Source organism: Platichthys flesus, chromosome 18 (genome assembly GCF_949316205.1).
Source record: "Platichthys flesus chromosome 18, fPlaFle2.1, whole genome shotgun sequence".
Lineage (NCBI taxonomy): Eukaryota > Metazoa > Chordata > Actinopteri > Pleuronectiformes > Pleuronectidae > Platichthys > Platichthys flesus.
The window spans coordinates 20,599,117-20,882,668 of NC_084962.1; the positions used below are offsets into that span (position 1 = coordinate 20,599,117).

General features: G+C 46.8%; 11 protein-coding genes across 34 annotated transcripts; 4 read left to right on the forward strand and 7 right to left on the reverse strand.

The window, feature by feature from the left end:
• Nucleotides 1-6,477: 6,477 nt before the first annotated feature.
• On the reverse strand, nucleotides 6,478-84,383 carry col12a1b (collagen, type XII, alpha 1b). 5 transcript variants are annotated; one of them, XM_062410941.1, is made up of 77 exons: nucleotides 84,199-84,382; nucleotides 83,529-83,639; nucleotides 80,317-80,433; nucleotides 79,059-79,202; nucleotides 77,649-77,702; nucleotides 76,733-76,996; nucleotides 76,208-76,372; nucleotides 74,684-74,857; nucleotides 74,299-74,589; nucleotides 72,867-73,469; nucleotides 70,837-71,115; nucleotides 70,472-70,747; nucleotides 63,052-63,321; nucleotides 61,250-61,516; nucleotides 60,404-60,596; nucleotides 60,056-60,180; nucleotides 58,146-58,295; nucleotides 57,923-58,042; nucleotides 57,663-57,827; nucleotides 57,405-57,551; nucleotides 56,752-56,894; nucleotides 54,536-54,665; nucleotides 53,238-53,383; nucleotides 51,715-51,844; nucleotides 51,486-51,622; nucleotides 50,428-50,557; nucleotides 49,779-49,918; nucleotides 48,519-48,651; nucleotides 48,376-48,393; nucleotides 46,983-47,122; nucleotides 44,204-44,333; nucleotides 43,778-43,917; nucleotides 43,381-43,510; nucleotides 43,029-43,168; nucleotides 42,806-42,935; nucleotides 42,551-42,690; nucleotides 40,793-40,922; nucleotides 40,162-40,301; nucleotides 38,914-39,043; nucleotides 38,136-38,275; nucleotides 37,934-38,063; nucleotides 35,780-35,919; nucleotides 35,458-35,587; nucleotides 35,112-35,251; nucleotides 34,604-34,733; nucleotides 31,782-31,924; nucleotides 29,721-29,850; nucleotides 29,440-29,582; nucleotides 27,769-27,898; nucleotides 27,287-27,406; nucleotides 27,064-27,210; nucleotides 26,760-26,876; nucleotides 25,118-25,270; nucleotides 24,958-25,032; nucleotides 24,215-24,354; nucleotides 23,936-24,059; nucleotides 23,687-23,830; nucleotides 23,432-23,596; nucleotides 23,306-23,344; nucleotides 23,070-23,208; nucleotides 22,406-22,548; nucleotides 21,944-22,053; nucleotides 17,994-18,152; nucleotides 17,586-17,663; nucleotides 15,204-15,290; nucleotides 14,000-14,053; nucleotides 13,552-13,647; nucleotides 12,978-13,031; nucleotides 11,858-11,911; nucleotides 11,725-11,778; nucleotides 11,483-11,554; nucleotides 11,371-11,406; nucleotides 11,050-11,116; nucleotides 10,786-10,971; nucleotides 10,494-10,562; nucleotides 9,118-9,288; nucleotides 6,478-7,267 (listed from the first exon to the last, which is right to left on the reverse strand). In XM_062410941.1, the coding sequence occupies exons 2-77, from the start codon at nucleotides 83,602-83,604 to the stop codon at nucleotides 7,146-7,148; spliced, it is 10,668 nt and encodes a 3,555-aa protein (XP_062266925.1). In that variant the 5' UTR covers nucleotides 83,605-83,639; nucleotides 84,199-84,382; the 3' UTR covers nucleotides 6,478-7,145. The 5 variants fall into 5 exon arrangements, with proteins under 5 accessions (XP_062266925.1, XP_062266926.1, XP_062266928.1 ...); XM_062410943.1 differs by having other exon boundaries at nucleotides 7,124-8,544; nucleotides 84,199-84,383; XM_062410942.1 differs by lacking the exon at nucleotides 48,376-48,393.
• A 2,034-nt stretch (nucleotides 84,384-86,417) lies between these two features.
• LOC133973266 (cytochrome c oxidase subunit 7A2, mitochondrial) lies at nucleotides 86,418-88,726 on the reverse strand. Its single transcript, XM_062411018.1, has 4 exons — nucleotides 88,581-88,726; nucleotides 88,222-88,311; nucleotides 87,364-87,448; nucleotides 86,418-86,699 (listed from the first exon to the last, which is right to left on the reverse strand). The coding sequence occupies exons 1-4, from the start codon at nucleotides 88,596-88,598 to the stop codon at nucleotides 86,644-86,646; spliced, it is 249 nt and encodes an 82-aa protein (XP_062267002.1). The 5' UTR covers nucleotides 88,599-88,726; the 3' UTR covers nucleotides 86,418-86,643.
• A 2,363-nt stretch (nucleotides 88,727-91,089) lies between these two features.
• Nucleotides 91,090-94,282, reverse strand: LOC133973260 (uncharacterized). 2 transcript variants are annotated; one of them, XM_062411012.1, is made up of 6 exons: nucleotides 94,217-94,282; nucleotides 93,268-93,603; nucleotides 92,890-93,159; nucleotides 92,769-92,810; nucleotides 92,550-92,635; nucleotides 91,090-92,036 (listed from the first exon to the last, which is right to left on the reverse strand). In XM_062411012.1, the coding sequence occupies exons 1-6, from the start codon at nucleotides 94,278-94,280 to the stop codon at nucleotides 91,923-91,925; spliced, it is 912 nt and encodes a 303-aa protein (XP_062266996.1). In that variant the 5' UTR covers nucleotides 94,281-94,282; the 3' UTR covers nucleotides 91,090-91,922. The 2 variants fall into 2 exon arrangements, with proteins under 2 accessions (XP_062266996.1, XP_062266994.1); XM_062411010.1 differs by having other exon boundaries at nucleotides 92,769-92,813.
• A 5,587-nt stretch (nucleotides 94,283-99,869) lies between these two features.
• Nucleotides 99,870-104,445, forward strand: LOC133973254 (uncharacterized). 2 transcript variants are annotated; one of them, XM_062411000.1, is made up of 6 exons: nucleotides 99,870-100,241; nucleotides 100,841-101,176; nucleotides 101,285-101,554; nucleotides 101,631-101,675; nucleotides 101,809-101,894; nucleotides 103,091-104,445. In XM_062411000.1, exons 1-6 carry the CDS (start codon nucleotides 100,058-100,060, stop codon nucleotides 103,202-103,204), a joined length of 1,035 nt encoding a protein of 344 aa, XP_062266984.1. In that variant the 5' UTR covers nucleotides 99,870-100,057; the 3' UTR covers nucleotides 103,205-104,445. The 2 variants fall into 2 exon arrangements, with proteins under 2 accessions (XP_062266984.1, XP_062266985.1); XM_062411001.1 differs by having other exon boundaries at nucleotides 101,634-101,675.
• A 4,055-nt stretch (nucleotides 104,446-108,500) lies between these two features.
• On the reverse strand, nucleotides 108,501-112,762 carry LOC133973252 (cell cycle control protein 50A-like). Of its 2 annotated transcripts, none has more exons than XM_062410999.1 (7): nucleotides 112,310-112,762; nucleotides 111,460-111,579; nucleotides 111,264-111,371; nucleotides 110,967-111,051; nucleotides 110,739-110,882; nucleotides 110,194-110,400; nucleotides 108,501-109,994 (listed from the first exon to the last, which is right to left on the reverse strand). In XM_062410999.1, exons 1-7 carry the CDS (start codon nucleotides 112,550-112,552, stop codon nucleotides 109,801-109,803), a joined length of 1,101 nt encoding a protein of 366 aa, XP_062266983.1. In that variant the 5' UTR covers nucleotides 112,553-112,762; the 3' UTR covers nucleotides 108,501-109,800. The 2 variants fall into 2 exon arrangements, with proteins under 2 accessions (XP_062266983.1, XP_062266982.1); XM_062410998.1 differs by having other exon boundaries at nucleotides 110,967-111,054; nucleotides 112,310-112,760.
• Nucleotides 112,763-114,111: 1,349 nt separating this feature from the next.
• Nucleotides 114,112-130,495, reverse strand: filip1b (filamin A interacting protein 1b). 7 transcript variants are annotated; one of them, XR_009924543.1, is made up of 8 exons: nucleotides 130,119-130,495; nucleotides 123,408-123,676; nucleotides 122,505-122,678; nucleotides 121,830-122,008; nucleotides 115,405-118,168; nucleotides 115,151-115,312; nucleotides 114,929-114,962; nucleotides 114,536-114,636 (listed from the first exon to the last, which is right to left on the reverse strand). XR_009924543.1 is itself a non-coding variant. In XM_062410960.1 (7 exons), exons 2-6 carry the CDS (start codon nucleotides 123,660-123,662, stop codon nucleotides 114,945-114,947), a joined length of 3,390 nt encoding a protein of 1,129 aa, XP_062266944.1. In that variant the 5' UTR covers nucleotides 123,663-123,676; nucleotides 130,119-130,495; the 3' UTR covers nucleotides 114,504-114,636; nucleotides 114,929-114,944. The 7 variants fall into 7 exon arrangements, 4 of the variants coding, with proteins under 4 accessions (XP_062266941.1, XP_062266943.1, XP_062266942.1 ...); XR_009924541.1 differs by having other exon boundaries at nucleotides 115,151-115,330; XR_009924542.1 differs by lacking the exon at nucleotides 114,929-114,962 and having other exon boundaries at nucleotides 114,500-114,636; nucleotides 115,151-115,330.
• A 1,508-nt stretch (nucleotides 130,496-132,003) lies between these two features.
• On the forward strand, nucleotides 132,004-144,066 carry senp6a (SUMO specific peptidase 6a). 4 transcript variants are annotated; one of them, XM_062410965.1, is made up of 24 exons: nucleotides 132,036-132,113; nucleotides 135,050-135,126; nucleotides 135,293-135,380; nucleotides 136,181-136,244; nucleotides 136,734-136,840; nucleotides 136,987-137,139; nucleotides 137,327-137,397; nucleotides 137,504-137,592; nucleotides 137,948-138,329; nucleotides 138,544-138,782; nucleotides 138,916-139,056; nucleotides 139,254-139,287; nucleotides 139,561-139,749; nucleotides 139,835-140,028; nucleotides 140,132-140,292; nucleotides 140,535-140,651; nucleotides 140,740-140,862; nucleotides 140,952-141,044; nucleotides 141,139-141,458; nucleotides 141,747-141,835; nucleotides 141,953-142,041; nucleotides 142,377-142,445; nucleotides 142,533-142,683; nucleotides 143,159-144,066. In XM_062410965.1, exons 4-24 carry the CDS (start codon nucleotides 136,197-136,199, stop codon nucleotides 143,393-143,395), a joined length of 3,096 nt encoding a protein of 1,031 aa, XP_062266949.1. In that variant the 5' UTR covers nucleotides 132,036-132,113; nucleotides 135,050-135,126; nucleotides 135,293-135,380; nucleotides 136,181-136,196; the 3' UTR covers nucleotides 143,396-144,066. The 4 variants fall into 4 exon arrangements, with proteins under 4 accessions (XP_062266947.1, XP_062266949.1, XP_062266948.1 ...); XM_062410963.1 differs by lacking the exon at nucleotides 135,050-135,126 and having other exon boundaries at nucleotides 132,004-132,113; XM_062410964.1 differs by lacking the exon at nucleotides 132,036-132,113 and having other exon boundaries at nucleotides 134,436-135,126.
• Nucleotides 144,067-145,278: 1,212 nt separating this feature from the next.
• myo6a (myosin VIa) lies at nucleotides 145,279-212,190 on the forward strand. Of its 6 annotated transcripts, XM_062410949.1 has the most exons (36): nucleotides 145,279-145,428; nucleotides 155,238-155,372; nucleotides 159,253-159,322; nucleotides 159,499-159,572; nucleotides 160,437-160,566; nucleotides 160,646-160,751; nucleotides 161,166-161,221; nucleotides 161,536-161,633; nucleotides 162,004-162,168; nucleotides 165,685-165,765; nucleotides 169,897-170,077; nucleotides 172,196-172,340; nucleotides 179,479-179,636; nucleotides 180,120-180,211; nucleotides 181,095-181,167; nucleotides 183,510-183,637; nucleotides 183,956-184,051; nucleotides 184,507-184,674; nucleotides 187,100-187,138; nucleotides 187,243-187,336; nucleotides 189,449-189,579; nucleotides 189,681-189,758; nucleotides 190,726-190,855; nucleotides 193,336-193,426; nucleotides 196,240-196,390; nucleotides 197,238-197,446; nucleotides 198,795-198,873; nucleotides 200,955-201,109; nucleotides 202,315-202,353; nucleotides 202,681-202,716; nucleotides 203,528-203,566; nucleotides 205,106-205,209; nucleotides 206,476-206,607; nucleotides 207,010-207,036; nucleotides 209,579-209,797; nucleotides 210,110-212,190. In XM_062410949.1, the coding sequence occupies exons 2-36, from the start codon at nucleotides 155,256-155,258 to the stop codon at nucleotides 210,307-210,309; spliced, it is 3,891 nt and encodes a 1,296-aa protein (XP_062266933.1). In that variant the 5' UTR covers nucleotides 145,279-145,428; nucleotides 155,238-155,255; the 3' UTR covers nucleotides 210,310-212,190. The 6 variants fall into 6 exon arrangements, with proteins under 6 accessions (XP_062266933.1, XP_062266934.1, XP_062266935.1 ...); XM_062410950.1 differs by lacking the exon at nucleotides 207,010-207,036; XM_062410951.1 differs by lacking the exon at nucleotides 203,528-203,566.
• A 78-nt stretch (nucleotides 212,191-212,268) lies between these two features.
• LOC133973957 (interphotoreceptor matrix proteoglycan 1) lies at nucleotides 212,269-232,818 on the reverse strand. The gene is made up of 18 exons (XM_062412028.1): nucleotides 232,604-232,818; nucleotides 229,924-229,930; nucleotides 229,567-229,823; nucleotides 228,320-228,486; nucleotides 227,978-228,015; nucleotides 227,526-227,566; nucleotides 227,213-227,445; nucleotides 225,399-225,548; nucleotides 224,567-224,625; nucleotides 223,622-223,642; nucleotides 221,821-222,014; nucleotides 221,643-221,698; nucleotides 219,194-221,516; nucleotides 218,257-218,879; nucleotides 216,443-216,662; nucleotides 215,248-215,458; nucleotides 213,926-214,007; nucleotides 212,269-213,460 (listed from the first exon to the last, which is right to left on the reverse strand). The coding sequence occupies exons 1-17, from the start codon at nucleotides 232,665-232,667 to the stop codon at nucleotides 213,968-213,970; spliced, it is 4,704 nt and encodes a 1,567-aa protein (XP_062268012.1). The 5' UTR covers nucleotides 232,668-232,818; the 3' UTR covers nucleotides 212,269-213,460; nucleotides 213,926-213,967.
• A 20,428-nt stretch (nucleotides 232,819-253,246) lies between these two features.
• On the reverse strand, nucleotides 253,247-255,027 carry LOC133973249 (5-hydroxytryptamine receptor 1B-like). Its single transcript, XM_062410994.1, has one exon. The coding sequence runs from the start codon at nucleotides 254,639-254,641 to the stop codon at nucleotides 253,508-253,510; it is 1,134 nt and encodes a 377-aa protein (XP_062266978.1). The 5' UTR covers nucleotides 254,642-255,027; the 3' UTR covers nucleotides 253,247-253,507.
• Nucleotides 255,028-257,182: 2,155 nt separating this feature from the next.
• On the forward strand, nucleotides 257,183-280,987 carry mei4 (meiosis-specific, MEI4 homolog (S. cerevisiae)). 3 transcript variants are annotated; one of them, XM_062410991.1, is made up of 5 exons: nucleotides 257,183-257,301; nucleotides 258,118-258,363; nucleotides 260,173-260,669; nucleotides 265,548-265,679; nucleotides 280,040-280,987. In XM_062410991.1, exons 1-5 carry the CDS (start codon nucleotides 257,274-257,276, stop codon nucleotides 280,283-280,285), a joined length of 1,149 nt encoding a protein of 382 aa, XP_062266975.1. In that variant the 5' UTR covers nucleotides 257,183-257,273; the 3' UTR covers nucleotides 280,286-280,987. The 3 variants fall into 3 exon arrangements, with proteins under 3 accessions (XP_062266975.1, XP_062266977.1, XP_062266976.1); XM_062410993.1 differs by lacking the exon at nucleotides 280,040-280,987 and adding an exon at nucleotides 266,666-266,923; XM_062410992.1 differs by lacking the exon at nucleotides 265,548-265,679.
• The last annotated feature ends 2,565 nt before the right edge of the window (nucleotides 280,988-283,552 follow it).

The window sequence follows — 283,552 nt, forward strand, 5'->3', positions numbered from 1 at the left end:
TTTCATCGTCTTTCCGACGAATGTCGTGGGAGAGAAAACACAACAAACACTTGATTGAATCCACATCAGACTCTCCGACCTGGTTCCAGACACAGACCCGATAGGAGTGGGACATCTGATCCCCATCGCGTCCTGCGTGCAGCACCTTCTCCACATGTGGACCCGGTTAGAAGAACCTCCAGACAGACCTTGTTTGTTTGGCAGAAATTATGATGACAGGAAAAATTCTTCCTGTGAATTCCCCGGAGAAAACAGGTACGTCTGTGATCAGCAGAAGAAACGACACGAGGTCGCTCAGCAGGTGAGTGTGTGTGTGTGTGTGTGTGTGGGGGGGGGGATTGAAAGGTCTAAGATGTGGTTCTCATGTTGTTTAACATCCTTTCATCACAGGAACGATCTCTGAACTCTCCTGCTTCTTGGACGTTGATGTAATGGTTTGTTCTCCTCCCACACGTCACAGGGTTTCCCAGCAGCTCATGTGAGTCACAAACACAAACTGATCTGAAGTCAGATCTTTACAGGAACTCGAGGTCGAGCTGCTTCAGGAGGAATCTGTGGGTTCCAGACTGGAATGTTTCCTGATTCATAATCCCACCGTGAATAGTTTCCTGTGGTTTCTTGTTCTGTTGTAAATGGACCTGCTGCATCTGGTCACCTGCCAGAGGTCATGTGACCACACAGGAGTCATGTGACCACACAGGAGTCATGTGACAACAGAGGAACGTGGACCTTCTCTCAGTGGAGCTCGAAGCTCCATCAGAGCCCGACCATCAGGAACACGTTTAGATTCACCACATCCAGATTCCTGTTTCTGTCTGGACCAAGACGTAAGATGAAGTATATTTATATATTGATGATGATGATGATGAGGATGTGGTCACATGTCATTTGTAAACTTTACTGAAGTCCTGAACATCTGGATCATGTGACCGGGGGACGATGGAGGAAGCACTTGGATCACTGGTTTGATTTCTCTGCCACGAACAAACTCTGAGAACCTTCGTGGCTCCGGTTTGTTAAAGTATTTTATAAACTGGACAAACTGAGTATTTCACAGCTGGAAGCTTCTGTCCACTGGGACCAGTTCAGCTTCCCAGTCAGATTCATGTAGTTTAATTAAACCTTTTACTGCTCTACAACAACTTTATTGTTTTTCTTGTTCTTGTCGTATGATATTTTGTCTCTATGTGTTTTTAATGTTGCTTCTTATTTATTCTACAGCTTTTAAATATTTCATAAACTCCAGATGTATGTCAGATGTTTTGTGAAGCTCTTACTTATATTACTAAGAAAAGTGCAGCAGCATGTTTATTATATTATATAATCAGTTAATTCCTCATGAGAGGAAACAGAAAGAGATGAAGACGTCAGCAAGTTTCCAAAGAACAACAGGAAGAAGATAAAGCATCAGGATCATTAAGCAGCACACACACACACACACACACACACACACACACACACTCATGATTAAATCTCTACCGTGAACAGGAAGTCACTCAGCTCAGTGTGTTTCACATTTGAATGGATTTCATTTCATGTTTTTCAGCTGAAATATGATTTAACACATTAATGAGTCTTAACAGTAACCGTGTGTTTTCAATCTGTCAGTGACATCACTTCTTCATCTCAACCATTTGAATAACGATGTGTTTTATTAGACACGTCAATAATATTTATTCAATGAAATCCATGTTTGTGTAATTATCTCATAATAATGTGTTTAATAAAACATCAGCTTCATCATCCTGCGTTTGGATGGTTGTGTAGAAGGAGTCCGACTCTACTGAAGTGCCTTTGAGCAAAGCACGTGAAGCTCTGGTGATAATTGAGGATGAAAGATGTTTGTTCTTTTGTCTTATGTCACACCTTCCTGCTGGTTCCAGGTTTATGGGATTAAAATTAAACTCCTTGAGTTTTTTAATCAAAGATTTATTTAATCTTCAATCTTTGTCTCACTAACATAATATATTGTAATAGAGACATTTCATAATGACATCATCATGAAGACAAATGATCGGTGAATGAGCTGAAGATCATGTCTCTCATATTATTGGCTGCAGGAACTGATGCATTCCTAAGTGACATCATCATGAAGTCATCCTACGATCATCGATATTTAATCTGTTGGAGCTTCAGGTCGGGAGGAAGAGATTCCTCATGACGTCATGTGGTGAGGAAACGTCTCTGAAGCTTCAGATCTGCTCTCTCTGTCATTTTCAGGATCTCATTTAACAACGTGTCACCACTGCTGCACACTGAGTGAGTGAGGAGGAGGAGGAGGAGGAGGAGGAGGAGGAGGAGGAGGAGGAGGAGGAGGAGGAGGAGGAGGAGGAGGAGGAGGAGGAGCTGGAGCGAGCCCCATCTCATTAAACTACTAAATGTTTCCACTGACATCATGTCCACTGTGGAGATGTAAAGTTCTGCTCCGTCCCATCGATCAGCCTCCTCCACCTTCTCTCGACCTCCACCTCCAGGACACAGCGGCTCTCAGATCAGTGAGCTCGCTGAACACAGCTGGTACATGGTCACTGCAGCGTGTGAAGCACAGATCTGAGGTCTGGTTTCCTGCTTGTGACTCGGCTGCTCTGGAGGAATCGTCTCATGTTGTTAATGAACTCATTGAATTTCCTGAACATGACCTTCAGCCCTTTAAGTCCCAGAAGCTTCAAGGTCACCTAACCCTGTCTGTCAGGATAAACTCCACCCGGCTGGGCCTCCCTGCTGCTTAAAACAGATAAACCACCTCTTGACTCAGCAGGACAGCAGGACACAGGCTGAACTGTACATAAACACACTGTACATGCATTATTATACTGAGCTGAAATCTGAGCGTTTACCTCCAAAGATTCTATAAAGTTCTGTGACAACTGAAGCGAACACAGCTTCTCTCTTTGGCCTGATTGGTCGGGACCAGCTGTCAATCACACTGTGGTATCCAACCCCCCACCCACCTCTATGGTCTCTTTGAACATCAGCTGTTTGAAGAAGACCTCAAACCAGAGACTGAGACAGAAACTTAATGTTCACTGACGTTATAAAGAGAGAAGTCACTTTCTATAGACTTCTATAGAAACTACCAGTGGAGTCGCCCCCTGCTGGTCAATCACAGAAGACAGGTCTCAGGTGCTTCTGGCTTCGCTTTCCAGACTCGGAGTCTCAGAACAAGTCAATGATCCAAACACGAGAGTCGTTCCCGTCCGAGAGGAAAGTCTGCAGCTGGTGTTTCAGGCCTCAGATGAAGACACTGATCGTGGATCTGTTGTGTTTCACTTTGAATCTTCAGGTCAGTGGTTGATAGATCCCGTCTGGAGGCGGACCTGTGCTGACTCAGCTTCATTCTTCACCTGACGAGGCTCCAGGACACAAATCTTCTCTTCAAAGAGCCGAGAGGAGCGTCCCATGTGGGAATCATCAGAGGATCTTTGATTCTGAAAGATCCAGATCGTTGTCGAGTGAAAGTCGTGAACCTGGAATGAGGAGCGACGCCCAGGAGCGCCTCGAGCATCTGAGTGGAAACGCATTGACTGAAGAACCTCAGTTGGTTCTGCTCAACAGAAGCTCTCTGGATTCAAACTACCAACTTTAGAGCTGTTAATGATGAAGGTTCACGTTGTTCTTTTCGGCTGCAGCAGGAAACAGGGAGCGTTCTAATGAAGAGACTCAACTACATGGTCGTTGCTCCAGGAAGTAGTCAGAGCCGCTCACAGTGCCACATGTGATTAAATGTGATTTAATATTAATCCACGATCGATAAACCAGAATGAAAACTTGTTATTTAAAATCTGAACTCAGGAAGTTGGGGGTCAGTGTTAGTGACGTGGGTCAGTCACTTCCTGTTTGCTTTGGATTGATCTGATTGGACGTCAGTGTCCGGCTCATATCAATATTTGGCCGATATAGAGATAAATATAAACTTATTTACAGTCAAATATGATAATGATATGATGATTCATTTTTACAAATGTACTTTAAAGTAAATCTTTTTCTTCACGGTTTTTTAATTTCCTCTAAAGATCATCTGACTTTTCTCTGGATGCAGCTGCTGATTTGGTTCAAGTTGATTTTATCCCACAGATAAATATATATATATATAACAGTTTATATGTGTTTAATGTTTAATATTCACTGAAGCTTCATCTGATCATAATGTGGATGTTTTATCAGAAAATGATACAATTTTTCCAGGATAAACTTTGATCTAAAAACTTTAGAGTTCTTAGTTTTCACAGACACGTACGGTGGCCTGGAGTGGCCACAGATATTTGATATTGAACTTCAAACCGTTCTCTCCTCATGTTCATGAGATCGAATGGCTGCAGAGTGCGTTCCTTCCAAAGGTCAGTTCTCAATGTGACTGAGTGACTCATCACGTTTTACTGCTGCTCTCACATTTCTTATTCCTCGTGTCATCGATGAACACGAAGGAATTCAGTGCAGAGAGGAAACAGAAGAATTCACGTGAACAAAGACCTGAGGAAACAGGTGAACACTTTTTTACAGGGACAGTTTTAAACCAGGTTGTTGTCGTCTTAAGAAACTTTAAAGTTTCATATTTGTATTTGATGCTTCAGTTTTCAGATCACTCAGACACTGAAGGTTCTCTGGAGGCAGAATGAAGATTCACTTGTTCTTTGTCTTTGCCTGATGAACTCAGTGAGGCTCCTCAGTTGTGTGTTTAACAGACACACACAGACACACACTCTCATAAATACTGTCCTGGTCTCGGAGGCAGCTGCTGCGACACCTCGACCTGCTGCTGACGGACTTTCCATGAGCTCATCTCCTCGGAGTTTAAAGATCTGCAGGTCGGGTTTTACTGAATTTACCGGTGACGTACAGCACGGAGCCGAACTCCTCCTCCAGAGAAGGTGTCTCCTCCAGAGCAGCTGAGAGGGAACTCTGTGAAGAGGCTGTGAGACATCTGTCGGGGAATCAACAGACGTGAAGTGTCAGCGTGTGAACTGGTGTTTCCAGGACCAGTTGGTTCCTAATGACCTTCATTCGTCTGCAGTCACAACACCAGGATTCCATGGGACTCAGATATGGTTCTGAATATGGAACACGGCTCCTCATCCGGGTCCGATCCGGTCTCAGGAGGTTTCAGATCCTCTGTGGACTCGACTTTCACACGTTAAACAAAATGATGCTTGAAAAATCATTTCCTCTTTAAAAGATCCTGTTCAAACCAACAAGCAGCAAATCTTTACACTGAAGAAGCTGGACAGGACAAGTTTGAGCTTTATTGGAAGACTGAAATAATGAAGATGATCAAAATAGTTTTTTTTTAAATATATATTAATTTGTGGATTTTAAATAAAGCTGCTTATCCTCTGATCTGTTTAGTTTGACCTGTTTCCAGACAAACTACTTTTCTGTGGAAAAACCCAGAAATGATGCAAACTCAGAAGTTCAGGAATCTTCCAGCCTTTTGATTATGGTCATAACTTTGGTCTCGTTGGAGAGGAAACTGTTTACGTTTTAAAAAACAAAAGTCAGAATAAGTAGAAGAGGCACAAACACTGGAGGGAATCTGAGGCCTTTAATGTGGAAAACACAGAATCTACAGCCTGGAGTCAGGAGCGGTTCTGTGTCAGCAGCTGGGGAAGTGACTTCAGGATCTTAAAATACTTTGCTGGGATGTAATCACGAGTCTTTGAGCTTTCAAACAATATGTCATCTGTCAGGTTTAAGTAAAGATTGAGTCGAGTTCAGACCAAACAAGATGAGGGAGGCACCAGTTTTCATTTCTTTAAGTTTCTACTGGAGTCAGAGCGTCTCACTGGGTTTGACCTGGAGAACCAGTGAAGAGACAGTTCTCATGTGACGTCCTGTCATTCTCCCTCTGATCATCTGGGACCTGATCCTCGTCCCCGTGGGCTTGAGGCTTCACATGAGTCCCAGTCGAGTGCAGAGGATCTCCGGCTGGTGATGAGGTCTTTCCAGGCTCTGGTGTTTACAGCTCCATTAAGCTTTATGTTTGCGGCGATGATTCAGAGGGAAAGTATCTGAGGAGAAAATAGCCGCGAGCGAATCGGCCCGAGGAAGTTCTCTAATCCTCGACAGCTCCTGGACTCGGGGTCATTTCCAAAATGTGAGTGTTCAGAGAAGTGGAGGAGAAAAGCACTTTGAGAAACTTTCCCCTGTTTCCTGACCGTCGTGGAGAAACTCCAAGTTTCCACCGCAGGTCTTTCCCTCGCTGGCTTGTTTCTGGAAAGAGCAGCTAATCCCGAAACCCATAAACCTTTATTTAACCATGTCTGTGCCCTTTGACACTTCATCACGTTACAGAGTGACAGTCCCTCTGAGGTTTGCCCTCATGGTGCCGCTCTATGTGGCCCAGACGCTCTACCAGGTACTGGAAGTACTGGCCAGACTTTCCAAGTGTCCCAGATCGTCTTATAGTTCCCCAGAGTATTCCTCCCAAATATTAAAAGTATTTCCTGTTGCAACAAAAGCGACTCAAAAACCACACGGATGTAAATTTTCAGTAGTTTTATTGAAAAATGCCTCTTCTGTTTTCAGAAATAAATAAGAAAATAAGGCTGTGGAATTCACAATCTGCAGTTTCAACATTTCCAAAGTCTCACTCGCAGGTTTGAACTGATTCGATACTGAGAAAATGACAAGAATGAGAACAACTATATTCTGGTTAAAACAAAATGAAATACAAAAACATATTTAATATTCACCACAGACATGCAATCCCACCTTCGGTACAATTCGCTGTGACGGAATAAAGGAAAACTGATAAATATTAAGTCTAGAGATACAAAATGAAAGCTGTGTTTAACTGACATCATGAAACCAAACCTCCTTGTGACACTGAGTGACAGGATTATATTGAACAGACTCGATGAACGTGACAGAAAACATTTCTTACTTCAACTCGACCACTTCAGACAAACTCGATGCAAATATGTTACAAGCCAAAGACACGAGAGGAACGAGAGCGTCACAGGTTTCTTCTCCTCAAACTTCCTCCGCTCAAACCTTCACCTGCCACAAGAATATTCACATACGTTTTAAGGCACTTGTGTGTTTTTCCACTGAAGTTGAGGGTTCGAACCCCGTGAGTGAGTGTGTGTGTGTGTGTGTGTGTGTGATGTGCACGGCTGCAGAAGCCAGGCGGGAGAAGGAGGCGTGTCTTATGAGGTGAGGCTGGCCGAGGCTTTTCTTGACAGCGATCTCTTTCGCCGGCGTCTGAAGGACTCGTCCTCCTCCTCGGGGACCGGGACTACTCGGGGGTCGGAGTCGGGGGGGAATTGGCCTGCTCGGAGATAGTGTTTGTTCGGTTCAGCACAACTTGTTTCTCCTCACTCTTTCTCAACATGCACAAGAAGAAGTGGTTGAACGGATTTCCTGCCGGACTGAGGGTGCACTGACAGGAGGTCAACAGCAGGGGGCGTGTCCACAGTGTCATACAGTAAAACGTGACCTCGGGATTTAACTGCTGAAGCTACGTAAGCTACGAGCTAACAAAGCTAACAGCGTTCTCACAACGTCTAACCTGAAAATGTTAGTCAGTGGTTGTTCCAATCATTTCACTTTTCTTATATTAAACTATTCAAGTTTTGATTTTACACACTAACGTCAAACAAACTGCGATTTTAAGAATAATTTAAACTATTTCAGATTCTGTTCCCTCTTGACCTTGAGCCAACCAGGAGCTTTGATCACATCACATGATCTTCATCAGCAGATGTGATGAAGACCATGTGAGCACCTCCACTGTGGACACGCCCCTGTGGTCCTGTTTCAGTGCTGGACTCTAATGGGTCTCATACAGTCGTGTTCCTCTGGAGAGACGCTTTGGGACCTTTGTTAGTCATGAAGCACAGACACAGCTCTAGGAGAAGATGAAACCAGGAGGATCTGGATCTGTGGTTGGTTTGGTACATGAAGTGGAACCTGAACCTCCAGGGCCACATGTGCAGAAGTGATTGAGTTTGACCCGGAGCAGTTTCCAACACATGGAGAAAAGAGGCGACTGGTCAGCAAGCAGCAGGTTGTGGTTTGCAAGGCACAAGCTTTAACAGAACAGATCTGGAAACTGACTTGATTCAAACATCATTTACAAAGCTCACATTAGTTTATTTACACGGCACCTGGAGAGAAATGCTGTTAACAGGGCTGCTGCTGCTGCTGCTGCAGAGGATGCAGATGTTTCTCTGTTAAAAATCCACCTTTGTTAGTATTTGTGTGGTTGTTTGTTGCTGTTGTCGTTTCATGCTCCTCCTCTGAACACAAGGTTCCTTTGTTTGGTCTCCGAGGTTCAAACAGGTCGGTGTCATCACCGCTTCTGCTGCCGCCGCCGCCGCCGCTGCTGTTTGTCTAGTGGCTGTGAGTCGATGTTAGTACCGGTTCCCTCTTTGTTGTTGTGTTGTTTCTCAGCATAGTTTGTTAATGTTTTTTTCCGTTGGCCGTTATTCCTTAAAACAGCTCTAGAGCGAGCAAGCGAGCGTTCAGTTACAGGACGTTTTGAGTTTGGGGTTTTTCAGGAAGTCAGCGAAAGCAGCACAGGTGAGAAAGTTTACTATGCTGAACCTGAAACAGGCCAGAGGATGGAAGGGTCAGGTCAAAGCAGCATCAGAGAATCACACACTTCTACGTTTCTCTGTCATGATTAGTCATCTAGTTTCCACACATGCACTTAGTCCTCGTGAAGAAGAACCAGGGAATTCTCCTGCTGAGCATCAGAGCCCGAGTCAGACCAGAAGATTCTATATACACTATTATAGATATGACTGATATGTATGACAGAGAATCCGTGCTGATAAAAACACGACTGAACTAAATCCTGAGCTGATTCATCATCTGCTGCATCGTGACATGAACTCTCTGAATCCAGAGTCGAACTCAGGAAGCAGGAGACATGTAGAGCGGCCGTCCCTCGTCTACTCTACGACATGAATCAGTCAAGCTGTGTGTAAAATCCACAAGCTGATGTTTCTCATCTGACTTCGGGTTGTGACGCAGAACAAGAGAATTCCCCCAAATGTTAAAGATTTGATCGTTTCATCCCAAATTCAACTCCAGCTGAAAACTACATTTACCAGCTACACAGTTTCACAGAGGACATCCGGACCTAGGTCCTGGTCCGCGGGTCCTGATACGTACCTACGTATCCTTGTCCGTTGTAAGGAATACCGACACACTGAGAGGAGTCGCAGTATCCAGAAGGTCCAGGAGGACCACGGACTCCAGCGTAGCCTCCACGTCCAGGGGGACCGCGGGGTCCAGTGGAGCCGGCCGGGCCTGGAGGTCCTGTCCTGCTTTCTCCTGGTGGACCTGTCGGAGGGTTATTAAGTTATCTACATTAAAACTTCATATAGAAGAACTCAAGGTGTGATACAGCTTTTACTTTATGATATTTAACTGACCAGAAGTTAAACTGAAAAACAAAACAGGATCCAGTAAAACTTGTCTCAGACTGAATACATCTGTTTGTGACTTGAGGGACAAACGGACCCAACAGGACATTATCAGGACTCTTCAGGCCAAATTTTAAATTGTATAGAACAAACAACAGAAAACCAAACTGCTCTATTCTTATATTTAACAGTTAACATTTGTGTAAAGAAACTGGAACTTTTGTCCACGTTTGGCAAATTGTGGACAAAAGATTAAATAATCAAAAGATTTTATGGAGAAACTTTAATGTGGAAAATGTTGATTCTGAGAAAGTTTCACAGCGACTGTTCTTCATGTATTTGTTTTTATGATCAAACTTCAGCTTTGAAAAGTTCTTAACGATTGATTTAGTGATGATTTGGAGTTTATTGTTCTCTTGTAAAGCTGCCTCAGCGTCCTGGCAGCGCTCGTGATCTCTGAAGCAAACAGATAATTATGGCTCAGTGTCATCGCTGCGTTTTCCAGCTGGAAACTCGATCTATTGAAAAAAGCTGCAGTAACTGCTGCTGACAGAAGAATAAGAGTGTGGGGGGAAAAGGAAAGAGGCAGGATTTGCTGATCCTGACTCCCCCCCCCCCCTTCCCCCTCATGTCTAGACGTGGACAAAGCCGACTTGGAAAGTTTCCCTGCTGCTGCGTCTCCTGCTCGACGCCGTTAGCATGTGTTGTGAATGAAGCTCGTCTCCGTGACTCACTGCCGTCCACGGCCGACTCCCGTTTCCACAACTCGACCTTGTTTGCTTTAGAAAACTCTTTTTCCAGCTGCCTGACTGGACGCTGTCGGGTTGCGAGGCTGAAGCCTGGCTGCTGGTCGGCAGCAGGACTAGTGGACGCCGATTGGTGGAGGAGCTGGTTGGATGACATCACGATGCTGAGCTGAGTCATGGGATGAAGCTTTTAAACCTGATTCTCTCACTATTCACACACAGGAACGTTATTGATCCTGATTGGTTTCCTGCTAACGTCATGTTCATGAGCTCCAGTGAACAGCGTTTCATCGTCTGCATAGAGCGACACTTCTCCAGCGAGCTAACGTTAGCTGCTGCGGGCTAACACCCACGGTTTACAGGGAGGGAAACGAACCTGGAGGTCCTCTCGATCCTTTCTGCCCGACGGTCGAAAGTCCTCGTTCACCTTTCTCTCCTCCGAGACCTGAAGCAGACAAAGTGAATCAGCGTCACGTGGTTTCATCGTCTGTCTCCTGCAGCTCGCTGGTCTTCTCAGGACTTTGAGAGCAGGAGGAGGACGTAGGGACATCAGAAGAGCTGATCCTCGTTAACGTGTGATGTGATTTTTAATAAACGTGTCTGGTGATCATCAGAAGCTGAGGTTTGTTTGAGACCTCCTGCTGTGTGCTCGATCCACCGGCTCTTACCTCTCTCTCCCTGCTGACCGGGCTGACCGGGACTTCCTGGGAAGCCGTTCCTTCCTGCGGTGCCCGGCTCTCCGCGGGGCCCCTGCCTGCCGGGTGGTCCGGGGGGCCCTGCAGGTCCGGGGCTGTTACTGCGCTGCTGGCCGTTGGGGATCTGGTTCAGTAACGTGTTGACTCGAGACATTTGCGCTGCAGAAGAGAAGGAACACGTCAGCGTCTCCGTCCAGAGCCTTTTACAGATGGAGTAAATCTAAATGAAGCACTCACAGTTGACGAGCTGCTCACACACTTGTCTGGCGATGGACCTCATCATGTTCTGAGGAGCGAAGTCGCCCTGAGCACAGAGAGCGAGCAGGTTCATCTCTCTGCTTCTTCCTGACATGTCTTCATTTTCATTTTAGAACTTCATTTCTCACTGGAGCTCAATCTGATGTCATTAAGATTTACCTCAAACATGTGTATGAACATAAAGTATAATGACAACAGTAGTATCTTAACAGAATAAACACTGAGACCATAAAGCTTCATTTTCAATGACCTCACTTCAGATTTAAAGTTGTTAAAATGTTTGAAATCAGATGGACTCACTCTCTCTCCTCTGTCTCCTTTGGGGCCGAGGGAGCCCTGAAAACACAGAACAGGTTAGAACATGAAACTGTCCACAGTGGACGGTCGTGCAAAGGGACAGCGAGACACTCACGGGAGGACCAGAGTCTCCGTTCTGTCCCGGTTGTCCTGGGGCTCCTGATGTCCCTGGAGATCCTGGGGGTCCCTGCGAGGACACGGACAGAAAGTGATGAAGATTCAGGAAACAGACGATTCAAACGTTTTCATGTTCCTCCAGGGAATTAAAGAAAAGTGACTATGATCACAACTGTAGTCTGACACCGCCCGTCCTTGAGCAAGGCACTTAAATGCTCAGCTGGGTGTACTTGTCCTCACCATGGGCCCTGTGGGGCCTCTGGGTCCAGCTGGTCCTTCCTTTCCTTGAGGGCCCTGGAATGAAAAGAGCAGGACTTAAACCCTGAGCAGGTCTCGGATCAGAGAGACGTCATTAAAGCGGGTCTGAACTCACCCTGACTCCCGCCGGTCCGATCGGGCCGTGAGACCCTGCAGGACCAGGTGAACCCTGAAAACACACAAATCACAGTGTGGATAAAAGCTCACCTCTGTCCCCTGTCGGTCCCACAGGCGGATCAGTGCGTGTCCCGCCGCGCTCATTTGCTCAGAGCACCCCCCCCCCCCCCCCCGCTCAGGCTTTTTACTGCCGGCCCTCTCGGCTCTTTGATGCACACGATTTACAGGCAACTTAATATATTCCAGATCCATTTTATTGGCCATTATGAAGCTGGGTCTGTAAGTCATTAAGTGCACGTTGCTATGGCAGCTGCTCCAACATGGTCACCTGCAGCATCAACACCGACCGATTCGCTGGGGGGGGTCACCGGAGCACAGAGCTGATTGGTCACGGGTCGGCTCAGAGGGAGGAGCCTGCAGCCGATCGATCAACTCTTATCACTGAGACAGAAGTTCAACATGAAGCTGAAGAGTCTCAGTGAGGAGGTTCAACGTCTTCACTGTTTCTGGTTCTTGGCTCATAAAGAGTTTAAAGCTCAAACTTAACATAATAATGATGATAACTGTTGATATACTGTGGGTCATGTCCCCCTGTCGCACCAGCTGCTGTGTCACAGGTTTGATTCCCACTGAGCTTGCATCAGAGCCCCTGAATGTTCCCTCAGCTCGAGGACCAGACTCAACAATCAACTACGTTCTAAGTTTGACGACTTCACTGAATGTATTTATATTTCCTTAAATTTTTTAGTTTTTCTCTGAATGATTCTGCACTTTCATGAAGAATCCATCTCTACCACTTCATAAAAGGTCCTGCAGAGAAGTCGATGAATCAGAGCTGCAGCGGCGCCAACGCTCTCTTTATGAGCGAAGGTGTCTTCCTCTGCCAAACGTCTCAGGTTGGACGGCAGCTCTCCGTAAATTCCCAGATAAACAACTGACATCAGGGGAGGACGGAGCAGCTGCTGGCTCGTCCTCCGCTCAAGTTTAATTTACAAGTAATATTCAGAGAAACAAACTCCCCCTTTTCTCTCTGAATCCTCCACAGCTGGAGAAACATCTGCCTCCAGCCACGAGGCTTCAACTCTTCAACATCCCTGATTCCTCTCAGCTGCACTCACCTTCTGTCCAGGTAAACCAGAGTCTCCGTGGTCTCCCTTGGGTCCAGGCCGGCCCTGGAGGGACGAAACATTTCAGTTACACATTCACTCAATTCTGTTGCTATGATATTTCACACTGGTAGTTAAATGTGGTCAAAATGGCCGCTGGTGAAGAAGCAGTTCTCCTGAATGGAGATGAAGCTCCTCAGGTTGAATGTCTCATGTCGTGTTGGAGTTAAAGGTCAGAGCTGCAGCACGGTGGACAGATCCTCGCTGGTTCAGGAGAAGAACACAGAGGAATCATGAGACGGATCTTTACTGAGGACAGGACCTGAACTAATGTCCTCAGTGATGTCACCGTCTTCTGGAACCAGAACCAGGGAACAGGTCTGTTTGATTTGGGAACGTTTTCCTTTCCCAGGTCCAAACTCAGATTTATCAGCATTTTCAGGTTTCACTTCTTCTTCTGAGTCATGAACCTGAGATTCTCCCCCAGCTTATAAATACATCACTGAAGAATCTGGTCGACCTGTGTGGCTCACAGTGTGTGTGTGTGTGTGTGTGTGTGTGTGTGTCAGTGTGTTTATGGACTCACAGCCTCTCCTGGAATCGACATCCCGCTGGGTCCTTGAGGGCCGGGTAGACCCATGGGCCCCGGTGGTCCGTTATCCCCCCGCGGGCCGATCGGCCCCTGACAAACAGGGAAGATAAGAAACGTTAAATTACAGCAGGAGCTTGTTGCTGGTCTCTGCTGACGCCTCTCGTCAGAGTTCAGGTATGCTACGGTTGTAATCTGTGGAAAAGAGCGACATGAGACGAGGAATGCAGAGCGGCATCGAACAGAACCTCCCCTCGCTCCATATCAGAGGGAAAAACACTCGTTGGATAAGTGGAATCAGATGTTCTCACTCGCTTCAAAGCTCTCGTACTTTAAACATCTTTTGTTTTCACGGAGGGCAGATAACTCAGGAGTCTGATCCTCATTCTGTGTTCCTCCTCTGCAGGACGATATAGAGAGGAGACGTGGTTTTAAAGATACTCACAGCAGAACCTGCTTCTCCTCTTTCCCCTCGGGGACCTTTGCTTCCAGGGGCACCCTGAGGAGGAGGAAGAGGAGCAATCATCACATTATCACCACAGACACAAGACGAAGAACAAAACTGAGCAGCGCTCCACCTTCAATGTGGAAAATATCTTCTTTAAAAAAACAGAAAGCCTGCTTGATAATATTTAATAACTTCCAATGTGAAGATAAGTAAAAAAATCCAGTGTTTAAAACATCAGTTAATAAATTTCTCAGCAACTTGAGAAATGAAGTGTTTGGCAGGAAAGAGGAAAAGTCTTCAATTCAATCCACCGAGTCGCTTGAACTTCATATATTTTAATGATAAATCAACTTCCTCAGGTGAGTTTTTTTGGGGGGGAAATTCAAAGAGCATATAAATATTAAATAAAATGTTGTGTGTTGTATTATTTTGTATTTTGTGTTATAAACCAGTGAAAGATGAATTTGGTTTGATGTCTGAATTATTGGACAATAAAGGTTTGAATGTTTGGTCTAAAACATTTTTCTAGTGATTCTTCTTGATTTGCTGACAAATACTAAAATAGAAATTAGATCAGTGAGGGTGAATGTTTATCCTTCAGCCGTCAGACTCTGCAGCAGCGTTTAGCTTCTCCTCCTCTTAAAACCTTTCATGAGGCGTCACACAGAAGGTTTCAGAGGTTACTGTGCTGCAGGGCGCAATGTTCTGCCTCGTACAACATACAATATATAAATAACCATAAATTAAGAGAGAGAGCTGAAGCCTGAGCTGTGATATCCCCTCAGAGGTCGCCCTTTCAAAATAAAACCCCTGCATTTAGAGACAGACAGCTTTTATTTCTGTGTCTCTTCATCACATCAACCTCTAGAGAAGTGTGAGTGTTCTGGTCTGATGTGTCACAGCACATGATTTTAAAAGATCTGTTATATGTGAGGGAAATGGTTCATGGAACTGATCCTGGGACTGAACATTACCCAGCAACCATCATGTTTCCTACAAATGAAGCTGGAAAAGTCATTTTCTACGAGACAGAGCTGAGCTGTCACATCAGTTTGTCTCTGAAATGTAGTGACGGGAAAATAAAAGTGTCCAAGTGGAAACACTCGAGTGTGGAAGCAGGATTTCTCCCTCGACTCCAGGAAATGTTATGTCTCACTTCTGTTAATAACATGAAACAGAAACAGGCTGAGTTGGTTCTTACCATCGGACCCTGAGGCCCCGGGGGCCCGGAGCCCTCGGAGGTGCAGGTACAGGAGTTAGGCAGAGCCGGACACTTCAGCTCGTCCCTCTGGAAAACAAACAGGTCAACGTCAACCACACCGGAGAGATGAAGAGGTCAGATCCCAGTCGAATGTGATTAAACATCTGAGTCACCTCCTCAGCAGCAGAGGATTCAAACTAAACATCAACAGTCACCGACGTAAAGGAAACGTCCTGACCACGTGTCCAGAGCGGCCCCTGAACGCCACGTGAGATATCTCCCAGAGTTCCATGTCCCTGCAGAGGTGAGGTTAGAAACATCTCCGTACCGGGGGTGCAGTGGTTATCACTGCTGTGTCACAATGAGACGGTTCATGGTTTGAACCCTTGTGTCTGTGTGGATGTTCTTCATGAGCCGGCGTCGGCCCTCATCACCAGAAGATCTGGAACCTCCTTGTGTTTCCAAGTGGACGTCTTCGTCTTCTACGTGTCCGACTCCTCTTCTTCATCCTGAGATGTTTGTGTTCTTCTAGTTTCACGTCACGTGTTAGAAACCTCATCAACACGTCCACTCGCTCACTGGGAGCTTCAGACGTGTAGAAGGGCCTCTTCTAACAGGACGAGGTTCTCAGGTCTGTGAGGGTCACAGTGGAAACACTCCGTCATGGTGGTGGAGACTCATTCCGCTCATTAGATGTATCATATTTAAAAAACACCATATGGACACGTTAACGAGGTTAAAAATGAGATATTCGTTGCAGGAGGTTTTTAAATCAAATTGGTTGTGAGGACTTTTCCGTTCATGTGTGGACGTCAGCCTCCTGCTCTCTTTCCACCGGTCCCTGCTGATCGCCTTCATTTGGACCATTTCACAGAATGTTGTAAGAAACAGTCCAATCAGGCAGCTGTCCCTGCTCTGCAGCAAATTGAGATAATAATCCAGAGTTGAATCCTTTTCAGAGGGTTTTGGATGTTTGAGTGGAGACGTGCTGAGACAAAGCTCTGCTTGTTGCAGCGTCTCTGGAGATCTCAGCTGGGCCTGAGGAGAGAAGCCTTCAGGTTGAGAGAGTCCAGAGTCCCAACGCTGAGCAACCGGCCGAGCTGCTTCCAATCCTCATCCTGCTGCTGCTGCTGCTGCTGAACAAATGTGTAACAGCTTGTGTGTCTGTGTCTCTGTGTGTGTGTGCGTGTGTGTGGAGGACAAAGAGAGAAGGGACTTATCGTACTATAGAGACGACTGTAAAGAAGACATTCATGTGTAGACGCTCTTGCTGTCTGCAGATTTATAGCAGAGTATTGAGTCCTTCTCCTCCCATGCTGCAGAACATCCGTGTCCACATCTGGTTCTGTTTCCTGCTGTGCATTGCAGAGGGACTTTGTCTGATTCCATTTGGACCTCGTGTTCTGCAGAGTCACTCCCACATGTGAGCGAGGAAGTTAGAAACATGACAAACGGACGAGTTCAGAAAATAAGAAAAAAGGTCGTGAGAAACTGAGGGTTAGGGTTAGATGCATAAATCTAGAGCTGTTTACAAACAAGACAATTCCTGTAGTTGGTGTTTGTGAAGCAGCAGCAGCAGGTTGTTGGGTCCGACTCGTTCAAACAGGAACATGTGGGATCATCCAGGTGAGGGGCGGAGCCTGTAGAGCAGCAGGGGCGGAGCTTGTAGAGCAGCAGGAGGCGGGACATGACGTATAAACTCTGCTGTGGATAAACATCAGTGTTGTTGTTTACAGCTCGTCCACACCAGAGTCGGCCCTCATCTCCAGAAGATCTGGAATCTCCTCGTGTTTCCAAGTGGACGTCTTCGTCTTCTACGTGTCCGGCTCCTCTTCTTCATCCTGAGATGACGTCCACTCGCTCACTGGGAAGCTTCCACTCATTGTCCTGCTGGTTCCTCACATGGACATTTTACTAGGAGGCTGCAGGAGAAGATCCAGCAAAGTTCCAGAGACACTGACTCTGACAGGAAAGTGTCAGGATCGAGTTCTGGTCTGAAAACAGCTGATGCTGCTTCATGAGAGCTCTGATGGACATCTCGTATTATCTCTGTTCAGCCGGCTCATGTACAATAACAGGTTTATTTCTGTCTCCGTGTCTTTTCTGAATCCTGAGCTCTTATCTTAGTATAAAAGAAAAATCGCACAATCTGCATGAATGTGTGTTTCAAGATAAACACACTTGTCTGCTATTTACTCTCAAGAGGCCGTAAACACCAGTGTCTCCAAATCCTGAGCCGTCCCTGTGTCTGGAGACGTTCTCTTTAAATACGTTTCCTGTGAGGAAAATCCATCAGCACACACAAAGATGAACTGCAGACACACAACAAACAACAACACTGGAGTTCATATCAGTCCAGTTCAAGTGGTCAGCTGCTCTCACCATAGACGGGAGGTCACAGCATCTGTCCCGGCTGGTCCAGGCCAAGCTGCAGACGATATCAAACATCTGGAGCTGGAACTGTGGAACGGAAACACAAAGCAGAACGTGGGAGAGCTGTTGTGCTACATGTCCATGAAACCCCCCCTCACGGCTCCCTGAGGACAAGAAGGGACGTCCCATCAGCCCCGAGGGGAGAGAGGTGGTTCAAATCCCTATATTAAATCTACACTTTATGAAAAAGGATATTGATCCCTTACTGCTGTGATGAATTTGAAAGTGTTTCTATAAATGAAGCCTGGTTTCTTTTCATCACATTACTGATGTTGTGTCAGTTGCAGTAAAACACATTTAAAGTCTCTGCTCTTCCTCAGTGGGTTCTTTCCCTCTGCAGGATCCGAGTCCACTCACAGTTGCAGATTGTCCCGTGGAGCCGACGGACTTGGACATCTTGCCCAGGACCTGGTAGCCGTCGCTGGACGTGTTCCCAGCCGCCTTGATCTCCTTCTCATCCACCTCTTGGCAGTCCACGTTGAGTTTGACGCTGGTGGAGGAAACCAGGAGATGGAGCTTCAGAGGGAGAGAGAGAGAGAGAGAGAGAGGAGGAAAAGAAGGAAGAGCAGATTTTATTGGCACATTCTTTGTTCCAGGACCAAGTCTTGTGTCTGGTTTTTATCCCGATGGCCTGCAAATTATTAGATTATGCAGAGTCTGGCGGTGGAGCGTGGGGGGGGACGTGCTCCATCGTCTCTGCTGTAGTTCTGTTTATTGACCTCTGGAATGTAAGAGAGCTCGCACAGAGGAAAACCAGTGCTCCTCTAATTTCCATTCATTCAGAAAGAAGAAAGTAGATCACGGCTGAATCACGGCTGCACGGAGACGTAAGAGTTCTGACCAGAGGACGAACATGATCACATGATCACTTCCTGCTGGTGTCAAAGTTCAAACTAGTGTTGAAAAAGCTTTTGTATTTCTTGTTTGTACGAAACGTAAAACCTCAGAACCGAGGTACGTAAAGATCAAGGACCTTAAAGCCGAGGTAGGAACCTCTCCACAGACTTTTTGCTCATTTTAGCAGATGGTGAGTCGCTCTGGTCGGACTCTGGGAAGTAAAGTACGTAAACTTATGCTGTTGAATCAGCGGTAGTTAAGCAGAAAGAAAAGTTTCACTGTGAAATGTTCGATGCCCGAGCTGTGTAACAACGGATGTTCACACAGACTCCAGCAGCTGGAACACTGTCTTTGTTCCTTTCAGCCACAAAGATCCTTCTTTGGTGGTGAGTGAGAAAAGAGCAGCGGAGGAATCATCTCCTCACTCAGATCCTCCTCATGATGTCACTCTGTGGTCGAGCCCCGGGCCCCTCTGGAACCCAGCGGCCGGCGGGAGCCCTCCCAGCTGTACGGAGGGAAAGCATTTCTTTAGTAAAAGCCAGGAGGAGGCGGCTCGCTGCCTTCGGCCGGCCGGCGTCTGTGGAGCTGCAGGAGCACGTTTAACAGACCGCAGAGACACAGACGTCCAAGAACGACTGGGTTTCCACTGACGCTCTGGATTTCAGACAGCCCGTTGTCTGATGCTCTGCAGCTTTCATGAAGTCAGCAGGTTCTGTCAGAGCTTCAGAGGGTCGCGTCTCATCCGAGGACACTGCAGCTCACGGGATGTTGACTTTAAGAGCCAGAAACAACAGCAGCATGATGGACCTGAAGCTGCAGATATCAATGAAGGTTTGAATATCATCCAGAGTGTTTCACTAAGACTCGACTTCCAGAGGAACCTGATTCACTGTGGAGAAGATCAGCTGTTATCTGCCAAAGTAAATTCATCCTCTCCTCATCTTCTTCAAGATCAGGGAAAGGTTTTAATCTTCACTCAGAATTCTGGTTTTATCAAATATAACGTATATTAATTAAATGTTTAAAACCAGTGTGAATCTTCAAACACAAGTCTGGTGATATTCAGCAGGTTCCTGCTCCACTGACTTCTCATGTTTGATCCTGAGATGAAGACGTGAACCGTCTCTACCAAGTGAAGCGGAGACTCTCATCGTCTCTCTGGCCTCGGTCTGATCCCGGCGGTCGGGCTCGGGTCGTTTATCAGATTCCTCTGAGTGATTATTTGTCCAGCCTGATGTTACAGGTCTGTGAAGGTGTTTCTCTGTGATGGGTAACACAGATCTCACAGAGAGGATCTTCACTGGATCACATAATCCTTGTTTCGTCCCGTCGGGCCACAGAGACGCTCACACACCAGGTGTCCACGTCAGAGACGAGCTGTGTGGTGAAGCTCCGCGAGGGGAAAGAGGATTAGTGGAGTCAGACCTGATGAAGCTCACATCTCCCGGATCTGGCACATTACAGAGACATCAGCTCCTAGGGAAGCTGACTTTATAAATCATGGTTGTTTCTGCAAAGCTCCAAATGTCCCAGTGAGCTGTGAGGTTTGGCCGATCTTTAAACTGACGTTAATTCAAATCTGTATCCACGACATCATCCAGCAGTGAATTAATCTTTATCGTTCAGTGGCTTGTCTGTGACTGTGAAAGAAAAACCTCCAGAGTTCACACGCCACAGGTTTTAACCCACTGATGTGCATGTGTCCAGGCTGCCGCAGTGCTCTTGAGCAACACACTGGGGTTTTACTGCCAACCCCGATGAAGGGAGGATGAAGAATTTCACCCTGAGGGAAACATTTTCCATCACTTTGTCTTTCTCTGTGAAGGTTCGAATCATTTATCACATCTGTCTTTTACAAACTGTAGCAACAAGAATTTAAAGTTTGGCCGGACTCGGTGAATCTGAGTCCAGAGCTGGATTCAACCAGGAGTTGTTTATGTGTCGTCTGAAGATGAACATAAAGTTACAGCCTCGGTCTCTGTGCCAGTGGGAGGAAAGAGATAACTTGATAAAAGACCAGGGGAGGAGAAGAACCGGCCCAGAGGAGTGTGATGATCAGAGGGCAGCTGTCAGAGGGAATCGCTGCTTTCAGTCCAAACTGCTCCGAGTGGAACGCCTCCCTGCAGCAGACACCGTGCACAGGGGCATGCTGGGAGGTAAAACCACAAGAGCTCCCCTGTGGTGGGCTACTAGAGGCTGGGAGGAGGGGGGGGTGGAGGTGAGGGAACCTCCTCCCTGCTGCCGCTGCTCTGATGTCACCCCCCCCCCTCAGAGGAGCTCACGTATAGGTTGCACTGTTTGTGCACGGCTGTCCACACGACTTCCACTCAGCGTCACGTCCTCGTGGTGCAATCAGCATCGAACCTCTGACCTCAGCTGCACTGCGCCAGATTAACTCTCCCCTCTCCCACATTAGGCCAAAGATGACATGTTTTGAGACGGAAGGAAAAGGAAGTTTGAGCTTCTAAAGGTTTTCTTTTCAATTGTGTCACGAAAATCTGACGTTTAATCTCACGGCCGAGACTCGAGTCTCACGAAAAGGTTCAAATCTGATGTAACTGTTGCTTTTTGAGTGATGATTTGTTCAAGTTGCAGAACAAGTTCCACCGTTCCACTTGAAAACAAGTTTCTTCTTCAGCTGACGTTCATTCATATAAACCATCACATCATCAAGTACATCCTCCTCTCACACTGACCTCTGGAGGAGGGATTTCATCTGGATCAGTTTGATCCAGATGCTTCTAATACATAGATAACTGAGTCTAATGATGAATTTGATCATTAAGTGACCTCCAATATTTTAATATTGTGTCTGTGAGGCGATGAAGTAATGGTGTGTATCTCTTTGTGTGAAGGCAGACTTACTGTCACACAACATTGTGGGTTTCTGTTTCCTTCTGTTTCTGTAACTCTGTCACTCACACTCTGTGACTGAAGAGTCGCTCGTGAACACGATGTTTCAAAGAGTTCTCTCAGACTTCTTCTAATCTTTGAATTCTCCAGTTCAAGTGGAAACAGGGAGAACGTGCAGAGAGCCGAGCGACAGAATGAGCAGCATCGACCTGCGGCTGGATGTTTAAACCGAACCAGCTCCGGTCTCGTGATGGTTTTATAACATCCAGAGGACACAGATGTCCTCCCCATCAATTAGATGATTTGAACTGTTCACCGTCCAAAACAAGAATAATGGAACGCAGCCCCGGCCTGCAGAGCGGGAGCATGGTGTGTTTTACAACCGGCCCACGACCATCTGTTTGTGTGAGCTGACATAACTCCACTGAAACACGTCTGTAGCTGCATGTGAGCAGCTCCGCCTGTAACACACAACATATTTGGAATCTCAGGCATCTTTATGATCCCTGCACGTCCAGCGAGAACAAAGCAAACACAGCCAGAAGACACATCTGACTTTCTGCTGGGCTTTGGATTCTTCTCTGTTTCTTTAGTCTCTGGCCTCTGCTCTCGTTTACCTTGTGGAAGCTCCCGTGGAACATCCTCTTCACTTGACTGTTGTCGAACGTGACCTTCTGGATCTCGCCGCGCTCGTCCTTGTTGTAGAAGGACACGGTCTGGCTGGAGGCTGAGCACAGAGAGGAGAGACGTGAAAGGACTTTACTCTTTCTTATTTTAACATAACACAACTTTGAGTAGAGGATCTGAACCTGGTCCAAGAGTCAACAACCAGAACAAGGATCAGGACAGAGCAGTGTTTCTGTCTGAGCCGGACTGGAACTGAGACTTTACTGGAGCCAGCACAAACACTCAGTTCTGGACTGGGAGCGAAGCAGCCGGGTCGTTACACCCCCCCCACCCCCCCCCTCAGCTTCAGGCTCAGACACGGTGAGGCCCAGCTGCTCCACATCCCCTCATGCACGTGCACGCTGTGTCTTCAAGCCAGTGGCGTCTTCCCACCCTGCACAGTCGTCACTTACGGTCGATGGTGACGCCGGTCTCTGGCTGGTGGTCCTTGTTGGACACCTGCCAGATGTCGAAGGCCTCGCTGGGAGAGTCTGGGAGCAGGCGGAACATGAGGATGACGGTGTAGGCGTGGGGGAGTCCCTCAGGGTGGACCTCTCTGTTCAGGAGACAGACACAGACATGTTGGACTGATGGGAAAAGAGGAGGGAGGGGGATCTGACCAAACTCCTCATGTCCACTGAACATTACATTACATTACATGTCATTTAGCAGACGCTTTTATCCAAAGCGACTTACATTTTTAGAACACTCATCATTTTATGAGGGGCCATCTAGGGGTTCAGTATCTTGCCAAGGACACTTAGGCATGCAGATGGGATAGAGTGGGATTCGAACCGGCAACCTTCTTGTTGCAGAGCACCCGCTCTATCCCCTAGGCCACGCTCTCCCCCATGTATGAAGAGACGTTTTAGAAGACAGTAGACACAAAAGGATCTGAACTCGAAACCAACAATAACAACGAGTTGAGGTCACTGGGCACTCTGGAGACTCCACAGTCACCACTCCAGCTGAGCACCACTCAGGCGTCGCCACTGTCACAGACACACACAACAGATCTGCACCATCACTGGGAAGACGTCCTGTTAAAGAATGAGACGTGAACCCATGTGGACTCACGTGGTGGGCTGCGTCAGGAAGGCGTCCTTGTGGAGTCTGTACGCTGTGTAGCTGTTGAAGGAGCCCGACTCCATGGAAACACCTTTCACAGATCCGTAGGTCTTCTCCGTCAGGTTGAACGCCTCCAGCATCCGGAAGCCTGGAACCCAACACGTCAGGGAAGAGATCAAACCTTTCATCGCACATCACAGGAGGAGATTTAAAAAGCACAGCAGGTCATTGAAGTCATTTCTCACCCGGTGACGTGAATCCATTCAAGAAGATCAGGGGACAGGCTGTGGAACCAGAATTTAAGAAGATTCAGATTTGTCCACAGAGGCTGAAACATCTTCTCAGGTTCAGTGAAGTTTGTGTGAACTCACAGGACGAAGCAGTTTCACAGATGAAGGTGATCAGGTTTTCTTTGATGGTGTCGAACGCATCGAAGTCGTCCACGACGAACACGTGGCGGTCGCTGGGTTTGCTGCCGATCTGCTGCAGCTCCACGAAGTCCACATCGGCCACGCCAATGGCAAAGACGCTGTAACCTGAGGGAACATCAGAGAACTTCTGACTCTGTCTCTATTCACACCTACATGTTTCCCTCACATGGAATCCAGCTCCGTGATGTGCAGTACCTGCGTGCTGCAGCTTGGCGGCGCTCTGCTTCACCTCGTCCTGAGAGCGTCCGTCTGTGATGGCCACCACCACCTTGGGGACGTTCCTCCTCATTCCGTTCTCCAGTGAAAAGGCCTTTTCGTAGGTGTGTTTCAGGGCGATTCCTGCTCCACACAGGGAATCAATGAGAAGCTGCTACAGTCCACCAGCAGCAGCAGGCTGTGTGTGTGTGTGTGTGTGTGTGTGTGTGTGTGTGGGGGGGTTCGAACCTGTCTTTGTGTTTCCTCCTCTGTAGCGGATGTGATGAAGAGAGGACATGGCGATCCCTTTGTCTTGGTAAGCGTTCAGCCTGAACTCCGTCTTGGCGCTGTCGCTGAACTGCACGAACGAGACCTGAGGGAAGTCGCTGACGTTAGTGAGACGACATGTCAACGATGATCCGTTATCTCCAAAGAGGAGAACATCACACGTCTCCAGCACCAGGTCAGAGAGGCAACATCTACACAAGGCTCAACGTGATGTTTTAATTCTGCAGATAAAATCCAAACCTGCATCCCCGAGGGTCCGACCACATCGAAGGCTCCGATCATGTCGGAGATGAAGTGCCGGACCTTGGTGAAGCTCTCCTCTCCGATGCTCCAGGAGCCGTCGATGAGGAACACCACGTCTGCTTTGGCTCCTTTGCAAACTGAGGCAAGAGAACACGTGGTCATGGTTGTTGAGCGTCCCCGGGGGGGGGGGGGGGGGGGGGGGGGGCAACACAAGAAACCAGAAAACTGCATCGTGCTGCTTAATTATTGTTTGTGAGCCTGGAAGCATTCAAATCAGCTGAGCTTTGTGGCTGCGTGTAGTAACTTCATGATTTCATAAATACATTAAAGAAAGCATTTGGTCCCAGGAGAGTGAAGCCCAGCTCTCGTTAGTGGATTCCTCTCAGAGGAGCAGGAATCGGATGAAAAGCTTTGTATAATCTTTGCCTCATGTGACACAGCGTGCTTTCTAATCTGCTCCATCCTTCCTTTGGATTTACACAATATGGAAGATGCAGAAATATCATTTGGGCCGTTGTTGGAACATGTGCTGGCTGTTGATTCGCTGCTGGTGAGTCAGACGCAGCAGGAGTCGAATCTGAATGAAAAGTCTCGAGAGGATCCAGTGAACCAGGTCTTTGTGGAACCTGGTGTTCCTCAATGTGGATCTGTACAGTTCGCATTCAAGATTCCCTTAACTCAGAAAACTCATTTTGTGTTTTCAGCCAGGTTCCGATTGGACGGTGGTGTCACATGCTTACCTGCCCATGCGGGGGGGATGGTGGGCGGAGGTGTCGGGGTTGGTGGGAAAGTTGGAGCTGGAGTCGGCTTCACCACTGCAGAAGAACGGCAGAGTCATGTTTGAGACAGAGCAGCAGGTTGTGGAGGATCAGTCCTGAGGGACGCTCTGTGGTCACTCACGTGTCCTCTCCTTGGCGCTGACCCCCGGCCCCTCCAGGTTCGGAGTCTGGACGAACACGGTGGCGCTGTACAGAGCGTCGGGCGAGAGGCCGTCGAAGCAGTACTGAGGCAGGCCGGCCGGGATGGTGATCTCATGCTGCCCTTTGCTGGAGGCTGCAGAGGAAACACACGTGTTCACTTCACCAGTCGTCACAATGAGATTCAAAATCATCCTGAATACAGTTATTAATGAATGAAGATGATCTTCTTCCATCTTTCAATCAGGTTTCAAAAACAGCACATTCTGGTAAACCTGATGTTTTGGTAAAGAACCGTGAGCCGACGCCTCCTTCACATGAACCACTGACTCGTCTGTGACCGGAGCCACAGACTGAAACCAGCCGGTCGACCACACCCTGAACATTTCTCTGGTTCTGAATCATCGTAAAAGATTAATGGAAGTGGTGAAAACTGAGATATTTACTGGTGTTTCACATGACTGTTGATCCCTAACAGTGACTCAGAGATTACTTCCCCAGGTGTTTACACATCTGGCCTGTGATCTGTGGAAACCTCTGTCACAGCTTCACAATCACGAAAAATAATAGTTTTACACAGAGAGAAGCTTTGGAGGAGCTGCAGCCTGAGGAAACTGTTTCTTGATCTCAGAACCCTCTGTCAACATGTCTGAGCCGATGGAAGCCGACGTCTGACCCTTCCACTGAAGTGTTTACCACTCTGCGTGGCTGGCCAGTGATATATTCATAATAAGGTTTCCTATTTACACTGAGCTCCGGTCAGCACAAACAAACAAAGGCTGTTTACTGCAGAGACAGCTGCGTGATGAGGACACGAGTCAGCGGACGACTTTAAACAAGAAGTCTTCGTCATCTTCCTCCGAACGACAGAACCCAGCAGCTCTGGTGACGCAACGCGACCGGACTGATCTCTGTAACATCAACACGCTGGAGGTGACTTCATGTGAACTGTTCCAGGAAACACACACACACACACACACACACACACACTAACACACACACACACACACACACACAGGGCGATGGAATCCAGAGCAGTGGCCCTCGTTCATCAGAACATTAGATACACACAGATTTGAACAGTGAGGGATGTTGACAGGAAACAATCCCTGAGACGGGATCTGAGTTGATTCCTCGTCTTGAGACCCGGACGCCACACCCTCTTCTCTAACCAGCGTTTTATAATACGATGATTATTATAATATAATAATTAACCATGGACGGAGAGCCGAGAGCCCTCGTGTGTCTCAGGCTGACAGACCCACGTTTGTTCTGGCATCTTGTCTTGACCACACAGATGTTAAACTCTCCCTGCTCGTTTCCTGGGTTCTCCTGTTGTCGGACCGCTGACCCGTGTGCAGGTGTGAATCGGAACCAGATGGGAATCAAACAGAATGTTATCTTTAAGCTCGGTGGTCGCCCGCTTTGCATCCTGGCCAAACCCTGCGTCCTGCTTCGAGTAACGATCCCATGAAGGAGGCCTGGAAGCAAACAGGCTCCGGGGGGGGGGGGGGGGGTCGAGACGTGACCATGAGCAGCGTGATGATCTCATCTGGAGACTTCACCCACATGTGACCTCAGGACGTGACGGTGGTGCAGCTGATTAGGAGGTGGAGGAGACTCACGGTCCACAGGGTGGAGCTTGATGCGGTAGGACGTGGCCGCCCGGTGAGGAGTCCACTTGATGCAGAACTTGTCGTGATCGGCGTCGAAGGTCTCGATGTTGGTCACGTTCAGGTAAACTACGGGGGGGACAGAGATTATGGTTTTCTGAGGTTTACAGGAGAAGCTTGAACTGAAATACAGTGAACTTCAGTGGGATCAGAGTATTCATATTTAGAACAAGTCCCACAGAGAGGTCAGATGATTTGAGGACTAGGTCTCTGACGGCAGATCCCAGATGAGGATTCAGTTCATCTCAGTACGTACGTGTGGTTCCCTGTCCAGCGAGCGGCCCACTCAGACCGCCGGTGTACTGAGCGATCACCTTCACGTCGTAGGGGGTTCCCGGCTGCAGGTTGTGCAAAGTGTAAGACGACACGTCGCCCACGAATAGATCCACAAACTGGTTGGTGCCTGTGAACACGACAGAGTTAAATCACTGCAGTTGTAACGAGCAGATGAGATCAAGTCCCAGAGTTCCTCAGCTCACCTTGAGGAGCGTAGATCAGTTTGTAGCCGTGGACCGGCGCTGCCACTGGGTCCCAGGACACCCGGAAGCGGGTGTACCACTCATCTGAGACACGGAGGTTCCTGGGGCTCAGGAGGCCGACTGCGACAGAGAGAACACACGTCAACACAAAGAGTTTGTCTCAGACACAAAACAACACAACCGCTTCTTCAGCAAACTTTCCTGATCCTCGGATTCTGTTGTTTTAGGAGAGAAGTGAGTCTGTGACATTAAATCTAAACTCAAACTACTGATGAATCTTCTTCCTCCTTCACATCTCTTCATTAAATCGATTTCATTTATAAGACTCTTGTTTAAATGTGGGTCTTTTCTCAGTGTCCATGTTGTTTGTAGAACTGATGCTGCTGCTAACCAACACCTGCTGCCTCTGCTAACGTTCATCTCCTGGATCTAACTTCTCTCCTGACGTCCTGAGTCTCTTCTGTGGAACTCGAGCCCCTCACCTGTACGTCCGGGTCCGGTGAGCGCCCCCCCGGGCCCCTCGGCGTAGATGGCCTCCACGGTGATGTTGTACGGGGTGTCTGGTTGCAGGTTCTGCAGCATGGCGTTGTTTCTGTTTCCAGGAACCACGGTCTGAGGAGGAGCACACCGGAGAGCCATGTTATACCCTGATGACCCTACTTACATCCAGAGGGTTAGTCGTGACAGCACTTTGACTTCCTGCTCTTCTCCTACACATGCTAATAATCAGCTGGGAGGAGGGGGGGGGGCGTCCTCCATGTGCTTCACACACATCCTCTCACTGACACATCAGATGTTCCACACATCCACATCTCATCGTATCTGAACTGTGTTCCTGTGCATGAATCAGTTTATTTGAACCTCCTGACATGTGACTGGATGAAAAGTGAGTGTGGCTGTTCCAGGATCTGTCTTTAAGTCTCAGGCTGTTGCCTTCATGGTGCCACCGTGGTTTAGTTTAGTGTTCAACTGGATCTTTAATGTAGACGTGTTTCACCTTGAGAGGTTGTGAGTTCACATCAGAGCTCCTGAAGGTTTCAACAAGTTCAACTTCAGACTTTTAAAACCCGGGAACGTGGAGTTATCTCTCAAACATCATGGTCCTGTGAGCTGCTGGTTCCAGCTCACAGATCCAGGTGCTGCTGAGCCGAGCCACGTGTCACCGCTTCCTCTACATGAGCAGCGCAGGAAGAGACACACACACAAACCACTTGTGCGGTCTGCTTGTGGTTGTTGGGTTGTGTTGGGGTTGTTGTTGTATCAGCTTGGTGGACACAGATGATTTCAGGGTCTCCTCCATCTTGGCTCACGATGAAAAGCACAACCAACGAGAGCCAGTGGGGAGAACCTGTTGTTTCTGGTGGAATCTCCACGCTGCAGAGTTCCTTCACCACAGGACGTCTCCTCTCTCCCACACATTGGAACTTGTCCGTTCACATGTTTGTTGTCTAACCTAATCTGCACTGTCAAGATAAAGAGTCTGAAAAGTCAGGAAAGTTGTTTCCGTTCAGAGAATCTTTACAAACTGGTTTTCTTTCCTTCAGCAGGATAATCTCTAACGGACAGGAAGGAATTCTTTTTCAGAAAATTGCACTTCATCTGGATTATCGTCTAAAGCCTGGTGCTCTCTTTAAAGAAATGATCTGTTATTGGTTCTCAAGTCATTTCCGCTCTGGAGAAATCCTTTCATCACCCCCCCCCCGCTGCCGACAGCTGACTCATGGCGAACAGGTGCTTCGCTAACAAGCGGGGGGGAAGCGCAGCTGGGCCGGCTCCGCCCTCACACTTGTTATTTAGGACCATTAATAACGTTATTATGGCCCAAATTGCTCTGTTTGTTTAAACTGAGCCTGTAATTATCCTCACTAATCGTGGATTTATAACCTGAAGGAGCCAAAGGAATCCAGAGACGTGACTTCACTGCATAGCTTGATCTGAACGTCACGCTGAACGCAGATCGCAGAGAGTTTATCTGAGACCTTTATCAAAACAAGGAATAATAAAGAAAAGCATCTCTCACGATGTAAAAGATCGAGTGTGAGGGAGAAGCTTGAGGCTCGGATTCTTAAGGAATCACATTTAAAGATATTGAACCGGTTTAAATAGTTCAGTTAATGAAATATGAAAGTCCCTTCTTCAGTTAGAATACTTACGAACTCGGTGATGGGGTCCCCGGTCATGGGGGCGTAGGCGATCCGGTACTGCCTCACCGGCCCCTCGGCGTGCTCCCAGCCGATGGTCAGGGTGCTGGTGGTGGCATCGAACACACGCATGTTCCTGGGACCGGCACGTGGCACTGCAAAGAGAACACGTCACGTTATGTAGAAATCAACTGGACGAGTTGTGTTTTTTTCAGCTCTTCAGGTTCAGGAAGCAGAGGATCATGGGTAATATACAGGTTACATTCTGTATAACCTGTGGTCGGTGAACTCACGTGTTTTGCCGGGGTCGCTCACCGGAGATCCCTCTCCGTCGGCGTAAATGGCGGAGACGCTGACTGAGTAGGGCGTGTCCGGGACCAGGTTGTCCAGGAAGGCGTTGTTAACACTTCCTGAAACCAGAACCTTTCACAGAGAAACACAAAACCACGAAGGGTCAGAGAAGATCTGGACCCGGTGGTCGGGACGGCCACAGAGCGGAGTGCCTCCTCATCATTACACACAGATCTGGCTCTGATAATGTACATAATGACCTCACTGCTCATCCCATATCCAGTGATCTCCTGCTGCCAAAGTTTCCCTCAAACACTAACAAAGGCACCGGCGGTTCGATGCCAAACAAATCCTTCATTCAGTAAGTGGACTGACGGATAAACAGTTTCTGCTGAGAAGCGGCTGGAGAGTGCGGAGCTCTGTCATCGGCTCCGACTGGGAGATGACTGGGGAGCGTCTCCTGTCACTGGGATTACCACAGTGATGCTTGTGGGCCATGAAACCCAGGGTCATTACATCACTGGGCTGGAATCCACTGGTCGAGCTCAAATCCATCCTCATCAAGAGATTTAGCTTTGGTTAAAAAGAGAGAGGTTTGGAGCCAAATGTGGAAAAAGCATATTCACCTCGTGTCCTGAGGTTGAATCAGGAATCATCCCAAGAAGGATGATGAAGGACATACCAGAGGTTTGTTTGCACACAGACTTGAAACCGGAGGTTGAGACACAAACTCCTCAGGAAAATGTTAACTGACGTTATAAAGAGAGAGTCGTTTTCTACCAGTGGAGTCGCCCCCTGCTGGTCAGAGAGAGAAGACAGGTCCACGTCCACGTTGTTTAAAGGCGCAGTGCTTTTTTAATACCTTAAAAACATTATCTTCTCAGGCTAACGTTACCTAGTTAATCCAAATGACCATGAGGCTTTAATCTGTCAACGTGTGTCAGAGGAAACACGTCTTCTTTGTGCTCTTCTGTTAAACGACTGATATTTAACTCTCTCCTTTTAAAAGAAGAAGAACGACAGAAACTGTGAAACACTGTGAGAAGATCTCAATCATCAGGACAGCCTGGTGACCCCAGAAGGACCACGGCTCCTCCTGGTCTCACTCAGATTGGTCCAAACATCAGTCAGAGCTCAGAATCTTTGTGGGGAGAATAAAACCTCTTTTCTCTCTCTGCATTCCAGACATTTGCACCGGAGCATGAAATCAGCGCTGATGGAGAGACACAAAAAACTGACAAGTCATGATTTCCACATTACCATAATTACTGCTGCACAAACATCTGTGCAGCATCAAAACCAACACTGAGGGAAACAAATAGGTCCGACCAACTGGGACCACCTGTTGTTCTCGTGGAATAATCTGAGGGAAACCAGTGAACGCTACGACCACACTTTGATTTCACTTATTCAGATCATATTTTATATAATGTGTAGTCTACAATCAGTGTAAACAGATGTTTTCAATAGTGGGGAAATAGAATACAAAGGCCCTGGTTATGGAATCAAGCACCAAGTGTCGGCCAACAAGTTTAAAGTGTTAAACCTGAAACCTTGAGTCTGTTGTTTATTTAGCAGATTTCAAAACTGGCTGTTATTCTTTCTGAAAATGATAAATCAAGTGACAGTCGGTGTTTTGACATTTTAAAGTCAAATCAAGATGTTGATCAACAATAAACATAATCAGTAGATTACACAGTATTAACCCAAACCATTGGTTGTAGCTCTATCTGCTATGAAATCTTCTTTATCTTGAAACAAGCAGCTCAATCCGCTGGAGGGAGGAAATCATTTCCCCGTTTATCACAACATCACTGAACTTATCTCAGGAATTTCCTGGAGGCACGAAAACGTCCGACAAGTTGATTCACAACCCAAAAACTCATTATACGATCCCACACGCAGATTTTATAAGAGTTTAAAAATAAAACGACATGTCAGAGTGTGTTGTGTTTTTATCTGTACAGTCGTTGCTCTGATCCTGTTCCCTCCGGAGAGAGACCCTGAGGCTGAGGGCTGCTGATGACAGTTTGAGAGTTGAGAGCCTGGAGAGAGTTACTCACCGAGCCCGTGGACCTGGTTCCGCTCAGGGAGGAGTAGGCCACGCGGTACTGCTGAACCTGGCCTGAGGCGGGCTCCCAGCGCACGTTCAGGCTGTTGGGGGTGGGGTTGTACACCTGGATGTTCCTGGGTGGCGTGCGTGGGACTGCAAAGGTCACACAGGTGAAGAGAGAGTGAAGTGAGCAAGGAGGGAGAGTTCCCAGTGTGTCCCAGTTCAGCAGCTGGGACAGTTAAAGCAGCTGATGTTAAAAAGGGTCAGTTTAGGTTTTGCATTTCTTTAAAAGTTGGATAATTTAAATTGTTTTGCTGACCTCAGATTTATGTCTGTTTGCTTGTTTGTCTGCAGGAACTGATTTCCATGAAACTGTGAAAGGAGGGGACTGGATCCAAGAAGATTCACTTTCTTTCACTATACATATATTAAAAGAATAATTCCTGGATCTTGATGAAGACAATCTGCCATATTTAGAGAAGTGACATCTATGTGTTTAATGCTGTGTTTTTTTTTTCTCGAAAATATAAAACATTTGATAGAGAATTTTATCGTCATTTCTGTTTTACAGATTCCATGAAGCTGGAGGCGCAGCAGAAACCTCCTGCAGGGTTTACGTCCATGTGTAGAGAGAAGTAGCAGAGTCCTGAGTTTATGCACAAGCCCTAAACTTTCCTTTTAAACCGAACCAGATGTGCACGTCCCCCTGGAGCTCTACTCAATTAAAAAACACTCCATGCAATAAAAAGACGTAAAAGGTAGCCTCGTCCTCAGGAGAGAAAAAACCCTCCCGAGCAGAAACCCTCCTCCAAACGTTGTGTAACCACTTTAAAACCTCATCATGCAAACCTCCCGAGCACAGAGGACCGCGTCCACCAGGAGCGTCACTGTTCTCATCCAGCAACAGAACCAGAGCTGATGTCATCCTGCTCCAATCTTCTGTTATTAATCGCTTCACAGCAGCGACTGAGTTTCTTCCTCCGTTTGGACTCAACTGTTGTTTTTGTCCAAACTAAATGTGACAAATTCCCCCAGGGATGGAAACAGTGAAGCTGGACTGAGCTGGTGATCATAAAAGATGATTAACGTCGCACAGAGACTCGTGTGCACTGACAGACGGAGGCACACAGAGGAACACGCCAGATGGTCACATGTTCAAGTCCCACCGCAGCTCACACGTGTGACGTTTCACTAAACTCTGCTGCAAGCATTTCAAACCAAAGTCTGGTTTTCACTTTATAAAATCTCATTCCTGCTGCTAAAGGAAAAAGAGACAAACTGAATCAAGACTAAACCTTAAACCTGAGCCAAACGTTTACCCCCAAACCAGAACCACCACAGGAGACGAGCATCCTCACCCAGTTCAACCAACACATCTGAGGTATATGGAGCTACCAGGAGGAGCCACAGAGCAGCAGGTTGCTCTGCGACTGGCCGGTGGATCCCTGGATGACGCCAGGTTCAACTTTCTATCCCGAGTCGACCCTGAGCTTCTCTCTTCTGATTCCGCTCTGCGTCAGGCATCACTGCTCTGGATGAGCAGGAGCAGAGCTTTGTGTTTGTCCATGCAGTTGTAAAGTCGGCTTCTGTGTGTGAAGCTTCGAGCTCAGCTCACGTTCAGATGCTTTCAAATGGAGTTGATCAGAACCTGTCTGCGTCCTGCCAGTCAAACTGTGTGTGTCGTGTGTTGTTGAGCCGATTGTGAGACGAGGGAAAGAGCTGCAGTAACATGAAGACAGACAAAGAGTGCAGGTCTCTTCTGTGTCTTTGAATAACTTGTGCTTCACATGCACCTCTGCATGCGAGCCTCTGCATAAATAAAGAAAATTCCAGGTTCGCCGCAAATCGTAACGACCTCTCTCTTATTTCATTTCCCATCGCTCCAACCAGTCTGGTGGAAACCTGCCCAGTGGTTTGTGTGAAATGCTGCTGACGATCAAACAAACCAGCAGACGAGTGAAAACACGACCTCCTTGGCGAAGGTAACAACTTCTAGTCCACAAACATCCGTGTGGCACATCAGGTCACATCTGGATCCCAGCCGCCGCCCGACTGTCGTGACACGAAGTCAAAACGTTCTGCTGGAGGTTTCAGAGGAATCGCTTTGTGCCTCACTCACAGTTTTCCGATTACTAAAAGACGGCAGGATGCATTTCTGCTGACTGAGCGTGGCCGTGTGGGCAGAAACCAGAGCTACACACACAGAAGCAGCCGGAGCCTGAAGAGCTCTCCAGACAGAGGGAGCTGCTCTGCCAACAGGAGGTCCTCCTTATCTGTCTTCTTATTTCATCAATCACTTTGAAAACAGCTCCTCACTTCTCCTTTGTTCCGTGGACTCGTCTGTGTGTCTGTGTGTGTGTGTGCCTGTGTGTGTGGGGGGGGGTTAAGAGCTTTTTAAAGATTTAGGGGTTTTGGCTGATTACAGTGGTTTTCCACTGGTTCAGCTGGGAGCTGGTGTTTGTCGGGTGCTTCTGATTTCTGGAGTCAGACTCGGGTTCACGTCAGGACAGGGATGAAGATTTGTCCTGGAGACATTAGTGCAGAGGGATGAACTGTTTCTCATGATCCTGAGCTGCTGGACAGTAGCTCAGTGACCTTTGACCCTCTCCAGCTGGACTTGGACGCTCATCATCAGAGGTCATCTCTTGTTATATCGAGCTGCCCTCTCTGACCTCTGTTGAATAGATATACACCTGACTGGTGGTTTTATATGAGCTGTTGTGTAAAGATGCAGTTTCCTGTGGTTCTAGTTCGTCTTACTGATCATGGACTGAACCTGGGGGGGGGGGGGATGTGAGTGTCAGGTGAACGCTGGCGTCGGAGGAGACTCACGAGTCTTTCCGCTGTCGGTCTGACGCAGACCTTCTCCCTCTGGGTAGACTGGGACCACGGTCACGGTGTAGGGCGTGTCCGACAGCAGGCTCCTCAGCACGGTGTTGGTGGTGCCGCCCGACACCTGCTCCTGCTCTCACACACAAACACAACTTCAGAAGATAGAGACACAACGTGCAGCTTCTAGTCTTTCAATCAATGACGTGAGCAAGACTGTAAAATCAACATAGTGCAAAAAGAATGCAGCTTGAATTAGTTATTGTTTTTAATTTGTAATAAAGTAACAAGATAAAAAGCTTCATTAGATCTAAAACATGAATTTGTGAATAAAGTGAATGGAAGCAGTAGAATTTTTTTGTTTGTCGAGTGAATGTGCATGAGAGAGAATCATGATTATAGTTGTTATGCATCTGTTTTCATGCATGAAATACAGATACGTCTGACCCCCCCCCCCCCTTCTTGTCTTCATGAGCTGGGTGTAGCACAGGAAGTCAGGCTGATGTCTCACCATGTCCTCGGCGCCACCGGACGCTGGCACGTAGAAGATGCGGTACTGCCGGACGTTGCCCTCCGCTGGCTCCCAGCGGACCTTCAGGGAGCTGGTGGTGGGGTCGGTGACCTGCAGGTTCTTGACTCCGCCCAGAGGCTCTGAGGACACAACAGAGGGTCGTCAGACATGTGAGTGACAGGCAGGGAGCAGAGAGCTGGCTTGACCCCCGAGCAGCAGGGAGGTTCAGGGACTCAACAAGAGGAGAAAGCTGAGGCAGGGATAATGTGTTTGTCTTTATGATCCTGTCTCTTTGACAGAAGAGTTCTCAGGGAGGAGATGTGGTCACAGCTCGGTCCACACTCACTTGTCTTTCCGTTCTCTGACGAGCGCTTCCCCTCCACGTCGGCGTACACGGGCACCAGCGTGACTTTGTACTCGGTGTCCGGCTGCAGCTCTCTGAGGACAGTGCTGGTGGACATCCCAGAAACCTGAGTCTGGACAACGAGACACGAGGGTGAAGGGAGGTCAACATTAGACATCTAGCTGGAGACAAGCGGCTGATGAGCAAGAACTTAGATCTTAAATCTGTGACTTTATCATGACTTTAAAACCACATTGTTTTTTAACCTATTCATTCCTATTGTATCCCTGCAGCTCTGAGCAGGTGTGGCACCATGTGTCCTCACCATGCTGTCGGCCCCTCCGGCGGCGGGGGCGTAGATGATCTGGTACGTCCTGACGTCGCCCTCGGCCGCGTCCCAGCGAACCCTCAGCGAGTTGGTGGTGGGGTCAGTCACCTTCAGGTTCTTAGCTCCGCTCAGAGGCTCTGAAAGACACGTGAGAACCTCAGTGTGGAACCGTGTTCTCTTCACGCTGCCCTCGACAGACCAGATGTCTCAAAGTCGGGACGATGTCAATCACATGCAAGCGTCTCTCGTTTCCTGAGACCATCTAAACTTTGTGGTCTTCTATGAAACAAAAACATCCTCATTAAAGAGTCGCTCAGACTTGAAAGAATTCCTCCGAGGTTTAAGGAACTGCTGCAAATAATTTGGAGCATTTGTTTCGTCCTGCAGGGTGCACCAGCCGGGCGGGTGTACCACATGAGGGGTGTCCAGATGTATCCAGGAACTGACTAAACTTTCTGGCATTTATTATTTTCCTTTGTGAGCCACAAGTGTTGTTACACACGAGGTCTGTGTTCGAGTTCCCCGTCTGAAAGGACGACTCATCAACCAGAATCTGAGTCTAGGTCCCCGCAGGTGATCAGAGGAACTTCCTGTCGTCTGGACAAACACGGGTCTCAGTTCATCTCAGTTCATCTCAGTTCATCTCAGTTCATCTCAGTTCATCTCAGTTCATCTCAGTTCATCTCAGTTCATCTCAGTTCATCTCAGTTCATCTCAGTTCATCTCAGTTCATCTCAGTTCATCTCAGTTCATCTCAGTTCCTCTCAGTTCATCTCAACTCATCTCAGTTTCTCTCAGTTCATCTCAGTTCCTCTCAGTTCATCTCAGTTCATCTCAGTTCATCTCAGTTCATCTCAGTTCATCTCAGTTCCTCTCAGTTCATCTCAACTCATCTCAGTTCATCTCAGTTCATCTCAGTTCCTCTCAGTTCATCTCAGTTCATCTCAGTTCATGTCAGTTCATCTCAGTTCATCTCAGTTCCTCTCAGTTCCTCTCAGTTCATCTCAGTTCCTCTCAACTCATCTCAACTCATCTCAACTCATCTCAGTTCCTCTCAGTTCCTCTCAGTTCCTCTCAGTTCATCTCAGTTCCTCTCAGTTCCTCTCAGTTCATCTCAGTTCCTCTCAGTTCATCTCAGTTCATCTAGTCTCCTTCTATTTTATCTTTATAAAATGGGCGTGTATCTCTGGGAACCTCTCTCACTTCTCACTTAAATCTTTCTCCTTATCTTTTTCCCTTCGGTCTCTAATAAAGACTTAAAATTGTCTCACAATCTTAAACATTTTAATGTAGAACAGAAATATGTAAAGATGAAGGGCTGAAGCTTTATAAGAGCCATGTCCTCTCATTTCTATTGTTTTATTCTTAGTCAATTTGGTATTGTTTTAAGCTCTGTAAAAGAATGTCTCCTCTCCCCCCCCCCCCCCCCCCCCGTTGTGCATCAAGCTTTAATAAAACCATCTGCCAGTAAAAATAAAGATCCACCGAATGAATAAATAAAAGATAAAAAGAGTAATAGGAGCTTTATAGTTGCATGTTTTGTCATAAAACCTTTGCTGTGATGCACCAACAGGGAGACATTCCTGGAGCAGCTCAAACCAGTAACTGTGAGAACCAGTTTAATAATGTGACCTTCATCTTCATGGTGCAGCCCAGCTTCACTGAAACTTCCAAACCAGCTCCAGACGAACAAAGTGACAGATTTACAAACTGCTGGAAAACGGTGGATCTCCACCAACGACACCAAATCCAACAAATAAAGAGGAATTCCAAAGTAATCCGGCCTCTCTCGGCCAAATGTTGGATTTCAGTTTGGAATCATTCTCTAAATAAATTGATATCATAAAAGAAACTGAGATACTGTTTCAGGCGGTGAGATTTGTGCCAGAGGAAGAAGATGGTGAATAAGTCAGAGACAACGTCAGTGAGGGTTTAGTGCTGGGAAAGTTCAGATGTGTTAAATATTTTGATTGACGGCAGAGAGGACGGTCTCTAAATAAAAAATGTCCTTCGTCTGGTTTCCGTCTGTCCAAGGTCTGTGTGACACAAACAATCCTACACAAAGCTTCAGGGTCACGTATCTGACTCACTACAACAACACACATCCTGAATGCTGCACTGGTTGTGTGTCCATGTGAAGGATTCACTCACTGGTCCGGCCCTTCTCCGCCTGTCGGATGCCCTCCACGTCGGGGTACACAGGAACCACGGCCACGTTGTAGAGCGTGTCGGTGTCCAGGTTCCTCAGGACGGTGGTGGTGGTGCCGCCGGTCACCTCCTCCTGTTACACATGAGACCTCCGTCAGCAGGAGAACCACTCCATGGAGGTGAGAAGGAGTCAAACAGGTCTTACCATCAGCTCCTCTCCTCCCGGCTGAGCAGCGTAGAAGACCTTGTAGCTCCGCACGTTGCCCACAGCCGGATCCCAGCGGACCGTCAGGCTGCTGGTGGTCGGGTCCATCACCTGCAGGTTCTTCACGCCACCCAGAGGATCTGAGGGGGAGGAGCCAGCCTCAGTTAGAAACCACTGATACAGAGAGAGTGATGGAGCAGGAGAAGAACTGGAGGAAACTCAGGACGTGTAATAATCTGAGTCTGAACCAGATTCATGTTTCATTGGATCTGGTTAGTTTCAGTTTCTCCACAGTACTCCACAGTACTCCACATTACTCCACAGTACTCCACATTACTACAGTACTCCACAGTACTCCACAGTACTCCACAGTACTCCACATTACTCCACAGTACTCCACATTACTACAGTACTCCACAGTACTCCACAGTACTCCACAGTACTCCACAGTACTCCAAAGTACTCCACATTACTCTACAGTACTCCACATTACTACAGTACTCCACAGTACTCCACAGTACTCCACAGTACTCCACAGTACTCCACATTAGTTCAATGCACCAAATTACATCCTGGAAAGTGAAACATGATGAAGTTATATTTCTAAACCCTTTCATAAGAGGACAAAAATAAACGCCTCACTATGTTATGATTTAAACTGGTTTAGTTATTCTGCTCCTTCAATCCATCAGTCACTCTTCTTCGTGTGTTATCAGATCTAAAGTTACTTTATGAAGACATATAGCTGGGGTCAAGTCCATCAATCAGAACCACTCACTGGTCTTCCCGTTCTCAGACAGCGGCTTGCCCTCCATCTCGTGGTAGACGGGCACCAGCGTGACGGTGTACTCGGTGTTGGGCTCCAGGCTCTTCAGGACGGTGGAGGCGGTGGTTCCAGAGACCTGGTCCTGGTGGGGGGGAGAAGAGAAAGGAGGATTTGGAGAACGGTTAGAAACTCCATATCCAGGAAATGAGGGTTTGGCAGACGCAGGAGGATTCTGTGCAGGACGACTGAACGATGTCACAGCTGAAGGTCTCCTGAGATCCGGTTTCTTGGACGCAGCTTCAGTCGGGATCTGTCTTTGTGAAACTCAGCGGTGGCAGAAGCTCGGAGACTTTAAAGAACTGTCCAGGGACAATCTGACCCTTCCAGCACAAACTGGCAGGAAGGAGAGAAAGTCTTCCTACATTTATTCTTTGTCCACTTGATCTAATATTAAGTCCTGAAATCTGCCAGGCGGCTATTTCTATTGTTTCCAAATCAAATTATCTCATTTCAGGACATGTCTTCAACCAAGTGACACAATCTGGTAGGTAATGAAAAGGACCCGTTCAAGATATAGTCACAGTTTCTACAGAAAACAGATCAAAAAGTCCTGGAGACGAGTCAAACTCTCCCACATCCCAGTAGAACGCTTTCAGTTGGCTGTCGATTTTAATGGAAACAACATGATCCAGATGCTTTCATCTTTTAATAACTCCATATTCTGACATAGGAGAAGAAGAAAAGAGAGATCCTGCATGAAACTGCCTTGGACACGAGAGTAATGGTCTAATGTTGCTGCCATTTCTCCACGAGTGATGAGAAAAGACCAGAGATGAGATCAATCTGCTTCCACGTTATTTCACAGGAGAGAAATACAAAAACAGAAAGAGGATTTGAATCGGAAAATTCTAGAGAAAAATGTGAGTGATGTAGAATTCTAGCCGCCACTGAACGTTGTTTTTTACGTGATTGTAGCTAAAGCGGTTTGAATTAAAACAAACATATCTCGTTCCAGTCGTGAGCAGCCGAGACGCTAATGTGGCGTAGAGGAAGTTCTCAGCCTCTGGTGAGAGTCCAACATCTGGAACCGACGGATTCCAGCCGCTCAGTTTCTCTTGGTTTTCACTAAAGTTCAACTCAGTGGAAATAGAAAGAATTTACTGTCATTTGACTGTTTTTACTGGTTCCACTTCTGAAAAACAAGTTTGGAATCCAACAAAAGACACAATAAATAGTGTGTTATTGTTATTGCTGTCTTACCACTTCCTGATCCCCTCCGGCCGTCGGCACCCAGGTCACGATGTATTCCCTCACGTTGCCCTCGGCCGGCTCCCAGCGGACGTTCAGCGAGCTGGTGGTGGGATCGGTCACCTGCAGGTTCCTCACTGAACCCAGCGGCTCTGAGACACCAGGAGGAGCTCAGAGTTAATGTGCTGTGGACTTAATCTTAAGATGTTTTTAATAAACCACTTGAAATTCAACTTATGGACAAACTTTCAGTACAATTACAACTCCAAAGTGAAACTATATATCTGGCCAAACTTTAAACTCCAAAGTTTAACAACTCATACTTTTCTTCCAAAGCCTCTTGTGTGGCTGGACGGCTTTCAACACAACCAGATATCATTCATCAACAACAGACAGCGACACAGACTCAAAACAACTGCATTAATCTAATTAAACTATTAAAGTTCGACTTCAGAGGAAGAGTCACTGTAAAAAGATGAAAACAAGACGAAGGAGGAAACGAGGTCAGGAGACAGCGAGCTGTGGGTTTGAAGGTTGAATTGAACCAGTTCCCACTTCTCTCTCCAGAGCTTCACTATGTGCCTCTCCCTCAGACAGGAGGTGATTCTCTGAGCTTCAGGTGTTAGGGGACAGTCTCACTCACTTGTCTTCCCGATGTCGGACAGGACGGGTCCGTCCCCCTCGGCGTAGACGGGCACCACGGTGACGGTGTAGGAGGAGTCGGGCAGGAGCTTCTCCAGGACGGTGGAGGTGGTGCTCTCCGACACTTGCTCCTGGGAGGAAACAGGCAGTGAACAGTCTGACGCTTTGCCGAGCTGCACCGAGGCTGAATTCCTACCAGACCCCGGAGCCGTGACCTCTGACCTCCAGCAGGTTCAGGCTCAACAGCTGGGCTTCACAAACACTAGGACTCAGCCTGCAGCAGATTGTCCAGACGACTTTGAGTTTCATTCAAGTGTTTTTAAAGCTCTAATTCTCTTTTTCCCACTGAAACCAGTGAAAAGCTTCATATTAAACTTAACTGAGAAAATACAGAAAAGATTAAAATGACTGGAACATATATCTTTATTTGTTATTATAAGGAAAGAGTCTCTTTGATCCTGATGAGACTGAGACCTATGATTCTTACATGGGCTCTATTGTTTCTGTGTAAACTGCAGGAACTCACTAAGTCACATTAGACTGAGGAGACTCCACGATGAGTCATGTTTACTGTGGAACTCTCAATCATTGAGGAGCTTTTGAATTCCTCTGCTGCAGGTGCAGAGCGTCCTCCAGACAGCAGGACGTCATGGACGGAGACGAATGAGGCTTCGAACGGATCTGTTGTGTCACGGCTCTTTACGTTCTGAGGCGTGTGGACGGCAGGCGTGTGCTGAGCAGGATTAACATGTTCTACGACACGTGCACGCTGAGCCGCGCTGCCAGAGAGGATTTAGCTTCTATTGTGAGGAAACTGCTGGACGGAATTAACATGTCACAGAGGACGACAGGACTAAATCCCTCTGAGGGCTTTGATCCGTCCCACAACTCAAACACAGACTGAACCTGTTTGTATGAACTGATCCTGAGGAACCGTCTGACAGACGCTCACTGCTCAACTTATTTTGTCTAAGTCTGAGTTTTATAGTTTATACTTTGGTTCCTCCAGAAAATAAGTTTGTAAATGTAGATAAAGTGTGTTAACAACACAACGAGCTGGAAACATACCAGGAAACACGACAACTGTCAAAACAACACACAATTTGTCTTTATTTTCTAACTGTCTCAGAATCAGTTAACTCAAGTCAAATCAAAGTGACTCAGCTCATCTCCAGTTGACTAATGTAGATTTAATCCAAGTTAACACGACTCAAATTGAAAGACTGTTTTAATTAAGTTAACATGACTTAATTCATCTTATCTTAATTCAAATTAACTTGACCCGACTCAAATTTATCGCTAAGATAATTTGATTCTATTCAGCTCGAGTTAACTTGTGACGTCCAAACTCATCGGAACCTGTAATCTGAATCTGACTCAAGTTACATTAACCTGTAATCTGAATCTGAGTCAAGTTACATTAACCTGTAATCTGAATCTGAGTCAAGTTACATTAACCTGTAATCTGAATCTGACTCAATTTGAGTTAATTTACTTAATTTGAGTTCACCTGATGCTAATCTGATTTGAGAACTTGATTCAACTTAAGTTGATTCAACTTAATTTAAGTTAGTTATTTTAGTTAGTTTAGTTTTAGTTAGTTTTTAAGTTAAACTGACTCAAGTCAAGTTACTTGATTCAACTCTACTCAGCTCAAGTTAACTTCTCTTGACTGAGCTCTGAACTGGTCTCAAGTCACATCACTGGACTGGCGTGGGTCACTCCAGTGGTTTTTAATCTCGTGGATGAAGAATCTTACCGTGATCACCATTCCCCCGTCTGTGGGAGTGTAGATCACTTTGTAGCCCTGAACGTTTCCGTCAGCAGGGTTCCAGGTCACCGTCAGCGTGGTGATGGTTGGATTGGTCACCCTCATGTTGCCCACTCCGCCCAAAGGCACTGGGAATACCGAGACCATTTTAAGAAGCGGTTAATACAAACCGCTGAAGTCCCATGACCCCACTCAAAGCCTCTTGAAAGGTGTTTGAGATTCAAAGTTCAGGTTCTGACTCACGTGTCTTTCCGTTCTCTGACTGGCGCTTTCCCTCCCTGGCCGGATAGACCGGCAGCACCGACACGGTGTAGGGCGTGTCGGGCATCAGGTTCCTGAGGATGATGGAGGTGGTGCCGGTGGGAACCTGCTCCTGTTCACAAACACATCAAAACAAATTGAGACGTTGTTTCCTGACCTGCAGATGAATCCGTGTTTGAGACGTGAGACAAGCGAAGACTCTCACCATCTCCTCCTTGCCGCCGGCGGCCGGCACGAAGAAGACCTTGTAGAGGCGAACAGCGCCATCTGCAGGGTCCCAGTCCACGGTCAGAGAGGTCATGGTGGGTTTGGTGACCTTCAGGTTCTTCACACCTCCCAGTGCCCCTGGACCACAGAGCAGAGTCGAACACAGGCTGAATTATCATTCTTTTCTTTTCTTAAATATCTGATGATAGTTGAGACGATGGAGCTCAGCAACGTTAAATAAACTTATATTTGTTCAAGTTATTATATCTTTTAGGATTTACACATTTTCCTCAGTTCAATCACAACAGAACACACTCTCTAACTGAGCTGTATTCAGTGTTCAGTCTTACTTGTCTTTCCATTTTCCGACATGGTCCTCCCGTCGCCCTCGGCGTACACCGGCACCAGGGCCACGGAGTAGAGGGTGTCGGGCTGCAGGCCTCGCAGCGTGGTGGTGGTGGTCCCGGCCGACACCGTCTCCTGGGTCAACCAGATCAAAAGATGCTGTGAGGTTTAGACAGTTTCCATCTCACAGTGATTAATGAACTCACAGGAGAATCAACACATCCTATAATCCTCTGTGTTTGTGTTGGACTGGCAACAGAGTTTACAGATTTAATCTGCGTCTCAGTGTTTCTCTGATAAACTGAGTCGACTCTGCAGGAACCCGTGGAGTGTTCCAGCTCCAGGGTCGACTCTGCTCTGAGCGAGCTGTGGGGAAGCAGCTGGTTGTCCCACCGGTCGTACCGTGCTCTCAGCTCCTCCGGCTGCAGGCACGTAGAGCACCTTGTATTCCTTCACTCGGCCCTCGGCCGCCTCCCAGCGCACGTTCAGGGTGGTCATGGTCGGGTTCAGCACCTGCAGGCTCCTCACTCCGCCCAGAGGCTCTGAGGAGACACACACTCTGGAGTCAGCTCCTGCACTTTGACACTTCCTGTACTTGACATGTGTCTTATTTGTAAACTGAAGTTTTTACTAGTATAGGTTCAATGTATATAGGCATATATCTAAATTTCCCACAGGATTAATAAAGTATCCATCTTTCTATCTTTCCTCTAAGATCTTTCTCTGCTGATTTATCCTCTCTATCTGCCCAGATAGACAGTAATAGATTACTTCCCCGCCCCCTCCTGCTCTGAGTGTTTGAGACTTCCTGTCTGGTCAGACTCTTACTGGTGCGTCCGTCTCCGGAGAGGTCTCTGCTGACGCCGGTGGGATAGAGCGCCGCCACAGAGATGGAGTAAGGAGTGTCGGGCTGGAGCTTCTGCAGGACCACGCTGGTCTTCTTCCCTCCGACCTGCGTCTGTGGACAGGAAACAGCTCAGCAGTTATTAGTAAGTTAAATATTAAATATCAGTAATTATTAATCAAATGCTTTTATCCCTTTAAAAAGGCTCAAATTGAGCTTTTAAGATTCTTCTGCTCTTTCCGAGGACAATCTCCTCAAACTATTATTGAAACATGGGTGAAGTATTTCTGTGCCAGAGGAATTCAAGAGGGCGCCGGAGAACTCTTGAGCAAACAAACTGTGCCGTATATCACGGAGCGGTACCACAGTATAAACACGTTTGTGAAAAGGCATAAACAGTTTCCCTGGTAGCTAAGAGATAAATAACAGAGCATCGCTCCACGTTTACTTCAGCATGTCTGGAATCCTGTTGTTTTTGTTGTGAGGGAACATGTCAGAATGTGTGTGTTTGTTCCCAGCAGCTGTGAAACCCGCTCTCAGCCCACCAGCGGCTCCTGTGGGGATCCAGCTCGTGATGTTCTGTTTGGAATCCTCGAATCATAACACAGCATTCATCACAGGAGCCGTGTCACTTCATCAGTAGCAGCAGCTCATAACAAGTGGTCGGATTATTTCAGCCAGCGTTTGATTTCCTCAGCCGGTCCTGAGATGACTGGAAAGTGTTGAAACAGAGAACTCCAGCACAGAGTGGGTTTGTTGGGGACTGCGTTCAGTGGTGGATTAATTAATTAGTGGGTTGTTGCTCCTGGGGGCGGGGGGGGGGGGGGGGGGGGGGTGGGGAGTGCTGGTTCATGCTGGTGATGGAACACGTCAGCAGAGCAGCAGTGAGGCTCATTCACGTGTTTGTCATCTGGAAACAGAGGATCTGAGGCTCGGAGGAACGAGACGTATCAGGAGACAAACACCATAATCCGACAAATAGAAAACATCCCCAGATGACTAAACAACTTTTATTCCTTTTCCCAGATCGTTCATGACACCTTCTCCCCGTTCTCCAGAGCCGTGACTGAAGCTAAGAACAACAGAGGTGACACCAGCTGCTCTGGCTCCTGACGTGCACTCGTGTGACTCAGGATCAGACCGTGACACTGTGTTTGTGGGAACACTGTCATAACATCTCCGACACAGTGAAATGTGTCCAGCTGGAAACTCCTCTCAGGTCGCTGCTAATCACTTGCTGAGTCATGCTGCAGGAATGAGAGCTGGCGGCCAGAAGCAGGAGATGGGGACGCCGTGATAAACCCAACGCCAAGAAGAAGGAGCTGCTCAGAAGACGAGAAGTTTCTCTGACAGAGAGCTGAGCTCCTTCAGGACGTCTCCAGACAAAGGCTCTCACAGAAAATCAACTCAGACTCTAAACACAACTGGTTTTATCAGGATTCACTTTGTTTTTTGTGTCCATCTATTGATTGTTTTTGTTGAGACTCAGTTTTATTAACACAGAAGTCTATGAAACAGCTGAGACGTCACCCCCCCGGGCAGACTCATTACATTCACAGCCCATCTAACGTCTATATCCACCATTATCCATCTATGAAGCTAATTATCAATCCTCAAACTCCCTTAACGATCATTGCTGTGAGGTCATCGTGCTCAAGTGCATTTAAAGTGAAGGACTCGCTGTTCTCCCACAGCTGCTAACGACCTGTGGGATGAAAGATCCACAGATTCAATTCATCCTTGTTGTGAGACGCCTCGTTTTAAAGTAGAGATGTGATAAAAAGACAAATGTCTCCTCAGGGGATTCCCTTGAACATGTCTCTGAGGAGAGAGAGAAAGCTTCCCATCAACCCCCTGATGGTGAATTCTGTTTCTGCTCTGGGTGAGAACTCTGACAGACTGGACCCGGACTCGAGATGTCCACTGGTCAGGAAGCAGCGCCGCTGGGAAACGCCGCGCCCGACCACAGCAGAACAGAACCTGTGTTTGTAGGAACGTGTAAGGAAGATACACCCTGATGAGGAATTCAGCTGCACTGATCCTCTCGTTACTTCCACAGCCATGTGGTGAATCCAACTTTACACAACAATCCCTGACCTGGAGCCAGTTTGGGTGTAAAAGCTTGAATCCACATTTCAGAGATCAGAAGTCAGAACTCTATTGTTCAGTGTCTGTGACGCAGTGAGAGGAAGAGCCAACTTCTTCTCTGTGTGTCTCTCAGAACAAGTATTTCTGCTGATTCGGCCTCTGGAGGCACATTTATCGTATTTAGTTTAACAGCTGAAAAACACATTCGAGGAAAAATGTCCCATCGGGTTAAATAAATACAAAGCAGTTTTATTTTCCGGGAGACTCAGCGGACAGAAAATAAATCCTGCTGAGGTCTCAGATGAGGAATGCACAGTTCTGAAATATACCTTCTGACCCAAACACACATCTGCACCATTTTCAGATTGATAGTTTTACCTTAGCTGTAATTTACCCTTTTATTTATCAATTTCTACAACAGAACTATAACTTTCTCTTCTTTGTTTAATGTAATTCATTCTTTATTAAATGATTCTATCTCCTTCGCTGTCTCCTTTGATTCTGCAGGGATTCCTTCCTGGCTCATTTAGAAACACACTCACCCTGCGTCTTCTGATGTAGATGCAAACAAACTAAAAAGTCATCTGTGGTATTTTAATGAATTGCTGATTTTCTTTTGACATTTAAACTGAGAATGTCATGTGCTGTTATATTTCAAAGTGTAAGTGGACTCACGGAGAGGGTCTCGCCTCCAGCGCTGGGTCTGTAGCTGATCACGTAGTTCTGCACGTTGCCGGGGGCGTGTTCCCACTTCACCGCCAGCGAGGAGACGGTGGCGTTTAGAACCCTCAGGTTCCGAGGAGGCTCTGGAGGCACTGGCAGCACAGAGAGACGTGCAGTGAGACACACAGTCAAAGATCACCAGTGAGGAAGAAGAAGATGATGAGGAGGAGGAGGAAGAGGAGGATGATGCTCCCACAGGCTCAACGGGTCATGGAGCTGGAAGGATGATGGTTAGGGTGAAGCATGGGAGATGATTGGATCAATGAAGCTGTTCAGAGCAGGACTGCAGTTCAAGAACTTCTAATTCAAATCATTTGACTTCATTTCAGTAAATACTGAACATATTTGACTAATTATCGGACAAACAAGGTGTTAAAGAAAAAGGAATTAGGGTTGATAACACAAGAGATCATTTTTAGATCTGGAATATTATAATTATCAAATTAAAGCAGAACTATAAAAACTTATGAACAAAGTCTATCAGTTGAATGAGGGGAGTTTTCCTTTAATTTGAATTAGAAGTGCAGAGATCTCCAGCCGCAGCAGAACCACGCTACACAACATGCAACAACATGAAGTTGATGGTTGAGGTGAACGCTGATGAAGGATGACGTGACGATGAATGGATGAACTGCACCGTGACAACAGGGAAATGTTATGATGACAAAACGGTGCAAGATGGAACAGACACACAATGTTTCACAGTGATGATCAGTCTCAGCCGTGGAGGTTTGTGGAGGACGACATGTCGGCTCACTCTGGATCCACGTTCACACCACAATCCACCAAACCTCTGATGTGAGTAACGCTTTTAAATGAAAGTGTAACGACGGGAACAGACTCCTAATGATTCACTTAGTTCCTGTCCCACACAGAATAAAACAGGGACCTGAAATTCATTCTTATCATTTCTCCTCATCCGCAGGTTGATTGGCAGCTGCAGCCCCACGGGCGGAGATGTGGGTTGAAACTTGATATCCATAATAATTAACATTAATTAATCGTACTATCCTGCTAATACCAGCCAGCTAGTAGCTACAGAAGCTACGGTAAAGTCGCAGTGAAACATTTATTTTTTACTTCAATGCAAATCAAATTGAATCCAGGAAATAAAACCTGTTTCACTTCAGCTTCACTTCAGAAGTCAATGTTTTCCATTGAGCGGTCTAATTATGGACTGGTTCTCATTACGCTCCAGTACACCCCCTCACACTGGTTGTGGTGTGAACGCACAGTGAGGCCCTGAAGTGCACGTACATGCAGTCAACACTGTCATCGTCCACATGACCATCCACACACACTCATGAACATTGACGAGGAAACTCATCCTTCTCCTATCACATACCCACTGGAGCCTTTAACACTAGAAAGAGAAAACATCATTATTATTATGACAGTTCTTTGAATGAGACAATCATCTGAGGGATGAATCCTCTGGTTGTGGGTTCGGGAGCTGGGACGGGCTGAGGTGTGTGTCGGATGACTTACGTGTGCGTTCTCCTCCCATCAGGTCTTCACTCTCTGACTCGTCCGGGTAGATGGCTGTGACCGTGACGTCGTACTCGGTGTCGATGTCCAGGTTGGGCAGGACGTGGGACGTCTCCTCGCTGCTCAGGATCTCCTGGACACACAGGGACAGACAGAGGGCGAGGGTGAATCTGCTCCTTCAGGTGCTTCAGCTGAACTTTCTCTGTTCCTGTCTGATCCAGATGAATGGTTCAGAGAATCAAGATAAGATGCATCTGATGTTTTAAAGAGCTGGTCTCTGTTGTGAAGTATTAATGTGATAAACTAAGCCTGGATTGAGTTTGTGTTTTAATGTATGTCGTGTGGAGCGAGGAGAATCAGATCCAAGAACATCTGTGGGTCAGAGCTTCACAGAAGGGAAAACAAAGAGAGCCTTATTGTTGCCTCAGCTAAGATGGATGTTTGTACTTAAGTCCTGGCGGAGACGATAAGTAGGTTTTGTGAGGCATGGCAGTTTTAAGACATCTGTGAAACCGCAGAGGATCATTCCTGAAATCGTTTTGCTTTGGTCAGAAGAAGTAGTTTGAATCATGGCCCTGGAGAACGAGTCTTATTTCAGGTTCAAACATCTTCTTCGGTTTCACAGTCGTAACTTGAATCCGGCCTCGGCCTCAGATTCTGGAGGGCTGCAGGGAGGTGGATGGTTTCATTCTGAGAGTCAGTGTCTGCAGGTTCCTCTGAATGATCCCAACCTGAACTCAGACTTCTACTGAATATATTTGAGTTCTGGCTCCAGTTTTAATCACAGGAAGGAAACACCACTGTGCTGGAGGCAACATCTCCACTGGTTCGATTCCCAGTGGATGAAATGAAACCAGATGGTCGACCGTCGCTGCTGTCCAAACTATACTCATTTGCATATTTCAAGAGAAGCAGCTTATCTGGATAAAGTATCTGCTCAGGAGGAACATCAAATACAACCTGAGCATTATTAACCAAAAATTACTTTGTACAATCATCTTAATTAAAGAACTGCAGTGGTTAATCTTCTCTGATTAGTTGACAAGTTGAGGCTGAACCATGAAGGTCGTTTGTATCTTGTTTCTTTTATCAACTTGAATAATGTCCATGACCCATAATCCTCTTACATGACATGAAGCTTCACAGGAGCATAATCTAAACAAGCCAAGAGGAAAACGTGAAATCAACCTAAAGAATCTCTGTGTCATGTGAAATGTTCAATACAGTCGTAAAAGCTCCTGCTGCCTTGTGTCCACTTACAAACTGGTAGTTGTTCTCCCCCTTCTTGCTCCAGCCGATGCGGTAGAGGGCCACGTCCGGGGCCCCGTGCTCCCAGGAGGCCCTGAACGAGGTGTGGCTCACCTCGGAGAAGACCAGGCTCTTGGGGGCCGGGACCACGTCTGTGGACGAGGAGGTTTGAGAGATGAGGCAACGTCAGGTGAAGGAGATCCACTGGAGCTGAGAGTAACTGACCAGCAGGTGTGTGCGTGTGTGTGTCTGTTCTCACCATGTGAATTGTGTTTGGATTTATGTTTGTAATTTGTACGTTTGTCCTTCTGGTTTATCTGCAGGTGTTGAGTTTAGCATTAATGAAACCACACAAGGGCACATTTCATTTAGCCAACGCTTTTATCCAAAGCAACTTACAAGAAGTGCATTTAATCATGAGGGAACAAACCCAGAAAAACAAGAATCAAGAAAGTGCAATTTCTTCAAAAAAGCTAAACTACAAAGTGCTGTAAGTAAGTGCCATTAAAGTGCTACTTGATTGTTATTGTTAACATTTTACTCAAGGTATAGTCGGAAGAGATGTGTTTTTAGTTTGCAGACGAAGATGTGTAAACTCTCTGCTGTCCAGATGTCCATGGGGAGCTCGTCCACCCTTAAGGAGCCAGGACAGCTAACAGACCTGTGATGGCAGATCCGATCATCGTGGTCCCGGGGCCCTCGTCGTAGATCGGGGTGACGGCCACGTCGTACTCGGTCTGGGACATGAGGCTGGACAGGTCCAGGTTGGTGACGTCCCCGCTGACCTCAGCCTGGAGGGGATAGATTTAAGAATCAAGAACTACACGTCTACATGTCTGAATCTTTTCAGCTTCATCAACACACACAGAGGATTTCTATAACAAGTCAAAGTCCAGCAGGAGCAGTGGAACAAGTGAGGGTTAAAACTTCTGAAACGTGTGATCAGGAGAATGTTTCGGTTTGAGGGGGGAGCTGAGAAGAAGGGCTATCAGAGGAGAGAAGACATTCTGCTCTCATCAGGAGGCACGACTCCAACCAGCTCCTCTGTGGAGATAAGACGTGTTCAGTATTAATCCTTAAGAGGAGCTGAGCTGCTGCCGGCCGTCCATCACGGCGCTGGCAGCGTCTCGCCGGCCGTCCACCTACGCCACCTTCGGCTGCAGATTCGTCTCAGACTGTTTGTCCTCTGCTGACAAGCTAGAAGTTATGAGGAGGCTCGGTGCCGCGAGGATCCAGCCGGGCCGAGCCAGCGCTCGTCTGCCAGCAAGGAGCTTTTCTCCTGAAGATCAGCCAGCGGTAATTCTCCACTTGGTCCCGATGCCTTCCCAGAACGAGGACATCAGAGCGGAGTCAGACTCCACCCGCCTCTGAATGACCTCACAGACGTTTTAAACTCTCAGTGTTTCTTTAAGAGGGGGGGAGAAGACCTGACGCCTGCCAGGGGAGAAGGTCACAGCCGTTCATCGCTGCTCTGAACATAAAACTGAAGCCAAAGATGCTCTTAAGGTCTTATTAAGAAAACTGACTCCTTTAAAAGCAGTGACTGCATAATGACCACATTGAGCCTGAGAGATAAATGTTTTAAATGGACGTCACTGGTTGTAAAGCAGCAGAGCGCCCTGTCAGAGCAGCTCCAGTTTAATGTGTGAACCTATCTCAATAAAGCACCCACACAATGAGTTCATGTCTGGGATTAAACCCAGTTAAACCTCCTCTCACCTCCTTCAGATCTCCTTCTTCGGGCTTGTAGGTGATCAGGTATCTGCGCACGGCTCCAGGAGCAGCGTCCCAGCGGAGCCTCATGGTGCTGTGGGTCACGTCACTGATGCTCAGGACTCCAGCAGGAGGCACGGGCACTGAGGGGGGACAGGGTCAGGAGGAGATCCGTTAGAACTTCAACCGCCTGAGCTCATCACTGTATTCAGTCAGTGGGTTCAGAGTGACGTACAGGTGACTCCCCCCCCGTCCAGCGGCTGGCTGACAGCCTCCCCGTGCAGAGCCAGCAGCCTGATGGAGTAGGCCGTGTTGGGGATGAGCTGCTCCAGCTGCAGGTCCGTCACACCACCTGCCACTCGCACCTGCAGGAGGAGAGAGGTGGAGGAGAGAGGGGGAGGAGAGAGGTGGAGGAGAGAGGGGGAGGAGAGAGGTGGAGGAGAGAGGGGGAGGAGAGAGGTGGAGGAGAGAGGTGGAGGAGAGAGGGGGAGGAGAGAGGTGGAGGAGAGAGGGGGAGGAGAGAGGTGGAGGAGAGAGGTGGAGGAGAGAGGGGGAGGAGAGAGATGGAGGAGAGAGGTGGAGGAGAGAGGTGGAGGAGAGAGGTGGAGGAGAGAGGTGGAGGAGAGAGGGGGAGGAGAGAGGTGGAGGAGAGAGGTGGAGGAGAGAGGGGGAGGAGAGAGGTGGAGGAGAGAGGTGGAGGAGAGAGGTGGAGGAGAGAGGTGGAGGAGAGAGGGGGAGGAGAGAGGTGGAGGAGAGAGGGGGAGGAGAGAGGTGGAGGAGAGAGGTGGAGGAGAGAGGGGGAGGAGAGAGGGGGAGGAGAGAGGTGGAGGAGAGAGGGGGAGGAGAGAGGTGGAGGAGAGAGGTGGAGGAGAGAGGTGGAGGAGAGAGGTGGAGGAGAGAGGGGGAGGAGAGAGATGGAGGAGAGAGGTGGAGGAGAGAGGGGGAGGAGAGAGGTGGAGGAGAGAGGTGGAGGAGAGAGGGGGAGGAGAGAGGTGGAGGAGAGGAGGGATGGACAATGTGTAACAGAATCATAATAATAACTCACAGACACATTCATACAGTTTGAGGTTCAGTATCTTCCCAAGGACACTCCTGCATGTAGAAGACTGGACCACCGCTCTACCCCCTCAGCCTCAGCTGCCCCCCCGATAAATCAAAATGTGCCAAAATCACTTGATTCATGATTGATGTGATGAGTGTTGATAAACCCTCTGGTTCTGATTCACGCTTCCTCACATGTAGGTTTAACAGCACAGAAGTCCATAAAGCATCTGCTCATATCACCCGGTGACTTCACACCATGAGCTGACCCTTCCCATTACTCTGAGCGCTCGGCTTTCTGTGGGCCGGAGCCGGAGTCCACTTCCTGCTCGGCCAGGCGCTCGTGGTATCAACATCTGGAAGCAGTGAGACGGCCGGATCCCGCTCTCTACAGTCAAGGTGGAAATGCTGAGCGCACAAATTAATTTTTGAGTTCCAGGACTCAGAGTGTGTGTTTCAGAGCGATTGTGTCTGAAGTGTTGAAGTTAACATGAATCTGCTCAGCACAAGGTGAACCATGGAAATGTTATTCTTCATGTTAGATACACAGCTTTTCATTTGCATCTCATAATTTATCTCTAAGAACAAATCTAATCTTCAAACTGGTCGTTGATCTGATTGGCTGAACCTCTCAGTCACAAGTTCTAACAGTTCCGTTGATGTCACGCTTCAGAAAGGGAATCGAACCCGTGACGTCGCTCCGCAGCACCACTCTACCTCTTTCTCCAGCTGGGGCTCGGAGGCGTTGGTGGACTTGTAGAGCAGCATGTAGCCCGAGGCTCCGGCCGCCGGCTCCCATCTCACCCTCATGGTGGTGACGGCCTCGTCGTAAACAATCATGTTCTGTGCTGCTGGCAGCGGCACTGGGAGGACAGGAAGTGAGTCATCAGGTCAAAGCAGGTTCTCAGGGACAACAATAATAATAATAACAGAAAGTTGAAGTGTCTGTGAAAAGACTACGAGCAGCAGCTGCTTGCTGTTAGTCGTGGGACAGAAACAATCTGTTCTGACAGGAGTCGATGTGTGGACGAGGGTTTCTGGCTCAAAACAGAGACAACGACTCAAACACCAGAGCAGCATCAAGGTTTCGATCCTAACAGATCATAAAGTTCCAGTAATGTGCTGAGTATCTGGAGTCGAGTGTCGTGTTGAGGTTTCTGTTCTGAGGAGAAATCTTTTCTGTGTTAGATTTGTTTTCCTGGATTTACTTGGATTTACAAAGTCAGAAGAAATTATCAGATTTGTTGATTCCAAATCATGAGGGCTGCACGTTTGAACATGTGCTAGACAGAAGCAGAGAGGTAAACATGACTAAATCCATTTATCTACAGGAATATTAACTGGGAGGAATCCAGACCCCATTCAAACCTTCACCAATCACAGAGACACCAAACCATTAGTAGATTGGATCCTTTCTACTTTGAAACAGGATGTGAAACCCTGAACATCTGATTTAAAACAGAAGATGTGATTCATACAGCGAGTTCATGTCCTCACTGTCTCAGCAGATCAATGGAGGACACGTCTTTACGAGCTCCAACAGACGCACACATTGGACCCAGTGTTAGTTTAAACATGACAGGGAATAAATGCAGAGCGGGAAACTGTCAAAGCCACATTTAAGAAGACATAAAAATAAAAAACTACAAACATTAAATCAGTTTGTTTGAGATACAGACGATAAAAAACCTTTTATCTGTCGTCCCTGTGGCTCAGTGGGATTCTCACCTCGCCCACCGGCCTCAGATCAGATGTCAGTATGTGTTGTAATAAACAGAGGGTGATGGGTTGGGGGGGGGACAGTTAACAACTGATGTGATAATGAGCAGAGAAATCTTTTTGTGTATCTCACAACTCGTACAGAAGAAACACAAACAGTAATGAACTGAGCGATGACGCTGTCAGACTTTAAAGCTCTTCTTTAATCCCGTCTGTGTTTAAAACAGGAGGGGGGGGGGGGGGGCGATGGGAGCGTGAGGAAGAGGAGGGTAGAGAGGTGAAGAGGAAACACTCACAGGTGATCTCTGTGCCCCTCAGGGGCTCGCTGTTGATCTCGCTCTTCACAGAGTAGACGTGGACCATGTACTCGGTCAGAGGCGTCAGGCCCTCCAGCACCGTGCTGCTCACCGTCCCGTCCACCAGCAGCTGAAACCACAGAGGACTGGTTAGCATGCTGGGAACCAGTGAATCTCTAAGTAGAGTGTCAGAAACATTATAGATGTGTTTTACATAGTGTGGCTGTAATTCACCAGATGGGTCTTCATATAATCTCTACAGCTGAACCTGGTGCTTTATTCTGAAGGAGCGTGAGGCTCCTGCTCTCAGTGAGGAACCAGTTTGGAAAGTGACGAAGGAGCCAAGTTTTTGTTCTTTGGAAAGAAGCAGACACTCTGCAGTCGTCCAGGAAGCGAAGGATCAAGGTAGAGCAGGTTGAGAAAGAAACGTTCCAATCACTAATCAGGCAAGTTCAAACCCAGTGGAGCTGAGCCGGAGAGGACTCATGTTTCAGAGCTAATGAGAAGTGACTGGAAGGAGATGTCGTCAGAGCTTTTGATCCGACATCGAAACAAAGGGAAGATGAGGGAATCGAACTTGTGGTTTTCTTTGCCGTCACGGTGGCTCGAGGAGAGAAAACCACCTTTGAAACACAAAGCTTGACTCAACAAACTGAACAGTGAAGACGACGAACACACAAGGACCAGCAGAGACTGCGTCAGGTGAAGATCTGGCTGATCTCTTGATGTTTGATGGAGCTCCAGGTCTCATATCTCCACCTTTAGATGATGACAGCCCGTTAAGCTCTCGTGATGCCTTCACGAGCTGGTGGGAGGAACCTTGAGTTTGGCGGCTGAACGGTGTAAGATTCCTGTCGTGCTGGGAAATCCGACCCAGAGGAGAAGCAACTAGCACTGGATTCTCCTGCTGCTCGTGTTTCTGATCTCCAGAAACATCTCCGTCTTCTATCAAGACATTCTGACAGGTCATCAACAACTCGATTCTATTCTAAGTTCAACTTTCTTAAATAAGGTTAAATGTAATTTGAGTCCCTGGTCCCGGAGGAGAACAGAGTCTTTTCTGCCTCCTAGAGATCTGGACCCAACAAGGTGTTAAAGAACTTTCCCTCCAAGTTATCCAGATAAATCAAACTCAACTTTGACTCGCTGACAGAAAACCACTTGTTGGTGTCTTCTCCTCGTCTGTGTTTATCTCCTCCTCATGTGTCCACAGGGAAGCAGTGGCTCCAGAACCTGAGACGTTGGAGCTTCGTCTCTTGGCAGCGAGCCTCGGCCTCGACCCTTCTTCTTACTGCCTGCTTGCAATTCAGGAATTCACTTTCTTGTTGCACTGAGCTAAGAGCTGCACTAAACCCCAGCATGTAAATATCATGTGACTCTTTACAGTGGGAGGAACCAGAGAGAAGAGGAGCGGGGCTGTGAGCGGAGGCGTCTCGGCCCGGTGTGAGGTCTGCAGCGCTAAACTAAGTGGATCCAGTGGAAACTCTGCTTGAGTTCAGAGCAGCTCCAGTGTAATTGCACAGGCTCCGTCTGACAAGGGCCAATAAAAGCACAAAGGATGGAAAAGACCCAGCGCTGGGCTGTTAAAGACGGGCCGACAGGAGGTTAAGTGCAAACTGAAAGCAGGTCCACTGAAGAGATGGAGATCCAGGTCTCAGCGTGTGAAGGCCGAGTGCACAGAGCCTCTGAACAGAAGACAGACGTGGGACTGTGGAAGAGACGTCCTGTCTTCAATCTGCCGACGAGGACAAACACCAGAATGTTCAACTGCAGCAGGTCGGGTTTGAGTGTCGGACTCGTATTTACTAAACTCACAGGAAGTCGTGAATCTCACCTGAAGGATTCAGTTCACAGATATGAACAAACAGTGTGATGGAAGCCAGAAGGGAATGAACCAATAAACAAGATGATATCCAGGATGATTTCTAACAGATGGCGAAACCTCATTTATACATCTTCTTCGCATTGAACCAGGTTAAAACTCTTCAGATCTGACCAAGGTTAAAACATCTGAACCAGGTTACAACATCTGAACCAGGTTAAAACATCTGAACCAGGTTAAAACATCTGAACCAGGTTACAACATCTGAACCAGGTTAAAACATCTGAACCAGGTTAAAACATCTGAACCAGGTTAAAACATCAGAACCAGGTTAAAACATCTGAACCAGGTTAAAACTCCTCAGATCTGACCCAGGCTCAGCGGAGTAGCTCACCTCCTGGGTGGGTCCTCCTGCCACCATCTGGTAAGTGACACGGAAGTTGTCCACGGGCCCGTCGGGCGCCGTCCAGCTGGCCCGGAAGGAGTGGTGGGTCACCTCGGAGGTCACCAGGTCGGTGGGCGCCTCCAGTTCCGCTTCTGAAAGGGAAGAAGCAGGAGCTGGAATATGATCCGACATGTCAAGTATTTCACTCGGTGAACTCTGCCGCCACAAATCTGCCCTGGACGGGTTTGCTCCGGCTTTCTTTAAAAACGAATCTAAGACACTGTAAGTCATGTTGAGAGTTCCCTGTTGTCTGTGTCGAGCCCTCGAGCGTCTGTTAAACTTCCTGAAAGCCTGCAGGCAAACTTCAGAAAATTACGGTTGTCAGTCAAAACTGTGGTTTTGTAAATTCCGGAAAAATAAAACTCTCTGAAGCAGTTAAGTTTCCCTCTGACCTCAAACAGCGGTAATTATAGAAGGTGTAAATCTGACTCTGCAGCATCTAAAGAACCAAGCAGCAGCCGAGCTCACACACTTTACAGCTCACTGGTAAAAGGTAGAAAATTCCAATATTAAAACATTTAGTTCAATCAATTCAATAAAATGGAGACGGCGTGTTGGAAGGTTTGAATCCTCTGACTCCAGGCTGGAGGGTGGTTCCCCACCTGGACCCTTGACGCTGTTACACAGGTTGCCGGTGAGGTCGTCCACGATGTCCGTGAGGAACTTGAAGTCGTTGACGTTGTACATGTGGATCTCGTCGGGATCGCTGGCGATGGACCTCAGCTCGTTCTCGTCAGCGTTCTTCACACCTGAGAGAACAAACGGCCTCTTTAGAAAGAGGTTATCACATAACATCTCAGCAGCATCACGTCAGAGCTCCCCCCCACGGCTCAGACCAGCAGCCCACAGGAACCACTCACCGATGGCGTACAGCTCGATGCCGCTCTCCCTCAGCTTCTGGGAGTTGAAGACGATTTCGTCCTGGGACTTTCCGTCTGTGATCAGGACACCGATCTTGCGGGAGCCGGCTCTCATTCCCACGCTGGCCTTGAAGTTGGTCTGGAGGATGAAGTTCAGAGCCATTCCTGTGGGACGCAAACAAACAGGTTGGACAAAGAATCCCATCAAAGAGAGAACTTCTGTTTCGTGTTTAGGTTTGGTCGAGTCCTCATTCAATCACCCGTCATGGTGTTTCCTCCTTTGTACGGGAGATTGGCGATGGCCTCCATCAGCGACGCCTTGGTCGGGTGGGCGTTCAGGTGCCACTCGGTCTTCGGGTCTCCGCTGTACTGAGCCAGACCTGCAGAGGAAACCGAGGCACGTGTCAGAACACAAGAAGTCCAGCAGCGTGAGCAGAGCGGTCCTGGTTCCGGTGTGAGCGGTGAGAGGCGTGGAGGATTTACCGATCTGGACTCGGTCCGGCCCGATGCTGAAGACGCTGACCATGCGGGCGATGAAGTTGCGGATGGTTTTGAAGTTGATGCGTCCGATGCTCCAGGAGCCGTCGACCAGCAGCACGATGTCGGCCATGGCTGAGGTCTTACACTGAGTGCCTGCGGAGAGACAGTGAGGGCGAGGACAGTCAGGACAGACAGCATGGACGCCACAGTCCCCCAGCGAGTTCACGAGGATCCGTCAGAGATGTGTGTGTGTGTGTGAGGAAAGTGTGGAAAAGAGGAAACAGTGTGTGGTGCATCAGAGAGAAATGAGGAGCTGAAGTAAAGACACAAAACTCTCACAATGCAACATGACACAGACGTTTATACATGTTTACACAATTCAATCATTCAGTAGCACGTTGTGCAGCAGCGTCTGGATGGGCGGCTCTCTCCTCAGGCCTCTCTCTCTTCCAGAGGTTTAATATCCAGCGGTGAATCAGTGCTGCCGGGGGTCAGCCTCTCTGACACTGTGATATACGAGGCCTGCTCCTGCTCCGCTCCACATTCCTGCCCGCGGCACCTGTAGGGAGGAAACATGTCGTCCCGTCCACGTGTGGAGGACGACTCGCGGACGGGGCGACGCTCTGCGGCCCCTGAGCGATTAGAGCCAGGGCCCCTGAGTGGGCAAGTGGAAACAGGTTAGGAGACAATCATTCTAAATCTTCAGCTCTTTCTCAGCCGGCTGCAGAAACAGATGCTCGACGCAGAGGCAGCGCTGAGAGGCTGCTCACGACTTCAGGGACTCGGGTTCAAATCTGAACTAATAAACATCAAGCTCCGTCTGAATGGAAACACAAACTGGAACCTCTGACAAAGTTCAACCTGTTTGAATAAACAATCCTGACACATTAAATCTCATATTGTCAGCTTCTATCGGCCGACGTGAAGGAAAAGCCCAGGTGGTTGTTGAGTTGGAAATGTTTTGTTAAATGTGGAAACTTTAGAGCAGAAAGATTCAGATCAGATTTGAATCTTTTCCATCATTTCAGAAAAAGCCTCCTCCCTGTTAAATTAGCTGGAACCAACTATTTTATGAGTCTAATTTTGGTTTAATTCTGCTGATATTAACTTTAACTGGAACCTCCACACGTCATGTGATTTCCATTTCACTGTGTCCTCACTCAACAACCTAGAAGTTGTTGTCAACAAGCTAACGTCACGTTGAACTTTAACGTTTACAAAGATGTAAAAAAAGGATTTCAAGTGATTCAGGTTAAAAACTCTCCGGCTTCAGAGTCGAGTGTTTCACACGTTGTTTAAAGGTCTGGGTTAGTGACTTCTAACGACCTGCTCCACATCACAGCAGGAATCCAGGGCCGGCTCTCCCTCTGGAGGAGGAGCACATTCTCAGGTCCTTGATATATTCATACGCTGGCCAACATTCAAGACCATAAAAAAAACACTTGAAAGCTGAGACGCATCAGAAAAGTTAAAAATGGGGAAGATCTACTTTTCCCTGACAACATTTTTTTTGCCAAATGAAACCGATCTGATGTTTGTGGTCGAACTGGCAAAGCAGCAACGTGTGAGGTGGTCGAGGACGATCATGGTTTCTAAATGTGAACGCTTCAGACAACATGTCACTTCACACCGAGGGGGGGGGGGGGGGGGGGGGGCAGCAGGAGCCAGACAGCACGGAATAATTTGCACTAATTCAAATCCTCTGCGTCAGACTTCACTCTGCAATTCCAACGCGCCGGTGACATTAATCCCCTTTGACAACAAATACCTCAGCCCTCTGGCCGGATTCTACCTCAGTCAGATCTGTGCCGTGAAGCCACTCGGCTCAGGGAGCATCTGGTCTGCAGACCTGCTCCTCAGAGCGGCTGAGGACCGGGTGTGAGGTGCAGCGAGCTCGAGTTATCAGCTTTTACCAAGGTCGTTGAGGGGAGGAGGCTCCGGAGCGTCGGAGAGGGTCGTCTTCTCCTCTCCGGCCAGAGGAACGCTCTCGCCTCCCTTAAACATCCCGGACACGGACACAGAGTATTTGGTTTCTGCCCTGAGGGAAAAAGAAAAAGTCTTTCTCAACGAAAAACATAACTCCTGCTCTTTTACTTCAAGTCACAAAACAGACGACTGTGTGAGGTGTAAAAAAAACATTTCTATGGGAAAATTAATTGAATCTTTGGTTTTTGGGTAATAACATGTTGAAGGAAATAGTTAAGTTAGGTTCAAAAACTGTTTTTAATGAAACCCTTAAATTCCTCATGAGGAGAACTTACCTGAGTTCCTCTAGGACCACGGTGTTGTCATAGGGGCCCACGAGCAGCTCCCCCAGGTCGATGTCGTTCCCACTGGGGTGGAAGGTCACCTTGTAGCCCTGCACGTCCCCGGGGGCGTGATCCCAGGAGACTCTGAAGCTGTTCCTGGTGGGTTCGGAGGTCTGGAGGTTCTGCGGACTCTTGTAGGGCGACACTGAAAGAGAAGAACCCGGGGCAGGACTTCAGGACCAACTTGCACTGAAGGTAAAAGTCAACGCACTTTCAAACGGTTGGCAAAGGTTTGAAAGATCAGCCAGTTTCTCATTAGTCCAGAATACAGATCCTTGGACCAGGGTGTTTGTTAGAGAAGCCCTGTGTCATGCGGTGTGTTAGTAACGTGGGGTCCAGCCGCTGTTTAACTGTGGTTTTAGTGTCGAGGTGAGAAGACGCTGTGGTGTGAGACGTGTTCATCTCAACAAGTCCCTTAAACTCCACCTCGCTCAGAACATCATGTTCTCGGTGGAACAATGGAAACAAAAATCTGCAAGTTCAATGAGCCCAACCTGTGTTAATGCTTCCTCTGAAAGAAGTGATCACGTCTTCTGTCATCTCAGTAAAGACCTGAGAGGGAAGTCATCACATTCTCATTCAGATAAACTCAGATATGTGACCTCAGGAGCTGGATGTGAATATAATTAAAGATCAGCTCCTTTACACTTAGACCACTCAATCATTCGGACTTGTTTAATAGGAATGGGGAAGCAGCAGATTCTTGGTTTCATGTCACCAGCGATGGGGTTTAAGAGGTTTGAGCGTCTGGGTTCAGAAGCGTCTGGACTCGCTCAGATGAATTATGGATCAACGTACGTGTCGTTCCTACTCCTTGCCTTGCTTTGCCTTCCCCGCGCTTGTACATGGGGTGAACGGTGATGTGGTACGTGGTCTTCGGCTGCAGGCGCCTCATGATGGTGGAAGTGGCCGCCCCAGGGATCTTCATCGCCACTTCCTTGCCCCCCCCACTCGGGACGTACTTCAGCCGGTAGTGGAGCACCTTGCCCGGCGCCGGCGTCCACGCGACCTTCATGGATCGCTCGGTCTCGTCCGACACAGTCAGAGCTTTACCGGCAGCGGAGGCTGAGAACAAAGAGTCGAACAGGTTCAGATCATTCAGATGAAGAAATGTAGAAGAGCTCATTCTGCTGGATTCCAGTTGTTTATGTTTGAGTTGTTACGAGAATGATGGATTTCAGTTTTACGGTTAACGATCAAGTTCAAGATTCAAGATTCAAGATCTTTAATATCAAAAATCTGTGATCACATGACGAAGTATTAGAGCCAGAATAAGTTCTTCATATTACCAGAAAAGTCTCAAATATTTTGATGCTTCTGAAAGTATCTTTAGAGCTGAGGGAAATATATGAGTTGAGGTTTAAAATACTCCAATTAAAAACTGCCTCTTATCCATTTCATAAGAGGTGGAAACGATTTCAGATAGTTAGTTGAATGAAAGTAGATTTATAAAGTAAATCTGTCTTTGGTGTAGATTACACAGTTTTTTATTTTATTCATCATTTCTTTATTTTCCATTGAAACCATGATAACCATTCACGAGCCCGGTGTGGTTTCTGTGAGCACTCGTCATATATAATCATAAAAACCTTCAATAGAACTTCAGCTTCCTGCCAAAGCTCACTGGTTGTGAATTAGGCTTTGACCCAGAAATCATTAATTTGCCGCGGAAGGAAACATTCACCGCATTTTCCTTTTACCCTCCAAAAAAACCAAACCCCAATAAAATGAAATTTTGATTTGATTGAGTGATTTATAGAAAAAAACTCAACAAAAGGGAATAATAAGTTTATTAAATGATCCGGAGGAAAGTTTGTCAAGGTGCTTGATTTCCCTCTGGAGGGTTTTTATCGGTTGAAGGAAGCAACTCGTCTCCAGACGGACCGGAGGACATGTCATGGTCCTGTTGCACCGAGGGACAGTTTGTACTCGGTGATTTGTTTTGTGTAGCCTGTTTGTGAGTCTGATTTCCCAAGTGGAGGAATGTGTTGACATTTTTAGAGCGTGTCTCATCTCTGGTGAAGAATGTCAATGTGCATCTCATCAACCAGGACACACACGTTGTGCGGTGTAATATTCCCCTCAGCTGTGACTTATGTTACTTCTGCAAAACGCAAAAAACTGTGGTCACGTTGATGCTTCGCCCAAACAAACAGCTTCGAATCAGTTTGAAAATAATGCAGAATGAAAATCTTCATTGAAATTTGGATCCTTCCCATGGCGGAGAAAAGCGGAAAAGTATAATTCGGAGAACTGGACGATTATTCACGCTCTCCAACATGTTTTGAATAAACTTTTGATTTTATTCATGTGGCGCAAAACACAAAACACATTAGTTTCGGCCAAATGTCAAAGCAGAGAAGGTCGAGAGGTGAAAGTCTCACATCCGCTGCTTTGTGGTCTGTTTGACCCTGAATGATCATAATTCACTAAATGAACATCAGCTGTTTGAAGAAGACTTGAAACTAGAGACTGAGACAGAAACTCCTTCATGTTTATTGACGTTATAAATCATAGTTTTTAATTTGACTCAACTCCAGTCGCCTCAACCACTTCCGATACTGGACAGCGGGGCGTCAGTGGTGTGGCGTGTTTCTTACCATCAGTGGTTTCCTGTCCGGTGAGCGGGACGCTGTCTTTGTGACTGTAGGCGGCGACCACAGACACCTGGTACAGTGTCTCCGGGCTCAGACCGTCCAGCGCGGTGCTGGTCACGTGGCCCGGTACCGTCTTCTCTCCGGATTCCTTGGAAAACAGCGACCTCCAGTTCACCCGGTACATCTGCACGTTCCCAGGCGCTGCCGTCCAGGACGCCGTGAAGCTGGTGTCGGTCACGTCGCTGGTCACCAGGTCCCTCGGAGCCCCGGCGTCTGGAAACAAGAAGGAGGGGAAAGGGTTAAACAAACTTCAGACTGAGGGATGGAAGACGAGGAGGAGGAATCATCATCCCTCTCCAGTGAAAAGGTGACAACAGGAACGGAGGAGGTGCAGCAGAGGAGCCAAGTTTCCATAACCTGATAATTATCACAGTCAATCACCTCCAGCTACACAATCAACAGAGGCGGCGTTAAATAAATCATTTTGATTCATTTACCAGTCGATACAGATCTTTGGAGACACACTCCCGAAATGTTTATGGTCGGAAAAAAACTTTCTGGTCCAGATTCAAGAAAACAAGGTTAGGAGACTTCACTTGAAAAGTCTGAAGTGTGTTCAGGGACACGGGCCAGACTCAACGTGAGTGTTCCTGAACGCTAGAAGAACTCAGTCAAGAGAAATGAGCCTGAAAGTGACCGGAGCAGATCTCTCTCTGCCAGACATGTCTTTTCAAAAATGATCATCTTTTAAATAAGCAAAATGTGGTCAGACAGAAAGACGAGCTACAGAAACAAATATTAATGAAACACAGGCTGCACATATGACAAAGAAATCAAATTTAAAACCATGTTCTGCACAGGCTGCAAGAATGCAAGGCTTTTAATTTGAAAGGTTCCATTTGATTTGATAAATAAAAAATAAGAGGTGCACAGAACTCAATACGTGTTCCTGCTGGTTTCTGACGTGTTCCTGACGTGTATCTGACGTGTTCCCGACGTGTTTCTGACGTGTTCCCGACATGTTCCCGACATGTTCCTGACGTGTTTCTGACGTGTTCCTGACGTGTTTCTGACGTGTTCCCGACATGTTCCCGACATGTTCCTGACGTGTTTCTGACGTGTTCCTGACATGTTCCCGACGTGTTCCTGACATGTTCCTTTACGTGTTCCCGTAATGTTCCTGACGTGTTCCTGACATGTTCCCGACGTGTTCCTGACATGTTCCCGACGTGTTCCCGATGTGTTCCTGACGTGTTCCCGTAATGTTCCTGACGTGTTCCTGACGTGTTACCGACGTGTTCCCGATGTGTTCCTTACGTGTTCCCGTAATGTTCCTGACGTGTTCCTGACGTGTTACCGACGTGTTCCCGTAATGTTCCTGACGTGTTCCTGACGTGTTACCGACGTGTTCCCGATGTGTTCCTTACGTGTTCCCGTAATGTTCCTGACGTGTTCCTGACGTGTTACCGACGTGTTCCCGTAATGTTCCTGAAGTGTTCCTTACGTGTTCCCGTAATGTTCCTGAAGTGTTCCTTACGTGTTCCCGTAATGTTCCTGAAGTGTTCCTTACGTGTTCCCGTAATGTTCCTGACGTGTTCCTGACGTGTTCCTGACGTGTTCACGACGTGCTCTGGAGGTTATGTTGAAATGTCAGTGAGTTAAAGTGAGTCCATGTGAGGAACCAGCAGGACAATGTGTGGGAGCTTCCCAGTGAGCGAGTGGACGTGTTGATGAGGTTTCTAACACGTGACAGACATGAAACCTGAAGAACACCAACATCTCAGGATGAAGAAGAGGAGCGATACACGTAGAAGACGAAGACGAGGAGATTCCAGAGCTGTTGGTGATGAGGGCCGACTTCAGGACTGTTCTACAAAGGGGTAAATGTTCCAAGTAATATCTGGAGCAGCGTCCTCGGACATCTGTGTTCTGACACAGGACATTTGAGGAAAGTGTCTGGACCGAGGTGCAGGTCTGCAAACTGCCTCAATGTTTCCAACTGACACAACCTCCAGTTTATAGGACTTTCACATGTGCTGCTGTAGCCTCCATCAACCGGCAGTTATGCAGTTTCAGAACGAGCAGCCACAGACAGTCCGGAGATGTCTGTGGAATATCTGCCGCTCTGCACAAGGAGCTCTCAAGAAAATGTTCCATAAATGAGGCTCATGTTCACAAAGCCACAAGGAAATCAAGGAACGGAGGAATGTGAACTGCTCTCTCTCTCTGTGTGTCTCTGTCTATCAATCAGACCGAATATATCTACTGTAAATAAACATGGACGACATGACAACTCCTCTGGGGTTTTTATAAAACTACATTGAAAGCCTCTGGATCTGGAGGAGGAGTCCGGGTCTGGCTGCCTCTGGAGCCGTCACAGTGGAAAGACTCTCGGCCAATAACTTGTATAAACTTGGCCACTTGACTCCATCGTCAGACTTGAGAAGCACCTTGAGTCTCGGAGGGCAACGGCTGGTTTCTCACGGGTGGCCCAGATGGCAGGGAAGTAAAAAAACTCTCTCTGGCAGTGTAATTGGTGCAACTCCACATCAGAGGAGAAACTCTGAGCAAGGCAGCAACAGTGCCAGAGTCGAGGGTTCTAATTTCCTGTGTGGCTCAAAGGCTAACGCAGGGAATGATTCAGTCAAACCTTTATTTATACAGTGAGCAACTTCTCCTGTTTCCAGACGCCTCACTTACAACACAAGAAACAACAGACTGCTACTGGTGAACACAAATTATAAGAGATTAGGAGATGAGCAATAAACAATATAAAATATAAATAACGTGTAGAAAATCACACTGGATCTGAACCAAATCACACACTCTCCTAGGAACCACTCAATTATTCTCTGAAAATATTCTCTAAATATTGAAAAACCTCCCAACACCCAACATTAACAAGACTGTAAGACTGATGACCCCCATCAGAGCTGATCCCTGACCCACATCAGAGCTGATCCCTGACCCCCATCAGAGCTGATCCCTGACCCACATCAGAGCTGATCCCTGACCCACATCAGAGCTGATCCCTGACCCACATCAGAGCTGTTCCCTGACCCACATCAGAGCTGATCCCTGACCCACAACAGAGCTGATCCCTGACCCACATCAGAGCTGATCCCTGACCCACATCAGAGCTGATCCCTGACCCACATCAGAACTGTTCCCTGACCCACATCAGAGCTGTTCCCTGACCCACATCAGAGCTGTTCCCTGACCCACATCAGAGCTGATCCCTGACCCACATCAGAGCCGATCCCTGACCCACATCAGAGCTGTTCCCTGACCCGCATCAGAGCTGATCCCTAACCCACATCAGAGTAGTTCCCTGACCCACATCAGAGCTGTTCCCTGACCCACACCAGAGCTGTTCCCTGACCCACATCAGAGCTGATCCCTGACCCATATCAGAGCTGATCCCTGACCCACATCAGAGCTGTTCCCTGACCCACATCAGAGCTGATCCCTGACCCACATCAGAACTGTTCCCTGACCCACATCAGAGCTGTTCCCTGACCCACATCAGAGCTGATCCCTGACCCACATCAGAACTGTTCCCTGACCCACATCAGAGCTGTTCCCTGACCCACATCAGAGCTGTTCCCTGACCCACATCACAGAAGTCCTCCTTGGCCGAGGTTTATAAGTAGTTTATAAAGTTAATTCAACTACTAATCTAGGACACATTAAGTCCATAAAATCTAAATTATGAGGTATAGATATGTAAACTAAGCTTGATTCAAACACATATTTACACTGCTCTGAAGACAAGAGAATTAAAAAGATTTAGAGGGATTGTCTTAGTCTTGTCAACATATGGTTCCACTGAAGCATTACATGGAAAAAGCCAATTTCCTAGTTTCATCCAGATCCTAAACTCAAGCGTGATGTTCCGTCAGCCGGGAGCACAGAGCGACGTCTGCTCGTAGCAGGACTCTGAGAACTCTGTTTACTGGCTGAGCTAGAAGGGGAAGCCTCGTCCTCATATGTTCAGACCAAGAGTCCAAACTCCAGCCTCCACCTCTGTCCTGAGGAGCGTGTGGACACACTGCAGAAGGCTGAAGACAGATGAGGACAGGTTGGACGTCTGGGACTGATTTACACAAGAAGCATTCGATTTCCAGAGCGTCACGATTAAAGAACTTGAGGAACACGCCCTTGTTTTAGGACTCACGACCATCTACGGTCTAAACTTAGGTTTAATGGAAACAATTTCAAACAGGAAGCGAAATTTATTATTAAAACCTCAAATGCACCCGATCAATCTCGTTTTTTCTTCTTACACTCGTTAGCAGAGTTTTGTTTCTGCGCTCTGTGGTAGTCACTCAGAATTAATTATCGGTCATCAATCTGAAAATGAAATGTTGTCTCCACTGTGTTGTAAGCTTTTCCGTCCCACGGCAGCGTCACGCTCCGCTGGGCCTAGGACCAGGAGGTCCTGGTTCATGTCCACTTGTTGGGGTTCCTCCAAACGAGTGTTCAAAGTGAGGGCTTGAGAAAAGCCACAAGCAGCTGCAGCTTCTTTAAACATCAACTGTGGACAAGTTTACAGCCAAACAACTGAGACAGGAACCACACTCGAGCGTGGCCATGGATCTATCGGCCCATTGTTTGAAAAATGTCAGACAGAATGAAAATAAAGCTGCATTTATACAGTAGTTTGGGAAATAAGCGGATATTTCACAGAAAACACTTTAACCTGCTGATTCTGGCCTGAACAAGTTTTTTCCATTTCAGCTCCCATGCATTTGGTCGTAAACAGAAATCGGCCCGTGCACACAGGAGGCCCTGGAGAAGCTTAACGTGACTGTGCACAGTAAAATAAGTTTTTACATTTAGAAGAGTGAGATCATTGGATCTAACGTGGGAACGGCGGCAGTGCAGCGGAGTTCTCTGCTGCAGATCCGAACAGGTTTAACTGAAACAAAGGGAAAGAGGATCCTGCTGCCAGCTGCCTCTGCTATGGGCCAGCACCAGGGACGTCTGGAGGCCTCGCACCTCAAGCCTCCTCACACTGAACCAGACCGTGAACCCAACACTGCTCCTGCTGAGCCAGTGAGGGCCCCTGAAGCGTCAGAAAGAAAGTGTGTTCCCGCTACCAGGGAGGCGGCTGCAGGCCGAAACACAGAGGCCGCAGACAACACCATTAAATTCCAGGCAAGCCCTCAAAAGGTGGAAAAAAACGAGGAAACAAAGAAAAGACTGAACGAGGGAGACGTGAAGAGGAAAATGGAACGAGAGACACAGCGAGAAGCTAATATGAAGAGACATAGCAAAACTGAGACTGGGAGGAATGGGAGACGACAGCGGAAAGACGAGAAGGAGATGCGGCGTGAAACAAAGACACATGGAGACGTAAACAGAGAGGAGGACAGAGACAGGAGTGAGTCAGTCTCTCCTGCTCCTCCTCACCTTCCAGCCCTGCTCTCAGCTCGCAGACATTCCTGTCCGGTCTTGCTGTTTCTCATCTTCGCCTCTCAGCCTGCGAGCGGCTGCTGGCGTGTCCACACGTCTTCACACTGCACATCCGTTCTCTCAGGTTCAGGTCCTCCAGGAGGAGTTCAGGACCATTAAAGACTATCCCTGGGTTTCCTTATGTTTATGTACAGAAACAGAGAGAAGGTCCCCACTTCTAATCAGAGCAGACACTTGGTTAAGAGCCATGTGTCTTAAAGGAGACAAATCCAGGGTCAGCTGGACGAGCAGGTCAGACACCTTGTCCTTATCACAACACACAGAGGATGTGTGACCTTGAGTCTGGGAGAGGAGAACTAGTACTTGTGGCCTTGAGGTGTCCTTTACTTGTCTCGTGGCCTATTAACCCTCCACTCAGTCCCTGACATGAGAGAAACTGGAGGAGGAACTCGTCCTTGAGCCGAGACACTAAGCTCCCAGTTTGCTCCAGTAGAGCGACGCTGCAGGAAACAGAGCAGCTTCCAGGATGCGGAGAAGTGTGAGAGAGCGTGAAAGTGAAGTGGGGCAAGTTCACACAATTCCCTCTTTTAAAAATAATTGGTCAAATAAAGCAATGACTCATCGTGTTAGCGCCTCCTGCTGATTATTAATGTGAGAAGTGTCGAGGCTGTTTTTCTTTCCTCCAGGAGGAAGGTTCTGCTGACGGCCGCCTGGATCCAACACCGACTGATGAATCTGTCACGGCTGTTAATCGAATGCACATTTTCTTTTCCTACGAGTGGTCAGCAATAACTGGAATAAAGAGTAAAGTGATTCTTGTGTAACCTCACATTATGTGCTTCTATCCTAACTCTGTGGAAAAGACAGCAACAGGGTAATTCATGAAAAAACCTCAAGGCGCTGCATAGATTCATATTTGAGCGATAAAGTCATGGCACAGTAAACATTGTAATGGGAAAAATGTTGTAAGCCACACAAGGGGGAGAGAATCCAAATGTGTGTTTTATGACAGACACACAAGGCTGGGACTCATTCTGCTCTTTTTAATAAACCGTCAACTATACAAGAAATGAGATTTAAACAGCTGCTCGGTCTGAGGGGGCTGGAGGCACCAGGGTCCGGCACAGGAACACATAGTGTTGCCATGGCGGAGAGGAATACATGTCTTCACTTCCAGCTGCATCCTCCGAATTCGGTGTCTTCAGATGATACGTAATCTGCCGCTGAAGTGCGAGGGCTGGAAACGTCTCTATGAGATAACTCCCCTTCAAGAGTTTACGGTTATCATAACGTCATGGAGGGAGATGAAGAACTCTCCTCTGCTTTCCTTCTTCATCGTTAATCACCTTTGAGTTTCATCTCCACTTCCCGACGCTCTGAGCTCTGAGCTGATCTAGTTTTCCATTCCTCCCCCTGTGAGGCGGATCGGACGAGGGGCTCCACGGGGGCCGGTCACACTAACACTGCAGGGTGAGGGGTTTGTTTCCACTGGGCTCCAACATGTGTGGATTCCCAGCACCGCAGGCAGAGTCTGGGAATCCCAGCAAATGTCAAACGACAGATGACGGCTTTGAACAAAGAGGACGTCAAAATAAAGTCTGAACTCATTTCCACTGTGGGTTCTTAAAACGACGCAAACACAACTGGGACCAAGAATGTTTGAATCAACACAACATCATCGTGATTTAAAAGTGTAACTGGACCAAACGTCTGCACCATCGTGATGTCGTCCTGTGATGTGCCCCTCTAGCTGCTCGTCTGTCACGTCCCCTCCAGCAGAAGTGGAGGCAGACCTCTAACAATCACAATAACACTAATTGATCAATCTGAATATTAACGTGGCTCCGTTAGCTTGCTACTCGTTTCCTGGACTTCAGAAATCAACTTCTCCGACTCGAAACAACATTTCTCCTCCTGTTGGAGCTTCGAACATTTAGCTTTTATTTATTAGAGCATCTGTATCTCATCTTTCAACAATTTAACTTGAACCCGAAGCCACACTCACCTTCTTTGGTGGTGCCGTCGGTTTGCAGTGGCACTCCGGGGCCGGACTGGTACTCGGGAGTGACGGTGACGCGGTACGTGGTTCGGGGCCGAAGCTGCCGGAGGACGCTCGTGGTCTCGGGGCCGTCGGTTGTCGTCTCAAGCCTGGAGCTCTCGTCCCCGACGGGTTGGTAGGTCAGACGGTAACGAGTGACGGCTCCAGGAGCTGGAAGCCAGGACGCTCTGAAGCTGTCGGTCGTCTCCTCAGAAACCCGCAGGTTGCGCACGGGGCCTTTTTCTGCAACGGGTGAAAGAGTCAAGTTGGTTCTGCTGCCATTTAAGAGCTTAAACAGAAAAAAGATAAATGTGGTGGGTGTAGATAAGTACCTTCTAAAGTGGTTTCATAGCCTGTGGCAGGTAGGCTCTCCCCTTTGGCGTAGTGAGCGTTAACGTTGACCTCGTAGCGGGTGAGCGGGTTGAGGTGGGGGAGGAGGGTGGTGAGTGTGTTCCAGGGCACAGACATGGAGACATAATGTCCATCGGTATCATCTGCCGGCTTGAACTGAACCAAGAAGGACTCAACGTCGTTGGAGTCAATCTCCCACGAGGCCCTGAAGATCCTGGGGCCGACCTCCGAGAAGGACAGGTCCCTCGGCTGAACCAGTTCTGGAGAAGGTGAAGAGTCACTCTCAATCAAACACAATGTGAAAACATGTACATTAGTAAATTCTTCTTTACGATCATCTTGTATCTAATCACGTGCAAACACAGATGGTAACAGTTGACCACAGTCGGCCTTTTTTTATTTAGTTGAGTCTCTTTGACTCTGAAAAACCTCAGTTTAATTTGTGGAGATGCTTTAATAAAGTCTGTGACTTCTTTCTGTTCTCTTGATGTTCAAGCATCAAAGACGTGACTCTCAGCACCAGGGATGTTTCACGAGCTCCAGCAGGAACCAGCAGAACAGAGCTCACTGCAGAGCGAGGACCTCAGCAGATTGAGGTTGAACAGAAGAGTCTCTTTGTCTTTGGTCCAGAAGCGAATCCACACATCTAATTCAAACCCAGTCAGAAGCCTCTGGTGCCTCCGTGTCCTTTAGGCCCAGGATCCACCTGATCCGTAGATTCGCTGAAGTCTGCAGCTCATCTTTCAGTCAAGTTTAGTTTTTATATAACTAACTTTTCTAAAGAGTTACTGGTTGACCACTGAGAGTTACTGGTTGACCACTGAAGATAAATGGTAGGTCCATGCAGATCAGAAGATGAGGTCGCTCTCTGAACTCTAATATAATGCTCAGTAAATGTGAATTTGACTCAAACTTATAAAAGTTGGACAGTAACAGTGTCACCCCCCCCCCCCCCGCCCCCCCCGGCAGCTGGGCCCCTAACACAGCGTGTGATGAGCGGCCCTGGCTCCACCACTTAAATCCCATCAGGAGGGCAGCTGCTGAGAAACGCCCTCTGTGACAGCAGCTCTCCAGGCTCCTGTACACTTCTCTGTGTTGACATAAAGTCATTATTATATAAGAATTATATAATCACCAATCAAAGCTGCTGTGAGTCACATTCCACGCTGGCAGAGCTGGAAGCTCCATTTGGAGAAGTGAGAGACAGAGATTCAACTCAAGCTTTTGTGAGTAACTTTTCTTGCTTGTTGAAACTTGACTAGCAGATGTTTAATGATTTAGACACAAAGAATGCTTTTCAATGTGGAGATTGTTCCACGGAGACGTGACGGGCGACACCCCCGACAGCCCCTGCTCGTCCCGGTAACAACTGAGTCATCTGCTGCTCGGACCAGGTTCAGACAGATGCAAAGAAAACTCTGCACCCACCATCTGACCCAGCTCTGAAGTTTCCACCTGCAGGAACTCTCCCTGGCCTTGAATGATCAGAGGTGGACGTGTGTTGAGCACATTGAGGCGGAGGAGGGCTCGGCTGAGAAGACAGCTTGTGGGACATGTTTGATCTCGTCTGCATCGTGCTCCTCACTGAAGGCTGGTGGAGGTACATCTGAGCGCGGCTGTAGTTAATTGATTAAACGCTGTTTGGATCACAACAACTGTTCCTCATCATAACACTCGACAGGTAGTTTTACAACATGTGCTCACGTTAAAAGACGGATGTTTTCCGTTTAATCTGCTGAACCCGTGGAGGCTCTTGATTATCAGAAGAGAGTTTGAGCCCATCACGTTTGAGGACATCATGTTGAGCAGACTGGATAATGAACGAATAAAGAATTAACAAGATAATTCAACATAAGCCCAAGTGAAGCCTACACTTCACATGAAATGAAAAGTGTTTCCCACAACACACCTCACTTAAGAATGACTAGAAGTTTGGCAATAAATGAACAGAACTTTGTTCAGAGAACAGTTCGCTGTCGTCAGCATAGAGGATCAAAGCCGTCCTACTTACGTCTCTGTAAGATCGTGCGAAGTTCCTGCTCGATCCTCAGGCAGATGGACTGCGTCAGCTCTTTGGAGATTCTGGTGAAGGCATCAAAGTCCTCCACGGTGTACACATGGGTGTCAGCAGGCTTATTGGCGATGGCCTCCAGCTCACTTCGTACAGCGTCCTTAACGCCCACTGCGAAGATCTCCACGTCGGAGTTCCTCAGGTTCGTGGCCGGGTCCCGGAAGGCGTCGGACGACTTCCCGTCGGTGATGAGGATGGTAACACGAGGAACGTTGGAACGCGCCCCCCGGTTGGTCAGGAAGATCTTCTCCCTCACGTAGGTCATGGCCCTGCCGGTGTTGGTGGAGCCGCCCCTGTAAGGGAAGGTCCTCACGGCCTTGACCACGGCAGCCAGGTCGTGGTGAGTGTTCAGGTAGAACTCGGTGTGAGGGTCCCTGCTGTACTGGACCAAGCTGATCTGAACCTTTCCGGCCCCGATGTCGAAGCTGTTCACCAGCACCTCGAGGAAAGCTCTCACTTTGGCAAAGTTGGCCAGACCGATGCTGTAGGAGCCGTCGACCAGGAGGACGACGTCGGCCTGAACGTCCATCCCCAGAGAACATTCTGGAGAGGAAATGAAACAGATCTCATTGACTAACAGCTTCTTTATGCTTCAGTGAAAACACTTTGATCAGTCCTTCTTCTCATCCTGTGCGGGACTTGTTTATTGGTGAATTCAAGACTTAGTGGGAAAGATCTCCGTGTTTACAACGAGTCTTTTCACACATGCAGCACACAGGCGGACATCGTCCACGTGAGACGCTTTCACACCCACTGGAAATACTCAGCTTAGACAAGACGAGCGCTGGCGCCCGGGTAAAACACCAGGGACAAATTAGAGAGACATCATCCACACGCCCACTTGCTGTGAAGTCTCTGGACAACAATCAGCTCTTTTCACACATGGATGCAACTGGACATTACACAGCTGTTATACTGGGAAACTGGCAGGAGATTGAATTCAGGTTTACAGCTCCTCTGGGTTAAAGTCTAGAAAGCTTCGGGTTTTCAGGACTTGGAAAAGCAGCGTTTGTGGTTGTTTTGTCTGTTTGTGGTGGTTTGGTCTGTTTGTGGTTGTTTTGTCTGTTTGTGTTGGTTTGGTCTGTTTGTGGTTGTTTTGTCTGTTTGTGTTGGTTTGGTCTGTTTGTGGTTGTTGTGTCTGTTTGTGGTTGTTTTGTCTGTTTGTGGTGGTTTTGTGTGTTTGTGATGGTGTTGTGTCTCTTTGTTGTCTGTCTGCCTCCCTCTGAAATCATTGAACTAAGCTGGATGGCTTTGAAATAAAGGATAGTTCACGGGCTCCCTGACGTTTTGTGCCTCTGCCCAGTTGACCACTTGTTAATCCATCTATTTATTCCTGAGTCTTCATGTTGGAAAAATTGTGAAAAGCACTCACCCACTGACAGTTTAATGGGCTCTGTCTTCTGCATGACCACGACGGGTTCGCTGGGCGCCAGGCCCCTCAGAGCGAACAGGCTGATCTGGTACTCTGTGTCTGGAGAAAGGTCTCTGACCACCACCGTGGCCTGGGACGGGCCCACGTACAGCTCCTGCCGCTTTCTGCCGGTCATCATGGGGATCATCTGCACCTTATATCCGGAGACCTCCCCGATGGAGGCGTCCCAGGTCACACGCACGGACTTCGAGGCCACCTCCAGGACTTGGAGGTTAGAGGCCGGCTCAACAGCTGAAATACAACATCAGAATTATAGGATGTCTGTTTTTCTTGAAGCCCTTTAAACCCAGACATGCTGTTAGAGTATGTTCTCAGCACATCTCACCTTCCTCTCCGCTGACCAGTGAGCTGAGTTGATCCTCGACCCCGGCGCAGATCTGCATGATGAGCTCTCTCTGCACGTTCTTGATCATGTCGAAGGTGGCGACATTGTAGATGTGACTTCTGTGAGGCGTGGAGGCCATCAGCTTCATCTCAGCTTCATCGGCCTGACCGACACCTACAGGCCGAGAGAAATACAACATCAGGGTTTAGGATAGTTTATGAAAATGGGGGAAATGTTCTTTATAACCGTTGTGATTCTCATGTTTTCTCATTTTGAGCTCAGAGGCATCAAGGCTGACTCCATGGCCGTGCTCGTACAGTCACTGAGGATTCCTCTGTAATCAGTGTATTTGCTCCAGGTCTATAAATACTGGAAGAAGTAATTGGTCCATAAAAGACGTGAAGGGCAACATTGGTTTTCCACATTAGTGGATTACAAGTTGTGGAGCTGGAATTATCAACAGAATCAGCTCGACTCAGGATGGAAAGTGTGACAACAGGAGAAGTTAATGTCAAACTGGAGAAACTGTTTCAGGACAAAATGAGGATTACTCAAAGTTCAGCTGTGAACTCTCTAACTTGGTTCTTTACTCGGGTGGTTCCATTTATTAAGCTTCTTTTCTGCTCCTACATGGTGAGAGGCAAATACAGGAATATGGTCTCGACAACATTTAGCTGACAGATAAAAGGTTTGAGACACAAGATCATAACATTCAAATTGTTCTCTCTTGTTTTATTCCTGTGATTCTTTATTTCCATGTCCCTTCCTTCCTCCGCGGTTTGGTCCCTTTCTTTTTTCTTTCTTTGGATTTTCCATTGTTTTTAATTTAACTCAATTCAAGCACTAAATCCCAACAACATTATCTCAAGGCTGTATAAGAACATTTTGAATGTAAGACTTTTACTTATAATTGAGAATTCTTCCATATTGATGTGGATACTTTTACCGAAAACCCCTTCAATACTTGTCAGTTTTCATTCAGAGTAGATCTGAGGTGTTACTGCAGTAACTCCCCCCCCCCCACACACTGTGGATTGAGCCCAGCTCCCGGGTGCTTTGTGTATACGCTCCATTAAAACGCTTTTAAAGCCTGGATCACCTCCAGGAAACGATGGGATTTGTTTTTGTTTGCTTTAGTGGAAGTGGAAATGAACAGTTCTTCTTACGCATGTTAACAGCTTCTCCTACAGAACCTGGGAACATATTTAATGTCTCCAAAAGCAATTTTCAATCAGTGACCCACTTTCAGCAGAGATGAGCTGTTGTTACTTCAACACCATAGCAACCGCCCACTCCTGCTTCTCCATCCTCGCTCGGTGGAAAGTCTGACACTGAACCTTGAGCATAAACACTCAGAGAACCTGCTATCACTCGCTGCTAGTAGCGTTAATGATGGAGGAATTTAACCTTGTTCCATTATTATGTCATCGCAGGTTGCGTGTGTTACTAACAACAGTTAAAAGCATTAAATAAAGATGGAAAATGTAAGATGTGGAATGCAATAAAGTGGTTCTGGCTCCATACCGAGGACAAAGATCTCCACCCCACCGCTCCTGAGCTGCTTGGCGTAACCCTCCACTGCGTCCTCAGATTTGCCATCTGTGATGATGACCAGCACTTTGGGGAGATTCAGCCTGGCGCCGGCGGCCTGCGAGATGGTGTTTTCCATGAGGTAGCTGAGGGCATCGCCTGGAGCCACGACAAAGAGAGGGTTTCATACACAGGAATTAGGTTTCAAACAGTGCAGGGCCAAAAGGTGTGTCTTCAGTATAATCACCACAGGGTGAGAAGGATAATGTGTCATGATGTTTGCTACCAGTAAAAATGATTTGTGTATTACTCTTGATTTGATTTGAAGTGTTCATTGGGCGAGTTTGAACAGGTTACGTGGTTAAATAATTGAGAAGAAGTCTCACGTTTTTTAATTCTTGTAGAAAGTAGGAATAAAAATAATGATTATTATTTAAGCTCATTTAAACTGGCAGAAAATGTATTTAATTGTTAAGCATTCAGTAAAAGTTATGATTTCTTGCTGTGTGATAGAGTTACCTGTCATGGTGTTTCCTCCCTTGTACTGCAGCGAGCCCACGGCCTGCAGCAGCGCCGCCCGGGTCATGTGACTGTTCAGGTTGAACTCGGTCCTGGTGTCGCTGCTGTACTGCACCACACCCACTCGGGACCTGTCCTCTCCGATCTGAAACGCTCCGGCCACCGCCGAGATGAAGCTGCGGATGTATTTGAAGTTCGGTCGGCCCACGCTCCAGGAGCCGTCCACCAAAAACAAGACATCGGCGATGGCACTCACAGAGCATTCTGGGAAAAAAGAACAGACGGGAAAAGTAAAGACACGTCTGTCACTGGTGAACCAGTCTGGACCATCAGATCGATTCTTTGCCATAGAAGGAAACAACTGGTGGAGTTTGCCCAAGATTCATACGTCCACTGTGTTTGTCTCGTAGACTCAGGGTTTCTCTCAAACATATTTGGAAAGCAAAGTTGGGAGTTTTGTTTGTATTTTGTAGAAGAAAAAGTTAGTTTGATTCACTGGATTCTATCTGAGAAGTTATGGAGCTTTTCTTCTGACTTTCCTCCAATGAAAAGAAGGAAAATGCAGCAGGAGCTCGTCATCCCGGCTGAGCGGAGCCAGGGCGGCAGAACTCTTGTAAATCAGCATCTGTAATGGTTTCCACTTCCCTCAGCACTTCAGGACTGGGCTCCCGCCCCCCCCCCCCCCCCCCCCCCAGTGAGCGTGAGCAGCTTCCTTAGCACTGGCATAATTGGCCGGCATGGGACCAAGCCGATGACCGAATACTTCAGGGATCTATATTTTGCCTAATCTTGATTATTGCTCAGGCTCATGGACGCCGCCCAGCAGCGGAGAAGAAACTCAGTAACAAGAAGTGGAAACCAGGCGGGGGGGTGAAAAAGGTTTAAGATAAATGATTGGATGAGATCAATGACTTACTGACTGAATCTGAAGGCTCAGGCTTCCTGGATGGAGCTCTGCCACCGGACTCAACTGAAAGACAATAAAACATGTAATTACAAAACTCAGAGACAATCTGGATAATCCCCCCCCGAATGCTCATTTAATGTCATATTAACTGCCCTGTTTTACTTCGACAGATATTAGACTTCTCAACTTGGAACCAAACTGCTCTTTTGTTTGTGTGTTTCCATGCGTGAGATTCACTCTGCAGTGCTTCCAGCTCAGAGACGCGCCGAGCGTGCAGGACGAGTTCCCACATGGAACTAATGTGTTGAAGTCTTCATCGTTTCTCTTGTCAGATCAGCAGGTTTCAGTGAAGACCTCATATATATACACCACACATCAGTGTCTTAACCTGCTGCGACTCGACTGACTTCATTTATCTTTGTTCCGCATTCACAGACAAGATCAGTGGTGTCTGACCTTAGTGGCTCGACGTAGCTTGTAAATAAAAATGAAGACTCTGCGTCCGGAAACCTGTCTTCTATGTAATGAACAGCAGGGGGCGACTCCACTGGAAGTTTTGATAAGTATATGAGAAAGTGACTCTACCTCTCACTTTATAACGTCAGTAAACATGAAGGAGTTCATGTCTCAGTCTCTAGTTTCAAGTCCTCTTCAAATAGCTGATGTTCATTTAGTGTTCATTTTGTTTTAAATGTTAAGGTTAATCTTCAAAATACCAGTTAAGAAAAAGATATCTCCACTAGGAGCATTTCATAACTTTCCTGGCGCCGTCACATGATCGTGATCAGCAGAGGGAGTTTATCCAGATGTCAGAGTTTAAAGACTTCTCATCTGTGTTGGCATAAAATCCCTATTTTTCCTTTTCGGTAAACAAAACCTTCTAAAATAAGTTGTACAATTACTTTAGATTAGATTAGTTTTACTGCATGAGTCTAAAACAATGGTTTTTTGTCAAAACGCGGTTTCAGACCACAGGAAACACTTCACAGCTGGACTGGGTCCTGATTGGCTGCCTGCCGCAGAGTCACTGAAATCTGTCTCGTCAGCTTTCCAACTCCGGCCTTGTTAACAGGCTGGCTCACCGGGGGGGAGGAAGAACTGCTTCTTAATAAGAACCTGTGTTTAAACTGCTTTTCAGCCTAATGTTGATTTGAATAAATAAATATATTTCTCCTCCTGAAGTTCAATATTAAATCTAAATAAAGAAAGTCCAGGTTGGACAAAGTAATAGACCAACATGTGTTTGTTGAGATGTTTGATCTATAGATGTACAGGAGGTGATCAGGTGTTTGGTTTCCACACAGAGTGGATGGGCATCATGGCCACAGACAGTTGACCAGCTGCAGACCGGCTTCACTGGGATTGAACTGGTTGTTTGGACACAAAGTCCGTCCACCGCTCGGGGACATGGGGACTCACGTGTGATCTGGCCGGAGATGGGCAGACTCTCCTCCGATCCGGCGTACGCTGATATCGTTACAACATATTCCACATCTGGACTCAGGTTGGAGATGGAAGTCTTAGTCGCAGAGGCAGGCAGCGTAAATTCTTTTCTTGGTTCTTCTACAAGAATGCACAAATCAGAGGGAAGCCATTAGGACAACAGTGCATTACTTCATTTCTCCATGAGCCAGAACAGGGCATCAGACGAGGCCTCATTCAGACTACTGACCCGAGGACTGGAAGATCCCTGTAAACACACAACGGTTCCATTTAATCTAATGAAAACTTTCCGCATTACTACGAATTACAATAAAACACGTGGTCTTAACCCTTAAGTACCTTCAAACCTTCCATGAAGTCTAATAATCGTTTACCTCATAGTTGTGTTGGTTTACAGGATCATTGGGATCCATTTAAACCCACTTCTTCTAGGATATATTAATAATTCAGAATTATGTTTTGGTTTTAAGGAACAAAAGAGTAATAAATATTAAAGTTGTCAATAGAATCTTAAACTTAAACGAGACTGACCACAGTTGTTTGATCATTTAGCCTCATATTTTGTATATTTTGTTATTTGAGTTATATTTGGGTTTTAGTGAAATGTCAGTTAACGGAATTATGAAACAGCTTTTTAAATCTTGTGCAATCAAAATGTCCCATTATGGACTTATATTTATTTAGCACGCTAATGCTAGCTTCTTCACTTAGCTGATTTGCCCTGTTAAGTTACCTGCTGGCTCCGTTCTGTCAGTGAGCTAGCACGACTATTAAACCACTTAATCCGTTTAGCCACTGAAATGAAAGCTAACATCAGTCCTGCTAGTAGCTAGTTTGGTTAAATAACTGTACCAAGCTGTTACAACTAGTTATTGAATTAAATGAGCATGCTAACGTTAGCTAGCTAGGTTAACTAACTGAACACAGTTACACCAGGTGCTTATTGAATTAAAACATGAAAGCTGAAACGTGAGTTCTGTTTATCAGCTAGTTTTGTTAAACTTTACGAGACGATTACAAACGGTAGTTGTTGAATTAATATATCTTAGCTAACAGATGCATAAAGGACAAAGCTAAAGATTCACACGACTGTTTCCAGCTGCTCAGTCCCTCCTCCATGTTAGTGGACGATCACTTTAATCAGAGCGTGATGTTTTCATCCGATCGGTCGGATGCTAACGGGAGGAGTCTCCAGAGACAGCTGTGAGGTCACGGCTCTGCAGGCCACACCCACCTGCGTCCGAGGTCACTTGGATCCGGTAGCCCTGGATCCTGGACCCGGGTCTGCTCCAGATCATCTGCACCGTGTTCTCGTTTAAAATCTTAAACCTCAAATCTGACGGAGGGTCGACTGCGAACAGAAAACACCCGACAGTTAGCGCTGCAGCGTCACACTGGGCCTGTATCCAAATGGAAGGAGGACTTCAACAGTCAACACTTCAGGCTGAAGTACGACAAGTTCACTGTTGGAGCAACACAACACAACACAGCCTACAGATGTTAGAGAAGCCATTTTGGAGACATGAAAAATGACTTCAGTTTGAGTCTGCACGGCCGCAGTGAACGACTCAAGACAACAAACACACAACGTTAGATCCTGGAACGACACAGACTAACAAACAAGGCGGGAAGAGAAAGCTCCTGAAGCAAAGGCTGCTCAGAACCACTGGGATCTGGTTCTGAGCTGGAGATACTGGGACGGGTTAGGGTTAAAGTCAAAATATAAGATTGCTAAATTTGGATTGGTTTGTATAAAAGACATCAAATCTCAAAATGGAAGATGGAACTGATCCGATTTGTCCAATCAGGTGACGTTTTATCAGTCATGTGATCCAAGACTGTTTGAATTTTTATTTTCAGATTCAAAAGGACCAGTTGTATTAATACTGGAAAGAGTAATTGTTTTTTTCTCTGAATAATTGAAATGACTTTCTGGGAGTTTCAACAATGGGATTAAAACCAGATCTGTTCAGATCGATGGTTTTAAAACTACAAAGTGTGAACTTTCAGAAGTAGCTGCCTACAAACTGTGGTTCGGGCTTTTCTCTGGAGGTTTGAACCAACAATGTGTTTTGTCTGGTGAAGATTCTTATTTAAATTTGGAGAATCACCAGCTTCTTATGAAACGAAAAGGTTTCCCACCCTGTGGACAAAATGAGACATGGACACGTCGGACGTCCATGACCTCAATCCAACTCACCATGTTGAATTGACAAACAAACACAAACCACAGAAATATGAGATAAAACTCCAGTATTGATTATACAATGGATAATGATCCGTGTGATCGCTGTCATGGTCTCCATTGCAAACCTCATAAAAGAATACACATGTCCGTTAGAACACGTGTACGTCTTTTCCTGTTTACGTTGAGCGGTGATGTGCACCAGAGGTTCTGAAACCGATGGAGCTCCAGATCCAACTTTTAAACTTTGGATCATTCCTGAAACTTTTGTCCAAAGTTCACAACCCAGGTGAAACACTACTCCTTTAGATTTCAGGATCTGGGCCAAAGTTTAAAGAACCACTGGTTTTTGTGATGTTAACCAACGAACAGGTCAAAGGTCACACAGATCCCAGTTTGGAACCGTGATCCCTGACGTGGAAGTTCATGCACGTGTACATGAAAAGTTGGTTTTAACAACTTGGAGTAACGAACAAAAAGTGTCCATGTACACAAGGGACCAGGGATTATTTCTTTATAAATATTTTAAAATGATATTCTTCAGGTTGGGGTGGAACAAAAGATTAAAGACTAATAAAAAATAACACCTAGCGTGAACATGAAAGTCTAGACCGCTGTACGCACCGCTTGTTTTTAATGTTTCCGCATATTCTCACGAGAATAACTTAATAAGAACCTAAAATAAATAGTTAATAGGTGAATTGTCTATGGTCATACGAGTTAAAGTAGCTTTAAAGTAATAATAAAGATATAAACATTCCAATTAGCTCAAACTGGCTTGCTATACGTCATGCTATAATCCAGTCAGAGCGCCCTCCTCTGGTCTGGATGTGCTACACTTTTCCCTAAACCACATACATTTTTGAACATGACAAAAGTGAATCATTAAACCTGAGCACACACGTGAAGCGCTTCATGCTGGAGGAACGTTATCGTGTATAAAGACAAAATCAATCAGGGAACAGAAGAAATCACATCACACTCGATTCTACAGGTTAAAGGTTATTTTCTCTAGATCACCACCAACCAGACGTTATTGTGAGTGAAGAATATCACAGTAAAATATTGTCGTGAAGCCCCGACTGTGGGTCAAGGCTTGACTGAGAAGTGGGACAGGACGTCAAAGAGGTAGGAGGCACCAACCTGGTGAATCATATCAAGGCCGCGGCTGCTGCTTCGGTTTCCAAAGCAAAACTACCTCAAAGAAAAACCTGCAGCTCTGAATCCACAGGGACACGGCACGGACGCGATTCTGTGTGAACGTCTCGTCTTCTGCTCTTAAGCTGCTTTTCATTTGTCCCTGTCCACCTCACGTGTCCCAGTTCAGAGTCCAGCTCGTCCTGCGCCGAGCGGTTTCATCTTCAAGGTGTTTGAGGCTCCGGCCCCGACATGTTTAACTACTCCACACGGCTCAGGAAATATACGACCCCGTTACAACGCTGATGTGGCCCCTGGAGAGGCAGGGGGGGGGGTCACAGGAGGTTAGAAACTCTCCTGGAGGCACAATAGGTTTTTACTACACTGACACTTTTTAAAACTTTATTCTGAGAGAAAATCCAGAGGCAGATTTTCTCCCGTCGTGACCTCTGGAAAATAACATGAAACTCATATTTAGTCTTTCCGTTCCATCAGGAGAAAAGACGGGGAGGAAAATAGGCCTGGTGCCATCTGGGCTTTGCTCGTTTTCAGAAACTGGAGGCTCCAGAAAGACAGAGGGGGTTTCAAGCAAGGGCCCCTCCTGGTGTCAGAAGGATGGAACTACATGTCTGAGGCTCAGGGACATTTCCAGTACGTCTGGCTCCACAGGGTCACATGGTACACAGCTGCAGCTAAAGGCTTTTATTACATCTTCTACTAAAGAATCATTTAAGTTAGTTTAACAGAATTATTTGTTTTAAAGCAGCATTTTCTAACAATATATCAGTTTTTTCATCATCTTACTGAAACTTGATTAAACCTCAGATACATCACCACCGTGAGAAAGTTCATATAGAAACATTTTACTGGTTCAGACGAAACGCTGAATTATTTGCAGCTGAGACGAAGAAATCCTGTGAATTCCTGCTGGAAACTGGAATAAATCAAAAGTTAAACTGAAGCTGAACAGACACAAATCAATTCACCAACACACACGTTTGCTATGTGATTTATTTTATTCAGACTAAATGTGCAGCTGCACGTTGCAGACAGAGAGGAGAGGTGAGAGGAGCAGAGGTCAGAGGTGTTGGGTCTGAGTGAGGAAGAGGAGGATGAGGCTTTACCTGTGTCCTGGGCCTGGGAGGAGGAGGCCATCAGCAGCAGCACGGCGGCCACCGCCAGAGACAACCTGCTCTTCATCTTCAGTCCTCTGGCTCAGCAGCGCATGGATGAAGCTGAGAGGAACGAAGCGGAGAGAGCGTGAGACCGGCACCGGGGGGGGGGGGGGGGGCTCACTGAGCTAACGTCGAAGGGAACAGACAACGCAGCTAAGAATACATAACCCCCAATTCAAAAACTGCTGCAAAAACCGAAGTACATTATAGATTTAACAAAGATGAAAGTCAAAAAAATCTAAAACTTAACAACGCACACAACCAAGAACCAGTCGGTCAGCAGAGAGCGAACGGAAACCCCACTGGGAAACAGGCTTCTCTCTGCGGGGAATTCAAAAGGTCTGATCCGGGATCTGGTGTTTCCTCTGAGGAGATTCACGAAGTCTCTCCACAGCTCGAGAGGAACGAGCATCCACCTCTGGCACTGTGCGCAATTACGCAGCGTAAAGCAAGAACTCGTCCACACGTCTCTGGGAGTACTCCGTATAAAATGTGCTTTACTGGGATAACTGGGATAATAATTACAAGCGAAACTATCCCTCTATTGAATTAAACTCACTAAACGCGTCTGGAGCTCAAACAATTCTCTCAAATCTGCAGAAAACCAAGCGTCACTGACCTAGAGGAGACTGGAGGAATCGATGGGTCGGGTTCTGAGAAGCGAGGACGAACAGATGAGATGTGAGCACAGGAGCCCGGCCAGAGGAGAGGTGTCCGGGGGGAAGTCAGGCAGCTCCGCGGGGTTCTGGGGCCCAGACGAGTCGGTGAGTCTGTTTCCAAGTGGGAAGCTCCGTGCACACAATCCGCTTCTTAACAGGGGGGGGCAGCTCCCACTCTGACGACATCCAGCCAGAGAAGAGGATGTGTAACCACGTCTGAGGAGAGCAGGGGGACACACACACACACACACACACAGGGAGGTGCACGCACACACACACAACACTCGGAAACTTTTAGGCTACATACTTTTCTACATTCCTTTCCGGTGATGGAGGAACTTCTCTGCGTGTCGGCCTCAGAGAGCCACCAGCAGGGGGGGGGGGGGGGGGGGGGGGGGGGGGGGACTGAGCGTTTTACCCCTTTTTCATCAACGGGAAAATATGACACAGTCGAGGAAAGCTGACCTCAAGTCAGTGTTTCCCCCAGTTTCCAGGGGCGGACCTGAGGGTTCTGGGGTCCTCTCATGAAAGTAGACGAGACACCAGTGAATTATAATAATTATAATCACGTGTTCACATCAAAGAGCTCATTCAGACAGGAACTAAAAATAACCATAACCCATAATAATCTGGCTATGGATCCCAATAATCCATCTTTTGGTCACGGTGTAAATTTGTCATCACAACCTCAACCTTCATTTAACATCCCACATCCATCAGACATGACGACATCTACCCCCCCCCCCCCCCCCCCCCCCTCCACACAGGCCCAGATTCCTCAAAGTAAACGTGTGGGCGGTTGGAATCTTATATCTGATGGCGTTTACATGTTTCTGGGGCTTTCATCCCCCCAAGTATTTGTTGTATGAAGTTACAAGTGCATAATCATTTCTAGATTCACTGTGATGTCCTCATGATGATCAGATTCCCTCACTCCACTCCTGTTAGTGAGTTCAGACAGTGATCTAAAGCCTTTAACTTCACACAGTGTCGTCATCATAACTTTCCCCAAGTCGATCAAAACGCATCTCACAGCTTTATCGTACATTTGTACGTCATCCAAACGTTTATCCCACAATTTGTGTGATTTGTTCATGTCTGATAAACCACCACACAAACAACAGGTCGACTATTCAGCGACTCACAAAAATCTGCTCTTTGATGAATCACACTTTGGTTTACATTTATCAAAATCCCACAAATTTCCGAGTCGTCCACCAAACATGTTGTTGGTCATAATTCAAAATTTGTTGCCATAACTACATAATTCAACTCTTTAACTCGCATTTTTAGAAAAGCATGAATAGGAACATTCTCAGACCACTTGGCGCCCCCTGGTGCGGATATCAAATACACTTTATGTAACTAACACAAAATCCTCCATTTAATATTTTTCTGTTTTGTTTGGCAGGTTTGGGAACCGTCCAATCAGAGGCCTGTTGTCTTCCCCAGTCCTGGGTCTGTGATGGTTTCATTTCCCAGAGTGAACGAGAAGCTGTGGATCATCTGGATCTGAACTGGGAGAGGAACCGGCCTGAGGGTTTCTCCTCTCACACCCTGAACCAGAACCCACCCAGCCCACCAGTGAGAAGATCAACCGGAGGGATCTGACTAATGACCGGATGTAATTTCATGTATTAACATCCGGACGTGTTTCAGATGCTTGGCCCCTCTGGAGGATTCAGGGCAGACGCTGAGGATTTCTGTGTAAACGTCGCCCTCCAGTGGCTGAGGCTCGAACCTTCACTCAGAAACACAGAAGAGACTTTTCTCTACTAAAGGAAGTGTTTGAATAAATAAAACCTGCTGACGACATGAACCTGAAGCCTCTGTGGAATATTCAGAGCTCATTAACATTAGTTCAGTTTTCACTGGCAGATCCTTTCTACTGGATTTGTGTCTTGAGGAATTCACATCTGTATTTTGAAGTCTTTCTGCACATTAATAAAAATCAGTCCATTACCAAACCCACATCTGATCACAGGGTTCTTCACAAATTATTTCACACATTTACAAGAAGATTAAAGAGAAAAGGATTGATACAGATTAATAATTCTTTACACACAGAAATCATTTCTACGAGAACGGCCACATATAACATGACTATTAACCATTTTTACCACTTGTATTTCACCATATTTAAAAAAATTTTTTTTATAAAAAGACAGACATAATCCGGTTTTGGTCATGAGAATTTTTTTATTGATCCACAAGTCATCAGAGAGAGTACAAGAAATAAATATTGATCCCATGAACACGAAACAATATCCCGCCACATCTGGAAACATGTGGCCCCACACATGAGGAGAGCATCTAAGCTTTTGTTGTTTTTACATTTTTAAATACAATATAGAGCGACAGGCCGGTTGTTCAACCTGAAGCCGACAGCTGAGACAGTGGAGTCACTACTTCTTCTGAGGGACGGCGGCCTTCCACAGCTCGTACAGGACAAGTCCAGTTCCTGAGAGAAAACAAGGTCGTTTAGAAAGACGTTTTAAAATCTCAAGTCAAACACGTGTTTCCCAGCAGATGACCGGGACACTGTACATCACTGTGCTGTAAACACTCGGAGAGACACAGAGCTTTCTGATTGGATGACTCATCATTTTACAGGAAGAGAAAGAGGTTTAAATGTAAAAAAAAAAATAGGATCTGATAATAATGAAGGTTTTCCGAATATATTAGATAAATGTAGAGTTACCAGAGGACTCAACCTTGACACATGGTTTAGATTCATCCGACAGTTTCCTCCTCGTCTTTGTCGAGTCACAGGTTTTCTCTGATGTTCCAGTGACACAGCAGATAGAAGCTTAACTTTGTCACGACCCACTGTCCAACTTTTTGTAGGAGCTTATACAATTGACAGATATGTCGGGTCCCAATGTGAAACAATGTGTTTTAAAACCAACACAATTCTCTGATCATCGTGAAACACAACTCTGCTCTGACTCAGAAATTGCAAAATGAAAACGGTGATTCAGGTAAAAGACACTAAAACTGCCATGTCATCTTTTGTGTTTCTGCTGTTGGATGAAAAGTGATTTTTAATGTTATTCTAGATGCTGAGGTGCTTCTTGCTCACGTGTTGAAATATGTATAATCAGACAGAAAGAAGTTCTTCTCACCCAACACAGTGAGAGTCATCGTGGCTCTGTACAGCAGAGCGTCACTGGTGCCTCCTTTCAGATGAATGGGCAGCCCGTTGTCCTCCTGCAGGAGACACAGGACAGACTTTAGAGGAGCAACAGCCGACATCACAGCTCTGTGAGGATCAAGTTAGTAAACTGGAAGAAGACTGAACCCATCATCAAATTCACTGTTTTATGTTTGACCTGATTTTCTTTTCCTCAACTTGCTCCTTGACCTTGTTGAAGTGAAAAGGTCACGAAGCGTGTTGTCTTCTGCTGTTTTAAGATTCTCAGTTTATTGTGTCTTTAGTCTTGTGTCTTTTAATGGAGCTGGTGGAACTCAACACTGAAAACACAATTAAATATACAAGAAAACCAACACAGAGGTTTCAATAGAACGTAGAAGAGCTTTGTTTGTGTCTGCGTTTTGTGCATTTTCATTTCTGTTCTTCAGTTGCAGAGCGTTGAGCCACAGCAGGTTTTAATGGATTCTACCTGGAGGTGACAGCAGATTACAGAAGTTATGAAGCTGCTGTTTGTACTCAGGTCAACCAGCCTGTCACCACACACACTATCATACAACACAATTTAATATCCTTGATTTTAGTTCGAGCACTTTGTAACCTTGGTTCTGTGACTGGTGTAAAGTTATTATGAACTGTGAGGTCAGTGCTGAACCACCGACTGAGCTGCTTAAACTAAACTCGCATTATTATTATTATTATTATTATTATAATGACAATGAGCCTCAGGTTCTGCTCGTGTATCTGAGCCTAAGGTGGAGAACTCTTCTGATCGGTGTCTCTTCTCTCCGGTCACAGGACCGTGCACCGAGGTGCTTCACGGAGCTCTGACCTGAAAGATCTTCTGCTTCTCGGGGACCGAGTTCTTCATCTCCCGGCGGGTGGAGCTGGAGATGCTCCGCCGGGCCACCTGCCGCAAAGCCTGGGGACAAGCGGTTAGCATGGTTAGCATGTTAGCTCGGTTAGCAGGAGTTTCTAAAAGACAAGACGCGTCTGTGTAGCGGGAGAGGAACTGACGCTAAGCTAATGCTAGCGGTGTCCTGACGCCTCCACTTTGACCTCTAATAACCCGGGAGACGCGACACGTCCCCGCCTCGTGTCCAGCGCCGCTCGTCAGTAAAACACGACAAAGACTCGAAGCTTCAGATTCACAGAAACAGAAGAAACCGTAAAGATTCAAAACAGACTTACAAGTACGTGTCTGAACATCGTCTGTAGCACAAGGACACCGGAACTCTTCACTTCCGCCTTCTGCCGCTCGTCTTCTTCTCCACAGGGGGACTTCCGGGCTGTTCCGGGCTCTGCTGCTCCCTGCAGGCTGAAACACCAACTCCACTCTGACTCAGTCAACAGACAATTCAACTCAACTCAATACAAGGACGTTAAGTGTTCCAATATATCAATAGCAGTCAAGTGGTCTACGTTCCATATATAATACTATGATATGTAATACATGGATAGATAGATAGATAGATAGATAAGACAGATAGATAGATAGATAGATAGATAGATAGATAGATAGATAGATAGATAGATAGATAGATAGATAGATAGATAGATAGATGATATGCTGGTGATGTTATTATTAGACAGTATATAAAAATAGTACAGTATATATAGTATAATTTAACATAATATATATTTATATATGATAGTAATTATACCAATATAATAGCAGTATATAGTAATAATGGCAGCAACAGTATATATAATAATAAGAGTAAATATAGTAAATATAATAATAATAATAATAATAATAACATGTACACATGTATAAATATGTGTATATAGACTTATTTATACAAATAATGTACAAAGAGTATGATATAATATGATATGACAGACAGTCCAGACAGACAGACAGACAGTCTACACAGACAGACCGTCTAGACAGACAGTCCAGACAGACTAGACAGACAGTCCGTCTGGATAGACAGACAGTCAGACCGTCTAGACAATCCACACAGTCTAAACAGACAGACAGACAGATGGTCTAGACAGACAGACAGTCTAGACAGACAGTCCGTCTAGACTGTCTAGACATACAGACAGACCGTCTAGACAGAAGGTCTAGACAGACAGACAGTCAGACTGTCTAGACAGAAAGTCTAGACAGACAGACAGACAGACCGTCTAGACAGAAAGTCTAGACAGACAGACAGTCAGACTGTCTAGACAGGCAGACAGTCAGACCGTCTAGACAGACATACAGTCTAGACATACAGACTATCTATACAGACAGACAGTCCAGACAGACAGTCCAGACATTCAAGACAGACAGTCTAGACAGACAGTCTAGACAGACAGTCCAGACATTCAAGACAGACACACAGGCAGTCCAGACAGTCTAGACAGACAGACAGTCTAGACAGACAGTCCAGACAGACAGTCAGACCGTATAGACAGAAAGTCTAGACAGACAGACAGACAGACCGTCTAGACAGAAAGTCTAGACAGACAGACAGTCAGACCGTCTAGACAGGCAGACAGTCAGACCGTCTAGACAGACAGACAGTCTAGACAGACAGTCTAGACAGACAGACAGTCAGACCGTATAGACAGAAAGTCTAGACAGACAGACAGACAGACCGTCTAGACAGAAAGTCTAGACAGACAGACAGTCAGACCGTCTAGACAGGCAGACAGTCAGACCGTCTAGACAGACATACAGTCTAGACATACAGACTATCTATACAGACAGACAGTCCAGACAGACAGTCCAGACATTCAAGACAGACAGTCTAGACAGACAGTCTAGACAGACAGTCCAGACATTCAAGACAGACACACAGGCAGTCCAGACAGTCTAGACAGACAGACAGTCAGACCGTCTAGACAGACAGACAGTCTAGACAGACAGTCCAGACAGACAGTCAGACCGTATAGGCAGACAGACAGTCTAGACAGACCGTCTGGACAGAAAGACTGTCCAGACAGACTAGACAGACAGTCTAGACAGACAGACAGTCCAGACAGTCAGACAGTCTAGACAGACATTCTAGACCAGGGGTCTCAAACTCAAATTACCTGGGGGCCACTGGAGGCAGTATCTGGGTGAGGCTGGGCCACATCAGGTATTCCACAAAAAAAACTTTGCTAAAAAAAATCCAAACTTCTCAAATGTCCTTATTAACAGTTGTTTAACTTCAATGGGTTCTTCTGAACATGAATAGAATATTGAAGAATATGAACGGTTCTACTGAACATGCTTTTTCTTGCCTACTTCTTGCTGCCAGATAAATAATTAAAATAAAATATAACAATATAATGTAATCAATAGATAATTACGGAGCCCCTGTTGACATCGGTGGATAAATTACTAATTTGTGGCCCTGCAATAACAAGAGAATCTAATAAGTTATATATAAAGCTTTCTTAAAAACAGCATTACAATTTCATAAAATAATAACAAATGCAGACTTCTAAGATGAACCAAAATAATTATGCACATCGTCATGTACAGTCTGTGGCTCGCTGCGTAAATGTCACCACCAGAGGATGAGGGAATCTAAATCATTAAAATTCATCCACACATATCAGGTGTAAATAATAATGTAAAACAGCCCAGACTGTAAAATGTAGATATTAGCTCAATGACATGCGTAAAGAAGCTCCCAAGACCCCCTGAGCGTTAGTGGGGGGGGGGGGGGGGGGTGAACGCTGCAAACATCTGTCTCAATAAAACACACAGGCTCAGAGATGTGGAACCTGCAGGACATCCCGTTTAATAAAAGCACTGAATATTGTTATGAATACTGATATTGACTGAGGGGGGGAAGGTTCATCTTGTTGCATGTAAATCAACATCATTTAAAAAGTCTCAACTCAAACCTGGAAGTATCAACCTGCAGTATCTACATCACAGCATGAAACACTAACATGTCTATAACAGCCGGCTCATCAAGCTAAACGTACGATATCTATATGAAGATAAACCATCTTGTGATTATTATTATTACTTAAACATTGCAGCAGTAGCTTAACCTACAGCTCCCCCTTCTGGCACACTGGGCAAAACGCTTTTTACGACACATTGGTTCACATACAATAATTCATATCATCATACATTACATTTCCTTACATTTCATTTAGCTGATGCTTTTATCCAAAGTGAATTACAATAAGAGCATCAACCATGAGGGTTCAAACCCAGAACAGGAAGAATCCAGAAAGAACAATGTTCTATCAAATAACACGTCACCATAGTAATGTATAAGAATAACAGCTGGATCAGAAGAACATGAAGATACAGAATAAAATATTCCAAACGACAAACTTCAAGAATCAATAAAATGGATGAAAACTGGTTAAATCCAGTCCACATGATAAAAGTGAGTTTTATATAAATCTTCACAGACTGTCGGGCCTTGGCAGTGGTTTAAACTAAATCAAAGTTTCATCTGGGAATGTTCCCACCTTTTTTTTTTTTTCTATATAATGAGAATCACATTATTAGAGTGACTTTGTTTTCACAGCAGAAAGTTGTAACAAATGATTCCTGATGTAAAAATATCGAAGTCAAATGAAACTCTGCTATTGTATGAATGTGACGTTGGCATAGAGGCTGCTGGGATCAGCTGAGGGTCCAGTAGAAGAGGAGGGAGCTTCCACAGTGCTGAAGGCTACTGCAACATCACCACCCTGGATCTGTAGGATATACAATCAGTCAATCAATCAATCAGTCAGTCAATCAATCAATCAATCAATCAGTCAGTCAATCAGTCAATCAATCAATCAGTCAATCATCAGTCTGTATAGCACCTTTCATCAGTTTAGTGTAGTTCAATGTGCTTCACAGAACACAACAAATACAAATGTCGATGAGGTAGTATGATAAAAATGGATAAAAAAAAATACACAACAGGATGTGTTACACCACAGGTCAGGATGTTGGCACAATTACTTTACTGATAGAGAGACAACACAATGCGAATAATTATTAAAAAGTAAAATTACCTAATGCAGTGCTAACAAAACCATCACAGCATAACAACATGTATCAAAACACAAAGAAACATCCAGAACTTTAACTTTCACATTAAAACTTTAGAACTTATGATGACATCATTATTTCATGGTGTTATTACAAGATAAATAAAAACTTGGAGGAGGTATAAACTCTATAAGTGACATGTTAGTTTCATCTGTGAATGTTCTCACCTTGTTTCTTCTCCATCTGATGAGAATCACAACCAATACCACGATCGAGGCAAAACCCACAACCAGACGAATGTACCACCACCAATCTGTGAACAGAATGACAAGAGCTTCAGTTTCCTGTTCAGTCCAACTTCCTGTATTTACACATGTTGTTAACATGAACTCCATCAACACGCAGCAGCACAGAGATGAATGAGAGGTGCAGTGAATATTCAGTACCTGTTGTCATCTCATTGTTTCCTGGAGCTGGTTCGTTCTTTCCTTCTTCAGAAAAAGAAATGTATTAACAAATGGAATTTATTGGATCAGGAGCAGTTCATCGTGTTCTGTGTTTTCTCACCTGATGACGGAGGGATGAAGGAAAACTTTTCCTCTTTGTAACGATGCTTCACTTCACATGTTAATGAGCTATAGTTCTTCATCTCGTGAACAAAATGGGATTTTGAGAAGCTCACATTGGCCGAGCAGGAAGACTGTGATGTCTTCAGGTCTTTGTTGTTTTCAGTCACATCTTTATTCATAAACAGCCACTTCACTGTGAGGTCACAGCTTCTACATGTGGACACAGAGCAGCTCAATGTCACCTCATCACTTCTCTTCTGCTCAGTCACTGGTGATGATGGAGATATTGTGAGAGAAAGATAACATGAGTGAAACTATGTCCATCAGAAGGATCAGAATTATCATAATGTTTTTATGAAGAGACTCTTTTACTCACCGTTGACAACAGAGAAATAAACCTGATGATCTTTATGTGGTTGTGTTGTCTGGTCAAACTGTCTGCAGGCGTATTGACCAGCATCTTCAGCTGTGACCTCCCTAATAACCAGAGAACAGTTTGCAGCAAGACGTAGTCTGTCTGCTTTAGATTTGGAAATCACAGATGTGTCGAGCTGCCTGTTTACAAACAGGTTTACTGATCTAGTCCCCTCTGAATCAATGAAGATCCACTTAGTAGCTCCACAGTTCACATGATCATCTCTCATATTGTCACAAGGCAAAGTGACTTCAGCTCCAGCTCTGATGATGATGAAGGAATATTGGAGAGCGAGCACTGTGGAGGAAATGAGAGAGAGACAGCAACAATTAAACTAAACCAAGAAAAAGACTCATATTTTCATTCACTTCTGAATGTGAGGATTCTTTTAGACATAACTTTGTAAATTAAGACCAAATGGAGCATGACTGACAAGATGAACCTGAAAAACATCAACTCCAGTTTTCTCCCTGCATTTGAATGCCTCAGCCAACCAGTCCAGTTCCAGTCTACGTACTTTTGTCTCCAGACTCATGAGGTCACTCTGACACTTGATCACTGAAATCTAATCTGTTAAGTTTTCATTCGAGGAGACAACTGGTCAGAATCTGAAGAAATTCAGACTTGAGATGAGTGAGAGGCCAAAAACCTGAAACCTTGACCTTTAACCTCCAAATCTAACCAGTTAAACTGTGAGTTAATGGGCAGATCAAAATATTAGGAATGATCCAGTACACAAATATACACAAGTACAATATCAGAGTACTCATAAGTATCAGTCCCCTGAATGAGCCAGACTTGTGCCACAACACATCAGTGAAACTCTTCACTTTTAAAATCAAACACAAACAATCTGGTGTTATTCTTATTGTTCACACTGGTAAAGTTGTGTAAGTGTATTTATTCTCACCTGTAAATGGAATCAGAGCCAGTAGCAGATGTAAAGACATTTGAATCCGTTTGGTTTCATCCATTCTTCTTCTTTCTCTCCTCTGCTTCTCGGCTCTTAGTAAAAAGTGCAATGTGGTGTTTACTTCCTGTGGATCACTTCCCCTCAGTGACATGTCTCCTCTGTCGTCATGTGCTAGTTGCATGTAGAGAAAATATCCATCAGCACCGACTTTCCCCCGTCGACCAGAGACTGTGAATATCTGACGATGAACTAATGAGCAGCAGCGACTTTTAGATTCAGACACTTGTCACTCGTTCACATGAGAGATGCAAACATCAGGAGATTCAGTCCAAACAAAGGACGACACACGTCACCTCTGGAGCAGCTTCACATCTGGACTTTGATATTCTACAGGTGGTCCAGCTTGAATTTCTGTCTCATGTTTATTGGTTTATTCCTGTGATAAAAAAATAATAACAAATTACAAACTTATCTTGAAGTTACTGAATGATTGTAACTTATTCAGGTTCATATTCAAACACATGGAGCCAAGAGCTATTTAACCATTTGTTCAGGTCTCATGTGCATGGAGGATCTTTCTGTAATAAGATTTAATAACATTATTGACTTGGGCTTCAAAATGTTCACGTGAATCAAATGTGATTCTGTGGTTTCCAGCTGTGGATTGAACTTAGTTTGCCTGTGGACCAATAAAGTAAATGAAGAAGTGACCGTCCGTCATGTCTCAGAGTCGTTGTCATATATGGTCACATCTTTAACTTCACTGTGTCTGAAAATAAATCAACACATCATTCAGTGTGACGAGCATCACGGCTTCTTCAGTAGAAACCAGAAGCTGCCTCCCACTTCCTACTCATCTACTGAGAAAGAGATGAAGAAAGAAATGTCTCCAGTCTTTATTATGAAATCTGTTGTTAACACACAAACAAAGACACAACAAAATCATCATTAAACTCAACAAGAATCTGACCTTGGGTCTGGTTATAAAGTAAATAATAAACTCTACAAAAGAAAATAAACCTTTTATCACATGAATTCATGAGAAACAGTGACATGAACGTGAGGTTCCTGTTTCTCACGTTGACCAACTAGTTCCCTTACAGTGAAAACTGTTGTGCAATAATGAATTAAACGTGATACCATGCAATAGTTTCGGCATTCAATAAATTTGGATATCATAAAAAAATATTGACTATTAAAAATATTAATATTAAAGAATAACTTGAATTCATTAAAGTTATCACAGGGCACAATCCTTCAGAAAAACAGAAACGATCCAATTTATTGATTCTCTCATTAAAGTACCAACTATGAATTTGGAACTCTGATTAACAATTAAATTAATAACTATAACCAAAAATGACCATATAGATATTGAGCTAAGTTGAAGGATAAAGAGCTTGACAGTGTAGAGGTTGGTAAAATACACTTATGCAACATTAATGAAGAAACATTTGTTAAAGAAAAACATTTAATATGAAAGTGGCGACGCCGGCGAGCTAGTTCTGGCAGGCAACTCGAGCTGCGCTGTGCCAATCATGTGACATACGTCATGTGACCTCACTCTCCACAATCATCTATAATACACAGCCACCTCATCAGGTGGTCTATTTAACCAGAGAGACATTTCCCATCAACCCCTCTTGCTCTCACTGCTGCTGCAGTATGGCCACCAGTTGCTCCAGCGTCTCAGCTGTTGACCCAGTGACCGTTGTTCCTCCGTGGGTCGTTTGTCTCTCTCAGTCCGAGTGAGTCCTCCATGAAGAAGTTCACTTTATTTACGACATGTAGGCTCGGTCCTTCGAGATTCACTACGTGTGAATCGGACGTCAGGCGTCTGCTCCACCAACGTCTCCCTCACCTCGGGGTGTTGTCCCTCGGAGGCAGAGGAAGCACTGGATCCACTGGGGCTTCCATCCTGTTTCCTCTGCTGAATGAAGTCTGCACTGAACGTTATGAATGAAACAATTCAGTCTCGTCACTCCAACAGGATTGGGAGCTGTGGTCCCGTCTCCAGCCATGGGTTCGAGGCTCCTGTCTCCTGACAACGTTCCCTTTCCCAAAGGAATCAAGTTCTAGCAGATCTCCTCAAAGCTTCACCATCCCTGCCAGAGCTGAGGCCTAACACCTGAATGCTGTTCCCCACACTCCCTAAGATGTGGCACAGCTACGCCTGCAGCACTCCATCCTCCATGCTACTCATGCTATGTTGGACACCACAAGAAGGAACATTGACTCTCAAACATCATCTGCACCCTCGATGGTTTAATATGTAATCTCCACTGCATAATTCCCTTGTAGCATTCCAGATCACGGAGAACATGAGAGACGTGATGTTCTCCGAGATCTGGAATGCTACAAGGGAATTATGCAGAGGAGATTACATATTAAAACATCGAGGGTGCAGATGATGTTTGAGAGTCAATGTTCCTTCTTGTGGTGTCCAACATAGCATGAGTAGCATGGAGGATGGAGTGCTGCAGGCGTAGCTGTGCCACATCTTAGGGAGTGTGGGGAACAGCATTCAGGTGTTAGGGCTCAGCTCTGGCAGGGATGGTGAAGCTTTGAGGAGATCTGCTAGAACTTGATTCCTTTGGGAAAGGGAACGTTGTCAGGAGACAGGAGCCTCGAACCCATGGCTGGAGACGGGACCACAGCTCCCAATCCTGTTGGAGTGACGAGACTGAATTGTTTCATTCATAACGTTCAGTGCAGACTTCATTCAGCAGAGGAAACAGGATGGAAGCCCCAGTGGATCCAGTGCTTCCTCTGCCTCCGAGGGACAACACCCCGAGGTGAGGGAGACGTTGGTGGAGCAGACGCCTGACGTCCGATTCACACGTAGTGAATCTCGAAGGACCGAGCCTACATGTCGTAAATAAAGTGAACTTCTTCATGGAGGACTCACTCGGACTGAGAGAGACAAACGACCCACGGAGGAACAACGGTCACTTGGTCAACAGCTGAGACGCTGAAGCAACTGGTGGCCATACTGCAGCAGCAGTGAGAGCAAGAGGGGTTGATGGGAAATGTCTCTCTGGTTAAATAGACCACCTGATGAGGTGGCTGTGTATTATAGATGATTGTGGAGATTGAGGTCACATGACGTATGTCACATGATTGGCACAGCGCAGCTCGAGTTGCCTGCCAGAACTAGCTCGCCGGCGTCGCCACTTTCATATTAAATGTTTTTCTTTAACAAATGTTTCTTCATTAATGTTGCATAAGTGTATTTTACCAACCTCTACACTGTCAAGAACTCTTTATCCTTCAACTTAGCTCAATATCTATATGGTCATTTTTGGTTATAGTTATTAAATTAATTGTTAATCAGAGTTCCAAATTCATAGTTGGTACTTTAATGAGAGAATCAATAAATTGGATCGTTTCTGTTTTTCTGAAGGATTGTGCCCTGTGATAACTTTAATGAATTAAAGTTATTCTTTAATATTAATATTTTTAATAGTCAATATTTATTTATGATATCCAAATTTATTGAATGCCGAAACTATTGCATGGTATCACGTTTAATTCATTATTGCACAACAGTTTTCACTGTAAGGGAACTAGTTGGTCAACGTGAGAAACAGGAACCTCACGTTCATGTCACTGTTTCTCATGAATTCATGTGATAAAAGGTTTATTTTCTTTTGTAGAGTTTATTATTTACTCTATAACCAGACCCAAGGTCAGATTCTTGTTGAGTTTAATGCTGATTTTGTTGTGTCTTTGTTTGTGTGTTAACAACAGATTTCATAATAAAGACTGGAGACATTTCTTTCTTCATCTCTTTCTCAGTAGATGAGTAGGAAGTGGGAGGCAGCTTCTGGTTTCTACTGAAGAAGCCGTGATGCTCGTCACACTGAATGATGTGTTGATTTATTTTCAGACACAGTGAAGTTAAAGATGTGACCATATATGACAACGACTCTGAGACATGACGGACGGTCACTTCTTCATTTACTTTATTGGTCCACAGGCAAACTGAGTTCAATCCACAGCTGGAAACCACAGAAACACATTTGATTCACGTGAACATTTTGAAGCCCAAGTCAATAATGTTATTAAATCTTATTACAGAAAGATCCTCCATGCACATGTGACCTGAACAAATGGTTAAATAGCTCTTGGCTCAATGTGTTTGAATATGAACCTGAATAAGTTTCATTCATTCAGTAACTTCAAAATGGGGTCCACTTTCATTGCTACGCCGATGACACACAGATCTACATCTCCTCTAAACCGACCGCTGCCATTCCTCCTACCTCCCTCATCACCTGCCTTGATGACATCCAGAGGTGGATGAGCAGGAACTTCCTAAAGCTAAACGGCAATAAAACTGAGGCCCTGCTCATCGGCTCCAAATCCATCATCACCAAATCCCAACACACCCCAGCTCCACCCATCATCGTGACGGATTCCCTGTACCCTTCTCCCCCCAAGTCAAGAGCCTCGGCGTCATTCTGGACAGCACCCTTTCATTTGCACCCCATATTCAAAACATCACCCGGACTGCATTCTTCCAACATCTCCAGACTCCGCCCATCACTGACCCTGTCCAGCACCGAAATCCTGGTCCACTCATTTGTCACATCCTGCATCGAGTACTGCAATGCCCCCCTCACCGGACTCCCCACCAAACTCATCAACAGACTTCAAATCATTCAGAACTCGGCCGCCCGGATCATCACCTGTACCAAATCATCGGATCACATCACTCCTGTACTCATCCAACTTCACTGGCTCCCTGTACAATACCGCATCGACTTCAAAAACCTTCTCCTCACCTATAAAGCTCTCCACAATCTAGCCCCCACTTACCTCTTCGACCTCCTTCAGGAATACACTCCCCCCCGCACCCTCCGCTCATCCTCTTCTGGACTGCTAACCATCCCCACGTCACGCCTCAGTACCATGGGTGCCCGAGCCTTCAGCTGCTCAGCACCCAGGCTCTGGAACTCCCTCCCCCCACACATAAGACAATCAGACTCCATCACATCATTCAAGTCTCAACTCAAAACTCACCTGTTCAAACTGGACCCTGTGCACTTCACTTGTTTTTATGTTGATGTTCTGTTTTAATGTTGTTTTTATCTTTAATGTTTTTATCTTTTATCCTGTTCTATTGTATTGTAAGGTGACCTTGGGTGACTTGAAAGGCGCCTCCAAATAAAATGTATTATTATTATTATTATTAAGATAAGTTTGTAATTTGTTATTGTTTTTTTAACACAGGAATAAACCAATAAAAATGTGAAGTTAAAGATGTGACCATATATGTCAACGACTCTGAGACATGACGGACGGTCACTTCTTCATTTACTTTATTGGTCCACAGGCAAACTGAGTTCAATCCACAGCTGGAAACCACAGAATCACATTTGATTCACGTGAACATTTTGAAGCCCAAGTCAATAATGTTATTAAATCTTATTACAGTAAAATCCTCCATGCACATGTGACCTGAACAAATGGTTTAATAGCTCTTGGCTCCATGTGTTTGAATATGAACCTGAATAAGTTACAATCATTCAGTAACTTCAAGATAAGTTTGTAATTTGTTATTATTTTTTTATCACAGTAATAAACCAATAAACATGTGACAGAAATTCAAGCTGGACCACCTGTAGAATATCAGAGTCCAGATGTGAAGCTGCTCCAGAGGTGACGTGTGTCGTCCTTTGTTTGGACTGAATCTCCTGATGTTTGCATCTCTCATGTGAACGAGTGACAAGTGTCTGAATCTAAAAGTCGCTGCTGCTCATTAGTTCATCGTCAGATATTCACACAGTCTCTGGTCGACGGGGGAAAGTCGGTGCTGATGGATATTTTCTCTACATGCAACTAGCACATGACGACAGAGGAGACATGTCACTGAGGGGAAGTGATCAACAGGAAGTAAACACCACATTGCACTTTTTACTAAGAACCGAGAAGCAGAGGAGAGAAAGAAGAAGAATGGATGAAACCAAACGGATTCAAATGTCTTTACATCTGCTACTGGTGCTGATTCCATTTACAGGTGAGAATAAATACACTTACACAACTTTACCAGTGTGAACAATAAGAATAACACCAGATTGTTTGTGTTTGATTTTAAAAGTGAAGAGTTTCACTGATGTGTTGTGGCACAAGTCTGGCTCATTCAGGGGACTGATACTTATGAGTACTCTGATATTGTAGTTGTGTGTATTTGTGTACTGGATCATTCCTCATATTTTGATCTGCCCATTAACTCACGGTTTAACTGGTTAGATTTGGAGGTTAAAGGTCAAGGTTTCAGGTTTTTGGCCTCTCACACATCTCAAGTCTGAATTTCTTCAGGTTCTGACCAGTTGTCTCCTCGAATGAAAACTTAGCAGATTAGATTTAGACTCAGATAGATGAGTCTGGAGACAAAAGTACGTGGACTGGAACTGGACTGGTTGGCTGAGGCATTCAAATGCAGGGAGAAAACTGGAGTTGATGTTTTTCAGGTTCATCTTGTCAGTCATGCTCCATTTGGTCTTAATTTACAAAGTTATGTCTAAAATAATCCTCACATTCAGAAGTGAATGAAAATATGAGTCTTTTTCTTGGTTTAGTTTAATTGTTGCTGTCTCTCTCTCATTTCCTCCACAGTGCTCACTGTCCAATCTTCCTCCATCATCATCAGAGCTGGAGCTGAAGTCACTTTGCCTTGTGACAAGATGAGAGATGATCATGTGAACTGTGGAGCTACTACCTGGATCTTCAGTGATTCAGAGGGGACTAGAACAGTAAACCTGTTTGTAAACAGGCAGCTCGACACATCTGTGATTTCCAAATCTAAAGCAGACAGACTACGTCTTGCTGCAAACTGTTCTCTGGTTATTAGGGAGGTCACAGCTGAAGATGCTGGTCAATACGTCTGCAGACAGTCTGACCTGACAACACAAACATATGAAGATCATGTGGTTACTCTCTCTGTTGTCAACGGTGAGTAAAAGAGTCTCTTCATAAAAACATTATGATAATTCTGATCATTCTGATGGACATAGTTTCACTCATGTTATCTTTCTCTCTCAATATCTCCATCATCACCAGTGACTGAGCAGAAGAGAAGTGATGAGGTGACGTTGAGCTGCTCTGTGTCACCATATAGAGGCTGTGACCTCACAGTGAAGTGGCTGTTTATGAACAAAGATGTGACTGAAAACAACAAAGACCTGAAGACATCACAGTCTATCTGCTCGGCCAATGTGAGCTTCTCAAAATCCCATTTTGATCACAAGATGAAGAACTATAGCTCATTAACATGTGAAGTGAATGATGGTGACAAAGAGGAAAAGTTTTCCTTCATCCCTCCGTCATCAGGTGAGAAAACACAGAACACGATGAACTGCTCCTGATCCAATAAATTCCATTTGTTAACACATTTCTTTTTCTTAAGAAGGAAAGAACGAACCAGCTCCAGGAAACAATGAGATGACAACAGGTACTGAATATTCACTGCACCTCTCATTCATCTCTGTGCTGCTGCGTGTTGATGGAGTTCATGTTAATAACATGTGTAAATACAGGAAGTTGGACTGAACAGGAAACTGAAGCTCTCGTCATTCTGTTCACAGACTGGTGGTGGTACATTCGTCTGGTTGTGGGTTTTGCCTCGATCGTGATATTGGTTGTGATTCTCATCAGATGGAGAAGAAACAAGGTGAGAACATTCACAGATGAAACTAACATGTCACTTATAGAGTTTATACCTCCTCCAAGTTTTTATTTATCTTGTAATAACACCATGAAATAATGATGTCATCTTAAGTTCTAAAGTTTTAATGTGAAAGTTAAAGTTCTGGATGTTTCTTTGTGTTTTGATACATGTTGTTATGCTGTGATGGTTTTGTTTGTTTTTAAATCCATATTTATCATATTCCTTAGCAACATGTGTATTTGTTGTGATCTGTGAAGCACATTGAACTACACTAGCCTGATGAAAGGTGCTGTACAGATGATTGACTGATAGACACAAAACAAAACAAACACAAAACATACATGACAGCTCTTACATGAGGGATGAACATATGGCATGATGCAAGAGGTGGTGAATCTCACAGAACACAAATGTCGTTCAAGTCCACAGCAGTCCTTTTAATAGGGTGGAGGAAAGGTCTGGACCGATATAGTCCAAAAATGGGCGCCACACTCTCTAGAACTGATCTACACTGTGATGTTTGACGTAAGATATTCTAAAGGGATCAGTTCAGAAAAACAAAAGAATATTTTTCCTAGCTGCAAACATTAAAATATTATACAATCTTTTGTTGACTGCTGTTTTCAAACAGTCACTTGGGAGACCTAGAATCAGGGATGTGGGGTCCATTCCTATATTAAAATGAAAAATTCTCTCTATTTCACTCATAACTTTAACCCAAGAGACCAAATGGTATCCCACTTGTCTTCATCTATGGTCACATACAACTCCCTCTCCCACACACCTCTGACCCCCTGCGCACCAGTAGTAGAAAAACCATTAAGTTCATGGTAAAATGAGCTCAGAGACACTTTCAATTGTTGATGAAACAGAATCCTCTCAACAGCAGATATTTCAGGGTGATCAATAAGGGTTGTGCTATGAGTGATATAATGACGTATTTAAAGAAATCTTGTTAGGACAATTTGTATTTGTTAGTAAGCTGTTCAAATGACATAAGCTTATCATCTGACAATAGTTCACTGAGGGAGACTGATTGATTGATTGATTGATTGATTGACTGATTGACTGATTGATTGATTGATTGATTGATTGATTGATTGATTGATTGATTGATTGATTGACTGATTGATTGATTGATTGATTGATTGATTGATTGATTGACTGATTGATTGATTGATTGATTGTATATCCTCCAGATCCAGGGTGGTGATGTTGCAGTGGCCTTCAGCACTGTGGAAGCTCCCTCCTCTTCTACTGGACCCTCAGCTGATCCCAGCAGCCTCTATGCCAACGTCACATTCATACAATAGCAGAGTTTCATTTGACTTTGATATTTTTACATCAGGATTAATTTGTTACAACTTTCTGCTGTGAAAACAAAGTCACTCTAATAATGTGATTCTCATTATATAGAAAAGAAACAAAGGTGGGAACATTCCCAGATGAAACTTTGATTTAGTTTAAACCACTGCCAAGGCCCGACAGTCTGTGAAGATTTATATAAAACTCACTTTTACCGTGTGGACTGGATTTAACCAGTTTTCAGCCATTTTATTGATTCTTGAAGTTTGTCTGCTTTTGATTTCATTGTCCCACAGACTCTGTCCTCTCACCCTGTCTTCACTGCTGCTCCGTGGAGGAATCACCGGGACGAGTCTCTTCATGGCTGCTGGGATCAGCTGAGGGTCCAGTAGAAGAGGAGGGAGCTTCCACAGTGCTGTAGGTCACTGCATCATCACCACCCTGGATCTGTAGGATACACAATCAATGAATGAATCAATCAATCAATCAATCAATCAATCAATCAATCAGTCTATCATCTGTACAGCACCTTTCATCAGATTAGTGTATTTCAATATGCTTCACAGAACAACACAAATACAAATGTTAATAAGGAAGTGTGATAACAAAGGGTTAAAGATGGAGGTGAAGGTGATGCAGTGACCTACAGAACTGGTTCTCAAACTCTTTTCAACAATGTTCCCTCTTTGAAATATGTTTTCATTCAAGTGCAACACAGCATCAGTATCAATGTTTCTCACCAGAGCAATAAGCTGTGTCTTTCCACTGACGTCTGTCCATTCATCCAGCTGCAGTGAAAATGCTTCAACAAGTTTCTACACAACTTCATCAACAATGTCTGTTCCATCGTTTCTATTCTGCAGCAAAGTGTCATTTGACAAAGACCCAGTTTAGAACTGATCTGCTGTGTTTGTGTCCAGCATCGTCTCGGTCAGTACAGCAGCAGCTGGAAGTAGCAGGTCCTCAGCTGTGGTGAAAGGCCTTTTGGCTTCATGAGAAGCCTCCAGTGCTGTGGCTGATGTTCTGGAGACTTTTCACATCGTTTCTTGTGAAACTATGAAGTCAGACTGTTTCTTCTTGAGAAACTCTGGTGTGTTACCGACATGACACTGATGTGTTGTGCTGAGATGTCGCTGCAGCTGCTCTGGCTTCATGCAACTGTTTGATAACTTTTCAATCAATCTTTTCTTTGGTGGATTGCAGCTCGTTGAAGTAAATCCCATTAAAACATATTCTTCATGATACTAACGATATTGTGTTGGCTCTGTTTTGTTGGGACATCGTATTTGTGAACACAGTTTGGGTCTACATGTGTGTGATATCCTCTGTCCTTAACCCTCAGCAAGGGTCAGGAAAAACTACTAAAAACCCTTTAACAGGTACAAATACGTAGAAACCTCAGAGAGACACATGTGAGGGATCCCTCTCCCAGGACGGACAGAATTGCAATAGATGCCACGTGTAGGAGAACATCATCAATAATCAAAGTCTCTAGCAGCATTGATGAGGGTAGACATCCCGAAGGACAACCCCAACATGACATGCCAAGCAGTCCCGCTGCAATCACAGTCCATGGTCAGCAACCAGCAGGACCACGATCCACCATCCAGACCAGACGCCACTCCAGTCCTCAGTCCCCGTCCACCGCCGCCCAACAGGACCCATCACAAGCCACCATGAACCACCGCCGCGGTCCTGGTCCACCGCCCGTACCCAATGCCAACTCGACACAGGGTCCGCCACCAGCACCACGATGAGCCCATAGGACTCAGAAACCTCCACACTGGATCCACCACCACGACCCCCGGTGCGTGATCCACAAACCTTAATCCATGGTGCGGCCACAGAGGCCCTGGATCTGCGGGTGATAAAGCAAAGGGATTCCGGGGAAGGGGGATAGGGATGGAGAAGAGGAAGGAGAAGCTGGAAAGAGAAGCTCCGTGTGTCATGTGTCATAAATTCCTTTTGCGTCTGTTGAGATATCTATGTTTCTCTGTATCTTGTGACTATATTTTTCCTGTGACCTATGAATAATTTCAGCTGCATAGTCCATATAATCAATAATGCACAATACAAAGTATAAACTGTCACTGTAACCTGTGTAACTAAAAAACATGTTTATGACAGTTGGTTCCTCAAACAGACTGCGAGCCAGACAGGTGAAAACAGGAACTTGATACCCAGACAATACTTTGAAATAAGCTTATTCAACTGTTTCTGTTCTTGGAATGATGTCTATCTTTTTGACTCAGACACAGGATCAGCCCAGGGCACGACCACAGAAAGAGACAAAACAAGAATCCGGCCGTTTGCAACTGACTGGTAACCAGGCACATGAGCATGTGTCCACATGAGTGTCAATCTGACTGCCAAATACAATTCGGAGAAAAGTGTGTGATGGAAATTCATCTTGAGATTTGAAATAATGAAGTTCTCAGACTGGAGTTGCCATTGAGTCTTTGTAATGGTAGGCTCTGCAGAGTTTGCACAACAAGCACAGGTTCTCAGGAAAGAGAGAGGAGGACATGCCAGAACTAAAACAAAGAGATGCTTCATAAAACGTGGTGAGAAAAAGATATGAAATCCTCCTCTCTGTCTAATCTGCTGTGTCCCACCGCTGTAACGGACTGCCTGTTTGCCAAGGCCACAGTAGTGATGTGTTTGCAAAAAACTGCACGTTGAGAAAACAGTATACATCTGGTCAATAACTGAATTCCCTCAAAGAAAAAGAACCGTCTCTGTGCTGCCCCCTGTGTCTTTTTAAATACTGTGGACTTGGGATGTGTGTGCGCTTCTTCTCGACATGATCCAGTAAAGCTGGTGCGTGCAGCAGAACCCCAGAGACTCTCTGTAAGTATTGTTCTTATGTAATAAACTTGTTACTGTGAAACTTTTGAACATTGAATTTGTCTAATCATTGCCTTTCCCACCTGAACCTCGAATCAACACGACGCTGTCCGGTCCGGACGGGATCGGGCTCGACACGTCTTAGCGTCATCAGGGCTTTTTGTCCAGACAGACAGTCCAGACAGACAGTCTAGACAGACAGTCCAGACAGACAGTGAGAACGTCTAGACAGACAGTCCAGACAGACAGTCTAAACAGTCTAGAAAGACAGTCCGTCTAGATAGACTGACTGTCTAGACAGACAGTCCAAAGAGTCCAGACAGTCGAGACAGTCTAGACCGTCTAGACAGACAGTCCAGACAGACAGTCCAGACAGTCCAGACAGTCTAGACAGACAGACTGTCTAGACAGACAGTCCAGACAGACAGTCTAGACAGTCTAGACAGACAGACAGTCAGACCGTCTAGACAGACAGTCCAGACAGACAGTCTAGACAGTCTAGACAGACAGACAGTCTAGACCGTCTAGACAGACAGTCCAGACAGACTAGCCAGACAAACAGACAATCAGACCGTCTAGACAGACCGTCTAGACAGACAGTCTAGACAGTCTAGACAGACAGACAGTCAGACCGTCTAGACAGAAAGACCGTTTAGACAGACAGTATAGACAGACAGTCTAGACCGTATAGACAGACAGTCCAGACAGTCTAGACAGACAGACAGTCCAGACAGACTAGCCAGACAGACAGACAATCAGACCGTCTAGACAGACAGTCTAGACAGTCCAGACAGACAGTCTAGACCGTCTAGACAGACAGTCTAGACAGACAGACAGTCCAGACAGACTAGCCAGACAGACAGACAGTCAGACCGTCTAGACAGACAGTCCAGACAGACAATCCAGACCATCTAGACAGAAAGACCGTTTAGACAGACAGTATTGACAGACAGTCTAAACAGTCTAGACAGACAGTCCGTCTAGACAGACAGACCGTCTAGACAGACAGACCGTCTAGACAGACAGTCCAGACAGACAGTGAGACCGTCTAGACAGACAGTCCAGACAGACAGTCTAGACAGACAGACCGTTTAGACAGACAGTCCAGACAGACAGTCTAGACCGTCTAGACAGACAGTCCAGACAGACTAGCCAGACAGACAGACAATCAGACCGTCTAGACAGACCGTCTAGACAGTCCAGACAGACAGTCTAGACAGACAGTCTAGACAGACAGACAGTCAGACCGTCTAGACAGAAAGACCGTTTAGACAGACAGTATAGACAGACAGTCTAGACCGTCTAGACAGACAGACTTTCTAGACAGACAGTCCAGACAGTCTAGACAGACAGACAGTCCAGACAGACTAGACAGACAGACTGTCTAGACAGACAGTCCAGACAGACAGTCTAAACAGTCTAGACAGACAGTCCGTCTAGACCGACAGTCCAGACAGACAGTCTAGACCGTCTAGACAGACAGTCCAGACAGACTAGCCAGACAGACAGACAATCAGACCGTCTAGACAAACCGTCTAGACAGTCCAGACAGACAGTCTAGACAGACCGTCTAGACAGAAAGACCGTTTAGACAGACAGTATAGACAGACAGTCTAGACCGTCTAGACAGAGAGACTGTCTAGACAGACAGTCCAGACAGTCTAGACAGACAGACAGGCAGTCCAGACAGACTAGCCAGACAGACAGACAGTCAGACCGTCTAGACAGAAAGACCGTTTAGCATATACGACAATACGAGTATATAATGTTGTGTAATATAATAATATAAAATAGTATAATTAGTATAATGCAGAAATAAGTCGATACACATAGAAATATAGAAATAATCAATGTAAAAATACAGTTATTGTATAAATGCATAAATAAATGTTGTCTGCCTGTCAGATATCTGGATGTATTAGTAGAGAAACCCAGAATAAATAATACATCAATGAAATTATGTGTTTTTATTATTGTATTTTTTTGTGTAGCTGGTGTAAAAGCACAGAAAGTGTGTACGAGATTTATTGTTAAGGTGCATCTGATAAAACTTTGATAAAACAGCTCAGACCTTGTGTGTCAGCAGCAGAGACCCACAAGTTCTCCATCATCAAACATTCATATTTACAATACTTTCAAAGATTGTAAACATTCTGCAGCTGTTTGTGTCTGAAAAGACGTGTTTCAGTTTGATGACCTGACAACTGATCACCAAGAAGAAGAAAGTGTTCAACTTCATCTCAGACACAAGGATTGCATTGTTTTCATTGTGCAAAAATAGTGTCCTTAGTGTTTATACGTGATTATTTACCAGCTGTTATATTAAAATGATAATATAAATACATTAATTTGAAATGTGACTGTATATTTAGATCATAATACAAAGCTCTCAAATTTAATTTAATTTATTCAAACATTTGAGTGAAGGAATATCTTAGTAAAGTAAAGAGCAAACAGTTTTCATCCATATGACAGATTTATTACTTTAGAGCAACAACACAACAGATGAAGTATCAAAACAAAATCGAGTGCATCTCAGAAACACAAAATAAACATCTTTACTCAGCACATGTTCACATGCAGCTTCTATTTGACAGGTTTAATGTGCTTGGCTCATATTCAGCTGTTAAACTACTCGACTGTCGTGTAAATGTTGAGTGACACCACAGAAATATTTAATCACATTTATTTCATCATGCTGCATTATTGTTACGTGTGAACGACAGAGCGAAGCAACAACAGCGTGTTCAAGTGCAGCAAACTTTAAAATCACTTTAGATTCAAACCCCTGAGGTCTGACGTGCAAATACTGGCTTCACCAGGCAAACATCTCTTCACATTCTGAAAATAAATACAAAAAACAACAAAACATTTTCAGACAGTTCCCTCCGAGGCGAGACTCGCTCAGCACGAGTTCAAGTGCTAAACTGGACAACGGCTCAATGTGAGTTTAGAGGCAGAAAGACGAGCGGCTGCATGCGGCTCAATGGTCACATCCCAGCATGCGGCTGGATGGTCACATCCCAGCATGCGGCTGGATGGTCACATCCCAGCATGCGGCTCAGGAGTAAGAAACAACGACCTCCTCATTGACCTGACGGTTTGGAAAGTTACCGGAAACTTTCAAACTCAAATTTCTTGGGCAGAATTTCTTTTCACTGAGATTTGAGGACACGTTTTGGGCTTGAAATGAATTCACATTACGATAGAGTCCGGTCAATAAGACGCCCTATGATGTCAGGATATAACTATTGTGGGACAATATTACGTTTGATTTGTCCTCTGGCTGAAAGAAATCTACATTAGTATTAACTTTTAAAATGACTAAATTAACGGGATAGTCAGATACGAGCGACACAGTAAAGTAACAAAACCAGGAATCTGAAACATTACAGTCAGACAGGTTCCATATCATCTTCTCATCTTAAACCAACAGGAGCATTTCCTCTGTGACCTCTTGCTTTGTAACTGTAGAAGTTTAACTCTTCAGGTGGTTAAAGCTCCATTTCAATACAAAATTATTTTCCACCGTTTTGTGAAATTTATTCATGGTAAATGTGAAATCTGATTTTATACATTTTTCTCTAAAAGCAGCAGAAAGTGTGACTCGTTGACATATTGTCATATTTTATGAAGGAACAAAGTGGACAGAGCAAGTTACTAGATGCTGATATTCTGGTCACCACATGAACGTTTACCAGGACGGACGTGTCACATGATCACATGAGCTGCGTGTGGGGGGGGGGGGGGGGGGGCCTCAGTTGGAGATGTCAGCGCTGTTGTTGCGATTCCCGTATTTGTGGTGGATGATGAGCAGGACGACGCCCAGGAAGAAGCAGACGGAGCCCACGGTGATGTAGGCGATGCCCAGGAAGGGGTTCTTTCCTCCCATCCAGGAGATGGTGCTCAGGATCATCCGCTTCCTGCCCTCGAAGCTGCGAACAGGATAATCTGGATTCCTCGGGTTAAAGAAGGAAACGTTTCACAGTGTTCACCGTTTAAAACTCGACTGTCTGTTTGACTCCAAGTGGACATCCGCTGTATTGAAGAGGTGAAACTAGAGATTGAGAGGAAAATGTTAACTGACGTTATAAATAATATGATAATAATCTGTATAAACCTGCTGAGTCATGAAATGCTTGGAGGATACTGTAGACGACCTCCAGGGTGTAGTTCCCTCGGAGCAGAGTGGGAACCATGTTGTCCCTCCTGCTGATGATGCGGTAGAGCTTCCTGAAGGTCGGCAGAGCGGCGGTCCTCATCCACACGATGAAGTCCTCGTTGATGAAGCCGTTGTTCAGCGGGTCGGAGTCCAGCTCGTAGACCGGCTTGCGCCAGTTCACCGGCTTCGTCGTTCCTGAGTGAGAAGCAAACATCAGCAGCGGTTGAATAGAAGAATTGATTATTGCTCAGTGATTCTAGCATGATGATATTTAAACGAGTTTTGACGTCTCAGTTTTTGTTATTTATAGGCACCGAGGGCGAGAGGGGGTGAAACGTGGGAGTGAATCCAGATGAACAACATCTCTGTCAAATGTCATGGTTTCTTTCTCAACACTCTGAAACTCAGCCACTGTGTCCGCTGAGGACAGAGGGTTGAGTCACGTCTCGTGAGACACACTGAAGACAGAGGGTTGAGTCACGTCTCGTGAGACACACTGAGGACAGACAGAAGGTTTCACGAGGAGCGGACACCTTGGAACTCGGCCGTCAGGTTGAGGCCGTCTCCGGGGTTCCCGAACTTCACATGTTTGTCCGTCCACCAAGCGATGCCGGTCGCTCGGAGAGGAATCAGAACCTTGGTGCCGTTCGGGTCGTTGTAAAACAGCTCCAACGTGTCTGCAGGGGACGTGAAGACGACTATTAGACACACGTCTTCAGAGAAAGACAGTTTCCAGTGGACGGAGGAGGGGAGGGGCTCACCGTTGAACATGCTGTTGGCGATGGCCCCACACGGTGCTATTGGCTTGTTGTCATGTTTGGCGTATGGCTCACACTCCTTACTGGGCTGCTGTGGACGAGAGGGACACTTTGATGAAGGACAGACGTGAGGAGCAGATGAAGGAGGTTTGATGCTGCAGTAATGAACTCCCTCTTGCTCTTTAACAGTAAAAAGCCTGGTTGGACAAGATGTCCCCTGAATGAGCAGAAGCAGGTAACTACAGATCCTGGAGACAGATCTCATGTGGATCCTGCTCGTCCCTGGGGGACATGTCCTACCTTGAGGGACCCCAGGTGTCCGTTCAGCTGGCTGTCATCTCTGGACTTGACGTAGCGGCGGTGGTTTTGGTAGAAGTTGGAGAGGCCATAATACATGAAGACGTTATTCTGTTGATGAAGAGAAAAGCAGGAAGTGAAACACCTCTGATGGAGAGTGAGTGTTTCCATGAGAGGATCCTGAGAGCGGGCGGCTCACCTCGTACGAATGCTCCAGGGAGAAGGGAATCGAACATGTGCACGGCCGAGTGCTGTTCCAGCTGAAGTTCTGGGAGCAGTTGAAACAGGGACTGGACTCGTCCACTCCTGTGTAGTCAATCTGTGGCGCAGAACCCAAACCAGTTAGCTGCCCCAGTACACAGAGATCAACTAGATGGAGAACTTTTCAAAGTAAAAGTTCAAACCTGATTTACAGAAAAGAGGCAAGACAAAGAGTTGGTGGCGAGTTAACTACTACGAGTTATAGTTAGTTAGATATAATGAGTTATAGTTAGTTACTTATAGTCGTCACTCCCTGGTGTTGTGTTGTTGGTGGAGTTACTATTAATTATTGTTAGTGAGTCAGTACGAGTTACAGCTGGTTGGTTGGTTAGTTGGCATGTTGCTATGATTGTATCTCAAACTCCCTGATGTTGTGTTATTATTAGTTATAGTAAGTTAGTCAGCTGGTAAGTGAGTTAGTCAGTTAATTGATAGTGAGTTAGTGGATTAGTTAGTAGGCTAGTTAATTGGTTAGTTAGTTAGTTGGCATGTTGTTATGATCGTACCTCGAACTCCCTGATGTTGTGTTATTATGAGTTATAGTAAGTTAGTCAGCTGGTTAGTGAGTTAGTCAGTTAATTAATTAATTGATAGTGAGTTAGTTGATTAGTCAGTAGGTTAGTTAATTGGTTAGTTAGTTGGCATGTTGTTATGATCGTACCTCGAACTCCCTGATGTTGTGTTATTATGAGTTATAGTTCGTTAGTTAATTAATTGATAGTGAGTTAGTTGATTAGTCAGTAGGTTAGTTAATTGGTTAGTTAGTTGGCATGTTGTTATGATCGTACCTCGAACTCCCTGATGTTGTTGGACGTGACGAACAGGCCGATGCCGATGGGGATGAAGATGAGTCCGATGATGAAGAAGGCCGGGAGCACGGTGCCCGCGGTGAGGATGGGCTGCCACGCCGGGAGTCGCTGCTGTTTGAACGCGGTGTTCTCGGGCTTCTTGCTCCGCAGGGCTGCGCCCCCGGGCCCGGTCACCGTGATGTGTCCGTCTTCGTCTTTAGCGCTGTAGCTGGACGCCATCATGACGTCAGGGTGGTGACTCACTGGCGAAGAGACGGACTTTAATTAACTCACTGCGTCGATGACCGTGTTAATTAAACGCGTCTTTGTTGATTGAATCCATGTTGAGGACCGAGGGGCTAGCTACAGAGCTAGCTAAACCGTTAGCTACAGAGCTAGCTAAACAGTTAGCTACAGAGCTAGCAGCGGCGGCTCCTCCAGGAAGTCCAGTGTGGTGACGTCACGAAGTCGGGTGCTGCTGCCTTCAGGTGACGCAGGAAATATGGGCATTTATTTATGATCCATTAACATCACGTGTGGGGCGTTTAAGGACAGATGGACACGCGGGAGTAGATCGTCCAGGGTCAAGGGACCAAAGGGTCAAGGGGCCCCCTGGGGTCTTTTTATCTCTGGGGTCGATTTAAGAAAACTCAAAATGAACAAAAGGTTTGTGATAAAGATTTGTTAATTTATGTGATGAAGTCAAAGAACAGGAAACGTCCTGTGAGTGACTTGTTACTGGTGTCGTCGTTGTGTGTCTCTTTGTGGTTATTTTGCGGTTCTGTGACTCTCAGACAGAAGCAGTAACAGTTGCTTCACACGGATCCTTTCACATCTCAGGCTGTGGTTTGTGCTGTTGATATTAAACATCATTTCAGTGTTTGCCTCCAGTTTGTTGACAGTTAATCTGAAGTTTCTTTTCTTGTGTTGTTATCAAGGAAACAAACAGAGAACTCAAACTGCAGCTTGTTGTTCCTGCTCAGTTTCCTCAGAGGACGACCAGGCTCCGATGTGATTTTAATAATCCTACTCAGCCTCTGACATTGTTCCCAGGTTGAATATCCAAATGATTTGATCCACCACCATGTCTGCCTCGGGGGATTCAACGGGTTCATCAGCTCCTGATTCTCTCCTCGTGTTTTCCCTCCTGTTTAACCAAATCACCGCTCAGTCCTCGTCCTCCTTCGTGTTTCCTGACATCAGCAGAATTTCTAACTGTCTGGTTATTAGAAGAACATTTGTTTGTTGACAGCAAATCAATTATTTTGGTCTCGTTGCAGAAAACACAATCTACAGGACATTGTGGTTCATTGGTTGATGTTAACTCAGAGGTTGTAGTGAGACAACATTTAGAGTTAAGTGTGAGGCTCTTTATGATTTACACATTTAGAAGCTTCAGATTTCTAAAGATATGTATTTTGTATTTTTGTTCTTGTCCATGAGAGGGCACACGTGTAATGCTGTAAAGATCAAGTATGATTTAACAATTTGCAGCGATATATCTAAATTGAATCATTATGTTCTAAACCCACTAACAGCCCTTTTTTATTTGAAATACTTCCTGAGTTTACACCCAAAAGTTTCTTGAGTCAACAATTTATAAAGTTTGATGTGTGAACTCTTGTGTTGAGCTTCATTTATGGGACAGTTGTTTTGTCAAAGACCCTGAAAACATCTGGCAAAGCGTTCACAAACATATCAGCTCTGGGAACGGGCTTCATGGCTTCGATATGATGGAGATTTCCCAGTTCATCCTCTCAAACCTCACCCGTGCTCACACATAGAAGAAAAGCTACGATGCATCAAGATAAATAGATTTTATTTTAGTGTTCGTCACAAACTCCACAAACTGTTCACAGTGCTGCAGTGACTGGAAACCTCCATAAGCTGTGGTAAACACCTGCTGGGGAAAATGTGGACGATGGGATTACAAGTCAAGGATCAGAACATGAAGTTAATCAGAACCAAGCGTTCACATGCAAAGAGACAGAAAAGCTTCAAGACTAAAACTCTGTCCTGAAAACATGTGTTTCAGACCACAGAGGACGACAAGCTGCTGTCACACACACAGTCCCAGTCAACCCAGTCCTGGCCTGTTTCTCCATCATGAGACCTTCACGCTGAGGGCCTCAGCTCTTGCCTCCTGCGGCAGAGCCTCGGCACACGGTCGACTTCCTGAGCTCGATCTTCATGGACTGGCCCTCGGCCCGCGACTCCAGCCGGGTCAACGTGGACACGCCCAGAACCGCCTTGCTGGTGGCTTTCACACCTTTTGACACCGGGATGCGTGTGGCCGCGCTCCGAGCTGACTGCACCTCTGACCCGGGCTGCAAAGAACACAGCGAGTTAACATGAGACACAGGGTCGGACGTCTTTGACTGGGTTCATTCACACCTGTGTGAGTGGTAACCGTGGCTTCTCTGGGATGTTTCTCTGCTTATCTGTAGTTTCTGAAGTGCAAAAGTCAAACTGGTGATTTTGTGCCCGTGTTTGGTGAAAAGGAGGATGTTTGTCAGTTTGTCTATGTGAGCCCTGTAGAGGGGAATCGCTTGACGTGAGATCATTCCAGTGTTAGTTCATACCAGGGACATCATACTCTTATAAATCAGCTGTGTATACCTGGAGAGAGGACTCTCTACGGAGCACACGCCACCTGAACGCATTTTGAAACATTTCAGAAGAAACTGAAACGTAACAAAAGCAGGATTCAGATATTTCTACTTGTACATTTTAAGAGTAAATATGGCGTCTGTGCTGCTTTTTCTACATAGCTTTTTCTACATAGCATCAAAACATTCATATATCACTGAACTCAACACATGTTCCTGACGTGTTCCTCACATGTGTGGAATGCCGGTGTGGATGAGCTGTAAACAACAACACTGATCTTTCCACAGCAGAAGTTAAACGTCATGTCCCGCTTCCTGCTGCTCTACAGGCTCCGCCCCTCGCCTGGATGTTCCCCACATGTTCCTGTTGTTGTGAACCGACAAACTGCTGCTTCTGCTTCACAAACACCAACTACACAACATGACCAGTCACTATCTTCTGAAGTTCCAGTCTGAAAACAGAGGAGAACATGAGGAGGTGCTCACCACTGATTGTGTGGGTCTGGAAGCTGGTGCGTTGACGGGTGTGATTGTGATGCTGCTGGTCATCTTGCTCGTCTTTCCCGTGGCGGTCTGGCGTTGGGAGCGGAGGACGGCTCCTGTTGATGTTTCTGAGCTCAAAGCCTGATGTCTGAGCGTCAGCACAGGACTGCTGCCCCCCTCAGACGGCCTCTTGAACTGCGGACCCAGGTGGATGTGGATCTTATTGTCCTCTGTTGTGATGATGTTGCTGTTGTATTTCCTGACGTGTGGAGGCCCAGGTTGCGTCTCGGGGGTCATCTTGATCACGGTGCGGCCTGTGGTCATTTCGTGAGGCTCAGGTGAAGCGCATGCTTCTGCCACAGGCGTGGTGCTGACGGTGATGATGGACACTGGAGACTGAAGGTGGCCTGAGCTGCTGCCGTTGCTCTTCTCTGGACTCTTGGCCCTGGAGATGGTGGTTATTGTTACTGGAGAGTTGGCTCCATCGAGACGTCCCATCGCGTCACAGGCTTTGCTCCTTGAGGTCACGGTCGTGGGCTTGGGGACGATTGTGATCCGAGGTTTCTGAAGGCCGAGCGTTGGGATGATGGTGGTGCTAGAGAAGAAATCCTCCGCTCTCGGGCTGCTGATCTCCAAGGTGGCCGTGCTGTTGTCGTGGTTCGGGGTCACTCGGATATGCAGAGGCTGGCCTGGCTTTTGGGACATGGTCATGTCCGGTGAGAGCAGAGAGGACAGCCCGTTGGTCCTCACAGGACTCGTCTGATTGAGCGTGACGGCCTCTTTCTTCTTCATCCAAGGTACCCACGATTTTCTAGCCCCCAGTTCGGCAGACGCTGGAGGGTATCGTTCCAGAACCGTTGGCTTCTTGAGACCTCGTTGTCTGAGGTTGCTCATCAAGTGGTTTTCCTCAAGGACGGACTTTCTGATAAAGCCCGCTGTCGTCTCGTCCTCAGCAGGATGGCAGGCTACCAGGTCAGTCTGCACTGCTGTGGATGTAACCGGAACATCCACCATCCTCCTGCCGTTCATACCAGGCCTCAGTGCCCGGCTGTAGCACTTGGTGGACTCCAGCTCCTTGGTGAGACAGTCCACTTCTTGAAACATGCTCCTCTTCTTCTCTTCCTCCTCCATGAACCTCCGCTGCAGGACTGAGTAGTCCACCTGCAGCTGGGAGAGCTGGTCCTCCTTGTTCATCAGTTCATGGATCTTCTCCTTCAGGGCCTGGACGTGCGCCTGCAGCTCCCGGGTTCTTGCCTCCTCCATCTTGCAGCGAGCTCTCAGCTCAGCCTCAGAACTCATGACTTCACCTTTCTCTATTGCTTTGTTTCTGGCAATCTGACTTTTCATTTCTTCCAGCAGCTTTGAGAGGCTGTTTGCTTTGTCCTGCTCTGTTCTGAATTTCTTCTCCAGTAAATCATACTCGTCCTCTGTTTTCATTAAATCTCCCTCCACCACCTCCAGTTGTTTGAGCCGGCTCTTAAGTCTCTCAATTTCTAGCGTGAGCTCTTTGACTTTGTTGTCTTCATCTGGATTCCTGTTATTGTCCCTGTTGGCCCACTTTCTCTGCATGTCCCTCTCCGTCTCCTCCAGTCTGTCCATTCTTATTTTCATATCACTTAGCTTGTTATTTAGCTCCCTACACTTTTCCTCTTCACTTGCCAGTTTGGTTTTCAACTCATCCTTCTCTTGGGCCAGACTTGTCACTTGAACCTCCGTCTCTGTCTTGAATCTGAGAAGTTTCTTGCTCTCGTCGATCAGCTTCTCTGTGACCTCTGTGACCTTGCCCTGCTCCGCTTTAAACATCTTACTCAAATCATCCCTTCTCTGTTCTTCCTGTTTTAGTCTCTCCACCATGTTTTTTCTTTCGTCAACCATAATGACCGTGAACGATTTCAACTTTACGAGATCGTCTTTGAGGAGCATTTCTGTCTTCTCAAACTTTGACTCTGATGCTTCCAGTTCTTTCAGTCGGGTTTTCAATGTCTCCAGATCAGCAGCCAGATCCTTCACAACACGTTTCTCTCTCTCCAGGTTCGTATGAAGCTGGGAACACTCTGTTTTGCTCTTGTTGAAAGCTCCCTCCAGTTTCTCCAGTTCAACCATTCTCTTCTGCAGTGTGTCCACGTCCAGCCTCAGCTCCACGCTGTGGTTCTCCTCCTCCTGCAGCCTCTTCCTCAGCTCCCTGCACTGACCCTCTGTTTTAGTGATCTCCTCATCTTTACCCTCCATCTCCAGCACTCTCTTCCGCAGAGTCTCCAGCTCGGCCATCAGAGCGGAGTTGCCACACTCCCCTTTGCTGATCTTGTCCCTCAGCTCCTGCAGGTCCTCCTCAGATTTCTGCAGCACTTGGTTTCTTTCCTCCAGCTCCTCGATCTTGTGTGCCAGTCCCGCCAGCTTCAGCCTCAGCTGTCGGCTTTGTGACTCTTGGTTTCCCAGCTTTGTGGTCATCTCTTCGTGCTCCTGTGTGAACTTGGCCGCTCTGTGCTCCAGCTCGGCCTCCAGCTTGAGGACCTTCTGACCTTCCTCCTTGGCGCCGTCAGTCACGGTGGCCAAGCGCTGCTCTTTTTCCTGCAGCTTCTGAGCGAGGTCCTGGATCTTCTGGCTCTGCTGGTCGATCTGCTCGATGTGCAGCTGCCGTTCGTCCACCAACATCAGGGCAAAGGACTTGAGCTTCACCAGCTCCACTCGGACCTTCTCCAGCCTCCTGCTGTGGTCCTTGTCCTTACGAGCCTGGTAGGCCTTTTCCTGCTCGAGCAGCCGTTTGAGTCTTAGAAACAAACAGAAGAAAACAATGAGCGCAAAGTTAATATCAAACATGTTTCAAAGAAAATATTGTTTCAGTGCAGATGCCATCAATCCTGAATCCATTTCACTTCAAAATGTGACAAATATGCTCACAATCATGAAAGATTAGACACAGGAAAGGAATCGTTAGGGTTCCATCTCCTCATGTGAGAACGGTTGAGTTTGACATCACATCTGGCGAACAAATAAAAACCAACAACTGCAGTTTCTTTTGTTTCTGAGGAGGTGGTGAGAACATCAAATAAACAGGATGAACGGGGAATCGTCAGAAATGAAAGGAGAAGCACATCAGGGGCCGAGCTTCACTGTGGAGCTGCTGGGGTTTAGTCCATTCTGCTGGGACTCACCCAGATGATCAAGGTGAAAAGCTGGATTCATGTCTTTTAACAGATGATAAGAAAGTTGATTCAGAAATGTTTCCAACTTGTGAAGGTGTGAACACGAAGACTCACACTCAGAAGAGCACAACAAACACCACTAGCCGTGCACACATGCTCACTGACACACTGGAGCACACATGCTCACTGCAGCCAAGTTTAAACACTCATGTCTTTCCTCCCGGATTTGGTTTGCAAATGAGCCGCATCTAAATTTCACGTCGTGTTCAGTCTGGAAGGGATTTTGTAAACTTTGTAAACTTATCCCAAGATGTTTTTTTTTAAATGCATTTAGAAATTCATTTTTAGCTCATCCTTCTGAAACGTGACTTTATTGAGATGAAGAAATTGGACTTGTTCTACAGGAGCCACGTGTTCAGTCCTCTGGGTCTAGACTCTGCACATCTCCTCACACACACCTCGTAGATTGATTTGTTTCCCTGTGGCTCAAACTGACTTGGAGAAGACAGATTAAATATGAATCCAGTATGAATGACCTGAAGCACCAGAATCCTCAGTTGTGTTGATTTCTGCACTTTGAAAAGAACCAACAGGATGAAGCAATAACACGAGGAACCGAAGAGCAGCCAACAGACTTCTACTTCAACCTGTGTGAGTTAATGTCCCGCTGGTGGATGTTTAGCTGATCTCTGCAGGAGTCTGCTCCTCTTCCTCGTGTTGCCTTCAGGTCACATCAGACTCTGAAGGTCTCAGCTGAACCTAACACAGCCTGCTCCTCCCGTGTCAAAGAAGCTGGACTTACCAGCCGTTGTGGTGCAGGGAGGCTCGGTCCACGTCTGAGTGTTTGGAAAGCGGAGCAGGAGCCACATGCTGCTGCTGGGAGCCTCACAGGATCCCACAGCCGGGGGAGGAGGGGCCCCCACTCCGCAGGGAATTAGCCATCACATTCCAAACATGTCATCAGTGGACAATGAAAAAAGTGGAAGCTGCTAAACAGCACCACTCCACTGGCTGGTGATGTCATCCCAGCCTCCATATATGGTGCACGGAGGCGCTGCCCCTGTGTGGACACTGAGGAGGAGGAGGAGGAGGAGGGGATCAAAGCTCTCGAGCTCTTCCTCTTCTTTCATATCGCTTCTGATTTTCTCCCCTCGGCCGAGGAGGAACAAGGTGCAACATGAGGAGTGAAGTTGAAACTTGTCTCGTCTCTTTGTGCTGCTTCCTGTCCTCTTCCCAGTGCGTCTCCAGTTTGACCCAGTTGTCTCCCAGCAGTGTTTCCAGGGCAACGCAGCAACAATGCAGGGCGGGACGTTTTGTCTTGGAGAGGACAAAGATCGTCTCCCTCATTGTCTCCCCCTGTGTCGAGCAGAGGCAGAGCACAGGGATCTGAACCCGGCGGCTGGGCTGTGAGCTCATGGCTTCAGACGGCAGAGGAGGCCTGTGGTTCTCTGAACGAGCCAAATATGATCCGAGCTAAGAGTTCACAGATGCAGAGGCTTTCTGTCGCTGCTCCGCATTATTACAAATACATGTTCTTCACAAACATCACCACACGGCTCCGACAGTCGACTTCACTGCTTCGTCTGTTTCACACGAGTCTCACTGGATCAAATCCTCTTCTGTCTTCTAGCAAAGAAGATGCATTACTTTCTGTTATTTTTTACATATCATAGCAATAGAAAACAATGAAATAAAATAAAAAGAATACAACACAATCTTCTGTCTGAACCTTAACGAGCCTGACGAGGAGTAGAAAAAAGCAAACGTGACCAAAACCAAGTTTTATTTCAAATCTTTTGCCGAACGCGACCCAACGAGTCAGAGTCCTTCTCTGGTGTCTGATGCAGATTTGGTCTTTGTGTTCTCTTCTGGATGGGGATGATGATCTGAAGCTAATTACTCACATCCTCATTAACATTCAGAACCGAACGAGGAGGAGGAGGAGGAGGAGCAGCTGTCCTGGGAAGCATTTTCAACATGAATCTGATTTGTTCACCACTGTCAAATTACAGAGCAGAAAACCTACATTTCTGTGTAGACAGATGTGGTTTACTGGTTTGAATCCTCAATTCTCAGACCCCACTAACCCCAGACTGGGATTAGGACTCTCAGGACAGCCTGGAGATTAGGAATCACCTAACCTGATGCTGCTGCTTGTCCTTTGACGACTTTGTCTTCTAATCGTTTCGTTTTAAAAGAAATGTTTCTGAACTTCAGCAACATCGACGTTTGAGACGTTTGAGATGTTTGAGATGTTTTGAGACGTTGAAGATGTTTTGAGACGTTTGAGATGTTTGAGACGTTTGAGACGTTTGAGACGTTTGAGACGTTTGAGACCACGATCAGTCACCAGGAGCGACTGTGTTGAATGTGGCTGAGGAATCTAAGTCCAGTGCTTTAGCTCCATGTTTGGCCTCCACCACCTCCTGCAGCACACTCTTCACTTTATTAATTCAGTTTAGTTTATATACGTTCAATTTAAAAGCTCTGACTCTTCTGTTTATACTTCTTCACCTGAGGGATTTTAAAAGAGTAGAAAGTTGGAGCTTTGTGCCGCAGGTTTCTGACGGCTACAGAGGAGAGCAGCTCTCTTGAGCAGTCGTGTTTTTCTGGGACAGTTGTTGTTCAAACACAACCTCTCGTCACATGACATCACCCGGCTGCGTTCAGGGTCCACACATTCCTGATTCCACCTGCAGTGAATCTGAAGCCCGACTGCAGCCGGAAGGAATGTGTTTCCTCTCTGAGCCGAGAGCAAGGAGACGTATGAAACTCAAACTACGTCCAGATCACTGTGAAGTCGAGTCAACGTCTAAGAACTGGACATTACAACATTATTAAGATGTGAATCTGTGATGTTTTATTGTGAAGCTCTGTCTTGTCCTCGTCTCCCTCGTCTGGGACTTGAACTTCGGTTCGATCCACGTTTCAGGACGAGAGGATTTCAGACACTTCACAGGGATTTGACATAAAGTGTGAAAACAAATGTTTGACTGCTTCAAGATTTTGGAATAAACAACTCTTAACTCCCTGAAGCAGATTCCCAGGATGTGGAAGCCACAGCACAGCAGGGGGCCTCCCGACCACAGAGCCCTGACACCTCATAACTAACATCTCTCATTGTGTTTGGTGGATATAATCTTTAGAGACATGGTTTCACACTTTCACATATAAACAATGAGAAGACTCGGGGGCACAGAGCAGCACATCCCATCATCTCAACCTCCTACACACACACAGACTCACACACACACACACACAGACAGACCCACACGGAGGCCTCACCTCTCCCGCTCCTGCTCCAGCAGGTTGGTGAAGTCGTCGCTCTTGTTCATGAAGTCGACGTGTTTGCGTTTCTCGTTGTCGAGATCGGCCACAGTGCGACGGTGACACTTCTCAGCCAACAGCAGCTGCTCCAGCATCCGTCTGTACGTCTCCTTCTGTTTGTCCTCCAGACGGTCCAACTGGCGGGGACACAACCACGTTATCCTCTGTGCGTGTGTGTGTCTGTGTGTGTGTGTGTGTGTGAACAATGAGCATGAGATTTATTCTGAATATTTTCATGCTCACTGTTGTTCAGTCTTTTCACTGTCTCTCAGCAGAACTAATTATATTCTATAAAATGTCTATTTTCCTCTTTTCATTTTCTGGAGCTGAACTGATGAAGGTTCAATTCATTCAAGATGATTTCATGCTGCATTTACATGAATGAAGCTCAACACCAAAATAAAACTTCATATTTAACACGAGGCTCAAACCACAAGAACAAACTTTGGGATTTGACCTTAAATATAAAAACAAATTATTGAGTCAGTTATTTATTCACTTGAACTAAAAACTGTTTCAGTGCATACATAGGTTGAATTCTGTTCAACAATATTTAAGAATAATCTGCAGCTGCTCTCTCCCTCTAGTCTTGAGGAACATGAGTGTCCCCCCCCCCCCCCCCCCCCCCCTCACCTCGGCCATGGGCTTCTCGTAGACGTCCTCTGTGCCGCGGTGGCCGTGGCCGAGCAGCCCGTCCCTCTGCAGCGCCTGCAGGGGTTTGGAGGCGACGGCTGAACCGTAGTGAGCCTCCAGCGCCTGGGGCCTGGTCCTGTCCGACTTCAGGAGGCCGATCATGTCCTCTCTGGCCTGAGGGGACAGGACAGGTCTCAATCCACACTCAGGGCTCATGAGAGACGAGGGAACATAACATGACACTGAAACAGGTTTGGGTGCTGTTTGTCTGGGCTTTTATTTTGTACTGAACCGTGTTATTAAGCTGAAACCAGTGGGAAGCTGCTTCATATGGACCTCTACCCTGCTTGTCCCAGCAGAGGGAGCTGTTCCCTTCAGTCTACAGCTCGGTCATGTCATGATACCAGGCCTCACACACATAATCTTTACACCAGCATGTGGAATCCTCCATCGTAGCATCGTCTCCTCTCAACATTTAGACTAAGAAACACGACGTTTAATGTGGATCTGCCTCAAACACAGTTTCCTCCATGTCTGGGCAGGATTTATCCAGAAACACGAGAATCTGCATCTATTTGAAATCCTGCAGAATAACAACATGTCCCCCGTGTGTGTGTTGCTGATGGAAAAACTCAAAACGCCCAAACAGACGAGCGGCAGCAGCTTCCTGTCTCTCTGCTGATTATAGATGTGGTTCCATTAGAAAATCCTATCAGGGAGGAGCCGGTGTCTCTGCTGTTTCCACCCGGACACGTCACGTTTGTCTGCCAATCCAGATGTTTTGGGATGTTAACGGTTATTAATTAAAGGCTTGAAGAACTGAACCTTTTCATCTTGGCGACTTTATATCTTGAGTTATGTATAGAAACTGTTAGATGAATCAGAAAGTGATCAGACTCTCACCTGAACTTCTCCCTCCATGATCCCCAGCAGGTGGAGCAGGTCCTTCTTGGTCAGATCTAGCGTTGTCGTCTTGCCGCTCTCTGCAGATCTCTGAGGTTTCTTCATCACACCCGCTCTACCGTCCTTCATCTTCCTCTTCATCAGCTCCGGGGTGTTTTCCTGCTCCTCCTCCTCCTCTTGCTGCTGCTTGATGAAACCTTTGGTGGGCTGGATGTGTTCCTGGTCTGGACCCATGGTGCAGTTCCTGGATCTCATCTCTGTTCCTCAGCCTGTGAGAAGAGACGGCAGCAGAGGAAACAATCAAATCTTATTAGTTTAGCTTCGGAGTCGCTGAACAAATTCATCACAAGGAACATGAAGTCATTGTTTTGTCACTTATGTTAAACTTGAAGATTTGGAAACGTTCCCTGTTGTTGTGTTTATTCTGGAAACATTTTGAAAACAGAGAATTCTTCATCGTCTCTCGTCTTCTCTAGTTTTAAAAGCAACACATCTCATGAATCTGCTGCGGTGATGTCATCGCTCAGGAGTGACACGCAGCTTCTGTGTCTCAAACAATCGACCGGGTCACACGGGAGAATAAAAGCAGAAATCTAACGTCCACATGTCTGTTTGACAGTTTGATCACGAGTCCGGTCGATAAAGTCAAATCCGAGTCAAAGCAGAGATCCATCAGACACCTCCTGAACACCAGGGATGAGAGCAGCGGCTGTGAAGCCCGACACGGTCCACAGGAAACAAGCAGTCTTCAGCCATCGACCTGAAAGAGGCCAAAGTTCCCAGAGGCCACAGCTCTGGATGAAAGCAGCCGGTGACTCAGCCAGAGAAAATCCTGGCAGCCGAGCGGCAGCAACCACATTAGCACCGCCAGTTATTAATAGTTGTTTCAGAGGAGATCTCCCAGGCATCATAATACAGAGCTGCCCCCTGTTCTCTGTCTGTGACGGTCAGTGACCTGGACGAGGAGCCGGAGGGGCAGTGTGAAGCCGAGAGGAGCAGCAGGTTCGAGAGCAGGAGGAAGTTCTGAGCTGCTCAGCATCATCTGTATTTACTGAGTGTACACAACATGAGCAACAACATGAGCAACAACATGAGCAACAACATGAGCAACAACATGAGCAACAACATGAGCTGTTTGGTTTGTGTCTACACGTCTTTCCTGTGCAGCGAGTGGGAATAAACCCAAAATATCAAGAGGGCCAATAAATGTCAGATTGTGTCTTGGTCGTCCTGCAGATATTTCTGGAGACGTGATGAAGCTAAACGTGTCTCTGTGATCCAGCCTCGGGCAGCTGGGACCACGGTGGACACACGAGAGGGGACGAGTTGGCAGCAGTGGTTAGAAAGATCGTCCAACAACAGGTTTGAAACCGGGATCAACGTGTCGCCACAGATTTATGAGTCGTGACCTAATGTCTCTTTCACAACTGTCGTGTTAAAAACTCAATTGAAGAATTCTGTTAGTTTTCTTTACAGATATAATGTCTTCAAACATATTTAATCAACACATCGGTGTGTTTGACGTGCTAACACCCTGATGTCACGCTACAGACCGAGGGAGAGTCAGCACATTGTTAAACTTCTCAAACCAGTTAAATATAAATCACACATTGCAGGACGAAGATAAAAGACGGAGATCAGAGCCTCCTCCAGCAGAGGGACCTCGACGTGTGGGAGGAGGAGCTGACATTTTCATATAAGAGTTCAAATAGTTTCATCTGTGATTATTCCCGTGGTTGAAAAATCAAAGTATGAAGCGTCTGTTGTGAGTTTTCTTCTGATGTCATGTGCTCGTTGTGTAAATTGTGTAAATGCTCCAAACAGCTGATCTGGGAGATGGATCCTGGGCAGCAGCTGTTTGTCTGGTCCAATCTGAACAGGGTATTTTTAGCGTCTCCCCTCGCTGGAGTCCAACAAAGGTTTCAAGGCTATCACTTTATAAGTCACCAGCAGCGAGGAGGATTCCTGAGCCACACATTCACAGCTGCAGCACCGGTTCTGCTCCACAACAACACACAACGTCAACACACAACGTCAACAAACAGCCGCTGACGCATCATCAGGTTCAAACACGTCAGTGACTCAACAGAGGTCACATCCCCACGATGGTGCATGGAACCCACCACTGAGTGGAGACACGTCACTGACATCCAGTCACATCCACTGGTGGCATCTCACTGATCTGAAGGAGAACACCTGATATTCCATGGAAGCCGAGGGAGCTCAACACAAAAACACATGTAAACACAGGGACGAGCTGAAAGGATCCAGGAGCCTCCAGTGATGAACCTGTAGCTCAGTGTTTAGTGAAGTCTCATCATCAGATTTGAATAACTTCACAAAGATCTGGATTCATCACATGACTCTCTGCTCATAATGAAAGAGATTCCTATGGATTACTTTTATTTATAAATATACACACTGCTTTGGAGGTGACTCTTCAACCTCTGTGTTTGTCATGATTTAGACATGTCAGGTGGAGATGTGACCATATAAGGCGGCGGTCTGGAGGTTCGGTGTAACTCAGCGTGACGGGAAAGTGAAGTCAGTGATCTGTGCTGCTGCAGGAGATCCACGGATGAATAAGTGATCTCCTGGAGAACAGCCATTAATCCACTGTTTCATATTTGTTCCTTTTGTTAAATCTCTAAAGCTAAAACTGGATCAGGCCCCATTTTAATTTGTCTTATTGTAAATCAGAGTGATGGATTTAAAACATTGTGTGAGCTCAGTTACTGAAGAAATGTGCAGACACATCATTTTAAATCTTTTTCCTCTTTCTGTCTCGTCCAGTTCAAACCAAAACTGGAACTTCATCCAGCAGCAAATCATTTGAAAGCAAAGTTCTCAGATTATAATTGTGACTGAAAACAAGATGACGCCTCTCCACTTCCTCCGACTCCCACAAAGTCCAGATGAAACATCCTGGACACAGACGTCTGCTGAGGTCCTCTCCAGCTTGGCTCTGGGGCTCTGAGGAGTTCCATCCACCTGATGAAGAACGGCGCTGTGCAGACACAGAAGCGTGTTCTGCTCCTCGTGTCTCAAAGTGTTGTGTCTCAGAAACAGAAGGAACGGAAGCGTGTTGCTTCATTGAGATTCAAACAGCAGCAGCAGTAAAAGTTCTGAACACAGTTTATTTCCTGCGAGTCACAGGATCAATCCCAGTCTCCTGCTGGAGAGACCTTCATCCTTCTTCATCACCCGCCTCCGTACATGGAGCTCCTACCCTCACAGCTCCGCAGAGGAGCGAGCAGCCGTGAGGAAGACGCCACTAAAATAGAAATCTGAAAAAGTGGCTTAATAAACTGGGTCAGAGGTTTGGACTTGATGCAAGGGGGGGGGGGGGGGGGGGGTGGAGGTTGAGAGCTGGAGACATTAAGCTTCTCAGGAAGGTAGAACTACAGTTTGATGATTTTCAGGTCGGGCAACTTCTTACATCTGCTGCAGGTCACTGATTCGCAGAATCACCAGAACCACCAGAACCACCATAACCAGAATCACCAGAATCACCAGAACCACCAGAACCACCAGAACCACCATAACCAGAATCACCAGAATCACCAGAACCACCAGAACCACCAGAACCACCATAACCAGAATCACCAGAATCACCAGAACCACCAGAACCACCATGACCAGATTCACCAGAGTCACCAGAACCACAATCCAGCTGGTATCATGGGTCTGTGGGGAGATGACAGCTGTCGGTGCTGTTTGCATGAGAACAAAGATAATACAATAAAACAGAGAGCAAAAAATTTAAACATGTGATAAGTGAATTCATATTTGTGGACTGAGACGAAGCAGGCAAGACCGGTCCAGGGAAGTGACCTCAGCGAGCAGCAGCCGAGCCTCACATGCCTCCTGCATGGAATGAGCATGAGGTCACTTCCCTCATAAAGAGATAGAGGGGAGGAGGCGTGGGGGGGGGGGGGGGGGGGGGGGGGTCCACTTTTTACATTCGTGAGCCAGTCAGCTCCTGAACATGATTCATCTCAAGTGGTCGATGGTCCAACCCAGCAGCTGCTTAACGTGAGAAATGACTCATGAGATCAGCTCGTCCAATCAGAGGCCGCAGAGAGGCGCCCGTTCATTCTGCAGAATCTTAACGAGCAATAAAATCAGAGAAACTGGTGAAAGGTGAGAAATCTGTCCAATCAGAGCAGGAGGAGCTGAGATTAAAGCTGAGCATCCATAACAGCATCTTATCACACTCAGACTTCCTAATAAGTTTTTGAAATGTGCTTAAGATGGAGACACTTCATTTCTTCTGAACTAAACAGCATGAAACCAGGGATTCGACCTGGTGTCCACTGTCCAGGCTGCTGCTGCTGTGATCGTGTGTTCGGGCCTTAAATACCACTCATGGTTCGAATGTCTCAGAATCCACAGCTACATGGTGGAACCAGGGCCGTGAGTAGCCGGTGCCTGGGCCCCTGAGCTGAGAGGGGCCCCCGGGGACGCCTGGTCTACTGGCGACAACGGAAAGTTTTGACTTCATCAAGCGTTCCCATCGTTATCAGAATCAGAATCAGAAAGTATTTATTGGTGCCTACAATGAACATAGAAACATAAAAACACAATAAATACAACATCCACCAGGATGTTATGAGTTGTTTTAACACCCCCCCCCCCCCCCCCCCGGAACAGAAAACGCTCCTGAAACAAACACAGGGCTCCTCGGGTCCCTGTTTTGTTGTCATGGGAACTGCAGCTGCTGTTATGAAACCTGTCGAGCGTCCGTCAGCCGTCACTGAATTAGCAGAGTGACCTCATGGCTGCTATCATCTGGCCTTGAGCTGGAAGACACAGGAACCAGATCCCAAACTGAGAGAAGCAGCGAGAATCAAACCGACATCGCCGAGTTTCTGAGGAAGAACACCACAAAGAACTGACGAGGGAAGAACAGAGGCTTCTCCAGGTCTCTGACAGAGGTCAGGGGTCAGAGGTCAGAGTTCATAGACCTGGAGAAACACTGAAGAAGCCACAAAGAACCACAAGGACGTATGTGTGGTGCATTTGATCTGGTGAGGAGCACTGTGGAGTACTGTGGAGTACTGTGGAGTACTGGAGTACTGGAGTACTGGAGTACTGTGGAGTACTGTGGAGTACTGGAGTACTGGAGTACTGGAGTACTGTGGAGTACTGTAGATTACTGCGCCTGAAGGTGCTGATGCTGCTAGTGATACCATCATGATGTTACCATGGCACAAGATGAAGCTCTTCATTTATGATCTCCAATCAGGCGTAGCTCCGCCCCTCGGCCCAGGCGCGGCGTTCAGTTCAGACCTTTCCCACGAAGCTTCTGCTCCATGTCTCTGCTGCTCGTGGAGAAAAGGTTGAAAACAACTGGTGCAATGAAAACAGGGGAAAAGTGAGGCTATAAATGGAGAGCTGGTCTCGGGAGACGTGGGCAGAGCAGTGCATGCTGGGTATGATAACACAGACGAGGTCGGGCCAAAGAGCTCCTCTGTTTATTGTTCGGATCAGACCGGGAACTTTTTCCAAATTTACCCCGAGGGACAGGCTGTCCTGGCACTGGGACTGATTAAGTGCCCTTGAGCAAATCACCGAACCATTGCTACGTCACTATTTAAATTAAATCTTTAAAGAAGAGAAAAAAAGTAAAGTCACAGGGTCTCTATCGCCCCCTGGTGGCTGGCTGCAACACAGGCCTCCTCCATGTTAGCAGCTGGGACCAAACCAGATGTTTCTGTCGTTTCAGTTCCTCTCTCTCCGATGTTTGTTCAAGTTTCTGATCAGTTTGGTTTAATCAGTTATTTGAGACGTCAGGATTGACAGCTGAGTCTGACTCTGGATTGGCCGAGCACATGTGGGTGGGACCTCGATACCCACGACTTCTGCTGCGTCATGTTAACTCTTCCTCCACATGACTCAGCGTCACACCCAGCGACAGCAGCTTGTCCACAAACATTTATCAAATCTGAACAAAGCTTCATGAGATCAGACTTCAACACTGACACACACACTTTACTTCACAATCAATATCTTAGAACAATACAACATTTTACTCAATATTATCACCCAACTTCTGTTATTGTGCTGCTATTATTATTCTATCTGTGGTTTATTTTGTTTTGTATTCTTAATAAATAAATACCTCATACTCATTGAAACACTGAACAAAACAAGGAAAATAAATTACTGCGTATATATATTTTATAAGTGTATACATCTGTTTGTTTTGTACAGTTACTCAAGTACTTTTGTATAATCCTGAGCTTTGTGTACTTTATTACATTATGTTACTTCACAGATTAATTTTGTTGAAACCTGTAATTACTTCCAGGGTCAAACTGCAGCTGTCGCCTGAACACATCAGGGACAATGACTCTATATTACATCAGGATATTATAATAACTATGTAAACCAGCATCTATTCTTTCAACCCAGCATGTTTCAGCAGTGACTCACAGAATGTGATGGGACGAAACCATCAAGATGTTGAATAAATAAAAATCAGGAAACGCCTCACAATTATCAAAATCCTTCTTCACTGTCCTGCTCAAAGAATATACAAAATTATATGAAATATGAAACATTTAAATATCGTAAAAAGACTATATTTATATTTTGGATGTATTATGATTTTTGGTGAAAAATTAATACTTTTCTTGTTTTCACAGACTTAAATTGTGTCGAGGTTGAGTGTCGACCTTAAAAAGACACTGATGACATCACTCTTACCTGGTCACAGCTGCTCAGTCCACAAAATACAATCAGTCCAGGTTTGAGTTCACTGACTCCACCTCCTCAGGTTCTCCTCCTCAGGTTCTCCTCTTCAGGTTCTCCTCCTCAGGTTCTCCTCTTCAGGTTCTCCTCCTCAGGTTCTCCTCCTCAGGTAGTCCTCCTCAGGTTCTCCTCCTCGGTCAGAGTCTCACAGTCAGAAATGAAGCTTCATCCTCTGTGACCTCATGGGGCGAGAGAGCAACAGATACAACTAAGTGAGGAGAGAGAGAGACTTTCCTTCTTTCAGCTGAAATAAAATCCCTAGTTCTTTTCTCCCTGAGTCTCGGCTCTATATTTAACCTCAGTCTGTGTTTCAGCTTCTCCCACTGACGCTTTCCAAAACCCAACAGCTGAACTATCAGAGCAGGACCGCTCCTCGTCCTCTAAACTCCTCCTCTTTCTCCTCTTCCTCCTCCTCTAACACCTCCCAGTTAACCTCCTCTTCCTCTAACTCCTCCCATTTATGCTATTTTTCCTCCTCCTCCTCCTCTTCCTCCTCTTTTCCCTCTTATACCTACCTCTTTCTCCACGTCCTCCTCCTCCTCTTCCTCCTCCTCCTCCTCCTCCTCCTCCTCACTTGGCTCAGTTTCTGTCTGATGAGGTTTACGTCTCTTTCTGTTTAAGCGGCTTGTTGTGTTTTCTGTCACTTTAATTTTCATTAGGCTTCATGTTTTGGAATCAAAAATAAAGTTGATGAAACTGAGATATGAGTGAACATGTGAAGAGACGTGTTCTTACCATGTGATCACGTCAATGACAGTAGAATGTTTTCATGCTCTAATGTTCAGGAAACATCAAGGTCCTCAGACTGTCCGCTGCTGCAGCTCCTCTCTTCAGCCTCTGTCGCAAACATGTATGCTCCTGTCTCTTTAAGACACCCCCCCCCCCCCTCATGAAGCCCAGTCGTTTCTGATTGGCCAGCTGAATCTCTCTGTGGTGATTGGGTCTCACTGCTCTGTATTGAACATTAAACATCTATATTCTTTGGTTATTGGTTTTATTCTTCATAATTCAGCTTATTCATCTTTGCTGTGAAACACATGTGGAGTAAAAACCTTTGTTAAGTTTCTTCTCGTCTCATGATGATTATAATAAATCCTTAGAGTGACAGTAAATGAGCTTTAACTTCCGGTGGTTTTAATGTGATTGTGTCTGATGTCCCTGCAGAAATAGAACATGTGTAACTGGAAACAATAAAAACTGAAAACACTGAACTACTAACTCAGGGTTCGTCTTTGTGATCAAGGCTTCTACAAAGTGTTACAGTAACACATTACACATCCGGCTAGCCGCCTTCAAAATAAAACGGCCATTTTGTATTTGAGTGAGTGTGATCTGTTACTATGTTTGTGTATTCATTTGTTTTACCATTTTTAAATTATATTTCTGTTAAAATGCACCCATAAAATCAAAGATGTTGCAGCTGAAACTTCACAAAACTGTTACCGGGCATAAGGTTTTAATAATAAGTGCCCGAGGACACTTCGGCAGTGTAACTGAACCACAGACTCTTTTAGACTTCATACTTGTTGTAAATGAAGCTGTGTCAAGTCGAATATAGGGGCCTTGTTGTGTTTTAATACTTCTGAAGAAGAGGTCACCAGTAACCTTACTGGTATTGGGTTTCTCTACCACACTATTTACTCCTGAAACTGGGTGAACTATCTCTTTAAACTGGGCTGAGTCAGGTTCATGTGAGTTCTCTAATCCCTGCGCCTGCAGCCTCACTGGTTCTTAACAACCCCCCCTCAGTTTTCTGCAGATGTTGAATTAACACGTTCTCACATCAGGGACTCATGTCATGTTCCGGTGCCGTGCTTTTGTCGTGAAGGCCGGTGGCCGTGTTTCCGGCCGCGAGGCGCCTTGTTCCGGCCGCTTGACTCCAGGAGCCGCTGTCATCTGAGCTCCATCATGGAATAAACATGGCGCACAACAGGAGCATCCTCTTCGAAGGTAAGACCCGCGCCTCGGCCGCTGTTCATCCACCTCCCCCGGCTCTTCCCCGGCCTCCTGCCCCGCAGAGGAAGCTCGTGAAGCCGCTGGTGTCCGCTCATCATCGGTCCAGAATACGTGCGGCTCCCCGGAGCTAGGCTAGGCGGCTAACGCTAGCATCGCTCCGCTCATCCTCCGGCAGCCGGGGTGAACGCGAGCTGCCAGGCCGGTGACAGCGGCACATCTGCGGCTCAGCACGGCGGGACAGGGGCGGAGAGAGCGGCAGCGGAGGGATGGAGGTCCGGCTCGGTTCCGCTCGGCTCGGTTGGTCTTTAAAGCCTGAGCAGCTAGCAGCGTTAGCTCTTGCGCTGGCTGGCTCTGCAGGGTGGAAGCTGGATGTGGTCCCAGGCCTTCCTGCCCCAGAGGCTGCTCACCTCCACAACGTGGGAACTTTCCTCATAACACTTTGAATCAGGGATTCGAACCATCAGCTCTCTGTTCTGCTCCTGCAGCTGGAGACCAGCCTGCTAGCCTGCTAGCTGCTAACACCAGCCGGCTAATCTCTGACATAAACAGTGAAAACTAACAAACATTCTCCTTCTGGATGTTTCTGCTTGTTGTTAACATTATAAATAATATTCAACTTTGTCTGTTTGATAGTTTGTATTCCTGTTGATTGTGTAGGAGCCTGGAACACGAATACACACAGTGGAAACATCTGTAAAGTCGAGGCTGTGATAAAAAAGATAAAACAGGCAAAAAGACACAAATTCAACTTAAAGGTTCCGTGTGTAGAATGTAGTGACATCTAGTGGTTGAGTGTTGTGTTGCAGCTGAATGACACTTACTGCCGATAGAGCCTTTCACCTGAATCTTACAAACTGGACCTTTAAATATCGTTTACATACAGAAGTCACATGAACTTAAATGTCCTCTCATTGGTCCAGTGATGAAGGTCGATGATAAACAGATTTGTTAATGATTCCTAAGATGTCGTTATCAAACTCATGACTGAGAAATGTTTTTCAGCTTTGATATTTTCAGTTTAACCATAAACCTGATTTAAAAAGCGACGAAGTCAAAAGAAATCACAAATACAACCAAATATATCAAACTTGGATTAAGAATCTTTCTGCATTGTTTATTCTGTCAAACATACGTTTTTATATTGTTATGAGCACAGACACTGACATGAATATGAAATGCTTATACCTGATTGTCTTCCAAACCTCTGATTCACGTCAAACCAGAGGAGTCTTCAGATCCCAGCTCTCATGTGTCAGAGCTGGTGAAACAGGCTCAGTGATGTTTTCAGGAATCGTGGGAGTAACTGGATGTTTAATATCTACATGAATCACGTTTCCTCCGAGGATGAGGTCCTGGTGGGATGGAGAACAGGGCGGATGGATTTGAGCGTCTCGTGGGAGTCGAGAGTCTTTCTGGTGAAGTCTCTCTCCGTCACTTCAGCCTGTTGTGATGAATCGTGTCCTTGTGGTCGTAGCTGTCCTCGTGTTGTCCGGCAGGAAATCCTCTAACGTCTGAAGGACAAAATACAACAGCTCAGGAGAATCTCAACCTCCACAACAGTATTCACTGTGATTTATGAAATGGAATAAAACATGAACTTTGCAGAGCGCTGCAGTTGAACTAAGAACAGGCTCTGTAGGTTTGACCTGAAGTGAACCAAGTGAGCTGTAACAGCTGTGAGATTTTAAAGTAACATCTGATTTTAAAGACTTCAAAATGAACGTTCTTGTCATTTTAAAAGGATAATTAACTATAAACAGGGAGCAACATTTTGCATTTAAGGTTCTGCTCCTCGCTCAGCGTCTGGTGATCCTCGGCTGTGAAGGCAGAACGTGATGCACGAGGCCGGGAGGAGAACGTGCAGCGTCGTCCAGAGGAAAGAGACGGACGCAGCTTTCAAGGGGACATATTATGAAAATTCCACTTTGGTAGTGCTTCTACACGTGAATTTGGTATCTGGCATGTCTACTGTCCCCAAAACTCTGGAAAAAAACATCTCCCGCGATTTGTTGTGGTTCCTCTATTTCAGAAACGATACTCTAGAGTGCGTCGAATGGGATCACGACCGAAATTAACGTCATAGTCCCACCATGCCCATGTAGGGAGGCTCGCTACATGGCCTTGGACAAGCGAGCTAACGCTAGCATTAAACCACCTCTAAATTTTGACTCAACAGTGCGGAAAGATGCTGCTGCTGCACCAGCTCAAGCTCCCACTGCTCCCACTGCTCCCACTGCGGGGCTGCTGGGGAGCTGGGGCTCTCGCAGCCAGGCTCACTGGGGGTGAGGGGGGGGGGGGGGACTCAAAACAGGTCAATCTGAGGAGGGCTGTCTCCTTTCGAGTTCGTCTCTTAGCCTCTGAGTTTGAGACGAGGCTGCTGGATCTGAACATGTTGTGACATCACCTCAGGTACAATATTGAATTGTTTGGGTTGCGTTCCGCTGGAGTCATGAAGGAAACGCCTCCATGATTGAATCCCCTGTTTCTGTCGGTGGTTCTTCAGTCCTCACGCGTCAGTTGATTCATGGAGGAAGTAGGAAGCCACAGTAGCTGACTTCCAGCCGACAGTTGGAGATCAGGGCAGCGACAACAACAGATGTTCAGACATTTTTTTGGGGGTTAAAATGAAAACTGAACCAACATCAGCTTCATCTCCACATGCGTCAGATATCCCACAGTCATTCTGCTTGTAGAAGTTTCATGTGGAGCTGGGGATCGTTGGAGTTTCTCTGATATCAGAGCTGAATCATCAACTTTATCTATAACCAGAGCCTGATTAACAATATCGGCCGACACCTTCACAGACATATATCGGTTTTATTACGTGAACATTATACTGAATAAACCACAGGGGAAAAAGTGCATTAATATTATGGTCTTCATTCAAGTTCTTAATATCTAATTTGTTAGTGTTTTCTTTTTATCTTTAGCTCTTCACGTTGACAGTTTCCAGGTGGGAAATTAAGAACATTTTGGAAAACATTGAGAACTATTTAACGTGTGCACAGTACGTCTGAACTACATTCATTTCACAAATTATAATATTAGTGTTTTCATTTTATAATGATCAGGCCTGAGATGTGGTGTCATGTAACTGGTCACTTCAGCTGATGTGTGTGTGTGTGTGTGTGTGTGTGTGTGTGTGTGTCTCTCTGGTTCCTGTCGGACTGAAGCTCTGGACAGATCAGAGACCAGGCGGGATGGAGGCTACAAGCACAGCTGGAGCTTCTCTCTCTCTGGTGAAGAGAGGCGGACACATGAGTAAGCACTTCTTCTCCCCGGCCTCTCGTTTCAGCAGCGCTGCACTGCATCACTCTGCCCCCCCCACAGCTCGCTCCCTCTCCCTCCACACACAGGAAACGACCTCGGTGACACGGCCACGAGCAAAGTGTTCCCGTCTGTCGGTAGATTCTCTGCTGCGTGTTGAACCCTCTGATCGGGTCGGATTGAAGAGATGAAATTTGTTAAACCGACAGTGAAACCCGTCTGATTGTACTTAAAGAGTTGAAGCTCTTTTCATCTGACAGTGTTCTTTACAATCTTTGCATGACACACACTTGTGTAAACAGCAGCACTTCACTGCAGGTCCAAGGACAGGACGAGATAACACAACCTGCAGCGCAACAACAACACAAAGGTGCTCACCTCACCAGCTAGAAAACACAAGATTAACAAACCTCAGTTCTGACAAAGTGTGAGGAGCAATTTCAACAGCTTGCAGAACATTTGACAGTATCGTGACAGTGTTGGTTTCATAACTGATTCATCTGTTTCCTTTATTAATGGAAGAGTTGCTATCTATTAAATGTCAAAAAGCTCATCACAGTTTCCCAGAGAGTAAAACATTCAAAACTCCTCGTATGAGAGAAGCAGAAACAAGTGAATCAATCAACGTTTCTATTAATCAACAAATCATTTCCCCTCTGGCTCTGAACAACCCTGACAATCCACTTTGTGCAGATATGTTCGCTGAACTTTACACACAACATAAACCAGTACATGTGTTAACACCAAGAACACATGATCCTAATCGTACTGATTTGATCTGTTTGTTCCGTCAGTGCGAGTGTGGTGAGCATGGAGGAGATGGACAGGCAGCAGCCGACCTCCCCCGAGGAGAAAAAGGTAAACCTCTCTCTACTCTCTTCTTCCCTGACTTCCACACATTGAGGATGGGGTACTCCCAACAGGCTGTGGGGCCGGGGTACTCCCAGCAGGCCGTGGGGCTGGGTGACTCCCAGCAGGCCGTGGGGCCGGGGTACTCCCAGCAGGCCGTGGGGCGGGGGTACTCCCAGCAGGCCGTGGGGCTGGGTGACTCCCAGCAGGAGTTGGCGACACCACAGTCTGGCTGGCGCCTGCTTGATGCCCACTGGAACCCAGGAGTCTGAGGATTTACGCTGCTGATGGTCTTTGGAAGTCACTCTCTGGAGCTGCTGCTGTTTTCTTGTACTTGTCGGTGCAGGGTCTCACACTGGGACAAACTGGGTATTTAGGCCACATCCAGATTCAAGAAAACAATCAGCAGCAGCCTCAGCTTCCAGTGCAGCACACAACATGGAGAATCCAGTGTTGCTGGCCCTGCTCCTCATCCTCTCTCTCTGTGTGTCCCTGCAGGCTCCCACCCTGAGGCACTTCACTTCCTCTGAGCCCTTGAGGACGTATGAAAACCGGCCAAACAATCACATGAGGCCTCTGAGCAAGCTGGCACCCAAAAACCTCAGGTACCTTTTAATCTTCTGCTTCCACAAACTCTGCTGCAGCGAGTGATCGCCACCAGGTGGCAGCGTCGTTATCAGAAAGAGTGGAGGTTTGTTTTTACACAACTCTTGGCAGTGGGTTTGATTCCCGTTCCCTTCCTCCCCGGCAGCGAGGTCCCTCTCACCGTAGCAGCGCCCCCCCCCATGCCCAACAGAACCAACTATTTCATCATCAGGCCCGCGCCCTCACCAGGGATCGTTCTGCAAGGACGCCACTTTCAGCACGCACAGATTCCCTCTGCAATAAGGAAACCAGTCCAAAGGTAAGAGTCCGGGCCGGATCCTCCTTAGAGACTAGATGTTCAGAGAAGAACCTGCTCTGATCACAGCCACACGTTTCCAACATGCATCTCATAAACGTCCTGGTTCGTCTCCTTGGCTGAAGTAAAGGACAAAACCTGTTGTCTCCTGTAATGTCTCTGACGGACTTGTTTCTTTCTCCTCCTGTAGAAATGACTTCTCCAGCACACAACCAGCTGTAGAAGTGGACAGCATCGTCCTCACCTGTCCAGATATCTCAGGTACCGTCCTCCACTCACCAAACGCACCAGGAGGCGTCGTCTCCGTATTTAAAGTTATTATTTAAAGGATTAATAATAATCATCTTGATTTGTTTTCCCCTGTCAGACGATGAGAGTGTGAACGTCAAGCGACGCATCCAGCAGAAGAGGAAGTCGCTGGACGCTGGTTTTCCTGAGCAGGTGAAAGCAGCGGAGGTGAGAGACTCGTTCAGCTCCTGGTTCAGCTCCTGGTTCAGCTCCTGGTTCAGCTCCTGGTTCAGCTCCTGGTTCAGCTCCTGGTTCAGCTCCTGGTTCATGTTCAGTGTCTCAGGTCTCAGGTCTCCAGGGTCAGTTAACATGTGGTGAGATGATGTGAGACGTTCAGGAGCTGGTTGACAACTGAGAGAGAGACAGAAACACATAGAAAAGGTGTTCTAAGTGTCACACACACACACACACACACACGCACACACACACACACACACACACACACACACACACACACACACACACACACACACACACACACACACACACACACACACTCAAACCAAGTGTTTTTCTCTGGCAGCCTCTCCGGCCGACCATCTATCCCACCGTGTGCTTGAGGTGCAACAAGCCGTATGAGGACATCAAGTGTCCGAGCTGTGGGAACATGGCGCCGGTGCTTCCCTGCCAGCAGGCCGCGCTGTCGTCCCCGACCCCACGACCCCCCATCAGATCCCAGCCCCCCCCGGGACCAAACAGCCTGCAGCAGAACTTCTACAAACCGGCCACCACCATGAGGGCGCCGCAGGGCGAGACCATGCCAGTTCGAATCTCCAGCAGAGGAACCCTGCTGCCTCTGAACAACGGCAGGGCCCCTCTGTTAGCCGGCACGTCGAGCTGCTGCGGCCCCCGGAACCCCCCCAAGGGGAAGAGGACGGCCCAGCAGCACAAGCTCAACGATCCCAGTAAGTGGAGGAGGACAGATTGATATTTTCCCGTCTCCACACTGAGGTCGTCTAGCTGTTGTTCTGTTCTATCCTCTTGTGACACAACTCATGACCTCAGAACTTTGCTAAATGTTGTTTCTGAAAAAACAAACAGAATCAAATCACCACGTCCTCGTCGAGCTGAAAGCCAACGACAGCACAAACCTTTAACTTGTCTCTGTTTCCTCCTCAGTCGTCCTGTCCAGCGACGATGAGGAGGAGGCCGACAGCGGCAGCACAGGAAGCGTCAACCGACTGGACAGCGTGTCCCCGCGACCCGCCGACTCGGCACACTCCTCGCCGGCGCCCTCTGGAGGCAGAGTGGAGGCGGCAGTGAAGAGAGCCGGGGAGCAGGAGGAGATAAACTCTGAATTCTTTGAAGACGTCAACATGAAGGTGACGATACCACGGAGGTCTCGGATGAAAGACCAGGTGAGGGTCAGCAGGTCACTGCCAAAAATCTATTAATGTGAAAACTTAGAATCTGACTCCGAGCTCATCAGGTTTAATCGAGCTCACCAGAAACTCACCCTGTCCCTGACGTGTCTACTTCTGTCCTTCACAGTTTGGAAATCAACCTGCTGAGCAGTTCTCACCAAAGACCAAGAAGCCCAAGTGCATGCCCAACAAGTGCGCCAGCATCATACTGGAGTGTCGGAGCGTGAGAGTAGGAACTCTGCGCAGGATGGTGACCAAACCTGTCGTGGTGAGTCGTCTGTTCATCTCACTTTCTCTCACTGTGAAACACAAACTAAGAAATGAAACAGAAATAAACAACTTGACAACGATCTGTCTCCAGGATTCATCCTGAGTTCAGCGCCTCGTCCAGAGAATTCAGTCCACATGAAGCAGAGACTGTGGAAATAAATGATACAAATCTTCTTGTGTTCTTTCTCTTTTCAGTTTTCCATTGAACACATCCAGCTGGAAACCGAAGGTAAGAACCAGCCGCAGTGAATTCAGAGAATAAGACCCAGTGAGCGGAGCAGCTGGAGTCAGGCCCCGTCCTCTGCTGTCCCTGACAGAGACAATTCTTTAGTCCCTCAATCACGATGTGAAGCAAAAACTGAGCAGATCAAATGGAAACATGGAAGATTATTTTAGACTCTGTGAGAAAACACCCTGAATCAATTACTTGGTTTCAAACACCTTCTACAAACAGACACATTGAGGACCTGTCCTCTGAATTGTCTCTGTGTCCTGTCCTCAGGGGCCGAGCCCGGCAGCGTGGAGCAGGTGTGTCTCCGGGCCTCGGAGCTGATCAGCTGTGAGTGGTGCAGCGTGAGGAAGCTTCCCGTCCTGTTCTTCCAGACGACGCCGGAGGAGTGCGACCGCCTGCGCTCACAGCTCAACATGACCCAGGAGGGGGGGGGGCTCTGGTACGACTGCACCGGGGAACGTGAGTGCACTCGTGTACAAACACACACATTGTTCATCTTTCTGAGACCAAATGAGTAACATGGATGCGTCTGGTCTCTGGTCAGAGACGGACGAGAAGTACATCGTGTTGATCTTCGAGAACGGCCTGATGATGAAGGAGCAGATGATCCTGGAGGACATCCTGGGAGAGATCGGCCGGACCAACAACCTCATGAACTTCCCGACCAAGGTTCCCTTCGAAGAGGCCAACATCCGACTGGTCAACTACAACAAGGCCACGAGGCAGAAGGAGGATAAGGTGGGTGCAGGGAGAAGCTGGAATGCGATGAGTCCCCAGAGATATTGATTTAATATCCTCGGCTCTTTGTTTCTCTTTCTGGAACGTCTGTCCCGCTCTGCAGACGAAGCCGATACCATCTCCTCCCAGAGTCACGCAGGTCGCACCGCTCTCGATGCCCGTACGCACACGCATGTCCACCCGCCAGCACACCAGCACCTGCTTCGAGGACGAGGACGAGGACATGACCGACCTCCAGCCCACGTTCTCCGGACCAATCATCAAGTGAGCGACTCGTTTGCTATGACGCTCTGCATCGTGAGAGAATTAAGAACTGTGCTGCAGATTTGGTAAATGTCAGTTTCTACAGTCTAGGCAGGAAACAGCATTAACAGAGCGTCCTCACATCTTTACCCTCCCGTACAGGACCTCTGAGTCACGTCCAGAGTTCAGTGCACGTCTGGAAACAGCTTCTCTCTCCTGTGGTTCAAACGCTGAGTAACACCTGATGCTTTCTTCCTCTTCAGATTAATGGTGTATCCTCCTCCTCCAGCCAAAGGAGGCATATCAGTCACTAATGAAGACCTCCACTGCCTTAATGATGGGGAATTCCTCAATGACGTTATCATAGACTTTTATTTAAAGTAAGCAGCGGATTTCCTCACGCCACAGTAAATTAAAATGATCTGTGTGAGTTTTCCCACTGAAACCTGTCGTTGTTTTGTTTTTCAGCTATTTAGTTCTAGAGAAATTGAAAAAAGAAGATGCACAAAGAAGCCACGTGTTCAGCTCCTTCTTCTACAAGCGCCTGAACCAGAGGGAGCGGAGGAACGTTCCAGACACGACCAACCTGCCGTGAGTGGCCCCCCCCGGCAGCCAGGAGCCTTTTAAAGACCTCGCTCCGACGTCTCTGATCAACACTTTGCTGTTCTTGGTTTTCCCAGAATCCAGAAAAGGAAGCACAACCGGGTGAAGACGTGGACTCGGCACGTGGATCTGTTCCAGAAGGATTTCATCTTTGTTCCCATCAACGAGTCGTGAGTCTCAAGTCTGACAATTTCACTGGAAGTCAAATATTCTACAGAACTTTGTCTCAGTAAAGTTTGTTTTCCTCGTTGTCATTTGACTCAGAGCTCACTGGTACCTGGCCGTCATCTGCTTCCCGGGCCTCGAGGGGCCCGTGTACGAGCAGAACCCGCTGTACCCCGGCCCGGCGCCGGCCTCCAGCTCGGCGGCAGATCCCACATCAGTGGAGAACATCCCGGACCACTGCCGCCCTCTGTCCCCGGACGGAGACGGGCTGGACAGCTCCTCGGAGCAGCCGTCCCCCGGCGTCCCCGAGGCGTCTGGAGACACTGACAGCGACCTCGCCAAGGAGAGCTCCGCCTTCACAGACAGGAGGCAGGAGCCGTCCAGCAGCTTCCAGGCCAATGGAGAACAACAGTATACAAGTGAGTCCCCATCTGAGACTGTTCATCACTGACCCAGGATCAGATCCTGCTTCACCTGTGTTACCTCCTCCAGAGGTTCTCATCAGTTTGACTGTTAGTTAGCAGGATTACACTTTAACTGGGAACCTGGTGGGGGGATGTGGTTTGGATCAGGAGAGACCTCATGCAGTTCAAAGTGTGACCTACAAGCCAGCGAGTCAGAAACATGGAACAACACATAACACTCTATTGACTGATTTAATTTCCTCTGCTGCAGAGTCATGATTCAGTTTGTTTGTCTTCTTCCAGGCGAGTTGCACAGAATCAGTGTTTGTTACGGTTCAAACCGAGGAGACGAGGACGCCTTCACCTTCTCTGACGACCAGAGCTCCTGTCAGGTATCTCCTCAGGTTCACGCTCCTCACCCTCACGTCCGAGTGTGGAGTGAATTCATCAACAGTCACAATGAACCTGTAAATGATCAAAGCTGAGCCCAGTTTGAATCCTGTGTCCAGGACGAGTGCAGTGAGGACGGGACGGTGGCTGAGGACACGCTGGGCGCCGACGTCTCTGGTTTGGCCTCCAAGCAGAACATCTGCAAACAGTGAGTGGTTGCACGTCTGGGTCTTCACCTGCAGGGGGCGCTGGTGCTCTGTGTTTGTTAATCATGCACATGAGCTCAGTTGGTTCGTTCAGAAGAAGCTGAAACGTTTATTTAACTGCAGTATTACAACTTTTCAAGTCTTCTCCTGCAGCTTCTAGTAAAATGTCACATGTCAGTGAGTCCATGTTAAAAAACTACTGAACGAGTCGGACCCGACAACCTGCTGCTGCTTCACAAACACTAACCACTCAACCTGAGCATGGAGCCTCCTGTGACCTGTGGAATCGTCCTGCTCCTCAGTTTGAACTGACTCTGGTCCTCTGGTTCTTCTTCAGGCCTTGTATCCTCATCATGGACTCGCTGCGGGGTCCAGCCCGGTCCACCGTGGTGAAGACTCTGAGAGAGTGAGTGTCCCAGCAGCACAGACCTAGAACCTTCAAACCGAGAGGAACCGACGCTGCAGGGGACTGACCGGTGTGCGTTTGTTTTAGGTACCTGGAGGTGGAGTGGGAGGTGCGTAAAGGGACTCAGCGCAGCTTCGGGAAGGACGTGATGAGGGGGTCCAGCCCACGTGTGCCTCAGCAGGACAACTTCAGTGACTGTGGAGTTTACATCCTGCAGTATGTGGAGAGCTTCTTCCAGGTGAGAGAATCCCCGCTTCAGTCTTTATGCCTTTTATTTTATTAAAGTTTAAACAAATGAGTAGATTCTCATCTGGAGGTGGAGACGATTATTTCTGCTGAATATAAAAACTGAGAAGTCACTCAAATAAGTAAAGGAGAACAAAAGAGTATGATGAATGACATAATTAAAACCAAATGCACCTAGCATTTGGTTTCATTTCACAACTATTCCTTCATTCCATAGTTTCATTTTCAAATGAGAAAAATATAAACAGATTTTTTTATCAAGGACAAAGGTGGTTTTTAGTTTTTTTCATCTTCAAACTAAAGTTCACCGAAATGAATAGTGTAATGTTTTTAAAGTAACTGGAAACAACTAAACAAGACATTTGTTGTTGATTTCAATGTTTTCGATTTGTCCCTCTCTGAGTTTCTCACCTTCCAGTTCACATGAAGTAATAATGAATCGTCCTCTTTCTTTGTCTCTTGTTCAGAATCCGATCCCCAGTTTCCATCTCCCAGTGAATCTGTCCGACTGGTTCCAGCAGCAGCGAATGAAGACGAAGCGCAAAGAGATCAAGGAGCTGATCCTGCAGATCCAGACTCAACAGGAGCTGAGCAGGGACGGCTCCGACCAGGTCCGGGCTCCACCCGCCTCCTTCGAGGAGCCCGAGATCAAAGAGACTTCTGGGTCGACGGGCCGCCCACCAAACCTACACATCAGCCCCTGAAATGGCCCCCCCCACTCCCCCCCCCCCAGCTCCTCCTCGTGAACCTGAACCTGATTGTACGCTGCTGGTTTCACGAGGAAACGTCTGAAACGCTCCTGAACTCCCCGATCACCCACAGACTTCCTTTGAATTTGTATTGAATAAAGAAGATGAAGTGTAAATATGCTGGAGTTTCTCCGCTGCCTTTGTAATTTACTGTTTTCTGACTCCTACATGGAAGTGTCTCATTAAGTTATGTTTTCATAGATGTTGGAGAATCTGTGCAGAAGATACTGTTTGGCTCTGGCATCGTTATTTTTTATGCTCATGCTGTGTAGAATGATTTAACTGAAAAATACACTTAGAGGAGGTTTATGTTATTTGTACGTTAAGAATCCTCTCGTCTGGAAAGTGAGACGTCGTTCGGTGCTTGTTGTGTCTCTTCCATGTGGAGGTGATGAGCAGTTTCACAATTAAAAGCTAATTTAGATGCAAGAGTGTTTCTGTGTGTGTGTGTGTGTGTTGTGGCCACAGACTGAATAAAGTTGGACGACATGACGGCTCCTGAAAGTGAAGCCAAAGTGTCTCCATCGCCCCCTGGTGGCTGGCTGCAGTACAGGTCCTCCATGTTAACAGATGGGAAATGGACCAAAGTATAAAAGTAGACGTTAAATAAATGTTTGTCAAAGATGGTTTATGTCATTTCAGGTCGTTATTTTGTTTGTTCAAGTGTTTCTGATCAGTTTGGTTTGAATTGATTATTTAATGATATAAGATATAAGACATTGTCATTGACAGCTGACACTGACTCCTGATTGGTTACCACAGCAGATATGTGTTGAACTTTATTTACAGTCTCTGGTTGTGAGTCTAATACATTAGAAGGATACAAAAAATGAAACTAACGCAAAACACAATAAAAAAAGTACAAATATTTGAGGATGCAGTAGCAAAGTGCTTCACATAAACTGACTCATTTTAAGAAGAACTGTCATACTGAGCGAGGTCTTATTTTAATATGTACACAAAATAAAAAACTGAAAAGAAAGACACCACAATAAAAACCCTTTTAAGAGATGATGTCAGTGAGATGACCTCAGTCCAGTGATCTGTTCATCCTGACGGTTTCACTTTCTCTCTTCATGGAGACTCAGTGTTTCCTTTCACTCAAACATTCATGAAACGTTTTGTCGTCTCTCTTCACAGACGACTCACAATATTAAATCATTAAATAATAATCAGCAGATAATGGCTGCTGACTCACTGCTGCCCCGTGTGGCTGGAACAACAACAACAGTGAGTCAGTCTGATAATGTCGTTAACTAATTATTATCATCATTATTAATATTATCACCATTAATAATTATTATGAGCGACTGGTCTGACGCTGGTGTCCACAGTGATCAGCAGGGGGCGCAGCAGCAGACGGAGATTAGCACCATTGTTGTCGCCTTTGAAATAATCCCAGTTAATCCTCAACCTTCCCCACAAGGTCCAGTGTCACATATGTCAACACAGTCACGTCCGATAATAACAATACGTATTATTATGTAATAATATTATGTAATAATACCCTTGTTTTCACCACAAGATGGCAGTGTTGCATCCAAGGTATTTTGGCTTCAGTTCTGGATACGTGGAGAGGCGTCGTCCATCTTTATTTAAAATGTATTATCTGAACTGTTGCTTTTTCCTATTGTTATAACTGTTGTTATTTATATTATTATTATTATTATTATTATTATTATAAGTAGTAGTAGTAATGGTAGTGTTAGTAGTGAATCCACTTCCCTCTGCCCCTTTAACTTCGTCCCGGTGCTGCGGACAGCGCCCCCTGCAGGGAGCCTGCTCCTCCGGCCCCCGGGATGGAGCCACCTCGTGACGTCACGGGGCCGGTTTCCCAGGACTGCTGCGGGAGTCGGAGGCTGCGGGGCGGGGAGAGAGAGGAGACGGCAGCCGGAGCGGACGCCTGTCATCCGGAGACTCCCGGAATAACACGATTCAGCCACCGGACGATCCCCCGCGGAGTCCCGGGAGTTTACACCCACAAAGAGGTAGGTAGCACCGGGGAGAAGGGGTCGCCCTGTGCCGGGCTGCGAGCTAGCTGCCCGGCTACAAGGCGCAGCAGTGTCCCGGTGCTCACAGCCAGCAGCACCGGGACGCAGCCAGAGGAGAGCCCGTCTACACGGAGCTGAGAGCCGGGGGACGAGTCCCGACTCCACCGGGCTTAGCTCTGGAGCACTAACCTAGCTTTAAGAGGAGACACCAGACTACATTTAAACTCTCGACAATTTAATGTCTTCTGATGATAATTAGCATCATGCGTTGGATATTACTCTGACAAACACACAATTAGATGAATAAGATAAAAAGCTAGATTTCGGCTTATTAAAGCTGTTTTAATTTATAATATAACTTCTACTTTTTGACACAAAGCATCGCTGCCATCACCACGGAGGAGGTGGATGTTAGCCAAAGAGCACAGGGGACACAACAGGCAAACAGAATGTAAAAGTTGGATTATGAATGTCTAATGGTTCTTTGTGGATTTCTTCACATGCCGAATTGAAGAGAGGCCTCTCATGGAAGGGACAAAGTGATGATTCATTGTTTACAGCGCGTGTGCGTGTCTGGGAGGCGAGGGGATTCCAGATTCTACCCTTTTTTAAATGAGGTTCTGGATATGCGTCCAGACGGTTAGAACCGGGGCTCGGTTCTGGAGCCACATTTAGCACAAGAGCTCGTCTGCAGCAGCGAGGAGGAGTAAGAGGAGGTGGAGGAGAAAGAGGAGCAGGAGGAGAAGCACCGGGGCGGACATGGTGCATGTGTGTTGTGCAGCAGCAGCTTCAACATGTCAGATCACACAGTGTGAGTCCGGCTGCGGCCTGCACACATTAACACACACATACACACTCGTTAACACACACAAACACACACACATTAACACACACATGCACACACACATTAACACACACATACACACTCGTTAACACACACACACACATTAACACACACATACACACTCGTTAACACACACATGCATGCACTGCCTCTGCCGAGCCTGGGAAGGGATGGTCCTGATTTGCATGAGAAAGACGTGTGTGTATGGGGGGGAGGGGGGGGCTGTCCACTGTGACATTATGGATATTATGATGGCCGAGGCCTTGCTGGAGGAAGATGATCGTCCTCAGGAGCAGCCGGTGCTCTATGATTACATAAGAGCTCTCACAGCCTCTTTGTGCTGGTGCTTTATGCCGAAGCTGCTTTGTAATCACGGTTAGAGCTCGTTTGATTCCCAGTCTCTCTGAATCTCTCCCATTATGTCTTTATTATGGTCTCTTCATCTGTTAATACCTGTGGCTCTGATTCATTTTCCCAGGATGCTTTGAGTGTTGGGGTTTTATTCCTCGAGGCCTCTCCTGATCTCTGAGTGGACTTTGCCTTTTGACCCACTCCTGCAGAGTGCTGTGATTTTATGGCCCAGTTTTACATATCGCTGCGTTATGTCACAACAGGAAGTGGAGCTGATCGTAAGTGAGGTTCTTCCTGAGTTCAGGGAGGTTCAGGAGCCTCAGGGACCAGAGTCCTCTTCAGGGAGCGGTCCTGATGACACCACAGTTATTAGATTAGTTGATATTGAGCTTCATCAGGAGGCGGCGGTCAGGTGAGCATCTTCTACTCTGAGGATGTAACAGTTAAAGAGTTATTGATATTATAAAGTGTGACTCAGCAGTTTGCAGTTGGTGTCCGAGCGCGGCCTCATCTGAAATACATGTTGAAATGTTTTCAGACATGAATAAAATCTTCTGTGGACGTGTTGTGTAGTTAGTGTTTGTGAAGCAGCAACAGGTTGTTGGGTCCGACTCGTTCAAACAGGATCATGTGGGAACATCCAGGCGAGGGGCGGAGCCTGTAGAGCAGCAGGAGGCGGAGTCTGTAGAGCAGCAGGAGGCGGGACATGATGTATGAACTCTGCTGTGGAAAGATCAGTGTTGTTTACAGCTCGTCCACACCGGCGTCGGCCCTCATCACCAGAAGATCTGGAATCTCCTCGTGTTTCCAAGTTGACGTCTTCATCTTCTACTTGTACGACTCCTCTTCTTCATCCTGAGATGTTTGTGTTCTTCCAGTTTCACGTCCATCATGTGTTAGAATTCCTGGAAGTGTGTTGTGGAGATTGAGGGATTGTGATGAGCTCTCTGAGGGAGTACATCACAGAACAACAGTTAAGGCGATGAAAGGCGACATGAAGCTGCAGCTTTTGAATCAAAACCTCACCAAAGATTGAATTCTATAATCCCGGATTACGTCTTTCTGTGCAGGCGTTAAGTATCATCCCTGTTTTCCCGTCTGTACGACATCAGGACCCTGAGAGGGAAGCAGACCCAGGTCCTCATTCACACCTGTGCTTTTCTTCATGTGATGTCAGGAGTCTTTTATGTTGAATATGTTGCCTCCTTGTCAGATAAAGACAGAACTCCTAATATTACACTTTGGTCTAAACCAAGTCAAACTGTGATTCCATGAGTCTGGAGGTCTGTGTGTCTTCTGGAGCTTTCAGATGAATCATCGTGGTCTTCCTCAGTGGTCAGATTAACCAGGGCCTGTAAACACAAGTCACGAGGGATCACAAGTTTATCAGTTACTGGAAGTTTCCTATTGTCCTGGACACAGTTTGAAGTAGGTCACATGATCTTTTCACGAGTTTCCTTGAGAAACATCTTGAAGTTTAATGGTTGTGAGTTCTATTGACCTCCAACGACCTTCACCTCCAGCTGGACGAGGCTTTCCAGCTCAGCTTCGGTGTGAATGGAAACCTTCTCGTATCTGGATGCTTCACACCAGAGTGAGAGTGAATCTTCTCCCTCAGTGGTCAGCAGCAGGTCCATGAGTCTGACTCCAGGAGCTTCAGGTGGATCTCAGGTCTCATTCAGATGCTCACTAGAGGCTGATCTGAACAGATCCTGGAGATTCAGCGCTTCACAGACATAATCTGTCAAAGACTGGATCAGAGGCTCCTTGACCTCATGTCATGGGTATGAATCATGTTCTGTATTTATGAATCAAAATCTGTGAGACTCATGATGAGGGCGAGCTGAAGGAGACGTGTTCTTCTGTGTAGAACTGAATACGACTTTGTTTCCTGTGTCTGACAAACCTGCAGAGTTATGGAACTAGTTGATATAGTTTTTTATATGGACTGGAACATCTCATGTGTGTGTTCTATTTGAAAACCCTCTTGTGTGCAGCAGATACCCCTGTGTGTACTGTAAGTAATGTGTGTGCTGTGTGTACTGTATGTAATGTGTGTGCTGTGTGTTCTGTGTGTACTGTGTGTACTGTATGTAATGTGTGTGCTGTGTGTTCTGTGTGTACTGTGTGTTCTGTGTGTACTGTGTGTACTGTGTGTTCTGTGTGTACTGTATGGAATGTGTGTTCTTTGTGTTCTGTGTGTACTGTGTGTACTGTGTGTACTTTGTGTACTGTGTGTTCTGTGTGTTCTGTGTGTACTGTGTGTACTGTTTACTGCGACTGTGAAGTACATCAGTAGCATCACTACCCTCGGGTTTGAATGCACTTACTGTAAGTCGCTTTGGATAAAAGCGTCAGCTAAATGAAATGTAATGTAATGTAATCACTGACTTCTCCTTGATCAGCTGTGAGAGGTGACCCTGTGGTCCTCAGCTCAGAGGTCCTGGACCAGGCGCCGGCTCCTCGTGGTGACGGAGGGAGAGGTCTGTCCTCACTGTGTCTCACGTCTGTTGTTGACACGTTGATGGAGGTGGTGGAGGAGGACAGGCTGGGGACCCCCCCCTCGTCGGCCTTTGTAATTAGGGGAATGTGAGCTGAATTAGTCACGGCCCGGTGAGCCACAGACCCCAGGCTCTTGTAGTGACCGCCATAAAGAGAGTGTCGACTTACAGGCCGTCTGATGGCCGGGCCGCCCCCCCCCCCCCGGGCGTGTTTTGTTTCTCACTCAGATTTCAGTCATTTCAAACTGGACGTTGTAGATTCCAGTGGATTTTGAAACTGAAAACAAACCGACTCAGGTCCTTGAAACTTGACCTTGACCCAACGTCCCCTCAGCTTAATTTTATGACACATCATGTTAACTGCTCACTGCTCCCCCCCCGTCCCCTCTGGGACATCCAGAGGAGCTGCTGGCGATCCGATGTCCACATCTGTGTCTTTGTGTCCAGAGGCGCTCGTGGCTCAGGGCTGGTCTCCTGCAGACGGGTCACATTACCTCAGGATGAGAAACATGTCGCTCTTTGAAAAGTTCACAAGGTGATCAAAGTTCTTCGTGAAGTTTTTTGTCGATTGGCATCAAATGGATTAATGAGATACTTTCTGCTGCTCGTAATCATTTGTCTCTGTTGTTGTAATAATTAAATAATATGAAGAAGTGATTTAAATAACCAGTGAACCTATAAACTAAACTGTGGCTCTGTTCTCTCCTGTGCAGAACCTTTCACACGGTCCAATCTGTCGTGTGATGGATTTTAAATCTTTTGTCAGAGCTTCAGGACTTTCATCTATTTTTAACTCTCAGCTTTTGAGGTGTAATGTGTATTTTTAGCTTCTCCCTCCTCTGACTGAAATCACTTGTTGTAGCTTTTTGATTATTTCAAACACAGTCTCTTCTTCAGCTGAACCCAACCCATCGTTGTATATGGTGGCCAGGCTGTACCCATAGCAGCAGCCAGGGCAGCTGACCCTGGATCAGGTGTGGTTGACCTTTGAAACCGGCCGAACCCTCCAGTCATATTTTGGGAGGAGCCCTGTTGGAACCTGATGTTCAGATTAGAAACGGGGACAGTTCCTCCTTCCAGCTGTTTGTCTGTTGATTGAAGCGTGTAGATGGCGTGTGGCGTGTTCCTCGTCACGCTACTCGTCCTGAAGCTCGACTCCACACGCACTTTGACCCCAGTTCATGCGTCTCTCTCTTTAGCTCTTCTCTTGAATATTCAAATGACACAGGGATTCTTGTTTCTGCTGTTGCCAGGGTTTTACAGCTCTGAACCTTGGACTTCTAGCTACTGCTCTCTGCTGTGTGTGTGTCTGTGTGTGTCTGTGTGTGTCTGTGTGTGTCTGTGTGTGAAAAATGATCCAATCTGTGACTAAAACTAAAACTCATGATATAATATGAATCCTTAGTAGCTGAACTGAGTTTTTCCAGTGTAGAAATGAAGATTCTTCTTCCCTCTCATGTCCTGAACTTTGACCCCCCCCCCCCGTCTGCTCATCATCATGCTGACACCTGAATCATTAAAACTCTTTTGTGTAATGTGCAACTCCCTCAGCTGCTTGTGTCACTTTTCATTGGAGTTAGACTTCGACAGGAGGAGGATGACTCCTGTCAATCTGTAAACTCTCTTACAAGGAGTTTGTCACAGATCAGCACTTTTCCATCACTCATCAGAAAAGAAGCCAAATCACACCTGAGACGTTTTGATCCCTGAAGCCCCATGTCGCTGTTTTAATAAAAATCAAACAGCATAAACACTTTTGGCAAGAGTTGTGAGAAAGATTTGAGGGAAGAGGGTGTGTAATAAAATGACAAAGTTTACAGTCGTAGCTCTTAATGAAGTAATGGTGAATTATTTATGACTCTAATTAGCTAATTATGCAAAGTGAGCAGGTTAAGAGACCAAAGCATCTGGATGTTTGACCTCACAGGAGACGATGAGACGTCCTAACAGAGAGACGTTCAGATGTGTAACTTCAGAAAGGACTCTTCAGAGGCTGAGCTTGTGGCTTGGCAGGCTGCTTGTGATGTTCAGGGCCCTGGGTCATGTGACGAACTCACAACAATAGAAAGACAAACACAGGCTTGGCGGGTCAGAGTCCTTCCTGCCGCAGTGAAAAGAATCACCTGCAGATCTTCTGATCCTGGAACACGCCCTGTGACTGGGCTGTGGGTGCGGCTGCAGCCATGAGTGCTGAGCGCGTTCATGAGAAACATAGAAAACATGAAAGCGTTCAGATCTTTTCTTTCTGTGTCCAGAAGCTTCAGAAGAGGAGCAGGTGTGTGAGGAGTGAGTTCAGAACAGAGCGCTGCAGACGTCTCATCTGTGAATTACAGGCTGAGCACAAACATTCCCTCTTCTTGTGGCGTCCATTACGGAGAGTTAATGTTTAACCAGGTTAACAGGGAGTGACTCACCAGCAGATATCCAGTCTGATTTTACATGTGCTTTTACTTTCTCAGTCATTTATCAAACGAATCATCAATTAAACTTCCTGTTGACGCCTTATCATTTCAGCCCTAATTTACATTACTGTTTCAAATGAAAGATTAGGCATAAGACAATGATAAAAGCTACTAAAACCACTTCTCTACTAATATTTTAACTACTGAAAAATGTATTTTTATCTACAGATATGAATTATTATTATTATTATTTAGCTTATTTGAATTTTCCTGTAAAACGATTTCAACAAGAAATAAACAATTAGATTAAGGAAAGTGAAAAGATAAAGTTTGAAAAAACACATTAAAACAAATGATAACTGCTAATAGAGTAAAATGAACAATAAATAAATCATTTACTAGAAGTGATTTATAATAAATAGGGGCCTTTTCTTCCTCCTTCGTATTAAGCCTCACTCCAGTTTGCAGCGACCTCTCCCAGTATAAACCTGCTCCACACTAAACTAGCACCAGATTAGCACCGCAGCCAAATTCATCTCCAGAAGTTTCACTGGATAATCTCAGGTTTCACCAGCAGAATGAAAAACCTCATGTTCGTCTGAAGAACCAACGACTGACGGAGAACGTCTGAGTCCAGACTGCAGCACGTGAAAGCTTTCAAACTAAAAGGGTCCAGAACTAATCTATTTCCAGCCTCTGCCCTAAATATTAAAATCCTCTGAGTAATTTCAGCTGTAACGTGCAGAGCCGTCCTCTGGAACCTGCTCCCACTGACACCCTCACTGGGTGAGACAGGAAAGATGCAAACTGGGAAGTCAGAGCGAGAAAGGACGGTTTGTGGGAACCAGACTTTCACTTCATTATGTCACTGCTGCTTCTCACAGGTTTGAATCCCAGTCACACACATCAGAGTTCAGCTGGTTAACGTCTTTAAATGAACAGGAGTGATGTCAGTGTTCTCATGCTTCCGCTCGTCCACACCGAACTGTCACACTTTATATTCAAGCTGAAGCGTCCTTTTCAAAATAAACCTTCTCCAAGTGCATATGCCCATGTGGAGTAAATTAAAAAGCATCTGAGAAGTGACGTGTTGCGACGTGAGCTTCATTTCAGTTCACTCCTCCACATGAAGAGCAAATCAGGACTGGTTTCACTTCCATTACTGAACGTCAGGGCTCTAATGGAGACCAGAGGCAGGAGACATGTTCAGCTTCTGAGTCCAGAGTGAGACTGTAGGACGCAGATTATCATCTACACTTTGGATTTAAGAGATTGAGATATATCTTCAGATCACAGCTTCTCAGGTGTTTGCTGCTCCTCTCTGTTTCCTGTGACAAATAGAATGTCTTCAGATATCAGAGTCTCTTCAGTCTCTAAACAAACTGTCCCTCCAGCTCCAGAAGAGCCCAGGAGGAAAGCCTGGAGACACTGTGGTGGAGGCCGGGACACAGAGGACAGAGTCTTTAATGTGGACGCTGAGCTGCAGCATCTGTCACTTTGTGTGTTGGAGAGGATTGTGTGAATTGGCCTGGAGTTATGTGTGTCGACCCACTCGCTGCTGACAAACAGCCGATTGTTGCTCCGTGTCCAGAGCACGCTCTGATGACCTCCATCGGCTCACGTGGCGAAACACAGACGCTCTGTGATGAGCTCAGACGCCAGAGGGAGAGCACCCAGAGGGGCAGGGACAGAGCGACAGGAAGTCACAGCCAACACAAAGTGCACAGGGCGACTTTGACCTTCTACAGGTCACTCCCCTGAGGTCGAGTCGGGATCAAACAGAAAGAACGATGGAGACGTTTTCTGTTTATTGTTTCATCTGTAAACACCAGTGTCTCTGCTGCGTTTCAACCTTTGACCTTTTAGCTCCACAGACTCACACAGACTCACACAGACTCACACAGACTCACACAGGCTCACACAGACTCACACAGACTCACACAGACTCACACAGACTCTTACAGACTCACACAGACTCACACAGACTCACACAGACTCACACAGACTCACACAGGCTCACACAGGCTCACACAGACTCACACAGACTCACACCGGCTCACACCGGCTCACACAGACTCACACAGACTCACACAGACTCACACAGGCTCACACAGACTCACACAGACTCACACAGGCTCACACAGGCTCACACAGACTCACACAGACTCAAACAGACTCACACAGACTCACACAAGCTCACACAGACTCACACAGACTCACACAGACTCACACAGGCTCACACAGACTCACACAGACTCACACAGGCTCATACAGGCAGTGGTATCAGGTTCGTTTGTGTTCATATCTGTCACAACACAAACGTTCACTCTTGAGACCTGTGATGCTCCAGTTGCAGGCTGCTGTGGTAAAAGGGACGGTTGTGCTGCAGTGATCACGGTTCGATTCCCCCGATGGAGCTGTGGTTCAGTCACAGCTCCAGTCACAGCTGTGTGGATGGAGTGTGGCCGACCCGACTCCCTCACGTTAACAGGAGTCGGTGAACTTCCTGTTGGATTAGTGCGTTAAGCTCATGGAGCAGCACCACAGCTGATCTCAGACCTGCACTGAGCTCCTACCTGACCCTGGTGCCCCCGACCTTCTCTGGAACTTCTCCTGGTAGAACAGCCCCCTGGTCAAAGGTCTGAGACATGTGACTGCCCAACCTGACATGATACCTGAAAGGATCCGTGGGCTGGTCACTGGTCTGGTCACTGGTCTGGTCACTGGGCTGGTCACTGGACTGGTCACTGGTCTGGTCACTGGTCTGGTCACTGGACTGGTCACTGGTCTGGTCACTGGTCTGGTCACTTGGCTGGTCACTGGTCTGGTCACAGGTCTGGTCACTGGGCTGGTCACTGGTCTGGTCACTGGTCTGGTCACTGGTCTGGTCACTGGACTGGTCACTGGTCTGGTCACTTGGCTGGTCACTGGTCTGGTCACTGGTCTGGTCACTGGACTGGTCACTGGTCTGGTCACTGGTCTGGTCACTGCTCTGGTCACTGGTCTGGTCACTGGGTTGGTCACTGGACTGGTCACTGGTCTGGTCACTTGGCTGGTCACTGGTCTGGTCACTGGTCTGGTCACTGGGTTGGTCACTGGTCTGGTCACTGGTCTGGTCACTGGTCTGGTCACTTGGCTGGTCACTGGTCTGGTCACTGGGTTGTTCACTGGCCTGGTCACTGGACTGGTCACTGGTCTGGTCACTGGTTCAGTTCAGACTCGGTCAGATTTGTCTTGGTGCTTCTAACACGTGACCGCTGTGAGACTTCTTGTGATGATATAAAGCTGAGTCACACCTGATCTCCAGGACACAGTGTGAACACACAGTGTTCCTGGATCCAGTAGCCGACGGCTGGTTTTTCCTGTTTCCTCCCACATGGGACTGGTTTGTGGTTCGTGCTGTGGTTTCCCTGTGGCAGCTTGTTTTCACAGAAACAACTTCTGAGTGGATGTAATGAACTTCTGCTCATTTCCTGAATAAAGTTTCTTCTTCTTCAACATTTCTTATCCAAGTTTTATACATTTAGTATTTTTATTCACTGTGATAATAATAATAAGTATAAGTTCCTTTTTGTTGTGTGTAGTTGTTTTTGACTTTAACAGGAACTGGTGGGTGTTTCGCTCTCATTGCAAAATGAAGTCATTCTGTTCTACGAGCGACAGAAAAGCTTCTTTCTTCTCTCAGACGGTTCTGCTCATGTTTTCCAGAACCCTCAGAGCGGAGCGATGGAGGACGGGAAGCCGGTGTGGGCTCCGCACCCGACGGACGGGTTCCAGCTCGGGACCATCGTGGACATCGGAGCCGACAGCCTCAGCATCGAACCTCTCAATGGGAAGGGAAAGGTGAGCGAGCTCCAACAGCTGATGTATCATGGGTAATGCAGGCGCCAGGTTTGGATCGGGGACTTGACAGCTCTTATAAGTGAAGCCAAATCATCTCTACTGCCCCCTGGTGTCTGGCTGCACTGTAGCTCATAAACCCCCTCCATGTTAGCTGATGGGACTCGGAGCAAACAAACAAAAACAAAATAGACGATAAACGTAGTGAAAGACGTTTCTGTCATTTCAGGTCGTTGTTATCACTCTGATGTTGATTCTCAGTTTCTTACCAGTTTGGGTGTAATTAGTTATGTGATGATTGACAGCTGAGACTGACTCATGGTTGGTCGAGCAGGTGTGTGGGCGGAGCCACGGCACCACAGCTCCTTTCCCAGTGATGTCATAGGGCGTTGCTTTCTGAGAGACTTTGGCTCCAGTTTGGACAGAGGAAGGAAGTGGAGACGAGACGTCCATCTTTATTTATCGTCCTTAAATACACTTAATGATTCTATTGTTTGGACAAAGAAGACGATTATGGGGAACTAGAAAAGATATGTGTGGTTGATATGTTTCCATATTTCTCCATCTTTCATTTCCAGCAGTTTGAATCTATTAAGGTTTGGGTTTGAGAGGTGATGCTGTGTCTGTGTTTTATACCTGAGAAGAACCAGAGTGTCCCCAGACAGAATCTCTGGATCTTTCTACGAGAGCCTTTTGATTTAATGTGTCACTCAATGTCATGAGGAAGTGGAGGAGGAGGAGGAGGAGGAGGAGGAGGAGGAGGAGGAGGAGGAGGAGGAGGAGGAGGAGGAGGAGGAGGAGGAGGAGGAGGAGACCACCACCACAGACCTAAAAGCAGTGAAGCATCATTCACTCGGTGATTCACCTCCGGCTCTTCAGTCCACAGCCGGCAGCTCTAATGAGCTGGAGGACAGAATCATCAGCCCGATCTGAAGTCAAGTGGCTCTCAGCAGGAAGATGAACAGGCTTCTCCTCTCACCGACATCTCTCCGGTGATTCACTTCCTGCTGGACGAGTCACTCATGCTCTTAATGTCACCGAGAGGCCGTCGAGTGTTTACTGTCGGTCAAGAAAACACCGACTGACGCTGCTCGACCCAGAGAGGGTTTCCATCCGGCGAGGATCATCGAAGGTGGAACAGAGTGTTTTTATTTCTTATTATAAAGCCCTAAAAACTTCTGAAATCTCACATGTGATGTTAACCTCAAATAAACCAACATATCTTCTGTTAATCATGAAACACCATTTGTTTTCATTTAGTCTGTTGTGTTTATGTCACACAACCTAAAGTCTTGGATGTGAACCTGGACAGACGTGTCAGTAGTCTGCAGGACGGAAGGATCCAGGATGTGGTGTCACTTTCACTTAGACCTGGAGAGAGAGGGCGTTGGTGGAGGTGTGCACGCCCTGCTAATTATTTAAACTTCATTCCTTCTGTCTGCTGAGCTGTAGCCCTGCCTTCACGTGCTGAAGCAGGTTTTGTGCAGTCATATATTTTGGTTTCATAATAACCTGATAACCAATCAGACACCTCCCTGGCGGTTCTACACTTCAGATTCAAACCTTCACAGTGACGAGCAACTGGCTGTTGTACCATGAAGCTTGAGTCTCTAGCCAGCTCGGCCACACCACAGTAAAAATGTTGCCCGTCTAGAAACCAGTTTTAGAGAAGTTGGTAAACACTGGTCTGTGTTTTCTTCTGGACGAGTAGAAGCAGAGATGTTTAGAAACCGACGCCATCTTTTAAAGATTCCTCCTAAACATCACAACTTGCCTCCTCTGCTCTAATAGAATGAGCCCAGCACCAGATTGTCCTTCACCCAGCACGAGTCCCATCAGGACACTTTGTGATGATGATACCATGAGTATCATGCTCTCTGTCTCTGTCCTGACGTCCGTCCCCGGAGCTCTGCCAGCGAGAGGACACATCGTCAGACACTGGCACAAACTGGCTGCAGCAGCACAGGCTGCACATTGTTCTGATCAGACGCTCACAGGCCTCGGCTGCAGCCCGGAAACTGCACGGAGAGCAGATCTGAAGACAGCACGTCTCCGTGAAAATGTGTTTCTTTTTCTGTCAGATGTGAGAGATCTGATCTGAAGTCAGCGTCTGAGGAAACACCGGCTGGGTTGGGCCGAGGCTGCTTTGTGTCCTTCAGCTCCTGGGAGACTAATCTCAGGATAAAGAATCTCATCAACTGGTCGTAAAGAAAAACCTCCAGCAATCAAATGTTATGAGTCCTGGTCCGAGCTGAGAAGAAGCTGGAGGATTCGATCTCGGGGCATAAAAAGCTTCACGTGACGTCTGCAGAATACTTTATAAACTTTATAATCCAAGGGGCCTGTTAACTTTTTATATGAAGTGCAAAGATCAGAGCAGTAAACGGGTGGAGTAGCTCTTCCTGGAGAAAGAGGACGATCACGTTCTCCTGACCACACACACACAACTGGACGGAGAACTCAGTGACTCTGACATTTAGATGTGAAACTCAGCCGTCTGTCACTGTGGAAACTTTGAAAGAGTTTCAAGTCTCTGCACGTTGGTTTTCTCTGCTCTGGAGTTTGATGAGGAGGACGGAAGTTCATCTGAACTCATAGGAACACGTGACGTGACACTCACAGGCAGAAACTGACACAGATGAGGATTGAGAGGCGTTTGTCTCGGGAGCTTCTGTCTGCAGCAGCGATGACAGAACAATGTTCAACTCTCAGATTGTCGGCCTGGTGTCTCCTCCACCTCCTCCACCTCCTCCCTTCTTTTCTCCTCTCAGCCTTGTGGAATCTGTGGAGTTTGGGCTGAGAATGTGGAACATGCCACCACTGGAGAGAATGAATCAACACCACGTCACCATGGCTCCGCGGCCCTGACGTAGCGGAGGCCCCCGGCGGTGCCTCTCCGGTCGGGCGGTTAGAGGAGCTCGGCCTCGCCGGAGCCGACAGGAGCTGGCAGAGCTCGGCCGATCACAGAAACACCGACAGACCCTCAGGGCTCCGAGGCCCCGGGTCACGTGTGTCCTCATAAACCCTGTGTATTAGTTGAACATGGGTTTAGCTGGAGGAATGTGAAACGTGTGGCGAGCTAATACCTCCGAGCTCCTAGAGGCAACGTTAACGTCAGAATCAGTGAATCACAGATTCAAGGCTCAATCTGATTGATTGTTGAGTCAATGGTGAAATGATCTTAGAGTTCACAGGGACGTCCCCACAAACTGCATCATGGTGTTTATAATCAATCAGAATTCATACAAGTTATTAACAGAATAAAAAGAATAAAAGCACTTCCAGCCTTGATTAGGACACGTTCAGTTCAGCCTGGTTCTGCTGGGACTCTAGTACAGCGTGAGAATAAAGTCTCCGGTCTGTCCTGGACGGTGAATAATGCAGAGCAGCTGAGGACGTGCTGTCCGTCCTCTCTGTGTCTCCGTCACCGTGTTGTCTCCGTCCAGTCGGATCCGGTTTCCTCCAAATAATTCATCAGGTGATCACGTGTGGAGCAGCAGCCGGGTCCTTCAGCCTCCGGGTACCAGACTCAAATCTGAACGAGAACGAGGTCACCGAGAAAGAAGCGTCTGAAAATAGAAAGGAATGAAAAGGATGAAATGTGTAAAATGATCGACTTCATACAAAAACATCAAGTCATGGTTCATTCATAAAGAAACAAAACCTGAAGCTTCAAAGTTCCTGTGTTGATTTGTTTTTAGTCGTCTGATTTTAAACTTCAACATTTCACTGAACAGCTGATGATTTACTCTCAAGCACCAGCACCTTTCCTCTTGAATATGTATCTCTGATAATTATCACTCTTGTAGTTTTATCTGGTAGATCTCCTCTCTGAGCTCTTGACTCTTCCCTCACTCAGTTTCTCTCTCTCCTCCTCTCACAGACGTTCCTGGCTCAGATCAGCCAGGTCTTTCCTGCAGAAGAGGACGTTAACAAACACATGGAGGACAACTGTGAGTCTCACTTTCTAACAGCTTGTCTCTCCTGTGCCTGTGAGCGATGACAGCAGATAGATGCATGATGTGAATTCTTAAAACTGCTAAAGTAAAGGTGATGGTGCAGCCTGTGTGTTACTCTATGGTGCATGTGTGTCTCTGTAACCTTGTTCCTGTCCCTCGATGTGTCTCAGGTTCTCTGATGTACCTGAACGAAGCCACTCTGCTCAACAATGTTCGTGTGAGATACAGCAAAGACAAGATTTATGTAAGTGTCTGAAAAAACATCAAGATCAAACATGTGAATCATCCAAAGTGTGAATAAAACAAACTGCACTTTACGTTTTTCTCTCTGAGAGTCTGTTGATGTCTTACGTCACATGGTCCTCTGAGCAGATAGAATGTCCTCATGTCTCTAAAGCTGTCCTCACTCCTCCAGAATGTCCTCAGTCCACACTCCAGACCAACAGAGTCCCTTTTAATCATCATTTGAATTCCACTGAAGCGACTGTTCCTGACTTTTATACATTTTCATTTAAGTTGTGATTGATTTCTTTGTGTTGTCCTGAGTGTGATCAGCGGCCTCTAGTGGCTGAAGGAGGAACTGACTCTGGGTCTGAATCACACACTGATCTGTTTATTCCTTTATTAATGAACTTGAACCTTCATCCAATCTGATAAACGTGCTTCAGTCTCAACATGAACTGAACATTCTAACCTTCCTGAGGAGAGCATTCATCTCAGCAGTGTGTTAGACTGATGAAGTTCAGCTGCGTGTTCCTAATAAACTGGAAGCTGTGTGTCAGAACCAGGTTCATCTCATAGGACAAGATAAGAACACGGAGGCTTAGCAGAGTTTTTATTCAGAGTGTGAACAGATGGTCCTTTAGAGGAGAGAAGATCTCTCAACACATCTCTTCTGAGTAATGAGGCCTGTCTCACCTTCACAGTTTATTAGTGCTGAACGCTAGAGTTTAACGCCTTGCTGCTTTGGGATTCTGGGAAATGTAGTTTATCACCAGGGGAAATTCACTCGGCAGGATGTGTGATTAAATAACTGAGCTGCCACCACCGATGTTTGCTTTTATCACCTGACGGTTGTTGTTACCCCCCCCCCCCCACACACACACAGACGTTCGTAGCCAACATCCTGATCGCGGTGAACCCGTACTACGACCTCCCAAAGCTTTACTCGCCGGAGACCATCAAGCAGTACCGGGGCCGGTCTCTGGGGACGCTGCCGCCGCACGTGTACGCCATCGGTGAGTGAACACGTCCGCTGCCCCCTGCTGGATCCCCGGGGTCGGCGTCTGCTCTAACCTGCCTGTGTGTGTGTCTCAGCCGATAAGGCCTACAGGGACATGAGGGTTCTGAAGATGAGCCAGTCCATCATCGTCTCGGGGGAGTCCGGAGCCGGGAAGACGGAAAACACCAAGTTTGTGCTCAAGTGAGGACGACGCGGCTTCACGAGCTCACGAGTTTCAGTTTGTTATCAAATGATCCGGAGGAACTCAGGGAAACGAGTTCGACTTCGTTTCATCAAACACTTTAAAGAGAGGCTGTTAAATGGCCACGGGAAGAAACTATAAATTCCTGGATTTCGAGAATAAAGTCTCAGTTAAACGATAAAAAAAATCATATAGCTCCATGGGAATAAAGTTTCAATTTAACGAGGATAAGTCATAATGTTAAGACAGTGAAGTCGTAATTTAACGAGGTAAAACTTTATAAATCCTTTGCATATGTCTGTGATCACAGCAGTTTGGGATTTACAGGTTTTTAATCATCTTCATTAAATATAATGAAATCCATAAATGTTGTTTTGGTTGAATCCCTTCACATGTCCCTCTGCTGTTCCCAGATACCTGACGACCTCGTATGGAACCGGGCAGGACATCGACGAGAGGATCGTGGAAGGTGAGACTCACAGAGCAGCAGATCTTCTTCTCCTGGTTTGGATCCTTCTGAGGCTTTATCAGGAGCTGACGACTGAAAATCTGATTCTGAGTTAAAAACCACCAAGATCTAAAAAGGTTATCGTGAAAACAGGCGGCCACATGAAACCCAGCGTCACCCTGATTAAATCTACAGATTCTTTATCAGGTTGAAACATAATGTAAGAGCACAACCCAGCTGCAGATATAAAGCAGGTCCGGTTGTCTTTTAGACGTTTTAATATGGAAAAGTTTCATTTTATATCTTTTTAATTTGGTCCCTGTCTCCTCCCACAGCCAACCCCCTGCTGGAGGCTTTTGGAAACGCGAAGACCGTGAGGAACAACAACAGCAGCCGCTTCGGAAAGTTTGTGGAAATCCACTTTAACGAGAAGGTAGATTAATTCAGTGTTTTCTAAAACAACACAGAGTTTGTAAGAGTCTCATCTGGAGGAAACTCAGGAGACATGAATTAAACATGATGCCTCTTAATTATCATAAACTCTTATTATGGAGCCTTATGAATAAACTGTCTCTGAATCAGCTGAGATGCTATAACACTTGTTGTTACGTGTTATTTCTCTTCTTATCACCTTTGCTCTTTTCCGATTCACTACTTAATGAATTTAAAGATATTTCAAATGTAATGATCATGATATCAGTAACAGGATGTGAGGTCATGGTGTGCTCACAGGGGCTTTACATGTATTAGCGTGTGTTTGGAACATGTTAGTAACGTTGTGCCCGTGTTGGCGTGTCCGTCAGAACACGGTGGTGGGCGGCTTCGTTTCCCACTACCTGCTGGAGAAGTCCAGGATCTGCAGGCAAAGCAAAGAGGAGAGAAACTACCACATCTTCTACCGACTGTGCGCCGGGGCGTCCGAGGACATCAGGCAGAAGTTTCACCTCAGCTCCCCCGACACCTTCAGGGTAGGACATGTTTGTATGTAGCGTGAACCCAGTGGGATGAAGGGGAGGAGGAGGTGGTCCTGTGTGTTTAGGGCCTCGCAGCAGAGGAATCCTGATCAACGTGCTGAAGGTCGATGAGCTGAGACTCGAGCTCCGGTGAGTCTCAGCTCATCAACCTGCTGCTCCGGCCTCTCGTTCTCCTTCATCCCTCTGACTCCCTTTGGATTCAGCAGCGCTCCCACTCCTCAGGAGTCTGCTACCTGTTCACGAGGAGGCTCCTCCCCCGCTGCACGAGGAGGCTCCTCCCCCGCTGCACGAGGAGGCTCCTCCCCCGCTGCACGAGGAGGCTCCTCCCCCGCTGCACGAGGCATCAATCAGGCAGCTCGTCTGACTCTGACTCTGCTGCCTGATCGCTGACATCCATGTTTTAAATGACAACTCGCTGAAATAGATTGGAGGAATAAATGTCTGACTGACAGTAACATGCAGCTGAGTCATCGTCCAGCTCAACGTGGACTCAAGCTCGTAAAGATGAATCGATCTGAAGATGTAAACACATGGATTTTAATGTGTTAGTTAATCAAAAAGTGTCGAGAGCTTCATGACTTTTGAAAACCAGAAGCAACCATATTTGAAGAGTGGGGGGTGGAGCCTGACTGAAATCTGCTTTATGATCATAATTCACTAAGAAGAAGATAAATTCCTGAATGTTTACTGACGTTAGAAAGTGAGATGTCACTTTCTATAGAAACCGTTTGATAAACAGATTAAAGTTCAGTCAGAGTCGCTTTGAAATGAAAAATGTCTCCGGTGCTGGGATGAGACTTAGAGCAACAAGACGTCTCATCATGTGAGCGTGATGAACATAAACATATCAAGAACAATCTGAGACATAGACACTCATACTCGATAGAGGAATCCAGCCCCTCCTCTTTGCACTGTGGACACCAGATGGCAGCACTGAGCTGCAGCTGAGTCCCCAGCTCCTCATTCAGCTGCTCAGTGTTTATCAGAGGTTTAAAGACCGAGCTGTGTTCACCATCATGTCTGCTCTGCTCTGCATGAATCGTTAACCTCCAGCTACAGTAATGGCTGCAGAGGAGGTGGTGAAGTGCAGATAATGAGTGTTACATTCCAGCTGCTGCTCAGACGAAGGTGAGGACGGACGTATGGATCTGTCAAACCAGAGACGGAGACAGAGACGGAGACGGCAGTGGATGACAGAGAGCAGCAGGAACATCAACCTGGATTCAGTGTAGTGTGAAGAGACGTGTCCGTACAGTTGGTTCCAGCTTCAGAACATGGATCTGAACTTCATCACCCTCACAGAGATCCTCAGTAGTGATTCCTCTGGTCTCTTCTCAGCTCTCCTGGCTCGGCTGAGTCCAGAGTGTGGTCGGCTGGACGCTGATGGACGCCACGCCGTGCATTACTGTCGCCGCTGGCCCCCCCGCCGGCCCCCCCGTCGACTGCACAATGGATTTTAAGATTCTCTTAATCATTTACAAAGCCCTGCTTCCCTCGGCTCTGTGACCATAGTGAGACCATCGAGTCCCCTGAGTCTGTCCCTGAAACATGGACCCTCTGATTCTCCCTTTTGGAAAAGAGCTGAGTCACCACTGTTAGAGCAGAAAGACAGATAATGTCTCCGTTTCTGAAAGCCTCTCGTTCCTCTGTTGGCTGCATCTAAATTCAATCCTCTATTCTCACCAGCGTCATTTTAAGACCTTAAAGGGCCGCCGCTCGCTCTTCAGCCTCCGCCAGTGTCCCCAGTGTCCCCCAGTGTCCCCAGTGTCCCCCTGCAACTTATGACACCTGCTGCCGTCACTTCGCCTCTACTGGTTCATATATCCAGTTCCCCCGCTGCTGGGCAGGGAGCGGAGGATCCAGGATCAGCTCAGTCGTCTGATGCCAGGGGCAGAGACCAGGGTTTTAAAACACTGGCTTTGGTTTGAAGTGACTCACAAAAAGCAGATGAGACCTGAAGGAGTGAAGGAGCAGATAGATGACGTGCTTCTGTATCTGCAGAGGAGCAGTAAAAGCATTTATCAAAACACGGTGGAGAAGTAATAAAAGTAAACGTCCTCGCTATCGATTTAGAGCAAGTGTTTTCAGACGAGTGGGGGACAGGGGGGGGGGCGGGGGAGACGGAGGGCTGTACAAGCAGCCAGTCCTTCCTGCAGCTTCTCCTATAATGAGAAACTGAGTTTGTGTCCATCTGTTGGGACAAAAGGACTCGAGTCTCCCAACAAGACGAGCACCGGCTGCACTCACACACCTGGGGACGAACAAGACTCTGAGTCTGAGTCTGAGTCTGAGTCTGAGTCTGAGTCTGAGTCTGAGCCTGAGTCTGAGTCTGAGTCTGAGTCTGAGTCTGAGCCTGAGCCTGAGTCTGAGTCTGAGTCTGAGTCTGAGTCTGAGCCTGAGCCTGAGTCTGAGTCTGAGTCTGAGTCTGGGTCTGAGCCTGAGTCTGAGTCTGAGTCTGAGTCTGAGTCTGAGTCTGAGTCTGAGTCTGGGTCTGAGCCTGAGCCTGAGTCTGAGTCTGAGTCTGAGTCTGAGTCTGAGCCTGAGCCTGAGTCTGGGTCTGGGTCTGAGCCTGAGCCTGAGCCTGAGCCTGAGCCTGAGCCTGAGCCTGAGCCTGAGCCTGAGCCTGAGCCTGAGCCTGAGCCTGAGCCTGAGCCTGAGTCTGAGTCTGAGTCGCCATTAGCTCGTTTCTGTGCATCCGCCAGCGGAGGCCAGCTGGTGAGGAGCCGTTAACACAGGTACACAGTCAATTACAGGGGGAGCGGAGGGAGCGGGGGGGAGCGGGGGGAGCCGTTAACACAGGTACACAGTCAATTACAGAGGGAGCGGAGGGACCGGGGGGGAGCGGGGGGGAGGCCTCTTTGTGCAAAGTTCAGGAAAGTGGCGTCCGAGGCACATGGAGGAGGAAACGTCTCTGACTCACAGACTGGTTGTGCAGCTCCAGCTCCTCGGGTCGTTTGAAGGTCGTTGACTTCAGGTCTCTTCTCATCGGTGATGAATCGTCTCAATCTGCCTTCGGACCGTCTGCTCCTCTCGTCTCCACATATGAGATGAGTTAGCTGGATTTGGTCCTTTGTTGAAACCTCTTCCAGGAAAGAGAGTTCAGAGTTTAGCTGCTCACACTTGTTGACTCGTTGTTTGGTGACTCGTTGTTCGGTGTTTCAGGATCTTCTCAGGAAGACGAGCTCACTCTCAGGTCCACGACCTTTTCTCCACGCTTCACGTGTTCCTCTCTAAATGTTCCTCTCAGCTTTGATTGGCTGGTTTTACTTTGTTCTGTTAAAGTTTGTTAATGAAATCGTAAATATTATAAAAGTCCATAAACCACTTCAAGCATTTCCTTTAATCCCCTTCACACGTTTTATTATGTCTCTGTGCCGTTCTCAGACATGTTTTTATTTCTGTTTTAATTCCTTCTTTCCCAACATGTCCTGTAGATAAAGTCTGGACCTGTTCTTGGGTTTGAAGGCAGTTTCCTCTGCAGCTGATGTTTCTCTCTCTGTGATCCTGCAGTACCTGAACAGAGGCTGCACTCGCTTCTTCGCTTCCAAAGACACCGACAAGCAGATCCTGCAGAACCGCAAGAGCCCCGAGGTACAGCACCGCCTCCGACCCACACTACACACTACACACTACACACTACACACTACACACAGGTTTCAGATCACAGTCTGCAGGAGAGAAGGGTGGAGATGATCTGTTTGACTGTCGAGGTTTAAACAGATGTTTCCCCATTGAAGCTCTATTTTAAAACACTGTACAGTCTAATAACAGCAGGTCTGGACTGAGGACACTGACGTTTATGGCAAATTTAAAACTTTTATATCCAAGTTTCTGTTGTTGACGACTCACAGACGGTGTTTCACTGAGAAGAAAACAGCGTCTGTGAGAGGAAGGAGGAGAAAGCTGCAGTAAAACATTATGAGATGATATCATCTCACTAGAGCATTTAGTCTTCAGCTTCACTTTCTGCTCACAAGCTGCTGAGTTCACGCTTCAGTAATAACAAAGTAATAACTGGAGTTTCAGCTGCTGCATCAGACAGGTCGTGCCTCAACGTATTTATTATCTCAGCTTGAACAACATAAATCATCTTTTTGATTAATCATCTCAAAACTCTTTAATTAAATCAGTCAAACGTTCACTTTAGTGTCGGAGCAACAGAATCAGTCAATTCCTCCAATCATTTATTACTTATTAGATATTTCAATATTGAATTAACTACAGCTGAACGGATTCATTGGTTCAATGTTTTCACGAAGTCTTTTGTTTTCCTCTCGTTCTTCGTGTCTCATGTTTTATTCTCATGTGAAGTCAAAGTGTCTCGTCGGCCGGTGGCTGGAGGACAGAGTCTGTCTCCGCTGACTCAGCAGATTCATCCACATCTGCTGTTTTCTGCTCAGGACATTCAGCTCATCCCCTCCTCCCTCCTCCCTCCTCCCTCTGTCCGTCTCCCTCGTCTTCCTGCTGGTTGTCTCAGGAGCGCTTAGCCCCGCCTCCCAGAGGGCCCAGCCTGCTCTGATTGGTCACTGTTTCTGGTAGCTCTCTCCCAGAAGCTCTCTGGTCAGCTAACATCACTGAAGCCATGGTAACAGTGACATTGTGTGCCTCCCTTTGTCGAGGACTTAATTTAGCTGAACTTAATCTTAATCTTAATCTTAATCTTAACTAAAGGGAAAAAGTCCAGTATTGGAACTTTAAGACGAGAAACTAAATCTGAAGCCGACAGACGTTTTTCTTCATTTCAGATATTGAGTGAATAAGAAACACAACAGGTCCGAAAACACTGAGCTGAGTTCTTTACACCTCGGGTCTGTTTTCCTGCTGTTGCATCACAGCCACTCGATCTGCTTAAGATTAAAAACCTTCTGCCTTTTCCTCCAGTAACAAAGAATAAAACACACAAAGCAGCAGAGGTCCGCTCGACAAAGCAGCTCATGATCTAGTGTGTGTGAGTCTTCAGATCCTGCTACACACGCCTCAAAGAACCTCTCACACGTTCTACTTCATTAGCGATTTGTTATTTTTCTATCAAATCCACTTTTCAAACCCGCTCGTCAAAGAAGTTCCAAACATTTTAATTAGCCGACTGACTGAGAGTCGGACGCTGAATTAATAACAAATCTCATCGTGTGGAATGAGCTCCTTCATCAATGATTAATTATGCACAAGTATTCCATTACTGGGCCTGTGGACGTTATTCCCTGCAGTGCAGCATTGTTAATTATTAGAGCCATTAAGAGGAACATGGACCAGAGATCGCTGCTCCGCTAAGAGTCTCTGTGGACTCTCACACTTCCTGCTTTATAGATTCATAATTAACTTTATTTCTTCTTATGTTTCAGTATTTCTCTGTGGAGGAAAATCAAATGGTTCTGGTTGAATTATTTGTCTATTTATTATTTATCTATTTGTCGTTAGTGAACGTTAAAGAGGGAAAGCATTAGAGAATCTGATTATGAAATCAATACGTTTGCTCCAAACTGAAAGACCAATTAAATAACTTCAGCAGCTGAGAGGAGCCCGGAGCCTCTCGCTGGGTTTCAACTCACTGTCATGGCTCCAGAATGAAACGCTGGACGTGACCCTCCATGAGCTTTGAACTGAGGTTATAACTCTGAAGCCTAACGAGCAGATTTCATGCTGATGGTTCAGGAGATTGAGAGGTGAGAGATCAGTGTCTCCACGGAGCAGCTCCACCCAGTGAGAGACTCTTTAGGTCTTTGTCTGGAGCCTCGACTCGTGGAGTGAGTTCCTTCTCGGCTCGTGTTCTGTCCAAGCTGTGTTCAGTAGCAGGGAGAGTAGAGGGAGGAGGAGCTAGTAGAGGAGCTAGTAGAGGGAGGAGGAGCTAGTAGAGGAGCTAGTAGAGGAGCTAGTAGAGGAGCTAGTAGAGGGAGGAGGAGCTGACGTCCTCCTCCTCCGAGGAGGACACCGAGCAGGAGGTGCGTCAGGTTGAGTGAAGTGTTGTGTCTCTGTGATCAGTGATGTGCTGTGTGTCTCCTCACTGCTCCGGCTCATATCACACAGGACCACCAGGTGATTTGGTTTTCACCTCCTCTGAGTGTGTTGTGTGTGTGTGTGTGTGTGTGGGGGGGGGGGGGGGGGGGTCACTGCTGTGCATGATTTCTATCTGTCCTTCACTTCTGCAGTGCTGCTCCACGGTTTCCCACTTTCCTCTGCTGTGTAGAAAACATGGAGCGTTTCAATCGAAGCGACATCTCCCTGCTGATTGCTATCTGTGGATTTCAGAATGTCACAGTTCAGAACCCCCCCCCCCCCCCCAGTCTGTCCGCAGGCGATCAGAGGAAGCTGATGATGTCTCCTCATGTTCTGGTGTTTACATGTTAGATCGTAAGAAATGGGCTCATCCCAACCTGTGAATCCAGTTGATCGGAGGTTCTGGTTCAGTGTTGTCCACTCGACTCTCGGCCTCATCACATCAATGCGCCTGCAGCTCCACACCGAGCAGGAGACAGTTCTTACTCCTATTTTACACTGATTGCTTTTGATTTTCTGTTGCAGCCTGGCTGAGACAGCAGCGTTAGAACCCACCGTGTTGAGGGGAATTGCATCGTTTCTCTTTGTAAAGCTGCAAACATGAGGAGAATCATGATGTGCTGGACCAATCTGCTGAGTCAGTGGAAACATCTCCCTCCAAATGTGTAGCTTCAACACTGAGCTTCTACTGTGGATCAGAATCTGCATCTAAACACACATTATGATGGAGAACGTGATGTCAAATAATTCATTCATATAGTGGAGCAAAGAAAAAAACACATTGATAAAGACTATTTTATTTATTTTACTTCATTCTACTTGTTGTGATCACACTTTGGATAGTTAAGATTATAAATTTGTTTTATACCATAAATAACATTGACTTGATAATTGTTATAAAGACTCAACAACTGGACCAGTACCCGAACCCGAACCCACTGGATCTGGTTCAGAAAAACATGCACTGCCTTTTTCTGACAGAAGCCTGAAAAGCCTCCAAAGTGAGAGAAACTGCTTCTAGTGCTGGAATAACAAGTGGCTGTTAACTCTGCAGCCGCAACACAAAGACTTATCAGGACCCCCCCCCCCCCCCCCCCTCCGATCTACGTGATTCGACTCCGTGAGCCTCGGTGAAAGAAGCCAAATGGAAATCCAGTGAGAACCTGATTAAATAGTGGAAGCAACTAAGCAGCAGAATTCATTTTCTACTTAATTCCATCACAAGGGACACAGAGTGGCTGGTGTCTGGTTTAGCCTGCGGACATCATCAGACTGTGACATTCTTGAGAAGGTTATTCAGGTGTGTGTGTGTGTGTGTGTGTCTCTTCTCTCTGCTGCAGATTGAGATTTGTGTAATGTGCTGCTTCTCCTGCTCTGCACACGTCTTCTGAGTGACTGTAGAAATCAGACGTTCATTCTGCAGCGTGGAGATGGAATGAGAGTTATTCTGACAGCTGATTGGAGGATGAGGGTCAGTTTGGTTTCTGCTTATGAGCGGTGATGTTAAAAATGCTGCAGAGACGGAGGTGAATAGTAGAGGAGGAGCGGTAGAAGGAATAAAAGTGAAGTTGGAACGACAGGATGAAAGTAAAGCAGTTGAAAAGATGTTTGATGAAAAGGTTGAATAATCACCTGTGTGATGAGAAAGAAGTAAAGATGTCAGGTGAGGAGAGGAAGCTGGAGACGCAGCTCAGGGTTAACCGCTCTCTCTCCATCCTCGTCCCTCAGCACCTGAAGTCCGGCCCCCTGAAGGACCCGCTGCTGGACGACCAGGGCGACTTCAACCGGATGTGCGTGGCCATGAAGAAGATCGGCCTGGACGACACGGAGAAGCTGGACCTGTTCCGGGTGGTGGCCGGCGTGCTGAACCTGGGGAACATCGACTTCGAGGAGACGGGCAGCACGTCAGGTGAGCCGCGGCCTCGACCCGGAACACATGTTGATCACCTTCCAGTGAATGTGTCCAGCTGTGAAAACACATATAACAAATAAGCTGCAGTTAGTTCATCACTTTATAAAATGCTCTGTCTCCAAGATTCAGCAGGAAACTCTCAACAACATGTTGAAGTCTTCTTCTTCTAGTAATTATAGTTTCAACTTTACGTTGGTGATATGAAATCTGCCCAGCGACTGTGCACGTGGGAGGCGTTTCCCCGTTCACTGCCCCCTGGTGGAAACATGATAGATGCACAGGAATCGATCGCTGACGTGATGAAGTCACAGAGGATCTGATTGGTCGTTAATCTTCAGCTGGAACTGATGACAGCGGCGTCTCCGCTCAGCTCGCAGGTTCCTAAGTGGCAGCTGCCATTTGGATCTCACACTCGAGACTGAGCGGCTGATTGATGGACGTAATATTCCTCCTCCTCCTCCTCCTCCTCCTCCTCCTCCTCTATCATCAGGGAGGATGATGAATGACACGTCGGTACGAGGTTGAGAAGTTGCCCTGGGTGTTTCTTTTTCACACGTAATTAAATCCACAGAAAACGCGACGGCAACTTATAACTTACATCTCCTTTAATTATTCCTTCCTCTCAAGGGAAATGTGTTAATTACAGAGTTTTTAAAAATCAAGTTTTCTGTTCTTCACGTTTCAAGAGGAGTCGAGTCCGAAGCTCGACCAATCACACGCCTCGTCTTCCACATGAGCTTCAGACCAAGCTCCCCCAGAGAGGCTCAGTCTCCATGAAGATCTACGGCTGCTTTGAACTTGGGCAGATCTCGGTTCCTCTCCAACATTTTCTCCCTCCAGAGGGGGGGGGGGGGAGGAGAAGGAGGAGGAGGCCCAGCGGGGCGCCTGTTAAGTACACTGCCTCTCCCAGCAGGCGCGTGTTCTGCAGAAAATGAGGAGAATGAGTTCCGTCAGAGGAGGTGATCATCCAGCCAGGCGCAGTGTGGAGGTTGGTCCCTGGAGGACTTTAGGGAGATTTTAAACAATTTGTCGAAGCCAGAAAAGCTTTTATTTATTCATCTAGATGGAAACATCCAGAAGTCACATCAGTTCAGTGGACAGACAAGGAAGCGTGTGTTGGACCGAGGCGTCAGGTCCAATCACACGGAGCTGAGACGTGCTGACTGACAGACGACCACCCAGAAGATTCAGATTAATAATGAATGGCTGCCGTCAGAGACCATTACAGATGTGACGGCTTCAGAATCAATCAGAGGAAGACGTGAGCGGAGGGAGGGAGGCGGCTGGAGATGTGGAGGAGAGAAACGAAAGGGGGGGGGGGGGTTCTGTGATTTCCCTTCATCACAGTATTCTATCAAAGTGTTTCAGATGACTGAACGGGTCGCCCACTAATAGCAGGGTTGATTCCCAGCTCCTCCACTGTCCCCAGATACAGTTGATTCTAGAAAACCGCTAAAAGTAGTCCCTCACATTCATCAAGCTTCTTGACAATAGTTTAGTTTCTGTCACTGACAGTATATTAATAACAAAAACAATATGATAAAGGAAAACGATGTACATCTGAAATAACACGAGAAGATAATAGAATTCTCAGTGAGTCTGTTTTCTATCTGGGCTTTGTTCACGCCTCCCTGGACTCACTGGGTTCACAGCAGGGGGGTGTTGAGCTCTCACTGGCTAACCTTGATCCGCTGCTCGATGCCGTGGAGGATCGTGAGGTGCAGCCGGCCCGCTGCTCGTCCACATGTCATCTCAGACGTGCACGTTGTTGCTGAGGTGCGGGGGATTGAACGAAGAAAACACTTAATCCTCTGGCACGTAGTGAGAGGCTGGATGAGCTCCGGCGGGTCGGCTCAGAATATGTGTATAAATATGATGTAGAATATAAACTAAACCGACATGTTGCCTTCCTGATGTCTTCCCTTCTCCTCGTCTTGTTGCCTTCCTGATGTCTGCCCTTCTCCTCGTCTTGTTCCCTTCCTGATGTCTTCCCTTCTCCTCGTCTTGGTGCCTTCCTGATGTCTTCCCTTCTCCTCGTCTTGGTGCCTTCCTGATGTCTTCCCTTCTCCTCGCCTTGTTCCCTTCCTGATGTCTGCCCTTCTCCTCGTCTTGCAGGCGGCTGCACCATCAGGAAGCAGTCCAGTCAGACGGTGGAGCAGTGTGCCGAGCTGCTGGGCCTGGAGCAGGATGACCTGAGGGTCAGCCTCACCTCCAGGGTGATGCTCACAACTGCAGGGGGCGCCAAAGGAACAGTCATCAAGTAAGGGGCCTGACACACACACACACATACACACACACACAAACACACACACGCGTTGACTGAGCGACACAGATGCACACAAACATCTGGACCACATGTACACTGACTCTCCCTCCGTCTCACAGCTGGAATCCCAGATCTCTGTCCTCAGAGGTTTGATAAGGACTCGCTGCTCGTGCCCTGAGGTTCTGTTTGGTCTTCTAGTCGTTTTCTGTTCTGGTGAAGTGACTGAACGTCTGTGGGAAACTTGTTGGCTCTCAGAAGCTTAGTGGGTCAGATCCACTGGGACCCATAGAGACACACCAGTAATCTCACTCATGCATTCCTCGTCTTGTTATCACCGTCCAGAGAGACGGAGAGACACCGACTGGTTTCAGCCGACATCAGAATGTACGGTAAAGTGCAGCGAGGCTCGGAGGAGGAGCGGCAGGGGAAGGTTAGCGCCTCCTTGTGAACGCGCCTCCTCGTCTCTGAGCCGCAGACAAACACCGGATCAGACCCGAGTGCCGCGGCCACGAACACGGTGTGGAGCCATCTGGACTTTCACTGAGCGTCTGGATGCTGGAGCTAGATCCATTAGAAAAGGTGGAGCAGGTGATTGGAAGCTGCTGTCACACACTCAGCCACCTCCGCCTCACTTAGTGCCGGCCTCCTTTTCCCAGAAGGCCTTGTGACAACCTCAGTGAAGGACGGCCCACTTGTGTTGCTGCCTCACGAACTCAGACCCTGGCATTTTCCAAGAGTTAACAAGTTACATTACATTACATTACATTTCATTACATTACATTACATTACATTACATTTAGCTTTTATCCAAAGCGACTCACAATAAGTGCATCAAACCCGAGGGTACAGACCAAGGACGACAAGAATCAAGAAAATACAATTTCTTCAAATAAAGCAAAACTACAAAGTGCTATAAGTAAGAGCCATTTAAGTGCTACTAAAGTGTTAGTTTCAAAAAGTTGTTAGTTTTTTTTTTATTTTTTTTTTATTCAAGGTAAAGTCGGAAGAGGTATGTTTTTAGTTTTCGGCGGAAGATGTGTAAACTTTCTGATGTCCGGAGCTCATTCCACCAATCAGGAGCCAGGACGGAAAACAGTCGTGTTTTTGATGAGTGTTGAGCAGTGAGGGAGCAACGAGCTGATTGGCCGAAGCAGAGCGGAGTGAACGGGGTGGGGTGTAACGTTTGACCATGTCCTGGATGTAGACTGGACCGGATCCGTTCACAGCATGGTACCAAGTACTAGTGTTTTGAACCGGATGCGAGCAGCCACTGGTAACCAGTGAAGGGAGCGGAGGAGAGGAGCAGTGGGAGTGAATTTAGGTTAAAAACCAGTCGAGCTGCTGCATTCTGGATGAGCTGCAAAGGTCGGATGGCAGTAGCAGGTAGACCTGCCAGGAGGGAGTTACAGTAATCTAGACGTGAGATGACCAGAGCCTGGACCAGAACCTGCACCGCCTTCTGAGTGAGAAGGGGGCGTGTCCTCCTGATGTTGTACAGCATGAATCTACAGGACCGTGTTGTTGCAGTGATGTTGGCAGTGAGGGAGAGTTGGCTGTCGAGTGTTACGCCCAGGTTCCTAGCCGTCTGAGTGGGGGTTAACACAGAGTTCTCACAGGTTTTGTTATATATTCAGAAATTGCAGAGACCATAGAACAAGATTTCTGATTTACATTTTTGTTGTAGATGTTTTTTTTTGTGATCTTTTCATAACACCTACGGTAAAAGGTTTTTATATACAGCTCAAAGAACGAGAAATCACCAATTTCCCTGGAATCCATCCTCTCTGATTTTAACAATGCTCCATATTCAGAAGGGAAAGGTGAATAAAAGCAGAACTCTGTCCAGACATTAAGAAGCTGTGAGCGGGGCCATATTCATGCTGTCTCTCGTTTTCTGCTTCCTCTATATCAATTCAAAATGATTTGATATTTGATATAAACAATATTTCCAGACTAGTGACTCACTATGAATCTTCTATTTGAACTCCTTCACTGTCCGGCAGGTTTAAACCGAGGACACGCCCCCTGGTGTTGTCACACTTCTCCACAGCTTGTGTTCCCACGTCACAGTTCTCTCCACATGCTGAACTGTGTGAGGCCTCGCTTACATGTTGTGTGTTGAATGGGATGTGACAGTTGGCGTGTCGGAGCACATATGGCGTTCTCCTCCTGCTGCAGGGAAACACGCTCAACTTCACATAAGTATGATTATTCTTTTTCTTTATTGGTTTTGTGTTGGGAGAAGTTGTGTGTGTGCTGAGAACGACAGCTTCCAGGATACGAGGAGGTTTGAGCAGAAGCTACTGAGCCGACGTCCATGAAACTCTGGACGGGTGGAGCCTGACGGGAGGTTTTCATTCACCTCACACAGACACCAGCTTCGACTCTCATCACCAGAGCTCTCCAACGTCCCTGTTTCCTGTTGGGTTTCTTTCTTTTTGCGTCTCAGCCACGGTGAATCCTGCGGAGGATCATCTGGAGCCTGAAGCAGCCTTCATGTTGTCCCACATGACCTTCACAAGGTCGAACTTCTCGAGCCGTGGAGGCGCTCTTACTTCGGCGTGTTCGTGAGAAGTGACGGATGTCTGACATGTGCCGGGAGCGATTTATTCCTCCAGATTAAATGTTCTGCATCGGTGCTTCACTTACTGCCTGGTGCAGCCTTTACAGTGGAGACAAACTGAAATCCATTGAGGGTAAAGCTTCTTTTCCAAGAGCAGAAATCAGCTCCAGTCACATCCACAGAGGGCGCTGCTCTTCTGAAGCAAACGGCTTTCGGAGTTTCTGCTGGCAGCAGATGGTGGAAGGAATGAAAAGCTGATGGAGAAAATCTCTTGCAACATGTTCACTGTCCCCATTAAACCCAGAAAGAAAAACCCTTTGACTGAGGAAGCAAGAGATCCTGTTAGCAGAGCGAGGCGGCAGACTGTCTGTTCCACCAGGTTCATCCCCTTCAGACAGGAGGACGACGACTGACTTCACAACATCCTCACATCAGTGGAGTAGATCCTTTGTGAACTATGACCAAGCGCTGATAGAAAAAACACATGTTGTAATGTGAATAGAGAAGTAGCTGAGGGACGTCAGGTGCAAACTCTGATCTGGTAACAGGCAACTTCCCTGCTTCCCCTGAACTGGATGAAGGTCCAGTTCACACCTTAGGTTCGACCTTCAAACTTTACAGTCTAGTCTGAATCTAGACCTCAGGTGTGAAGAGGAGTTCTGGGTCTGGATCAAACTGAACCAGGTTCTGTTGGTTCACAGTGAAAACTCTTTGTTGGATAGTTTGGACTTTTGGACCAATCACAAGAAGTAGAGACAGAATTAAAACTTAGAAGAAGAGGAAGAGGAAGAAGAAGAAGAGGAAGCATCTGCAGTCTTCACCTCCGACGATACAATGTTTGAATCACTAGGACGTTAATTTGGTGCATTTGAACTAGTGTGGAGTACTGTAGAGTATTGTTGAGTACTGTAGAGTATTGTAGTACTGTGCCTGAAGGTGGATGTTTGTTCACCTTGTGTTTAACTTGTGAACAGTGCCTGGTTATACGGGTATTCATTTGTGAATGTAGTCCTGGGGATTCCCTCGAGAGCGTTTGCTCAGCTCAGCAGTCAAATAGTCAAATAAAAATAAAACCACAGTAAAAAGATCTAATATAAAAAAGCCAAATACATTTAATAACTTAGACAAATACATGGAAAGCTGCTGAGAGGAAAGGTCCCTGAGTGGCCACCAGGCCTTTCAACAGGTGAAAGCTGCTTTGCTCTGCTCCTGTTCTCGTTGTTCCACGTTGTGACCCACCAATATAAGCTGTGTGTAACATTTTGACATATATTGGGGGTAGTGGTAATCCTCTGGCTTTCACTGGCAAAAGGTAAAATACCTTTTGCCAGTGAAAGACAGAAACTAACATAGTTAACTTGTGTCCTGCTAACGGGAAGAGTTAGGGTGGTGGTTTTCACCAGGTAAGAGCTTGTTGGAGACTAGAGGAGCAGGGGTCGTGGGGGTCAGTCCCACCCCCCCCCCCCCATTTCATCTCCACCGCATCCATCTTAGTCCTGCTCACATGTCGCTCTGACCCAAATGAAAAACATCTCATCCTGCACAGAGCAGAAGTTCCCCGACCCGGCGTCCACAGCCCAGAGGGGCGACTGGAGAAATCTCCTCCAGGAGAAACCTGAATAGGAAATGTGATTGTTTTGAGATTGTTTTATCCGGCGGTGGCCCTCTGCCTCCAAATGACATCAGGACGTTCAATCCAAGATATTGTGGTTCCATTTCTGGACAGTGGGAGGAGGTGGGGACGTGTCGTCCATCTTGATTTACAGTATGACTTTCCCCAGCACATGTTAAAGTTCTTTAGCGATGTGAAGAACCTTGTGTGTCTCATTAAAAAAGCTCAAGTGTCTCCTCCCATTCAAATCCATTGTGTCTTCCTCATGTGGCGTCTGTGAGGACGGAGGCGGAGCTGCAGGCGTCCCCAGCGCCCGGTTCCACCAACCACTGAGAGGGGGAGGGGCTCATGGGGAATACATGTTAGGCTACTTGTATGATTAGTGTTCTGACATGATGCTGCCCTGGCATTCAGACCTCTTGGTTCAGAATGAGAGGGCTGGAGCGGTGTGGAAACTCTCCAGCTCGCCATGAATTAAACATGTGTGGTGGCTGAGTGAGAGCCGGGGGGGATTTTATCTTTGATGACTCGAGCGTCAGAGGAGTTCAGTCACTGTCAGGCTCCGGTTTGACCGAACAACAAGTCAAAGCTTTTCTGAGACGTGAAGGTGGAATCAAAAAACACAAATACAACACAAGAAGTAGCAGCTAAGTCCCACGCTGATGTATTTTTATTCACATATATTTAATGAGCCTAGTTTCCAGCTGAAGGAAAATGAAAAATATAAGAAACCACATGTTTTACATGAAAGAGATTCAATTTGCATCGTGTTCCTGGAAACATGAAAGAGTTGATCCTGGTGAAAATCTTGTGAGATCGACAGGAAGCATTAAATATGTTCAATGAGCATTTGTCAGAAAAATGGGCCACAGAGGACACACACACACACACTCACACAGACTCACACTCTACACAACGATGATCTATTTTTTATTTACACATATTTATTGGCCTGAGGTTGTTTTTACTCACGTGGCTCAGATTTGCAGCCTTGTTTGCATGTGCACATGAATAAAAATGTAAAGTGTATGTTAATATATGTGAATGTAAACATGAGTTCGAGTGAGTTCTGATGGGAATGCATACAAAGTGCAGATGTAGACGTAGATGCAGATTGCTGATTCGGGGGGGGGGGGGTCTGCCCTTTGCTGTCCCAGTGAAATGTGTTGGAACCATCATGACGACTGGAGGCACCTGAGAGGACCAGCAGCTCCTGTGATGTAGAAGCACAGGATGTCCAGGGGAGATCATTTGTCAGGGGGTGCGAGGCACGGGGGGGGGGGGGTAGGAAGGGGTTCCTCGGGGCTCTCGGCTCTGAGTGCCCCAGCATGGATTCATTTCCCGGCGTGTCCTCGAATGCTCTGCAGCTCTGCAGAAGGTCCTGAGGTGAAGCTGGAGCAGATTGATGTCCAACATTTGATCAGGCCTCTGAGATCGGGCGACTTTCCCTCTTTTCATCCTGACGTCTGGAGAGGCTGAGCCTCACGTCCTCAGAAGAGATCACAGCAGCTCCACAGAGCTCGCTCCGGACTTCTGTCTTTCTCTTTGTGGTCGCTGCCTCACACCCGATCCTCCTGCCCCCTCTGTCAATAACACAATTATCTGCTCGAAGAGTCAGGAAGAGTCAGGAAGAGTCAGGAAGAGTCAGGAAGAGTCAGGAAGCCATGTTTGTCTCCGGCTGATTGTTGGTCTGCAGCTGGAGAAGTGGCCTCATGTTAATAGATGCATATAGAGACTGAAACCAACAACCACATGATGCTGCGTCCTTCAACTGATGCTCTTTACAACGACTGCATCCTCAGCTCTTCATCCTCCGCTCTTCATCCTCCAGCATTTCATCCTCAGCTCTTCATCCTCAGCTCTTCATCCTTGAGCTCTTCATCCTCAGCTCTTCATCCTCAGCTCTTCATCCTCCGCTCTTCATCCTCCAGCATTTCATCCTCAGCTCTTCATCCTTGAGCTCTTCATCCTCAGCTCTTCATCCTCAGCTCTTCATCCTCAGCTCTTCATCCTTGAGTTCTTCATCCTCAGCTCTTCATCCTCAGCTCTTCATCCTTGAGCTCTTCATCCTCAGCTCTTCATCCTCAGCTCTTTCTCCTTGAGCTCTTCATCCTCAGCTCTTCATCCTCAGCTCTTCATCCTTGAGCTCTTCATCCTTGAGCTCTTCATCCTCAGCTCTTCATCCTCATTTCTTCATCCTCCGCTCTTCATCCTCAGCTCTTCATCCTCATTTCTTCATCCTCAGCTCTTCATCCTCATTTCTTCATCCTCAGGTCTTCATCCTCAGGTCTTCATCTTCAGCTCTTCATCCTCAGCTCTTCATCCTCAGCTCTTCATCCTCAGCTCTTCATCCTCAGCTCTTCATCCTTGAGCTCTTCATCCTTGAGCTCTTCATCCTCAGCTCTTCATCCTTGAGCTCTTCCTCCTTGAGCTCTTCATCCTCAGCTCTTCATCCTCAGCTCTTCATCCTCAGCTCTTCATCCTTGAGCTCTTCATCCTTGAGCTCTTCATCCTCAGCTCTTCATCCTTGAGCTCTTCCTCCTTGAGCTCTTCATCCTCAGCTCTTCATCCTTGAGCGACACTTGAACTACAACTCCTGCTCCAACTTTAATTGGCACTTCAGCTTCTTTGAGTGGTTCAACTTCAACTGGAACTGCTGAACTATATTTAACATGAGAGAAGAAGGTGTGTGGTGATACAGCAGCAAGAGAACAGTCGAACTAGACGAGAGCAAATGATATCAAATAAACATGCAACACTTATAATCTCATGCTGCAGGAAGGAGTGACCTGTTAATCCGTCTGTGGCTGAAGGAGCTTCCTGTGGGGGGGGCAGGTTGTCCATCAGAGAAGTGTCTGACGTTTTTACAGCAGCTCTAGATTTACTGAGGTGGAAAACAAACAAACCCTGTGAAACTATTTAACTTTGGCCTGTTCCTCCCTGTGTGTGGTTTCCAGAGTGCCACTCAAAGTGGAGCAGGCCAACAACGCCCGGGACGCGCTGGCGAAGGCCGTGTACAGCCGGCTCTTCGACCACGTGGTGACCAGGGTCAACCAGTGCTTCCCATTCGACTCCTCCGCCAACTTCATCGGCGTCCTGGACATCGCCGGTTTCGGTCAGTATCCGTTAAAACAGTTCAGTGTTTCTTCTTCCAGGTGCTTTTCATGGTGCTTCATTCACTTTGTGTTATGTAAAATCATTATCAAGTGTTTAGTGATATAATGAAGTTCTAGTAGAATTCCTTTGTTTTAGTTTTTAATAAAACTTTAATATGTGAAGAATTCTCTGAGTCATGACTTCACGTTGGATTTATGACAGTTGAAGATATTGGATATAAGTTATTGTATCTGAGGGAATAAAGTCACAGGAGTATATTATTTCCTTGTGGTGTCAGAGAAGAAGGAACAGAAAGGAACCGGAGTGAGGACGTCTCTGACTGACGTCTGTTCCTCAGGTTCTCTGCACGTACACAAGATGTTTGAGGTTTTTTCTCTGAAGGTCTCGTTCTCACTCCGAGTCGTGATGTCCTGGAGCAGAGCGACCGGTCCGGTTCCCTCCAGCTTTAACCGCCTGTCGCTGTGTGCTTCTTCTTTCCCAGAGTACTTTGAACACAACAGCTTCGAGCAGTTCTGCATCAACTACTGTAACGAGAAGCTGCAGCAGTTCTTCAATGAGCGAATCCTGAAAGAGGTGAGGGCGACGGGGGGGAGAAGGTGGTGGTGGTGGGGGTGGGGGGGTTAAAATGATTTACTTTCACAAACCCAGACACCTCGACTACATCAAACCTAGACGCTCCTCATTTGAAAAGGAGCGGGTTTCACCAGGATCACTGTTCATGATTAAAAAGAGACCGGAGCTGTGAAGTCAAACGCTTTCACTCGACACTCGTCTGTGCTTTGTCTTCATCTTGTTTTTCAAATTCAAGTCTCGATTTACCGACACTTTCTGAACCCAAACCACCATTAGCCCCCGGCGGCATGAAAGCCTGTTTCACCACATTTCCACTTTGGGAGGTAATGATGCTGGATTCATGATTTGGACGGGACTGAAGGTCTCACAAAGAGGCAGCGCTCTCACCTCGTGGAGCTGGAGCCTCCATTGATGCTTTTCATCGTTGTTTGTGTTTTTTAATAAAATCAAACGGGCTGAAAACCCAGAGGTGTCACACGTCCTGTCACTTTTTGTTCGGCTGCAGAAATAAAAGCTTTGGATCAATAACAAAATCTATTCAGCTGCCAAATTCCAGCCACATGTGTTTGAACTTTGAAAAGTGTTGTTATTAAAGAGAAGCTGAGGAAAGGCCACAGTCAAAGATACTTTGACTTGTTATTTGGTTTAATATTTGACATTTTACCTTAAAACTCCTCATTTACAGTGGTGGGAGCTGAACCTGTGATAGAAGTCGTAACCTTTAGATGCTCCGCTTGTGTGAAAGCTGTAATATCATAAATCTAGTTCTGTTTGTCAGCGAGTTGGAACGCCCTCCGGCAGGAAGCGCGTCCCCGTCCTCATTAGACGGACGCCACAGACATGGTGATGACTTCTCATTAGAAATGTCTCGTTTGCATTCCAGGAGCAAGAGCTGTACCAGAAGGAGGGGCTGGGCGTCAACGAGGTTCACTACGTGGACAACCAGGACTGCATCGGTACGAGGATCCGTCACACACTCACTCACATGTTAGTTAGACACTCTGAGCTGCAGCTTGTCTCCAGAGCAGCTCGTCTTCCATCTGCAGAGGACGTTCATCTGCTTCTCTGTTAGAACTGAGGAGATCTGGTGTTCAGACTCAAAGCAGCGTGCACGTGGTCCTCGTCCACACCGTGTCTCTGATGCTCGAGGTAACAACTGGAACCAGGTCGGTTTCACAGTAAAGATCCAGAGACACAAGATACATTCATTACTGATCCCAAACACATGCACAGACACAATTTGTCCTCTGCTTTCAACCCATCTGGTGCAGGACACACAGAGCGGTGGGCAGCCATGTACAGCGCCCGGGGAGTAAGGTGCCTTTTTTTGTTCTTACTCGGTCCAGGTACGTTTTTGTTGTTAGTTCGGGGAGTCGAACCAGAGACCTTCCAGTCTGATGTCTTCCCAATTTTCTGCCCATAGTCCAGGTTTTCTGCAACTATTCCACCGCCTCCCCAGAACGAGAATAAGAGCTGGAGCTCAGAGACAGAGACGGAGACAGACTGACACTGGTCAACACCTGAGTGCTGACCCTTACACCACGTGGGACTAGTGGACCTACATTTGGGCTTTAAGGCCTGAACTTGAGATTTGACCTCTTGTCCTGGTCTTGACTTGGGACTTGATTTGCATCTGGACTCTGGACTCGGGACATAGGGTTAGGGTTCGTTGGCTGACTCGTCCTCAAGCAGATCCAGTTTCTGTCTCCGGTCTTGAAACTGTGTCAGTAGCAGTTTGATGTAAATAGGACTGTACTCAGCACAGACACTGGACCGGACTCCCAGTGGAGCTGCTCTGAACTGGAACCTGTTGGTGTTATTGTGACTGATCTCTGTTCAGCCTGTAAACCATGTGACTCCTCTGATCTCCTGCTCCTCTCAGGTCTCTGTCTGAGCTTTGGAGAGTTTCTGCTGCTGCTGGTTGAACTGTGTAGAATTTGTTGTTGTTATTTTCTCACTCAGGGTTTATGTGTTAGTATGGGTTTAGAGGAAGCAGCTGTAACAGTGTGTTTATGATCCGTGCACCGTGCTGCTCACTTTGAGTTTTAATGCGCTGCCGGCTCGGATGCTTCACTCCATGTCTCGACCCCCGGAGCTGTGGACAGACGTGAACACACAAAGCCATGAAGCTCCAGAGCGTCTGCCCTGAGTCAGATCTGCTCATTACCCCCCCACCAGGCAGGGAGATGGATGAGTGCTGGCTGCAGTGCTGGAGGTTAATTATGCTTTTTCCTGAAGTCCAGCTCTGACACAGCCTCGATGTGAGAAGCTTCACCACAGCGGGGTCGTCGGGGGGGGGGGGGGGGGGGGGGGTCGGGCCCACGCAGACCAGAGCTCTTACCGGCGTGTCCACACTGTTAATCACTGACATGTTTATATGACCTCCTGTTGTGTTGGGAAACCACAGCTGCTCTTTGTCCACAGAGAGTGGGATTAGAACACAGATTCTGAGTAAAGCAGCGTCTCCGGGGGTTCGATTCCTCTGTTCACGTGACGGAGAGTCTTGTCTCGGTTGTTTATCTCCTTCCTGCGTCGTACACACGTGTCTCTCATGTGTCTCTCATGTGTCTCACACGTGTCTCTCATGTGTCTCACACGTGTCTCTCATGTGTCTCTCATGTGTCTCACACGTGTCTCTCATGTGTCTCACACGTGTCTCTCATGTGTTTCCTCTGACGTGTTGTCAGCTCACTCCTGTGAGGGGGGGAGACGCTCGGTGGGACAATCAGCTGATATGAAACCATTACAGTTTTGCTGAGGAGACATCACAGACAATTCATGATCTATTGACTCCAGAGAAACATCAAGCCATGTAATTACAGCCTCTTAAAAGCTTCGCTGTGCATTTTCCTAATTTCGTCTTCTGGAATCTTTTTTTTAATTCATTTCGATGGTTGATTAAAAGAGAAATTTAATATCTCTCATCCTCGGGGGAATAGACTTCAGATTAGCGATGGGTTTCTGATAACTGGTTGGTAGAAACATCAGATTTATGGATTCTTCATCAACGTTTCCACAATCTCTCTGAGTCTCTGTGCTTCTTTCTAACATGTGATCCAGCAACACTGAGCCTGATATTAGGGAGTAAAACGTTTCCCATACTAATATATCAGCAGGTTATGATCTAAACTGAAGGTAATGTGAGAAAATACAGTAACTGATGCATCTGTAATATTCTCAGACATCTGGAGTCGTCCTCACCTGTCGAGTCCCATCAGGTCGAGTAGAATCTGCTGCGATCACACTTTGATTCAGAGTTTGAATCGTCTGCTTGCCCCCCCCCCCCCCCCCCACACAGACCTGGTGGAGGCCAAGCTGGTCGGCGTCCTGGACATCCTGGACGAGGAGAACCGATTACCTCAGCCCAGCGACCAGCACTTCACCGACACGGTTCACAACAAACACAAGGACCACTTCCGCCTCACGGTGAGTCCAGAGGAAAGAAGTGGTGAATAGAACCCGGTCAAATATTATTCTACCAACAACGGATGATTTCACACTGACACTGATGAGGAAACAATATAAAGTTGAATCGTGGTGCCGACCCAGTGAGTGAAGAATAGTGTTGAGAGTGAAATCACTCAACACCGACTCTTAATCTTCTGTTCCAGCCGAGGATGATTGACAGGGCCCGGAATTAGCATGTCATTGTAAATGGAAGATATGCAAGAACTGTGCTGAGTCTCAATGTGTGTGTGTGTGTGTGTGTGTGTGTGTGTGTGTGTGTGTGTGTGTGTCCCTCAGGTACCCAGGAAATCGAAGCTGTCCGTCCACAGGAACGTGAGGGACGATGAAGGATTCATTATCAGACACTTTGCAGGAGCCGTGTGCTACGAGACGGTTTGTTCACCAGCTGCTCCCGGCTCGCTCTCCTGGAGCCATCTTTGAAATTAATGTCACATGAAATTATTTATTTCTCTTTGCTCGTATCAGCTGAGTGTCGTCTGTCCCCACCACAGAGACAGGGACACTTGAGAATGTTTCTGAGAAATGGACCAAACCCATCACTTGCATGATTTAGGTCTTTTCTTCGTTCTTCATTCAAGAATTTCCTTTTTACTAAAAGTGATTCTGAAGAACAACATTTCACAAATTCATCTACACAAGACCTTTGTTTATGAAGTCAAATTACTTCAGTCTGGAATATTCTGCAGATTATTTTCCCCAAAATAGGAAAATATCTTCATCTTCTCATTATTCTCTCACATTAACACTTCCATTCTCTAAACTGTGAAGAGAACCATGTAGAGCCAGAAGCCACCAGACGAACCTGCTCTTCCTCTTCTGCCCTTCAGACCAAGTTCGTGGAGAAGAACAACGACGCGCTGCACATGTCTCTGGAGTGTCTGGTCAGCGAGTCCAAGGACCGCTTCGTCCGCCAGCTGTTTGAAAACACCAACAACAAGGACGCCAAGCAGAAGACGGGGAAGCTCGGCTTCATCAGCGTGGGCAACAAGTTCAAGGTGAGAGGAGACGTCGGGGGGGAGGTGGAGGACATCTCCTCCTGATGTTTAACACTCATTGATCCTGATGGGGACTCCCCTTGTCTACTGGTGGTGGGGGACAAAATCGATTCTGTTCAGTATCGATATAATTAATTGCTTTATTTACAATTTTTGCAATATTTAATTATAAATGTAACAGCCCCTGGCTGGCAAAGCATGACGAGGAGGGTTTCAGAGTTTGAAAGCTACCTGAGCAGTCCAGGCACTCGTGTGTCAGCTGAAAGGATGTTCTCCACTGCAGCCCAGAGGAGCACTTTAACATCTGAGCATGTTCACCAACTCCTTTTATTAACACAAAAATGACAATATTCCCAAAAGAATTTAACATTTTGGTTCATGACCTTGCAGCCAACCTGGAGCTGTACACATTTTTGTTTATTTTTCTCTATTTGATTGAAGCTCTAAGTTAAACTCTTATTTATATGATTATATCAGGTTTATGTTGCTCTATTATGTCTGCTTTATGTCACTGTATTGTATTTAAATCATTTTAAGTTGTGTGCTGGGAGCTCAGCGTTCATGTGAGAGGTCTCCTCTTCTGATAACAGTTACCAAGGTCCTGTCTCCTGAATGTTCGAGGACAAAGTTTTTGCACTTCAGTTAATGTGTAGAAGACATGTTGTTCACAGAATGAGATGTGACATTTGAAGTGAGTGGAGCAGTCCTAATTTGCTCATTTTTTGTAATGCCTTTGAATAATATGGGGGACATGAATCGAGAGCCAGCAGCTTCACAGTACGAAGCAGCACTGAGGCCAGGGACTGTTTCATATCTAGCTTCAGCCTCTTTCTGTGGCCGAGCGATGAAGAGCTGCATGAGTTAGAGTCTCTGACGCAGGTCGGAGCGTCGAGTCCACAGAAGAACAATCACCTGTCCACCCTGTCCACCCTGTCCACCCTGTCCACCCTGTCCACCCTGTCTCCGTCCCTGCAGTCCAGAAACACCTGAGACCTGAAGGGAAGCAGATTCTTCCCGTTGAAGACAAAAGCCGGATGTTTGTGGGTGTTTTGTTTTGTGTGGAGTGTGAAAGGAGTGAGTCACGATCAGAGGGAAGCTGTCAGCAGGTCTCATTAGCACGTCTCCGGGACGAGAGTCTGAACGTCTGTCCAGCAACGAGGAGCGTTTCAAACCATCCGTGACCACGTCTCATGACAACTTGATGGTTTCCAGTGGGTGAACTGGGTGGAGATCAGCAGCTTCCTCTGACTCATGCACCTTGATATGTGTCACCTCACACCACCGAGCTGGGTTCCACTCAATCATGTCTCCTGGAAAATAAAACACAAAGGCGTCACCTGAGGGAGCGATGGGGGGGGGGGGGGTCTTATGGAATCTGTGATGTACAGATATCTGATCCTTTCATGCGTGTGGAGGAATGATTTATATTCCTGATGCGCTGTGCGTCCTCGCTGAGTCTTCAGGACGCTGTCCATCACTGAGCAGCTGGATCCTTCATCCAGTGATCTGAGGTTCTGAAGAAGCTCCAGCTCTGTCCCAGAGGTCATTTCAGTTTTGGGAAGTTTTTACATATTTTTTGGATTGAGAGTAAAACCTCAAGCTGCATTGATTCTCCTGAAATTTCACCAATAACATCTGTGTTTATGTCATTTCTCAGTATCCTTTCTTGTCTCACACAAGAGACAACCACACACACCACTCAGTAGTGAGTCATAAACCTCCTCCATGTTGGCAGATGGGACGTGAACCAAACTCAAAATCAAAAGTAGACATTAAATCAAAGTTGTTAAAGACGGTTCCTGTCATTTCAGCCCACAGCTCCATGGTCCCTTTTGAATTCCTGTTTATCCTCCAATTAAAAGCAGGAAAAGGAAAAAATGACAAATCAAACTAATGTTAACTTCAAACTTGTAAAAATGGTTTAACATCTATTTAAAACTCATGGTTTGAAGGTTTCCTCATCATGGTTCATTCATTAAACATCAGCTGAACTCACCACGTCCTGTTGAGTCTGTCAAACACAGTGATGGACAAACGAGGACGTTACCGTCGTGCTAGTCACTGTTAGCATCCGTCCTGTGTCCTCTGGACAGTCTGTGAGCTCACGTGTCCTCTACTGACTCATTAGAATCCATCAGTTTGAATTTACACACATGTACACTCACATGAGGCAGATGGTTGTCGTCAGGAAAGAAGAAGAAGAATTCATCAGCAGCAAACATGGAGGAGCAGTTCAGCGGTGAAGAGAGTGGATTAGTGATGACTCATCAATAATACAAGAGTTTGATTCGTTAGAACAATGAAACACTTTGTGTAACTTTTAATTCTGCCTGTAGTTTAAACTCATTTATAATATATATCAGGTTGATAACTTCATAACATGATAGAAACACAAGCTTCTTCTTCTTCTGTTTCTCTTCTGCAGACGCAGCTGAACATCCTCCTGGAGAAGCTCCGCAGCACGGTGAGTTCCTCCTGCTTCTTCTTCTGGAGACGGCTTCATGCTGCCGTCGATCAGCTGATTGATCTGAGCCTCTCCCCTCATGTGGGGGTGCTTGTGTCCTGCAGGGCTCCAGCTTCATCCGCTGCATTAAACCCAACCTGAAGATGGTCAGCCACCAGTTTGAAGGAGCTCAGATCCTGTCCCAGCTGCAGTGCTCAGGTCAGTGACTGCTTCTCGTCCTCCTGCAGCTGCAGAGGAGACCTGTCTATCCCCAGCTGGAGAAACCTTCTCATAAAAATAAAGTTCTGTGAGGTCATAAAACTGAGTTAAAGATAATGACTGTCTGCTGCAGCTCCTCTAATAGAACCTGAATACAGAAGAACCAGGATTGATGTGTTGGCATTTCAAACACTCCAGCTCTCATGAGAAGGTCCAGCTGCTCCTCAGCCTCTCCTCTCTCATCCTTCACCTCCACCCACACTGAGCTGCAGATTGAGACTTCCTGTCCAATCCCGTCGCTCCGTCACTCGACCCCCTCCAGCTGTTTTCTTATTTCATTTCTCTGGTTCCAGCTCCAGGTCATGATCGCACAATGCAGCGTCAGATAAAAGTCAACCAGCTTATTATTATTTCATATTTCATATGTGTTTTACGTTATATCTCAACCATTAGTTTGCTGTAGTGTGACGACCAGGACACAAATAAAATCAAATATAAATTGAATCTGCAGCCATCCCCATTAGAGCAGATTCATAACAGACGATTTGAGATAAAACCTCAGTTCTGAAATAAATCAATTATTTCTTCAGCTGCTTTCATTTATCAATGTTCTGCACTTTAGGGTTTGTCTGTTTAATCAGGGATATCATGAGGAATTATTATTTACTGCTGGAAGCTATTGAAAAATATGCTATAAATATTATGAGGCCATATCATCTCATCAGATGTTAATTCCTTGGACATTAAAATGTGATTAGGAGTATTAAACGATCTTGAGTAGAAACTCTGTGAAGTGGATTTCTGTGACTTTGACCTCGATGTCCTCAACTTGTTCAATTCCCCAGAAAATAAAAGAAGTGAGACGCCCGCTCCTCCTCAGGTTCAGAGGAGGAGAAATTACGAGCGGCGGTTTAATATCCTCAGAGGTTCTGATTTTTTCCGTCATTCACACGAACCCAGCGATGCCCCGCTCTGATACCGACCCGTCTTTTATCAGCTTTATTGGACTGGGAGTCGGAGCCCTGGTAGTGTGAGAGACGGGGGAGCCCCGCGTGCACAGGCCTGACGTGCTGAGCTACACAAACGGGATGTTCAGAAACCAAACACAACTTTTCCATTATGGTTTGCACTCCTGAAAATAAGATTTAGATTTAATCTGGGTTTCTCCGACCCCAGCGTCCACGGGGGCTCAGCGGGCTGAGGGGAACTAGCGCCACTCTTAAGCCGTGCGATACCTGGTGCGTTAGAAGCAGGACTCAATGGAGCACTGAGTGATTCCACGAGGAGCCGGCGGAGCGAGACCAAGACTCTGCTCCACTTGAATATGAAGCTTCAGGTTTCAGTGACTTTTCTCCCAAAGGGCTGCAAGACGAAAAACACGCAGTTTCAAATATTGCTTGTAATTGTGGAGATCTCGGGTTCTGCACCGTTTTCTCTTAAGGGAGTTACAACTGGAGGTGGGTTATGAATAGGTGAATAAGCCACTGGGGCCTCGTATCAGAGTTCCAGCTTTATCTGAATACACAAGAGGAAAGTTGTGTTATTGCTCTGAGGACGTTTTGTGAATCCTCTGACAGAATTAGCATCTGTTAGCCGTGCTAGCGATGTGGCGTCTGCTTTATATACCGACATATCAGATCATGTAAGAGTTATGATGAGGGTTTTCTTTACGTCATACTCTCTGTTTGATAGTTGTGTTGTTTGACGAATCTGCTTCATGTTGTGCAGCAGATTGTCGTGTTGTGAGAAGGAGCCTCGGCTGTGAAGGAGCTTAATGACGGTTACAGGATTTACACTGAATGACAATTAGCAGCGTCTGTCTGGAGATGAGCTGTTTGATGAGAGGTTTTAAACCAGAACTGAGTCGACTCACAAAGCTTTCAAGAGGGAAACGTCACAACAACACAACCAGCGACACACAAGTCGACAACCAGGGGAAGAGGTCACGAGCTGAATGTAGGAGTGAAGTCCAGAAGGAACCATTGAGCTGATGAGCTTGATATAACTGAGTGTCAGTGATCTGCTCTTTGTACCAGGTGTTAATGTTTTCATTGTGCCTTTGACTCTCCTGCTGTTCTAACAACCCCCCCCCACCCCTCCCTGTTACTGTAGGTATGGTGTCCGTGCTGGACCTGATGCAGGGCGGCTTCCCCTCCAGGGCGCCGTTCCACGAGCTCTACAACATGTACATGAAGTACATGCCTCCCAAACTCTGCCGCCTGGACCCACGCCTCTTCTGCAAGGTCAGCCCCCCCCCCCCCCCCCCCCCCCCTGGTCCGAACCTAATTCTTCATTATAATCTTGATTGTTGTGAGTTTCATGGACCTGTGTGTTTGTGTTGCAGGCTTTGTTCAAAGCTCTGGGACTGAATGAGAACGACTACAAGTTCGGCCTGACCAGAGTGTTTTTCCGGCCCGGGAAGGTGAGACCTTTAGAAAGCTGCTTTATTCCCTGAGTCACCGGCTCTTACACATTATTCATTGTTCTCCTAAAGAAGAGGGAGGAGTATTAGTCACTGTGGCTGCTGAGGGGAGCTGAGGTTTGTTTTAACGAACGTACGGCAACAGATGGAGTTTTCATTCCCCCCCCCCCAGATGATTAATTCATCACATTTGGGTTCGACACGTGTTTTCCAGGAGGGGTCTGTGTCGATCTAACTCCCTCAGGTCGGTAGATCTATCTCTGAGGAGTCGGTTAAACTCTGAGGCTTTAATTCATCTGGGGCTGATCTCAAGTTTAAGGCCTCAGATGGAACAAGGTGAAAAATCGCTCCGACAGAAAAGTGAGTTTCAGACGTAATGTGTCCTGGATCAAATCTGAGGTGGAGCTTTGGTTCTGGTGCTTGAAGGTCGACTGCACCACGACTCTGCCCTGGTTCAGAGGTCAGAGGTCTCCAGAGGAAAGATCACAACACACGTCACAGTGCAGCTTCACATCAAGTCAGCAGCGCTCACACAATCCTGCATCATTAGAGACACAAAGGAAGAAGGGAATTCACTGGAGCTGAGATGATTAGTAGCTTCATGCTCCTGGACATGTTTAGTGAAATACATGTGCAGTGCAGATGTAGCTGCACGTTACTGAGGATTTAAATTACTTGTATATAAATTATAAAATGTTTAATTCATTAATTTTCCTTTAATTTGAAGTTCTGACCAAAAAAGGAAGTCGTTAGTTTTAAAGACTCATCGTTTTCAGTTTCTTTTCAAATTGATGATAAATAATAAATGGTTTTATTTTCTATTTTTACTGTTTGCTCTTCACAAAATAATTTGCTACCCTGTGTGTTTTTTACATATTCTTTTGAAAAGGAATCTCAAATCTCCTGAATAAAGCTTCTCACAGTATTTTTTACTAAACAAGCTTTTTGTTCCTTCACCTTCGTCCAGTTCGCAGAGTTCGACCAGATCATGAAGTCGGACCCGGACCACCTGGCAGAGCTGGTGAAGAAGGTCAACACGTGGCTCATCCACAGCCGCTGGAAGAAGGTCCAGTGGGGCGCCCTGTCCGTCATCAAACGTAAGCAGCATCTGTTCAGCCGTAGAAATCAACCCTGTGGCGTGAGATCAGAATCACGTGGAGCAGCTCCTGCGTCACGAGGAGCCTCAGCAGAGCGTCCATCAACAGGCTGCTGGACGCTCTGCTGGACGCTCTGCTGCAGGATCCACGTTTATCTGGATGGAGAAAGTTGCTGGAGTTTATCGACCACCTGAGCAAAGGGGGGAAGTTTTCAAGGCAGCTGCTGCTTTGTGTTGCCTCAGCTTTGTTTACTGCTTCTTCTTTCATCACATGACACGTAGAACCAGAGCCAAACCAGCAGTAACCAGTCTGTCAGCCAGAGGAAGACGTCGGTGTTTAATAATTAAAGAGACGTCGTAGCAGAAATCATAAAACCCTCTGGTTCCTCTTATGAAAGTAGAACTGGCTGAACATGGAGGCTGCAGTAATTCTCACACAATGAAACCGTTGTTCCTTTTCCTCCTCCGTCCATCACAGCTCTTTCTTTCTCTCGATCTCTGCTTATCGCTCTGGGTTTTGTCCAGGCTGACATCTCCTGGGAGTCCGACAAACAAACACACACAGATCAGTATGCACAGCCGGCCTCGCCTCGACTCCCAGGAGCCCTGGTGCACGGAGCCGAGTGCAGCAGCAGAACAAACCAGGGGCGGTGCCTGAGCAGCGGAGGCAGGCTGATGTTAATAATGTGAGGGGGGGGGGGGGGGGGCTATCTGAGGTTTATCACTGACGAGAGTCCAGGCCAGTCACTGCAGCCTCGCTCCAGAGCACCTCTCTCTCTCTCTGTCCCCATTCACCTGACAGTCCTGATGTTTCACTGAGTGAGGACTGTAAATAAAGATGGTGACACGTCTCCTCCTCCTCAGCTCCATTGACTCTAATAACTCTTCCTCGTCTCCGCCTCACAAACTGCCGCCGTGCACGTGGAGCAGCAGAGTCTCGTGCTCCAGATGCTGCTCTGTGCACGGATCTGTTTTTAAGTGCACACATTCTGAGACTAAATCAAAGTTATAGTTCGGAGTCTGTGCAGCAGAGATCATGGTGTAGACTGTAGTATCAACGTTCTGTCCCTAAACGTGTTCGACCAATCAGGAGTCAGTGTCAGCTGTCAATCATGACGTCTCTGCCTGTTCTTATATCATCAAATAATTGATTCAAACCAAACTGATCAGAAACACTTGAACAAACTGCTTTATACTTTGATTCTTTGGATGGTCCATGTCCCATCTGCTGACATGGAGGAGGAGGGTTTAGGACCTTTACCGCCACCAGGGGGCAACACCTTTATTTACAGTTTATTATCTAAAACAATCAGAGGTGTAACCCCCGGCTGCTCCATGGTGTAGAAACATCTCAGAGAGAGAGAGAGAGAGAAGAGTGAGAGTGAGAGTGAGAGAGAGAGAAAGAGAGGGGGGGGGAGACAGAGAGACAGAGAGAGAGAGAGAGAGAGATGAAAGGGGAACGACAAATAGAGCTGCAGATCAATAACGTCGCTGCTCGCTGCCAAATTCATTTCATCTTGTTATGACCTCAGAATATTTCTCCTGTGCACAGAAGGACTTTGTGTTAAATGTGTTTCACTGAGCAGGAGAACTCTGTCTCTCTCTCTGTCTCTCTCTCTCTCTCTCTCTCCCCCCTCTCTCTCTCTCTCTCTGTCTCTCTCTCTCTCTGTCTCTCTCTCTCTCTGTCTCTCTCTCTGTCTCTCTCTCTGTCTCTCTCTCTGTCTCTCTCTCTCTCTCTCTTCCCCCTCTCTCTCTCTCTCTCTGTCTCTCTCTCTGTCTCTCTCTCTCTGTCTCTCTCTCTCTCTCCCCCCCTCTCTCTCTCTCTCTCGCCCCTCTCTCTCTCTCTCTGTCTCTCTCTCTGTCTCTCTCTCTGTCTCTCTCTCTCTCTGTCTCTCTCTCTGCTGCCTCTGGATCGCTTCACGCCCGGTGGTTGAAGATGATGATACGCTCTGGCAGCTCTGGGCCTCGTCCACTTCCTGCCAAGAGCTGCTCGATTTGATCAATGAGCAGAAAACAAACAGTGGGAGAGAAGTGAAGAGAGAATAACGACTGCAGAACTCAAATACAAGGACCTGAGACCAGTGAGACCAGTGAGACCAGTTCTTGTAGTGATGATCTGAAGGGTTAGGGTCTATAACATCTTATAACCACAAGTCAACCAGTCCCTCATTAGTGGAAACTTCATTTACACCTTTTATTTAGGATGCATATTTTAGTTTTTAAGGATTTCTGTGACATCACATTGAACTGAAGTCACATGAAGACGATGTTCTGGATCTTTGAGGACATTCTCTCTGGATGTTTCTATATTTCCTCTGATCTGCACAAGTCCTCATGTTTCTCATGTTGGACCCTCTGAGCGTCTTCGTCCTCCTCGTGGTTCACTGACTCGTCTCCGTGTGGATGAATCATTCTGTAAAGTTTCCCCCTGACGTGAAGAGAGATCACTGAGTCCTTTCTTTTCGTTTCTGTCGTTCACAGTGAAAAACAAGATTCTGTATCGGACCAGCGCCTGTATCCAGATGCAGAAGACTGTTCGGATGTGGCTCTGCAGGAAGAAGCACAAGCCAAGGTGGGTTCCTCCCTCCCTCCCTCCCTTCCTCCCTCCCTTCCTCCCTCCCTCCCTCCCTTCCTCCTACCATCACCGTCTCATCTCCACTTCCTTCTCTTCACTTCCCTGCTTCCTCTCCTCCTCTACCTTCTCGTCAAGCCTCCTCTCCTTTTCCTCTCGGTTTATCTCCTTTGCTTCCACAGCTCATTTCCTTTCTCCTGTCTTCTCCTCCCTCCACTGACCCCCTCTTCTTCTCCACTAGTGTAATCTTCACTCCTGTTACCTGCCATCCATCCCTCCATCCCTCCATCCCTCCATCCCTCCATCCCTCTCTCCTCTGGTGTCGTTATCACTTCTCCTCACCTCCTCTCCTTTTTATTCTTCCTCGTCCTCATCTGTCCCCCCCTCGTCTTCTTCTTCATTATCTGCCACTTTCACAGCTCAAGGCGTCAGTCTGCACACACACACACACATACACACACACACACACACACACACACACACAACACACACACACACACACACAGCCTGTAAGGGGGGGAGGGGGGTGATGCAGGTGAAGAAGAGGAGTTTCTTCTCTCCTCTGTCGGGGGCTTCAGTCTGATCTGGAACCTGCTGGTCGACACTAACAGGCTGACAGATTGTGTTTGGTGAGCTGCTGGGGGGGGGGGGGGGGGGGGGTGGAGTCTCTGAGATTTAAATAAACCAGCAGCTTCGAGTTGAACAATTCTTATTTTGATTTATTTTTCCACCAAATTGTTATAAATTAATAAATGTAAACTATTTGACACGTGACACAAGAGACAATATGGATAGATTGGAATTAACAGATCAACAGACAGATCAACAGACAGATCAACAGACAGGTTGACAGACAGACAGATGGACAGATGGATGGACAGACAGATTGACAGATTGACAGATTGATGGACAGATGGACAGACAGATAGACAGATGGACAGACAGACAGATTGACAGACAGATTGACAGATTGACAGATTGATGGACAGATGGACAGACAGATAGACAGATGGACAGACAGACAGATGGACAGACAGATGGACAGATGGATGGACAGACAGATTGACAGATTGACAGATTGATGGACAGATGGACAGACAGATAGACAGATGGACAGACAGACAGATTGACAGACAGGTTGACTGACAGATGGACAGACAGATGGACAGACAGATGGACAGACAGACAGATGGACAGACAGATGGACAGATGGATGGACAGACAGACGGACAGACGGACAGACAGACAGATTGACAGATTGACAGATTGACAGATTGATGGACAGATGGACAGACAGATAGACAGATGGACAGACAGACAGATTGACAGACAGGTTGACTGACAGATGGACAGACAGATGGACAGACAGACAGATGGACAGACAGACAGACAGACAGACAGATGGACAGACAGACAGATGGACAGACAGACAGACAGACAGACAGACAGACAGACAGACAGACAGACAGACAGACAGATGGACAGACAGACAGATGGACAGACAGACAGATGGACAGACAGATTGACAGACAGATGGACAGACAGATGGACAGACAGACAGATGGATAGACAGATGGACAGACAGACAGACAGACAGACAGATGGACAGACAGACAGACAGACAGATGGACAGACAGACAGATGTACAGACAGACGGACAGACAGACAGATGGACAGACAGACAGATGGACAGACAGATTGACAGACAGATGGACAGACAGACAGACAGACAGATTGACAGACAGACAGATGGACAGACAGATTGACAGACAGATGGACAGACAGACAGATGGACAGACAGACAGACAGACAGATGGACAGACGGATGGACAGACAGACAGATGGACAGACAGGTTGACAGACAGGTGGACAGACAGACAGATGGACAGACAGATTGACAGACAGATGGACAGACAGATCAACAGACAGATCAACAGACAGATGGACAGACAGACGGACAGACAGACAGACAGACAGACGGACAGACAGACAGATGGACAGACAGACAGATTGACAGACAGACAGATGGACAGACAGATGGACAGACAGATGGACAGACAGATTGACAGACAGATGGACAGACAGATTGACAGATGGACAGACAGATCAACAGACAGATGGACAGACAGACAGACAGACAGACGGACAGATGGACAGACAGATTGACAGATGGACAGACAGATCAACAGACAGATCAACAGACAGATGGACAGACAGACATACGGACAGACAGACAGACAGACGGACAGACAGACAGGTGGACAGACAGACAGATTGACAGACAGATTGACAGACAGATGGACAGACAGATTGACAGATGGACAGACAGATCAACAGACAGATCAACAGACAGATGGACAGACAGACAGACAGACAGACAGACGGACAGACGGACAGACGGACAGATGGACAGACAGACAGATGGACAGACAGACGGACAGACAGACAGACAGACAGACAGATGGACAGACAGACAGATGGACAGACAGACAGATGGACAGACAGACAGATTGACAGACAGATTGACAGACAGATGGACAGACAGATTGACAGATGGACAGACAGATCAACAGACAGATCAACAGACAGATGGACAGACAGACAGACAGACAGATTGACAGACAGACAGATGGACAGACAGACGGACAGACAGACAGATTGATGGACAGATTGACAGACAGATGGACAGACAGATTGACAGACAGATGGACAGACAGATGGACAGACAGGTGGACAGACAGACGGACAGACAGACAGATGGACAGACAGGTGGACAGACGGATGTGTGAGCCCGGCTGCTTCGTGTGTTTCAGGATCGACGGCTTGGTGAAGGTGCGGAACCTGAAGACGAGGATGAGTCGCTTCAACGAGGTGGTGGCCGGGCTGACGGAGGGCAAGCAGGAGATGAGCAAACAGATCCAGGACCTGGATTCTGCCATCGACACCCTGATGGCCAAAATCAAGGTGGGTGAGAGGGACGGTTCGATTCCCGGGACGTTAAATCCCTGAATTCAGCCTGTGAGTGAGTGTGAAGTCTGAAGTCTCCTCTGAGAGACGCCCACTCTCAGACGCTCAGTGGGAAGCAGGAGATGATCTCACAGTCTGCTGCTGAGTCTCCAGGTGTAAACCTGGATAAACACTGATGGTCTGAGATATTCCTGAAAGTGTTGTTGCTGTTGCTCTGGATTCAACTCCTTTGTTTGGTTCTCTGTACGATCTCACTCCTCGATGTCAAGAAGCGTCTCTTGGTTTGATTTCCCACTGAGCGTCTGACAGGTGCTCTCAGCACAGAACTCCAGAACTCCAGGATTAGAAAGAGGAGCGCTGAAGGAGGCAGCCAGAGTCTGACAGGAGCTCCCTCACTTCAACCCCTGCAGCTTCTGTCTTAGAGCCCCGGCCGTCAGAGGAACGACTGGGACAGCAGCTGCGTTTGAATATTCATCCTCCACGAGACGTCCACACGCGTCCCTCTTCAGGTTTAAAGATTCTCCCCGTGTGTCCCATCAGCCTCAGCTCCTGGACGTCCCGGTGAACTGGGACCGATGCTCTCCGAGGAGTTCAACCTCTGGTGGAGCTGAGACGATGCTTCAGTGTCGGTCTGGATTTAGAGATTTGAGGAAGTGACTGTAGATGTTACAGAGTCTGAGACTTTGAAGCAGTAAACACAGAAAGTACAGAAGAAGAATCTAAGAACAGAAAAGTATTGAAGTGTTTCTGTAAATATATAAAAGACAGAACAATCGTTGAAGTCTGATGTGTCTGCGTCCTCTAAGAAACCTCTTCATGTGGATTGTGACCTTGTGTCCTTCAGGTCACCATGATGACCCGGATCGACATCGACCACGAGTACCAGGCGCTGGTGACCCGGTCCGAGCAGCTGCTGACGGCCATGCAGAACAAGAAGAAGGAGGAGGAGGAGAGGGAGCGGCTGCAGCGCATCCAGGAGGAGATGGACCGAGAGAAGAAGAGGAGGGAGGAGGAGGAGCAGCGCCGCAAGCAGGAGGAGGACGACCGGCGACTGTAAGTGTGGAAATCTATTTGTTCATTTTCAGCCTCTTGACTGAGATGAACCTGTTTTTTCGTTCGTCACGTACATAACAAAAAAAATGAAGTGGCTCTTATCCGAGACTGCGTTTTGTGACCTGAGTGAAAAGTGCTGCAGTGGACAGATCCACTCGGAGTCCACACGGCTCTCTACTGGTCCCACAGGGATTTACATCATGAGGAGCCAGAGGATGTATTTCTATAGAAGCTGTAAAGTGTTGTTTCTACACTTTCCCTGCGCCGCTGACTCCTCTGGGATTTACAACGAGTAGAAACAGCTTCATCACAGCTTGTTAAGGTCCTTGACCCAGAGTACCCATGATCCTCTGCTTCCTGAACCTGAAGAGCTGCAGCTGGAACAAATCAAACCGACTCGGTTCAGAACTCTTCAGTAAAAATAGAAAATTAAAACAGGAACTTAGAATTTGAGGCAGCAACGTTTCCACGTGGTGAGAAATCAGTGTCTGTGTTCCATCGTATGCTTTATGTGTCCTCCTCTGGTTCTTCTGATGAACTCTCACTCAGAACAACTCGTTTCCACGTTCGCCCCCCCCCCCCCCCCCGAGTTTGACCTCTGCAGCCCCACCCCCCCGTAAGAGGACTGATGGGGTCTGTTATGTTCGTCACAAACCACTGACCCCTAATATAAGACATTAGAGACAACAGACTGAATTTAATGTCGCGTGCCCCCCCTCACTCTCAAGTTATGAACTCCCATGATTCACCTGAAGGTCACAGGCTGAAGGTCGAGACGCAGTGAGAGCATCAGAACACCTTCACACACACACACACACACACACACACACACACACACACACACACACACACACACACACACATACACAACCACGTTAACATCTTAAGAAGAATTCAATAGAAACTGAAATATGAAACTCTGAAACGCAGAGTTTGAGAGGAATGAAAGAAATACCAGTAAATAGATTTTTTTATTTAAGTGTCTAAAGATAGAAGTAGGTGTGTACATGTCTGTGTTTGTTTTTAAATGTACCTGAAGTTTCATATTTAAAATAGATTCCAGTGAGGTAACGATGCATCAGCGTCAAGCCGTCGGGGGGGGGGGGGGGGGGGGGGGGGGTATCCAGCTCACTGATCCGACTGCTCTCTCTGATCTTTGTCTTTTTTATTTATTCTCTTCCTTTGCTCTTTTATACGTCTCCATTTCCTCCCTCTCTTTCCCCATATTTTCCCTTCACCCTGTCTTCCCCCGTCTCATTCATCACTTTGTCTTTTCTGTTGCCTCTGTCTCTATCTGGCCCCCCTCCTCTCTTCCTCCTCTCCTCTCTCTCTCCTCTTCCTCCCTCAGGAAAGCAGAGATGGAGCTGAAGAGGAAGCAGGACGAGGAGGAGAGGAAGAGGAGGGAGGAGGAGGAGAGGAAGATGCAGGTGGGTGTCGGCTCTGTGGCCCTTTGTTGTTTGAAGCATTGGTTTACTGGAAGAAACAAAACAAACTGGAAACCACAGATGAGTCTGTCGTCTGGAAGTGGAAGTCAGTGGTCGTCTGAGTATATCCAATTTAAAGTCAATTCAATTTCAAAAAGAAATTGTGGATTTGCCACCTTCCATCTTTAAAACCCTCCTCCCAGACATTAGAAACCTCCGAGACAGAGAAGCAGGAAATAGAAGTCACAGGAGTGGAACTGCGATATGGAGGAACGGGACTTTACGACAGGAGATATAAAACTCAACCAGGTGTGATAGAGCGACCCAGGCAGACTGTAGAGGTGCTGTGGAGCAGCTTTGATAAAACGTCTTTTCGTTTCTTATCCGTCTGCGTAATGAACTTTGCTGAAATCATCATTTGCCGACTCCACACATTAAGAACCACTGAACCCGCTCGGATCCATTACCTGCCTCCTCGTGACGGGACGGGGATTAGTAATTTAATCTAAATGAATAATAACGTTACACAAAACAACCTCAGAGACGTTGATTCATCACTGGATTAAAGAGCCGCTGGCCTCAGCAGAATCTGCACAGTCAGGTGATGAAACCTCCACCTTTAGATTCTTATTAAAAGCTGCAGAAGATCAGTGGACATCAGTCCAGGTCCAGGACGCTGAGGAGCACAGACCAGCTGAGAACAGAGAAACAGCTCAGGGTGTTTGTTCTCAGATGAACTCACACCCGTCCTAAGAAAACAGATGAATCAAGTCGATTAACTCGTGAAACTGACCTCTGAGGAAGAGGAGAAGCTGGAGGAAGAGTTGAGGCAAGTGGCGTCAAGTTTATTGAGATGTAAACCATCTGTAATGTGTGAGAGAGAGAGAGTCAGGAGGTTTCATGCTGATCATCCAGCGTCTCTTCGTCCATCAGTCACTGCTGCAGCTGGTTCCTCAGGTTCCTCGGGTTCCTCTGGTTCCTCTGGTTCCTCTGGGTTCCTCGGGTTCCTCTGGTTCCTCGGGTTCCTCTGGTTCCTCAGGTTCCTCGGGTTCCTCGGGTTCCTCTGGTTCCTCGGGTTCCTCTGGTTCCTCAGGTTCCTCTGGGTTCTCTGGTTCCTCAGGTTGCTCTGGTTCCTCTGGTTCCTCAGGTTCCTCTGGTTCCCCCGGGCGTCGACCGGCCCCGGATCAAGTGCAGATTTCAGCAGCGAGCGTCCAGTGTACCGATCAAAGCCGCTGGCTGGGGGCCCGGAGCCCGGAGCCCCAGGCGGAGTTACCAACAATAAGTCCCCTGCACTTCCCTCAGAGCTGTTGTGCTTCTCGTCACGTTCGCCCACCTCTACATATTCATGCCTCCTCCTGCAGACTCCAGCAGAGCTCAGGATCCAGGAGACGAGCTTCAGACTTTATCTCTTTATCCACAGATTCACATCCAGGATCCACAATGTGCAAAGTGCTGAAAGGGACATTTACTGTGGGTGAATTAGCCTCAGTGTGAAATCAGAGCTGGAGTTCAGTCGATGGCAGAACCTCAGATCCATCATGATGATTACTGATCTCACTCTGACCTCAGATCAGCTTTCTGCTGCACCGTCTATGTTCCATCACCGAGTCACAAACAGTCTGACTCACAGGAAGTAAACACTGAATACTAACCTGTCATTGGACGGCTCGTGCAGTACCCCCCCCCCCCCCCTCTGGCGTGTAACCCTTATTTAACAAAGAGAGAATTTTCTGTGCTGAACAAAGTCAGACGATGAGTTTACACAAAATGTCGGATTAGAGAGTTGATGAGAAACAGTTGCTGGACGTTAACGATGAAGGTTTCCTCCAGGCAGCGTCTCTCAGACTCTTCTTCAGACTCTTCTTCAGACTCTTCTTCAGACTCTTCTTCAGACTCTTCTTCAGACTCGTCTCTCAGACTCTTCTTCAGACTCTTCTTCAGACTCGTCTCTCAGACTCTTCTTCAGACTCTTCTTCAGACTCTGCTTCTCATCTTCACTCACGGCTCAGATGGTTTTCAGTCGGCTTCAGTTTCTCAGCTCAGACAAGAACCTGAGGCTGGAGTTCTAAAGTGTGTGTGTTCAGGTGGAGATGGACGTGCAGCTGCTGGCGGAGCGGGAGGAGGAGGCGTCCCGGCAGGCGGTGCTGGAGCAGGAGAGGAGGGACCGGGAGCTGGCGCTGAGGATCGCCCAGAGCGAGTCGGAGCTCATCCCCGAGGAGGCGGCCGGCGACCTGCGCAGGTACAAACCCTCTGGAAGCTGCTCACAGATCTGTGTTTGCTCTCAGTCTCTGTGCCCTTGGGATTCTGTGACTGAGGTTTAGTGAGTGGGAGGATGTTCTGCAGCGTTGTCTCTTTGTCTCTTTGTCTCTTTGTCTCCTGCGGCTGACGGAGGTGTGGAGCTCAATGTTCTGAAAGAGAAGAAACACTTCAGGTCATCCATCAACCAATAAGAAGCTTAAACAGATCGGAATTATCAGATGTAATTAATTGGATTTCTCCTTCAGAAAGGATTTGATTCAAATGAAATGTTTGAAAACTAAATGGCAATAATTGAATTCTAGTAATAATTGATGATTATTGTTCTGCCTCCTCACTGGAGTCGTCCTGAGGCTTCATGTCTTCACATCGTCCGTCTTGTGAGCAAAGTTTCTCAGAAAGGTCTTTAGGGAATTTCTTTAAATTTGGTACAAACGTTCACTTGGACTCAAAGATGACCTGATGAGATTCTGATGGTCAAAGGTCAAAGGTCAAGGAGACGTTTTTAACATCTCCAGTGTGACTCCAGGGACCCTCGTGTGGGTCTGTCTGAGTGACCTGCTCTGGTTGGTTGAGACAAACAACCACAGATGATTCTCGTCTATTCGGAAGCTTCACTTCACTCTGGTTATTAAAGGTCAAAGGTTGAAACGTTTGTCCTCTGACCTCCACGAGCTTGACGGGATGAAACCAGCTTCTGATGCTGAGCCGTCTGCCACGAGCAGCTCAGCCTGACCTCAGACATGTTGTTATAAATCATAGAGTTATTAAAACCAATCTGCTGCTTTGATGAAGTGAGAAACCAGAGCTTCCAGATGAAGCTGTCTTCTCTCTGGTCACGTCTCAGTCCGACAGGAAGTGAGACAGGAAGTGTGACAGGAAGTGAGACAGGAAGTGTGACAGGAAGTGAGACGGGTCAGCAGCTGAACTGAAGGGTTCACCAGCAGCTGAGGATGGTTGTTGGTTCAGTGTTCGTCCACAGACTGAAACTTCAATGATCCACTGATGATCACGATCTGTCACCAGAGACGGAGGAAAGTCCAGATTTCAGAGATTCTTCTGAACTCTTTGCTCCTGTCGTCTTCCTCAGATCAGCTTCCTGCTGAGGGAAGAAATCTCCATCTCCATTTCTGTGTTTAACCATCTTCTTCTTCTTCTTCTTTGTTTTCTTTTGTTTCTTCCTCCCAGCAACGGCTCTTCAGTTCCATCGTCCCCAGAGAGAGCAGCGTAAGACCCGGAGCTTTAACCCTTTACCTGAACCCCGACCCCCCCCCGCCTCTGACCTTACAATCTGAACCCCCCCCCTGCATGCTGTAACAACCTGCCGGCTCAGAGCTGCAGCTAACAGAGTCCCTGCTTCAACAGATCTCATTGTGATGCTTGTTTATTCAAACACAATCAGATCTTTGTAAATTCCAGTTTGATAAACGTGAATCTCGTCCTCTGATCCGAGGTCAGCTCTCCTGATGAGTCGCGGGGGAAAGGAATCACTTCTCCTCCTGATTGGTTCCTTGTGTTGTGCAGACTCATAATCCCATAATCCTCTGTTCACAGCGCCGCCGGAACCTCCAAGCTGCCGAGCATGAGCATGTAGGTTCCTCTCCACGCACCAGACACCTTCAGGACGCTGGTGGGGTCACATGTAGATGTTGTTGGTCAGAGAAGCTTCCCGACACGTTGACGCAGGGAGAGCGGGTCGTGGTACGGCGCCGGCTCGTGGGCCTGAGGACGCCCTCGCTCTCCTCTGCGCTCTAACCCCCGAGTGGCCCACACACAGACTCCTCTGAACGTAGCAGAGGCTCCGCCCGGCTGCATGGCGGTGACGTGTCCATCGCAGCTGCTCGAGCACCAGAAGCGTTCAGTCCAGTGTTTGTTTGATTCCTCCTCTCGTAGTGAACTTCACGTCACTTCAGTGTTTTCAGTTTCCTCTCAAAGTCGATCTCTTCAGGTTTATTTCAGAAGAACAGGCCACGCGTTCATTTCTAATCTTCATCCACTCAAACCTTTATTTTTTTTGTAATCTTGTTCACTGGCAGTAAAATAAATGTTATATATTTCTTCCTTCTGCTTAGAAATACTTGTTTAATGAACTTCATAACAACATAAAGACATTTTTACTCACCAAACGTAAATAGACATTACATTTCTCATAACAATACATTTTAGAACATTTGAACTACATTTCTAAAACTTTATATTAAAGTTTCTCTCAATTCTTCATCTTTTATTTAACTTCTCCATGTTTTCCATGTCTTTGTATTTATTTTCTTAGTAGTTTAGTTTTTCTTTCATGTTTCTAACTCATTCGTTCATTATCATGTTTTCTGTTTGTGTAGAAAAACATAACACATCATATTAATAACTTTTTTTTTCTCCATGTCGGCACCTTTGTGCTTTTCAGGGAACAAATGGCCAAAGAAATGTCTGAACTTCTGGCTCGGTGGGTAGAACTCCATCAATCAATCAATCAATCAATCAATCAATCAATCAATCAATCAATCAATCAATCAATCAATCAATCAATCAATCAATCAATCAACCTTTATTTGTATCGCCCATTTTCAAAAAAACACACTTTGTCTCAGGAAGTTAACAAGGTGCAACATCCTCTGTTCATAACCAATCGAATCTTCATCTTCAGATTGACTCAGTTATTGATGAAACATTTAATTGAATTAATGTATCTCTAGTTTGTTGATTGATTTTTAATTGTCTCATTTATTCGCTGACCTCTGCAGGTCGAAGTGAATTTGAGGTGAAACTACAAATGTAAAGAATTCAAGGAAATATTTGAATTAATAAATCAGAAGTCTTGAGATGAATCGTTGCTTCAGAAACAATCAAAGTGTTTCCATCAAGAGTCGAGTTTACAAAGTCCTGTTGATCGAGTCGCGTAGAATCTCCCGCCCTCGTTAGCGTTGACCTCTCAGCGACCCCGGCAGGTCACACAGTGACTCAGCACTTTCTCCTCGGGTCGCTCTCGTTCCCAGGATGTGACCGAGCGACGTGGTTCCTGGTCTGTCGGCTGATTGGCTCAGGCCGCCCGTCACAGCTCAACAAAGACAGGAAGTTGGAGCAGGTGACTGCAGCCCCCCCCCCCCCCACACACACGCTCTCGGGTGCAGGGCGCCGAGGGCCAGCTCCCGCTAATCATAGGTAGAGCCATCCAATAGGATTGAAGAAGCAGCAGGGCCCCACCTCCAACTTCCTGTTGTTCCAAAAAGAGTTAATCCCGGTCACGGATTATCGGGCCTGTCAGCAGCAGCACGACCTCACGACCTCTGACCCAGATTATAACGTGACAGAGCGAGACACCCCGTGACCTCCGGCGACTGGGACAGCATGCGTTCCACGGATGGCGTCTCCCCCCCCCCCATAGAGTCCTGCTGTAGAAAGTGACTCTGTCCGTCTAACAGGGACGAACACCACCCCCCCCCCCCCCCCCCCCAAAGTGTCAACCTAACATCTGTAGCTGTTTCTCACGTCTCTGATTCTTCTTCCTGTTTCTGTGGCGCCCTGCAGGTGGGCGGAGCTTACTGAGACGGGTTACAAGCCTTTTATTCACTTTAGCTTATTTATTTATTGTCTTTTGGATTTCCCTCCATCGGATCTTATGGTAACTCATGGTCACAGATTGTGGAGAAGATTCTTTGAGTCTTTATTTCATGAATCTCTCAAACACGTCCTCTCTTCCTTTGAATAGGACATTCAAATTTTATTTGCATCATAAAAAATGGAAAACCCATTACACTTTGACGGATCTGTTGGCAGGTGTCAAATTTACAGCTTCCATTTTCTCACTGGTGAAGAAGAAGTCTCCTGAGACACCGTCAGTAAACTCCGCCCTCATCTTCTTACAAATTAATATTTTCCTTGAAAACCCTTTTCCACCCAAGCTCCGAACCAAGCGAGTAGCCCCGCCCCCTGCTCTGACCCTTTGCTGCTGACTTCCTGTGCTCCTTCTCGTTTCCTGTCTCAGGGGTCCTGGCGTCCAGGCGTCCAAGGCGGCGGCCGGCGCCAAGAAGTACGAGCTGAGCAAGTGGAAGTACGCCGAGCTGCGGGACTCCATCAACACCTCGTGTGGTGAGTGTCACACTTTGTGTCATCGATAACAATATGATGTTTTCAGTCCTGTGACACTGACCTGGGCGTTCATGGTCCCCAGGGGAGGAGGTACCACCACGAGTTTCCACTGAAGCCTAAATCCTGGGTTTTAATTTAGTTCATTATCGATGTTCGTGGTTTCCAGAGGTTGAATTCTAATACTGTTGATTATCTGCACATCAACATTAGTGACGAGCACGTTCTTGCTCCCAGAGGATGACCTGGTTCGATCTTAATTTCCAGGGCTGTGATCCGGTCAGAACAACTTAATAAACACTTGTGTCCGAATGTGTCAAGAAGAACAAGACAAACAAAATACACTGAAAATTCATTCTTAGTCCCCAGAGGATAAATCTGATGTCTTTGAAAATGACACAATTTCCTGGACATTGTTGTGCAGAGCTCACGTCTGAAAACAACAGACACGACTGACATGTTTTATTTGGATCATGTTTGGACACGTGGAGGACAGGAGGGTGGACCCCCCCCCCCCCGGCGTGGTGCTGAGATGATGTGTGGAGGACAGGAGGGTGGACACCCCCCCCCCCCCCCCCCCCGAGCGGCTGCACATCACCACAGAGATGATTCAGTTAGCTGTTAACACGGCGCTCGCCTCCCAGACGGAGAGGAAGTGAATACTGATGTGATCACGTCCTCGCTCCTGGTGATGTGCAGCAGCCACCAGGAGCTTGTTGACTTCTGACATGTTCCAGATGATTCCACCGGGGGTGAAATTCAGGTTTTGTTTCTCTCAGCGCCTCCAAAGTATTTTCTGCTCAGTTGACATTACCTGAGCACTTAGTGAGCATTAAGCTGCTCGGCCCAGTTAGCACTCCACACATGATGCTGTCCACTGGAGTGACTCATCCTCCGGTTCTCTTTATACTGCGTGTGTGTCTGTGTGTGTGTATTGATTTGTGTTTAAATATTAATGAAGGTCTGCAGCAGTTTGAGGAAATGAACTCAAATCGATGTGTTTGTAAATAACGATTGTTTGAAGTTTGACTGTTTCATCATTTACACAACTTCACCACGTGGACACGGATTCAGTGTCGGTCTGAGTTGTGTAACAGTTTGTCCCAGTAAGTCGTAATGTTGTGAATAATGATGTGTTAGTGACTTCAGCGTCTGCAGTTACCAGACAACAGCTGACAGATCTCAGTCTGTCGTCTTCCCTCAGAAGTGACCTGAGGACATTTACCTGCTGAACCCGGGACATTAAACCGATCTGTCTCCGTCTTGCAGACATCGAGCTCCTGGCCGCCTGCAGGGAGGAGTTCCACCGCCGCCTGAAGGTTTACCACGCCTGGAAGTCAAAGAACAAGAAGAGGAACACGGAGACGGAGCAGAGGGCGCCCAAGTCCGTCACCGACTACGGTACGACTGCTGGAGTCTGTTTGAGTGTTGATCAGAATGTGTTCACAGTGAGATGCTGCTCGTTGTGTGTCAGTTAGAGGTCAGGAGGTGTAATGCCTTGCTTCAGAGCTCCTCGGTAATCAAAGAAGCATCCATAATGATATTTAATCATCGTTGTTCAGACATCAACAGATTCCTTCTGCCTGAAATCATTTCGCTCCAAAAGACCTGAAGTGAAGTTAATCTGGAAACGAAGGAAACGTTTGATTCTCTCACTTCGCTCTGAAGGATGTTCTGGTTTCACTGGGACCAGTAGCTCTTCATCCTGCGTGTGGACAGTCTTCCTCGTCCTCCTCAGGACAGAAAGCACATGTCTCCTGGTTCCTTCAGTGTGTGTTTGTAACCTGACGTGTTTACTTTCAGATCCTTCACCTCCTGTGAGAGCAGCATGTAAGTCGTCCTTCAGTGTGTAACGCTACTAACCCAGAGCTGCTGCCCCCCCCCCCCCCTTTATTAACCCCCCCTCCTGGACGTAGATCTGTGTTTCTCTGTCGGATGGAGACGTCCGTCAGCTGGTGGAGGAGGGTGGTGTTTCCATGGCAGCCTGTAAGGAGATGATTTGAGGCTGAAAGCTGCCGCTCGTCTTTCTGCTGCACACAGAGGGAATCCTCCCAGGTCCTAATGCCCGGGGGTTTGATTCTCCCACACGGAGGAGTTCTCAAGGAGAGAGGAGACGAGGGGGGAGGAGGGAGGGAGGGAGGGGGGAGGAGGACACAAGGCGTTTCAGGTCAGCTTGCTCGCCTTGTGTTTGACGATCAGATCACGTTCACGGAGCGTGGCGAGATGAAAAGGCCTCGAGGTGACGGAGAGACACTTGAGTCGTGTACGAGGGGCAGAGCGGAGCGGTGCGACAGCGTGACACGGCAGGTTCACCGAGGACGAGCGTCTGAATCCTCGAGAACCAAACGGTTCACGCAGGATTCAGAACATCAGAAAAGCCTCGAGTGAAAATCAGATCCTCTCGACTCAAGACCACGATTTAAAACATTTATTTTTATTTTTAAGCAAATTGTCAAATCATTCCAACGTTTATGAAATAAAGAGAAACATAAAAAACATCACCTCCATCTTTAATTACGAAGATAAATCGACAAATTAGTTTTTTTGACTTTTAATTCGTCTGTTGAAACCACAGCTCCTGAAAGTGAAGCCCAGTCATCTCTGTCGCCCCCTGGTGGCTGGCTGCAGCATAGGTCATAAACCTCCATGTTAGCAGATGGGCGACTCCTTCTTACCTCGATGCAGTGACTCAGACTTTCAGTGACGCCTTCGGAAAACAAGATTCTATTCAACACATTTTCATTTCATTTTCATTTGAGTGACGCTCCAGTTTTTCTAAAACTTATTGCTATGGGAAGGTGAAGGTTGTTGCTCTTTCCTTTTCTCACCTGTGTGTGTTGTTTGTTTGTGTGTTGTTTGTGTGTGTGTGTGTCTGGTGCGCTGGATCATCTTGTTGGTGACGGGGGAGCAGTGTGTTGCTCTGAGACAGATGATGTTTCATGTTTTCAGAAGCCTTTAGAATTTATTTTAACAAGGTTTGAACTCTGGAATCACTTTAAAAACACTGTGACGTCATCGTGGATCACATACATTTATATTTATATTTATATATATGATATAAATACAGATTCTACAGACATAGAATTCACAGATTTACTGGATAAACTCTAATGACCTGACTTTGTTATCAGTTTTATTGATGATTGTAGCTCTGAATCGTTTTAGAAGCTAAAACCAGGAAAGTGACGAGTGGAGAATAATTGTGTTGATGAGGTTGTGTTAGTGAGGTTGTGTTGAGGCTGTGTAGGTGAGGCTGTGTTGAACTCGTACTATTATGACATCGTAAAATGAAGATACTTATTAATCAATTTAATTCTCTCTTGTTTACATTTCTTATCTTTGGGATAGAAAAAATAAATAATTATTTGCATTGGAAACAGTTTTTAATTTCTTGATTTAAAAGGGAACCCCAGATGAAATGATTCTGTTGAATCTTCTCGTCCTGAAGAGTCGTCTCCATCTCATAGAGACTTGTCCTGGTCCTCTGTCCCTGTAGAGACTCGTCCTCTGTCTCATAGAGACTTGTCCTGGTCCTCTGTCCCTGTAGAGACTCGTCCTCTGAAGACACTCGTCCTGGTCCTCTGTCCCTGTAGAGACTCGTCCTCTGTCTCATAGAGACTTGTCCTGGTCCTGGTCCTCTGTAGATCCTTGTCCTGGTCTCCGCTCAGTAGATGATGCAGATTGAGCTCATTTCCTGTCATGTGTGGCGGTGGTGGCGCTTCACTTCCTGCTGGTTTCCTCCCTGTTTCATCAGCGCCTCTGACCCCCCCCCCCCGCTCCAATAGCAGGACCAGCACAACAGGCTCATTAACAGCTGATCTGAGAACAGCAGCGACGGCCTCAGTGTTCACAGGCAGTGAGAACAAACTGCTTTCACCTCCTGAGTCTCACTCCAGTTCTTCCACCTGTGTTTTAACTGCTGGAGAAATCCTGTGAGTTCTCACTGAAGTTTCAGGAGAGAAGTGTCACATGACTGCAGCTCGGAGGACGAGCTCAACAACAGAGAACAACTGTTCTTCACAAACTTTATTTAATCCATTACATGCTGCTGTGACTCATTGTATTTGATTCACAGCAGAAACAGAGCAGTCAGTTTCTCACTTTACACCTGAAAGCAGCTTTTATAGTAAAATGCTGTGTTTTCCTGTTCAGACTCTTTAGATCTGAACAGGAAAATGTTGATGAAGAGCAGTTTGTTCTTCGTCCTCAGTTGAGACACAAGCTGATGAACAGGATCAAGGTGAAAGGTCAATTCTGGCGTCTCTCCTGTTATCGGGCTCCCAGGTTGCATTGCAACATGAACACTGACTCCTGATTGGTTGCTGTCATCACTGAAAAGACGCCTAACTTATTTTTTCCATCCCAACAACAGCCCAGCAGAACCCGGCCCCCCCCGTCCCGGCCCGGCAGTACGAGGTGGCGATGAACCGGCAGCAGCGCTACTTCCGCATCCCGTTCATCCGGCCCAGCGACCAGTACAAGGACCCGCAGAACAACAAGAAGGGCTGGTGGTACGCCCACTTCGACGGGCCCTGGATCGCCAGGCAGATGGAGCTGCATCCCGACAAACACCCCATCCTGCTGGTGGCAGGTCAGTACTGCACGCACACAGCGCCATGCTACGATTGGACAGTCGCTGCGTGTGTTTGAAACAGGACGGAATAGAGTAAGGAGGAGAAGACTGGAGAAGAAGAAACAGTTTGTGCATATAGCAAGATGCAATATGCATGTGAAAGGTAGGGGGCGGTGTAGAGGTAATTATACACCAGGTCCGCAGTAAATTGCGATCAGAGGCTAATCAGAGTTTCTCTCACTGTTAGAAACCTTTTCAGTGTAAAACTGTGAAGTTGAGAGAAACAGGAAACAGGGTCAAACTAACCCTCGACTCTTTGTCCTCCTCCAGGGAAGGACGACATGGACATGTGCGAGCTGAGTCTGGAGGAGACGGGCCTGTCCAGGAAGAGGGGCGCGGAGATCCTGCCCCGGCAGTACGAGGAGATCTGGGAGCGCTGCGGCGGCGTCCAGTACCTCCGCAGCGCCATCGAGAGCCGACAAGCCCGGCCCACCTACGCCACGGCCATGCTGCAGAGCATGTTCAAGTGACGAGGAGGGGGCGGGGCTTCTGCCATCGAAGGGACGGGTCCGCCAGCTAACACAGACGGCGTCCGAGCGCCGCGGGAGGGCCGGGACGTTTGGCATCGAACTCTATGCAGAAAAAAATCAGAACTGATCACATCCGGTTGTTTTCCAAGGAGTTCTCCTCTCGTGTCTGATGGTTTAACTACGAGGCCTTAACACAACGTTAACAGGGTTTAATCACCACGAGGTCCACCTCTTCTTCTTCTCTCTTTAGCTCCGCCTCCCAAACCACAAGCTCCAGATTCCCGTTAGTGTAACATTCCTGACCACGCCCCTGACGTGGTTTCATGATAACCTGTTTACATCGAGTGGCTCCGGAGTCGAGACGCTGAACCAGCGTCACACCGCTCCTCCTTCAGTCTGATCTTTATTTGACCTCGATGATTTGTTCCTGTCGTGATTCCTTCTTTTCCTCATCGTGTGATTTCATGTCGACTTAATGAGAAACTTTGTGACTTTGAGACCAAACGTTGCTTGAGACATTTTGTTTTGGGGACCGAGCAGTGATTCAGCTCCGTGATTAGTTTCTGCAGAAAAATGTGAATTAATTATGCAACTGCTGATCTGCGACTGTGCTGCTGCTTCAGAGCAGATCAGTGGAGAGTCTTTGAATCATCCTTAGTCTTTAAATGAAATCTTTGTACACGACGAAACTTAAATTGCAAACTTAGTGATTCCAACATGTTTTTCTTTGACTTTATCTTTAAAATATTAATTCTACATTTGGCTGTTTGTTAAATAAATTCACCTGATTCTAGAAAATGTTTGAGATGTCAGTGGATGTGGACAAAGCGCTGGAACCGGAACCTTCTTCCAACACGGAGATCTTTTCTATGAAGTCACGTGAGTTCGGTTTGTGACGCTTCCACCGGGAGGTTTATTTTTAAAAGAACGATTTCTACCTGAGCCTGTGAGGTCGTGAGAGAAGCGGCGAACCAGGTCACATGATCCGAGTCGTCCGTTTGTCGTCAACACTTTAGAGACAATCCCCCCCCCCCCCCCTCCCCCCCGCCCGAGGCCGCTGACTCCTCCTGATGCACCGGAACCAGGTGACCTGTCTGAACCAATGGTCTGAACACGTCAACACGCAGGAGCAGGGAAACCCACCAGCTCCAGGAAACTGCTTCCTAAACGTTTCACCTCTGGTTTCCACTTCATGAAACTGATGAAAAATACCAAAAACAATGTGACGAGTTTGGTTCAGACTCTAGTTTAAATTTCATAAATTGTAAATGAAGATCGGCGACACGTCTCATATAAACGCTGCCACCTTGTGGTGATGACGTCATAAAGTCAGAGTCTGAGTCGTGGTATCGAGGTCCCGCCCACAAATCGCACAACCAATCATGAGTGAGTCTCAGCTGTCAATCATGACGTCTCGGCTGGTTTTTAATGAATGAATTAACTGATTCAAACCAAACTGATCAGAAACATCTTTACAAACATTTATTCACTCTGCGTGTGACCTGCAGCCACCAGGGGGCGATCAGGGGCTGTCGTTATTTAGGTGCTGTCTTGTCGTCCATCTTTGTTTACAGACTGCGGCTGATTGGTCGAACAGAACTGAACCTTTATGGTGAAAAGTCGTCATTAGGTTCGTTCATATCATAAAATCTGACCAGTAACAGGTCAAATTCATCAGTTTCATTCTAGTTTGAAATCAAACGTTGTTTTTGGTCCCGGCCTCGTTTTGATTCTGTCTGAAAACTCTTTGTGTTGATGTCGAGTGTAAACGTCCGGGCGACGACCTCCTGACCTCCTGACCTACTGACCTCCTGACCTCCTCAGGAAGCTTTTCTAACACTGATCTCTAACTGATGAATAAAAGCTGTTTCCCTCTCCTCGGCTCCGGCTCTGACTCCGTGAACCTCGACATGCAAACTGAGAATCTGATCCATGTTCAAGTGAAATGAGGAGAAAGTCTCTTATTTAGCAGCTTTGTATTTTTAAACTATTATTTGTAAAACAACACAGAAGTGAACATGTACAGCAACGAGACGAGTCCAGACACACGTGATATTTACACGATCTGTTCAGGAAACAGGACGTCGGAGATCTAGCAACTCGCAAAGTCGTTTCTTTTTCAGCAGCTTCACAAATGAGACACAATAAGAAAAGTGACAGATTTTGGATCACGTGACAGTTTTCATCAGCGGCTGAAGAGTTGATGATTTCTGTCGTCACTCGAAGCCGCTGATGAAAACCATGTGATGCGGCTGAAAGATTTCAAACTATTTACAAAGTAGTTCAAACATTTGTGGATGAATCCTCCTTTGACCTTGCCTCTAGCGCCACCATCAGGTCAAAACGTATAAAGTATTTTATTTAATGACCAAATACCTGAAGTTAAAGAAGCAACATTCCACTGGTTCACAACCTTTTGGATATAATAATCAATTTTAGCTTTTTTTTCATTGATAAAACTTTAACCTCGAAAAAACATTCAAATCAATCAACTGAAGGGAAAATAGAAATATTCCTTTGATGAAGAGTCACATGTCGATATCGCTAATTTTAGAGGTACTGTATGCAAGTTTTCCCTAATGCTACATTGCTAACAAACCAGAACAGAGCCAAACCCCGAACTGCTGGTTCCTGGACCCGCCCCCTCAATCGAATCCTCCCCCAAATGAAATCACTCCTTCCTCGGCTCAAAATGAGTTTGGTAGTTTTTGTGTAATCTTGGTATCAAACAAACAGAGAAGAAAACGGAAACCTCCTCTAGCTACGCAGAAGAGAAAACTTGCGTAAAGCACCTTTCAGTGGTAACGAGCCAAAGGATCGTGAACCACTGATCTACGTGATGAAGATCATCAGCTGACTCATCCTCGATTATCTTAATTATTGGAAAAGAAAAGTCTCGACAGATCTAAACAACAACAACAGATCCTGAGAATCTTGAAGAAGATGAAGTTTGTCAGCAGTAAACAAAGACGTGAGTTTCCATCGCGGCAGCAGACGTCCGAGCTCCTCTTCAGTCGACAGCTGGAACACAGTTTGTTTTTCAGTGTCTGTTTCCCTGAAGGAAAATCGTCTCTGATCGAAGCTCTGATGACTTTTATTCTGAAAACTCTTCGTCGTCTTCGAGGCTTTGACGAGTTTCCACCGGATTCGTCTGCAGAGACAAAAGAGACGTGATTTAAAATATTACACAAGTTGTGACCATAAGAAATTAAATTGAAGAAGATTCACACGATAATTTATTAATTCATCATTAGATTCTGATTCTACTTGTTTGTGTTAATTCAGTGCAAATGTTCCCACTTTTCTAGAGTTAGAGTTAATTCACACGGAGCTTTCCAGGAAATTCTCTGTTATTCACAGACACGTTTTCTCTGTGAATGAGAAAAGAAGACGCCCCGTCGTCCTCTGGGAGGTTTGATTACTCTGCGTCGGTTTTAACGCTGCAGCTCTAAACCAATTTAGCCTGAGACGCGGAGGCAGATTGAAACTCTGCAGTCTGTCCTAATAAAACCAAGGAGACGAGTTGCTGTGGAGGATTTCTCGCTGAGTGAGCACAGGCTTCTTGCAGAGACACACGATTGCACTCGAGGGGTTTGAGCAGAAGGACTCCTCTTACCTTCAGTCGGACTCTCAGGTGCCGTCCCGGGCCGGTGGGTTCTTAACTGGCCCGGCCGGCGAGGGAGTACCGGTCGTCGTATCTGTGGAGGAAGAGAAGTGAAGCAGGTGTGAGAGAGAAACTGCAGAAACAGCAACTCCCACGGAATCCAGCGTCCTCGCTGTGTCCACAGAGGACGGAGCGAGATCCAGAGGAGTCTGAACCTCGTCTTCAAGTTTCTAGAACCTGTACAAGCTCGGCTAAAAGCTTCTGAGTCAATCAAATAGTTTTCATCAATAAAAACATAGAACATGTTGATCCAGAAGATCACCTGTGAGTTTTTCAGATGAGAAGTTTCCCTGCTTCTCCTCTGACACATTGAAACACCTGGTCGTGTTCAATCTTTGCATAAAAGCAGAATACTAAAGAAATAAAGAGTTTTTCTCACTTTCCACAAATTCCTTTTTCTCATTCATGTGAATTATTGATCAACTCGACCTTTTTAGAATTTAATCTCATGATTTATATTTAAATCAAAGAGAAAACAACAGGATTCAGACGCTTGGTTTGACGGCAGCTGTTGACCTCTCAGTCGTTGACCCTCTCGTTTGCACTCGAGCTCACTCGTGGCTCGCGGTGAGGATTCAGAGGAGGACGTTTCTGCGAGTGCAACAGTTCTGATGATGGAAATAAGATCGTAACTGGTTCAGCTGCTGGGAGACGGCTGCTGAGCACTGGGTTGAAATGAGAGTTCCTGCGACTGGGAGCCAGTTAATAAGATGAACGCCTCCTCTCCATTCAAAATCAACTGAGCATCGATTCACGCTGCCGACGGCTGAAGAAGAGAGAGGGAGAAAATCTACAAGACGTTTAAAACCACTTCAAACCTCATGCTGCATTTAGTTTGTTTATTTACTGTGAAGCAGATTCAGCCGCTCACACTGTGTCATCGTTAAACAACAATCATGTGACTCAGATTAAATCTTCCTCCCTGTGCAGAGGCTCAGTGTCTTTATCAGAGAGGAACCTGAAGAATAAAATGTGTTGTGAGTCTGAGTTATGATAAAATACATAATAATAGAGTTATAATCGAGATCAGCTGGAAGAACAAACCACACTGGCACCTCAGGGTAGAACAACATCCTCGTAGAGAACACATGAAAATGTCCTGAAGCTTCGTAAAAGTTATAAATCTATAAGAAAAATAAAATCTCGTAAAAATCCCAAACATCTTATAAAGGTTTATAAAAACAACATGGTGCTGTTAGAAGTCATAACAATGTTATAATTATTCTGATCGGCCTCTGAACCTCGATATCCCATCAGCCCCTGCAGGTCGTTACCTGCACACGGCGCCGTGTCCACGCCGGATGTGACACGCCCCCCCTCCTCTGCAGTAGTCGGGCTGCAGGACGCAGACGCTCTGACACGGCAGCTCGTCCACCGACAGGAAGCCGGGCTCGCACACACACCGGGCCTCCTTCGTCCGGCCGCTCACTTCACAGCGAGAGAACTCGTCACAGGCCAGAAACTTACAGGGATCCGCCTGGTCCGCTGGGAGGAGGGAATCGAACGTTAGTGGTCATCAAGAAGCGCAAAGTTCGGACGTTAGCATTGATCAGAGCGCCCCCTAGAGTCTTCAATCACAGGAGTACGCAACTGGTTTTCTTGAAAAGCTCGGAACAGTTTTTTCAGAACCAGGAATCCATTTATAATTTTCCACATTTTTGTGAAAACAAGTGGATCGAGAGAATGATCCAGATTTTTAGAATCTAGATAAAAACTCTATTCAGTTACAGTTACACAAATAGAGAATAGATAGTGTTTAATGTGAAAAGTTTAAAGAACATTTCTGTGAACCTGATTTTATATCTGTATTCCAATACATATATATTTATATACATATATATATACATTTTATGATCTGCACTTGCAGTACTGCTGTTGATGCATGAAGGAGCGAGTGCACAACACAGTAAATCTTTCGGTTTCAGCACAATCAGGATTGTGCTGAAACACAATTTGCCGCTCGGAGGCAGAAGATGTTGCGGCAGCACTTCCTGCTCCGTGACTCACTGCTCATCTTCATCACTGCTCTTCGGCCTGTGATGTTCTGTGCAATCCCACAGTGCATTGGGCTGATTTGACACATAGACCTAATTACTGAGTCGATTTGAATACGTTTGTGATCTCGGCCTCATCTGTAAAGACAAAGCTTATTGAGCGCGAGCGGCTTTCAAAGAAGAGCTGCAGCGGCTCGTCATGAGAAGCTGCAGTGAGTTTTATCACACACATTCGAGATGTCACTGTGGAGCTGCTGCAGCGAGGAAGAGGAACTCGCACACGTTCAAAGGTTTTCACTCAAAGTCTGAGGTTATTAAAGATTCAGTTCTCAACAATGAAGATTCTTCTTTACAATAACACAATCTGTGGAATTGTTCACTGATTCAAAAACAGAAGACCCAAAGGCTTTAAAACAAGTGTTGGTGATTGAATGAGTTCGGACTCCAACACGTCCACGTGGTCGCTCCGCTGTACCTGGTTCGATGTCCAGGGAGTGGGTGTCGATCTGGATGTGCAGGTTCCTGGCGGCGGCCGAGCAGAACTCCTCCAGGACGCAGTGGACGGCCTCGGTGATGTTGTACGGCACCGACTTGGCGAACTTCATCTTGCTGTTGACGACCACGCTGCCTTTCCTGAAGTTCAGGACCTCCAGGTTCCTGAAGCCCGTCAGGTTGGCCTGCAGGAACGGCATCAGCTGCAAACACCAGCACAGGTTATCATTCTCAGTTTGATGCTGGTGAAACAGTTTGGATCCTGAAGGTTAGAGGACAGGTCATCCATGGTAATGATTCATCTCCTCATGGAGCAGCAGGACCACGTCAGAGTTTCATCTTCTGACCTTTTATATCAAACATTTACAAGAGAAACAAAACTACTGAGGAACTAGAAGAGGAAGAAGATCCTCTGACTTCTCTGAGTTCATACAACTGCACTGACTGGTGTAAACTGACACATGTGCATTTCATGTCTTTTTCTCAATCAGCCATAAATAATTTAACTAAATGCAGCTTCTGCTTGAGTTGAGCTTAATCTAAAAATCCAGAACAAGTTCTAACAATCGGTGAAGTTCTCTCAGGTCAGCGTGAAGTTTATTTCCACAATACAAATTTGAGTCTTATAAAAAATTATTCAAATTGCGATACATTTCTATATGAGTTGGTTTAGGATTGCAGAAGATCTTCTGAGACACAAAAGTCAGACGTGATCACGATCTGGTTTTAAATGATTCAGAACTCATTAGAGACGATTCCACTGTCACAGAAGATGATGCTGGAAGTTTGCCTCCGGGCCTCGAGTGAAATTCAAATTTCTATCTGATCCGATTTTATCTGCATGAAAACAACAAGAGTGAATCATTATTATATGCTGTGTGTGTGTGTGTGTGTGTGTGTGTGTGTGTGTGTGTCGTGAGATGATAAACAGCAGCGACGGCCTCTGATGTGATTGTGTTGTTATTGTCGGGCGATGCAGTTAAACGACTTGAGTTTATTTCAGTGTCACGTTTCTTCTTTCATTCGTTCTGTGATCGAGGTCGAAGAGTCGTCAACTCACACAAACACATTAACGTCTTTATAAATCAGCTTAAACACACACAAACACAAACTCACACACACACAGACACACAGGAACACACACTCTCTGAAAAGCCTCGGCCTCAAACAACCATTGTGTTGAGCAGATTCATTTTAGGATCCATCCAGAAAACGTGGAGATCTTCAATAACATGTTCTATTCATGTTTCATATTCACACCAGGGACCCGATGTCAAGTGTCTGATTATTAATGTTCATGAAGCTTTGACCTTCTGATCTCCTGCCGACTGGATTAATGAGCTGGAGCTGCAGCTAGTTGGGCTGTGAACTGAAGAACATCTGAAGAAGGTCTGAAGCTCAGTCAGGAACAATCTGAACCTCATGAAACCAACAGGAGCTTTCCCTCTGGTGAGAAGGTGTGAACATGATCTCTTTAACCTCCAATGACTTGATTGAATCGGGTTTAAAGAAGTTCAAACTCTTCTTCCTGCTCTGCTCTTTGTTTACTCTCATCGGATGCAGCTCTGATTAACCCCCCCCCCCCTCGTGGTTTGTAAATCCCCTCAGCAGCAGATGATGATCTGCTCTGAATCCGTCTGAAGCTTTTTGTTCAATTCGTTTAGAACCTTGTTAACGTCAGATTGACTCAAAGACATGAGGGACGCTCAGCAGAGCTCGTCCCCTCGTCTCCTAATGAGACCTCCCTCAGAGTAACTCACTCACCAGGCCCCTGAAGACGTCTGGTTTCCTACTCACCACGTGTAAGAAGGTGTTCTCCAGGGACCTGTACTCAGAAGACGTCTTGTTGAAGAGGTCCTCGGAGAAGTCCATGTTGGTGACCCGTAGGCTGAAGAACACCACCAGCTCCCGCCCGTTGCTGGCCGTGGTCATGGAGGGCGTGGTCAGGTATCTCACTGGAGTCTGTGCCGTGGCCCCCACGGTGGCGGCCTCCTCGCCCGCCCATGTGAAGCCACTCCCCTCGTCCGGCAGCTCGCTGGCCTCCGTGGTTGCCACATCTGTTTGGTCCAGCTCCACGGCCAGGTCCTGCACGGCCTCGTCCACGGCGTCTTCAGCAGCCGGTGGTGAGCTGGTGGGGCGCTCACTTCCTGTCTGCACCGTGTCCTCCAGGTCTTCACCGATGATGACCACGGCCGGTTGTTTCTGCTCCGGCGCTGTGATGTCCTCCTCTGAGGACACGGGAGAGGAGGGGACCACTGGTTCCTCAAAGAGTCCAGAGTCCACGGTCGGGCCGGGGGACGACACCTCAGACTCGTCCACGGGAGACACCGGGGGGGTCGGGACGGCGTCTGAAGCCGGGGCTGCCGTCACACTGGAGGAATCAGTCTCCTGTGTCTCCTCCGTCGCTGGAGCTGCCACCTCTTTGAAATGTCAGAGACAGAATCAAGTCATGAGTCAGTGAGTCTGAGGAACATCTCAACCTTCAAACTGCCTCCTGAGGAATTCACACTTTAAATAATCACGTTACATTTAACAATTGTTTGTTAGGATCTGAAATTTCCCACAAATCCAGTTTGTGTTTGCTTTGTTCATAAAAACGAGGAAGCTTCACTAAGTCTTCCTGAAGATAGAACTTTAATGTGTGAGAGGATCTTTAATTATCTTCTGTCAGTTCACATCTCCATGAACATCATTCTGTAATCGTATCTCCGGCTCTGCACAGGAACCTGCTCACCTGCGTTAACTGAGGTCGCTTCAGACTCTTCTTCATCGGTCTCCACCCTCTGGTCCACCCTCTGGTCTAAGAGGTCCACTTCCTCCTCCACATAGAAAGGATCCACGATGGGATTCTCGTGATCAGGTTCTCCGACCTCTTCCACCGAAGGATTGATGACGACGGGTAAATTGTCTTCCTCTAGCGGGCGGTGGTAGTCAGGTCCCACAGGCTGAAGGAACTCGTTATCTTCCACAACCTCGAAACTCTCCTCTCCAAAGTGAAGGTCCTCCATAGAGTCCAGTGGGTAAAGGATTTTAATGGATTCTGCTGGTGGCTCAGTTACAGCTTCCTTAAGTTGTGGTTCTAACATCTCAACTGTTTCCTCCTCTGGATTCGGTTCCTGGACGTCAACAGCCTCCTCTTCTGCTTCTGGGACTTCTTCTACCAAGTCCTTTGATTCTGACTCTGAAACCACAGGAAGGTCTTCAACTGGCGGTAAAACATCAACCGTGCCGTCCTCTGATTCAACCTCTTCTACAACCTCTTCAGGAAGTTGTGGCTCTGAAGCTGTTTCCTCAGGAACTTCAGGTAGTATTTCCTCAGGAACTTCTAGTACTATGTCCTCTGGAACTTCAGGTACAGTTTCTTCAGGAACTTCAGGAAGTATTTCCTCAGGAACTTCTTGTTCTATGTCCTCAGGAACTTCTAGTTCTATGTCCTCTGGAACTTCAGGTACAGTTTCCTCAGGAACTTCAGGTAGTATTTCCTCAGGAACTTCTTGTTCTATGTCCTCAGGAACTTCTAGTTCTATGTCCTCTGGAACTTCAGGTACAGTTTCCTCAGGAACTTCTTGTTCTATGTCCTCAGGAACTTCTAGTTCTATGTCCTCTGGAACTTCAGGTATAGTTTCCTCAGGAACTTCAGGTAGTATTTCCTCAGGAACTTCTAGTACTATGTCCTCTGGAACTTCAGGTACAGTTTCCTCAGGAACTTCAGGAAGTATTTCCTCAGGAACTTCAGGAAGTATTTCCTCAGGAACTTCTAGTACTATGTCCTCTGGAACTTCAGGTACAGTTTCCTCAGGAACTTCAGGAAGTATTTCCTCAGGAACTTCAGGAAGTATTTCCTCAGGAACTTCTTGTTCTATGTCCTCAGGAACTTCTAGTACGATGTCCTCTGGAACTTCAGGTAAAGTTTCCTCAGGAACTTTAGGTAAAGTTGCCTCAGGAACTTCTAGTACCATTTCCTCAGGAACTTCAGGTATAGTTTCCTCAGGAACTTCTAGTAGAATTTCCTCAGGAACTTCAGGTCCAGTTTCCTCTGGAACTTCAGGTATAGTTTCCTCTGGAACGTCAGGTATAGTTTCCTCATGTGCTTTAGGTATAATTTCTTCAGGAAATTCAGGTCCAGTTTCCTCTGGAACTTCAGGTACTTTTACCTCGAGAACTTGAACCTCTTCTGTTTCTGAAAATGTTTCATCTACATCAACTTTAATTTCTGCAACTTCAGCTACGTCCTCATCGGGTTGTAAATCTTCAGCTGCTGTTTCGAGTTCCTCTTCCTCCATGCCTGGAACCTCAGGTTCTTCTGGCTCCTCTTGAGTTTCCACCACAGACTCTCCCTCGGAAAGTTCTACGTCTTCTTCTAAAACTTCTAAATTCTCCTCTTCTGGTTCAGAGACCTCATTCCCATCAGGAGTCGGCTGCAAAACCTTGTAAACTTCACCTCCTAATGCTTCCTGTGGTTCTTCCTCAGTTTCATGGACATTCAGATCAACCTCCTCCTCTTCTGGAAGATCGTTTTCTTCCTCGACCTCTTGGAGAGTCCCCGTGGTCTCAGTGGGCGTCTGGCCTGTGAGGGCGGAGAGTGTTGTGACAGGCAGCTCCTCTCCAGCAGGAGCTGTGGTCAGTAGAAACTGAGGAGTCGGGGTGAAGGGAGGATCATCGCTGTCGACAGGATTCAGGTCTTCCTCTGAGATCCGGTTTGGAGACAGAGGGACGGATGCAGCGTCGGTCGGGGTCGCGATGAAGTCTCTCACCAGCTCGCCGGTTTCATCGTGATGAATGGTTTCAATCTGGTGTGTAATGATCAGCAGTTCTTCTTCCTTCCCGTCTTCACTCGATGGCTCAGGCTCGCTCACATCTATCTCCTCAGGCTCATGGGTAACTTCCTCTGAGGCGGGGGGAGGAGGGCTGCTCTCTGGAACAGCCGTGGGGTCCAGCAGGGTCACGAGGGCGTTCTCCTTCTCCATGGGAGTGAGGGGAACCACCAGACGAGGTTTCTCCACCTCCGGCTCGTCGGTGATGACCTCCAACTCGTTGTGTGAGTCCGGCTCACTGGACTGTGGAGAGGCAGATTTATTTATTTAACCTCTTTTGAGTTCCTTGAAAAAAAAGCTTTGAAACAATTCATAACATCAATATTTGCTTGAGTTTTAATTTAGTTTAAATGACAATAAAGATCTCACCTCATCCACGACTTCTACTGAGGAGGTGGAGGTCAGGGCTGGAAGGTGAATCACCTCTGAGAAGAAACCAAAGTATCACACGTCTGTTGATACTGATTCAAACTCTGCCTCCTTCCTGCTGGAGCAGCTCATTTCATAGTTTCAGTAAGAACATGTAGAATAAAGTATGGGGCGGTACCTGGTTGGAAGTTGAGCGATTCCAGGTCGATGGGCAGAGACGCCTCCTCCCGTAGCGCCGTGGTCACCAGGTCCCTGAGGACGGAGTCGGGGGGGGCCTCCGGTTCGCCGGACGCCGTCTCTGAGTTCTCCAAGTTGATTTCAGGAGAATTGATCTCAAAGAGGAGAGAGTAGTGCACGGAGATTCCTCCAGGCCTGAAACACAGGATGTGACGGTTCACTCGAACTCTTATTGATCAACTCGTGTGAATCAACCTTCTGCAGGAGAAAACTCTGGTTCCTCAAACTCAGATGTTGACTTAACTCTGGATCTCTGGATCTCTGGGTCACTGACTCGCTGCAGACCGACAAAGACAATCAATGGACGTGTGTTGAGAGAAGTCGCACTTTTCAAAATGCCAGGCAGCAGAATCTGAAGCTGAATTTGAAGAGAATGCAACAGAGCATCTGTCATCACCTGGTCTTGATGTGTGCATGTAAACACACCTTCTCTCTACAGGTGGTTTTCACAGTCTGGTTTTCTTCACGTGGCGTTTCCAGGATTTTCCTCAGGGTGCTGTTGTAAACTGGTCCAATGCGTCTTCACAGCCGTGTCCTCACCTGGCGTCTAATCCCAGCTTCTAGCTTGAGCTTCACTCAGTTTCTATTCCTGCTCTGATGGAGTCACGGAGGCACGTGGGTCCACACGTTAGAGGCTCCTTCACTGCCCCCTGTGGAGATCAGCCGCCATGAACACAAACAGCTTTGTTCTTCTGCTGCTGGCTTCTCTTTGCCAACAGTACAAAGACCTCCTGCCTCTTATCTGATGTATGAAGCAGCTTCACAGGTTCCCTTCCTCTTTGTCAGGCCCCCCCACTGGATTCTGTCCACTTAAAGGTCCTGTGTTGTAGAAAAGAGATTTCTCTTTTGATAATAAACTTTATAAATATAACCAAAGTATCAGAGAAATGCAAACAGCTTTTATTCTGAAACGAGCCATGAGGGCTCCTGGGAGGTTGTGATGTCACAAGTATACAGTCCCCGCCCCCAGCACCGCCCACCATGACCCTCCATTCTGTCAGCTGAGTCAGGAATACAACTACCACCCTGCACTTTCAGTCTAGAAACCATTGTTTCCGGACTCAACTTGAACTTTGACCTTCGGCAGTTCATCTGTGAGACCATCTTTCTTCAAGGTCTTTCTCATATATCTAAGAATATGACCTTTGACACCAAATTCTGATAAATTCATCTGTGATTCCACGTGAAAGTTTGCAACTCTTTTAAATAAATTCCCTCAAAGCAGACGTGAGACATATCAAATATTGTCGATAAAATAACCACTGAACCGTTTCCCTCACTCAGGAACAATAACCATAATAAATCTCAATGTTCCTGATTGAACCCGTCAGGTGTTGATTTCTCCTTCTTGTAGTTTGTGTTTCTGGAGCCGAGCAGACAGGAGGAGGAGGAGGAGTCGAGAAGCCTTCGTCAGATAAGAGGACGAGCTCCTGCTGAGGCCTCTCCTCCGTGTTATCGGCCGTGACAGCACCAGACCCAGCAGGGGGGCATGTGAGCGGGGGGGTGGGGAGCAGCTATCCACACGTCTTCCTGTCTCACTTGTCACCTGAGTCTCTGGTAACGAGAGGAACCTGCCCTCTAACGAGCAGCAGCTCCACATGTTGACCTCAAACCAGGAGTCACACACGTTCCTGCTCTCAGCAGTTTCCTCCAGTTCAACATTTCTATTTCCAGCTCTGAGTGAAACAACCTGCACAAACACACGAGGTGAAGCTACAGCAGAAGGGTTCTCCGTCACTTACCCGTCGGTGTCCTGCATCTCGCTGCCGGAGAGGAGAACAGAGAAGAAGAAGAGTGAGATGAAATCCTGTGGCACTTTGAATTCTACACACAACAACACACGTGATGTTCTATACAAATGAAGAGTCATTAGAGTGTTTATGAGCTGCTGTTCTTTTAGATTTTTCACAGAGCATCAACCTGACGGCAGAAGGAAATTAGTCTAAATCAAGTTTTCATGAAAATCCACTTTGTTCCAAACTGATCCTCTGACCCGTCCACATCACTCCCGTTTCCTGGAGCAGTTCACTTCTTCATATTTTGTCCTTTTCAATAGACAAATGTCAATTTAGGATTTATTTATGTCACTTATTTGATTTTCAGTTTTTTGAAGCAGTGGAAGATAATGTCTCCAGCAGATTCTGTAACCAGGGAAACAGTGAGACCACGACAACTGTGTGTGTGTCTGTCTCTGTGTGTGTGTGTGTGTGTGTGAGTGTGTGTGTGTGTTTGTGACTCATGTGCAGTCGTTCAGCAGCTCGTCGACGGCCTGGAGATGATCAGGACCTTTGAGTTTCACCATCAGGTCAAACAGGTTTTAAATCCTGCAGACTTCAGGTTGACGGCAGCCCCCCCCCCCCCCTTCCCTATCAAACCGTCTGTTTTTAAAGAGGATGAAGTTCATTTATGAAGCTGCTCTGTGACTGACGCCATGTTTCCTCTGCAAATGACTTCTGTCACAGCGACGAGGGAAAATCCTCCGTTTTAATCTCAGGTTTCAGGTTTTTCTGCAGTTCAACCTGAAACCTGAAGGTGGCGCAGCGTGGACGGGCCATGAGGTGACAGATTCTAATTCAAACTACCAGCAGCCAATCAATCTGCTCCATCTGAATGTATTGACATGATCAGGACCCAGAGGTCACATGTGATACGACCTCGGGTCTTTATTTCAGATCATCGTTTCTCACCTGATTCTCAGAACGTGGATTCCTTTGAATCCTGGAAGTTTGTCGAACACGTGCTGCATCTGGAAGAGAAACACAACGTTCACCGAGACGCACACGTGAGCTGGTCCCTGAGCCGGAGGTTTGATCCCCATCAACCACCGGTCGCATGGACGTGAACTCAGTGACACTGGGAAGCACCTGCTCGCTCTTATGACCTAATCGTCTTTAAAGGCGGCTTCAGGTCCTGCAGGGATTCGCGTGCAGCCGCTAAATGATTGTGAAGCTCTGAGTCGCACAACGAGCAGTGAACATGTGGAGGTCCTCCTCACGGCTCTGGAGCCACACATGTGCTGGCAGCGAGGGAGGAGGGCAGCTAATCCCTTTATTCCTCTTCCCCGTGGCGCAGACCTTACGGCCTCATGATGAGAACTTATTTACGTTCAGCACGAGCCAGAGTCACCGGCACGGAGATCATCACGGGGGGGGGGGCAAGAGGAGGACGAGGAGCAGGAGGAGCAGGAGGAGCTGTTAAAAAAGGCAGTTAAATCCAGATGCTGACTGGTTACGTTCATCTGTCTTTAAATTGTTTTTAGAACCGAACCACTGCAGTGTTGAAATAAATCACGTCTACAACTGAACCGAGACTGAAACCTGTTTGTTTGACGAGGAGCCGGCTCAACGGGGCCATGTCTCCACCTAACGCTAGCCACCTGGCTAACGCTAGCCAGGTGGCTAATGCAGGAATCCGCTCCATGTTTCAAACCAACACAAACTAAACCCGTCAGAATCACCAGAGTCAGTATGACTATCTGAGATGAAACGCCACGTGTCCACAGTTTGAATCCCGTCCCACCTGGTCCTGCAGGTGATGAGCCAGGTCGATGTACTGAGGTGAGTCGGGGTCGTCCAGCAGTTCTCTGTAGCCCGGATCCACCAGGTCGATGCTGAACTCCACCATCTGCTCCACCGGACTCTCCGGGACCACGTTAGGAAGCTCTGGCTCCTTCAGGACGACAAACACGAGTCAGGATCGAGGAACAACAACAAGAAAACAACAAAACAAGAAACAACAACAAAACCTAAACCTGCAGCAACACTTTCTGTTTCTGATCCAAAAAACTGCCTCTTTCCATTTAGCTCTTTTAGCTCTGAGTTTGTTCTCCACCACCTCCTGAGGGAAACATCTGACTCTTCAGCTGCTAAATGCTGCACACAGTTCACTTCTGATGAGATGAAGAAAAGACATTAATGTTTATCAAGAGACCCATAAACCACAAGTCAAAGCTCCATCTGGTATTTATCACATGACATTTGATGTTTTCACTTTGACCTGGAGCCAAACGTGTCAGGAAGGAAAACGGGAAAAGTTCAGAAACCAGAGGAGCAATAAATCCAGGGAGAAGGAAACGTGAAAGAAAGAAGGAGGGAAAAGACTAAATCATAATTTCAGCACATGTACTTTTGACAACAGGATATGAAAGTATGAAGACGTGTCTGGGTCCATCCCACAGTGAACACACAACAGAGGTGTCCGTCACACAGTGGACCCGGACCCGTCCTCTGCATCATCAACACATATTCAAACGGGTTGAAAAGAGAACAAACCTGCTCTTGTGAAATGAAAGTAAAAATTCAAATGACTGCAGTAATTTCCGAGAACAATTTGTTTCCTGTTTGACAAAATGACAATGTTTAACCAAAGCTCCACGAGGAACCTCCTCAGAATCAAACCCTCTCTTTCTATTTCCTGAACGAAAACAACTTGATTCAGTGGCAGGACAAAGACGCTATTATCTGTGGGAAGAAGCAGCGCTGCCACACACACACAATCACACACACACACACAATCACACACACACACACACACACACACACACACACACACACAGACACACACACACACACAGACACACAGTTAATAGCTGCTGCAGGTAAACTGTCTTCAAGCTGTGTCACATGATCACAGTCAGAGAGCGGCTGGTAATCACAGAGCAGCAGCTACAGAGTTTCCATCAGGAGGTGGAGACCAAACATAGAGATAATAGAGCAGGTGTTCTTTATATACTGGAGCAGAACAAAACCTTTATTAAAACCATATGTGAGCTACCTCTCCATGCCACAGTGCATTTCACTCTAAAACTTAAAACATTAATTCAATAACTGAAATAAATCTAGAGAATTATTACCACCAGAAATGTATTTAATACTTCATCCATTGGGTTGTCATTACATGATCTACTTATTATCTTTAATTTTATATAACAAATGCTTTGCTTTGAGTTAATGATTGTCTCTAATGACGTTTGCTTTCAAAATAAAAACATATTAAAATCTCCCTTATTGTGAGAAAGTGTCAAATGGAAATTTGTCTCCTCAACACAGACCTTTACTGTAAGTGTCTCTCGACTTAATCCACTTAACTGCTTTACTGTGGAGGAGCAGCTGTAGAACACAGAGGGGCATGGGTTCAAATCCCTCGTGATCCAGGCTGACAGTAAAACACTGAATCACTAGTTTAACTTTCTCTCAAACAAGCTGTGATTCCAGGAAACAGGAATCAGACGGGGACTCTGTCCTCACAGGAGACATGTCCTGGACCTCCTGCAGATACCAGTCCACTAAAGACCTCAACATGTAAAGGTGAGTGCTGCCTGGAAAGTCTCCTACCTCCACCTCCTCCTGCACCTCCAGCACCTCCTCGACCTCCTTCACTTCTTCCACCTCCTGCACCTCCTCCACCTCCTGCACCTCCTCCTGCACCTCCTCCACCTCCTGCACCTCCTCCTCGGGCGGGGTGTGATCCAGGCCGGGGCTGGGGGGGGTGCTCACTGGGCTGAGGGGGGGGATGGTGCTGGTGAGGACCAGCGGAGCCGATGAGACGAGCGTCTCAACCTCTGCACCTGAAGCCACGTGAGAGATCACTGTCATATCTTTATGATCTATAACCAGTAGATGTTTATTAAGAATCATGATGTTGAACCTTGGATCTCAGGGAGCTTCGGTGCAGGAGTCGCTGGTCCTCTGCTGAACAACATGAAGACCATAGATGAGCAACTTCTGTCTTTCAAAGACAAACTAAAGTTTCATATTTTTAATTAAAAATTAAACACTAAACACTTCATACATTTTCTTTAATGTACTTTATAGTTATTCATAATAAACTAAAATAGATATAAAGAAATAGATAGCTATAGATAAATATACTGTATATAAATATATCCCTTGTTTTTATTAACCTTTTATCCAATGTGATCATTATGTTTATATCAAAATACGTTATGGTTTTTACTTCTACTTTCATTCACTTTGAGCTCAGTGAAATGATAAACATTGATTGATTGATTGATTAGTTGATTGATTGATTGATTTTCTTACAGTGTACAGACTCACTACGTGTGGGCGTCATCACAGATGTCACATGTCACCTCTTACCGTGAGGGCGGCCTCCTGTCTCTCAGCCGACTCATCCTCTGCAAACAAGCACACAACAAAACAACTGTTACTGTGTGTGTGTGTGTGTGTGTGTGTGTGTGTGTGTGTGTCACTCCACTCCCAGGCAGTAATTAGCCAAACGATTATCTTGTTTGTTATAATGAAGCCGTTGATCTCGATGGAGGTTGTTTGCTTCAGATTGAACTGAACCATTGATTCTCTGGTTTGTTCACATCTGTTGTTGTTGTTGTTTTTTTAATCTAATTATGTGTAAATCACCTTCAGTGTTTTTTCTTCTTCAGCTGCTGGAGAATGTCAATCATCCTTAAGGAGGGGACTCACCATGCGCACCATGCCGATGTGCTCCTCGGTGCTGCTGAAGTTCTTGGCGAGGTCGGAGATGCAGAGCGACTCCTGCTGACACGTGTGAACCCATCGCTGATACTCGGACGTGCCGGGGATCCTGTCGAAGAAGATCCTGAAGGCCTCCCACACGGCCTCCTGACACACTGAGCAGCACAAACGCACACAAACACACACAAACACACACAAACAAAGGCTCAAACTTTCAGGTGAAAGGGGATATAAAAATCTCCCAAACTGTTTCCAGCAGGATTTATAAACTTTCACCAGGTTTCTGTCAAATCTGTGAAGATTCTCTTCTGTTAAATAGTGAAGACGTTTCATGAGCCCATCGGAAAACTCTACAAATAAAAAGAACGTGAAAATTAAACTGACATTATTCAAAACTGTGCAAGATATCAAAGGAGTTGAATATGAGCAGAACAGCTAAAAGTATTGGAAACCAGTTAAAGCTCAAGTTACATTCCAAAGAGCTGAATCTTCCTGAGGATTTAAAGTCTCTTGGATGAAAAAACTGAATATTCTGGATTTTAAAAGCACCAAGTTCAGTTTAGTGAACATGATGAAATCCCGGCGGCTCATTTTTGAAACGTATCCAGTGAAAAGTGAAATCTACTCTGCACAGTTTGTCATGTTCTCTGCTGCAGAGTCACGATGAGGAGGAGGAGGTGATGAGTCACGTCCATGACTCACTGACTCCTGATTGGTCAGAGCGCCCGGTCAGTCGCCTGAAGTTCAGAACATGAACCTGCATGAACATTCTGACACGAGTCCTGGAGCAATGCCTCTGTCTCTCCTCTTCTTCTCCCTCCTCTTCCTCCTCCTCCTTACTGCTCCCTCCTCCTTCTCCTCCTCCTCATCCTCTCCCTCCTCTTCCTCCTCCCCCTCCTCCTCTTCCTCCTACTCGTCCATTAATCAACTCCACACCTGACGTTCTGTTCGTTGGGGAATTCTGACAAACTTGCAAAACAACATCCGAGAGCAGACTCTTCACCGACAGAATGCAAGAGGCTAGAGGCTGTTTGAGGCTTCTGAGTGAAAGCATCACGACTGTTCTTAAACTGAAAGACCACAAACATGTAAAAAGAATATCTGAGGACATGATCCTAACATGATCCTGACTCGTTCCTGGCATGTTCCTGACATGTTCTGCAGGTTCTAACCGGAGAACAAACACGTGGTGTCCTCCTGGTAAACGTCAGTGACATTATAAGTGAAGGAGGTACCTCTGAGCTGGTAGTACGCCTGGTGGCTGGCCAGCACCTCGCTGATGGTCTCCTGTGGACAGATCCTCACGCCCGAGTGGAGAAACACCGACCTCTTGGGTCGACGCCGGCCGACCTCAGAACCTCTGCTGTGCGTCGAGGTCTTCAGCAGCTCCACCAAGCGTCCAGAGCCGCCGGCCTCCGGCCTCGGCCCCGGGTGCAGCCGGACGCCGCTCTCTGAAACCACAACAGCATCAGTGTGACTGCAGCTCAGCTCCCTGGCGTGTGCATAGAGCAGCACATGTGTTCATTACATAGAGCAGCACACGTGTTCACTACACAGAGCAGCACACGTGTTCACTACATAGAGCAGCACACGTGTTCACTACACAGAGCAGCACATGTGTTCATTACATAGAGCAGCACACGTGTTCACTACACAGAGCAGCACATGTGTTAACTACACAGAGCAGCACATGTGTTCATTACATAGAGCAGCACACGTGTTCACTACACAGAGCAGCACACGTGTTCACTACACAGAGCAGCACACGTGTTCACTACATAGAGCAGCACACGTGTTCACTACACAGAGCAGCACATGTGTTCATTACATAGAGCAGCACACGTGTTCACTACACAGAGCAGCACACGTGTTCACTACACAGAGCAGCACATGTGTTAACTACACAGAGCAGCACATGTGTTCATTACATAGAGCAGCACACGTGTTCACTACACAGAGCAGCACACGTGTTCACTACACAGAGCAGCACACGCGTTCACTACACAGAGCAGCACACGCGTTCACTACACAGAGCAGCACACGTGTTCACTACACAGAGCAGCACACGCGTTCACTACACAGAGCAGCACACGCGTTCACTACATAGAGCAGCACACGCGTTCACTACACAGAGCAGCACACGTATTCACTACACAGAGCAGCACATGTGTTAACTACACAGAGCAGCACATGTGTTCATTACATAGAGCAGCACACGTGTTCACTACACAGAGCAGCACACGTGTTCACTACACAGAGCAGCACACGTGTTCACTACACAGAGCAGCACACGCGTTCACTACACAGAGCAGCACATGTGTTCACTACACAGAGCAGCTTCAGCTCATTCACAACATTCACAAACAGCTGAAACTGGATCTGGAGTCGTTTTCTGTTACGTCAGGAGAAACTCTATCGACCGCTCTGGTTCCACAAGTGACTCAAAACAAACAGGTTCATTTCTGCAGTTTTCTGATAATTTTATCAAATATTTAAAAAGTTGAATGAGACGTTTTTTTTGTTCTGGAGACGATCGGTCAGTTGTCGATCATCAGAAAATCATAATCAACAGTTTAATCCAGATTTATGTGTTTTAAAAATAAGAAATAATTGCGTTGGGCTTTAAACTCAAGGAAACTGGTGAAGGTGAAAAGCTTCGTCAGAACCTTTAAGATCAAAACTTCAAACTAAACCAAAATCAACAGTGTGCGGAGCATCGGTCGCCATGGAAACTGCTTTAACCTTAATTTAAACTCATTTTACAGCAAAATAAAAACTGAAGATTATTGAGATCAAATCGCTTCCATCTGGCTGAGCCCTGTTTTCCTGTGTGAGTCTGTGTGAGTCTGTTGTGATGCAGCGGGTTTCTGACGTGTCGTTCAGAGACGAGTGTAACGTTACATCAGCTGGGGGACGGGGGGGGGGGGGGGGCGCTTTGCGTCCTTGTGCCCACGCCGACTCACAATAAAAGCACTCGCGGACTTGAAGTGTTCCTGGACTACATCCACCACACACGCTGCCCTGTTCATCATTCAGAGGGCGGCCCCCTCAGTGCTGTAGGATAAATATACATGAGATGTTCTGAAGAGACGCTGGAGCTCAAGTGTTTCGTATCAAACGTCACAGGCCAGGTTTGTTGCTTTTATTTGTGAGGTTCGTCTGAACTAACAAAGAGGCTCCTCGGCTCCTCGGCTCCTCGGCTCCTCGGCTCCTCGGCTCCTGGGCTCCTGGGCTCCTCGGCTCCTCGGCTGCTCGGCTCCTCGGCTCCTCGGCTGCTCGGCTCCTCGGCTCCTGGGCTCCTGGGCTCCTGGGCTCCTCAGCTCCTGGGCTCCTCAGCTCCTCGGCTCCTCGGCTCCTGGGCTCCTGGGCTCCTCGGCTCCTCGGCTGCTCGGCTCCTCGGCTCCTGGGCTCTAGGCTCTGGGCTCCTCGGCTCCTCGGCTGCTCGGCTCCTGGGCTCTAGGCTCTAGACTCCTCGGCTCCTCGGCTCCTCGGCTCCTCGGCTCCTCGGCTCTAGGCTCCTCGGCTCCTGGGCTCCTGGGCTCCTGGGCTCCTCGGCTCCTCGGCTCCTCGGCTCCTCGGCTCCTCGGCTCCTCGGCTGCTCGGCTCCTCGGCTCCTGGGCTCCTCGGCTCCTGGGCTCCTCGGCTCCTGGGCTCCTGGGCTCCTCGGGAGGAAGCTGCAGCTCAAACTGTGGAGCTGCCGTCAGGCTCGTGTTTTCAGAATCACTGACTTCATCCAGACACTCGTTCTGTGTATGTGACTTCTAGAGGACCAGTGTGGAGGATGTCTTGGTGTCTAGTGGTGAGGATGCAGATTGCCACCACTTCCTGTGTGAGGGGCAGAAGAATCTACGGTGGCCTTCAGGGGACATGAAGCGTGACAGGTGCTCTGCAGAGCCACAGTTTGCTGTCGGCTCCTGCAGACACACGGCAGCCTCCATGGAAGAGCTGTTTTCTGACATGAGGACATGAAGGACTCCGTCTGAGGAATTCAAACGTGTCCTGCACACTGGACCTTTAAACAGCGTCCAGCTCCTTCAGGATTCCAAAGCCAGGTGCTTATGCAATCGTAATAGGCTTTGCATCCTATTCTAACCAAGTTTAGTCCGTGTTTGCAAAGTCTTACTCTTAAATCCTCATATCCTCGCTCTGATCTGTCCACTGTCCACTTTGCTCCTCTGTAAAGAGTCAAAGTGTGAAGTCCTCCTCCTGTCAGAGGACTGGAGGAGTCCGGGCTCAACAGATTGAAGCTTTGTGCAGAAAACGGGGTCTTACCTTTAATTCCAGCAGCCGGCGGCGCGAGGGCCAACAGCAGCACCAGTCTGAGGTCCCAGAGCATTGTGGGGGAAGGTTTCCCAAAATATGACCGTCAAAGTAAATCCAGCAGGGTGAGGGGAAGGGGGGGTGCAGCTGGGCGTCCTCTAGCTCAAGTGGACTTCATGGGGTCGGTTGCAGGGGGTCATGGGGGACGATGGATCCTTCGAGGCCCGGAGCTGCTGCTGAAACGCTGCTGATCACCACGAGCCTCCGTGAGAACTGAGGAGCTGCAGTGAGGCGAGAGTGACGAGGTCAAAACGTAATAATCTGTTTATCTACTGCTCAGACATAATCCGCCTTTACCCCGCGGCCCTCCAGCGCTGGCCTCATCCTGTTAGTGGCTTTCTGGGCATCTGTCAACACCCACCCCCCCCCCCCCTCCCCCCCCGGCCTCAGCCCACACTCTGCACCGGTGTTTGGTGTTTCCTCAGGTTTTAATGCAGTTCTACTCTCAGCCGCCTGTGGAGAGCAGCTTAGAGCGGAGGTGACCTTTGACCCCTGAGAACCAATCACCACTCGGGTTATTCTGCGGGTTGACGACTCTCGACCAGGAAGTGAAACCTCAGCGTCCTCCGTGAGAGCATCGCCTGGGAGGGAGGAGCCCCAAACTCTCTCTCACTGACGTCCATGTTGTGTTCGGTGCTGCCGCTCATTGTGTTTATTATATTTCATATTCATACCTGCACAACTAGACCACAGCAAATCCATCGTGTGTGTAAACCTGCTTGGCAACAAAATCTGGTTCTGATTCTCTGGAGATTTGTTTGTGTTTTTCATTTTGTTTTGTTGCAGAGGTCAACACACACACACACACACACACAATAAGTTCAAAGTTAAATCCTCTGTTGACCACACACCACCTCAGTGCTTCTGTTACATCACATGATTTCAAAAGCTGTTGACGTCACAGAAGAATTCATGTTGTTTTTCTTTTTTCAACAAATAACACAAAACTGTCCCATGATTTATAAAATGTCTAAGATTTCTGAAATGAAGAAAACATTCAAATCCCTTAAGCTTCAGAAACATTAAAAAAATGTTGTGATTTGTACCAAACGACCAAAACAACTGAGTTTATCATCAGCTCAGAGGAAAATAGTGAATTTCAGGCATTTTAGCTTTAAAGTAATTTATTATCATTGAGCTCATCGACTGTAACAGAGCGACAGTTGGTTCCACTGCTGCTCTGGAGGGTCGCTCTACTTTCCTGATGGTGTAAACATGGAGTCAGATGGAGTTTGGTTTAACCCACAGTTCCGAATGATGATGGAGGGTCGAGAGGCCAGTGTGTCACAGGGGATTTAGTGTGGGACAAGCCGGGGGGGGGGGGGGGTGATCTCCTGCGTTGTTCACTTTCACTGAGTGATTGTGAAGTGACCACGAACACCTGGAGCTGTTGTTCATGCCACCGAGTGGAGGAAAGTTGAAGGTGTTAAACTTCTTGTGGGTCAACTGAAGCTCAGACTTCACTGAGTTTCTACACAACTGCAGAGCCGAGGAAAAGAAGATTAGAAATGTCTTTTAATCTCTAATCCGGGGACTGTTAAAGTGTCTGTTTGTTTCCCTCCGAGCGCCACAGACAAACTGCAGCAGAGGGACCTCAGCTGCAGTACTGCAGTAGTACTCGTAGCAGTCGTAGTAGTACTCGTAGCAGTGGTAGTAGTACTCGTAGGATTGGTAGTAGCCGTAGAGGACTGAGACCTTTCTTGTTATGGATGTACTATTACTATTACCTCTACTACTACTACTTCAAGTTATGTTTACACAGTAGATAAGATAGTGGTTATTAGGAAAATTACTTTTAGTGGATTTTAACTTTATAGTTTGGTCCATGTCCCATCTGCTAACATGGAGGAGGTGAGTTCTATGACCTATACTACATCCAGCCACCAGGAGGCGATGGAGACATGTCGTCCATCTTTATTTTATTCCCTCCAGCGGTTTTATCTCAGCGAACCAGACGTTTAGTTTCACTCTCCGAACTGAGAGCAGCTTCACTTATTGTCCCGATACGTCTGGTTTCTAAAGAAGCTTCGTCTCCGGGATGCGACTCTGACATTTGATTAAATAATTCGCGGCTGATATTCAACACGGGCGTCACGGAGGAATCTGGGGAAGGGAAATGAAAGCGCGGCGATAAGAGGGAATCTCTGAGAGGTGGAGAAGAGTTAATGAAACGCTTCAGGCCTCACTCGTCTCCTCAGCTGCTCACACATTCCTCAAACTGTTTGAATGTAAAGAAGGAATTCACTGGTTTGACTGAGCTGAAGCTGTTCACAGGTGAAATGACTCCCACGGTTTACCCCCCCCCCCCCTACACACACACAAACACACACAGGGAATTATCCTCTGATGAAATCCAGACGACAATCACAATAATCGGGTTAATTTCGTCTGTCGAGCCCCGTTTAACCTCTCACCACCAAAAACAATCCTGCAGCCGCGACAGCAACACGTCACGGGACCAGGGTCCTGCTTCTGACCTTCTGACCTTCTGACCTTCTGACCTTCTGACCGTCTCTTTATCGTTTACAGAATGAATCTGTAATGAATCTGTATCGAGGCCTTCAAGTTTATATCTGTAGTCAATCTGCTGCGTCTCCTCACGATCAACCAGCTGTCAAAGCTCTCAACACAAACTGCTCATTAGAAACGACGTTTATCTTTCTGTGAAAATCTCAATTCAACTATAAGAGAAATAAACACAGATAAAAAGCTGCTGTGGACAAAAGTTGTGTTGCTACAGGACAAAGCTGCTCAACACAATAAGAGGAGCGACTCTGAGTGATGAGGCCAAAACTGTTGAATTGTGAGTTCAAACTCTTTTTATCATTATAAAGAAATAAAAGTAGGTGACATCACAGCTGCTGCTTCAAAGAGGTTAAAGGTCAAGGTCCTGAAATCCACTTCTCACCAGGTTCTTCCCTGAAGCTTCTTCTTCATGAGACACTTTGTGGCTTCTGTCAAATACAGATCTTCACAATGTTTAAATGGAACAAAGTGTCCCAGGTAAATTGAAATGTACTGTCCATGTGTCTGTGATGTCCTCACCAGTGGCTGCAGCACATGGAGCTCTCAGTTCAGACCCTCTCCTCCTCGTTCTGCAGCTGCTCACCGATCGCTCAAGGTCGAAGAATCACAACAAGCTTTTATTCTCTCAACGTCTCTGTTCTGGACAGAAGTCTGAGGACACGGGACACGTGATGTGTAACGTTCAGTCCACAGTCCACACGCTGAGACAACATCCCCTGAAAGACACACACACACACACACACACAGTGGGGAACTAATCTGAGACACACACACGACAACACGTTTCCTAACAACACCTGATCGGCAGCAGTCTCCACACACTGAAATGAATTCTTACATTTAATGTTGTGATTTCTTGAAAAAGGAAACTTCTTTATAGTCTGAACTGAGGTCGATCCAGCAGCTTCCTGTGTTCACTGAGGACATGAGAGTTCTCCCATGATGCATTGCAGCTCTGTCATCACCGTAAAAGCCCCATGTCCCCTGGGCAAACCCCCCCCCCAGCTTTAATCAGCTTTATATAAAGGAACAAACATATGTGTGTGTTCACTAGGTTCATAATGATTCTGGGTAAAGTGTGTTTAGGGGGGGGTGGGGGGGGGGAATGGCACATCGACCCAATTAGGACTAATTGAGACCGAGCGCTGCCTCATTAACTCATCATTTGCAATTTCCACAAAACATATTCACAACTTAACGTAATTAACTCGAGCTGAGAATCTGCCTCAGGTCTCGTTTGCACGGAGAGAAGCTGTGAGAGGAGGAGGAGTCTGCAGGAGGTGCAGGAGGTGCAGGAGGTGCAGGAGGTGCAGGAGGTGCAGGAGGTGGACAGGAGGTGGACAGGAGGTAGGAGGAGTCACATGGTAACTTGTCCTCTGCTGCGTCTCATCACAGAGCTGGTTATTATTCATCCGCTCTCAGAGGATCTGGGATGTGAGTTATAACCAGTTCAGCTGGTTTGCTCTGTGTGAAGCTGGAAACCTGAGCTGCAGTGAACTGGGAGCAGCTGCTGGACCAGAACCACAACTGGAGAATCAATTGTCCTCATCATCATCAGCTCTCTGCTTCAGAACGTGTCACGTGACCAGAGGACATGAACTTCAACACACTTCACTGGACCCGGAGCATGTGACCAGTGTGAAGCCGAGACGAGGGACAGACGTGAGACACTGGAAACCCTGAGCAGAGTTCAGAGCTCCTGTCTCCTGATGAATCCATTTAAACATGTGGACTCTACTGGTGAATTCCCAGCAGTGACATGAGTCTCTCCCTGAGCAGCCAATCATCTGTCCTGTATTATTTAACAGAGTCTAACAGCAGGTATCTCTGGACTCGACTTTCCTCCGGAACAAGAGTTAGTTTCTTCCTTTTCCCAAATGACCTGAAGCACAGAACGCTCCTGGAGAACATTGAGTCTGTGACCTGTTTCCTCTGAACTGGAGATTCTCTCTGAGACGTGTCTTGTTCCCGCTCCACTGGGATGCTGCTGAGTCCAGCTCATCTTTCATCGTTGGGTTTTAATATTCAAACTTGGTCCCGTTTGCCTCCGACACTTTTTCAACGAGCACAATTAAACCCAAAAAAAGAAAAAGGAATCGGCCAGCAGACCTGCTAATGACTCCAGTTCCCATTAGCACCACACAGGGTCATTTCAGTGGTTAGGTAAGTTTGATGAATGGACACAGACCATTAGTGATTACTGGTGTAATGAGGTAATGGACGTGCTCGTCCTGTGAGACGGTATTCACACGAAGGACGAGGACACGGATCAGAAGAACTCATCACTACGTCCTCACCGGGACACTCAGAGGAAAGTTCTCATGACGCAGTGATGAGAAGAAACCGTCCAGAGGAAGAAGCTGCATCATTAAGTGTTTTCATCTGAAATCAAATGTGACACAAGGAATCAAAAGACATTTTTCTATGTTAATTCTTGATTAGTACATTTCCTGTGCAGTTGTAAAGTCTCAGCCACTGATCCTCCACAGGACCCGTCCGGATCATCTTCAGTTTGTATCTGGGTTTTCTGATATTTACACATATCTGTCAAGTTAATGCTGTAAACTATTGATTGATTAAGTGTAAAGAGTTCAGAGGAAATAAACTTTTGATAATTGATTTCTGATGTTTAGAGAAATGGAAAAACTGCTTCATTGCTGGTGTTGTTCTCTCAGCTGAGGAGCTGCTCAGGACATAAACTGTCACCATTTAATCCAAGGTTCTCTTATAAGATTATGAAAATATGTATTAAAACAGGCCATGACATTTAAAATCAATCGTATTTACCATTGAATCCTTGTGTGTCCTGATCCTGAGTTAAACCTCCTCTGTCCTCAGATGTTCTGAATGTTTTCAAAGAGCTGAACTTAGAGACGTGAAAGAATTCAACTCAGTGAAAGAGTCTTTTAAAAACCAGGCAGGAAACAGAAGCAGCGTTCGAGGCCACAAACACAAACGTCTGGTTTCTCTCAGTTTCTCTCGACTGACGCTCAGCAGCTCCACATTTTATTAAAGATACGACGGACGTGACTGATTAAGACTCAATTAACAAGCTTCACTCATTACTCAAAGCACTAGAGGAAAAGTATGATGTTGATCTACAAGTGTTTCATTAGTCACTGGTCGGATTTCATTCTGAAACATTCAGAAGCAACATGAACATCTTCTGGAACTTTTCATGGACATTTTCCAAAGGTCATGTCTGAAAACAGATTTTTAAATTTCTGATGTTTTAGATAAAAAATAAGGTTTTAGGTGAAATTCATTTTCTTTCTGCCGTCAGGAGTCCAACTGCAGTTTATCAAAGCTGCTGCGTCGGCCACATTCATATTCAGAGTCCCATTCATTTCAGAAGAGTTTCACATTCATTTATGCAGCGTCACTTGAGTTAAAAATGAAATTACTGAAAAACTAAATTATATTTCTTCTCCTTTGTTGAGACTAATTATTTGTATACTTGAGAGATCGTGACGTTATCCTTCAGATGTTCACACACCAGGAGTCACATGGAAACATCTGGAATGAACCTCCTGTACATCTTCTCCTAAAAGATCCTTTTTTGAATAAGCACCTTCTTCTCTACCATCTGCATGTGAGGATTTGAACCAGCAACCCTTTCAGGTGCCACCATCTCACTACTGAAGGCTTCAGATCTGATTGTTCCACTTCCCGTTCTGCAGCAGCCCTGGTGCACGTGTGGTTAATTACACCAGATGAATGTGATGTGTGTGTCTGCCGCTGTGAGGTCGATGCACTGCAACAACGGTGTAATTGAAATTGACAGTTACAGAAATCGAATAAGGATGTTGGTGCGTGGACGTGTGGTGGAGCCTCGTCACCTCCAGGGACTGAACTGAATTAGTTTCATGCAGATCTGAGATCAGCCTCACATCTCATCTTCTATCTCTAATCATGCACTGATCGTTTGAATGGAGAACTGCAGGTCTTGTTTTTCAGAATCTGCTTTAGACCGGATGTTTGTGTTTGCTGTAAAGATGAAAATGTACACAGCACATTAAGAACTTTACATTTAGCAACACCACGATAATGAGCCTCATGATTAATGAGCAGCTCTGCATCAACAAAAGAAAAACCAGCACAGCAGCTTCAAACTAATGGTTTTCATTTGTCTGCAACATAAACAAAGCTGCTGCAAGAAGTCCTCTCCCAGGTCCAAGAGATATATCATCACAGAGAGCCCTGATTGGTCCAGAGGGTGCAGGACTTCATAGAAACACACTCATCACTGGTTATCAGAACGATCAGGCAGGTAACACACTGAAGGTAAGAGAGGAAACTGGGACTGGACCAGTTTGACTCGTTGGTGACGTTATAGAAGAGTCAGAGGGTCAATCAAACAAAAACACATCTTCCCCTGGGGACCTTGAACATGATCTCCTTCTGGCCTGAAGTCGGCCTCCTGGGAGGATAAAGAAATTAATATTCAAATCAAATGACACATTCAGAGACATTGACGAGCGGCTCCACCGCCACCAGGCAAAGACTGGATTTAATTAAAAACAGATCCAGAGCCAGGAGTCAGCGTGACAATTAAAGGAGGTTCACAACCTCGACCTGCCACCGGGTGAAGCTCTGTGACCTGCACATCACAGAGCAGGTCACATCCAGCTCCTCCTCCTCCTCCTCCTCCTCCTCCTCCTCCTCCTCCTCACACCTGAACACGCAGCAGTTTCCCTCCCAGCAGAAGGAGCCATGTCACGTCAGCTGAATCGTTCATTCAGCTGGATTTCATTTCATTTCACACCGGACCGGTTCCCCAGGATCTCTCTCTGCTCGTTCCCCCTCTGACAGGTCATGTGTTCCCTCCACCAGGCGGGAGGAGCTGTGTGGGAAGGAGGTGGACATAAAGACTTTCTCAGGTCCAGTGATTTGATATTAAAGGTTCCCTGCTGCCTCAGCGGAGCCACAGGGCCGAGCCTCTTCTGCTGCCTCAGCTGAGGCTTTACTGGATTCCCCCCCGAGCGTCTCCAGTGGCTGAGCAGCTGTTTAACTTTCAAAAGAACAGAACGCTGCATAATGTGGGGTGTGTACACAAAGAGCAGAAAGTGACATGATGCTGAAGAGGTGGCTGCTGCCCAGAGATGGATCCTGGTGATGGAGAGGTTCCTCTCCTCCTCCATGTTAGCAGACGGGACATGAACCACAAGTCAAAGGAGACGTTAAATAAATGCTCAAGGCTGAGACGTCATGATTGACAGCTGAGACTGATTGGTTGAGAGTGTATATGGGCGGGGCCTTGATACCGAAGCTCCCCCCCATCACTGCTGCACAGACTCTGAGTGGCCAGAACGTGAATCTTCATGAATCATGAATTGAAGAAGGGATTGAAGAAAAACTCCTCTCTGGGAGCCACTCCTCCTCCTCCTCCTCCTCCTCCTCCTCCTCCTCCTCCTCCTCCTCCTCCTCCTCCTCCTCCTCCTCCTCCTCCTCCTTCAAGATGCTGCTTCAGTGAAAAGAGATAATAGAAACGTGTGAAGCAGCTTGTGTCTTTGAAAGTCTGTTTGTGAGTCTGAGACGTTTTGAACTGGGTCAGTCTCTGGGTCTGGTCCTGTGGCTCCTGCTCGGTCCACTGGTGACTGAGGCCACTGCAAACTGGGAGAACCCACTGGGCAGCACACGGCCTCTGTACCTTTATAATGCATGAGCCGCTCACTGAGCTGTGGAGACACCTGGAGTCTAATGAGCAGCTCTCACCGGATCGTCACCGGGGAGCTTCTCTCCCAAAGAGGCTGACTGAGCTTTTTCTGTGTGTTTCTTAAAATGGAGACGATAATGACCAGAAGGTTTTTGGAGTGCGTCCCCAGTCGTCTGAGAAAGTGAGAGGGACATTCTCCTCCTGTCAACAAATTAGACTTAATGGCTCTTTTGTGCTGCAGGACTCTGATGGGGGGGGGGGGGGGGGGGGGGGTCGGGGGGGTAACACCAGACAGTTACACTCACATGCTGGAGACTCCTCCAGGACCGTCTGTCGGCCCGGTTCAGGATTCACATCACGAGAGGTGAAGCTGAATCAGACGACAACAAGCAGCAAGCAGGCGGCTGCTCCTTCACATCTTCTCTTGACCTTCAGACCATCGGGGTCACGGAGCAGAGGAGAGGAGGTCGTCTCCACCTGAAGCTCCTCTCCTGCAGAGACAGCAGAGGACAGGAGGACCAACCTGCTTCACTTTCAACGTCCCCAGCTCTGACATTCCCTTGTCCGTCCTCTCCTGTAATGTCCTGTCTCTCCACCTCAGACCATGACTCATAAACCCCCCCTCTATGCCCTCCAGTCTGTTTTTTAATTGAATTATCAAATTTAAAATTGTTAAAAAATTCTAAAATACATGCCTGAAAATCCCCCCCGAGCAGTTTCCTTTGTTAAGTAGAATTTGAATAAATCTTATTATGAGATAACTGAGGAGCCTTGTAGCTTCAGTCACACACACACAGTTAGTAACACACAGCTTAAGCCAGTGACTCACAATCACAGACAACTGCATATCATGTTCCATTTTTATCTAGTCTCTAGAAAACCACCCTAGCTGCAGTGAGGATCCCAGGTCGCTCAGTAGATGAAGATGTAGAGCAGATGTAGAGCAGATGTAGAGCAGGTGATTCTGGACCGAGGAGCAGATGTCGCACAACAACAGTTTCAGACATTTGTGTAACTGCGGCGTCTGACACCGGCTGCGAGTCGGATCAGACGCCGCTCGGCTGCACGTGTTCAGGAAGTGAAGGTTGTGCGTTTAAAAAAACCTGTGCTGTTTGTGGTCAGCTGTGAGGCGCCTGCTGGGAAACGGTTCTGTGCGTATGAAAGATGAAAACCAGTTATCAAGATTCTGATTCTGATTCTGATTCTGATTGTGATTGTGATTCTGATTGTGATGCGCAGAGATGGAGATGAAAGCCACGACAGTGTATCCCCTTGGCAACGGGTGGTCAGTGGAGCGACGTGCTGCATGACAACGAGACTCAGTGAATCCACGGAGTCGAGTCGCTGCTCAGCTGCAACATCTGGATTCATCTCCGCTCAGCAGGAGGTCACCTCAGCTGCAACATCTGGATTCATCTCCGCTCAGCAGGAGGGCACCTCACACATCTCACTGTGTCACACACAAAATGTCAGATTTGATTTCAGAGTTTTCTCTTTCATCACTTGTTTGGATTATTCTCGCTGCGTCTGCAGAAGAGAAACATCAAGTTAATAATATATATTTATATACAATATATATATATACACACTTTCTCCTTTATTTATCAGCTGCAGGGTGAGCGACCCAAACGCATTCATCCCTTTAACAAGATCAGGATTTTAGTTTTAGTTTGAATCACGTGCTGCATTAAAAGACATCAGCAAATATAAACACATAGTAAATATCATAATAAACAAAGAATAGCTTTTTAAAATGAATCAAGTTACATCCTGAACAACATGTGGCCCCTCAGGTCCCTTCAAATGTTTCTGAGGTCAAGAGAAGATGTTGCTTCAGATCAAATTAAAGCTGGATGTCAGGATCACTGCCGGACGGGCCCCCGGGGGCCTGAAGCCTCCTCGGGGCCCCCGGGGGCCTGAAGTCTCCTCGGGCCCCCGGGGGCCCCTGTTTGAATCTAATGAACTCCTCCAGTTGACTGTGTGTGAAGCATCACGAGCTCAGAATCAGCTGAAACAACAGGAAACTTAATCAAACCACAGCTTCTGCTGGAGCTGAGGTTTCATCTTTCAGACTCATAATCCAACACAATAAATTACATTGTTCAATTAATTTAATGTCTCTGAATTTAATTATTTTATCCACGTCGCCGATGAATATTTTAACAATAAGTTAATAAATTCTCATTATAATTTGCACACGATTATGATCCCCAGAGGATGAATAATAATGAATATCTTAACATGCACTAATTCATGTTCCCCTCAGGATGAATCGTGATAATAAAGTGAAGTTAATATTTCAGAATAAAGTATTTCAATGTAATGTATTTAAATATAAAGTATTAAAATATAAAGAGCCCATTCTAGAGTAAAGAAAACAACACTTCGTACAGTTAGATGAAACACACTATTACACTAATAGGATGAGATGGACTCACAACCTGCTTGTGTTGCCTGGGAGCGTGTGGAGAAGCTGAGCAGGAGTTGACCTGAAGTCTCACACCTTCTGCCCCCCCCCCCCTCGGTCAGGAGCTAAACAATTAGCTCACGCACATTATCGACTGACACATCAATTATTCTTACTGACGTTCCACAGTCCATCTTCTCACGGACAGAACATCCGGCTCTGATGTGGAATCACCGGAGGCGTCGGCTTCAGACGCTAACTGTTCATCTCTCGACCGGCGGTGGATTCACGTCTACAGCACGTCACCGAACCGGGACTCCACATGTGACTGTTTGTTCCAGATGCTCAAACATGAATCATCACGTGGATCAAATCATTTCTCTCTCAGGACAACGTGTTCGTCTGGACTCGAACCTGCAGCTCAGACGGGGACTCGACCTCACGTCACCTCTCACACCTCCTCAGCTCCATCCCCTGGGTGCGGTGGGGATATTTAGACTGGGTGCAGGTTGTGGCTATTTCCTGGACTACAAACACACACACGCACACACACACAAACACACACACACACACAAACACACACACAGAAACGTAAACTTTATCAGTGCAGATCGAGGTTTGCTGAGGATTCTCGACAGAGATGCAATTTACATGAATCAATGAAGACAGACACACAACTTAAAGTGAACGATGAGGATCTCACACACACACACACACACACACACACACACAGACGACTGGACTCTCTTTATTAATAGCAAAGCTCTCCGGTGTTATTTGCAGGAATCTGCTCGGTACAGTAAATCCCTCCAGGGCGACGCAGCACACACACACACACAAAACACACAAAACACACACACACACACGCAGGAAACGTAATGAGCTGCCAAACCGGCAGCGACCAGAAACAGGACCAATTAAACAGTGATTTGTAGAGGAGTGTGAGAGCAGCAGGGCTGTGACCAGCGTCCCTCTGGAGACACGTCAGGTGAAACCCTGGATTTGAACTTCTCAGTTGAACTCAACCTCTGTTTCCTCCTCGGACCATTTCAGGATTAGATCAGATTGATAAGAACTGATTCATGGAGTCAGAGTCTGATGGAACAGATCAGGAGGAGCTGCACACGGGTCGTTGGGATTTAAAGCTGTTGTGTCTCCACCCCCCCACCCCCCTTGATCAGGACATGAAGACAAAACGTCTTGGATACGAGGCTGCTTCGCTGAAGTGTTCGTGGAAAGGAGGGAGTGTTGATGCCCCGCCCATTCACACGCTCTCTGCCAATCATGAGTCAGTCTCATCTGTCAATCATCGACGTCTGAGCCTGTTTTTACATCATCAAACTTTAAAAATCTTCTCATCAGAATCACTTGAACAAACGTCAGTGTGATGAAAACTACCTGAAATGACAGAAACCATCCATGTCCCATTTGATAACATGGAGGAGATTTGACCTGCACTGCAGCCAGCCACCAGGGGGCGATCCAGATGATCCACCTTATGGCGTCCATCTTTATTTACAGTCTGTGGTAGAAGCAGGATTAAATGGAGGATTTCACGAGTCACCTTGAGAAGCTGGTTTGTTTTGGCTCTAACGTGTTTCCTTTCTTCAGGTCTTTATCTTTTTGGGCCTCGACCCCACCTCCGCTCCTTTGAGCATCAAGCAGCCGCAGATGAAAGGGACTGGATCCAGACAGAGGCTCCTGCAGGATCTTGACATTTAGCGTCCACAATCTCCAGAGAGATGCTCTCACGCTCCTGAGTGGACAGATGAGTCGGGCGGGGACACGAGGAACCAGCCGCGACAGATCTGAACCTCCAGAGGAAAGAACTCTGTGAAACTGCTTCTTCAAATGATTCAGGATTTTCAAAAGCCGATATGAAATTGATTTCTGCCTCCTGCTCGTCTCTGCAGCTCCGACTCATCTGACACTTCCTGTTCTGCTGCCAATCCTCAGCAAATGTTTTCTCATCACACGAGCAGCAGCGAGTAAACAGCCCCCCCCCCGACGCTGAGATCACAGCTTCAGCTCCAGGAGGTTTAAACTGTGATGATGTTCAAGAGCATCTTAATGAAGAATCTTAATCATCTATCAACACGTTCTCACGATTCTCTGGCTTCTCAGTGTGAAGGATTTAAAACTTCACCTCAGAATTAAAACACATTTTAATTAAAATGATTGATTCCTGGGACGTTTTTTAAGCATCAAGCTTCAACTCCACAGAAGAGCTGAAGGTTAAAATACCAAAGATTATTAAAACGTTCTCATCGTCTCTGACTGCAGCAAATCAAACAGGAGAACACATCTTATCACACTGACCTGGAAAGTTCATTCCTTCCCAGGATTCACTGGGAGACCAGTGAGGAAACACTCGAACAGGATCGATAACGAGGACGCTCAGTATGAAAAGATGAGACAGGAAGTCAATAAGTCCACAGAGAGAGAATTCTCTCATCACCTTCAAACCACAAACATCTTGTTCTGTCATAGGAGAAAAATTCAAATGAGTTCATCTGCAGCAGCAGGTTTTATTTTAACGTTACTTGGTATCACGTCACTTTTTAATTGGCCTCAAGATATTTGAGTCTGGGAAAAAGTGTTTCATAAATGGGTGAAAATATAATTTATAATCAAAACCTCTGTAATATTTCAACCGGTTCTTATTTGAAGGTTCCAAATGTCAAAGTCTTGAGAAGAAGTCGGACGAGAAGACAAAACAACCCCGAGGAGACGAGACGGAGCTGAAGTCAAACATCTGGATCCAGAGGAACTGAAGATGGAGGAGAAGCTGGAACGTCAGTCAGGAAGGATTTAGACAAACTGGATCCTTCAGCCGGAGAGAGACAGATTCACTGGTCGTCTCTCAAGGGGTTTCATCCCAAAGAATATTTGATTAAAGGGATTTTTTAATTATTTTGAAAATGTATTTTATACTGTGAATAAAAACAAAGGGACTGAAAATGAACAGGAAGGAGTTTTCATCTCCTTCCTGTCGTCAGCTCAGACTCAACCGACCTGATGGAGACTTCAAACTCTGGGAAAGTGTGTTTGACGGCTCGGCTGCTCGATCGATACCACGCTTCCAAACCAGCCGGGGAATTGTGAGGAGTGAAGGGTGGATCAGTGTGGGGGGGGGGGGGGGGGGTGGTCTGGAGATCGGCTGTCAGACGGCAGACGTGAGGATTTCCACCAGGAAGCGACCGGGCTCTCTCAGCAGCTTCTCCACGGCTCCTCCAGGGAGCCGTGAGAAGGTTCATGAAGAGGTGAAGCAGGAGGGACACCAGGTTTCAGAAGGTTCATGATGTTTGTATTTTCCGCCCACGAGCCAACAGGTCATCAAACCTCAGACTCAGCTCCTACAGGAGACAGTTCAATTCCCTGAGCAGTGTGCGCCCCCTGGTGGTCTTTCCACACATGGTCGGGGTAACCCCTGACCAAAACTCACTCAAGTAATGTTACGTCAACATTTTGCTTCACGTTAGGAGTGAACGCAGCATCAGTGAACATTGGTGAAGGATTTGAAAAGATTCTTGTCATGATTGACGCCTCTATTTAAGTGACGACCCCTGGAATCCCCCTGGTGGCTGGATGAGGTATCGCTCAGTAACCCAGCCTCATCCATGGGCCGCTTCCCAGGTGAATCCTGAAGTTTTCTGACGACCTCTGTGACCTTCAGGTTATTTAGGGAGAGGTGAGGGAGAGGTGAGGGACAGGTGAGGGAGAGATGAAGGAGAGGTGAAGGAGAGGTGAAGGAGAGGTGAGGGACAGGTGAGGGACAGGTGAGGGACAGGTGAGGGAGAGGTGAGGGACAGGTGAGGGAGAGATGAAGGAGAGGTGAAGGAGAGGTGAAGGAGAGGTGAGGGACAGGTGAGGGACAGGTGAGGGACAGGTGAAGGACAGGTGAAGGACAGGTGAGGGACAGGTGAAGGAGAGCTGAAGGACAGGTGAAGGACAGGTTAGAGACAGTTGAGGGACAGGTGAGGGACAGGTGAAGGAGACCTGAAGGACAGGTGAGAGACAGGTGAAGGAGAGGTGAGGGACAGATGAAGGACAGGTGAGGGACAGGTGAGGGACAGGTGAGGGACAGGTGAAGGAGATGTGAAGGACAGGTGAAGGACAGGTGAGGGACAGGTGAGGGACAGGTGAGGGACAGGTGAAGGACAGGTGAAGGAGATGTGAAGGACAGTTGAGGGACAGGTGAGGGACAGATGAAGGACAGGTGAGGGACAGGTGAGGGACAGGTGAAGGAGAGCTGAAGGACAGGTGAAGGAGAGGTGAAGGAGAGGTGAGGGACAGGTGAGGGACAGGTGAGAGACAGGTGAGAGAGAGGTGAAGGACAGGTGAGGGACAGGTGAAGGACAGGTGGAGAACAGGTGAGGGACAGATGAGGGAGAGGTGAGGGACAGGTGAGGGACAGGTGAAGGACAGTCTTCCAGTCTCTGTCTTTGTCTAATCCGTAGAACGTGGTCTCAGGTGCTGGTTCTCCTGACTCCACTTCCTGTGCGTGACTCTGGTTCCGTTGGGTTCTTCGTGCTGAACGAGCCTCGTGGAGGAGGTTAGTTGATTGATGGATGAAAGTGAAATGACAAGAAGAAGAAGAGGAGATGAGAACATGTGATGATGTGTGTGGGCGAGTTAAAGCTCTGAGGAACATCCCACTGCCAACCAAACAAAAACACACAAACTGACAGAATGAACACACAGACGCTGAAGACAGGTGTGTGTGTCAGTGTGTGTGTGTGTGTGTGTGTGTGTGGGCGGATGTGTGTGTTCAGCTCCCCCACACTGGGCTTCACTCAGCGCTGCCTCATCGAACATGTTCATGTCCTGAAATCTGGTCAAATATCACGACATAGAGATTCAGTTTCCTCCACAGCTTCCTGAACGACCCCTCCGTCCTGAGGTCGTTCAGCGCACTGTGACCTTTGACCTTTGAAGTGAGTCTCAAGTGACAACTGGTAATAATGTGAAGCAATAGCCTCGAGTCAAACTCGACATATCAGGTTCAAGAGGACATGTGAGGCCCATGTGACCTTGACCTTTGGCCTTTGACCACCATCATCTAATCAGTTCATCTGTGAGTTCAACTGAATGCTTGTAACAAATTTAAAGAAATTCCCTTGAAGCCGTCTTGAGATATTTTGTTTACAATAATGTGACAAACGAACAAAACCATAATATCCACTAGGTGTCACTGGTGCAGAGTTAAAATCCTTCTGTGATGATATCGTATAAATACAAACTAACTGTGGACGTGACCACTGGTCTCTAGTGTCTTTGTACAGAAGCATCGACTTCCTGGTTCTTCGCTGCACAGAATCCCGATGAACAGAATCCAGTCGCAGATTAAACGTTGTTCTGAGATTAATCAAAACGTAATCGAAGCTGTGTGCGATCAGAAAACTGATGTCTGCTCATGACTCTTCCTTTTCCTGCCATGAGGGGTTTGATCACATGAACCTGGTGTCCCCCCCCTCTCGTCCGTGAGCTTCGTGCAGACGAGGTCCCGACACGTCGACCTGATTAACAGCTTCTTCCCTGAGAACCGCTGACGTCCAGGAGGCAAATGGATTTAAGACGCGGTCCCAGTAAATCCCCGACAGGAGATCGATTCCTGCTCATTTGACACATTCCTGCTGAATCCTTCTGCTTTTGTTTGCAAATTTCCAAACTTCCCTTTTTGTTCTTTTTGAGCTGCAGAGCTCGAACCTCCCGGTGAAGCTGGAGCTCAGTAAGTTCTGTCACAAAAAACGTTCAGAGTCGAGCAGGTGACAGAAACTGACTGGATGAAATGTGAAGTAGTCTCTGGTGCTCTCGAGGGCAAAGCACCGGAGAGCCGAGCTGGAAGGTTGAGATTCTACCGACAGGGAGACGACTGCTCTGCAGAGGACGAGCTGTGAGGGACGAGGGAACCTTCATCTTCATGAGGAACCTGCTGCAGATCTCATCATCACAGACTCGTCTTCTCTTCTGGACCACGAGGATAAAACCGGCAGCATCTTGTTTCAGGAGGAGTGAGTCACCTCGCTGCTCTCACTCATATTCCATTCCACTTGTTTATTTGGGCTCTGCTGCGTCACACGTGTCCAGCCGGGCGGCGTTGCCATGGTTTACAGCCAAGCATCGAACCATGGAGACGCTAATCAGGGGCCACAGCGGCCCCGTCCATTTCAAAGGGAGCCAACAATATTAATTTCTGACAAAAGGACAGATGACATTGGCTCAGGGTTTGTGAATAGCGGCTGAGAGCAGGCTGGATTCTAATGAGCCAAATGTGCCGACACAATGAAGAGGACGGTGCAGAGCTGTCAGCGTTTTGAGAGGAAGAGGATAAAACATCTTGCTCTTGTTATAAAGTGACATGAAGAGCAGAACGTTCTGGTGTCAGACAGCAGACAGAGGAGCTGAACTACATCAGGATTCAACCTCACAACCTGCAAACCTCCAATCAGGGCTAATGTTCAAGGTTCTTTGACCTGAGGAATTTAAAAGGATCATTTCTACAGTTATTCTCTAGTAATACCAGTTCTGTCAGGAGGCAATATATTCATCTGCAGTGAAAATATTGAGAAAGTTTCTATTTCACTTTCGTAAAGAAAAAGATAAAACCATTCTTTGATCTGCATCAAATTGTGATGAGTACTTTTATGTCCTTTACTACATCTTCCCACCAAGAAAGATTCAAACAGGAAGCAGAAACATTCACACAGGAAGCAGAAACATTCACACAGGAAGTAGAGACATTCATATGGGAAGCAGAAACATTCACACAGGAAGCAGAAACATTCACACAGGAAGCAGAAACATTCACACAGGAAGTAGAGACATTCACATGGGAAGCAGAAACATTCACACAGGAAGCAGAAACATTCACACAGGAAGAAGAAACATTCACACAGGAAGCAGAAACATTCACACAGGAAGTAGAGACATTCACATGGGAAGCAGAAACATTCACACAGGAAGCAGAAACATTCACACAGGAAGAAGAAACATTCACACAGGAAGCAGAAACATTCACACAGGAAGCAGAAACATTCACACAGGAAGAAGAAACATTCACACAGGAAGCAGAAACATTCACACAGGAAGTAGAGACATTCACATGGGAAGCAGAAACATTCACACAGGAAGCAGAAACATTCACACAGGAAGCAGAAACATTCACACGGGAAGCAGGAACATTCACACGGGAAGCAGAAACATTCACACAGGAAACATTCACACAGGAAGCAGAAACATTCACACAGGAAGCAGGAACATTCACACAGGAAGCAGAAACATTCACACAGGAAGCAGAAACATTCACACAGGAAGCAGAAACATTCACACAGGAAGCAGAAACATTCACACGGGAAGCAGAAACATTCACACAGGAAGCAGGAACATTCAGCGCTCACGTCCTCCTCCTACTTTTAAAGTTGATTCAACACCAAATAGAACAGTTTATCGATGAAACACCAGCTGAAATGAACCTTTCACAGACGTATTGAAAACTTTTACTTCACAGACTAAGACATGTAAAAAAGACTGAATTTAGTTTTTATGTAAACAAAAATCTTCATTGAAGTTATATATATATATATATATATATATATTTGGCTGTTTTTCTGTTTCCTTTTTATCGATAGTTATATTTAAACATTAAAATATCAAACCTCTGTCACGTTTCATCCGTTTTTTAACTCAATCATTCGGCACAAGTCGTTAACGTGTCACATGAATCCATCACGTCTGTGAAACCTTCCATCATCTCCAACATCTGCAGGTTTCCCGTGAGCCTCGGACTCGAGCAGAGAATCTGAAGAACGAGAACATGTGGTCAAACCATCGTCACCTCGTGATGCCAGAGACCTTTTTATTGATCATTTTTTCAGGTTTCACAACAGCAGCAGTGCATTCTTGTGCTCGCAGGTGGGCGGGACTTCCTCCTCCGGGGCGGAGCGTTACAGTGCGTCGTCATGTGTGTGCAGAAGCTTTGTACAGCAGAAGACAACCTGGATGAAATGCATCTGGATTTACAGAGCCACCGGATGAGTTTCACACTGAGCTGATCAATACTGTACAGAGCGGCGCTGGAGCGTCCACCTCCAACACCCAACATGGCTGCAGGAATATCAATAGAGACGTGACATGTGGGAGCCAGGTGTCTGGCAGCCAGCGTCTTCACACTGCAGCAGAGTTTCTCTTTCTTTAATTCAGCAAAGAAAAGTTTTCATTATTTTTACATTTCACATTATTGAAGCCACTTTCAGTTTGTTATGCTGAGAGTCAGATGGAGCCGCTCTGTCTGGAGGTCACCAGTTTACAGACAACCCTTTTCTCTGATTTGTCGTCTCTCCAGGGAATATTAAAGAGTGAGCGGGGGGGCGGCTCTGGAACTAGAGTTCCTCGTTCCATCCTCAGCTCCTCGGACTCTTTCGATGAATTCAGGCGAAATGTCCCCGTGAAAGAAAAGAACCAAAAATAAATCATCAGCTGGTCACTGAACACTGAATGATAAATGCTCTGTATATTAATATAGAGCTTTTCCAGTGCTATCGACCACTCGCATTCACCCATTCACACCAGTTCACATCCATTCACACCAGTTCACACTCTGGTAACACCCTGTTGACAGAGCCGTCAGGGACTTCAGTACCTAAGGACACTTCAGAATACAGACTGGAGGACCCGGGATCGAACCCCCAGTGGACGACCCTCTCTACCACCTGACCCTCTCCACGGCTCCTGTCGCTGCATCTTCACTGTGTGAGAAATGAGAATCGCTCTGAGTGGTCAATAAACGACGGAAAATGTCATATAGTCATATTTCTGGTGTCCAGTAGATGGCGCTATGACTGAGTATCGTCTTGAATTCGGGCGGCTCTGACCTCGTTCACTCAAACCTTCAACAACACAACGCTCTGCCGGAAATACACAAGTTTTGTCAGAAATATCATGATGGTTATCACAGATTTTCAAGTTCTGATAAATTAAAAAATGGCTGACTTCCTGTCAGATTTAGAGGTGTGTTTGTCTAAGTTAGCCACGCCCCTACTCATAACCCAATTCAGATGTAGATTTTCAACACGGTGCCAAGTTTTAAAAGCTTTTGAAAACATTAAGTCTCAAAACTCTGATTTACTTAGAATAAAAATAATAATGCCAGATGCTTTTCAATGTTGGCTGATTAAAAGTGGTGCTGCTTTAAATCACCTTGAATTTAACAAAGTGTGTAATGTGCTCCTCATTTCACATGCGATGGTTCGCTGGAAGGAGGACGTGGATCTGACTACAGGGACATTTCATCCACTGTTCCAAAAGACGAGAGTGGGAACCCTGTGTCCTCACATCTGATTTGTTCAGCCGGACATGATCTGCTAAATCACAGCTAATATCAAGAATCAATCAATTATCTTTAGCTCTTTCTTCCTTCACATCATGAATCATTAATCTGACAGCACCTGTTCCCCCGAGCAGATCCAGACCCGCTCAGCTGATGAAAGTGAAAATTACACTGATGCAAACAATAAAGCTTGTACACCCAGTCTGGAGCCTTGTTTGAACAGCAGTTAACGCAAGAGGAGAAAAGAACACACATGCACAAACACACGCACACACACATACACACACACACACACAAACACTGGCCACAGGCATGAACCAAGACGTCATCTTTTTGTCATCTCTCAACCTGAATCATGCGTTCCTCTGCGTCTGGGCCAGGCACGTCTGAGGAACTCAACTAAAACTTGTAGGCACCAGTATTTCCCCGTATTGAGTCAGGAAAATAAAACACAAATCGTATTTTTTGCCCGTGGGGCTCGTTTGTAGCTTAGTTCTAAGCTGTTTGTGCTTAAAAGTCAACAGATGTTGACCGTCAAACTCATATGGCAAAGTGAGTCTGTAGGCCACAGTCCTACAGGAGGAGGAGGGGGAGGGGAGGGGGAGGGGGAGGGGAGGGGAGGAGGAGGAGGAGGAGGAGGAGAGGGAGGAGGAGGAGGAGGAGGAGGGGGAAGAGGAGGAGGAGGCCCCTGAGTCTGGGGCTATGAGCTTTCTCCAAGTCAGTGACACCATGTCAGAGCTTCCACGTCTTTATATCCACTGATGGTTTCTGTCTTTCAACTAATTCCACCAAGCGTTGAGTCGTCTACAATCCAGATGTTGCTGATGTTCTCCTCATTGAAAACCAGCTGATGCAGAAGGTTCTGACATTTTACAAATGATTGGAGGAGGTTGTGTGTCTGTGTGTGTCTGTGTGCGTGTGATGGCTGCCGACGGCCCTTCAGGCCCTGCAGCATCTGAACCGGATCAGTTTGTGGAAGGCCTGCTTGAAGTCCTCGTTGGACATGGTGTAGATGATGGGGTTGATGAGGGAGTTGAGGTAACCCAGCCAGGTGAAGATGTCGAACAGCTCCGGGTGGAAGCAGGAGTCGCACACAGGCACTAGGAGCGTGTAGATGAAGAAGGGCAGCCAGCAGATGATGTAGGCTCCGAGGATGATGCCCAGAGTCTTGGTGGCCTTCCTCTCCCTGGCGGCGGAGATGCGCTTCTTCTCCAGCAGCACGTCGGACACAGTGACTTTGACTTGGCTCACGTTGGCGCATGAGGAGGTAGTGTCGCAGGAGGAGGCGTCGTTGGTGCCGTAGTTGAGGGACGTGGTGGATGCCACCGACCCGGGCGAGTTGGTGATGAGATGCGCGGAGGTGAGCCTCTTCCCCGGCTTCTTGTGGGACTGCTTCAGGATGCGCTTGCGGGCTTCCACGTAGATCCTCCCGTACAGCGCGATGAGCAGCAGCGTGGGGATGTAGAAGGCGCCGAAGGTGGAGTAGATGGTGTAGAAGATGTGGTCCGTGTTCACGTTGCAGCTCGTCACCTCCTCCGCCTTCACCTGGCGCCAGAAGAAGGGCGGCAGGGAGATGGAGATGGCGATGACCCAGGCGGTGGCGATCATCCCGGCCGCGCGCCCCGGCGTGCGCTTCTTGGAGTACTCCACCGCGTCCGTGATGGCCCAGTAGCGGTCCAGCGCAATTACGCACAGGTGGAGGATGGAGGCGGTGCAGCACGTAATGTCCGAGGAGAGCCAGATGTCGCACATCACCTGGCCCAGGGTCCAGGTCTGGCTCACCGTGTACAGCGCGCTGATGGGCATCACCAGGATGGACACCAGCAGGTCCGTGAGCGCCAGGGAGGCGATCAGAAAGTTGGCCGGGGTGTGCAGCTTGCGGGACTGGTAGATGGTGGCGATGACGAACGCGTTGGAAAGCGTCGTGGCGAAAGTGATGAGCGCTAAGGTGACCGCCACACCCGCCTGGAACGCCAGGTTCGAGTCCCTGTCCTCCGCCCCGGCCGTGAGGTTCTCCTGGGTGTGGTTGGTGGAGAGGTTGAGCAGCTCGCCGAGCGGACCTGCGTCCTCCATCCCTCCGGCTCTGCGCTCACAGCCGTGCGCCCTGGAGCCGGGAGGACACGGCTCTGAAACCCGGCATCACGCGTCCGTCCCCCGCTCCGTGCACACCCTCCATCCCCCGACGCTCAGACCACAGGTGTTTCCCTACTGACGCCTTTCAGCCTCCTCTTCTTCATCTTCCTCACTCATCCACCCGCAGCATCTTCCTCACTCTGTCATCAACTTAAAAATCCAGGGGAGGAAGAGGAGCTGATGAAGCGCAGAGCCGCTTCTCCATCATCATCATCATCTTTATCATCGTCCACAGTCCGAGAGACGGAGAGTCCGAGTCCCCTCAAAATGAAACCATCACAATTATGTAGATTACTAATAATTCATAACAATTATTATTATGATAAAATGTTTCTGCGGGTTTTTAATCCTCAGTCTCTCCGAACAAGTTCAGAGCTGCTGAAGAGGGACTCGGGCTTTTATACTGCTCTCTCCCTCTGCCCCCCCCCCTCTCTCTGTCTCTCTCTCTCTCTCCCTCTCTCTCTGTCTCTCCCGATGCCCCTCTCTCTCTCTCTCCCTCTGCCCCCCACTCTCTCTCTGTCGCTCTCTCTCTCTCATTCTCTCTTTCTCTCTCTTTCTCTCTCTGTCTCTCCCTCTGCCCCTCTCTCTCTCTCTCTCTCCCTCTGCCCCCCTCTGCCCCCCTCTCTCTCTCTCTCTCCGTCTTCCCCCCTCTCTCTGTCTCTTCCTCTCTCTCCCTCTCCCTCTCTCTCACTCTCTCTCTCTCTATCTCTCTCTTTCTCTTGCTCTCTCTCTCTCTTCCTCCATCCTCACTCCATCCCCCTTTAACACCTAAGGAACTCTTTATTTGTATTATTTTATCAGTACATTATTTATATTAACTAATGTATTGAAGACAAACTGATTATTAATTGTTGTCAACATTCTATGTAACTGTTTATAATTTATTCAGTTTAGTGTGAATGAGCTCTTCACTGCTCTCTGGTGGACAAACTGTAATTCATAATTACTTTTAGTGAACAAACAAATGAAGTATTTTGTGTAAAATCACATGTTTTCATTCTCTAGTTTTAAAGTTATAAAGTGTGTCCGTCATAAACAGATCGAGACGTCAGGGTCCGCGTCATTTTATAGCTAGTGTAAACCTGAAGTTGTCACTGCTCTCTGGTGGACAAACTGTGTAATTGTTTATTATTGATATTTATTATTTAGTCTGTACTTGTTTCTATTGTTCAGCATTCAAATGTTTGAGTTGTGTTTCTTTTTTCTCGATGCGTCTGTGTTATAATAAACTTCCTCCTGCAAATCTCCCCCAGGATCCAGAATCGCCTTCACATCAATGAAGGCCGGGTCAGAACTGTTGCCTTCCAGGACGTCGGCCAGAGAAGATTCAGGGTCAAGAGGTCACCGCTGTGAGCCGGAGCGAGACGACGACTGAGGTGTGAAGGTCAACAGGCTCTGATGACCACTTCAGGAAGAGGCCGGGGGTCGATGGAGGACCGGTGAAGCTGATGAAGTTTTCTTGTTTGTTTCCCTGAGGATGAAGGTTTCCTGCACAAATCAGATTCTACTTGTAGATTTATTTTCCTTCCAACAAACCACCATCATCCTCCTGTTCCACAAAAGTGGGGTTTTATTCATAAATCATTCATCAGGCTTTATTTCGCCCTCGCCGTGTCCTCGCTGCACGTTGCGTCCACACAGCTCCGGTTGTATTGATCTCATTGGTCGAGCGGAGCGCTGAGTCACAGGCTCCTCGCTCTGCGCTGACCTTCACCTGCTCCGTCCTGACCGATGGAAACGAGGATCCCTGGGAAGGAGGCCGGCCTCGTCCGTGTGAGAGGCTCCGGCGGCGACTCTGCTCCCAGCCGCTCTCGCTGTTTGAGGAAGAAGGTTTTCAGCCGCTGTGTATTTATATGTGTTAACATTTGTACCTGAATGTTTCAGTAAGAAAAAAAAAATCAGAAAATCTTCTTCTCCTGTAGTCTGTGTTTATGTACATATGTATGTTTTAGAGTATTTAGAATAAAATATATATATCAAAATATGAACACTATTATGAGTGTAATAACTTATATACGATAAGGCTCCACATTTATTTCATTTAGGCTGAATATGATATTTTTGCCAATATTTTTTTAGCATTATTAAAATAACTTATTGTGATGTAAAGCTTTTTGTCTCGTATTTAACATGTTGTCAATAAAACAGAGAATGATTCCTCACCAGTGACTGAGAGTTCGTTTTTAAAATAAATCCATATGACGTAAAAATATGAATCAGTATTCACTATTTGTCTATAAACAAAGGAAAATCGGACTTTAAAGAAAACCTATAAATCTTTAACCTGTTGTTAGATTTTCATTCTGTTTATCACACAGGTGATTATTAGGTAGAAATAATGATAGAATCATAATGAGGCAACATTAGCAATAAAATGAATGAACAAGTTAAGCGTTAATTAAATACAACATGTCTTGGTTTACTCATTTTAAACTTTTCCGGGTGACACAACCTGCCGGGTCAAAGGTTCCGGGGTCACACCTGAGTTCAGCTGGAGCTCAGTTAGCATCGGTGCAGGTTAGCCTGAAGCTAACGTGTGAATGGAGGTTAGCAGGAGGACAGAGGCCGGGGGATGACGAGTCGAGACGTTTGTTTAAAAGGTAAATTACAAAGTTCACAGTGAACATCAGATTAATATGAAGCTTTATTTCTGCTTCTGTCGCAACGTTGTTTAGCTAGCTAGGCATAGTTAGCCGCTCGCTGTGCTAAGCTAGCCGCTAGCTGTGTTAATGTGACGTCATTAATTATATTCATTAATAATCAAACACAACAGCAGATTAATTTGTTTTAGGTTTTACAACTTGACAACATGAAATCATCTTAATTAACAAATGTAGCTTAGAGAACTGGCTCAGTACATTTTCATGTTTCTTCAGGTGATTCATTAAATAAACTTTAAACTAAATTAGTTAAATAAATGACTAACAGATGAATTCATGAATAACCTGAAGTCCAAAGCAACATGTAGTGGTTTGGTTTAATGTGTTTGTTAAGTGACCTGTATGAGTGTTTACAGTGAGAAACAGATTCATATTAATAATGAAAATAACCTCGTCACAGACTGTAAAGCTGTTATGAGAGTGAACTTTATATAAAATTCAGTTGTTCTGGTAAGATATGGTATGATAACAGTTAGAAACTATTAAATACAAATCGTACACAAACTCCAAACGCAGTTTTCTGCAGATAATTCTCTTGATTAAATTATTGTTTTGTCTATGAACTGTCACAGCCCAGTTTGTGTCTTCAGAAATGTTTTAATCATGAAAGGTGGAGGGGCGGGGGGGGGTTGAGGTTGAGTGATGTCGTGACTGAACCTCCCTCTGCTGCAGTGAACCTGAACGTTCCCCTCTGGAAATCATCACCCGTCACATTTCTCCATTGATCCTCTTCTCCACCATCGCTCCTCTTGACAGGAGTGAGTCCAGAGCTGCAGTTCTGCTCGAAGGCCAAAGTGGCCGTGGCGGTGGCAATAATAAAGAGCAGGCCTGCGGGCATGAGCGGCCGCGAGCACGCCGAGGCTCTGGGCTGCAGGCTGAGGAGCCGGGACCACAGCTGGAGGGAGGAGGCCCAGGAGCTGCAGCAGGAGGTGCTGAGGCTGCGCCAGGAGCTGCTGATCACCAGGGGGACGTCGGTAGCACGGAACGCCACGGACACGGCAGGTAGGCGCCCTGCACGTACACAGCTGGTCACTGGGAACAAGAGTATCAGACATTTACCATGAAAACACTGCGTCTGAGGGACTTGAGATAAATGTTGCATTTATTTTCTGGTTCGTGTTTTTCAATCCTTGGAAAGTTGAGGTTTCAGATGAATCCACTAAGTGTCCTGAAGACACAGGAGGAGCCAGAGAGAAGTGAACTCATGTCAGAACTTTTCCTTTATAAAGACAGAAGCTGTTCTCAGACATGACCTGGACATTTTCTGTGAAGTTTGTGTTTCACATGTGAAGCAGCAGGAGATTGTTCGGCTCCGACCCGTTCACAACAACTGGCTCATGTGTTCTCCAGAGTTCAGAGGAGGTCTGAAGCAGCTACACAGACTCGTTGCTGAAGCCTTCAGTGAGAGGAGAAGACATCTCAAGGACAGACGACGTCTGACACGAGTCCTCAGGGGACAGTCTGTCCTGAACGCTGCTAATGATCAGGCTCATAATGCTCATGAATGTTGATTTGTCAGGTTTCAAGCTGAATGTGCTCCTCGCTCCTCTGACAAGGAGGAAGTCTCTGTTTCTTCTCACCAGATTGATGAGGACTAGAGGAAAGAGTTTCCAGCGGCTATTACAAAATTCAATCATCTGAATTTCTGGCTGACAGAAATTCAGATGATTGAAACCCTAACCCTAAAATATATAAAATAAGTCTTTTGATATATAACAAGTTTATTTGGGTCTTTAAGAGAAATGTTTTGGTAGCATGAGTGAACAAAGCAAATTACTGGTGTCCTGTTGATACAACAGTTAATAAAGTCATTGATATTTTTCAGTTTCCATCAGTAGGACCTTGAAAATGTTGTTTACCTTGAGTTCTGTTTGTGTTAAAATGTCCAATAAGGACTCAAATGCAACTTGGTGAACTCTGCAGGAACCCAGTTTATCGGTCATTACGCTCTCAGCAGAGGATGAGTCATTTTGAATCCACGCTCCGTATAATAACACTCACACTGGTGTAAATATTGTTTCCTTTATGTCGGCAGTTGTTCCAAGTTAAACACTTGTGCTTCTAAATCTAAAAGCTCAAGGCTGACGGGAGACAGTTCAGCTCATCTTTAATTTCAAGCTGGGATTTCTGAGAAACATCAACACCACATCAACAAAACTTCTTTTCCTCAGCAGCGACAAAATGTCTGAGTATAACTTTTAGATGAAGTGTTGGTCCTCGAGTTTGGATGTTTATATTTTTGTGTGAAAAGAAAAGTCTATTTGAGTTTCAAACCCTGAGACGCACGTCTGTCAGTTCCCAGGTTAAAAGCAGCTCCTCTCTGATCACAGGGATTATTCTGAAAGTCACTGTAATTATGTGATTTAATAGTTCTGATATAATTATGGCTTTTAATTGGCATGACTCTAATTGTGTGTCTTCTGTTGTATTTTCAGTCTTTTCAGTTTCTTAATGAGCTTTGTCTTCTCATAGATTAAAAATGGAAATAGACTGGAAGCCAGTGCAGAAGTGATGAAATGGCCCTAACACTCGTTATATGCTGCCTGTGCATTGTCAGTAAAATGTTAAATCTATATAATTTGTATCATCTTAAAAAAGTGTCAGGTATTTGATCTTTTGTGAAATATAAACAATACACATATGGATGAAGCCTTGGATCAGACACAGATTCAATCTGAGCATCCACAGATTTGAGTAATTCACTTTACATTGCTGTAGCTGCAGTGGATGTGGAGCAGGCTTCTCCTCGTTCTGCTGAATCCAGAAGTGAAGTGTAATAATCATGAAGTTGTGTTTGCTCGACTCCTCCAGGTCACGATGCTGCAGACGAAGCTACTTCACAGGATCTGTTTGGTCCTTCACAGCCGCAGCCTGACTGTGACTCTGAGACTCCTGAACTCTTTCAGGAAGACCTCCAGCCCGCCGCTTCCCCCCCGCTGCCGCCAGCAGCCTCCAGTCTCCATGAAAGAGCCATGCACCCCCACGTGCACTTCCTCCAGTCGCTGTGCGCCCTGCACCGAGTAGCAGGAGACCAGAGAGGCCTGGAGGCTCTGTGGTTCAGCCCTGGTGGAGGTGCAGGGTCCGTGTTGGCGGACTCTGTGTGCCAGCTCCTGCACTCGGTGACGGTGGCGTGCAGGGATCCCCCCCCGCTGGGTCCCTGTGACCTGGTCCTGCAGGCCTGCCAGGTGGCGGCCCGGGCCATGGACCTGTTCTGCTCCCAGAGGCTGCCGTCTGCAGAGTTCATGAGTCGTGTGGAGGCTTCGCTGACGGACATGACGGCGATGCTGCTGCACAACCAGTCCTGCAGGGTGAGTCACAGGACCCATAAAGACGCCATGTTTGCCTGCGCACAATAATTCCTAATTAATTAGAACACGGTGGCCGCACACCATGAGCTGGGGAATTAACCACAGTTAAACTGGTCCAGTGAATGTGTCAATGGGATAATGAAGTAACCTAGAACATGTGCACTTCGTTAAACACAAGTGTGGATTAGGAAATTAGTGGTAATAACCCTGACTCAGTTGTTCCCATGACAAGAGGATGAATTGTGTATGATTTTATATTTTATATAATCAGTGATGGCAAAGAAAGTTTGCTTTTGTTTGACATATATGACGTAATCTCCATTTTTCTCAACACAATAACTTGTGATTATGAGACATGTATAATTCATGTCCTCTGCCCAGTAGCTGTACAGTTCAGTGCACATCCAGCAGCAGCTCTTTGACTTGGTGACACTTTCTGATGTCTCAGAGAATAATTCATGGATCTTGGTACAAAGCAAAGTGACAGATTTGGAGGATTGAGTTGATGGTGGAGGAATGAGCTCCACTGAGGTCTGCTCTAGTTGAGACAGACCCAGCAGCCTCTGTAGTGGATCATCTGAATCCTTCCTAACCCTCCTAATGACTCTGCCAAGGTCCTTATTACGATAAAGTAAAGTATCCTCGATTATTGGCTTTAACCTTCACCAAAGCTCCACAAACCGAAGAGTTGCCTCCGCCGTCCATCATGAAGTCCCTCGCGGCCCAGACATGTTACTGTCATGACAGCGGCTGGCAGCTGGGAAATGGAGATGAAAGTGAGTCTGAGCTGAAGAGGATGAAGCTCCAGAGCGGTCGCTGGACACGCTGCCAAATGGGAAAAGCTCCAACACAGTGAAAGTGAGTTCTGGACGTGGCGACAGAAGACATGGGACCAGACTGGTTTGTCCTTCCTGCCTGTTCCATGTTTCCTCCTCCTCCGGTCACAGCGACATACACGTCTGTGTGGATGGTAAAAACTTTATGAGCGTGTGAAGCTTTTAGAAACCTCTACACGGAACCGACGGAGCAGAACACTAACTTAGAGACGTGCACGTTGTTCTGGTTCATGATGAAGCTGCTGTTCTGAGAAATGATCAGACCTACTTGTTTGTATAACGAAAGCAAACAACTAGGAGGACTTCTCTGACTCTGCCCAGACCAGTCCTGAGGGCACCATGAGTCTAGTGGCAGAAACTTGGACTATGGGCAGAGAAGGTCTCTGGTTCGTCTCTGGTTCGACTCCACGGAGAAACAACAAAAGACAAACCTGGATTGATCTGTCCAAAAATCCAAGAGTCTCCCTACCCTGTCTAGTGCCCCTGAGCAAGGCACCTCACTCCCCCAACATCTGCTCCCGAGCGCCGTACATGGTCGCTGACTGCTCTGTGTGTCCTGCAACAGATGGGTCAAAAGCAGAGGTTACATTTCCCTACCTGCATGAGTGTGTCTTTGCATGTCTGTGCATGTGTTTGGGACGAATAAATGGATCTTAATCTGATTTTAATCTTAATCCAGCTGCTTCTCATTCGATTGACTTGTACAGTGTGAGCTGGAATTTTCAAACGTTTCTAAGAGAGGCCCAGTGTTTGTTCAGCTGAAGGCAGCAGGAAGGTATCAATCGATGGTGTTTACGTCCTGTGTCGGGGCCCCTGCCTCCTGCTCTCCGGGGCCTCTGCAGCAGCCTGGTGGTGATGCTGATGGAGACTGAGCAGCTCCGTCCTCCCAGTGAGTCCAGAGACACTAAGGGACGTAATGAATGAACTGTGTGCAGCCGCTGATCCAGAGCAAACACTGAGTGAAAGAGGAGTCAGCACCTACAGGGTTCATGGACGACGGCTCTGGAACAAACCAAGACTCCCGTGAGACTTTCCACTGAAGTAATGCAGACGCTCTTCTAGAGGGATTTGTGTTTGTGGAGAGATTATATCGTCTAAAAGTAAAAGTCGCCTCTTTGATAGTATTACTGTGTGATATCCCCAATCTGCGACGCTCATTGCATGTGTGATTAATGTTTCTGATGTGCTCTTTTGATGCTCTCTCCTAAAGCTCGCCTCATCCTTTGGTTTTATTTAATTTTCTCCCAGAGTGAGCACTGACAGGGCCTCAGTGAAGGGGAGTGGACTTGTTACTCTGAGTCAAATGTGGGCTCATGCAGCCAGAGAAAGCTTTTAAAATGTGATCATTCGGCTGTGGGTGATGCACGTGTCGCAACTCCATCTCAAACACGCAGCACCTCGTGGCCACATCGCTCTCCGGTGGATAGAGGTCTCCGTGCCGGGAGAAATTGGTTTCTGTGCCTCTTGTGTTATGGATGAACCGTCGTACGGCGGGCGACCTGCAATTCTTTAAGGCAGCTTCAGAAAAACGCTTTATCACATAGACTCTGTGGAGCTGGCAGTGAAAACCTGATGATATCACTTTTCTGTTTGACATTATTTAACCATTCTTTATAAACAACAAAAAATATATACGCATCGTACAACCAAATGGAGTTAGAGGAACTGCACACAGCTAATGCTCGTGGAGGTTTCCAGACGAAGCCTCTTCCCCTTCAGCTGACACCTCAGCTGCTTCAGGGCTCGATGGTGAAATCTAAACTCTGCAGGTTCTCAGAGATCACACTTCAAACCCTTTCAGTGGGTGAGCTTCACATATCACAGGCAAATGTTTGTTTTCAGAGATCTGCACCTGTTTCCGATGTTTGAGCCTGTGATCAAACCTCTAAACTGTCCCTAGCATCCATGGAGGTCCGTGTGTGAGTGACCTCTACACACTCGTCCACACACATGGAAGCTGGGACTTTGACCTCTGAGCTTTGAGTGTTCCACCACACTAAGCATTTTCTACATGCAGTTATCAACCTCCTCATAATATGTAAATCAGCTGTCTCCTCCTCTGTGAGGGCGCAGCAGAGGACTTTGAGGATGGCGTTAATGAACTCTTTATGTGTCTGACGCCCGGTGAACACTCCATCACCGCCCGTCAAGCTGATTGTTTGAGACCGTGCAGACATTGACGGGGAGGTCAGAGAGGACGGGGGGGTAATTAGAATACTGAAAAGACTTGTGACAAGATGAAGAGTCAGCTGCTATTGATGGGAAACCCCCTGGTCGGTTGTTCAGATGTTTTTCCAGCCGTTCCTGTTTCAGAGACGCATCCCTTCACTCAAACAATGAGACCTTGTGGAACTGAGTGTGTTCCATCTTGAGTAATATGGCGAGCAGCTGCAATTTACCAGCGGCAGCCTCAGCCTTCAGAGCGGCTCTTGTTCCTGCCTCATTTTCTCTCACACACCTGGTGATGTCACAGGACGAAGCAGAAAGGACGAGCAGCTCAGACACTGAAATTGAGGATCTTGAATCCCAAGAGGCGTCATTCAAATGTCACTTTCCCACAGTGTTCAGCTTCAAGACGTATTCCGTGTGATATCCTCTGGGAGGGGAGAACTCTGAGTGGCCTCATAAAGCTCCCAGCCTCCTCGTTTCACCCTGTCACACTGTCGCCCACCGGAGGAACTGTTATTACCTTCTCCTGTATTGGATCCAGTTCGTCTCATGAGCAAACAGAGCGCTCAGTCACTGCCTCTATCGCTCCATCAGACAGCGTCGGCTGGAGGTTTACAGCGTCTGCCTGTAGACACGAGGAATGGCTTCATCACATTCTTTTAAAGGATAATCCTTTGTTTTGTAGAGACCATCTGGAGCTGAACCCTCAGTGAGGAGCGGATTCACGTCATCTCATCAGACACGTTCATAGGTCACGCACAGGAGAAGTTAAGAAATAAAGTACGAGGAACAACAGTCAGGCCGGTAGTTGGACATTGTTTTGGTTATTGAGCACATTGAATTCTTAAAAAACTATAAAATACAGTCTCAGCTTTGCTTTGAGTAGTTTACATGAAAAACAACTGTGTGGGAGATGAAGCCCTTCAAACACAGAGCAGCCAAAGTGTTAAGTGTGAAGTGACAAATCATTAACATCAAACTCTTTCTTCTATATAGTTAAATTACATTTATTTTAAAGTTCACTGCAGGTCTGAAAACAGCCGAGTAGCAAAGCTCAGTTCAGAGACGTCATCATTTCTTATTCCTCTGTTTCTGTTTCCAAGCAAACAGGTGAAACAGGTTAAATGGAGTGAGAGAGAAATCATCATCACTCAAACGCAATCCGCTCCATGAAACTCAATAACAATCTCCTCTCCTCAATTGTTTCAAATTATGAACTAATATCTTGATGGGATAATCGTTTCAGACCATTTCCCAGCGTGGCCCCGTGTCATCCAGCTCTCGGGCTAATCAGCAGCGGCGGCGACACGGAGCAAATTGAATTTCAGGCGGTTTTATATTTTAGTTTTTTCTCTCTTCTCCCTCCGTCTGAAGAAAGCAGCCACAACACGTCTGTTTGAACTCCGCTTCCCACAGTACGTGCAGGGTGACGGGTTCAACTCCCCCACACCGAGCTGGAAGGGACAGTGGGTATTATGATGCCCTTGAGCCAAACATTTATCCATCCCCAGCTGCTGCTGTGGAGCTGCCCACTGGCACAGCAGCAGAGGACGGGATGGGTTGGGCGGCTCCCAGTTAAACTTATGAGAAAAGGAGTGAATGTGATTTAGGCTGTGGCTGCATGTGAGCAATATTCATGCTCCAATAATGAACACATATTCAATTTCTTTATATGTTGAATTCAAATGTCTCAAATGCAACTTGCAGACAGACATGATGTGTGTGTTGTTGACATCAGAGGAGACATGTGAGTTTTCAACCAACCACCACGTGTGTTCTTTTGATCCGTGTCACTCGACCAATCAGGAGAGAGGTGATGTGGTCACATGGTGTGGATACCTAAAGTGCATGGATCTTGTTTTTCTAACCTCAGCTCCTGGCGGCTGAGAGGCTGATGGAGTGCCTGGTCGCTCTGGGGAGCAGCAACATGTCAAGGTCCTTCGTCATCCGTCACCTCCTCTCTCAGATCAGCGCTGTGGCCGATCAGCTCTGGCACATCCTCCAGGTAATCACCCCCCCCCCCATCCTTCTTCTTCTTTTTAGCCTCTGTCAACATTGATCCTTCTCTGTCTCTCTTTCCCTCGGCCGCCTCCCCATGAGCCTCAGTTTAATTAAATGACATCACAGTGTACACATCATATAAACATCAAACCCCACAGAGCTCACGACTCAGCAGCACCCCCCCCCCCCCCTCCCACTTGTATATTTCACTCGGAGCCTCAGCCTCTGTGCGAGGCTTCAGCTGCAGACGGTTCGTGCTATCGACTCGTTGCCACAGTCACTTCGGAACCACCACGATCAATACTGCGTCCCACCAGCTTCCTGTCGGCCATCTATTGAAACGTGTCTCTGTGGACGCCTCCCGCCACCTGAGTCACGGGCCAGAAGAGAGCTGCAGTCGGCCGGCCGGCTCCCCCTGAAAGGCAGAGCTGAGTGTCGAGCCTCTGGGGGCCCTTGGAAATGGAAATATGAAATAAGGGAAAGGATACAGATGATTTCCCCCCCACTCAGCAGGGTCGCTCATGGTCACTCGTTCCTGTTTTACTCTTGGAGAGAGGGAGCCGCTCCACTCAGGCGAAGCTAGAAAGAGAAGTTTATCAACACTGCACTTTCTGAGAGCAAAGTTAGAGAAAGAAAGAGATGAACCCACTTTTCACTGGAGACGTATCGACGTTGTCTCCAGCCAAGCTGCGGTAATGTGTATTTGAAGTGTCAGTGCTCCTGAATCTGTCACCTGCAAGTGGAGCTCCGTCGTTTTCCTCTGTGCACTCGGGGAAACCTGCAATCGCAAACTGACACTAGAATATCCCTCCTCCTCAAAGCCCCAGTCTCCTTCCCTTCATCAAGCTGCCCCAGATCACAGAGACTCATGGATATCAGTCCTCTTCATAGGTCAGATTTTCATCACAAGTTATCCTCTGAGAAATCTGTGAGAACGTCTCGATGCTTTACGACTAAATTAGCAGGTTTCTTTCACTTTTTTTATTCCAGTAAAGCGACTTCTTCCCAAAAGCCAGAAGAGGAACTTGTCTTTCTGTCTCTGTCGTGTTGGACATCGTGAACTGACTGGAAACTGAGGCTCTCTCATCCTGCTGCCCCCGATCAGACCTTCACCCGGGTCTGTGTTTCCATCCCTCTCCTTCAGAGCCGGAGCTGATTGAAACCCCTGATTACTTCTGATTAGGAGTGAAAGGTCGTTTGTGGGTTTCTGACCAGAAAGAGACACAGACATAAAACCCTCGATCCTTTGTTCAGATCCATAGAAAAAGTTCTTTCTTCACCTTCTCTCTTCTTCAGGAGGTCATTTAAAATATATTCTGCTGTGGAAAGATCAGTGTCTCTGCGTCGGTTCATTACAGGAACATGTCAGTTGGGTTAGTATTCTGTTCCTGAGTCGCAGCAGCAGCATTTAAAGGTGTCGGGTCGTCCGTCACTGTAGAGAACAGCTGACAGGCGGCCACCGGTCTGCAGCTGGTGGTTCGGAGAGCAGGTCGTCCCCATCTGTCCGATGACGCCTCGCTGACTCAGGCCTTTGTGTTCCAGAGGTTGAAAGGACGAGCGGTGAAGGCTGAAGGGCTCGGCCTCGTGCTCGCACAGCATCCTCTTAATTTCCTCGTTATCATTCACATCAGAGTGGCAGCGGAGACCTCAGCAGCTCCACTGGGCGTCAGTCTGGAAACAGGCAGCAAGACGAGCAGCTGACAGAGAAACGGCCGTGAGCAGGAGCTCCCTCACCTCATGAGGTCGGACGTGGAGTCAGGCAGGAGTACATGCACATGTACATGATCTGCACTCAAAAGAAGGAGTGTGTGTGTGTGTGTGTGTGTGTGTGTGTGTGTGTGTGTGTGTGTGTGTGTGTGTGTGTGTGTGTGTGTGTGTGTGTGTGTGTGTGTGTGTGTGTGTGTGTGTGTGTGTGTGTGTGTGTGTGTGTGTGTGTGTGTGTGTGTGTGTGTGAATGTGTGTGTGTGTGTGTTGAATACCCATGATACCACACGACCAGTCACGACTCACTTGAAGATTCTGGTGTGTTATACCAGCAGAGGCTAATGTTTCCTGCCGCCTCGAACAGGCTTCATGTTGTGGCTTCATGTTGTGGCTTCATGTTGTGGCTTCATGTTGTGATGTTGTGGTTTGTGGCCTTGACGTGGTCCATGTTTATTTACAGCCTCTGATTGGAAATCAAAGCTGAAACTCTGTGCATGTCTCCAGCGGCGACTCAGAGGAGCTGGCCTCACTGTTTTCAAGGGTAGTGTACATCCTGAGCGATGCTGCAGCCGCTGTCCTTGGAGCAGCGCAGCATACAGATCAGCTGTTCCATCAGAGCACTGTGTTGTTGTGTTGTTGTGTCAGAGGGCGTGACAGGCAGTGGCACAACCCAAACAACCACAGACCCTCAGGACAAAGCCACCATGAAGTCCAGTAACAGCACTATCCAGAGGGCGTGAAGCGATTACCATGCAGCCTCGCTTGTCACTGTCCCAGCGTCTGTGTTTTATGCAAACTGCGGGAGGTCTGTGTCTGGCTGTGTCTTTCTTTAACCTCTCTACTGGAAGGTGAGAGAAATCACAGGAATCGCTTCATCACTTTGCCTTTGACGACCTAAGCTCGGCTCAAAGCTGCAGATTCTCAGTGTTTGTGTTTTTTACGATGCCTCACATTGGAAGGAGCGTTCCTGAGCAGCTGGAGCTAATTCACAGATTTACTCTTACTCAGCTCACAGGTCTATTTTTAACTCTACAGAGGGAGAACTGTGAAGAATTGTGGTTCAATAAAACGTTAGGAAAAGATGCTTCAAAGACCATTTCACTGCTGTTGGATCAGTTCAAGTATTGTTGTCTGTATAAATATTCAATTTAATTCACTTAATACACTATCGATCAAGAGTCAACCTTTTCACTTCTTCAATATAAATGGTCCTCTCATGCTATTTCCTGGAGAATCCTCAAAATGCTTTGATATCTCTAAATCTGGACGACCTCAGATAAAAGTTCTGTCAATAAACCATTTCTGAAATCGTGATATCATTTAATTAAGTACAAAAATCTGACATGTTTTTCTAATGATCCAAAAGATTTTTGAACTGTGAACATTCCTCTCTGCTTCTTTCATGTTACTATGTTACTTTAACTTCCTTGTACACAAATAATTCATATTTCACCATCTTATCTTGAATTCATTTAAACAGGATCATGCAAACAGCGATCTCCTGAGAGCAGCTGAGAGAAACTCCGTCTCCTCTTGTTACCACATTTAGCACCAGATGTATGATGACATCATCATGAGGCGTTAGGTTCCTGGTAAACTGAATAAATGTTTAAACTATTGTGGTTTATCATTTTAGATCCGTTTGAACAGGATCCTACAACATGTCATAAAGGAAATATTTGCCTAATTGAACCAATGAGAATCCTACATTGTGTTCTGGGACGTGTGTGTGTGGGGGGGGGGGGGGCAGATGGTCGTCCTGGTTAACACTCCACTTCAGCTGGAGTTGGTCTGAGAATCCCATGAAGCTCTCGTGTTATTGTCTCATTAGGAAGCTCTGATGAGTTTCCCAGCCAGCCAGGGTCTGGGATGATTGCCCTTAATGATATTAAGTTTGGCTTGGGGATATTAAATCTGGCTGTGGAGGCGATGAGCTGGTTTTCAGGGATGCAGGGTTCAGCGCTGGTGGCAGAGCCAGAGGAAATGAGCCTCACAGCCGATGCCTCTTCAGACCAGTGCCAGCTCAATTTGCATTCTCAGGCTCCACAGCCCTCAGTGAACGCTCAGACTCCTCAGTCCGCCCCTCCTCATCATTACACACCAGGAGGAGGCCGCTTCCTAAATGTCTCTGAGAATTGGTCCTGGAACCAGTGAGTTTAATGGGAGTGCTCTACCGGTGTGAGTGGCAGTGGTATTTGACGGCAGGAAGTCTCCAGGCGACGTGAGACGAGCCGCTGTGCACACGAATCACACTTCCAGGGAAATGTGTTCATGTGAAGCTCATTTGTTCGTGTTCTCACATGTGTCACCATGACAGCGTCTGTCGGTCGTAAGCGGCTGTTTCCACGGAGCCGAGTCGCGGTGAGAGAAATCTAGATCCATCGGTCGGGCTGTCGCTGAACAATGGCGCTCTGTTCTGAAAGAGCCTCATCGCTCCCAGTGGAGGGGAATCAGAGGTGATGGATGCTGCAGTGAAAGACCAGGGGACGTTCTACTGAGAGAAGAAGAAACCTCTGAAGGTTCCAGGTCCTTCAATGTAAACATTTTGTCAGGCTTTTATAGAAACACCCTGTTTCCACCCTGGCTTCCCTCTGATGACTCGGCCTGCTTCCTGCAGCTGAACCCGGTGACAACATGTTCACATTCTGTCTGGAGCTGATTTCACCCTGAGACTCATTATCAGCACCTGGATGATTCAGGGATTGTTGGCAGACAACGGGTTTGTTCTCTCTGCTCCTCGTGTATCACGACCCACAATCTCCACGTCTCCGTTAACAGCTGAGTCAGCTCCACGTGCCCCCCCCCCCCCCCCCGGCGCTTCATAGGAACAAACCTATAAGACTGTCCTCATCAATTGTTTCCCTGTGAAGGCCTGTTATTGGTTTTCCGTTCCCCCTGAGGGACACAGCTGAGGTGCTGAGGACAGAACGAAGCTGACTAGCTGAGATTCACATGGATCGTTGTGTGAACGTTGTCGTGCACTGCTGCCCCGACACAACTTACAAATCACAGCTGGAAACAGCACAGTTCTGCTATTGTAGGAGCATAACACATTCATCTTACAGTGTTCTGCACTATTTTACACAGAATGTATTCTCGTCTGGCTCCAAAGTTGATCACATTCAAAACCTCTCGATGGTTCTGATGACGTCGGATCACAACCGGTCAGGGAGCAACACAAATCCTCAGTGTAGATTGGACAGTACAAACTAAAGCTGCAGACTTCATGAATGTTTCCTGAATCTGTTGATGTCAACTCGCTCTGGAGGCTGTTGTGTTGTTGTGACGGTTTAATTCACCACAGCTTGCTTTTCTCTTATTTTGGCAAATTTAATATCGGCGGGGGAACCTGCCCAAGGACTAAAGCCTGTAAATCTAGTTCTATCTATATCTGGTACAATAAATCCAAGGTGCACAGTCTCTGGCTATCAACTCTCTGGATCTCTGTGCATCACACAAGAGCCCTTTCTTATCAGCTTCACACTTGGGTTGCGTATTGTTGTGTTCGGCGTCATGATGGCTTATCAGCTGTCAATCATGACGTTTCACCAAGTTTTTATATCATCATCAACACTTGAACAAGCATCAGAGTCATAAGATCGGCCTAAATCAACAGACGCCATCTTTGAAAGGCATTTATTTAACTTGTACCTCTAGAAAGTGATGATCACAGCACTTATGAGCTGCCCTGCCTCCAGCCACTAGGGGGCGATCAAGGTGCTTCGGTCTCTGGAGCCGTCACGATGTCCATCTTCATTTACAGTCTAAACCTTTTGCCTGACACTTGTTCTGGAGCGATGTTTTATTTACGGTGCCTGTATAGTCGATTGAGCAGAACCATATCTAACGTTAGTTTCTATCTTTCATCATTTCCCTTGATATGACGGCCTGAGCTCATACTCGCAGATCCAGGTGCCCTTTAAAGTAATGACTGTAGATCCATGTCCTCTGTTATTATCTCTGCACTTTTTCAGGCATGTTGTTTTTCCCCACATCTTTTGTGTGGCGTATGTGCTGATGGCTTAATGAATTATCATTCCTTCGCCTGTGGTCTCCGTCTCTACCCGTCATCGTCCTCCCACACTGAAACAATCCCCTGCTCCTCTTAACGTGGGCCTCACATGCTTCCTGTGGTGAACAGATGCACTGATGAATTGAACGGCACTGAGCTGCAGAGCAGAAATTGGCAAAAGTGTATGTTTGATGATCATCATGAGGTTTGTTTCTCCAGCTGTGGGAACAAACTTGTTGTTCCTCCTGCTCTTCACTCGGCATTTCCCCTGGACAGAAGCATTATTTAACGTCACCTACTATCACTGTAATCGTACACCACATAAATGTGAGCTGTAACATTCTCAGGCAGCTTGAGCAATGGCTACCAGCAGCTCACAGACCTAAAATGCCAAAGCCATTATGGCTGAGTAACAACCTGATTGACCTACAAATCTGTTGAGAACGAAGCTAAATCCTCCGGAGCACACTCTGCTTTCTCAGATGTATGAGCAGACAGGCTAAGATTTAATTAAGACAATATTTAGACCAATCTGCATCATCGCCAAGTGCGTTTTGAAGAGCAGCAATTTGGCTCAGATGAAAATTAATTTAGGCAGAACTGCCAAAACCATCCCGCTGTTGCATCCAAACTTTCGCAGAGATGGGAAGCGTGTGCCAGTTTATTCCCCAAGTCCACGGATGTGTCTGACTTTCCTCACTTTAAATACACCATGGTGTCGGCAGGGGGAATTCAAATCTACAATGTGTTCGCTCTTCTTCTTCTGGCAACAAGATCAATACGGCTCCAGAACCAGTTAATTACTCACTTACTCCATCAAATACTGTTCAACTGCAGCAACTTAGCTCCGTCGCTTAAGAATAATTACTCATATGTTAGTAGAGTAAGCTTGAATGTTGCTGTTAAAAATCGATACTATATATTTCAGATTAAAACTCCTCAAGCAATTCTGTGCAACATCAATTTCTTAACAGGCTTTTTTTTTGTGCACTTTCACGGGTCGGCTGGCGCCGCGGAACAACCCGCTGGACAACAGACGTCCTCTCTGTGAGGTGACATGTTCTTGGCGTGGTGGCCCCCCCCCCCCCGATGCTGCATGTGACACACATTTGAAGAACGATCAGATTAAGGGCAGAAGCAGAAAAAAGACGGACAATTAGCCGAGGATCAAAGTCGTCCTCCAGCCTCGAACCGCAGGAGTCTCATTAGCGTCCTCACCGGGAAGGAGAGCGAGGCCCGGCCGATCAAAGTGACTTGATAAAGAGAAACCTGAACCCCTCTGTGGAGTCGCTGACAAGCTGACACGATTCACCTCCTCTATTAAAGCACAAACACGCCACAGACACACACGCTACTGTAGGTGTTCAACATCCTCTATAATTTAATATCTGAATAAATCTGAATTCCCTGTGAAGAGGCTTCTGTTCTGAAGGACTTCAGAGCTGTAGGTGCAGAGTTAATGGAGCCTTTTGATCTGACTTCATGTTCTTTTCTATAGCGACTTGTGCTATTAAATCATTTTATATTTGATTTAATATCGAGCAAAAAGGTGGAACAGTGTTTTGTTAAAACACTTTGAACTCTGCTGTAGAAATGTTCCTCCAGTGATGGTATTTATTATGACTATGACTTCATCATTATAAAATCTGTACAGCCTCAGCTAAAAGGTTCTGTACGTAAATAAACCATAAGAAACAGTCACAGTTCTCAAATTGTTATAAATTTATAAATTCCACAATCTGACATAAAACATATTGATCCAAAACTTGTCTGTGGAAAATAGAATCTGATCCAGGAACCTTCAGCTGATGGTAGGTGAGCCCGAGTGACGAAGAAGAGTCACAGTCCTTCGTCTTCTCCATCGAGTTTCTCCAGGTGGATGAACACAGGGAATATTGGCTTCTTGTCTTCAGGGAATCTCTGCTGTCAAATCAGCCGTCTCCAGCCGACTGACGTGACAGAAGCTGCTTTCTGCAGCTGTCACTGCCTCAGGAGACCATTCAACAAAACAACACCCGCCCCACCTGCTGGACTCGTCCTGGGTCACTGATTGAGAGATAAACCACAGGAAACAAGGTGGACACGGGACTCTCCTCCTTTGTGTGCGTGGAACCGACCGACCTGTCCCTCCGCCTCCCGGCCGGCCACATGTCGAGGTATGAACTCAGAGAACGCAGATGACTCGGGATCGATTGTCTGCCAGTTGTCGGAGAACAGCCTTGAAAGATGTGTTCGGGGAGGGAAAAATAAAACACTGCAACAGGACACGTCTACTAGACAAAAAATCAATCCCTGGGAGTTGCTGTGCAGCGCGGGGCTGATGTGAGGAGGGTGTGTGGTCTCACGATGAAGGAGTCGTTACAGATCAACTCACCATCCCCGTCATGAGGCTGCTGGACGCATCAGGCCTGTGTGAGGCACAGAGCGGAAACCTGCTCCTCACCAGAGCTGAGCTGATATTCAAGTTTCATATTCGACCCCAAATACAACAAGCCTCAAAACAACCTGATCCCAGAAAGTGAACCAATCCTCCTGTGTGCTGAACTCTAAGCTGCAGACGATTGGATTGTGACGTTTATATCTCCCACTTCTTCTGTAAGATATTTAACCTCAAAGGTCTGGACCACCAGTCATTGTAACACAACATCTGTGAAGCACACACACACAGGTTTTAGGCTTTATCATTCAAATAAATCCCTGTTTTCTTTAGTGATAGAACCAGAAGTAAATCCAGAGAAAGCATTAGAGCATTAGAGCGGCATGGAGCTCCACAGCTGGCTCTAAATGAAACCGTAGAATCCCTTGTTGACTGAAAGATTGTTACATCTCCCAGTTGTGGGCTGTGGTACAGTGGGTCTGTGGTACAGTGGGTCTGTGTGGTACAGTGGGAAGTGCAGTCTCTAACGTGGCCCTGTGGTGGAGAGCCGCCTGCAGGACGTCACTCTCTGGGTTTTCTTTCCTCTGCTGCGACAAATCAGCTTCTGTCCTCGATCAGTAAATTACTGCTCTTCACACTGAGAGCTTCATTATCTCTGTCAGGTTCTGTCCCTCTACGTCCACTGACTCACACTGTGTCGCTCTGTCTGTTGCTCCTCTCTTCTATCACTCTGTCAGTTGCTCCTCTCTTCTATCACTCTGTCAGTTGCTCCTCTCTTCTATCACTCTGTCAGTTGCTCCTCTCTTCTATCACTCTGTCTGTTGCTCCTCTCTTCTATCACTCTGTCTGTTGCTCCTCTCTTTTCTATCACTCTGTCAGTTGCTCCTCTTTTCTTTCTCTCTGTGTTGCTCCTCTCTTCTATCACTCTGTCTGTTGCTCCTCTTTTCTTTCTCTCTGTGTTGCTCCTCTCTTCTATCACTCTGTGTTGCTCCTCTCTTTTTTTTCCTCTGTCTGTTGTTCCTCTCTTTTCTATCACTGTCAGTTGCTCCTAAAATAAGACACCCTGCTCTGGGAAATACTGTTGGACTTTGTTATTATAATTTAGAAATATATTCTATAATTTTTCTACTGGTTAATATATAACTTGGAAATGAATCTGCAGAACAACTGATAACACATTTCAATCATATGTAATTGCTCATGGTCTCTTTGTATTCAGTGTTTCTGTCAGTCTGTTGTTTCTCCCTGATCCGTCTTCATCCTGGTTTCTCTTCCATGTGAGGAACTGATCTGGTGTCAGCGTGGACGCTCTGCTGCCGTGGCCTCGTCTGCTGCTCTGTCGGTAACGAGCTGCAGGTCTTATCAAATGGACAATTAAATCCCATTGAGGGCGCAGCTCTATAATCTGAGGGCGGCTGATGCTATCTGGGTCACGGTGCCTCCGGCTCCTCGCTGCATACAGATCCACGAGGTTTCATTTCTCCACAATTGAGTTTCTCGCCCGACTTGGTGAAAAATGCCTTTTACATTTCCAAATCCCATCAGCGCTAATTACCAGGGTTTCTGTGGAAGGATCAGAAGAGTTCAGCTGCTTCTTTTTTCTGCATCAACCCAGAGATGATGAGGTTAAGTGACGATGTATTGATTGTGTCACATGTTCGATCTCTGTCATTTCAACATTATTTAGCCTGATGTTCATTTATTGTCTTTATTGAGTCATAAGCGTTTGAGGTCAGTAACTGCTCGTGACATCACGGCTTCACGGATGAACTGTCTCGTTGGATTGGTTGGATTAGTTTGATTTGTGGAGAGTGGTGGAAAGTGAAATACGTGTTTTACAGAATAATGCTGTAAAGTAGTTGATGCTCCATTTGGCAGAATGTGAAAATCATTTTCTATTGTAAAACAATGTTTGGAAGAAAGCACAGAAATATCCCAGTTAATTTCTGGAGGGCTTCTCGTGGTCTTTAATGATCAGGGTGGGCACAGCTCCAGTTGAGCTCCGGTTCAACCTCCTGCAGATATTCAAAGACTCTTCACAGTCTCCTGGTGCCGAGCTTCAAAGCCACAACTCATCACGTTTACCTGGATATCGATTATGAAATGACCTTCAGCTCGACCTCCGCCTCATCGCAGCCTCCTCCCTCAGCTGAGGTCGCTCTGCGGGATCACAGCTGTTAAAGATCAAACTGAAGATGAAGTCACTTTGTGATTTGACCCGGACGTGGAAGTCTGTCCGGTCTGTGGTGTGGAGGGAGGAGGAAGTTGGTCTGGATCAATAACAGGCTGCGGCCCCCCCGATCCCCGAGGTCTCCAACCAGCCAGCAGACGAGTCAATCAGCGAGTCCGGTTGGTTCCATCCCCTCACTCAGAGCAGCAGCTCGTTGGTTCACGTGCAGACTCGCTTCATCTCACTGAGGTTATCATCCAGTCGGACCTGCTCCCTGGTCTTTGATTGACACCTTGGTAGCTGACGCCTTTTACATTGCACATATGAACATGCATGTTTTTGTCAGATGAACAGGAAGTGGAGATGATGTGAAAGGTCAGGGAACAAAGTGAGAGACACATGTAAGAAAAGAGGGCAGATGGAATAATACCATGATCTTAATATAACAGACACTGCAGACGCTCCTTTATTGAAAGTCATAAACTAAAACTACTAATGTGAAGGAAACTGTCAAATCCAGTGAGAGTTGTTAAGAAACCTGAAACATTACAAACCTAAACTTTATTTCAATGAGTCATAGTTATAGTGGACGGATGAACACAGCTTCACCAGCTGCTGGATGCTTTATATTTCTATTACCTTTCTCATTTACTTGTTTTTGAGAGAAAAACTCGGGATATGATATATTTGAATTTTGAAATTAATTAAAAACAGAGCTTTGCATTAATAATCAATTTACTAGCCTCTAAAGCTGGTCAATCTAAAAACAGTCAATCTGAGGAGGGCTGTTTTAAATGATCCTTGTGGTAATATATATCATATTTTCTGATCCATCAATCTGACTCCCTGTTTTATTTAAGTCCTGAAGAGCCAACCTCCAAAACCACCTGGCAAAGAGAAAGAGAGAAACTTGACTAAAAATCACATTTCTATAAAATGTGCAACAGTATTAATTTTGTAATCATCTTCAACACATCTAATCCTGGTTTCCTGTTTCTGTAGACAATGACTCTGTTCTTTTGGCGTCGTGTTCTCATGAAATGACCTCGAGGTTTGAAGAAGAAGCTTCTGGCCTCGGGGGGGATTTCCTCAGGACAAAGAAAAGAGACAGAGCTGTGATCAGTCGATTGTTTGTCACATCTCTTCTCAGAGTCTGCTCCTGCTCTTACTTGATGAATTCATCAGACTGCTTTGTGTTTGTTCCTACATGACAAGAACATTGATTTAAAATGATATAGAACAGGAACAGAAATGAAGTAAGAAGATGTTATAGGATACTTCTTGTCAGCGCCACACTTGATCCCCTTTTGGAGCAATCTTAAACTGTCTATTATCAAAATATTGTGTATGTTCAGTATGTGGCTTCCTTTTGATAAGAAATACATTTTTTAAAGCAACACTATGAAACGTCTTCACCTGAAAGCAGCAGCTGGATGAAGTGAGTCTGATGTGTGAGTGTGAACAAGAGAAAGTTTCCTCCTTCTCTCCCTGAGCGTCTGTGACTCTGCTGAGTGGGTTCCATCTCCTGAGAGAACAACTGACTGAGAGTCACAGACACAACCAGCTGCAGACTGAAGAGTGAAGCTGAACTTAGATCAGTTACAAACACTCTGAAGTTATAAACAACCAGAGTTTATCTCCAACATTCAGCAGGAAACTGTTAAAACATGAAGAATTCTTTTGAGAGTTTATTGGATTTGTTACAGCTGCAGCGCTTCAGGTCCGGGAAGCAGAGGATCATGGGTAATATAGGTTGATTCTGTCCCAGAGCTTTTTAGTCTCTTGTGTGTGTCGAGGCCGGTGTTGGTAGAGCTGTCCTGAGGCGTCTCTGTTGTTGGACATGTCTTTGCGTGATGTGAAGCAGTTTGTGTTAGATTTCCTTTCTGTCTCCTCCATGTTCTTCACGGACGCTCCGTCACATTTTCAGTCCCTCTATCGATTTTTCTTGCCCATCGATTCACGGCTCATGGCTTCATAAATTCTTTGGCCATGTTAGCACCTGACAGTTTGGAGATTGAAGTCGAGCATCTGGGGCTGCCTCCCCCCCCCAGTGCAGCTGTGATTAGGGAGGTGAGCACTGGAGGCAGATGGATGTGTAGAGACAACACAACAGCAGATATCACACTGCAGCTTCCTGCTTCACTGCACCACGTCTTTATAGAAGAAGCCAAATGAACAATGGAGAGTCTGTTTCCAGATGCACTTGAACCAGAGCACAGATCTTCATTCACTTCTCTTCTGACCTTCATAAGGATTTGTGAAGAAGATTTTAGTTTTTTGAGAATCTTTGTGTTGATGAGTGCGACTTGTATGAAGTTGTGAGACGGTGTGATGGGCATTTTTGATATTTCCTTACATTTATGAAGTTAACATAGTTAAATTGTTGAAAGAACATTTAATGAAGACATGAAGAATCAACAGTCGTCATCATAAGTGTCACATCACTCAGGTCATTGGTGTTGGCAGCAAAGACAGAAGGAGATGTGTTTTTTCATTGGTTCAAATCTCATTGCGGTCGAACCTCACAAGCTGTAAACCAGAGACTGTTTGTTTTCTGCTTCAGTTGTTTTTCTGGTGTAAAAACAACACAATCAGCATATTAATTAAAGCCCACGCCTGGAAATAGGAGGCAATGTTTTTTCAGTGCGGATGAAATCATGTTTGAAATAAATCACAACATTCTTGGCAAACCAAATCCTTCATTAAATCATTTTAATTTCCACTCCTGCGCCCTGGTTTCATGTTTTGAAAGGATTCACCGAACAATATGTGAAAGTCAGACGATGCCAAGAAATCCTCCCGTCTGCCTCCGTGATGGAGCTCAGAGGATCCTCGTGATGATGATGAGCAGCTCCACCTTCGTCACGCTTCTCACCAGGAAATATGTTCTTTCCATCGCTTCAACAGTGGACGCAGCAAACTGTGTAAATATCTGAGGCCTGAGGCGTCTTCTAATGGCAGCGCTTCAACACACGTACACATGTAGCTGCTCAGGAACCTGTTCTCACACTGGGACCATGGGAGCTTTGATTCACTCTCATAGAAGTCCGAGCATATCTGAAAACTCGGCAGGAACAATACGCCCAAACAGAATCTCAAATGACGCTGGAACCTTCAGCTTTGAGTCAAGTGCGACATGTGACACTTTGTGCAAAGAGCAAACACAACGTTAATGTTAACCTGTGCGTTCAATCTTTAACTGTCCTCAGCAGGAGTCTCTTAAATACTTCAACTGGTGAGGAGAGTTTCCAGGCAGGCGGAGTCAAATGTGTGAAATATAAAGACAAAGGTGTGTGTGTGTGTGTGTGTCTGTGTGTGTTGTAAGGGGTTAATGGGTGTTGTCACAGTCTGTCTGCTCTCTAAAGGTTTTTGCCTGGAGGAACATTTGACATCTATATGGTGGCGCTCACACACACACACACACACACACGCACACACACACAGGCACACTCATCTATTTTAGCCTGAAGTAATCTACTAGCTTTTATTTGAATAATTAAAATGTGGTTTTAATTATTGTGTTGTAGTGTTTGAACTTGACTCGGTGTGTGGTGGAGAAGCTGCTGCTGTGGACTTGCATCATGTTGCAGCATCGTGCATCAGTCCTCATCTCTGAGAGGGAGCTGTCATCATGGGTTTCTTACCCACGTCTCCCTGGGGTCACAGCCCTCCCCTGCTACCTGTTGGATCAGCAGGCGCATCACACTCACCTGATGCTGAGGGACTGGATCACACCTTGTTGGGTTCAGAGCTTCAGACTCGTCAGTTCAGTGTGAACCTGAACATCAGGTGTGAACGGTCCCTCAGACCAGAAGAGCAGTTCTGGGTCTGGAGCAAACTGAACCCGGTTCTGTTGTTTTGCAGTGAAATCATTTTGTTGGAGAGTTTTTATGAAAAGTGCGTCAGAGGTCAAACGGATGCAATGTGTTGTGTAACCGGATGAATCTGATCTCAGTCCAGTTAGACCACATGGTGAGGAAGCAGCCTCGGCTGTGGGGCTCCTCTCCACTGTCCTTCCAGTCCACCTCAGGTTCCTGTGTTTCGTCTTGAAGGTGATCATCAGTGTTCAAGTCGCCCTGATGTTGACTTTGCTCTCCACAGGGCGAGGACAGCTCCAGGCTGGACCAGTTTCCTGTGGACCGGTACCACAACTCCTGCCACCTGTTCTGGATCCTGGAGCAGCTCCTGCAGAACTCCAGGGTACCGTGCAGGGTGGAGCTGGGCTCGGAGCAGACGGGCTTCCTCCGTCACCTGGAGCAGCATCTCTTTCTGTTGTCAGATGAGTTTCCCTTATTCTCCATCTACATGTGGAGGATAGGAAGTCTGCTCACGTCCTCAGGCAGATAAGACCCCCCCCCCCCCATCAGGCCAGCCACATCCAAAGGCCTGGTTTCCACTCACCTACACGAAGCAGGTGGGTTGAAACCAGACTGATCCTCCAATCAGAGCCCTGCAATGTGCTGAGGGGGACTAGGAAGGAATATCGACAAGGAATCGTAACCTTCAATTCTTATCAGAGGAAACATGTGATTATATAAATCCAACAAAAATACCTTATCCTCTCGGTCGATGTTTTATCAATGCCTGGAATTTCTTATTTGGTCAAATGTGAATTAATCCACCGCTGAAGAAAGTCACCGACAACAAGACTCAAGGACGTTTGGTTCTGAGATTCAGAGACGAACAGGAAGTGAAGAGTTTGAGAGATGAACTGACTCCTCGCTGGTTTGGGTCTTTGTTGACGATGGAAACATTTTAAAACAACATTTCAAATCTGTCACTTCAGAAAGTAAAGCCTGGGATTATTCAGTTCAATAACAGTCACAATCTGATAACATGTTTAAACTCTTCAAACCAAGTGGAGAGTCTGAAGGGATTCGAACTCACGGAGTCTCACCTCGTGCTGACGTGTAACGTTCTTCAGATCTGTTTCTGTATTTAAGTTTCACAAACCTCATTAAAAAACTTTAAGTAGCAGAAGTTGGTCATTAAAAAGAGATTCAAGACGTAGTTCAGCAGAAAAGTGTTGTTGTGTACAAAACAATAAACTCTGACATGTGACTGTTATTGTTTATTTACTTTCATAACAGAATCAAAAACATCTGTAGTTGAGTTTTGACTAAATTTTACCGAGATGGAGTTTTAACATTTCAATCAAGTCGTCTCTGGGCCTGGGACAGAGAAGGAGGGCTGGGGGGGGGGGGGGGGGGGGCTTTAATGGGTTCTCTCTGCATCTGGTTGGTGAAGATCTGAGCTCGTCGGTCCTTCATCGTTCCCGTGAGTCTGTTCATCACTCGGTTCTCCAGAGGAGAGGTTCTCCAGAGGGGAGGTTCTCCCGATGAGAGGTTCTCCAGAGGAGAGGTTCTCCAGAGGGGAGGTTCTCCCTCGGCAGCCATGTTCTTCTCCCCGCTGCTCAGTCAGAGTCTGTAGTGATGGCCGAGGCCTGAGGGCAGAGAAACAAGTTCCCTGGTACGTGGTGAATTTCCCCGGCTCACGAGTCCCGGCCGAGCCGATAGCCATCGCTCCTGTTGTGTCTGCTGTGGGTCGGTGCCCCCCCCCCCCCCCCCCCCCCCACTGTCTGTGATCTCCTCATCTTTCATATCCTGTCGGGAGCAGAGCGAGGATAGGCGGTGCTTTAAAAAATCAAAATGGACTGCTGGTACGTGCTCTGATGGTTAATGTGTCTCTGTGGAGAAGTGAATCTGTCTCGTCATGCGTGAGATTGACAGCCCCCCCCCCCCCCCCCCCCCGAGAGTCTCACTTTGTTCATGAGCTGTTTCATCAGTGGGGGGGGATTCACTTGAGAGTCATTTCTGGATAATGACAGATAATGCATGACAACAGGAAAAGGTTTGTTGATGCTTACTAAGCTCAAATCATATTTACATTTTTACGTGGTGGTTTCATTTCCATTGGCAGTGAACCAGTCATCACATCTGTAAGGAATCCAACCTGCTGTGCACTTATCAGTGACACTTATGGTGTTCAGATCCTTGAGAAGTCCAGACATGTTCCTGACATGTTCTGGAGGTAAGAACCCAAATGTCTGAGTCATTTTCCAGATCTTCTCCTGCAGCCTCCCAGTCAAACGTCTGGGAGCTTCCCAGTGAGCGAGTGGGTGAGGTTCTAACTCAAAGGTGTCAGGACTCACAGGAGCAGCTCTACAGACACAGATTAACTCATCGTTGGTTTTATCCTGAGATTAAAAAGAATAAAGTTCCACCAACATATCATTCTGAGTATTTGGCATTAAGCAGCTAAAAGCTAAACTTTGACAAAACTCAAAGTAAACTATGCAAATAGTTTCATAGGAGATAGAATGAGTGTCCAGGATCGCATGGACCACTTGACCATGAAATACTGTAGCCATAATGAAAAGCATGAAATAAGGAAGGAAACATAAATCAGCGAGGCTGTGAAGTGGCTTGGTGTGCGGAGCCGGCAGAAACCGTGAGCAGATTGTGTAAATAATGCTTCACTAAGGCATATCCACGCTCTCCCCAGAGAAGAGGATGATTCATGAGCCCTGGGATCCTTAAATCCTCCAAATCGTGATTGATACGAGAATTTATTTTCCATTTGTCCGGTGGCTGCTGTTGTAGATCAGAGAGATTTCCAGTGGACGCTCCTGAAAGAAGTCTCTTGTTGTTGAAGTCAACGTGTGTTTGCATCATTCTGAGGTCAGACAGCTGTTTGGGAAAGGCCCGACTATAAGCTCAACGTGCAGCTCATCCCCCTCTTTATTTTAAAAGGTGCAAAGAAGGAGCCGAGCTGTCACACCTTCTGAAAAATAAAGATTTGACTGGAGCATCAGCGGCTGTGTGAAACGTTTTGTGTGGCAGATTTCACGACCGTTGAACCTACGTTGAATTGACTCACAGATTCACAATCCTCCGAGCAGGAGAAGAGGATTCAACTTCTGCTTGTCTTTGTTCGTGGGATTTAAAGAAGGTTTAAAGAGATGGTGAAGAGTTTCCTTTTTAAGACCTGGACATGGACGTCTGAGCTGATGAAGAGGACGTCTGGAGGCTTGACCTCGATTGAAAAGGGAATCGAACCCGATGCACAGTCGAGCCTCTTTCAACAGATGCTTTGGAAATTAACTGTAACAGCTGCTAGTGATTTTATTAGTGGAGCAAATCAGAACCTGAAAGTCTCTTCAGACCCGTTTTCAGACGTGAATGTGCAGCAGGAGATTTACAACAATACAGAAACGTCTGGATCCTTCAGGTGAGGAGGTCCCAGCAGCCGGAGACAGGAGGTGTGGATCAGTTCTGCTGAGGAGGTCCTGATCAAGACGTCTCGGATCTCGTCTTATCTTAAAGTTCACGTCTTTGTTGACCTCTTCTACTCGGCTCCTCTTTTTAATCCTGAGATATTTGTATGTGTAGTCAGGATCTAGAGTTCGGTGCAGTGGTCTGAGAAACGCTGGTCCAAGCCTCTCGTAGTTCTAACACATTGAGATGGAAACACTCTCGTAACTGTTTCCTGTTCAGATGAACTCTATCTCTTGAAACACCTCACAGCCTCGTCTCCTCCAGCTGGTTTGACTGTGAGCACATGCTCGGGCAGATTAATGTCACCTGGTTCAGAAAGCTGTGAATCAAAAACAAC

Bases quoted from the DNA above. Each gene is read 5' to 3' on its own strand.
- col12a1b (XM_062410941.1), bottom strand. From the start codon at position 83,604: ATGAAGAGCAGGTTGTCTCTGGCGGTGGCCGCCGTGCTGCTGCTGATG. The intron at 43,169-43,380 runs GTAAGACTGAAC...TCTGTGGTCCAG, and splicing joins GTCGGAAAATGGAAAGACAA to GGGCACTGGGAGGTGTGAAG. The intron at 13,032-13,551 runs GTGAGTCCATAA...TCGTCCCTCCAG, and splicing joins TGTCGATTCCAGGAGAGGCT to GGCCGGCCTGGACCCAAGGG.
- LOC133973266 (XM_062411018.1), bottom strand. The intron at 87,449-88,221 runs GTCAGAGCTCCG...TGTCTCCTGCAG, and splicing joins AGAAGCAGAAGATCTTTCAG to GAGGACAACGGGCTGCCCAT. The intron at 86,700-87,363 runs GTGAGAAGAACT...GTTTTCTCTCAG, and splicing joins GATGACTCTCACTGTGTTGG to GAACTGGACTTGTCCTGTAC.
- LOC133973260 (XM_062411010.1), bottom strand. From the start codon at position 94,280: ATGGATGAAACCAAACGGATTCAAATGTCTTTACATCTGCTACTGGCT. The intron at 92,636-92,768 runs GTACTGAATATT...TTCTGTTCACAG, and splicing joins AAACAATGAGATGACAACAG to ATTGGTGGTGGTACATTCGT. The intron at 92,037-92,549 runs GTGAGAACATTC...TATATCCTACAG, and splicing joins TCAGATGGAGAAGAAACAAG to ATCCAGGGTGGTGATGTTGC.
- LOC133973254 (XM_062411000.1), top strand. From the start codon at position 100,058: ATGCAACTAGCACATGACGACAGAGGAGACATGTCACTGAGGGGAAGT. The intron at 100,242-100,840 runs GTGAGAATAAAT...TTTCCTCCACAG, and splicing joins GGTGCTGATTCCATTTACAG to TGCTCACTGTCCAATCTTCC. The intron at 101,676-101,808 runs GTACTGAATATT...TTCTGTTCACAG, and splicing joins AAACAATGAGATGACAACAG to ACTGGTGGTGGTACATTCGT.
- LOC133973252 (XM_062410998.1), bottom strand. From the start codon at position 112,552: ATGATGGCGTCCAGCTACAGCGCTAAAGACGAAGACGGACACATCACG. The intron at 110,401-110,738 runs GTGTCCGCTCCT...CTTCTCACTCAG, and splicing joins CCTGACGGCCGAGTTCCAAG to GAACGACGAAGCCGGTGAAC. The intron at 109,995-110,193 runs GTATCCTCCAAG...CGAGGAATCCAG, and splicing joins CACCCTGGAGGTCGTCTACA to ATTATCCTGTTCGCAGCTTC.
- filip1b (XM_062410957.1), bottom strand. From the start codon at position 123,662: ATGAGATCCAGGAACTGCACCATGGGTCCAGACCAGGAACACATCCAG. The intron at 118,169-121,829 runs GTGAGGCCTCCG...TTTGTTTCTAAG, and splicing joins CTGGAGCAGGAGCGGGAGAG to ACTCAAACGGCTGCTCGAGC. The intron at 114,637-115,404 runs GTGAGCACCTCC...TGTTCTTTGCAG, and splicing joins CCAGACCCACACAATCAGTG to CCCGGGTCAGAGGTGCAGTC.
- senp6a (XM_062410963.1), top strand. From the start codon at position 132,083: ATGGCGCACAACAGGAGCATCCTCTTCGAAG. The intron at 135,381-136,180 runs GTAAGCACTTCT...TTGTTCCGTCAG, and splicing joins GAAGAGAGGCGGACACATGA to TGCGAGTGTGGTGAGCATGG. The intron at 140,029-140,131 runs GTGGGTGCAGGG...CCCGCTCTGCAG, and splicing joins CGAGGCAGAAGGAGGATAAG to ACGAAGCCGATACCATCTCC.
- myo6a (XM_062410949.1), top strand. From the start codon at position 155,256: ATGGAGGACGGGAAGCCGGTGTGGGCTCCGCACCCGACGGACGGGTTC. The intron at 193,427-196,239 runs GTGGGTTCCTCC...CGTGTGTTTCAG, and splicing joins AGGAAGAAGCACAAGCCAAG to GATCGACGGCTTGGTGAAGG. The intron at 197,447-198,794 runs GTAAGTGTGGAA...TTCCTCCCTCAG, and splicing joins GAGGAGGACGACCGGCGACT to GAAAGCAGAGATGGAGCTGA.
- LOC133973957 (XM_062412028.1), bottom strand. From the start codon at position 232,667: ATGCTCTGGGACCTCAGACTGGTGCTGCTGTTGGCCCTCGCGCCGCCG. The intron at 222,015-223,621 runs GTAAGTGACGGA...CCTGTGTTTCAG, and splicing joins GAGATGCAGGACACCGACGG to GCCTGGAGGAATCTCCGTGC. The intron at 221,517-221,642 runs GTGAGATCTTTA...GCCTCTCCACAG, and splicing joins CAGTAGAAGTCGTGGATGAG to TCCAGTGAGCCGGACTCACA.
- LOC133973249 (XM_062410994.1), bottom strand. From the start codon at position 254,641: ATGGAGGACGCAGGTCCGCTCGGCGAGCTGCTCAACCTCTCCACCAAC.
- mei4 (XM_062410991.1), top strand. From the start codon at position 257,274: ATGACGAGTCGAGACGTTTGTTTAAAAG. The intron at 260,670-265,547 runs GTGAGTCACAGG...TTCTAACCTCAG, and splicing joins TGCACAACCAGTCCTGCAGG to CTCCTGGCGGCTGAGAGGCT. The intron at 265,680-280,039 runs GTAATCACCCCC...TGCTCTCCACAG, and splicing joins AGCTCTGGCACATCCTCCAG to GGCGAGGACAGCTCCAGGCT.